Here is a 288,358-nt window from a genome sequence, read left to right as displayed (position 1 = left end):
ATCACACCCCCATCTACTCTGGTACTCCTTGAGAAGGAGTATGAGGCCATGAGAAGTAAGGTAAGTCAATGGGGGTATGTCTACACTACCTTCCTAATTCGAACTAGGAGGGTAATGTAGGCATACCGCACTTGCAAATGAAGCCCGGGATTTGAGCCTCATTCCACGAGGAGTACAGCTAGTTCGGATTAGGAAGCCTAATCCGAACTAGCTACTCCGTGCCGCGTGTAGCCGCGCGGCACGGGGTTTGAACTGCCGGCATTTAAAAATGGCGCTGGCCGGCTTTATGCAAATGAAGCCCGGGAAATTCAAATCCCGGGCTTCATTTGCAAGTGCAGTATGCCTACATTACCCTCCTAGTTCGAATTAGGAGGGTAGTGTAGACATACCCTGGGAGAGTTTCTCCAATCAACCTCCCACAGTGGGGACTAGAGATGTTAATATCAGTTAATTAAATAGTCGATTAACCTCATGAATTTTTATCGGTTTCTTGACTATTCTATAGTCTCTGCGAGTGGGGCCAGTGGTCAGTGCACTCCAACCCCACTCCCGAGGAGCCTTCTGCTTGGGGTGCCAAGCGGGAGCTGGTCCGCGAGGGCAGCCAGTTTAAAAACCAGCTTTCCTCATGAACTGGCTGCCTATCACCCCATGCTGCTGCCTCTAATACAGAGGCAGCAGCATGGGGTGGCAGAATGCCCTGTCTGGGGTGGGTCTGAGTTCCCAGACCCAGCGCAAGCTGGAACTGAGCTGGGCTGCCTGCTCGACTGGCTGCTAATACTCTTTAAATGCAGAGCCACAGCAGGAGTAGGTCCCGGACCCGGTGCAAGCCGGGACTGAGCCAGACTGCTGGGCAGCCTGGTAAAAAATTTCCTAGCAGGGGTCAGGGGGAGAAATGCATGTAGTCTATAGCATTAACCTATAAGCTTTTGCGTATCGGATAATAGGTTAATTGTACTATTACATCCCTAGTGGGGACGCCACAGTAAGTCAAGCTAAGGTACATCAACTCCAGCTATGCTATTCACATAGCTGGAGTCGCATATCTTAGTCCAACTTTCTCCCAAAGTGTAGACCTGGTCATAGATCCTCCACTCATGTTGGGTCTCAGTGGAGTTTTGCCCTAGAAATTTTGCCCAACCTGAGAAGTGGCTACATTAGCTTTTAGAGTCATATTAGTTAACTCTAAATAAATGGCAATTTACGACACATCCAGAAACTCTTCTCTAGGCATGCTCACTAATCTCATCTCCGGTGGAGTGACAAAAAAGCAAAGTACCCTGCAATGATCATTAATACAGGTTGCTGGCAGCCACAATATATGGTTGAACTGGAATTTATTTTTAGGCTTTTGTACAGCACTTATTGTGTACTTACAATTACCCCATGGGGACTTTGCTGAAGACTTCAGGTTCCACTTGAATTATAGCCCCCATGAAGCTGCCTTAAATCTCTTCTCAAATCCCCTCAGGGATACACAGAAGATAGCTCAGGAACCCTTTACATGTCATTGATTTCCACAGTCTGTACATGTCATCATCTTCCAAGCAGAAACCTGACTTGTTATCCATTTGTAAGGTACCAGCTGCACTTTTGCACATCATACAAATCCCGACAGAAGTCAAAGGAAAGAATCTGAATGGCTTCGATGGGGTTTGGTCCAGCCCCAATCCCACTTTCACTGAATCCAGTGATTCTGGATCAAGACCTATCTTAATTAATTAATTAATATTAATCATAATGACTATCACTTATTTTATAGGTGATTTTCTGTTGTGCCCTTTAAGAGTGTATCTCTGTAAAGTACCAAAAGTTGTCTGTTTTAATGAGTATTCTGAAGATGCTTCCTTTGGCTAATTTGCATAGAGTACGGAAAGGAGACAAGGGCCATATTTCAATAGTCTTCCTTTTCCTTCCTAACTCACTATGAAAAAATTACAGAGAACCATTGGATGCTAACATGATGCTATTTTTATTCAGGAAATAAACCAGTTTTCAGGATACTTTAACATCAAGATGATCCTGGTTTGAACTCAAAACAGTAGGCATAGTTTGCCATCTTGTGGCAAATGTGATTAAAAACACAGCACAGGTGTTTGTTGACCAAATAGTCACTTAGCATCATCCTTGGGCAAAGCCTAGTTCAGAGTTTAAAAACCACAGACTCCAATAGAAGGAAGCATATTCAAGCCTGGTGTAAGCAAAGAAAATTCTATTTACCTCAGTGTGCTGTGGATCATGCCAGCTAAGAATGTTTACGATTTCTTTTTTTACTTGCATGTATGTATCAACAATTTTTCTGAGGCATGATCGAATTGTAAAACTATCTGAGGTGAAATAAAAATATCGCTGTGCTGTGCAAACCTCATCCTTTTATTTTAGGATCTTATTCTGTCCCTCATGTTCTGTAGTCTATAAGGCTACACCATGGGGTGGGGGGAGGTTAAAAGAAGGTATGCAAATTGTGCTCACATTTGCATATCTTCTTCTGTTTGTTTTTCTGGAAGAGGATTTTCTGATATTTGGCCCATCTTTCATCAGCCCCCTTATTCTTCGAAAAAAAACCCCATAGTGTAGCCATACTAGGTGTAGTACTCCAAGAGGAGTTTAGGGTCAAAAGAGAGCCTGCACTGCTCAGAGGGCTCTAAAGCAGATAGCACAGATGAGTTCTTGCAGGTGTCAGGTTCAAAGGAGTAGAACGCCCACCGATCAGTTAGAAAGCCTATGCTCTGTCTTTCCTTCAATCCAGGCCTTTATCAGGGCCCGTGCACTGTCTATACCGTGGCTCTCAAGCTTTCCCGACTACTGTACCTCTTTCAAGAGTCTGTTTTGTCTTGTGTACCCTCAAGTCTCACCTTCAACACTTGCAAAGTCAGACATAAAAATACAAAAGTGTCCCAGCACACTATTATTGAAAAATAGCCTACGTTCTTATATTTGCCACAAATTATAAAATAAATCAGTTGGAATTTAAATATTGTATTTACATTTCAGTGTACAGTACACAGAACGGTCTAAGCAAGTCATTGTCTGTATGAAATTTTAGTTGTAGTGCTTTTTGTTTAGTCTGTTGTAAAACCAGGCAAATATCTAGATGAGTTGATGAGCTGTGAATATTCCCCAGGGCTGCACATACCCCTGGCTGAGAACCACTGGTTTAGCACAGCATTTTTCAAATGCAGCCACTGTAGTTTCATGTGGTCACTAGGGCTATGTCTAGACTGCAGGCTTCTTTCGAAAGAGCCTCTTTCGAAAGATCGCGTCTAGACTGCAGGCGGATCTTTCGAAAGAGCAATCCGCTTTTTCGAAAGAGAGTCTGGATGCTCTCTTTCGAGGAAGCCCTATTTACATTGAAGAACGCCTTCTTTCGAAAGAGGAACTTTCGAAAGAAAGCGTTCTTCCTCGTGAAACGAGGTTTACCGTCGAAAGAAAAGCCGCGTTCTTTCGAAATAATTTCGAAAGAACGCGGCTTGAGTCTGGACGAGGGGAAGTTTTTTCGGGAAAAGGCTACTTTTCCCCGAAAAAACCCCTGAGTCTGGACACAGCCTAGGGGAATTTCCTGTAGTCACAACAGCCATAGGGGAGTAGGCAAAATAGCAACCCCTCTCTGCAGCACACAAATGGTCCAGGAGTGAGCTTCAACCCTCCCTCCTCTTCCCAGTTCATCTAGGGTTTCCAGGAATCCAGTTTTTGACCAGAATGCCCAGTCATTCTGCTGACTGGGCCATTGAAGTCTAGTTGGCGGCACGGAATGGCTAAGGCAAGCTCTCTGCCCTGGCTCTTCACAGCTCCTGGAAGCAGCCAGCATGCCCCAACTATCTGAAGTCCCTAGGCACATGGGCAGGTCCCTGTTCTGAGCACTCTGAACCTGCTGGGCCTACAAGTTGTTCTTGTATATGGCCATGCCAATTTTCTTCCACTATTTGATCTGAGGAAGTGGGTCTGGCCCACGAAAGCTCATCACCTAATAAACCATCTTGTTAGTCTTTAAAGTGCTACATAGTCCTGTTTTTCGTTATCTCTTTCCAAACACTCGGGTTCCCAACTTATTCACTCCCCCTCCCCAGGAACTACAGAATTCTTTATTCACACATGGGAAAAGAGATAAAATTGTCCATACAAAAGGTATCAATCTATTTCCAGCACAAAGCTTCTGTTATTACAAACTTTTAATCATTCATCATATTTTCTTTATAACACAACTTGTATTCTAATTACCCCGAAGAGAAATGGTGTGATCATTTCTGTAAAAAAACCCCCACAGTGTAGCCATACTAGGTGTAGTACTCCAAGTTGAGTTTAGGGTCAAAAGAGAGTCTGAACTTCTCAGAGAGCTCTAAAGCAAATAGCATGGATGAATTCTTGCAGCTGTCAAGTGGAAAGGAGTAGGACACCCACTGATCACAAGGATCCTTCTGATCGCTTTCTGTGTTAACATCAGATACAAACACAAGCAATCTGCCTGATGGATCTTTATTAAGGCCCTAGAAGACTGTTCCTCACTGCTAGCCAAAGAAGGGCAGCTGGCTGAGTGATAGTTGCTTAACATTTATTCTCACACTACCAATTAAGCACATTACATAAAACATTGTAAAACAGTATTGTCTACAGTCCTGAACTCTGAATCTCTCATTTCTGGCTCCCTCTCAGCACCCACACCCCCAGGCAGAGTCCCCATTGCACCCCACATCCAACCCCTTCCATGAGCCCAGTGAACACGAATGAGAGTGGCAGAGAGTGGGTGATGGAGCAGGGAGAGGGAGTGAATGGGGGCAGGGCCTCAGAGATAGGGTAGGGCAGGGGCAGGTCCTCAGAGAAGGCACAGGAAGGGGTTGGGGGTGGGGTGCAATGAAGACTCTGGCTGGGGGTGTGGATGCTGAGAGGGAGCCAGAAATGAGAGATTCAGAGTTCAGGACTGTAGACAATACTATTTTACAATGTTTTATGTAATGTGCTTAATAAAGGGGTTGGGGCAACGGTGTTCAGTGTTGTGCAGTTAGAAAGCTGGCAACCCTAGGTTAATCCAGAGGCTCTGGGGATAGTCTCTCCTCTCATTCTAGTGCCAACCATGGGACTCCCTCTCTGGGCTTCAGCCAGGAACAGCTTTACTGGGCACTGTGGTCAAGAGGCAAGGAATGGGGTGAGTCTGGGGTGCAAGGCTGCAGAAGGCAGCTTGGGATAATGTGGGGGGAGGAAACAGGGGCTGGAGTTGATGAAGAGTTGAATGTAGGAGGCTGGGGACAGGTAGCAGGGGCTGGGGCAAAATACAACTCTACATTATTTTTATTTTTGAATCTGCAAAAATACCCTACACAATTAAAAATTACAGTGTTTTGAACATGTATACTTGCATATACTTGTTTTTTCCTAAAGTTAAGTAATTATTTTAGAAACATGTATTAGAGCATCCACCAGCAAGAGTAGGTGGTTTCATTCTGTGGTCACCAAACGTGTGAGAATCACTGATCCAGCAGCCTTCTAGTGAGCCCTTTTTCTTTTATTACCCACTTCCCTCATCTAATGGTTAATCTCCCAACCCCATCAAACTGGTCATAGGCTGAAACTGCTGACATCATCATCATCATCATTGTATCACAGTCAGTGAATCATTGTCATGCTAGGGGCCATGTGCCATCATTCTCCATCTCCATAAAGGGAAAAGGTGTGGGGTAACATGCTCAGCTACACCTTTTCCCCTAAGACTCATTGCCGATGACTTAGACCAGTGGCTCTTAACGTTTCCAGACTACTGTACTCCTTTCAGAAATCTGGTTTGTCTTCTGAACCCATCAGTTCCACCTCATTTAAAAACTACTTGAGTACAAAATCAGACATAAAAATACAAAAGTGCCACATCACTCAGTTACCAAAAAAAAAATTGTGTACTTTCTCATTTTTACCATATAAGTACAAATAAATCAATTGGAATATAAATATTGTACTTACATTTCAGTGTATCATATACAGAGCTGTATAAACAAGTCATTGTCTGTTGTATTGAAATTCAAGTCATTGACATTCTAGTTTGTGCTGGCTTTGCTTGTGCTTTTTATGTAGCCTGTTGTAAAAATATCCAGATGAGTTGATGTGCCCCTTGGAAGACTGCTGCATACCGGCAGCCTCGGTTGAGAATTATTGGTCTAGAACTCATCCAGCTCTCCAGCAGAGAAAATGTTTCTGTCTGATTTCCCATTTATGTGTTCTCTGGGAAGAAGAACTCTGTCTGCTCTCCCATCTAAATAATCTGATGGAAAAACGTCCTTCCCTGGTCTCCTTTAAGTTCCTTTTGTGAAATGAGGGTACCCTCTTTCACCATCTATTGTGAAATGGGAAAGTCAGGCCAGACCCTGAAGCTGAATTCCAAGTCAAGGACTCCTTTACCCAAGACATTCTCAATGGAAGTAGTATAGGAAATAAGGTCCAGACCCTCAAAAGTATTTAGACATTGACCTAAAGTCCACTAAAATCAATGAATATTATGAGGCTCCACACCTTTGAAAATCTGGGTTCCACTAGACTCTTTTGTTTGTTTTAAATGAAAATTCTCAAGTTGTTTAGAACTGATCGGTGGGTGAAGCTACAAAGACCAGTCATCTGGATCAAATATTCAGAGGACACTCAGACTTGTCTTTGTAAACATATTAAATGCTGGAGCAGCATGGGAACTAGGATTTCTGTCCCATGGAAAGTTTTGCAACTCCAAGGTTTTTGGGTTTGTTTGTTTTTTCATTCCAAATCCAAACAAAGACTTGGAAATTAGAATTTTTCCACCGAATGGAAACTGTGAAAAAAATCTGGTTTTAAGATTTTCAAAAAAATCTGGGAAGGCAAGCTGGCTCCCTGGATGCACCCTCATGGACAACCAAGGTGGGCAGCCTGGGAAGCCCACCTATCGTGGCAGAAGAAAATCAAGCAGGAAAGTGTCTCAATGGTATTGCAGAACCTAGCTGCCTGGAGGTAGGCACTCACATCCCTTGGCAGATCTGTGTCTTAATTCCCCAAAACACTCCACTTGTTCTCAAGTGCATGTCCCATTAAAAAGTAGAAAGTATTGATCAGAAAATAAAAGCACTCTTGGAAGTTATTTTCCACAAGGGAATCGATTTTAGCATTACGATTAAGGATAGTAGAAAAAACTGATTGGAAAACAAAGGGCAGTGCATATACTTGCTCCAATAAGCAAAGATTTCCATGACTAACCGGTAAATGCTACTGCAGTGTACAACATACTGGTTCATTTCAGGATGTCATAAGATATGGGTCTTTGAATTACTTCTTTCCTTCTTTAGGCTTAGAAAGAGTCCACATATTCTCTGAGTAAAATATTCATAGAGACTACACAGTCTTTTCTCAAAGACAGATAAGTCTGTGCAATCTTCCTGTCTCTTCTGCGCAGGAAATCTTTCATAGCTTCTTTTCCTTCCCTTTACTGCCCATAGGTATATACTGCACAGATTATTTCCTACTCATTGGAGAAGAGTGTAGTCTTTTATTTCCTTATCCCTGTCACATGACATAGGTCAGGGTAATGAATAGTTAATTAATACTTTGGAACATGGCTGGAGTCTGGATCCAGTGCCATACTGCCAACTCACAGTAATAAAAATTCATAATTTGGAACCAAAAAAATCTTGAGATTTATAGTAAGCTTGAGATTCTTTTTATTTGCCTTCTGTTTTTCTGAGCCTTATACACACGGATCACATTTTCAAACGGCATGATCATGTGGCTTAGAAATTTATTCTTTTCAAAATAAACTTTGAGATTTTTCACCTAATTGCATGAACCTTAGAGCAGAGGCTTTAAGAAAAACACCAGAAATGTCAGGGAGAACCTCTGAGAGAGGTATATCTCTCTTTCCATTGTTAGGAAACCACTGAAACCACCCAATACGTTTATTATTGATGCCTTTGTATTTCCCTTGGTAGGATTGATGGTTTTGTACATTTTTGTGGGTTCCTACAGGATTTTGTGGGCTATGTGATAGCAATATTTTTGAGGAACCTTTAGAGCAAAACCCACAAACCCACAACCTCCTGCATACACAAGAAGAATTACCTTGTCTGACATTTGCCTTTGAGATTTTTTAATCAATTCATGACAAAGAATTTCATGGTTTGTGTAAAGCACACATTTCTAATAATGCTGTATTTGTGAACAAAGAACACAGCTCTAGTGATTGTTTGCACAATGAGTTAATCCAGGAACTACAAGGTTAATTCTCTCTCTCTCTCTCTCTCTTTCTCTCTCTCTCTCTCTCTCTCAAAATGGCAGGTAGGTCTCTGCTATCTTCCTATAGGCTAGAAGGGCAAGGGAATAAACAAGACACTTTGCTGCAGCTAAGATTCCAACATGCAGGTGTGTTTAACTGAACTTCATTTAGGGTATGTCTACACCGTACACTTTTTTTGAAATCAGCTATTCCAGAAGAAATACTCCAAAATAGCTCATTTCGAAATAGCACATCTACACTACAGGGAAGCCTCAAAATTAGTCCAAGGCAGGCTTCCCTAATGTGGACATGCTACCTCAATTTAAAGCCCCAGGAGGCACTGGGAAGTAATTACTTTGAATGGCCCTGGGGAGGAGCTATTTTGAAATAGCAGCAGTGGAGCATCCACGCTACCACCATTCCGAAATAGCTATTTTGGATAGGCCTTATTCCTCATGGAATGAAGTTTACAGAAGTCAGAATAAGCCATCCATTATTTCAAATTTGTTTCAAAGTAACAGAATTGCTGTGTAGATGCTCACATTGTTATTTCGAAATCACGCTGCTGTGTAACCACACCCATAGTGTTTTGTTAGATGTGCCACGAGGCATCTTGAAAGTCGATAGAGAAAACGAATCTGGATTCTTCTTCACTGCAGGTTTCATTTCTCAGCTTCCTGGAAACTTTAAACAAAATATTCTGACAACCTCTTGCTATGCACCTCTTACCACGGCTTTCTGGTGCTGGAGTGTGGCTTGCTGGTTTTCAGTTTCATTTCCTATGGGTCTTGGTCATGTAAGAGATTCCCTTGTGTTTGTTTATGGAAGATTAACAAGCTTAGTTTTTTTTAATCTTCTAAATAAATAACATACTTCTTAAATCTCAAATGTGATCTTACTCACCTAGGGTACGTCTACACTACAGCGCTAGTTCGAACTAACTTAGTTCGAATTAGTTAATTCGAACTAAGCTAGTTCGAACTAACGCATCTAGAACTAAAAACTAGTTCGAACTAGCGTTTTGCTAGTTCGAACTAGTAAGTCCACATTGAGTGGACTCTGAACAGGGCTTAATGATGGCCGGAAGCAGTGCCGGCAGGGCATAAAAGGAGGACTTAGAGCATGGAGATACTGTCTCAGGCTAGCCGAGGGCTGCGCTTAAAGGGTCCCGACCCCCACCCCGGACACACAGTTCTAAGGGGTGCCCCGCTTGCAAAGAAGTTCTGGCTTGGAGTGCCCTGAGTGCCCACACTGGGCACATCACACCACTCGGCCATCAGCCCGGCTGCACTTGCCGCAGGCTGCCATCTGGGGAGAGGGAGTAATTGGGGGGCTGCAGGAGAGCTTCCACCCCCAGAAGCCCGCAGAGCCAGCCCAGTCCTCCCCATCGGGGGCTCGTACCCCATTCCTCCCTCACCTCCTTCCACTTGCCCTTCCCTAGCCCCCCTTCTTATTGATGTACAAAATAAAGATAACGTTTCTTCCAACATTGACTCTATCTTTATTGAAAAAAACTGGGGGAGACTGGGAAAAGGAGGTGGGAGAGGGGAAGAGAAAGGCTGGGAGAGGGGAGGGCAACTAACATGATCAGGGGTTGGGAACAGGTCCCAGATGAAGAGAGGCTACAGAGACTGGGACTGTTCAGCTTAGAAAAGAGGAGACGGAGGGGGGACAGGATAGAGGTCTCTAAAAGCAGGGGTTGGGTGGAGAGGGTGCATTCAGAAAAGTTCTTCCTGAGTTCCCATAAAGAAGGACTAGAGGACACCAAAGGAAAGGACTGGGTAGCAGGCTTGAAACTAGTAAGAGAAAGTTGTTGTTGTTGACAAAGCAAATAGTTAACCTGTGGAACTCCTTGCTGCAGGAGGCTGTGAAGGCTAGAACTAGAACAGAGTTGAAAGGGAAGTGAGATCAAGTGATGGAGGTTGGGTCCATGGAGTCCTATTAGCCAGAGGGTAGGAGTGGTGTCCCTGCCCAAAGTTTGTGGAAGGCTGGAGAGGGATGGCACGAGACAAATGGCTTGGTCACTGTCTTCGGTCCATCCCCTCCAGGGTCCCTAGGGTTGGCCGCTGTTGGCAGACAGGCTACTGGGCTAGATGGACCTTTGGTCTGACCCAGGACGGCCATTGTAAGCTCAGGGCTCAGTGTCGGGGGTCTCAGTGGACCCCCTTGATTTTCATGCACACCTGCTCCTGGGTGGCCAGGCTGGCAGCTCTCCTGCCCTAGCCGGCCACTTTCCTGTGCCTAGTGCGGAGATCGTGGACGAGGTCCACGATGTCCGCACTAGCCCAGGAAGGTGCCCGCCTCTTGCGGTCCAGGGCAAGCTCCCGGGAGCCGCCAGCCTGGTCCCGGCAAGAGGGGGTGAGCTGGGGGGCATCGGGTGGGTGGCTCTGTGCCGTGCCAGGTGCAGGGTCTGCTAGCTGGGTGCTGGCAGGCTTGCACCTGGCATGGGCACCGTAGCCAGCCCGTGCCCCTTTAAGGGGTCCGGGGCCGGGAGGGGGGCATAGAGTTTCCCTGGTGTTGGCCAGAGTGGCCACCAGGGAAACCTGGGGAGGGCTAGCCTCCCACTAGTTCGAACTAAAGGGCTACACAGCCCTTAGTTCGAACTAGCTAGTTCGAACTAGGCGTTAGTCCTCGTAAAATGAGGTTTACCTAGTTCGAACTAAGCGCTCCGCTAGTTCGATTCAAATTCGAACTAGCGAAGCGCTAGTGTAGCGCATAGGAAAGTTAGTTCGAACTAACGTCCGTTAGTTCGAACTAACTTTCTAGTGTAGACATACCCCTAGGTATCGAAGTGAGTGTCCTTTTCCCAGGGACCTTTATCCTTTCACCCTCACCAATGAGACATCACTGGTGCTAATGGACTTACAGCAGAAGGAAATCTGGTTAAGGAACATCTATTGTTATTTCACAGTTTTGGGGGAACATGGGGGGCATATTTGCAGTGTTGCCTTTTTGCTGAACAACAGCAGAATTCAGAACTTTGCAGGTCAGTTTGGATCAGAAATCAGTGATGTAGAGGCAAGTATTTTCTGGGTTATTATTTGTTTTCAAGCAAATTTTACCCACATTTTTACCCAAATTTGTTTCCTGAAGCAAATTATAACATGGGCTGTTACAGAAAGCTCAGACTTCGCATGAGTCACTCGCTAAGTCCTAGCAGGGATCTAACTGCTTTGCAAATTCTGTGCCCCCTTGCCTCTCTCAGCCTCTGCTCTCCATTATCTGAAGGAGGGTAATTATCTTAAAGATATTAGCACCATTTTTCCTAAAGGTACATTCTATTGTTATGCTACCATGCCTTTTTAGAGTCTCCCCACCCACAAAAAGAAATTATTTTGTATTCAAGTCTATTTGTATACATATGAGATGGAGAGAAAATGTTTCCAAAACAGCTCAACAGGATATTACTTGCATGTAGTTTCTAGTATTAAGTGATTTATTATATATAAATGGAAAGGTTTTATTCCAGAAAGCACTAGGACTTTATATTCTCCTCTTTCATTTCAAGCAGGGGTTCAGATAAGATTACAGTAGATGGAAGTTCTAATGTCTGTTCACCAGCCTCATAAAATAATTATATCTGAGAGCTGTTTGGTTCTCGTTAAATCAGAGACTGGAGCAATGAAAGCTTTTTTAGGGAAAAACACATCCGATAGCCATGTTCTTTCTTTCCTCAAACAAAAATATTCTTCATAAGCACAGAAGGCCACTTTTAGGGATAGCCATTCACAGGACACTACTCAATAACAACAAGCCTTTGTCATGCCAACAGGTTCCCCCTTATCCACTACATTCTGAATATCTGAACTCTTTGCATAGTTGGCTTTATCCCTCACCCATATTCTCTCCCTGTTGCCTGTGTTTGTTCTTTTCAGCAGTATCCAGGCTGTCTCATCCTTTGGCCATTGACCCATATGATTAATGGATGGAATCACGATTACTCAATTAAACCATGATGGGAGTTGGAAGGATGAGATGTAGAAGGTCCCTGACAGGGACTCTGACTATACATGTAATGGGGAATGGATCTTTGTAATGAGGAAAAGGGGCTTTTACTTCTCCTTGGCTTTAAGGTACAAGTACAGGGTTTTTTTCAGAGACATGTTATCTGTTGAATGGCTTGACTAGCTACAGCACTTTCTATTATCAGTACAGGAGACCCTTGCAATTTGCACAATTGCTATTCATGGTACTGTGTATTTGCATGGGACTCCTGTCTCAGGCTGGGAGCCACAAAGAACTCACTGCAGCTGCTCGGCCTCTGCAGTGAGTTCTCCCAGTATTCATGAATTTCGCCATTCGCGGAGTTTCCCGGATCACATTCACTGCAAATGGTGAAGGATTCCTGTGTATGCTACTGGCATTATAGGCACCTAAGACCAGATTAACAAAGATTTTGATTTCCCAGCATTCTGATGGGAGTTGGGTGCCTAGGGACTTCTAAAAGCCTCACTAGACACCTATTTGCTTCTTTAGTTGCCTAAAGGTCTCTATTGGCCCAATCCTGCAACATCTGCAGCCCACACACATAAAAGTATCTAGGCTGAAATTGGGAGGCGGGGGGAGGACAGTAGGTTTCTAAATTAGAGATGTGAAGTTTAACCAGTGGTATGTAGAGCTTTCAAAGGTCAGGCCTGCTGGAAAAGTGCCAGGGCAGCCCTTAAAAGCAGTAAAAAGGCAATACATGTTTAATCAGCAAGAAGTTGGGAGGATGTGCAGGCTTGATGAGACCTCAGGATGTGCTTTATTATGTGTTTTATAGTCCAGTCCCTGTTAATAACAGTGCTGCTAACCATTCACTCCCCAGAACAGATGCTGCATGTAGTTACTAGTCCACTAGTCCCCAAACTGGCCTCAACTCCAAACTCTCCTGCATGCTAGGAGCCCTTTGTATCAGAGCCCTGTTTTAGACAGAACACCTGGAAGAGCTCTACCCATTCTGCTTGACCCTGCATCTTGGAGCCACATTAATTTATTTACGCTTCAATGGTTATTGTGCTGGGACTCTGAATGGAGAAACACAGGGTATGTCTATTCTGCAAACAGAGGTAAGACTTCATCAACTGGAAACATACTTGAATTAACTTTGAACACAAAGTATACATGCAAGCCAACCTGGGACCATGAATACACACTTAGATGGCTAATCTATGCTACCATAGATTCATTGTTTTTATTGGAGTCAGCTAGAACAGATATGCTTACATCAGGAACAATCATTCCTTCCGATTACTGTGTAGACGTACCCAGTTCTTCACCCAACTGCAGCCCAGAAAAGACTGGATATTTTAGCCCATGGTGTGAATTTGTTAAAAGCCACCCTTGCTCATCTTGCATAGTACCTTTCTTTGCAAGCTACTCATTACCAGAGGGAACCTTATATAAGCAGGGAGCATGGTCACCACCACACTGATTATATGAAAACCTCATGAGTTAAAAGAACAGTCATATCTTGCTACCTTTACCAATGGGGGCAGAGGGGAGGAAACGGTAACTGAAAAGTGACAGAAAAAGCAGCAGAACTTTAATAATATTTATTTATCAAATACCGTGCTTTGGTTAGCTTATCAAATTCCATGCTTTGGTTAGCTTGCTTCCACCTCTCTCTATATGCCTCTCTAGAGCCGTCCTTACCAATATGCATAATACGCAATTGAGTAGGACACCCAAAGATTTTTTACATCACTGTGTCTTAATCTTCACCTACCTGCTTCTTCCTATCATTATTCTGTGGCTCTGCTTCTTCCGGAAAGCATCTAGTTTACTTATAATTGAAAAAGCCTGCCAGGACTATTAGAACATTAAACCTGTGAAAGAACCATTCAAGACATGTTTGGTTTGTGCATGTGTAACCCAAGATTTTTCTGAGTTTAATAAAATCACTTGAAATGACATATTGTAGGTGTGCTAATGATATTCTTATCTAATACGGTAACACCTTGTTCAACAGAAAGATCTGATAACTATATGTCTGTGCAGGGTCTCTTTACACAAAAAATTACTAGTGTAGTAATGATTTTCTTTCTGCTATTTGCATAGCAAGGATTTGTAAGCCTGTTCATATTACCTAATTAAATATAGTATAAAAAGTATCAGAATTCAGAGTCTGATGCTCACAAAGCATACATTTTGACGAAACTGACTCAGAACAGAGGCTGTTTTTATTTAGAAGGTAAAAACGAAACTAGTAAGAACTAGTTTCAAGGCTGAATTAAAAACTGACAAGCACCTGCCACCAAATTAGTACTAGTTATTTTTGTCAAAGACGTTACATGTACAGATTCACTGTACAGATATGCAATATGTTACCACCACCTAGTGGCTAAAAGGAATTTTTGCATCTTTCCTCCAATATTTCTAGATAAGGACATAAGCCTCTGTATATTCTACAACTTCTCAGTAACTCATTCACATCAGAAAACTAGTATGAATTAATCACATCAGAGAACCAATAAATACAAACAACATGTAACAGAATTATATGACGATATCAAGAGTAGAGGACTGGGAGAATCTTTTAAGTGGCTAGGAGAACAAGCTTGACTTTAAAGATAAACTGTACAAAATAATGTGTTGCTCCTTTTTAATCTTTTTCTGATAAGTAATGACAGCCTGGTCACATCCTTCTAACCTTCAGAGAGCAGCCCAGTGGACATATTCTTCCCCACTTTCTAATATTTAAAGAGGTCCACATCAGGCTATTTCTCATTTACATTACTGTAACACCAGATAGTCCTTCTCACACTGTGTCCACATTGGTGTGATCTTGCGCAAAAGCAGCTGCTTTTGTGCCAAAACTTGCTGCCTGTCTACACTGGCCACGAGTTCTTGCGCAAGAACACTGACGTTCTAATGTATGAAATCAGGGCTTCTGCTCTGGAATAAGCTCTCTTGCGCAACTGTTCTTGTGCAAGAGGCCAGTGTAGACAGGCTACATGTATTTCTTGCGCAAGAAAGCCCTATGGTTAAAATGGCCATCAGAGCTTTCTTGCGTAAGAGAGTGTCTACACTGGCATGGATGCTCTTGCGCAAAAGCCCATCTCTTGCACAAAGGCACATGCCAGTGTAGATGCTTTCTTCTGGAAGAGTTTTTGCATACAAACTCTTCCGCAAAAGAGTTCTTGCACAAAATCATGCCAGTGTAGACGTAGCCACAAAGTATAAAGGACTAGAGACAACAGATTGATTTTTCTAAATATAAAGAAATGGAAGCAAAAGAACAGTACAAGAAAGAGTGGTCACTGAAACAAGTTGCCCAGATATTGGTATTTCCCTTCAGTCTGGTATTGGGTTGGCCTAGCATACTTTCTTGCCTGTACTTCAAGGTATGGCCCACAGATTCTTCACTTCAGAAGATAGACAAGTGGCTCTACTTTTTCCCCCAACTCACTATTATCTGCTGGTGAACAGAAATAGCATTAGAATGGCTTTTCTACAGTACTAATTAGAGCCCATTTTCAGAACTTGGTGTAAACAGTAAGTTTAGTCAAACATTTCATAACCCCCAAAGGGCCTGAAGTTTTCTTTCTCTACTTCCTGAAGAGCATCCGGGTCTCCTTTCACATTCTCTTGGGGCTGGTCCTCTATCTATTATTTCTTTTAAGGCTGTTATTATTCCTCATCTTGGCAGGAGATTATGCATCTCTGGCACCTCTATTCAACAGCAAAGAGAACTGTGGTAACACTTTCCAAGGCCATATTATCAGTACTACAGTAGCCTCTCAAAGCCATCACCAAGATCAGGGCCTCATTCTGCTTGGCACACTATGTGCGTGATGTAAAAGACTGGCAGCTCTTTCAGGGAAGGACTGTTTGGCAGACAAAGGGTTGGAGAAAAGTATCATACCTACCCCTATTTTACAGGCAGGGAGATTAAGGAAAAGTGAGAATAGATGACTTCCCTAATGTCCAGGAGAAAGTCATGATAGAAACAGAAATTGAACCTCGATCTCCTTGGTCTTAAGACCATGTTCTACCTTTAAAACAGTCCCTACTCTCTCTCTTTTCTATTTCCCCAAAGAAGTGCTTTAATTCCCTTAAGCGCCTCTGACAACCCCAGTCCTCGGTGCTCTTGCCTTTTACACATTTCTGGTTCCTTAAACTGTTGCTATCTCTTTCCACATACTAAGGAGTTCCTATTACATCTGAGTTATAGTATCTAGGAGCCTAGACAGAAGGAAGTTTGAGTAACTAAATTGAAATAATTACCATAAAGAAAACAGAGCCAGTAATAAGTGTCACCTAATGGATGCAGAGACAGCAAATGCAGCAGAGCACAGACAAAGATGGGACCCAGAAGTAGGCAGGAAAGTAGCCAAGGAATTAAGTTGCAACTCCTCCCAAGTTTAAATGTGGATCATTTTATTCAAGATCAGAAGAAGCCGAGGAAATCAGAATGAACAGCAAAGAATTCTAATCTGTAAACAGAAGCAAGACCAGTTGTATCTGAAACTCCTGAGAGCATGAAAACAATGAACATAAATGCCACCTGAGTTGCAGGTGCTTAGCTACACACACTCAGGCTGCTGATTTAGGTGTTTGCCCTGAGTCAATCCTAGATGAAATTTTTGAATTCTTATGTATACACTGGGGATGATATTTACTTAAGTGTGACAAAGCACGTTGAGCCAATAGGGCATGATACATCACTGTCACTCCAGTTCTATGTGGTGTTTCAGGCCCATTAGTATTTCAAGTACTAAATGAAGGATGATCTACTGTCTGGCATGATCTTTCCCCCAACAAATAGGTCAGGAAACCTGGGCAGCCCACTGTGGGGAGGCTGGCATTGCAGCCCGCTGACTAGTGCTTGCTCTGTGGTAAGGGGGACGGACAGAATTCCCTGGCCCCTGGCCTGTATGTGTGGGGGGAGGCTCCATACCCCAGAAGGCGCAGGGCCTCGGGTGGAAGGGGTGGGGCTGTGAAGCCTAGAATCTCCCCAGCCAGCACCACATGGACTATGTGGCCAGGGATCCTGTGGTGATTTAAAGGGCCTGGGGTTCCAGCCACTCCTGCTGCTGTAATAATGGTGGCAATGGCCAGGACTCTTTTGAATTTCCAGGCCCTGAGGCAGTTGCCCCCTTTGCCTCCCCTCTCCTCCCTCCTTTCCGATGGGCAGGACTGTCTGTGGTTAAAGAGAACCTGGTTGGAGGACTGTAGATCCTAGCAGCTTCCAATAGCATTCCATTCTCTTTAGAGGGGCAATTATCTCCAAAAGCCACTCTTTATATTTCAGGTGGAACATCGGCTCTTTCTCAAGGCTCAGAGCCTCATTGTGTTAGACAAATAATGAGTTTCTTTGCCCTGAAGAGCTCACCACCTACAGCCAGCAGAATACAGTAGTGTGATGAGAGAAACAAGATAGGTGCAAGGTAGGAAGATGAAATAACAACAGCTTAGCAGAACTTACATCTTGTATAATGAAGGTTGACTGGGACATGCCAAGATGCTAAACTACTGTAATACTACATCTAGAGTGATACGTTTGTTCTAGACTAGCACTTCCGTACAACATCTCAACCCCAGCAGGAGTCTTTCCCATTTAAAAGTAACAAAATCTAAATATATAGGCAGTACTGGATCTCTAGTTTCTCTATTTCCAGAGACAGCAGATCATCTTGGTATAGATCCACTGCTGATATAAATATATACAGCAGCATAGACTTCCAGAATCAGAATTATACCTCAATAACCTTGAAGATAAATTTCATTAATTATGTTATCAAAAGTACATACACGAAAGAGAGAAGCTCAGCTGGTAAGTCAATGTTCATCTGAGTTTATAGAATTTAGACCTTCCAGCTCTCTAAATCATTAGCTAGTATAAATTGAAATCAGTGGAGTTAGGCCAGTTTATACTAGTTGAGGATCTGCCTCATATATATATATAAAATAGAGCTTCAGTTCTACACACATACACCCCAGATTTAGTCTAGATTCTGCATTAGAGTTCTCTGTTCCAGTTAGAATCTTTCCCCATATTTCACTTCTACTTACAAGAAACCAACGGATTACAGCAAAGTTCTGCAATCATCGTGATCATGTGAACTTGGAGTTAGGAAGGATTATAGCAGCTAAAAATCAGGCCAAATGTGTATAAACATTTTGTCTAAGTGTTTGGTATCTTCTTCATATTCTAATATGAAACATCCCACTTCACAAAACACAAAGGACAGGCCCAATCCTGCAACCTACCATGGCCAGGTACAGGACTTCCTACAGTGATTAGAGCTATTGAGATCCTGGTCCCAATAGTAAATGTTTGCAAGATTTGGTTTTAGGTCTCAAACCAGCAAAATGCTGGGTTCTTGCACCCACATGGATTCTCAAAGTCCACAGGAGTCTACCTGGAGGAGACCAGATTGCAGCAAAGGGACCTGCATGCATTGTTCAGCTCCTAGAAATTGAGGATGTATTGCAATTCCTCCTGGAAATATTCAGATTAGAGCTGCCTGTCTCATCAGTGTCCCATCCCCCTCTGCCCCCCATAGATTTGAGTTTCTGCTTTGCCTGGAAAAAAAGTTAAAAAACAACACTGGTCCCGTAGAACCTTAGAGACTTAACCAAAAATATAGAGAGATAGTAATGTGAGCTTTCGTAGGCACAACCCACTTCTTCAGATAATATATATGGAGCAAGTGGTTTAAATATAAAGCAGAAAAAGAGGAGAAAAGGGGAGGGGAAAAAAACCTATCAATTAAAGTGTCCATGCTAAATAAAGCTAATAGAGTGGGCTGTAAGTGCTTGATACTTAGCTTTTAATGTCATTTTGGTATTGAATATAGAGACCCATCCAATTCATGTCTTTGATCAAGCCATGATAGATAGTGTCAAATTTGCATATGAAGGACAGTTCCACAGATTCTCTCACTAGCTGATTCCTGGAATTACTTTGTAAGATAATAGCCACCTTTAAATCCATTAATGGGTGCCCGGACAAGTTAAAATGTCCGCCAACCGGTTTCTGTGAGTTACCATTTTGAATATCTGATTTATTTCCTGTGACAGGGTCAGAACAGAAGGCTATAAAAAGGTAGTGGAGGAGGGATATATAAGCCTCAGACTGAGGAGATCTTTGTTCCCAAAGTAACAGGGAGGGGCTGGTTTAGAACCAACAGCAGCAGTCATGACAGTAGAATACCTGGGGCTAATTGTCTAGGCCTGCAGAGTCAGGCCAGCCTAGGTTAATTAGGACACCCGGGGGGGTTATTAAGAAAACCAGTTCAGACTGGCTATAAAAGAAGCTTTGCCTACACCTGGGGCTTGCATGTAGCTGAGAGGACAGAGGAGGGCACCTCTGGCATTAGGAGGAAAGGAGACAACAACTGATCATAAGGAGGATGAACTGGAGAGAAGGAAAGTGCTGGGGAAGGTGTGGGGAAGTAGTCCAAGGGTCTTGGAGCTGTCTTATAACAGGTGTCAGGGATTCACAGGCAGCTACAACTATAGGGCCCTGGACGGGAACCCAGAGTAAAGTATGGGCACAGGTCCCCCCAGCATTTGTGGAAAAGGAGTGTGGAGTTTATTCTCCATTGTACTGTACACTGGACAATGATAAAAAGAGCTCAACAAACAGCAAACTAAAGCCCTAGGCATGGTGCCTAAAACTGTGGGCTGCTATAAGCCTCTGAGGCAAACAAAATCCACCAGGAAGTGCAGGACCCATCAAGTTTTCATAGGAACTTTGTCACAGTCCATTAACCCTTTCTCACAGAGACTGTCCAGTCTGGCCAAAAGACATGGCAGAGGGGCATTGCTGGCACTTGATGGCATAGATCACATTAGTTGATGTGCAGTTGTATTAGCCTCTGATGTGGTGGCTTATGTGATTAGGTCCTGTGATGATGTCACTTGTATAGATATGTCAACAGAGTTTATTACAGGGGTGGGTTTCTGGGTGAGTATGATGGAGGTGTGCTGTGTGGTTGCTGAAAAGGATTTGCTTCAGGTGATGGGGTTGTCTGTAGGGGAGCACTGGCCTGTCCCCTAAGGCATGTGAAAATTAGGGATCATTTTCCAGGATAGGTTGTGGGTTGTTAATGATGAACGGGAGGGGGTTAAGTCAGGGGCTGTAGGAGATGACTGGTATTGCTCTGTTATTTTGTTTGTTGGGCCTGTCTTAAAGCTGATGTCTGGGTACTTGTCTGGCTCTGTCAATCTGTTTTGTTACTTCCCTGGGCGTGTATTTACATTTTAAGAATGCCTGATAGAGATCCTGTAGGCATTTGTCTCTGTCTGTGGGACTGGAGCAAATCTGGTTGTATCTTAGGGCCTGGCTATAGATAATTGATCAGGTAATGTGTCCTGGATGAAATCTAGAGGCACGTATGTATGTATAACGGTCAGTAGGTTTCTGGTATAAGGTGGTGGAAATGTGGCCATCATTTAATTGTACTGCAGTGTTAAGGGTGTAGATCTCTTTTGTGGACTGATCCAGGCTAAGGTTGATGATGGGGTGGAAGTTGTTGAATTCCCTATGGAATTCTTCAAGGGTCTCCTTCCCTTGGGTCCATATGGTGACGATGTTGTAAATGTATCATAAATAGAGTACGGGTGCTAGGGGGCAGGCAACATATCTTGCTGCATCTGCCTTTGTGACCCGTTTCCCTACCCCCAACCAATGCAGTTGAGCTTGTTCTAGGCACCTTTTGTGCTGCCTCCTCACCAAACTTTTCTCCTTTCTTTAAAATTGTTCCGCCTGCCCCCTCCAATTTAGTGTCTTTGAATGAAATGGCGACATTCGGCATTTCTTTTATTAATCCCCTGTTGTAATTCATTTTTAATTATAGCAGCATAGCATTGTTCCGCTACCTGCACAGAAATGTACTGAAGTGACAGAGTTGTTTGTCTATTTGCTTGACAGCTTGTCTCTTGCTTTGCCGGAGATATTTCCTTAGAGAAGCATTGCTTAAATTATGGGGCTGGAAAAGGAAACAAAGCAGGATTTGTACAATAGATGTGTCACGGCAATAATATGATGATTACAGGGTGAAGAGAAATTCAGATTCTCTCTACTCTTACTAACACTTTCCACTTATTTTAAATTCCCAAACAAGGATGGTCAAGTCAGTCTGCTGGCTTTAATCGCTCCAGGCTTTTCACTGCATGCTTTTCACGGCACATGACTCACCCATGTCCAAACATAGGATCAGTACCTCACCCAGAAATTCAGGAGTTTTCTATCTATATTACTTATCTGCCTCCTCCCCTCAATCCCCGCAGTATTTTTAATGTTCTTACCTTCAAAGTACTCCTGTGAGGTAGTGAAGAACTATTATCCCATTTTATAGGTGGGTAAAATGAGACAGTGAAACTAAAGGCACGTCTAGACTACCCCTGGCTTCTGAAAGAAGATATGCAAATTCAGCACAAATTCATACTTCTTCCAATCTCTTATTCAGAAGATTTTTTTTAAAAAAAAAGCAGTCTAGATGGAGTTTTTTTGTGCAAACCTCCCCCTTTTTTGAAAGAACCCTGTAAACCCCATATTTTGAAGAATAAGGGTTCTTTCCAAAAAGGGAGATGTTTGTGTGAAAAACCCCATCTAGACTGCTTTTTTTTCTTTTCTTTTTTTTTTTTTTGAAAAACCTCTTCCGAAAAAGAAATTGGAAGAAGATATGCAAATTCGTGCTGAATTTGCATATCTTCTTTCAGAAGCCAAGGCTAGTCTAAGACTTGCCCTAAATGACCTGTCTGAGGTAGCACACTGAGTCTGTGGTACAGCTGGGAATTAAAGCTGTGTCTTTCATATGCCACGCTAGCACCTTAAGCCACCAAACCATTCGCTAGCCTGAAGCCATAAGACTATCATAATCCCTGTACTATTGTACATGTCGGTATTTATTCAGACAAACTAATTTCCCTAAAATACATTCCCTAAAGAGTATGGAAGAAGACAAATATCTCAGTGTTGGGCATTCAAGAGAGACTTCTCTACAATATAGATGCTAGGAAAAGGTTAACTTCATTCTTAGCTTGTGATTCCAGCTCTTGTGGGATTTTGTAAGTCTTCAGTCCTGCCTCCATTATCTCAGGAACATTGGTGTTTTATCTGTGAAATCAACATTGAATATAGCAGCGGAGGAAGAGAACCGTGACTCCTGTCCAGGCAAACTGCAAAGATGAGGGTTCTTTATTGGGGACAATCATTATTCAGCCGTTTATATTATTGTATTTTCCTCTTTAGAATAATAACTTTCCCCCCTAATTCAAGAAGAGAAATGCTATGGCCATGGGGTCCTGGAAGCAGCCAGAGATTAAAATTTCAGTGTTTCCACTTGTCCAGTATAGCAAGCATGGTTGGATGGAAAAAGAAACATTCCTTCAGCAAACAGTGAAAGCCATGTCTCCTCTAAGCAATCCATGGATTTTGCCCTCCAAGGGACATGCACATTTGACACTGGCATTGTTTAAAGACAGCTTCCCCAAAAGCATGGTTCATGAGCTCAGCATGTGTGGACCTCTACCTTAGCACAAGCTACCCACACTGATATTCCTGATCACAGCTGACTGGTGAAGGAGAGGGGGAGTTTGAACCTGGATGATTTTAGATTCATCCAAAATATTACATAAATTTGATTTTTTCCCCGGTTAGATAGTTAGGGTCCTGAAAATAAAAGGAGGTAAAAGAAAGAGTGCTTTACACCCCTTGCTCTGGCATTCTGCCAGTATAAATTCCCTACCATAAGCTTTTGTGGATCCACTGTCTAGCTTTCTGACCAGCCATTAATTCACATGGTCACAGAAAAATAAAATCCCCATAGCTTGCAGTAACTTTTCACCAGCAGAGATTTGGGTTCCAATCAACCCTAATTCATAAATTAAAGTTCAGGGTTCATAAAAGAACTGGATACATTCATGGAGGCCAATCAATACATAGGCCAATCAATGCTTATTAGCCAGAATTGGTAGGATTGGTGTCCTTAGCCTCTTTCTCAGAGGCTGAGAATGGGTGATGGAGGGGAAATCATGTTATTACTTGTTCTGCTCCTTCCTTCTGGGGCACCTGGCATTGACCACTGTTGGAAGACAGGAGACTGGGATAGATCAATCTTTGGTCTGACCCAGGATGGCCATTCTTATGTTTCTTATGTTCTTAAAGTAATAGATTCTTTTAGCCTAAATACCAAGAGTTCACTGAACCATTGCACAGATGGCATGATTATGATAGCAGAATTGTTCTGTTCCAGAGAGGATCACTGTACATTGGACCAAGTGACAAGAGGCATTTTGTACTATGTTTGCTTACAGTTTTACTTGGCTCATACTATTGATCCAGTATTGGAATCTCACTTTAACAATTGTTAAACTTGCCACTCCTTCCAGCCAAGATACAGAGGTTATGTGTATGGACAGTTCGAAGACAGTCTGCCAGGATGTATACAAAGCTGCTTATAATTATAAGAGTAGCTGTCCGTGGTACTAGTTTGAGCCACCTGTCTTGATTTGTTATAACTCCCATTAAAAATTAATATAGATATTAGCATCTGTTTCTGTTTTTTCAGCATAGGGCTATTTCATGTCCATCTATGGGAGGCACAGAATTTAAAGAGAAGCAAAAATTGGTCTATTGAAGTGTTAGATGTCTGATGCCATTGCATAGCCTTGTGGTTTGAGGATCTTGTCTTTGGCTGGTCAGAAGGTGGCATATTCACACTGAACTCAGAATTACACTGATCTACACCAAATGAGAATCTGCCCCATAGCTTTGATATGAAAATAAGGCAGACCAAATTCACATAGCAAAATTAACACTTTGAATAGCTTGGGAAGTTAAAATATTAACTTTGAAATTCTTAAAAAATGTAGAATAGTGATAGAAATGTAGCTGTGTTAGTCTGGTGTAGCTGAAACAAAATACAGGACTATGTAGCACTTTAAAGACTAACAAGATGGTTTACTAGATGATGAGCTTTCATGGGCCAGACCCACTTCCTAGATCAAATAGTGGAAGAAAATTGTCACAACCATATATACCAAAGGATACAATTAAAATGCTACATAGTCCTGTATTTTGTTTCAGCTACACCAGACTAACACGGCTACATTTCTATAATATTTTCACATGTGTTCACTTTTTTTTAATTGTATCATAGAATCATAGAATAATAGGACTGGAAGGGACCTCAAGAGGTCATTGAGTCCAGCCCCCTGCCCTCAAGGCAGGACCAAGCTCCACCTACACCATCCCTGACAGATGTCTATCTAACCTGTTCTTAAATATCTCCAGAGAGGGAGATTCCACCACCTCCCTTGGCAATTTATTCCAATATTTGACCACCCTGACAGTTAGGAATTTTTTCCTAATGTCCAATCTAAACCTCCCCTGCTGCACTTTAAGCCCATTACTCCTTGTCCTGTCCTCAGAAACCAAGAGGAACAAATTTTCTCCTTCATGTCCCCCCTTAATCTTCTTTTTTCCAAACTAAACAAGCCCAGTTCATGAAGCCTGGCTTCATAGGTCATGTTCTCTAGACCTTTAATCATTCTTGTCGCTCTTCTCTGTACCCTTTCCAATTTCTCCACATCTTTCTTGAAATGTGGCACCCAGAACTGGACACAGTACTCCAGCTGAGGCCTAACTAGTGCAGAGTAGAGCGGCAGAATGACTTCACGAGTTTTGCTTACAACACACCTGTTGATACAACCTAGAATCATATTTGCTTTTTTTGGTATATATCCTTTGGTATATATGGTTGTGACTATTTTCTTCCACTATTTGATCTAGGAAGTGGGTCTGGCCCACAAAAGCTCATCATCTAATAAACCATCTTGTTAGTCTTTAAAGTGCTACATAGTCCTGTATTTTGTTTTAAAAAATGTAGGTTTTGTCAAAAATGGGATGAAAAAATATGGATTTTTGTTGCCAAAACCATTTTTTCAAAAATAATGAAAATCAAAATGTTTTTATTGAAATGATTTTTGGTAAAAAGTTGTGTTTGACAAAACTGTTAATTAGAATAGCAGACAATACTGTTCAACCCTTCCTATTCAGTGTACCTCAGCATTTCCAGAATGGGAGCCCAAGATTACTGGATCCTTTTCATTCCTTTGACACCTAATCTCTGTTCTACTGTGGGCAAGTTACAACTTTCGTGCATCTAGAAAACAGACGACACATTATTTATCTGCCTCAAATGTCAGGGGCAGGGTTGAGAATATTACTGTTTTCCACGTGTTTCAGTAACCTACTGCAAAATAGAGTACATATCAGAACTGTTACTGTTATTCAGATAGCCACGCTTCTAAGCTCCAGGGGGTAACTGAGTTAGTTTGTAACAGGAAAAACTTAAAAACCAACAAATAGTCTAGTAGCACCTTAAAGACTAACAAAACATGTAGATGGTATCATGAGCTTTCATGGGTACAACCCATTTCTTCAGATGTTAGTCTTTCACACTTCTAAGGTATTTTTAAAACTAATCTCACAGCTACCCTGTTAGGGAAATAAGTAAGCGTTTGCAGCATGGAGTAAAATCCATTAACTGATTTTCCCAAGGTGACACAGAAAGTCAGGCTATGTCTATAATACAGAGTTTTGTGGAAAAACGGTCATTTTTCCGCAAAAACTCATGAAGCATCCACACCTCAAGTGCATTTTTGCACAAATAAATCAAAAGATCAGAGGGGTTTTTGCACAGTTGATAATCCTTATTCTATGAGGAAGAATGCCTTTTTGCACAAGATCTCTTGCACAAAAAGGGATGTGTGTATGGGGAAGAGGGATTTTTTTGCACAAGAAGAGGGAAGAGGAAAAAGCACAGGTGCCCTGGTGGCAATTCTGTCCATAGCAATCACTGCTTACTTGCACGAGAGCATCCAGGCAGTCTGGATGCTCTCTTTTGCAAAAGTGTATCGCATTTTGATGCACTTTTGCAGTGTGGACGCTCTCTTGCACAAGAAGTTTTTGCAGAATATCTCTTCCAACAAAAGCTTCTTGTGCAGAAAGCCTGCAGTCTAGACGTAGCCTCAGTCTGTGGAACAAGAGGCCAAATTCTAATCTAACCTGAAACAGTACCAATCTGGAATAATTCCATTGAAGACAACAATATAAATGAGATCATAATCCAGTCTCTGGACTAAGACTCAGGCACTTTAGTTCCTGGCCTAGAGCTCCTGGGATGAGGCATGCCTGGGATGTCGACAATTGCCTTTGATGTCAACCCCCGCGCGTCCAGACTACTGCACTGAGCTGACAAACAGCTGATCGGCTCAGCGCGGCAGCCATGTAAATTTAAATGAAGCGGCGATTATTTAAATCGCCGTTTCATTTTCCTATGCTTGGTAGCCTAATCTACATGCCTCTGTCGCCAGAGGCATGTAGTCTAGACGTACCCTGGGAATAAGCTGTCTGGGTCCAGTGCGCCCTTCTCTGCTGTTGTTTTGCAGCATTTCTGTGGTCACTACAACACTAGGATTCATGTCACATCCTGAACCACCATGGCATTCATTTCTGGGCATGGCTTTTCAGCTGTGGCCCACTCCGCTACCTCTCCACTTCTGGAGGAACCAACATTATAAAATCCAGCCACTCACCTCAGTTGCCTGCTGCAGTCACCAATCTAGTCCCTTGATCCTGGGACAAATTGCAGTCTGAGTTGGCCACCTTCCACAGAGTGAGGGCAAAGGGTGTGTGTGGGAGGCAGGTGACCCAAGTGTGCCTGCTACTCTGGGTGCTGACCCAGGGCCCTTCGTGTGAGACAGTAACTGAGCTTCTTTCAATCCTCTACTGCCTCTTTTCTCTGGGCCATTTATCCCACAACCCTAGCACCTCATCTGCCCATCCTCCAGGGCCTCAATCTAACAGCAGGCAGCCAGAAGCTTCTGTTCTGCTACCCTGCCCAGCACTGCTCTAACCAAGGTGCTTCTAAGCAGCCAGTCCTTCTCACTATCAGGCCATGGAGAGACTGTTCAGTAGCCCTTTATATATGACCCCTGCTTGCACTGATTGGCTGCTGCAATAAGCACTTTCCTAATTGGATCATGAAATAAACCCTTTTTTAATTGGAAGGTTCTGCACAGACTGCCTCTGGCCTATTTTAACTCTCTTTTTCTCAGTGTGGGGCAACTTCCCCACTACCCCCTCGTTGAATGTCCCAATGAGTAATGGAAAGTTGATCATAAAACATATTACATTTACTGTGCGGGAAATGTGAGAGATTTCTGGATTTACTTGTCCCTATCTCTTTATAAAGTGGGAGAGTTAGTGCTTAGGGGAACTCTTTGAGTGCTGTAAGTAATATAGCTGAGTTTAATGTTGGATAAGACTGGAAATTTAATTTAGCCACAATGGCAATGTTTTACTTGGGGTACTGATAACATCACCCTTCTCCAGCTCTCCTCTTCTCAGTTTGCCTTTAGACTACAAAATGCAGTATGGAGGCTGGAGCACAGTCATTCATCTTTGTTTTGGGTTTCAGAGCTGGGAGGTTATTCATGTCATAGAATCATGGAATCACAGGGCTGGAGGAGACCTTAGGAGGTCATGGAGCCCAAGCCCCTACCCAAAGCAGGACCAACTCCAACTAAATCAACCCAGCCAGGGGTCTGTCAACACACAACTTAAAAACTTACAGGGATGGAGATTCCACCACCTCCCTAGTGCTTCACCACCCTCTGAGTAAAATAGTTTTTCCTAATATCCAACCTAGACCTCCTGCTCTGCAACTTAAGACCATTACTCATCATTCTGTCATCTGTCACTACTGAGAACAGCCATTCTCCAACCTCTTTGGAACCTCCCTTCCAAAGGTAGTTAAAGGCAAAATAAGCTCAAATCCCTGAGCCTCTCCTCGTAAGTCATATGCTCCAGACCCTTCATCACTGTTGTTGCTCTCCACTGGTCTTTCTCCAGTGTGGCCACATCCTTTCTGTAATGGTGGGGGGGGGGGGGGGGCACAGAATTGGATACAGTACTCCAGATGTGGCCTCACCAGTACTGAATAAATGGGAATAATCACATCTCAGGATCTACTGGCAATGTTCCTCCTAAGGCACCCTATATGCTATTAGCCTTCTTGGCTACAAGGGAACACTATTGACTCATATCCAGCTTCTTATCCACTGTAATCCTTTGCTATAGTCACATTGGCACACTCATTGTGACAACTATTTTATGTTGCTCTGTTACAGCAGTAAGATGCATTTTCTTAAACTACAGGCTACTGACCCGCAGCTATTAACCCACTCTGTTACACCTTCCTCTTCCCATGTAAATATAGGCACCATTTTTATCCTCAATCCATAATGGCATGTGCCATTTTCTCCACATTGGTAACAACAGGTTCTCAGGTGACAGTGGAGTCAGATTATCTTGTCATCTAAACATCCTCTATCATCCGTCATTACCGTGTATACTCCAACCTGCCGTTACCCTCCAGAAAGCCTCATCTTTAACTTAAAATGACTATACTGTCAGTATGAACTCTGCACATTGCAGTACAGTCATAGTTTTAAGGTCAGTGAGGCACTGAATCTGCTTAGAAGCAGGACCAGGACTTAAATAAAATGCCTTTAGTATCCATAGAATTTCTTTGTTAGGCTGCTCAGGTGTTGAGACAATAGCCTGTCATGCTGACAAATATTGTCTCCTTTTTTCCTTGTACTCTCCAGGTCAGTCTGTATCCATTTCTTTGAGTCTTATTCCTAGATTATAAATTCCTTGAATCAGGGAATGACTTTCTGTTTTATGTTTCAATCGTACCTAGCATGAGCGGGTTCTAGTCTGTGACTGGGACTATTGGGTGCTACAATAATGGCAATGAAGCAATCTGTATATCATTATTGTTTCATGAGCCGGGGGAAATGACGACCTTCTCTCACCCTCTTCCTTGGAATGCTCAGAAAAAAAAGTTTAGAAATGTCAGGAAATTCAGAATGACTATATTATAGAGCCACCTGACTTATCCTGCTCTGGCAGTACCCTGCAACATATAATTATCAAACAAAGACCTCTGCTTGATTTCCCTATTTAAAGAATCCAGTACCTTAGAATTTTGTCTCTTGGGCTATTTTAACAGTGACTTGATATTTTTTTCTATATTTTTTCTGGGATGTTAGATTTCTATTTTTATCCTCCCATATCAAGTAGTATGGCAATGTATTTCAAGTCCATAAAAGCTATCAATATAAATGACTCATCACTGTATCTCCCCTTTGATAAGAAGCACTACAAAATTTGACATTTTAGTAGTTTTATACCTCTCTTCTTCCTCACTAACTTCACGAGCACTGGCTACGGGTCAATGACCAATCTATCTTCCTTGCCAGACTATCCTTCAGCTATTCATGATAACTTAAAAAATAAATGCTCTTCTGAGCCCTGAACCAATGCTTATTGTAATCAATGGCATTCCTTCCATTGACTTTAGTATATTTTGGATCCAGGGTTATCTGGAGTCTTTGTTCATCACTAAGATAGATGTATAAGTCAGTCTTACAGCTTCATCTTCTAGGCTTCTGTTTTACTAAAACACATTAGAAGCTACAAAAAGTACCCTAATAAACCACAGAGAATCTTTGTTTTTCAAATATTATGTATAAAGCAAACACTGACAATTGAACTGACTGATTTAAAGATGAAAAAAATCAGTAATCAGGTCATTTGACTAATTTCAGCTTGTTTTGTAATCTGCAAACAGATCCACCATTTTCTTGATTACCAGGAAGTAAAAAGGTGTTGTAAATTATTGTTCTGCAGCTTGTTAAAGTGTTTTTTTATGTTGTATGACATTAGATTAGACAGTCACATGGGTCTTATTTTGATTGGTTTTATATTTTGAATTATGTTTCTGGCATGAATGCAGTTGATTTGAAATTTGACATTAACTTGCTACATATATTCTGTAACAGTCACCTAAAATGTGCCGTTTCAGTGACTATTTCTGCAAGGAAACTTGTTCGGCATATTGAAGGAAAGTAAGCAGTAAGAATATGGAAAGACAGCTTAAGTGAATTGGCAGGGCTGGCCTTACCATGAGGCAAACTGAGGCAGCTGCCTCAGGTGCCAGATTGAGGGGGGCACCACTAAGACCCAAGGTGTAGAAAATTGTGTCTGCTGCTGGTGCAGTGAGGGGGTATGTGGGCATCATTTGAGCTCCCCACCTCAGGTGCCAAAATGTTGTGGGTCAGCCCTGTGAATTGGTCTCATAATACTAATATTTGAAAATCTCTTCCAGCAATGTCGAGCTCTCCCAGCTATAAACATAGGGTTTTTTTCTAATGATATGGATCAATGGAAAACCTCTTTTTGTATTTAATGTAATAGTTAGCCATGGGCAAAAAAATTTCAGACTCAATTTGGATAATAAAAACCCAAACCCCCCTTTTGGAAAAATCCTACAGAACTGAATAAGAATGAATCTAAAAGGATTGGACTGACATTTAATAGGGTTCTATATAAAATTTAATAGAAAAAAAACTCTCTTTCTTAGGAAGTTCTGTAGAATTTTATAGCATTGGTATTTTCTATTCCAGTGGATGATTCACGGCTCCTTTTTTTTTTTAAATTTAATTTATTTAAAGAAAGTGACCCTTTATAGAAAATCTTATTGAGTGGTATATAAGGAGCCCATGGTTTGGATTTTGGTACAGCGAAATGACACCCATACTGGCTTCAATCATCTATGATTCTAGGACCATTTGTTTTCTACCAACTGCTCATCTCTCAGTTTCTTCTCACGTTACATAAATAACAGTTATATAGTATGATAATATATCAGCAAAGGTGCTGACATCTTTGATATAACAGAGTAATTGGTAGATGGCAGGGCCTTCTTCATAAGGGCTCCAAGCCTAACTTCTTCTTTTTACCAAGCTGCCAGGCATAAACACCCTATACATCAGGGATGGGCATCCTAGACTATTTAGCGCAAGATCTCTTGCACAAAAAGGGATGTGTGTATGGGGAAGAGGGATTTTTTGCACAAGAAGAGGGAAGAGGAAAAAGCACAGGTGCCCTGGTGGCCATTCTGTCCATAGCAATCACTGCTTACTTGCAAGAGGGCATCCAGGCAGTCGGGATGCTCTCTTTTGCAAAAGCGCATCGTTTTTTTGATGCGCTTTTGCAGTGTGGATACCCTCTTTTACCTCATAGGCCTGAAGCTAGTTTCCCAAGATAGAGTAATTTTTCTAGCTGTGCTTGAATACCTGGAATTTGCGGGTTTGCCAAATGAACCATAGCAGTGCTTTGATTGGCTGCAGAGGGAGTGCACAGCTCTCACTATCAGTGTTGTGTGCAATCAGCATGCACCTCATTTCATGTGTCTTTGCTTTATGTGCATGTCACTTTAGTAACACCGGTAGAAAAGCCCCCCTAGGTGGATGAAAACCAGAGGAATCTGGCAACCCTGACCAAAGGAAAAAAGAAGAGTAGCAAAATACACACCCTGAATTTCGGAAGAGCAGACTTTGACTCCCTCAGAGAACTGATTGGCAGGATTCTTGGGGATACTTACATGAAGGGGAAAGGAGTCCAGGAAAGCTGGCAGTATTTTAAAGAAGCTTTACTAAAGGCACAGAAAGAAACCATCACGATGTGCAGCAAGAAAAGCAAATATGGTGGGCAACCAGATTGGCTTATTGGGGACATCCTTGGTGAGCTTAAACACAAAAAGGAAGCTTATAAAAAGTGGAAACTTGGACAGATGTCTAGGGAGGAGTATAAATATATTGCTCGAGAATGCAGGGGAGTTATCAGGAAGACGAAAGCACAATTGGAATTGCAGCTAGCAAGGGATGTGAAGGATAACAAGAAAGGTTTCTACAGGCATGTTAGCATTAAGAGGGTGTGGGCCCTTTCTGGATGATGGTGGTAACCTAGTGACAGATGATGTGGGAAAAGCTGAAGTACTCAATGCTTTCTTTGCCTCTGTCTTTACAGACAAGATCAGCTCCCAGACAAATGTACTAGTCAACACAGTATGGGAAGGAGGTGGACAGCCCTTGGTGGGGAAAGAACAAGTTAGGAATTATTTAGAAAAGCTAAACATACACAAATCCATGGACCCAGATTTAATGCATCTGAGGTACTGAGGGAGTTGGCAAGTGTCATTGCAGAGCCTTTGGCCATTATCTTTGAAAACTTGTGGAGATCGGGAGAGATCCCATATGACTGGAAAAAGGCAAATGCAGTGCCTATCGTTAAAAAAGGGAAGAAGGACAATCCAGGGAACTACAGACCAGTCAGCCTTACCTCAGTCCTTGGAAAAATCATGGAGGGGATCCTCAAGGAATTCATCCTGAAGTACTTGGAAGAGAGGAAAGTGATCGGGAATAGTCAACATGGATTCATGAAGGGTAAGGATTCATGCCTGATCAATCTGATTAGCTTCTATGATGAGGTAACTGACTCTGTAAATATGGGAAAGTCAGTGGATGTGATATACCTTGACTTTAGCAAAGCTTTTAGTATGGTCTCCCACAATATTTTTGCCAGCAAGTTAAGGGAATATGGATAGGATACATGGACTGTAAGATGGATAGAAAGCTGGGTAGACTGTCAGACCCAATGGGTAGTGATCAATGGCTCAAAGTCAGGTTGACGGTCGATTTCCAGTGAAGTGCCCCACGGATTTGTTCTTGGACTGGTTTTGTTCAACATCTTTATTAATGACTTGGATGAGGGGATAGATTGCACCCTTAGCAAGTTCCCAGCTGACACTAAGTGAGGGGGACAGGTAGATATGCTGGAGGGCAGGGATAGGGTCCAGAGTGACCTGGACAGATTAGAGGATTGGGCCAAAAGAAATCTGATGAGGTTGAACAAGGACAAGTGTAGAGTCCTGCACTTGGGACGGAAGGATCCCAAGCATAGTTACAGGCTGGGGACTGAATGGCTAAGTAGCAGTTCTGCAGAAAAGGACCTGGGGGTTACAGTGGATGAGAAGCTGGATATGAGTCAACAGTGTGCCCTTGTAGCCAAGAAGGCTAATGGCATATTGGGATGCATTAGGAGAAAACATTGCCAGCAGATCCAGAGAAGTGATTATTTCCCTTTATTCGGCTCTGGTGAGGCCACAGCTAGAACATTGTGTCCAATTCTGGGTCCCCCACTAGAGGAAAGGATGTGGACGCATTGGAGAGAGTCCAGTGGAGGGCAACCAAAATGATTAGGGGGCTGGAGCACATGACCTATGAGGAGCAACTGAAGGGTTTGGGTTTGTTTAGTCTGCAGAAGAGAAGAGTTTGGGGGGATTTGATAGCAGCCTTCAACTTCCTGAAGGGAGGTTCCAAAGAGGATGGAGAGAGGCTGTTCACAGTAGTGACGGATGGCAGAACAAGGAACAATGGTCTCAAGTAACAGTGGGAGAGATCTAGGTTGGATATTAGGAAAAACTATTTCCCAAGGAGAGTGGTGAAGCACTGGAATGGGTTAGCTAGGGTGGTGGTAGAATCTCCATCCCTAGGGGTTTTTATATCTCGGCTTGACAAAGCTCTGGCTGGGTTGATTTAGTTGGGATTGGGCCTGCTTGGGCAGGGGGCTGGACTTGAGGACCTCCTGAGGTCTCTTCCAGCTCTATGATTCTATGATTCTATGAGCAACCATGAACAAAATGTCACAGGTGCCCACCACTGCCATACAGTGATCCCCTTACCTCTCTTCAAAAGTATATTTTGGAAAAAAAGCTCTGAAATCTGAGCTCTATTGCACCAGAAATGTGCGTGGAAAGTGGAGTTGGGAGGGGGATTTCAGAGTCATGAGGTCCTTATTGAGAACATTTGCACAGATCTTGTTAATTTGTTGGCAGGTCTCTCAGAGTGTTTGTATAAGCACGTTATTCGAAATTGAAACAAAAATAAGTAGATGCTGTAATATCCTCACCCTTTGTCACCATATACACAGCACAGGAAGCTTCAGAGATAGAGGAATAAAAGGAAGTTCTACCAGCTCTCTACTTGCTTGATTTATCTATGCTGGAGCATCTATAGAAGAGGACCTGAGGAAGACTTTGGACTTTTGAATGAACCTTTTATCTCTAAGGAGACTGAATGGTAGATCTAGGATGAATTTCACAGGGAAGACACAGGGCCTCATCCTGCAAGGAGTTAAGAACCTCTTGCAAGGTGCCAAGTTACATCAATGTCCACAGAAGATGGACATCCAGCATTTTACAGGAGGTACTCTGGGCCTTGGGTATAACAGATAATGAAAGTTAGTTTCTGTCTTGTTTGGAGGACCAAGCTAAGAGGACATAATTTAGAGTTCTCCCTTGATCAAAGTAACATTTTCTTAATACAAAAGTTTGTTTTACCATTGCTATTTAAAGTTCATAATACTGTTTTATGAAATGCATCCGGATTCTGCAGTGCAATAATTACTATCTCCTCCAGGAGGAGCCTATACACAGGCTAACTGCAAGATATTATTCCAGATTTTCTGTGGAGAAAAGATTTGCATTCAGACTATTCATCTTAGTATGACATTTAGTTTGAGATATAATAAAATTGGTTGAAAATCTGGCATTGTGGAAAGCAAAAGGACCATCCCATCTTTGTAATGTATAAGGAACCCAGGGAAGACAATGAAATAGATCTATGAACTCTACAGTGTGTGTGTTTTATGTAAAAATACTGCCTCAAGACTTAGTCAGCAACACTGATTTGTTTGCTATCTAATGACTACATGTGAGAGTTTCATTCATACCTGATAGCTATTGACTTTAGCCTGTCTGAAATCTGTATCTAGATAACAATTCTCCTGCTCACAGTTCTACAGCTTCAGCCCATCTCTATTGTAAGCTGAAATAGGGTGCATTGAAAGTGAAATTAAAATGCCAAGCTGACCATTGTAAAAGATGGACAAGATTGATTATAAATGCCTTTTATGCACCTAGCCAGGCTTTGCCTATTGAAAATACCAGACGTGTGGGCAGAATTAAAATCAGCTCTTTCCTTGATTCACAGATATTGAACATACTGAGCAAATAGCCAGCAAACCCCTGTTTCATGTGCAAGTACATATCTCTTACCTATTCTCTGCCCCATCCCATAAATGTGCCTCAAATCAAGGCAAAAGGTTTTGGCCAAACTAACGTTTGATCTAAAATGAAATTCCCAACATCTTAATGAATCAAAACATTCAAAAAAATATTGGCTTTGGTTCAAGCCATTTCTTTGAATACCAATAAGCCCAAAAGTCATGGATTTGTATTGCTATAGCTACAGATCTCCACAGGGGGCATTGACCTTAATTTATGAAAATATATGAACCACTGTGAAACACTCAGATGAAGCATAATATAGAAATATGAGATTGTAACTGACTGTAATGCGGAAAAGCCTGTATAACAACTTGCTACATCTTAAATGCCATGTTCAGAAAGAAAAAATTTTCAGCTGTGTTAGTCTGGATATTCTCCTTTCCATATATTTGAAGATCTGAGTATATATGTTAGTGTTCATATATACCACCAAACTCTCTATTCATAAAATATCTTTATTGTAGATCAGTGGCTGAGGTAAGTGTGTGTTCACTTGGGCTAATACTGCTGTTCCAGTCGGGGTTTGAATTCTCTTGGCAGAGATTTCAATTTTGACAAGCAGTAATGGAAGGGGTTTTATTTTTCACTGCCAACCTTCTAGAAAATGAGAACTAAACCAGATGCCAAATGAGAAAATATCTGAAGTAGCTGATAAAATGTGTTTAGAGAGAGCCCCCTCTAAGATGCAAAGCTAACTAGCTAGCAGGGGTCAGCTCCCAAATCCACTGAAATCAACAGAGAGACTCCCATTAACTTACTGGACTTTGAATTAGGCTTCAAATGAAGTGGTAAGGCTGCCCATGCAAGTAAGGGTTGCAGGCAGTGGCAGCATTAAGGACGTGCAACTCATGCAATCGCAGCCAGCTGCAAGGCAGCAAGAGGCTCCTTGTAAGCCAGAGCTGGACCATGGGGCATCAGCTGTTCCATCCTGCTCAGTGCTGCTCAGGGCTCCAACTGGATCTTCCACAGAGTGAGTCCTTGTATGCACTGTAAAAGGTCCTTGTATGCACTTGTAAAAGGTCACTGGTAGAGACTCTGGAAGTGAGCTTTACAGTCCCTCTCTTCCTCTCCCAGACAAACATCACTGGGGTTAGATCCTGCGACTATTTAGCGTCACAGTTTAAGACGGATCTGCTTGCTTTAAATCTCATTTCACACAAAAGGAAAATAAAAAGAACCAGGTGGAGTCATTTTCTGTCCCTCTGCTGCAATTGCAAGCTGGAGGCAGGAAAAAACTATTACCAAGGCAATTCAGACCATACAAATAACTTCAACATTGTTCTAAAGACACAAAATAAAACATACTTGTGGCACTACTGTATTTTCAGAGATAATAATTTAAGATTCAATAAATGTAGCCACCTGATTTTGTGTCCATAAACAATGTCGAAGCACTTGTCCTATAGTTCCATTCATTTCTATGTGAGTTGAGGGCAGAGGAGCTGACAAGGAGGAGAGGGGCTGGCTCCGCACTCCTGGGTGGAGTGGGGCCTCTGCCCAAAGGAGTGATGCTGTGGGCAGCCAGCCCTCCGCATGGCCCAGAGCATGGTGTGTTTCCTCCTCCCCGCAGCCATCAGAGCTACACTGAGCATGTGGGTCAACACTCCAGCACCAGTTTTAAAGGCCTGGGGCTCTGTCTTCTGCTGCCTCCACTGCCGCAGTAGTAGCTGTGGTGGCCAGGAGCCCCAGATCTCTTCGAATTGCATCTGCCCCTTTTACACAGCTGCCCCCTCAGGCCTGGCTGAAGGTGTTTTGCACCTAATAGAATTAGAGATTCCAAGGCCAGAAGGGATCACTGGGATCATCCCTTCTCACTCTTTGTCTTGCACACTTCCCCAAAATAATTCCTAGAGCAGATCTTTAGAAAAATGTCCAGCCTTGATTTAAGAATTCTCCATGGTGGAGAATCCACAACAAGTAAGTTGTTTAATTACTCTCATTGTTAAAGTTGTACCCCTTATTGCCAGCCTGAATTCGTCTAGCTTCAACTTCCAGCCATTTGGGTTGTCATATCTTTCTCTATTAGACTGAACAGCCTATTATTAAATACTTGTTCTCCATGCAGGTACTTACAGACTAATCAAGCCACCCCTTAACCTCCTCATTGTTCAGCTAAATACATTGAGCTCCTTGTCCCACTATAAGGCATATCTCCTGAGTCTTTAATCACACTCATGGCTTTTCTCTGAACCCTCTCCAGTTTATCATCATCATCGCCTTGAACTGTTGAGAGCAGAACTGGGCACAAGATTCTAGCAGCAGTGACACTGGTGTCAAATAATCTCTCCGCTCCTTGACATTTCCTTCTTTATATATCAAAAGGAGAGTATTCGCTCTTTTAGTGTTGCACCAGGAGCACATGGACAGCTGATAATTCTCATGAGCCCTGAATCTTTTTCAGTCACTGCTTCACAGGAGACAGTCCCCCATCCTGTACATACAGCCTGCTCCAAGATGTACACCTTGCACCTAGATGCCTTGTTCCTAGATATAAATATTTACCTTTAGCCATAGTGAAATACATTTCTGCTTGCACCCATCTTACCACATGACTTGTCCTCTACATTTCCCACTCTCCCCACCTGCGTGTCCTCTGCAAACTTTATCAGGGATGATTTCATGTTTTCTTTCAGGATACTGATAAAAATATTCATTACAGAAAGGCAATGGCACTGGAATGCTTTTAATCATGGGTGTACAGTCCCCTTTCCTGTGTAAACCCACCACCCCAGAGCTGGGGCTAGGAGCAGGGCCATGTCTCTAAGAGGTGTGCACCTGGACAGAAGTAAGGAGGCAAAGGCTGGGATCACAGCTGGAGGCAGGCACAGGGCTGGGAACAGAGGAAAGATGGAACAGCCTCTGTCCATGGTAGGCCTGGCCCCCTCTCCACTGGTTACATGCTGGTTCCCTGAGAATGGGGTAAGCAGGGACTGCTGGCTCCATTCCTGGGGAGACTTTGCTGTAGTCTCTACAATATAAAGATTATATATGAGCTTTATTCTGCAGCGCCTGCAATGAAATCGAAATGTAGCCATGAAACCGCTAGGATTTTTAGCAGTTACATATTTGCATCATTAAATAACTTTTTACATCCCGAATTAGAAATAATCAGATTTCAGAATGCTAGTTTCTAGTGCCACATTATCTGAAGACAGGAGATTTCACTTCTAATTTCATACCCCAAATATATCCCACTTCATTTTCTTTTTTTCCCATTTCTAATTCTATCTCCATAAAAGTAAATGATATTTATCAGCCTCTTTTCACAGTGTTAATATTTAACACAGCAATTATCAAGTATCTCCAATGGCTAGTAGTGGGAGGGTTACTCTAGAGAACTCTTCCTCAAGTCTCTTACCGTCCGTTCCCACACACCCACTGAAGGTCTAAGAGTGTGCCATTTTGGTGGTCAGGAAGGAATTCTTTCCCAGGTCACATTGGCAGAGATACTGGAGACTTTTTACGTTCCTCTGAAGCATAGGGCATGCCTCACTTGTGGTTCTGAACTAGAGAAAATAATTAACCCTCTGTAACTTGTCTTTAAATCATGATTTGATTATTTCAGTAATTCAGATGTTATGAGCTTATTACAGGAATGGGTGGGTAAGTTCAGTGGCTTGTCATGTGCAGGAGGTCAGACTAGAGGATCATAATATGTCCCTGCAGGGTTTAAAGTCTATGAGTCTAATCTTTAGTCTACAGAGATAGAAGACATAATGCAGCTCTGTAAGTGTCTAGATTAAAATATATCTCCCACAGATGTAACTTGTGCACTACACCGACTAAATAACTCCTCCTCCTCAAGATGCATAGTGATTAGGTCTATATAGTTAGTAAACACGGTGTCAGTGTGGACACTGCATCACTTGCATAGACTGTTGCTGCCTTTCAGAAGTTGTCCCACAATGCTGCACTGTGCAGTTAAATTGATGCAAGCCCTCATGGTAAGGACACATACCACCGACACAAGGAGTAACGTGCACATGCAAAAGCAATTAAATTACTGTGGTAGCTTTTCACCAGTGTAATTTAGGTCGACTTAATTTTGTCGTATAGACTTGCCCTAAGGCTTCATGGAGAGTGCTTTTCATTTTTCTGACATTTCTTGCATGACATACACAGGGATATGTTTCTAAGGTGAAATATAGTGGTGAGTAATAGAGTGCTTAAGGCGATGACAGACACATTATTTCAAGCTGATAGGGGCATGATGCTTGTTTTCAGTTTTTACAACTGCACCACATATGGAATATGATGCTCTGGTGATTAATCTTTTGTGTTCAAGCTAATGAAGCTGAATCACAACAGCACGAAATGTTTTTATTATTTTGCCTCTTCACCACCATGTAGCTAGACAGACTCTGGGAAACTTACCCAGGAATCAGCCATTATTTTAAGAAAGTGTTGTCCCACGTTCTTTGGATCTTAACTAAAGTCACTGAAGAATTCAAAGTCATGAACAAGGTAGGTGTCAATAAACATTCTCTGTTCACTTTATTCATGCAACACTTCACACCAGAGTAATCCGAGTCCAGGTCAGGGGGATCTTCAACAAGTGGTTATTTATGCAACTCCTGCTTGCAGAAAGTTAGGGAATGTCATTAAAGAAGATGGAGGTTTGGTTGGAGTATCTATAAGGAATTGGTCACTTGATCGTATTATTATCGTACCTTCAGCCTCCTTGTGCCATAAATTCTCCTCAGAATCTCCTTTCCAAATCCATCTGCAACCAGCACATGGAAGGTTTTACTGGGGTCTGACTGTGACACGTTGGATTCAGGCTAGACCACCTAGCTAGACAGAACAATAGAATCACTCTCCCCTTTTGAAAGAGGGTGACCTCATGTTGCCATCAGTACATGAGGGCTCACCGGAGGATGTAGCTGACTGCCAAATGGACTTACACTTACACCAAGAAAGCAAATTAGAAGGTTGTGGTGAATGAAGCAGCTCAACTCTCGGGTTAATTTAATTCTTCATGTTCCATTGATCTAGGTTGGGAGTAGTATGCTTGGTCAATAAGATTTCTGGGATGAAATTCATAAGGGCCAGAATTTCACTCCTATTGATGGTCAAAGAGCAGCTGACCACAGAATTTTTTTATCGTGTCTATTGGCTGCCTTGATATTGTGGGGTGAAGTTGGCTCTGACAGGAACTGATGAGGCTGCATTTCAGTGGCTCAATGTTTCCTCCAAGATGTTCAAGAAGATGAAGCCAAACGAATACTCACCCTCCCTAAAGTCTTTGTGTGGCACTCCAGTCTGGTGCTTTTTCTGCTCAATGTATAGACTGTGATGTGGGATAAGGGCAGAAGATTGAGAGTGGCTCAAAGAGGCAATGCCTTTAACAAGCATCACCTCCATAGACGCTGCATACTCAGTCTGTACGCAGGTCTGGAAAAGGCAAGTTACGTGAACTTCGTTCAAGACAAATGACACAATGCAAATGGGTAGCTGGAAGCTTTTAAGAAAACCGTACAGCTACATCATCTGTTAAAAGAGTGAAATCCCTTCTCCTTACCTAGTTGTTCCTTTAGTTGGTATTTGCCCCTGGAGGCCCAAGTAGCATTGTTAACCAAGCATGTTTTCCTCTCCTCTGGGTTAGTTTAGAAGAATGTAATTTTTTAAGGACTGTCAGGTAAACAAACCAATTTTCTGAAAACATGTCAAGGCATCTAATACAGGGTTTTATTCTGCAGGCAAATGTGCTGCATTTCACAAAACATTTGAAAAGGTCATGGCTAAGATACTCAAGTCTTCATAATTTGCTGATTAAGATACTGAGCAAGAATGTGGGAGACCCACATTCAAATCCCTCTTCCTTCTTTTTCAGAGTAGAAGTTTCCATTCCAGAATACTCTGATTTATCAGACTCAGGATGTAGGTGGTTCTTTTGCATTCAAAGCCAGTGCCCTTGCTACTAGGCTATTGAGACTACAACCTGTCATTCTTCAACACTGTACATGAGGAAGAAAATATTTTCTGGACATAAAAGCACCCATACCAATTCTAATTATTTTCTGTTGCAGACCTTAGCACAGCAATCTGTGCTTTTTTTCACCTTGGAATGAGAAAGATGATTTCAGGCCGTCCTTGTAAACAACCTGAGATCTTCAGATGTCACAGAACATGACAACCTATTTCTTTACCAGTGCTAACTTTGAGCAAACTTACATTGATGCTTTAAACTTACACTCATGCCGCAGTGGCTTCCCAGTACAATTCAAAATTTTAATGTAAGTATCAAAGCCCAAGGTACCATCTTTGTCTTTCTAATATGAGATCAGATCATTTGCTTTTGATGGCAGCTTAAAATTTAAATTCAAAGGTTGGTGAACAGAGTTTTTTTAGCTGAAGAACCTTTCTCTAGAAATCACTCCTATTTTTGGTCCACCATTGGCAAAGTTTGCATACTTGACTTTCTCCTTCAACTCTCCACAGATGATCTTGTGTCCAGATTGGAAGTCTTTCTGATATGTCAAACTCCATCTCAAATGACAAAGAAACGTGAAGCATGGATGACTAAAAGATTGCTTCTTTCCAGTCTGTCATTTTCAGCCTGCCACTCTCTGTAGAATCTAAAGAGGCCTTTCAGTTTCTTACTGAGATACGAGTTATAGGCATGCATCAAGAGGACAACTTTTCAGAGAAGATGTAAAAAGAGAACTGAACAGTTCTATAAGCCTTTATTGGGGGGAAAAAGGCACTTGCTACAAAAAGAATGATGCAGTAAAGAGTGAGATTTTTGAAGTTATTTCAGGAATTTGAAAGTTCCGTTCTAAGCGTTCAGAAGACAAAATATCCATACAGAACAGAAACTCTTGTTTTTTCTCTAATTTTTTTCTGGCTCAGAGTATCCCAGGGGCACTGTTTTCTTCACCGGTGTTAATTAGGTTTGCCAGAAGGATCCTGTTAGATGAGTTCTTTAAATTGAAGTAGCTCACCAGCTGGGTTTCTCCAAGAGACCTCTAGTCCAAATGTTTTACTATCAAAACCAGCAGGAAATTTACACCTGTGCTTTAGCCCCAAAGCCACATTTACCTGGGCATATATTCTGGCCACTCAAAAATAGGAAGGGAGTTGATGTCATGCACACAGGGTCAGAAACCCTGTATAGGTTGGTGGTTGCCTCCAGCAAGGAAAACCAATTAAGTGAGGCAAGCTGTAATTTTCCTCTTCTTTAAAATAAACACACCACCTAAGAGCCAGCTTTTGTAGAAAGAGTAGGGCAATGCATTTCTTCCAGAGCAGCTATGGGAATGCTTATGCCGGGGTCAACACAACTTTAGCATGCAGCACATTTAAGTTTGTGGCCCCACCACCTCTTAACTTGTCCTGTAGCCTGATTTTGTGGGAAGAGCTGCCATTGTGCCTAAGTTATGGTGGGCCGGGTTGCTTAAAAGACCCTTGTCCTCTTTACCCCTAAACAAGGACAAGTTCCAATCTACATTAATTACAAGTCACATGGCTATGAGCTAGAGTAGGATTACTCAACACGCAGCCCGCGGGTGGGAGCCAAAACAAAAAAGTAGTCAATATAATGGTCTTCTGTTGATATGCGTTTTAACAGTTAAATTCCTGAACAGTCATTGCTCATTAAAAGTGCTGTCAATACGGGTGGAAATTGGGTAAATATTGAATTTTATTAATATCAGCAGAACTGACTTAAATGGGGCCTGTGTGTTGTGTAGTCTTGCCTTAATCTTTGTATTCAAGCCCGTCAGTGTGAAATAAGCTATTTGCATATATTTGCATATATATTTGCATGTATAGTCAACCATACTTAAGTTGCAGCCCTTGGCATGTACTAAGTATCATTGTGGCCCCCAGAACTTCCAAAGTTGAGTAGCCCTGAGCTAGAAATTCAATCCTTGGTGAGAGACGAGAATGGTTTAAATATGACAGACAGGGAATCTAAAAATCTGTTTCCTGCTGTGACAGACTCCCCCTAAGCTCAAGCAAGTCCACCTCATATTCCTCTGTTAATGTTCCTATTTTACAAGTGGTAACACTGAGGCTATTAGCTGCTTACCAGTAATTGATACTAAAGTTGTGATGAAGGCAGACCAGGTGCCAGTCAATGACAAGATACCTAGATCTCATTAAGCACTGACAAATGCATAGCTGAAAACCAGTCTAGTCCACCTGTATGTTACTATTGTTAAAGTAGGTACTAGATTTATAGAGATGTTTTTGTGTTTGAACTTCATGAACTGTTTGTAGTTGCTGCATGCATTAATCTCACATATTATAAGGTAATATTTTACTGTTTGCTCTGTACCTTATAAAAGTGTTTGCTGTGCAACTGGAAACTTGGAAGTCAGGAGAGAAGCACTGCCAATTGGAAATACTAGTTTACCAAAACAGAAGTCAACTCCTGCCCCAAAAAAGAAGGTCTGTGGACATCAGATAAACTAGTGTGGAACAAAAAATATTTTGTTGATTGTTTTCCCAACCTCTGTGAAGAGGGGATAAGCACAAACACGTGTCCCATCATAACTTGAACTCTGGGAGAAGTGAACAAAAATAAAAATCCCTGTCAATAAGAAATTGTCATCATTATGCTGTTTGGAATATGGAGAGGACAACATTTCTAACCTTAGGCAAGGGAGTCCAAAGTGCTCAGGTTGGGTTAGGCCATAAAGAGCTTATATATTTTTGCAAATTCTTTTACCTATTGAAAACTAAGATTTTAAATCATTTTTGTTTGTGTTTACCTGTTTTAACCTTGTAAATAGTTCTGGTTTCTTTTTCTTATTTAATAATTCTTTAGTGATTTTATTACAGGATCGGCTACAAGTGTTGTCTTTAGTGTGTGATCTGAGGTGCAGTTGGTGTGGAGTAAGTGACTGATATTTGTGCACTAGAAATAACCTGAATATAGTTGTGGTTTTTGGTGTAAGGGACCATCTATCACCAAGGAAGACTTGCCTGGTGAGCAAGTTAAACCGGATTGCCTAAGGGAACTCTCTGGATCCATATTAAGGCTGCTACAATGCTTAAGTAGTTCATGCTGGATTGGGGAAATCTAATTATAGAACACATACCCAATATGAGGGTTGTGCCCTGGTTTATCACAGTCTCTCCCAAGGTTGGTACCCACATTCATGAAGTACTGAAGACTGCTTGGCAAAGATTTACAACATGCTTAAAGCCTCCACTACTGCTTTTGCTGTCACTAGCTCCAGTGTTAGTGCCAGAATACAGGCATTTTCTAATGTAAACACACGTGTGTAGTGCCACCATCTGATCCTTTCATAAACAATGCCGACTTCTTTGGAGTTAATAGGTATGACAACTGGGCTATAGACTTCAGTTCCAAATTTTCTTTTCTGGTGGCTTTCACAGCTCCATTGTGAGATTCAACTTCCATCTTTGTTACATGAAAGACAGATTTAACTACTCTGCATTTTAAGTTTTCTTACATTGCCCATCACTGTGGGGATTTTTTAGCTATAGTGGCCACAGCATCTAGCCACTTGGTTTCTGACCTCACTGTACCAAACTGTTATTCTATGAGTTCAAGGCATTTGGCAACTTCATGAAAGAAAGTTTAGGTTTGAAAGTTTCAGGAGACTCATTCCTTAAAATTATCAGCAGTCACAGGGGACCATGTCACATGCTGGTGTTGCAGTTTCCTTCCATAAAATGCACATTGAACTCATTGCCCTGTCTGCCAACAGCCAATCTGAAGCCCTTGACAGCATGATATCAAAACTCCAAATACAAAGCAATTCTCCCAGCATACTGTAGCTTCTGGCAATGTACATAGCTTGACACAGTCATTAATTTTTATGCAGTTTTAGAGCAAATGTTTTACTAGGAACCCAATTTACTTCTGACAGAAGAGACTATTAGGTAACCGAAGCATGAAGAGTGTCAAAAACTCCTTCCATTTGAAACATGCTGTTGACAGAAGGTGTCTTGCAATCAAATCTATATGCATAGATTTTGTTTGCTTTGATTGGCTGATTTTTTTTAAATTAACTTCTTATGATCTATCTGCATTGGTGATATTTCAAATCACTTTAGAATCTGGGGTGGGGTAGTGGGGCGAGAAGGGCTATACAGGCTGTTTTGGATTTGAATTGGTAACTGCACTGCATTTCACATTATGAAAGGACAGCTGGCACAGCATGTGGGCTGTGAAATAAGGAGGAGGGTTGATAAAATATATACAGAGAGAAAATAAGGTTAGGAACAATGAGCTGTGACTAACTAGTGCTGTGGGAACTTGGAAACCTTCCCCCAAAACCCAACACTTCAGGTTATTTATCCAAGTTTGAAATTTGGAAGACACAGAAGGTGAACCTTTGCTGTTTGCTAGCACTTGTCTCCCTTCCCAAAAGTTGGTGTCTTACTCAAGAAACTTAACTGGAACTTGCTTGGGACATGCTGCATTGGCATGTTAGATAAACAACACTGTGCTTCTTTGAACTGACAGTCTTCATTAATATGTAGGTATAGTTCTTGCAGTACTAATCATGTTTATTACTCGATAGGCTGTATTTGGGAATTAGGAAAGCCCAGACCAAGCCAAGCTGGTAACTCTTTACTTCATGTAATTTACTACTCACCAAGGGTATGTCTAAACTACATGGCTCCATCGACGGAGCCATGTAGATTTGTTGTTTTGGCAAAGTCAAATGAAGCCGCGATTTAAATGATTGCGGCTTCATTTAAATTTACATGGCTGTCGCGCTGAGCCGACAAACAGCTGATAAGCTGTTTGTCCGCTCAGCGTGCTAGTCTGGATGCTCCCCTGCCGACATCAAAGCCCTTGTCGGCAGCCCCGGTAAACCTCATCCCACGAGGAATAACGGGGCTGCCGACAAAGGGCTTTGATGTTGGCAGGGGAGCGTCCAAACTAGTGCGCTGAGCGGACAAACAGCTGATCAGCTGTTTGTTGGCTCAGCGCAGCAGCCATGTAAATTTAAATGAAGCCACGATCATTTAAATTGCGGCTTCATTTGACTTTGCCTATGTGTCTAATCTACATGCCTCTGCCGACAGAGGCATGTTGTCTAGACACAGCCCAAATGATTAGTCCTACAGGAGAGCTGGACTATGCTAGGATCCCCATACTGAAACAGAAGATGTCATTTACTCCACAAATTGTCCAGCTGGTTTCAATAGGACAGTTTACAGGGCAAAGTACATCTCAGAGTTGGTAAGGGCCCCAAAATTTGGCCCTCGCATAGGAGTGACAGGAGCAGTACAGCCAGATTTTGGCACCCTTACTTGTATGAAGAAATAACTTCATACTCACATTCTAGAATATTGCCCTTACGTAGTCCCACAGATTTCAGCTGGTTTCACTGATATGGTGCTATTCAACTAGGTCAAGGGAGCCAGAATATGGCTGTCCATTCTGTTCTGAATATTACAGTCTAGCACTTAAAGTATGTTTGGTCCTGGGAGATATCATGCCTTGGACCCTCCTCTTAGAGTCAGAATCTCTCCCCTGTTTCCTTCTCAATCCTGCTGCCACTATAGGTCAGCAGCAGTCTCCAGCCAGCCTTACTTCATGCTAGCTCAGCAAGGCTCTGCCCATCCATCACTTGTTGCCCTACCATTGCTCTGCAGAGTGAGAATAGATCCTAGAACTCCTGGACATAAGGGCCATGTAGCCTAAATAGGCATAAGTGGGAAGCTTTTTACTTGCACATGTAAGCCAGTCTAGTTCCAAATGTATTGATAATTCAGGGCCCAGAATTCAGCTCATTCTCCCATAGGCCTGTCGGACTGCTAACAGAAGTTTAGTCGTATCTGTGTCATGAAAGTAAACTTACGATGGAATCCAAGCTGGCAATGGATGTTGCAATTAAGAATTACTATTTTCCCCATAGTCACTTTTAATGTGATTGCCTAATGCTGAAAGTCAACCCACTACAAAATGATGCTTCTAGCATGAAGTATTTCCTAAGTGACAAATGAAAGAATTTGGTTCCAGAGATGAGCATACTTGTAGCTTTTGCTGACATGCCTGGGATATTTCCCAGTGAAATGCTACATCTTGCTTGGGATATTTGTACCAAGACTGAGAAAGTAAGGACAATCAAGGAAGCAAGGCACAGACTTCAAGGCAAGCATCTTCTAACAGATACCAGTGGGAGACTCAGTGCTTGCAAAGAGGCACATTTCTTAAAATTAAATAAATGAATCACACATGTTTCAGGCCAGGTCAAAATGGAACCATTAGATGGAGGAAGGAGTGAAATGACAAGTCAATGAGATGCTACAGTTCACTCTCCATGGTCCAAAGGCAGATTTTGTGAGTCATTTTCCTTCATTCCATTCAGGACAAATGCAGTGCTCTGAACAGAGTAGATCAGGACTGATTAGATGAATAGCACATTCATTCAAAAAATATGAACTTACAGAATTATGTAGTGTGATCATCTTGGTATAAAAGTTAGAACAAAAGAAAATTTCTTCTACTCTCTAACAAATCTGTCCCAAGTCTATACTGGGTAACTGAGGCACTGGATTTTAGGAATTCCTGTAATAGCAATGTTTATTTAAACAGAACTAGCAGAAATGACACCAGACATTTTGTAACTTGATTTCACTGTAGGGCAAAGGCCAAATTCTATCCTTGGATGCAATCACCATTAGATTTAATATGCATGTCCAACAGCAAAGTCTAGTCACTAGAGGAGGCATTGGTTTTGTGTTAACAGACTTTTTTATAGTACTACATACTTTTAGGTTGAATTACTAACCACAGCATCTTTCATTTACTTCTTGAAAAAACTATTAAAAAAAACACTCTGAAAGCCCAATTTTAAAACCAATCATATGCTATAATTTAGCTAATTTTTGTCTAAGAGAAATAATTTACTTGGTTAACACGGGAAGACACAAACATTGTTTGTTTAATTTACTATACAAAGCAGATAATTAAAAAAAATTAGGACCCCGTTCTATTCTCAGTTACACTGACATAAACCCAGAACAAACCTTGAAGCAATGAGGAGTCCTGTGGCAACTGGAAGACAAAGGGTACGTCTACACTGCATTCCTCTTTCGAGAGAGGAATGCAAATGCAGCCGAGCGAAATTGCAAATGAAGTGCGGATTTGAATTTCCTGTGCTTCATTTGCATAATGGCGTCCAGGCACTTTTTTGAAATACCCTATTTTGAAAAAATGCAGTCTAGATGCAGTCGAGAAAAAACTCTTCTTTCAAAATAACCCTTAAACCTCATTATGCAAATGAAGCATGGGAAATTCAAATCCACGCTTTATTTGCAATTTCACTCTGCTACATTTGCATTCCTCTCTCAAAAAAGGAATGCAGTGCAGACATACCCTAACAGATTTATTTCGGTGTAAATTTTCAGAGGTTAAAATCCACTTCATCAGATGCATTGGTGTAGAAATTACAGAGGCAGGGATATGAATATGCACTAGTATATCAAAAGAAGGGAGTTACTTATGAAGTATAGGACCAATGCTAATGAGGCTAATTCAATCAGGGTGAATGTGGCTCCTTCCCAGCAGTTGATGGGGAGGTGTGAACACCAAGGGAGGGAAAATTGCCTCTACAGTGAGATAACCACTCTAAATCCTTATTTAACTGACCATGTTAAATTTGAAAATGAATTGCAGCTTTGCTGTTTGTAGTCTAGTTTTGAAGGTGTTCGTTTGTTTGTTTTGGTAGAAGAATGACTACTTTTAAATCTATTACTGAGTGTCCAGGGAAGCTAAAGTGTTGTACTTCTAGTTTTTAAAAAACAACAAATGGTCTGGTAGAACTTTATAGACTAAAAAAACATGTTAGATTCATATGTTACCTTTCTTGATGTGCGATCTGTGTCCAAGTCTTCCCCCAGGGGGATATTTTAGTTTTAAGAATCCTTGATAGAATCTTGTGTTTGTCTGAGGGATGGGAGCAGATCCAGTTGTATCTTAGGACTTGGCTCTACACACAAGTGATGTGTCCTGGATGGATGCTAGAGGCATGTAGGTAAGCATAGTTGTCAGTAGGTTTCTGGTATAGGGTGGTGTTTAAATTACCATTCTTTATTTGTACTGTAATGTCCAGGAAATTGAGTGGATTGGTCCAGGTTGAGGTTGATGGTGGGGTGGAAATTGTTCAGAGCCTGGCGAAATTCCTCAAGGGCCTTCTTCCCAAGGATCCATATGATGGTGATGTCATCAATTCAGCATAAGTAAAGGAGGGCCACTAGGAAACAAGAGTTGAAGAGGCATTGATGTTTTGCTGACTTTATTCTCTCAGGAGGGATTTGCCTATCTGCCATAGGTAAAAGGGCAATTATAACCCTTTAATCTGCCAAGGAGAATTAGCTCTGGCTCAGGCTTTGTGCAAGACAGCTTACATTTTCTGAAAGCTCAGCCATGGGGACATTTCAAACCCAAATACAGGGGCCATTCTAGAAGTGGGAGGGGCAGGCCCACCACAAACATTTGGTTTGATCCTGGGGCTACAAAGCTATGCAATTCCACTTACTCACACACAAAAGCAGAAGCCAGCCCTGAGTTTGTATTCATCCTTTTTTGTGTTTAGGCAGGCTAGTACTTTGATTGCATCTGCAGTGCTGCAATATGGGAAGCAAACTCATTCTACAAGTATCTAAATCTTAAGCTGTTTATGTCAGGAGTTCTTTTCAAGGCACGCCAGCAGGAGTTCTTTTCAAGGCACTAAAGGAAAAGTTAAAATCTAGGCCAGCTCCAATTCCCAGGAGGAAATATGTGTCTTTTCCTCCCAGGATAACTGATATTAAAATCTTCATGGCATGATCTGCCCCATGCAATATAAATAGTCCATGGGAGAATTCCCTCATTACCAAACATTCAGCAATGTGAAAATTAAAATATTTTCAAGCCATTTACTATAGAATGGGTTTTCAAGTTCAAAATGGACATGGTTTTCCTTCCAAGAAGCTTTCCTAAGCAGAGTGATAATACAAGGACCAGTATCACAATTCTTCCATATGTAGAGTATCTTGAAGTGACAGAATAAATTGATTAGAATATAGAACTAGGACAAAAAAACCTGTGTTTGACTTGTTCCTGGGTCTGACACTAACTTGCTGTGGCCTTGGACAGTTCACTTAACTTTTGCCTCAGGTTCTCTTTAAATCAGAAGCATAAGCAATAATTCTATAGTGTTTGTTTTATGTTAGTATTGCAGCCATCTTAGTAAGGCTAAGAAATCCTTTCTACATATACTGTATTTTCTTCAATATCCTATAAGGAAGTAGTATGCAACTCTCTTATTTGCCGATGGGCAAAGAGTCAGAATTAATGTTGTTCAGTCAATGTTAAGGGTGGCATTTCTTAACTTCTGCGTGCTTGCTTTTGAAAGCTTGGCATTTTAATCAATTTATACATTTTATTCACCTCCACTGCTGGAAAGCTGACATTTAACAACTGTTACCATTACTTAGTCAGCATTATGTGGTAATAAAAAATGCTGATACTGAATAATGCCCCCCTTATTTTTAATATGATTTTAGAAACACATGAGGGGTTATTTATTGATGTCATCCTGATTTTGAATTTCTTAAAAGTTAAGAAACAACCTCCTTGTTTATGGTTTGCTCTCCTATGTACTAGGTACAATAATAAATGGAACTAAAGTAAATAGGAAAACAGAGAGTTGAGATTTAGTTTTATATGGAATTTTAGGATCACATTGTGACGCTGTATGGAACCTGAAGGACACTTCAAGATATCATGAGTACTAATATTGTAAAATGGCAAGGAATCTGACCAGACATGCCATTTAAGATATCGGAGGAAATGCTATGATTTACAATATAAGGATCTTGTTTATATGTTTGTATCAACTTTGTATTATGATTTATAAATATTTATGATATATCTGTGTTTCCAAACTTGTTCTGGATTTTTGGGTAATACACCCCAAACAGATTGGCATCAGTGCTAGGCCTGCTTGATGGCCCATCAAATGACATCTACTCTACAAATGAAGCCATTGAAAGGAGCAAGACTGTACCTTATGACTCAGCAAGATATGAAGGGGCAGGCCTTTTGCCAGTAGAGTAAGGCTTCCATGTCATGTGCTGGACACTTGGCGTTTGGAACAAAGGAAATGCAAACTGCATGGTGAAAAAATTATAAAAGGCAGCTGCATCTTCTCCACTTGTCTTTAGTTCTGCTTCTTACCTCTGTAGTGACTTCTCTATGAACTGAAGCTCTGAATGACCCATCCAAGCTATGGATGTGTTAATCCAGAGGGACGTTCAAGCCAGCAAATGTATCAATACTGCTAAGGATCTGGTAAGAGGACACTGAAATCTTTGTATGTATGTAACTGCTTTCCCATTTAGCAACACTCTTCTTGTTCTTTCTTTTTTTCTCTATAATAAACCTAGACTGACCTAATAATGTGCCTGAAACTTCAGAGTCAGAGGAACACTTTGTATCTGTGCGTAGAGTTTTAGAAATGATTTCTTACTGTACTGGACCTAGGTAGGGTTGCCAGGTGTCCGGTATTCACCCGGACAGTCTGGTATTTTCACCTCCCGTCCAGTAAAAATATGCAGAAAATACTGGACACCTAAGATGTCCAGTATTTTCTGATTTTTTTCCCCAGCCAGGAAGCGAAAATGCCAAGCACTTGGCAACCCTACAAACGCTCAGCACTCGACCTCCCCCCCGCCGACCTCCAAAACCCCCAGCCCCTTCGACCCCAGACCCCATGCTTACCTGGTTCTGCAAGGCTGCTGACACAAAATGGCTGCCTGCAAAAAGTCCAAGGGGAAGCAATGACTCCCCTGGGTCCTAGTGCTCAAACTCTCCCCTGTTCCTATCCCTTCACTCACTCTTAAAGGGGACATGCTGTTTTTATGCTGTTTTATTTGAATTTTGTTGTTGGTGTTGTTTAATAAGTCTTGAAGTCCTTTTTTTTGCTCAACAACTTGTCTCCCCCCCTTCCTTCTTCAACAGAATTTTTTCCCCTTTTTTTTCAGGGGGGGAGGGCGGGTGTTCGGTATTTTTGTATCAACCATCTGGCAAACCTAGACCTAGGTGCTGACAGGGAGCCAGAGAATTGGAATTCAGTAGAAGGGACTATAGGATTTCTGGTTTCTTGATAACGAAAAGCACAATATGTGACTGGTTGTGAAGTAAGTCAGTGTAGGATCTCCATTCCCTTTGGCAGCCTGCCTTGACCTGGGTGTTCCAGTGAGGGTCTCCTAGGCACACTGTGTTACACCCTTATTCCATTAAAGCAGTTATGTGATTTCAAAAATAGCTGTATCATTCAGGTTAAGACAATTTTGAATTCAGAGAAAATTATGTTTTGGGGTTTTTTTTAATAATATAAATATCAGTAGGCTTTACAAGATAGTAGTCATTGGTAATTCACTTTTTCAAGCTAGTGCAGATGGAAAACAGTATCGTGCCTTGACAAATTAGATCTCCCAAGTAAATTTGGAGTACAGGATTAAGGTTAGATTATGTTCATTCTATCTTAACAGGTATCTCTCTTTCAGAATGTGCAACTCTTAGAGTAAAAGTACAGTTAGAAGTTAAAATTCTCTATTCAACAGGTTAAACTGAATTCAAGATTCTAGTACCACAAATGCCCAGCAAGTAAAAATGGGTGGGTGCAAAGGAAGGAATGATATTTCATTTAGAAAGTCATTAACAACATAATATCACTAATATTTACCCTCAGAATAAAGGACATATTTTCTCAAATCTTGAATGACATAACTTTTCATCTTTATTGAACATCGTAGAAGCTATTTCAATTCAGACAGCAGTAAATGCAGAAACAAAACTTTGGTCTTGGACTAACAGATCTACACAAGGGCTGAATTAAAAGTTCAAATGCTCCTCTACACCTTTACTGCCCAAGTTGCTCTGTCTCAGAGTTGAAGAGGGAGAGCAAAGCGACCCCACCGCCGAAGAGGCTACCCGGTGAGAGTACAAGCTGTGGTGTGAGTGTGTGTGTGTGCCTGACTGTTTGAATTTTACAGTTTGAAGTGTGAATTGAGAGTCTGATTCCAGGTGAGTGCTAGCAGTTTCAGTTTCAGCTTCAGCTTCTGTGGCAGTTGGGACTGAGAGCCTGCCATTGTTCCCTTGATTGCCTCTGATTAGCCTCAGGCTCAGCCTTCCCCTGTGTGACTCAGAAGGGGGCAGGCCATTAGGCAAGCAGGCTTTAAAAAGCCAGAGCAGTGCGACCAGGGGACTGCAGACAGGGGAGTTGAGCAGAGGGAGTGACTGATGGTGATGAAGACCCGAAGCGCTTGTGCCAGTCCTTCTCCTGTCTCCTCCACCTGTGCCTGTATCCAGACAGAGAACCTGAGCATGGATGCCTCTACTCAGGTCCTGGTGTGGTCTTGCAGTATTTGTGGCTTGCAATTCCCACTGAGTGATCTCCAGGCTGGGGGAGACAACCGTTGTGAAAGGTGCCTGCTGGTGGAATCTCTCAGGCAGCAGGTGGGAGAGCTACAGGAGGAGGTGGCCAGGCTGAGGAGCATTCGAGGCCATGAGGAATTCCTGGACAATATTCCTGTGGAGTCCACGGAGGTCACTGTCCTAGGATGTGGGACTGTTGACCAGCCACTTATGGAGGAGGCGGTGGTGCAGGGTGAGCACTGGCAGCTGGTTACTTCCGGCAGCAGGCAGTGTTCCACCCCTGCTCCTAACCCTCCCACTGTGTTGTTACATAACCGTTACACTTTACTTTCTGCAGGAGACAAGGAGTCACCCCCCACAGTGGAGGAGACCAGGCCTTGCACCACCAAGGTTGAGCAGTCTCCTGCCACCACTGCGAGGAAGAAACGTAGGGTAGTGGTGGTTGGAGACTCTCTTCTGAGGGGAATGGAGGCACCCATCTGTCACCCTGACAGTTCATCTCGAGAGGTATGCTGTCTGCCAGGGGCCTGTATCCGAGATGTTACGGAGGCATTGTAGAGGATTATCCAGCCCTCTGACTACTACCCCATGCTACTCATCAACGTGGGCACAAATGATACTGCCAGGTGTGACACTGAGCAGATCAAGTGTGACTACAGGGCTTTGGGAATATGGGTGAAGGAGTTTGGAGCGCAGATGGTATTCTCTTCGATCCTTCCTATCAAAGGTAGGGGCCCGGGCAGAGAGAGGTGCATCCTGGAGGTGAATGCCTGGCTGCGAAGATGGTGTCGCCAGGAGGGATTTGGCTTCCTTGATCACAGGGTGCTCTTCCAGGAAGGACTGCTTGGCAGAGATGGAGTTCACCTTTCCAGGAGTGGGAAGGCCTTGTTTGGACACAGACTGGCTAACCTTGTGAGGAGGGCTTTAAACTAGGTTCGACGGGGACAGGTGAGCAAAGCCCACAGGTAAGTGCTGAATGTGCGGGACTGGGAGATGGGTTGGAAATGGGGGGGACTACGGCCTATAATGGCAAGGAGAAAGGAGGGTCAGGGCACAACAGGGAGGCAAGATCAAATCAGTATCTTAGATGCCTATATACAAATGCAAGAAGTATGGGTAATAAGCAGGAAGAACTGGAATTGCTAACCAATAAATACAACTATGATATCATTGGTATTACAGAAACCTGGTGGGATGGGACGCATGATTGGAATGTTGGTATGGAAGGGTACGGCTTGCTCAGGAAGAACAGACAGGGAAAAAGGGAGGAGGGGTTGCCTTGTATATTAAAAATGTACACACTTGGACTGAAGTGGAGATGAACGTAGGCGATAGCTGTGTAGAGAGTCTCTGGGTTAAGCTAAAAGGGGTAAAAAACGAGGGTGATATCATGCTAGGAGTCTACTACAGGCCACCTAGCCAGGTGGAAGAGGTGGATGAGGCCTTTTTTAAACAATTTACATAACTATCCAAAGCCCAAGATTTGGTGGTGATGGGGGACTTCAACTATCCAGACATATGTTGGGAAACTAACACAGCGGGGCACAGGCTATCCAATAAGTTTCTGGACTGCATTGGAGACAACTTTCTGTTTCAGAAGGTTGAAAAAGCTACCAGAGGAGAAGCTGTTCTGGATTTGGTTTTAACAAATAGGGAGGAACTAGTTGAGAACTTGAAAGTGGAAGACAGTATAGGGGACAGTGATCATGAAATAATAGAGTTCATGATCTTAAGGAAAGGTAGAAGGGAGACCAGCACAATTGAAGTAATGGATTTCAGGAAGGCAGATTTTGATAAGCTCAGAGAACTTGTAGGTAAGGTCCCATGGGAAGCAAGACTGAAGGGAAAAACAACTGAGGAGAGTTGGAAGTATTTCAAAGGGACGTTATTAAGGGCCCAAAAGCAAACAATTCCGCTGTGTAGGAAAGATAGAAAATATGCCAAAAGACCAGCTTGGCTAAAAAGGAGATCTTGCATGATCTCAAAATAAAAAAGGAGTCATATACAAAATGGAAACTAGGACAAATAACAAAGGATGAATATAGGCAAACAACACGGGAATGCAGGGGCAAGATTAGAAAGGCAAAGGCACAAAATGAGGTCAAACTAGCCACAGGCATAAAGGGAAACAAGAAGACCTTTTATAAATACATTAAAAGCAAGAGGAAGACCAAGGACAGGGTAGGCCCACTGCTTAGTGAGGAGGGAGAAGCAGTAACAGGAAATTTGGAAATGGCGGAGATGCTCAATGACTTCTTTGTTTCGGTCTTCACCGAGAAGTCTGGAGGTGTGCCTAACGTAGTGAATACAAGCAGAGAGAGGGTAAGTTTACAAGATAGGATACAAAAGAACAAGTTAAAAATCACTTAGGAAAGTTAGATGTCAGCAAGTCACCAGGTCCTGATGAAATGCATCCCAGGATATTCAAGGAGCTGATAGAGGAGGTATCTGAGCCTTTAGCTATGATCTTTGAAAAATCATGGCAGACAGGGGAGATTCCAGAAGACTGAAAAAGGGCAAATATTGTGCCCATCTATAAAAAGGGGAATAAGAACAACCCAGGAAACTACAGACCGGTCAGTTTAACGTCTGTCCCAGGGAAGATAATGGAGCAGGTAATTAAGGAAATCATATGCAATCACTTGGAAGGTAATAAAGTGATAGGGAATAGCCAGCATGGGTTTGTGAAGAACAAGTCATGCCAAACTAATCTGATAGCTTTCTTTGATAGGATAACGAGCCTTGTGGATAAGGGAGAAGCGGTGGATGTCATATACCTAGACTTTAGTAAGGCATTTGATTCGGTCTCGCATGATATTCTTATTGATAAACTAGGCAAATATAACTTAGATAGGGCCACGATAAGGTGGGTGCATAATTGGCTGGATAACCGTAATCAGAGAGTTGTTGTTAACAGTGCTAAATCCTGCTGGAAAGGGATAACAAGTGGAGTTCCGCAAGGGTCTGTTTTGGGACCCATACTGTTCAATATCTTCATCAATGATGTAGATATTGGGATAGAGAGTACGCTTATTAAGTTTGCAGATGATACCAAACTGGGTGGGGTTGCAACTTCTTTGGAGGATAGGGACATAATTCAAAATGACCGTAGCAAGTTAGAGAAATGGTCAGAGGTAAACAGGATGAAGTTTAATAAAGAGAAATGCAAAGTGCTCCACTTAGGAAGGAACAATCAGTTCCATACATACAAGATGGGAAGCGACTGTCTAGGAAGGAGCATGGCGGAAAGGGATCTAGGGGTCATAGTGGACCACAAGTTGAATATGAGTCAACAGTGTGATGCTGTTGCAAAAAAAGCAACTATGATTCTAGGTTGTATCAACAGGTGTGTTGTAAGCAAAACTCGTGAAGTCATTCTGCCGCTCTACTCTGCACTAGTTAGGCCTCAGCTGGAGTACTGTGTCCAGTTCTGGGCGCCACATTTCAAGAAAGATGTGGAGAAATTGGAAAGGGTACAGAGAAGAGCGACAAGAATGATTAAAGGTTTAGAGAACATGACCTATGAAGCCAGACTTCATGAACTGGGCTTGTTTAGTTTGGAAAAAAGAAGATTAAGGGGGGACATGATAGCGGTTTTCAAATATCTAAAAGGGTGTCACAAGGAGGAAGGAGAAAATTTGTTCCTCTTGGTTTCTGAGGACAGGACAAGGAGTAATGGGCTTAAAGTGCAGCAGGGGAGGTTTCGATTGGACATTAGGAAAAAATTCCTAACTGTCAGGGTGGTCAAATATTGGAATAAATTGCCAAGGGAGGTGGTGGAATCTCCCTCTCTGGAGATATTTAAGAACAGGTTAGATAGACATCTGTCAGGGATGGTGTAGACGGAGCTTGGTCCTGCCTTGAGGGCGGGGGGCTGGACTCGATGACCTCTTGAGGTCCCTTCCAGTCCTATTATTCTATGATTCTATGATTTTATGATATTCCTTGTTTTCTCTCTGAAAGAACTCCTTAACATTTCCATTGGAAAATGTGTGAGATTTTAAAATCCTTCCCTTACACTGACAATTTAAAGTCTATAGAGAAGGGGAGAAGAATGACACAGGCCATTGGTTTTTACTAAAGATAGGCCCATGCCTCAAAGACCAGATCTGTGGCCTGCGGACTCTTTATGGGGAGGGAAGAGGCAGGCTTTGGAGCCTGCCCTCCCTCTAGTACCCCTTCACAGTCTGCAGGCTCTCTGGGGGGGAGGCAGGTTTGGGGCAGGGGGACTCCTTACCTGGTCTAGAAGCAGGCAAGATGGCAGAGCCCCAGTCCTGCCACCCATTCCTTTTGTGCTACAACTGCCCCCCAGTGGCCACTCTCAGTATCACATCCCTCCTCTCTCTTCCCACTCCCTTTCCATGTTATTGAAAACAGTCCCATTCCCAGCACTTCCCATTTTCCAGGCACTACTAAACCCTGATGTTGGTTTAAGTTAGAGGAAGGGGAAGCTGTATACCAAATTTGGTGGTCCTAGCCCTTACGATTTAGGAGGAGTTCTTGAACAAACAGACTCATAGATGCATAGACAGATGGACTCACAGACAGACAGACACACTAAAATATACATTGATAGACAGATAGATTACTTATGTGAGCAGCCATACCAAATAGAAATATTATAAGCCTTGCAGCAAGATTTACTACACGCCATTAGATCCAAGTAATACAACAAAGGGTAAGTCTATTGGGCATTAACCTACATACTGAAAAGTTTAGAATATCCCTACTGGTTACGCCCAGATGCTGTTATTATTGCCTATGTTATTTTGCACCTGATTCTTCAAGTAGCTCCATTTGAAAGAGTGGGCTGAACATACAGTATGTACCATTCAACTGAAATGAGGATGGCAAAAAACATGCAGAGGAAGACTGGATATTGCCTATGCTACACAAATGCAGCAATCCTATAAATTGGAGTGCATGGTTCCAGAACTATTTCTTATTAGATAGCCTGGAGAAAAGACTAATATACTGACAGAAAATCAGTTACTGAATGTAGGGGAGCCTGGATGGCCCTGCCTTGACATATAATAATGTCTGCCTTGATCACAGTGCGGCTCTCTAATAAAGCAAACCCAGGCCTATCTCAAAGCTGGTGCACATAAGCATTCAGGCAAGGCTGGCGGGCGGGGGTGGGGCGGGTTGGGGGAGTTGAGCTTTGAGAGGCAGGAATGTTTTGCACAATCATGCAGATTCAGTGATAGTGAGACAACTTCAAGAACACATGACAAGTAACCTTGTACTGATCCTTCTATTTCTGATAAGCAAAAATTCCAGATACAGCCATAAAACTGTTAACTATGCACATAGTTTTTACAAAATCCTGAGTAGCAGGATGTACCTCAAGTAAGGGCACTGGGCATTTTAGGTATCTTACATAATATGTAATCAATTGGTAAATATTATTAGAATGTCCACATCTCGCTTTGCTGTAAAATGGGTTTAGTAAGAAAAATCGATGGGAGGAGGTGAGTAGGATTGACCCACAGGTCCTGCTCATTGTAACTAGAAGTAACAGACCCTTCACACCACCTACAGCAGGACATGGCATCCTGATGTGTGGGAATCAAAGGGACCACGCCCTCCTTCCTGGTACTCCAGGTAGCATACGGGTAAAGGCTTCGTTATTGTAATATAATAAATCTTTTATTAATTGCTTTTGTGTTGTCTTGTGCTGTACTAATTGCTTTAGAATGTATCGTATCTAAGGTTTAAATTGTGTAGTAATTGTTGTTAAGGTTTGTAAAACTTAAACAACTATATTAACTGCGTAAGTCTTGCAATAAATAGGAAAGTGGTTAAGTCTCTCCGGAGTGTCCTGGTTTTCCTCGGATCTAAAATAAATTGAATCACATGACACTGAATGACAGCCATCTAGAGAAAGGCTAAGAAAAGCATCTCAGAAGATCAGCATGGCTGTGTAACTGTACTTTTCTGAAAGTGATTCAGCAAGGAGACAAATAGCGTAGGCAATGCAAAGGTGGCAAGGCTCCCGTTGAAAGCAGTGGGTTGATCTAGAGCTCTAGGAAGTAACAGTATTCTTGAGCACAATGATTTTCCCCATCCCCTTCAGCAGTACAGTGTGGGCCAGAGCTCAGCTCCCATTTAAGTATTGGAAGTGGCTGTAGTTTCAAAGAGCACAACCCCTGGTAACATCAAAGGGAGCCAGTATTTGCATAAGCACTAATGAGAACTACTCTTTACAGAGTCAGAGCCATGTTGGTCCCAGGATATGAGAGAGACATGGTTGGTAAGTTTACACCTTTTATTGGACCAACCAAGCTTTCTATCATTAGGGATCTGTTTCTGAGGAAGCACTGCCACAATATTAGCCACGAAATATCACAGAAAACGTACTGTGATTGACAGCTGTCTGGTTTGAAGCCAAAATGCCTTTATCTAGGCCCTTAACTCAGCCTCTCTACGGGTATGTCTACACTACCCCGCTAGTTCGAACTAGCGGGGTAATGTAGGCATACCGCACTTGCAAATGAAGCCCGGGATTTGAATTTCCCGGGCTTCATTTGCATAAGCCGGGCGCCGCCATTTTTAAATCCCGGCTAGTTCGAACCCCGTGCCGCGCGGTTACACACGGCACGGAGTAGCTAGTTTGGATTAGGCTTCTAATCCGAACTAGCTGTACTCCTCGTGGAATGAGGAGCACAGCTAGTTCGGATTAGGAAGCCTAATCCAAACTAGCTACTCCATGCCGTGTGTAGCCGCGCGGCACGGGGTTCGAACTAGCCGTGATTTAAAAATGGCGGCGCCCGTCTTATGCAAATGAAGCCCGGGAAATTCAAATCCCGGGCTTCATTTGCAAGTGCGGTATGCCTACATTACCCTCCTAGTTCGAATTAGGAGGGTAGTGTAGACATACCCTACGTTACAATGCTCTACAAGAAGAATGGTTGATAATCATGCTTGATTATTTTTTCAAATGTTGGAGCTGTGATTGTATCCTGGGATTAAAGATGGACTTTTTTTTTTTTTTTTTTGCATTTAGAAATTATCAAACTGCCTTGAAAATCTTTTGAAATTCATCAACATTACGCTTACTAAAACCGGTTTCAATGAGCAAAACTTTAATGACATCTGCAATAAAAAAAAACTGTTGCAAATTTTAAATAAGTGTTCCCATATGGCTTGACCTATCCTGTAAGCAGCCTCAGTCAAAACGTGTTGAGAATTACTGCTGTGGGAATATTAAATAACTTGGCTGTTACAATATTTACCCTTAAGGGAAGATAACATGGAACAGAAAAGAAATCACTGGAGAATAAAAGTTTATAGTATTGCATCCTAAGAGATGCATGGGCAATATGGTACAAGGCAACCTACATACTACATTAAAAGAACATATTATTGCAAAGTCTAGCAAACTTTGCAAACTACTACAATAAATGAGGCAAGGACCTACAGTCTAATTCCCATCCAGTATTCCAAAATATCCAGTATCCATTCCAGTATCCCAACCTGTACACTGGGACAGATTTCAATTTCATCTTAAGAAATGGGTTGTACCCACAAAAACTCATGATACCATCTACATTTTTTGTTAGTCTCTAGGGGTATGTCTACACTACAAAGTTAATTCGAACTAACAGACGTTAGTTCGAATTAACTTTGATAGGCGCTACACAGGCAAACCGCTAGTTCGAACTTAATTCGAACTAGCGGAGCACTTAATTCGAACTAGGTAAACCTCATTCTACGAGGACTAACGCCTAGTTCGAATTAAGTAGTTCGAATTAAGGGCTGTGTAGCCACATAATTCGAACTAGTGGGAGGCTAGCCCTTTCCAGCTTTCCCTGGTGGCCACTCTGGGAACCACCAGGGAAACTCGTCTGCCCCCCTCCCGGCCCCGGAGCCCTTAAAGGGGCATGGGCTGGCTATGGTGCCCGTGCCAGGTGCAAGCCTGCCAGCACCCAGCCAGCAGACCCTGCACCTGGCACGGCACGAACCAGCCATCCGCTGCCACCCAGCTCTCCGCCTCTTCCCGGGACCAGGCTGGCAGCTCCCAGGAGCCTACCCGGGGCCGCAAGAGGCGGGCGCCCGCCTGGTCTAGTGCAGACATCGTGGACCTCCGCACTAGGCACAGGAAAGTGGCCGTCTAGGGCAGGAGAGCTGCCAGCCTGGCCACCCAGGAGCAGGTTTGCATGAAAATCAAGGTGGTCCAGTGAGACCCCCCAACCCTGAGCCCTGAGCTTAGAAGGTCCATCTAGCCCAGTAGCCTGTCTGCCGACAGCGGCCAACACCAGCTACCCCGGAGGGGATGGACCGAAGACAATGACCAAGCCATTTGCCTCATGCCATCCATCTCCAGCCTTCCAAAACAGAGGCCAGGGACACCATTTCTATCCCCTGGCCAACAGCACTCCATGGACCCAGCCTCTATGAATTTATCTAACTTCTCTTTAAACTCTGTTATAGTTCTAACCTTCACAGCCTCCTGCAGCAAGGAGTTCCACAGGTTGACTCTTTGCTTTGTGAAGAAGAACTTTCTGTTATTAGTTTGAAGCCTGCTACCCATTCCTTTTCTTTGGTGTCCTCTAGTCCTTCTATTATGGGAACTAATGAAGAACTGTTCTTTATGCACCGTCTCCACACCATTCGTGCTTTTATAGACCTCTATCGTATGCCCCCTCCGTCTCCTCTTTTCTAAGCTGAAAAGTCCCAGTCTCTTTAGCCTCTCTTCATATGGGACCTGTTCCCAACCCCTGATCATTTTAGTTGCCCTCCCCTCTCCCACCCTCTCTCTTCCCCTCTCCCACCTCCTTTTCCCAGTCTCCCCGAGTTTTGTTAAATAAAGAGAGTTTCTGTTTTTGAACACACGTGTCCTTTATTTTGTACATCAGGAAGGGGGGTTAGGGAGGTGTAAATGGAAGGAGGTGAGGGAGGAATGGGGTACGAGCCCCCGATAGGGAGGACTGGGGTGGCTCTGCGGGCTCCTCGGGGTGGAAGCTCTCCTGCAGCTCCCCGATTGACCCCTCCCACTCCGGATGGCAGCCTTCAGCAAGTGGAGCCGGGCTGATGGCCGAGTGCTGTGATGTGCCGAGTGTGGGCACTCAGGGGACTCCAAGCCAGGACTGCTTTGCAAGCGAGGAACCCTTGAGAACTGTCTGTCCGGGATGGGGGTCGGGTCCCTTTAAGCACAGCCCTCGGCTAGCCTGAGACAGCATCTCCACGCTCTAAGTCCTCATCTGATGCCCTGCCGGCACTGCTTCCGGCCATCCTTAACCTCTGTTCAGGGTCCACTCAATGTGGACATGCTAGTTCGAATTAGCAAAACGCTAATTCGAACTAGTTTTTAGGTCTAGATGCACTAGTTCGAATTAGCTTAGTTCGAATTAACTGATTCGAATTAAGTTAGTTTGAATTAGTGCTGTAGTGTAGACATACCCTAAGGTGCTTCAGGACTATTCATTGTTTTTTTAGTTACAGACTAACATGACTACCCCTCTGAGATGTTTAATAATAAACAGGCAGCCTTAATTCTAGCATTTCCTAACCTGTGTGCTTGGTTTTGCAATGGACAAGCTCTTTTAGTGTAGTTTTATTCATGTGTGTAACTTTCCAGGCTTAAGAAACCAAAGAAAAAATCTCACTATATTGACACCTACATGGTTTCTTAGCAGGTTTGGAACCTTGAGACCCAAAACACCAACTGCTTCCTCTTAAGCAAATGGACATGATATAGTAGCAGTATGGTCCAGCAAGCGGCATTTTGCCAGTGGGTTTCACAGAGTTTTCATGACAGCAGAGGAGTGGTGGGCCTCTGCATTCTTGGGTGCCATTCTAGGAGGCATGCATGTTCTCATGGGCAGACACTCCCACAAGCCACTCCAGGTTCATTTCTGCTCCCTCGGACTCCTCATCTCAGTCCCAGTCTCCCATTCAAGTCACCTAGTTTTCCTTCTCCACCAGGAACTTCACTATGGGGAAGCCTCGAAATTAGTCTGAGGCAGGCTCCATTAATGTGGATGCATTACCTCAACTTGAGCCCCAGGAAGCACTGGGGAGTGATTAGTAATTCGTTTGAATTGATTTGGGGAGTAGTTATTTCAAAATAGCAGCACCGGAGCATCCACACTAACACTATTTTGAAACAACTATTTTGAAATTAGTGTTATTCCCTGAGCAACACAGGAGTACAGATTTCAAAATAAGCAGCCCATCATTTGAAATAATGGGCTTGGTAGTATGGCACTCTGCTTATAAATTTGATGTAAGGTGGATTATTTCAAAATAACTTCCTAGTGTAGACGAGGGCTTAGTGGAGCAAATTCAGAAGTGGTGTGTAAGTAACATGTTCCTAAATGGTGCAAAAATCTGAGTCTACACTAGAATAAGAAACATGAATAGCTGCAAGTTTTATGTGCACCAAGTTATAGTCCTGGACTCCTTTGAGGGTGTGTCTAACCTACACCCCTCTGCTGACAGAGGAATGTAGATTAGGCACATCACTACTGCAAATGAAGCGGGGATTTAAATATCCACACTTCGTTTGAATAGAAATGGTTGACATTTTTTGCCACCACAGCACTTTGTTGGCAAAAAGCGGCAGTCTAGACAGGGATCGGTCGACAAGGAAAGCCTTTTCCAACCAATCCCTTACGCCTCATGCAATGAGGTTTACAGTCAGTCTACCGATCCCCGTCTAAACTGCTGCTTTTTGCCGGCCAAGTGCCACGGCGGCAAAAAGTGTTGGCCATTTCTATTCAAATGAAGCGCGGGATAAAATCCCCTCTTCATTTGCAGTAGTGATGTGCCTAATCTACATCCCTCTGTCAGCAAAGGGGTGTAGTTTAGACACACCCAGAATGTGGCCGGTTGATTAGTGAATAGTGACTATTTACATATACAATTTACAAAAATGGGCCTTATTCTGTAAATATGGCAATTAAATGATAAGAGAAAGTATACATATAAAAATAATGCGTAGGGAGGAAATTTAAGTGTTCTTCTATGTAGTTTTCTGTTCTCAGTGGTCATGAGTCTGTTACTATGCTACCAGGAGTTATTAGGCCATCTTCAGTACTGCACATCAAAATATGCCAGCTATTTAAATTTTCCAAGTAATGGTTATTATAAGGAAGTTATACTGTAACTGGATGCAATTTCATAGAAGCAGAAACTTGTAGCACAGTTGAGACAATGGATTTTCTAATATATCATAGTGGTTTCTCAATTAAAATGTTAATGACTTTGATCTTTGACAATATTCTTTTACTACTTAACATTTCCAAGTATAGTGTTATCCCAATGGAACTCTGAAATCTTGTTAAAATCCTAATGCTAATTAAAAAAAGTCATTCACTATTCTTATCCTCTGTTTTGCATAGCATCTCATCTATTAGCATTACATACGCATATAATTACCTACAACTCTAGATGTGCCATGAGTAAGCTATTTATTATCTATTAATGCTGACAAACAATTTTCTGCTCCTGTCTACAAGATCTATGCTTGAGGCTTATTCTCTGCATTTTCTGTCTAGTACTCCTATGCTATCCATCACTCCCATACCTTCCAACTTTACATTCTCCAACATAGTCAGAATTTCACAGAGCAAACTAACACTGTGACTAAACCTCAGAACCAAGCATACATAAGGACAAATTAAGTTGTACCTGCTAATGCCAAGAGTAAGCAACTTCCAAAAGATATACAAGATTTGTTTTAGTTTAGCAGCCACTGGAGTTCATGGGTATGATCGCATCTTGATTATGGCTTTGGATTCATAACCTACAGCAGGGGTTGGCAAAAGCCTCTCAATGGGCCGGATCTGGGCCGCGAGACAGTTCCAGACCCTCTGGGGAACGCAGCATACCCACTCCACTGGGTGTCAGTGCAGGATACTTGTCAGGGACAGCCAGGACCTTCTCCGTCCCTTGCTGCTCCCAGAGCTACTTCCCACCTCTCTTATCTGTGAGCTTCCACAACTCCTTGTCCTGCCCTGTGGAGGTTGTTGGTTTGTCTGGCAGTATCTCATCAGTACATGGGAGGGACCCTTTCTCTTTTATACCTCTGCTTCCCTGGCAGCGCCCCCATCCTCTTTCCTTGCAAACTCTCCTCAGAGTGGCTGTGGGGCTACCAATCAACTCTGGCCAAGCAGTTTGGCAGTTGCTTCTTAACCTTTTCACTGCTAGCCCAGCATAGGGTGAATAGACCCCCCGGACAGGGGCACAAAGTACTTTTTGTTGTATGTTGAACGCTGACCCCAAGTGGCATTCTATAAATGTAAAAAGTACAGAGGCAGGGTATGTCTACACTACAGCGCTAATTCGAACTAACTTAGTTCGATTAGTTAATTCGAATTAAGCTAATTCGAATTAGCCCAGCTAGACTTAAAAACTAGTTCGAATTAGCATTCTGCTAATTCGAACTAGCATGTTCACATTGAGTGGACCCTGAACAGAGGTTAAGGCTGGCCGGAAGCAGTGCCGGCAGGGCATCAGATGAGGACTTAGAGCGTGGAGCTGCTGTTTCAGGCTAGCCGAGGGCTGTGCTTAAAGGGACCAGACCCCTACCCTGGACAGACAGTTCTCAGGGGTGCCCCGCTTGCAAAGCAGTCCTGGCTTGGAGTGCCCTGAGTGCCCACACATGGAACATCACAGCACTCGGCCATCAGCCCGGCTGCACTTGCCACAGGCTGCCATCCGGGGGGAGGGGATAATCGGGGGGCTGCAGGAGAGCTTCCACCCCAAGAAGCCTGCAGAGCCAGCCCAGTCCTCCCCATCGGTGGCACGTACCCCATTCCTTCCTCACCTCCTTCCACTTACCCTTCCCTAGCCCTCCTTCCTGATGTAGAAAAAAAAGAAAACATGTGTTCAAAAATAGAATTTGTCTTTATTGAACAAAACTGGGGCAGACTGGGAAAAGGAGGTGGGAGAGGGGAAGAGAGAGGCTGGGAGCGGGGAGGGCAACTAAAATGATCAGGGGTTGGGAACAGGTCCCATATGAAGAGAGGCTAAAGAGACTGGGACTTTTCAGCTTAGAGAAGAGGAGACGGAGGGGGGATATGATAAAGGTCTATAAAAGCAAGAGTGGTGTGGAGAGGGTGCATAAAGAAAAGTTCTCCATTAGTTCCCATAAAGAAGGACTAGAGGACACCAAAGGAAAGGAATGGGTAGCAGGCTTCAAACTAGTAACAGAAAGTTCTTCTTCACAAAGCAAATAGTCAACCTGTGGAAGTCCTTGCTGCAGAAGGCCGTGAAGGCTAGAACTAGAACAGAGCTTAAAGAGAAGTGAGATCAAGTCATGGAGGTTGGGTCCATGGAGTGGTATTAGCCAGGGCGTAGAAATGGTGTCCCTGCCCAAAGTTTGTGGAAGGCTGGAGATGGATGGTACGAGACAAATGGCTTGGTCACTGTCTTTGGTCCATCCCCTCCAGGGTACCTAGGGTTGGCTGCTGTCGGCAGACAGGCTACTGGACTAGATGGACCTTTGGTCTGACCCGTACGGCCAGTCTAAGCTCAGGGCTCAGGGTCGTGGGTCTCACTGGACCACCTTGATTTTCATGCAAACCTGCTCCTGGGTGGCCAGGCTGGCAGCTCTCCTGCCCTAAACGGCCACTTTCCTGTGCCTAGTGCGGAGATCATGGACGAGGTCCACGATGTCTGCACTAGCCCAGGTGGGTTCCCACCTCTTGCGGTCTTGGCCAGGCTCCCGAGAGCCACCAGCCTGGTCCCGGGAAGAGGGGGAGGGCTGGGGGGGCATCGGGTGGCTGGCTCATGGCGTGCCAGGTGCAGGGTCTGCTGGCTGGGTGCTGGCAGGCTTGCACCTGGCACGGGCACCATAGCCAGCCCGTGCCCCTTTAAGGGATCCGGGGCCGGGAGGGGGGCATACGAGTTTCCCTGGTGGTGCCCAGAGTGGCCATCAGGGAAACCTGGGGAGGGCTAGCCTCCCACTAGTTCGAATTAAGGGCCTACACAGCCCTTAATTCGAACTAGTATGTTCGAAATAGGCTTAGTCCTCGTAAAATGAGGTTTACGTAGTTTGAACTAAGCGCTCCGCTAGTTCGAATTAAGTTCGAACTAGCGGAGCACTAGTGTAGCGCCTATGAAAGTTAATTCGAACTAACGTCCGTTAGTTCGAATTAACTTTGTAGTGTAAACATACCCGCAGCTATTCACCTCAGTGCTGCTTTTTGGGGTAAAGAATATTAGAAAAGTGTGTCTGAAAACAAAACTTATTGTAGATTCAATTGGAGCAAAGGCACAAAACTGATCCAGGGCCATCTTTACCCATACACAGAATATGCAGCTGCGTAGGGCACCTGAAAACTTGGGGCACCACTAGGTCTTAATGTCCACTCACCTGCCTCTTCCTATCCCTTGTTTTGTGGGTTTGCTTTCTCAGGGGAGGAGCTAGTTAACTTAAAAGATAACAAGCCTGCCAGATCTAGTAGGAAAACATTGAACCTGTGAAAGAGCCATTCAAGTTGTTATGAAGCCATTCAACAGACATTTGCCAACTCCAGATATATACTCTCATTTTCCTATTTTATCATGTTAGCTTATGGGATCTTAGTTTAAAATTTGCTTTAAAATATTTCATTAGTGTGTTGCTGAAGATTATAAAATCATATCTCTAAAAAATTGCCCCCTCCCTTGGCTGCCATTGGGCATAGGAGTACCAGTTTGATAGTACTACATAGGGCTCCATCAGTCCTAAGGATGATCTTGGATGGGTCCTATATATAACAGACATCCTATCTCTCTGGCATGGAGATGCATCTTCTCCCTTGGTTTCCCTGCCAATGATTTTCCTACAAGATGCTTGACAAAAGCCATCTCAACAACTGTGCTTGTATGTTCCTCGTTTTTTTCTACTTTGATTGTAAGCTTTTGGGGGGAAGAGTTGTGCTTTCTTACACATTTATAAAGTACTTAACACACTTCAAGAGTCTGAATATATAAAAAGCTTGTGATGTGCAGCAGATTCTCAGAAACTTGGGAACAGGCACAACTAGGAATATACTGTAAGGAAACAAAGAGATAAAGGGGAAAAATACAAGAGTGCCTAGATTGCTAAAAGTGGTGGTATTTGAGTTTTTTGTTTTAAGCTGAAGCATGCTGCTGTGAAATAGAGGCCCCATCGATTTCATCAACTGTAAGTGCTATCAAACCTACTGTATGAGTGTGTTAAGTGAGACCTGACTATGTCTCTGGCATGTGCTAATGAGATGGGATTTTAGACAAGATTGCTGTAGTGTTTTTATGCAAATGAATTCTTGAACTCAAGTCCACTTATTAATCAGAGACAAGTGTCTCTCTTTTTCTTAAGAGTACTGGTTTGTGTGCAAGTGAAAATGATTTGCTTTAAAATCAAAGTTTTAATTACTAAGTGATCCACTTTTCATTCTTAGGTCTTGTCTATATTAGAAAATATTTGGGTATAACTGTTTCAGGTTGGGTTGTGATTTTTTACTGAAATAACTTTGCTGGAATAAGCCCTAGTGTAGTCACAATTGTACCCGCATGACAATGCTGTATACCAGTTTGGGAAGGAGAATAAGGGTATGTCTACACTACCCTCCTAGTTCGAACTAGGAGGGTAATGTAGGCATACCGCACTTGCAAATGAAGCCCGGAATTTGAATTTCCCGGGCTTCATTTGCATAAGCGGGGCTCCGCCATTTTTAAATTCCCGCTCGTTCGAACCCTGTGCTGCGCGGCTACACGCGGCACGAACTAGGTAGTTCGGACTAGGAAGCCTAGTTCGAACTACCTAGTTCGTGCGCATGTAGCCGCGCGGCACAGGGTTCGAACGAGCGGGGATTTAAAAATGGCGGAGCCCCGCTTATGCAAATGAAGCCCGGGAAATTCAAATCCCGGGCTTCATTTGCAAGTGCGGTATGCCTACATTACCCCGCTAGTTCGAACTAGCGGGGTAGTGTAGACATACCCTAAGCTATTTGGGGATGGTATAAATAGAATTTTCTACTGTGGTCGAGGCCTCTCTTCCACTTCATACCATGCAGAGTTTTGATCTAATAAAACTAGAGGTGTGATTATGCTTGTGATAAATCAAGATTTATCTGGGAGCAGTGTTGTTTCTAGTTATTAGTGCCCATCATGAAACTCAGACATTGGGTTTGTCAGGAGCAGCATTATCTAATTGCCAAATCCAGAACCCCTGGAGTGCTTTTAGCCATTCACCATGCTCATATTAGCATGTTTTCTTCCCAAATACACTGCAATCTTACAGCAAATGTCTGTTATGTGGGCTACTTTGGCAAGGGATTGGTTTATTCTACAGCACCTTTCATTTGTATTTGCCAACCCGATCAAACATGCATACCTGGACACCTGTGGGTCCCCAGTCCTAGCCCTGCACATGGTATAACACACAGAATCACTCCTAGAATGCCAGATGGTTCACAAAAAACACGAGGATTCTCTTATCTCCCCAGCCATGACTTACTTTCTCCCCCTCAAAGGAAGAACTGTTCAAGCCTATTGGCAGCATTTAGCCTTTTGGGTTAAGCAAAAGTCGAAATGGAAACCATCATGAGTTAAACTTTCTCTTCAAAGTTGAAAGGGTTCTGCAGATAATTATCTTTCTCTTAGTCACAGGGATTTTCCAGGGGCCTTCTACTTGGGGACTGCTGATCATCTTTTGCCTCTTGCGGCAGGGCTTCTTTGCTTGCACTGCAGTCTGGCTGGCCTACACCTAGCCTTTACTCCAGACCTTGCACAAGTTTCTTCAGCTGAGGACAATTAAAGAATTAACAAACTGCCGAGTTAGCTACAAATCTCATCTCAGCAATATAGTCCTCTGCCATGAGTGTAGAGAACCTTGAAGCTGCTGCCATATCTTAGTTCTGGTAGCATCTCATCACTGATATCTACCCAAGATGGAGAGAGAAAGAATTGGATACATCCCACTAGGCAAAGAAGCAAGCTGTTTCCTCTTCAGGCATGAACACCTGCCTTCCTCAGCCCAAGTGAGATCATCACTGATAAAGTTTGCAGATGGCACAGTCTTTACGGGCCTACATAGGAACACATACTTAATAATGACGTCTTCCATCTAGCAGAGAAAGGTATAGTATGAACTAAGGGTAAATGGGAAACAAGGTGTTCATTTTTAATGGTGAGAGTGATTAGCCATAGGAACAATTTACCCTAGAGCATGGCACACTTACATCTGCAACAGATTAGTGAAATGCCCCCAATCCTCAATAATTACCAAGCTCTGGTGTGGTTCTCATGTGGTCCAGTGGAATCTTCTGATGACCAATCTTCTGTCTGTTCATGGGGACCCCAAGATGTGTCCATGAAGCAATCAAATTAGCCCAACAAGCCCTCTTCCCCTTATTTATTATTACATTATTATCAGTGTGAAAATAAAAGTCACTCAAAAAACATCTTGGTAAGCATGAAATTTCAAAGGTTAAGCAAGAGGTTTCCTCAGACTGTTCATTCGACAGATGTGTTTTAGCAAAGTCTGCCGTGGCAAACACGCACCAGAGGGAAAATATAGACAAGCTTTCTGTTTTCTAAAAACATATCCCTGAGCAACTCCAACAGAGATCTGATAAGGAGGAACACAAGAAAGGCTCGCTTCATGCGTTTGCTCAAACCCCCTCCCCACTTGATTGATTTCTGCCTGGGCTGCTGCACAGGCACACAAAAGGATTCCTGACTCAGCTGTTTTTGGCAATAAGCACGATAGTCAATATTCCACCTACCAGAAGTGGCCTAGGAAATCTACTGATCCACCTAGACCTCCCTGTACACCTCCACCACACACAGTCACCTCTTCCCCCCATGCCCATGTGAACCTGCATCCACACACCCATCTCTGTGTATCTCTGCACCACCCCTCAGCCATCCCACATCCCCATGTGTCTCTGCACTCCCACTCAGCCCCCCCTCCCCACATCTTCATGTGTCTCTGCATCCCCCTCCTCATGTGGTCCTGTATCCCCATTCAGCTCCCTAGCTATTCCTGTGTGACCCTGCACTCCCCAACTTAGCCATCCCCTCCCCCTATCCACCTGTGGTCCTGCACGTCCTTTCTATTTAGCCTCTGGCTCAATTATGTCACTTCACTTGCTCTTGTGTCCCTGCCCCAGTCTGTCCCATGCCCATTAGCCCTTCTCAACCCCAGGTTCCGTAATCCCCAGCAAACCCATGCTCCCAGCTCTGTCCATCCCACATCCTCTTCTTCCTCACTTGACCTTTTCCCCCTCCCTCTTTGAAGCTGGCTCTTCCAGTTCATGGGCCAGCTGCTCTCTCGATGCCACAGTACCTCCTGGTGGGTGAAAGATGTAATCGCAGCACCACTCTGGCAGAATCTATTTACTTCAGGGAATGGGCAGAAATGCGCAGGAGACATGAATTTTGCAAATGTGCAATGGCACAGAATATCTCCAGGAATAGAAGATGGAGGCAATCTTATGTAAAATATATTTCTTGCAAGAAGAAATTATTGCTCTTTCACAAACAAACACAACCTTGGGGCAAGAACAACACATATGCTTTCGGTTGCTTCTATAACGTGTACCATGGTTCCTATATCACACGCTGAATTTGCACACTTTTTAGCCATAAATCTCAAAGTTTTCTCCAAAGGATGTGTAGCCAGACACAAACCCCATCTTGGTTTTCCACGAACCCCATCTTGCCCCCCCCCCCCCCAGAGAGCAAGAGAAAGGCAGTCAGCCTTTGATGCCCTGGGAACGCAGGTGTGCTGCCTGTCCCTGACTCTACCATAAACAGAAACCAGACAGTAAATGGGCTAGCTGACGACCCGGGGCCTCCTGTCGCCCTGATGGCTAGTACCAGTAATTGACACGCCTGCACTGTCCCAGGAGAGGAATCTTCGCCCATCACATACCAGAGGTGCCCATTGTCTGCATTTTTCCCAGGTATAAATTATGCTTTGCACCCTTCGTGGGAAACTTGGTGTTCAAAGCCATTTTTCCTAACTGGCCATTTGAGATCAGGAAGAAGCCTACATGACCCAAGGGGTATAAAAAGAGGTTCCGCTGCCAACCCCATTTGAGTTCCAATCATCTATACCTGCTGGCAGGTATTGATTGTCTCCCGAGGTCTGTGGGACGCCCAACCTTGCCCTACTTCTTCCCGAGGAATTGAGAGAAAGACGCTGGCCACGCCAAGTCTGGAACGCAGGGGTGAGAATATACCTGCTATGTGTCTATTTTGCATGCATTTAATAAGAGCTCAGAGAACCAAAGGGTTTCATGGTACCTGTAAGTGACTTATTAGTGTAATTTCTGTCCTGTCCTTTGTAGTGTCTGTGTTATCTGTAACACAGCAGTAGCATTTAACAGCTAAGTTTACCCTGTAACAATAAAATAGTAACTGTTTAAGCTTTAACCTGACTCCTTCAGTTGCTGTAACAGAACCAAGCACAATTTAAAAGAACTTCAGCCGGTCATAAGGGACTCACTGCCCTGACCGTCGGCTGACAGGAGGTAAGTACTATTAGCCTCATTTTACAGACAGGCAAAACGAAGTGACTTTTCCAAGGTTACACAGCAGCTCAGTGGCAGAGCTGGAATGAGCAGTCAAACTTCCCAGGTGCAAAGCAATGTCCTCCTCAGGGGGACGTATGTCTCGAGTGTGCAGAAAGTGGAAAACTCGCATGGGTTTTGTGCATTCAATGACTTGCACATTGGAAACTGACAAACACCATTTTGTAGTCTAGTTTTAAAGCTGCCTAAAAATTTTGGCCTTATTTGTTTACTGTTCAAGAGCAATTAAAAGCAAGAATATTAAGCTTCAATCTTGCAAAAACTTAAACATTAGCTTAGACTTATGCAGATAGAAATAGAGAGGTGAACATTACTTTTAGCAGTTCTTTGGGTATTTTGACGATCCATGTCAAGGTAATTTTAATAAACATCTACTTAAGCCAGCAAAATATTCATAGGCTTTCATCAGAAGCATAAACAAATTAGTCTGTATCTGCAACTAACAAGGAGTCCTTTGGCACCTTAAAAACTAACAGATTTATTTGGGCATATGCTTTTGTGGGCAAATACCTACTACATCTGACAAAGTGGGCATTTGCCCACAAAAGCTTATGCCCAAATAAATCTGTTAGGGTATGTCTACACTACCCCGCTAGTTCGAACTAGCAGGGTAATGTAGGCATACCGCACTTGCAAATGAAGCCCGAGATTTGTATTTCCCGGGCTTCATTTGCATAAGTGGGGAGCCGCCATTTTTAAAACCCCGCTGGTTCGAACCCCGTGCAGCACGGCTACACGGGGCTCGAACTAGGTAGTTCGAACTAGGATTCCTATTCCGAACTACCGGTACACCTAGTTCGGAATAGGATCCTAGTTCGAACTACCTAGTTCGAGCCTCGTGTAGCCGCGCTGTACGGGGTTCGAACCAGCGGGGTTTTAAAAATGGCGGCTCCCCCCTTTGCAAATGAAGCCCGGGAAATTCAAATCCCGGGCTTCATTTGCAAGTGCGGTATGCCTACATTACCCCGCTAGTTCGAACTAGCGGGGTAGTGTAGACATACCCTTAGTCTTCAAGGCCATGTCTACACTAGGAAATTCTTTCAAAATTACTAAAATGAACTTAATAACTCCCAAATTAAGAAAATTGAAATAGCGTGTCCCCACTATGGGGAAGCATTGAAATTAGTTGGAAATAGTCCAAAATAGCACGTCCACATTGATTGGAGCCTGCCTTGGACTTCGAGCCCCCAGAAGCACTCTGGGAAGGGCACCAGGAAGGCAAATACTTCCGGTGGCTGCTTGGTCTGGCAAGCTGTGACACGTGTTTTCAGGGGCTCCTCTCTATGGCTGCGGATCACAAGCCACTCCTCCTCTGCCTCCCCCCTCGTGGGACAGAAAAGGGATGCTGTGGGCACATGCCTTCTTGTGCTCTGGTTGCCATTGTGGATGCCATGATTGCATGTCATGCTTCTGTATGCGAAGGCCACCTTCCTGGAGCTCTGCGAGTGGCTCACCCTGCCCTCAGGCAACAGGACACCCAACTGAGACCCGCCATCCCCCTTGCAGAAATGTGTGGCCATTGCCCTCTGGAAGCTCGCCATGCCAGACAACTTCCACTCTGTTGGGAACCAGTTTGGCACGGGGAAATCCACAGTTGGGGCCATACTCTTACAGGTACCAAAGGCCATCAAGCACGAGCTGCTGTGGAGGGTCATCACTATGGGAAACGTGGACAGCATCGTGGACAACTTTGTCACAATGGATTTCCTCAACTGGAGGGGAGGGGGGTATAGATGGCATGCACCCCTCCATCCTGGCCCCTGACCACAGTGCCTGAGACCTTATCAACAGAAAGGGTTACCTCTCCATGGTGTTGCAGGCCCTCGTGGATCACAAGGGATGCTTCACCAACATCAGTGTTGAGTGGTCGTAAAAGGCGCATGAAGCCTGCATCTTCTGGAACTCCTGCCTGTCCCAAAAGAGGCACGCGGGCACTTTTTTCCCCTGACTGCACCATCAGAGTCAGGGAGATGGACATGCTCATCATCTTCCTGGGTGATACAGCCCACACCTGGCTCCTCTAGCTCATGAAGCCCTTCACAAGCAGCCTGGACCTCACCAAGGAGGACTTTGATGCCAGGGTGAGCTGGTGCTGCATGGTCGTCAAATGCGCATGTGGTCATTTAAAGGGGAGGTTCAGGAGTCTCCTCACCCATCTGGACCTCAGCAAGCACAGCGTCCCCTTCATGATGGCGGCCTGCTGTGTGCCCCACAACCTCTGCGAAAGCAAGGGGGAGACATTTCTGCCAAGCTGGGGGGCTGAAGCTGAACGTCTGGCCAGGGAATTTGAGTAGCCGGACACCAGTGACATTCAGAGAGCACATCTGTCATGTTATTGGATTCTAAAAATCACTGTTGCACCCATGCGGGGGGTGTTTATAGAAAGGGGCCCATGTGAGGTTTCAAATGAAAGCTTATGTTCTGGTGATTCTGTATATGCTATTCATGTACTTGTATAACATCTGTATGTGGAGTTACAAATATGTACTCTGTGTTCATGCTGGAAAATTCTCTGTCTGAGGCAGAGCAATGTGCCAGGGATGTTCGTTCGGTGTCTATGCTAATTAGCAAGGCTCCAGAGACAATGGATCACTAGGTGCCAATACATACCTGAGGAATGCATCTGGAAATCTGGATACCTGCAAACCAGCCAGAGCATAACGGCTGCCAGCATGTGAAACAGATAGGTCACTTGATCATGTGACCTGCTCTGGCCAGGGAGATGCCAGGAGAGATATATAAGTGCCATGTGGCAATCTCCATCTTGTCTTCAGTTTAGCTACTAATTCCAGATGCAGCCTTGAGAGGAACAGCGAGTCGGAAGGAAATGTGGACCCATCCTGACATAGGATGTACACCAGAGACTTTTAAGATAGCAGTTTATAACATCTCTGCTAAGGGCCTGTATCGAGAACTGGGTGATTCCTTAACAACCTTACTCTCATGCTTTTCTTTCTTTTAGTAACAAACCTTTAGATTTTAGAATCTAAAGGATTGGCCCAGCGTAATCTTGTGGGTAAGATCCAGAGTGTAAATTGACTGGGAACTGTGGCTGGTTTCTTGGGACTGGAAGAACTCGTTCAGGGTAGGTAATTGGGTTCTATAACCCCTCGCTTGTGTGTTAGGCCTGGGGTTGATTGCGGCACAGAGGGAGCTGGAGTGTCAGAGGGGTTTTGCTTGTGAGGCTTCAGGTTGGCCAGATAGGCAGCTGGAGCACTCATTGTGACTGGTTTGTGGCCTATTTGGGATGGTCTCCAGTCTGGGGCTGTAAGGAGCCCTGCGTTTGAGCAATTTGCCCTGGGCAGATGCCCTCAGCAGTGCCCAGACCCGGCCAGGTCTGTCACCATGTCAAGGGGCTGTGCCCATCAGGGAGTCCTTGAGGGAGAGTTTTGTGCAAGGCCAGTTGTGAGACTCTCCACAAAGGGCCCTTGTATTCCCTTTTCATCCCCCACCCCTCCCTTCGCACCTTTCTCACCTCCCCTGCAGAACAAATAATAAATCCATCTTTGTTGAAAAAACAGGACTCTAGCACTGATCTTGATTGATCCCTATGCGCATGGCTACACTACAGCGTTATTTTGAAATAAGTCACACATTCAAAGTAATTATTCCCCAGTGCTTCTTGAGGCTCTAAATCAAGGTCGTGCATCCACATTAGAGGAGCCTGAATCAGGCTAATTTTGAGACTTCCTTGTAGTGTAGACGTGCTATTTCAAAATAGTTATTTTAGGAGTTATTATTCGAAAATAAGTTATTTTGAAATATCCTTGTAGTGTAGAGATACCCTAAGTGTTACCATAATAAACATCATTATTATATTCAGCATGTATGTATTTAGCTCCAATTAAATACAAAATCATATTTATTTCTAAAGAAAAAATGTCTAAGTTAGATATTTTGCAGTCTCCTGTTTTATTGCACATACAGTCCTATTACATTCTAGTCCTATACCTAACAACCTATAAAACTGCAGTTTAAAGGTGTCATTGAGAAACAAGGTGAGTCTGTAACATTGGTCTTTTTACCGACAGGTTTACATTTCCTAACCTTGCAGTGATGGAGAAAGACAAGTCTGATATTTCTTGGAACCGTAAGGTCTAATTGCCAGTTTTTGCCTTGGAAGCCTGCATAACTTCTGTCCTCTATAAACACTCAATCTTTTCAGCTTTTTGGGTGCAGGCATGTTTCACAAACCTACAATAGCATTGCCTGTGCTGGCACTTCAGAAGATTTTCAGGGAACCAGATTTATCATTGTTTCTGCTCCATTGACTTGGTTCTTTTCAAAGGGGTGTTTTTGGTGAAAAAAAAGAAGTAAATGGAGGGAAAATGCCATGATGTGATTTAAGCTAAAGAAAGTCCAATAAGAATAAATATAGTAATAGCTTCACATTTATATAAGGCTACTCATGCAGAGGACATTTACTGCTTGTATAGTTGCCACTTACCCACGAGTGAAATGCAGCCACCTCTTGGGTGGGAATTGGCAACTGCACAGTACAACAGGTTTTTTATGTTTTATTTTTTTAGGATATGAATTAAAGAATTATTTATTTATTTATTTATTTATTTAAAATGTGACTGTAACCAGAATGCTTTTCCTACTCTCCAAAAAAAAAAAAGTACTTTCAACTCGTTCAAGCAGTGCTGTTGTGGGCTGTTCAGAGGTTGCTGCATACCAGTGGTCCATGAAATTACCCTTTGTGTGTAGTTCATAAAACAGACTGTTAGTTTTCTAAAGCTCCTGGCATTTCTCCTGGCGGAAAAGTGTTATATATTAATGTACATCATTTGCATTCATCTGAGGAGCATCTGAATTGCTAGGACCATAGAATCCATTTGATCTAATACATTTGAGTGCCCTCAGTTTAAAATTAGTTTATTTCTCAATTGCTTTAATGCAATATTTCTAGTTTCGTTCAATTAATCTGGCACTTGGCAGTCTGCGGTAGTCAATGTCATGCAAGTGATTTTCTTTCATTGTTTAATAGCAGTTCACTGCTGAGTAACATTGTTTCTAAGCACAATATTTTACCTCTGTGGTCCTAGGGGTTTGTAGTTCTGCTAACCAAAAGGGCCTCAAGAGCAGGGTTGGTGACAGACTCCACCGGGCCCTGGGCAACATTTTGTGGGGCTTGGCTCCAAGATCCCTGCTGGAAAGGGTGGAGGCTAGTGGCAGCCACCCAAGAGCTCCACCCGGACCATGCCATGTGGGGCTCCAGCTGCAATTTAAAGGGTGATAGCAACAGCCTGGAGCCTTGGACCCTTTTAAATCATGGGGTCCCAGAGTAACTGCCCTCCCACCCCTCATTGGCAGTCCTGGGTAAGAAGCAAATGTTTCAATTGAAACAGCATAGGGCCAAATACTTGTCATATGAATCTATTTAAAACCTCTCTCTGTGGCTTTCCTTGGGGGACAAGCATTTACCCTTCAATTAACAGCTCATGTGTTTCATAGAATCATAGAATCATAGAATTATAGGACTGGAAGGGACCTCAAGAGGTCATCGAGTCCAGCCCCCCACCCTCAAGGCAGGACCAAGCTCCGTCTACACCATCCCTGACAGATGTCTATCTAATCTGTTCTTAAATATCTCCAGAGAGGGAGATTCCACCACCTCCCTTGGCAATTTATTCCAATATTTGACCACCCTGACAGTTAGGAATTTTTTCCTAATGTCCAATCTAAACCTCCCTTGCTGCACTTTAAGCCCATTACTCCTTGTCCTGTCCTCAGAAACCAAGAGGAACAAATTTTCTCCTTCCTCCTTGTGACACCCTTTTAGATATTTGAAAACCGCTATCATGTCCCCCCTTAATCTTCTTTTTTCCAAACTAAACAAGCCCAGTTCATGAAGCCTGGCTTCATAGGTCATGTTCTCTAGACCTTTAATCATTCTTGTCGCTCTTCTCTGTACCCTTTCCAATTTCTCCACATCTTTTTTGAAATGTGGCACCCAGAACTGGACACAGTACTCCAGCTGAGGCCTAACTAGTGCAGAGTAGAGCGGCAGAATGACTTCACGAGTTTTGCTTACAACACACCTGTTGATACAACCTAGAATCATATTTGCTTTTTTTGCAACAGCATCACACTGTTGACTCATATTCAACTTGTGGACCCCTAGATCCCTTTCCACCATGCTCCTTCCTAGACAGTCGCTTCCCATCTTGTATGTATGGAACTGATTGTTCCTTCCTAAGTGGAGCACTTTGCATTTCTCTTTATTAAACTTCATCCTGTTTACCTCTGACCATTTCTCTAACTTGCTACGGTCATTTTGAATTATGTCCCTATCCTCCAAAGAATTATGTCCCTATCCTCCAAAGAGGATACTTGTTCATACTTGTTCTTTTTACTCTGTCTATCCCCAAGAAGCTTGTCAATTTTAAATCTTTGTATCCCATTCTTGGCATTAAGAACTGAATGCATCTGGTATAATTCTAGGTCATACAAGTGAAATCTTACAATAAATGACAACACCTGGAATGGAATGGAATCTGGAGGAAATGCATGGACAGTGCCCAGATAAAATGCCTTAGTGACATCTAGACTTCGGAGAAGATCAACACTGTGGTGGACAATCTTCTGGTGTTCGATTTAGCAGGGCTAGTAAAAACCTGCTAAATTGAACATTGAGGGTGTCCCTGTCGATGCCAGAACTCTTACTGCTCACTAGGAGTAAGGGAAGTTGACGGGAGAAATGCTGTGTGAATGGTGCCAAAGTTCCGCCTACGGCAGTGGTCACCAAACAGTAGATCTTGGAGCCTCTGACAGGTGATCCTGATTGGTTTGGCCAGGAAGCTATCAAGTGCCAGCACTTCAGTTGCCCCTCCACCCACTATCATGCTGCTCATGCCCTTTGCCTTGGAGTGCCCGTCCTCTCCCCGGAAGCCTCCTGCTTGCTGTGTAGAGTGTGGGAGAGAGTATAGGGTGTGCTGATGTCAGGGTGTCCCTCCTCCCTCCACTTCTGTACCCTATCGCCACACAAAAGGTGTTGGAGAGAGCTTGGCAATGCAAATCTCTGTCACTCTCACACACTCTGTGTGTGCCTCTGTCAAGCTCACAAACACACACTGTCCTTCACTCGCATCTCCCGACCCAACATATATGTGGGAGGTTGTTGTTACTACTTTGCTGCTTGCAAAGTGTGTTACTTTTGGGTTTGGACTGGTCTGGGCATTTCACAATTTTCATTTCTCTCTTACGCTTAAATTTAATTCTTTGAGTGATCTGTCGTGGCTAGAGTCATTATCCTGATGGTAGTTGCTGCTCCTGGATGTGGCTGGCATGTCCCTGCAGCCCCTGAGAGAGGCAGAGAAGGGGGACTTCACATGCTGTCATTGCCTGCAGACACCACTCCTGTAGCTCCCATTGATCAATAACAAGGAATCGTGGCCAGTAGAAGCTGAGGGCTCAGTGCCTGCAGATGAAGGGCAGTACATGGTGCCACGGAGCCACTGCTGAACATGCCAGCTGCTTTCAGGAGGGGTGCAGGGCCAGGGCAGGAGTAAGCCTGCCCTAACCCTACTGCTCCACCACCTGGAAGCTGTCTCAGTTAAATGGTGCCCAACCAGAACCTGCTTCCTGTATCCCTATCCCAGCCCTGAACCTTCTCTTACACCCAACCTCCTGCCTCAGACGTGAGTCCCCCTGCACCCAAACTCCTTCCTAGAGCTTTCACCCTGAAGCCCCTCCTGGACCCAAATCCCCCACCCTGGACTAAGCCAGGAGCCCCTCCCACACTCCAAACTCCTTGGCCTGAGACCAGAGCCTGCATCCCAACCTCCTACCCCAGTCAGGTGAAAGTGAATGAGAATGGAGTGAGCAGGGTGAGGCCTTGGAGGAGGAGTGGAGCAGGGGCAGGGCCTCAAAGAAAGGGCAGGAAGGAAGTGGGGCAAGGATATTTTTGTTTGAGGTAGATCTTACATTGAACTTAAAGTGAACTCGTGGTAAAAAATGGTTGGAGACCACTGGCCTAAGGTGTGTCAACTCCAGCTATGTTTTTTATCTAGCTGGAATTGCATACCTTAAGAGGAACTTTGACTGTAGTGTAGACCTGGCCTTAGACACATGGCTGCTTTATGTGACCTGAGATGTGACAGCTAGGTTTTTTTGCCTCCAAAATGAGTATTGCTTTATGTTCCAAGGAATTCCAGTTGTATTAATTATCTAATTTATTATGCATCATTCATTCCATCTAAATCACTTTCTCAAGCCTCACTCTAGAGAAGAAAGAAAGAAAGAAAGAAAGAAAGAAAGAAAGAAAGAAAGAAAGAAAGAAAGAAAGAAAGAAAGAAAGAAAGAAAGAAAGAAAGAAAGAAAGAAAGAAAGAAAGAACATGGAGAGAGAGCATGGAGTTATAATTTAAATTACTGCTCATATTCACTTAGTGTCAAAACAAAAAATCTGTATCTGTGATCTCACTGAAACCACGTTTATCATATTTTTCGAGAACATATTGTGAAGTTGTAAATAAACAGACCATGGAATCGTAATTTCTTGAGCACAAAATAGAAGAGCAGAAGAATGTTTTACACAACTGTAAATAATAAGCATGTAGAATTCTAATCAGTCTAAAAGGTTTTGAGTTTAATTATTTGCTGCTGGGGTATTTGGGTAATTATCTGTATTAACTAGCTGAATTTACCTAATAAATAAATAAATAAATAAATAAGACATTGCTTACTGAATTCAATATCATGACATATCTGTCCCAAGAACTGTCTCTGGTTAGAGAGATTGAAGCTGATAGCAAACTCCCTCTCTGCAGACCACATCTTATCTGAAGGAAAAAACCCACAATACAGCATCTCCTTCAAAGACTGAAAACATGCTCACATGCTAAGAAAAAGAATCTGTAGGACTATGTATAACAGTGCCATCTGGTGACCACCATCGAAAGAATACTTTTCTCTCCAAGGACCTGATCCAAGAGAGTATGCTTAACTGTTAGCATGTGAATAGTCTCATTCCAGAATGATGCCATTCACATGTATGATGCTTAACAAAGGTGGACTCCCTGAAAAAAAGAGCTTACAGTCAAAAGGCCCAGACTATACATTCCTTGTGGTTGAAGAACTCTCATGTATTTCAGTGATGGAATGGAGATCTAACACTCAGAGGGGCAGAGGGAGAGGAACACTGGGAAAGGCCTGTGCCATGCCAGTCACTGCTTTAGAAAATTCAGTGTGTTGATAGGTAAGATCTCATGGGAAGCAAGTCTAAGAGAAAAAGTAACTGAAGACAGTTGTCAGTTTTTCAAAAAGACATTATTCAGGGCACAAGTGCAAATTATTCCACTGCGTAAGAAAGATTGAAAGTATAGCAAGAGATCACCCTGGCTTAACCAGGAGTTCTTCAATGATCTAAAAAATAAGAGTCCTACAAAAAGTGGAAAATAGGTCAAATTACAAAGGATGAATGTAAACAACATACATTTGTAGGGGGAAAATTGGAAAGGAGACGGCTCAAAATGAGCTCAAATAGCTAGCGGCATAAAGGGTCACAAGAAGACATTCTACCAATACATTAGAAGAAAGAGGAAGACCAAAGACAGGGTACAGCCATTACTCAATAAAGAGGGAGAAACAATAACAGACAATGTAGAAACGACAGAGGTTCTTAATGACTTTCTTTCAATTTTCACCAAGAAGGTTGGTGGTGATTGGATGCGTAATGTAGAGAATTCCAGTGAAAATGGATTAGGTAAAGAAGTTAAAATAAAGAAAGAACAAGTTAAAATTACCTAGATAAGTTAGATGTGTTCAAGTCACCAGGGCCTGATGAAATGCATCCTAGAGTACTCAAGGAGCTGATTATGGAGATATTTGACCTTTTCATCCTCTTCTGAGTGAGGCAGTATCTGTGCCATTAGCTATCATCTTTGAAAAGTCATGGAGGATGGGAGAGATTCCAGAAGCCTGGAAAAGAGCAAATGTCATGCCCATCTATAAAAATGGGGTTCCTCGGGGATCAGTACTGGATCTGGATCTGTTCAATATCTTCCTTATGATTTAGATCGGAGTGGGGAACCTAAGGCCCAGGGGCCAGATGCAGTCCCCAGCTTGACTGGATCCGGCCTCCGGAGTTCAGGGTTCTCCCGCCCCAGCATTAGGCAGCCCCTACTGTCACTCTAGCTTCTGTTGCCCCCTGCCTGACTGATTTTGCTGTGGGTCAGCAGCCCCCAGCCCAAAAGAGGCTCCCCACCCTTGATTTTGACTTCTCTATGCCATTGTTTCCTAATAGGTGCTCCGTGGAACCCCAGGGTTCCACAAAGCAAAAGTAAGGGTTCTGCGAGAAGGCGGCATTGCCCCGCCCCCTCTTAAAGAGACAGAGTATTTTGCAGGGTTTTTTTTGCTCAATCAATTCTGGTGGGGCTTTTTGTTTTTGCTTGCCAAATTTTACTCTGGGAACCCTAAGGGTTCCTTGAAATTATTTTAAGCTGAAATTGGTTCCGTGGCCAAATAAAATCAGGAAACACTGCTCTATGCCAGTATCTTTCACAAATCTGATGACACCAAGATGGGAGGAGTTGCAAGTGGTTTGGAGGATAGAATTATAATTCAAATTTATCTGAAAAAAACTGGAGAAATGGTTTGAGGGAAATGGGATGAAATTCAAGTAAAGTGCTCCACTTGGAATGGAACAGTTGCACACATATAAAATGGGAAATGATTATCTACAAATGAGCAATGTGGAAAGAGATCTAGGGGTCATCATGGCTCACAAGCTCAATATGAGTCAACAGAATAACACTGTTGCAAAAAAAGCAAACATGTTGGTACAGGTTGAACCTGGCTGTAAACATATTTTATGGGACCTCAGGAGACTTGGCCACATCCATGATAAGTGGACATCCAGCTAACTAAAATCATGCCGGACCATGGATGTTGTGGGACCAGAGAGTGTCAAACTAGAGAGGTCCAATCTGTATAATAATATTATTCAGTTATACCAACTGAACTCGCAGTGTAGACAGCACTATGTCAACTGGAGAGCTTTCCCATCATCATTGCTATTGCCTCTCAGGAAGGTCACAGCATAGGTGTTGTCCACTAAATGCTACAGCTTTATGTCTGTAGCTGAGACATGCTCTCAGTGTGAAAGAAACTCTCTCCTCTCCTCTCTCCTTCTTTTCCCTCCAAACATGTAGCTAGGATCTGGGTGCAGAAACGCCAGTATGAAACATGGTACCCCAATTTTGCTACTCTGCAAACTTTGTAGCATGCCTTCCTGCAGAGGCTCTCTTTACAGTCATTTTCTTACCAGGGTTACATGTCTTTTATTAGACCAGCTACATAATGTGGTGTCTACACTTGTTTAGCTGAAAATATGGTCAGTAATAAACACTCCAGCCCCTGCACGCTGCCAGAAATGTGACTACTACTGTGTTGTCTTAAACCTAAATCACTCATATAGGGATAAAAATGTGGAGCAGGTCTTATTTCTACAAGCAGTCATAGAAATTACCAGGGGACGGTCAGTGTTCCATCATGTCTCCCCTTAGCTACAGGTTTCATTGCCTGAGAGATGCTTATTGTCTCCAGCAATGAGTCAGAGACCTACCTGCATTTAGCTCATTGCAGCACCTGGGCCCTGAAGAGCTTTTTCAGAAAATGGACAGATTTCTTATCTAGCCAACTATTTCTTTCTGCTTCTCCATCTCCCCTTGCAACTAGGGTTGAGCTATTGCTTTTCACTTTTTCATGGTCTTGTGCTTTATTGGTTTTTTTCTTAAATTCTCAACAGATCATCTCCATGGGAATTCTGTTATTCCCGTTTTTGAATTGCCTTGGGTCACCAAGTCTTCTTGAATTGTCTAAATGGGTCCCCATCTGGAAAAGGTTGGGAACCACTGCTGTAGAGTAACATGCTGTCTCTATCAGTTCATGAACTTTGCAAATGTACTTTACCACACAAAAAAGTGAGTGTTTACCTCCCTGGTGGGTTTTCCCAAGTTCTCACATCTGCATTTATATGCAAAACCTATGCAGGCATTGGAATAAGTAGCAGAATTTATTATCACTACCAGAGGGCTTTACACACCTAGCAACACTGGATTCTTTTGTGAAATTCTCCATAACAGTCAATGCAGGTAATGTTTTGAGATAGTTTGAGTTACACACTGGGCATTTAATTTGAATATTTGCCTATCAAAATACAATTTTCAGGTGTTTTGTTTGGTTGGTTTTTTTTGGCTTCACTTCTTTTTCTGCCTTCTCAAAATGGTTAGGGTTAAATTGCGAGTTGGTGTACGCATATGTTTAACCAACCAGTGGGTGGGTTATAAAATCTCTATAGGTCCAGCCTCCAAATCCAGGGTCCCAAACTCCTGGCCCGCAGGCCAGCCCCAGACAAAGTGATAACACAATCTGGCCTGGGACTCCCAGTGGGCAGGAGGGACTGTCTGTTACTGGCCCCCAAACTCCACCTCTTCCTGTCATTGCCCCACCCTCTCCCCCATGGCACCCCATTCCCAGGCACGTAGCTTTGGGGATCACTGTGGGGGCCTGGCACCGTGTGGAAGCAGCAGTTGCGCCTCCCCCTGCACTTCTTGAGGTATCAGGAGCCACGGGGGAAGTGGAGCACACTCACAGGCAACTTCCTCCATTGCACTCTTCTTCCCCACACCTCCTACCCCCATGTAGTATCAACTCCCCCAGATTCCCAAAGGCATAGCTGGAAGGAGTGTAGCTCGAGGGCCGGTAACAGACAGGCCTGCCTGGAGTCCCGGGACAGATTGTTCAGTCAGTCTGGAGGGGGATGGCCCACAGGCTGGGAGTTTGAGACCTCTGCTCCAAAGGATGAGTCTGTTACAGCTCCAGCTAACAAAAGAAGGCTTTCTTTTAGCTCAGGCTGCAACAGCTCATGCTTTTAGTTATGGAGATCCCCAGGGAGTCAGCCAAGATAGCAGCAATTATGCTTTCCACAGAGGAATTAGAGAAAGATCTTTCTTACATCCTTGGACTACCTTGGGAGTTGGCATGCAAGGATAATACCCATCTGCTTCTCACTACCTGCAGCAGGCGTGAGGAGAGTAGACAGGATGAATTAATGGAGTTTTGATTCATCCCCCTCCCAATATTCTGGTCAGAAGAGCTGAAGCTTATGCTGAGGTTGAGCAGGTTGCCATCAGATACATCGACATAGGAGGGAAACTTTAAGGATCAGATATTAGTGTAACCGCCAACAGGTGGTTTTGAACCTGGGAGCTCTGGAGTTTAGTATAGGAGCCTCTACCGCTTGAGCTAAAAGCCAGCTGCTTCTCAGCTTAGGCTGTAGAACTCACTTTTTCTTTTCTCTTGCTGTTAGTGGTCTAAGTGCCACTACATGGGACAGTGAACCACACCCACTAGGTGGATGGGTCACACACAAACATTCATCCAGCTGTTTGTATCAGAAATTCATTATTCAGCTGGGCATCACTCAGCCAGGGAGAATATCATGTGACTTTGGTGAGGAGGCACATCCCAGCTCAAACTGTATGACTCACTCCCACAGTTACTCATTTGGACCCAGGCCCAACAAAGCTCTTATGCCCATGCTTAACCTTAGGCACATGAAAAATTCTATTTAAGTCAATTGGTCTTTCCACCTGCTTGACTTTAAACACTTTTATAAGTACTTTGAAGGACCATGATATTGGTGACCTGTTTTAATACTGTCAAAGCTCGCAGAGGCAAGGAACTCCAGAGCAAAGCAAACCAGCCATGGGCTGAATGTTGCTCATGAATACTATTTAGGAATCTCTTACACTTATAAATGCATTCACAAACATCTAGACAGGTTTTCAAATGAGTTGTGAACAGGAAAAAAAAGGAGATGAAATTCATGGTCAATAGTATTTGTGGGAAAACACTTTGACCACTTGTGTTTTTTAGTTTGTACCACTGTATTCTAAAACTAGTGCTTCTTGAAAAAGAATGCTCTATGCCCTTTGTTTTGAAAAGCTATTGATTTTAAGACACAGTGGAATAATAAAGAGAGGAGGGAACCATGGCTATCCTGTTAGCACCATTAATCAGGCAGGCTCACTTGTCCATGCCTCACAGAAGAACAAGTCTACCAGAGATACAGATTAGCTAAAAGGAGGCTATCTGGCCTTTGTGAAGTGCTAACAAAGAATTTCATCAAGGAGGCCATGCATTTTGTAATACATTTAAAGAGGCTTAAGGGCATGTCTACACATAGCCCTGGTCCACACTTGGGAGTTATTTCAAAGTAACTCCCACTATTTTGAAATAACAACTGGCGCATCCACACTTCCAAGCCTGTTATTTTGAAATAAGGGGCTGGTTGTTTTAAAATAATAACTCTTGCTTGTCATGAGGTATAACACTTATTTCTAAGTAGTTATTTCGAAAGAGCAGTAGTGTGGATGCTTCACTGGTGCTATTTCAAAATAACTACTCCCCAGAGACATTCAAAGTAATTACTCCCCAGTGCTTCCTAGGGCTCTAAGTCAAGGTAGCATGTCCAAGGGACTCTGCCTCGGACTAATTTCAAGGCTTCCCTGTAGTGTGAACACCCTATTTTGAAATAGTTATTTTGGGAATTCTTATTTTGAAATCAATTATTTTGAAATAATTTCCTAGTGTAGCTGTGCCCTTAAAATGCTACAGCAGAGCAGCTGCAATGCTGTAGCTGCCCACTGTAGTGCTTTAGAATAGATATTGCCTATGTCGACAGGAGGGTTTTCTCCATCTTCGTAGGTAAATCACCTCCCCAAAAGGTGGTTGCCATGTTGATGGAAGAATTAGAACATAAGAACATAAGAATGGCTGTACTGGGTCAGACCAAAGGTCCATCTAGCCCAGTATCCTGTCTGCTGACAATGGCCAGCACCAGGTGTCCCAGAGGGGGTGGACCGAAGGCAATGATCAAGTGATTTATCTCCTGCCATCTTTCTCTAGCCTCTGACAAACAGAGGCCAAGGACACCATTTCTATCCCCTGGCTAATAGCCTTTTATGGACCTAACCTCCATGAAGTTATCTAGCTTCTCTTTAAACTCTGTTATAGTCAATCTTAACAATTCTTATTTTGATCTAGCTCTGTCTACGCGAGGGGCTTAGGCTGGCCAAAGGACACTGCTCAGGGGTGTGGAGAGAGATTGTTAAGATTGTGATGTCTTCCCTTCATGACTTGTGAGAATTGGCTTGTGGATATGAATATGCATAACTCGAAGATGCTTTATGCAAAGCAGGTCATAATTTTAGTTATAATCTGCTGAATCGGTATGTCCTACTTTTATGCATGTATTATTCTTGTCTGCGAAGTAAGAAATATGAAGTGTAAGTCTTTTTATAGTTTTAAATGTGTTAATGAGAGCCATTACTACCGCCCTGGAAGCCTAATGGCAGGGCCTCGGGAAGACCGGGGCATCTAGCCATGGGCAACGGGTATAATAGGTGGGGAAGGCATTGCCTTTTCAAACAGCCAGGCATGGCCCCACTCACGCTCTGCCCCCAGAACACCTACTGCTTCTGAGGGTGTAGTGTTGCTGCCTCTGGCCATCAGCCATGCTGTGGCTGGGGACACTGGGACACTGTGCTCTCCACGTCCTGCAGGGCCGGGGAGGCTGGAGCTGTGTGGTGCCTACTCTCCCCGTGGTGCTCTGGAGCTGGGGAGGCTGGGGCTGTGTGCTAACCACCCTCTGCATTATGCTCCAGAACTGGGGAGGCTGGGACCGTGCTGTCTGGTGCTCCAGGGTGTGTGTGGTCCTGCCACCCCGTGTTGGGGGGAGAAGGGGAGCATTAGCCTGGGACCAGGCCCAGCAGCCAGAATAGGTTGGGGAGGCAAGGCCTCGGGTGCAAGGGGCATGGCTGGAGGGGCTAGCATCCCCAAGCCAGTCGTTCACCCACCATCCATGCAACTCTCAGCGCTGCCTTGACCACGACATGCCCTTCCCCAGCCCTCCCAGCCACCCAGAGTGATCCGTACGGCTCTCTGGTGAGGAGCCGCAGTAGCAGCAGAGGCAGCCAGGAGCCCCAGGCCTGTTTGAACTGCCAGACCCTAGGGCAATTGCACTCTTTAACCTGCCCACCCCCATCAATGGGCCTGCATTGCTGTGAGAATCAAGGGGAGCAGAACTGTGTGTGACAGGCCCCGATTGATGGTGTCACCTTCAACTGAATGGCACTCACTAAGCAGGGAGTGGGGTGCCAAAGCCTACTGGACATGATGAGAGCTGGTGGTGTGAGCTTTGCCTAGGGGTCATAGACACCATCTGACCCTTCTGCCTCAACTGTGTAATAATAGAGCTGACTAAGACTTCATTGACAGTCTTTTGTTGAAGATCACTAGAGCTGAAATCACTGATAACCAGGCCTAAGCATTAGACCTAAGATGAGATGGCTTCTCTGATGAAAGAAACTGCCCGTCCTGCACTAGTAGTGAGGTTTCCTCACTAACAGCTGAAATTATTGAGAGCTGAATTAAGTAGAAGGCTCTCATGACATCCCTCTCTCTGACCCTTCCCTTGTAATTATTATAGAGAGAGCAGTGGCGGACTGAGTGAGTGATGGCAAAGCAAGTGAGCAGCAGTGGACCAAAAGGCGGTAAAGTGTATGAATGAGCAGTGATAGAACAGCCAACAGTGGAGCAAGCAAGCAGACAGTGGTCAAGAGATTGAGCGAGACAAAGGAAGAGTGAGTCCAAGCTGCCTTCCAACCTAGGTGGGTAGTGAACTCACACAAATGCACTTCTGAACTCTGCGTCTCCATTGACCAAGGACAACAACTGTGAGTGGCACATGGAAACAACTTTTGCAAACTGAGAACCTGAGGTTGAGGACACTGAGCAAAGAATTCTGGTGCAGGTGTTTTGAGCATGGGCACATGCTTCTGAATCATATATGCGGCATTTTCTCAAATGATGAATTGCATGTCCTTTTTTATTAAAAAATTCTTATCTACTTAGTGCGAGTGGGGAAGTATTGCCTTTTAGAGGCATCCTAGGGTGATGTTTATTTTTCTCAGGTTAGTGGGGAGGGACTTCAGCCAATTCTATGTTTATTGTTAAAAAGGAGCCCCTAGATACTGAACCCTGACCTTGTCACTTGGCAGAAGGGTTACATTCATAAAGTGTGGAGTGATGGACCACATGCATAACTGAATTCCAGCAATACATTTTCATGATCCCACTCGGCACTACAGCTTTGCTAAATTTTGCAAATGTTTCTGCTAAACAAATCTGTCTAGGGAAACAGTTATGATAAAAACAGACAGTTCCTAATTGGATGTATTCCTTTCAGTTGGTATCTACAAACCAGATTCTAATTGATACACGTGTTCATAAGTCAAGGAAGCACATGATTCTAGTGAAGCAATCTGACAGAAGTTTCATGATGGAAATTAATCAGGGACTCTTAATTCACTAGTGCAGCTCATCTAAATGAAATTCTGACAGATTTAAAGTAGCAAAAAGCCAGACTGAGGGCTCTTTTAAACCTCTTTCCAAGGCAGTCATTTCTCCTTCATTTGATTTAGCACTGCCTTCTGCAAGACACTTATCAGAAGCCAGCTGATCAGATGACTGTCTCGTTGATTTGATGGTCAATAAAATGAATTTATGATAAAGCAACTTTGATTATATTCCTTTGGAATATTAGGCTATTGCTTAATTGATACTCTAATGTCTGTAAAGTGTCATGTTTATTTAACTAGGGAGTGAAAGGATCAGCTACTGAAGTCTGCTTTGGGAAAGGTAGGTTGTATTAAGATCTCAGATGGCATTATTAAGGGATTGACTGGAATGCAAGTACAATCCATTCTGTCAAGCATGTCAAACAGCCTCTGTACAACATGCCCTAATTTAGGTTTTCAATAAAAGAGGTAGAGTGACAGCAAAATGGATTTTATTTTCAGCACTGAGTCTACAAGCTTGAAACAATGAGAGTAAATCATCCTAATTCCATATTGCACAGTCCAGAGCATTTTCTCAATAGATTTTGCAAAGATTACCTTGAAATGAGATAGCAAAGCCGGCAGCTGAAAAACCATGGTGTAGGGTCATAGACATGCTAAATAAGGTATCTCAGAGAAGATGAGGCAGCTGTTTCACTTGCTACTGGATTAATCAATGAAAGAGTCCCTCTTTGTTGAGCTTCAGGTTTTTAGTCTGTAGGAATCAAAATGCAGGTGTTTCTAGTGGTTGTTCTTAATCAGTCGAGAAGAGGCCAAAAAAATAGCAAGGGCCTAGCATAACAATTTGGGCATGATATCTAAAGGTATGTGGGCCACTAAAGTAGTATCTAGTCACCCAAGCAAAGGAAAATTAAGAGTCCAGGGGATATCTCAAATAAGAGATGAAGGGGCAGATAGGCTAGGATTTTCAAAAGCACTCAGCATTGGCCTAGATCTGCGCCCATCAAAGTCAATTCCTATTTAGAGCTGATTGGAACATTTTCGTCAAATGAAATTTCATCAAAGTATTCTGTTTTGTCACTGCCAAAATGTTTCACATGGACATATCCATTTCAGCAACATTTGTATAAAAAAGTCTTTTAAGATCATTTCTCTGGTCACTTCTAATGAGAGAGAAACAGATTGGAACTGAATAGTTGGGCTTTTCAATCTGCAAGCAGCCACTGCAACATGATGGTAACAACATGTGAAAGGTTTCGTTTCCATTCCAATGCAAAATGAAAACTTATACTGAAACCTCAAAAGTTGTGAAACAGAATTGTTGCCCTCCAGCAAATTCTACTCCTATTAGAATTAGTTCAATGCTCAGTGCTTCTGAAAACCCAGCCCTATTTTTTAGGGGTCTGTCTCTCCAAGCACTGAGCCCATAAGTGCCTCAGTGGTAGGTATGCCCACAAAAGATTCAAAAGCAACTTACTACAAAAAAAAAGTTGCTGTCATGATCATGAAGGTTAGCCAGCAGCCTGAGGACTATGGGGTTAACTATACCTAACTCAGCTAGAGTTAGACAACAGGGCTACGTCTACACTGACCCCTTCTCCGGAAGAGGCATGCTAATTTTGAACTTTGGAATAGGGAAATCCGCGGGGGATTTAAATATCACCCGCGGGATTTAAATAAACATGGCCGCCGCTTTTTTTCCGGCTTGGGGAAAAGCCGGAAAACAGCATCTAGACTGGCGCGATCCTCCGGAATAAAGCCCTTTTCCGGAGGATCTCTTATTCCTACTTGCAAGTAGGAATAAGAGATCCTCCGGAAAAGGGCTTTATTCCGGAGGATCGCACCAGTCTAGGCGCTCTTTTCCGGCTTTTCCCCAAGCCGGAAAAAAAGCGGCGGCCATGTGTATTTAAATCCCACGGGGGATATTTAAATCCCCCGCGGATTTCCCTATTCCAAAGTTCAAAATTAGCATGCCTCTTCCGGAGAAGGGGTCAGTGTAGACGTAGCCTTAGGATTGTAGGTAGGAATCTCAAACTAGGACAAAGGAATTTTTGGGTTTCCCTCCTTTGTCTCTGGGTAGTTTTTTTCTCTCCATCGTTTGAAGGGGACAGGATGTTTCCCTCTAAGAAAATATTCTTCACAGTCTATAAGTAGGATAAAGTTTAGATAGATCTGTTAGGCTTTATTGTTTGTGGTTTGGAAGATGGGATCTGATGTGCTGGCTTTCCTTTGTAACTAAGTTCTAGGCCCATGGAGTTTCTCCATGAGTATATTATTTTGTTACTTTTCTATCTAATCATTATGCTTGCAACAGGAATAGTGTGGTGATAATAAAAGTTTTCTTTTTTATTTTTATTAACCTGGTATTGGTTAATGGTTGTGTCCTGGTTTGTACTTTAGGGGTGAGATTTCCCAAGTAGTCTCTCCCCTGATTTTCTTTATTAATATTTGGGTGGTGGCAGCGGAGATTTTATTCCCAAAATCTAGGTTGTTAAGATTTTGGGGGGAAGTTTTATACCAAAGCCTGGTAGATAAGGTTTTGGGGTACTTTTGCTGGCCCCCACTCCTCCGTTTATCATGCCAGAGTGAGGAAGGAGCCATGACAGTTGCAATGGGTAGACCTTTGGTGTGCTGTGAGCATTGCCTGGCCATTAATGAGTAATGCTGATCAGTAATGTGTAATGGTTTCCATTTACAGTGTATTCCCCACTCTGTCTGTTTCTATTAACCACTTTTCTCTTAGGGTACATCTACACTAGCCCCCTAGTTAGAACTAGGGAGGCTAATGAGGGTGACCAAAATTGCAAATGAAGCATGGGATTTAAATATCCCATACTTCATTAGCATGTTCCTGTCCGGTCGCCATTTTGGAAATTGACTAGCCCGGAATAACTGCCCGCGTCTACACGCGGCAGAGAAGGGCGATTCTGAAATAAACCTTTTACTTCGATGCGGTTTAACTGGTAATTCGAAGTAAGGGGTTTATTTCAGAATCGTCCTTTTCTGCCGCATGTAGATGCGGGCAGTTATTCCGGGCTAGTCAAGTTCCAAAATGGCAACCGGCCGAGAACATGCTAATGAAGCACGGGGATATTTAAATCCAGCTCTTCATTTGCAATTTCGGTTGCCCTCATTAGCCTCCTTAGTTCGAACTACGGGGCTAGTGTAGACGTACCCTTATACTCAAATGGTGAGCCCTTTGGAGAGCTTTGGAGAGCTTAGCACAATGGTGTATTGGTACACAATAGGTGCACCCCAGGGCTTGTAACAGACTTTACTAGACCCTTTGCAATATGCGGGGCGCTCAACTTTGGAAGGGGTAGCGCCTCAGGGAGAAGGGGTGTGGCCTGGGGCAGCCAGCCTTCAGCGTAGCCCAAACCGCAATGCACCTCCCCCAACCAGCCCTCAGAACATGCTGTAAAGAGGTCTGGCAGTAATGTAAAGGTCCTGGAGCTCTGGCTGCCACCACAGCCAAGGTAAATGCCCTCTTTGCCCCCTCCTTCCTTGGCAGCCCTGGCACTCCTACACACTACTGCAATACAAATAATAATAATACCATGGTAATTATTTGCTAAAAATGTATTTCTTACCTCTTGTGCTTGCCACTGAGTGATTTTCAAAGGTGTTTTTAAACCTAAAACAAAATAAAAATATAATGCTTTCGATGCCTTTAGAAAAAATATTTCAAGATAATAGAGACAGAAGTTTCTACAATATCACAAAAATGCTTTGCTCACAGAATAGCCTTTGAACATCTGATATTCAAGGTGGGGTCTCCTTGCATTGTGATTCCTTGGCATACTCTATTGAAGACAGGTTCTTCTGATCTGTCGTCACCAAGTTTGGTAGAACTGAAAGTCTTAGTTTCAGAGAAGGACAGCACTTGAAATGTAGGATATTGCAATATGTAATGAAACGCACCCAATGGCATTTCTATAGCTAAAGTTACTGGATGTTCTTGCATGGTGTTCTTCCTGTTTGCTGGTAATAAAGTGGGCCCTTTTTATGAACATCTCATTCTAAATCTTCTCTTCAAGAGAGCTTAAAGTTACCAAGGAGGAAGAATTCCTGCATAATTAACACTTCCCTGCTGAGGGAAGACAATTTCTGAGCTTTTATTTAAATCATCCCTAAAGGTGTATCTGAACCTGATCATAATGGCTGAGTTTACTGAACATGACTATCTCTATAATGAATCCTACAAGATGTTATCGAGCAGATTTTTTGAGGTGTGGAAAATTACAAGAATGTACCACCCTATCTGGGCCTCTTTCTCTGTTTTTCCCAACTCTCATTTACCAAAATTTTGGTTCATTCACTTATGAATGCATTCATAGATTCCAATGCCAGAAGGAACCATTGTGGGCATCTATTCCGACTTTCTGTATAGCACAGGCCAGAAAATTCCTCTAAATAATTCCTAGCTTCAGAAAAACATCTAGATTTAAAAATTCCCAGAGATGAAGAATTCACAATGATCATGAGTAAATAGTTATAACAGTTAATTTGTCTTGCTATTAAAAATGTACACTTTATTTCCAGTCTGAATTTGTCTAGTATCTACTTTCAGCCTTTGAGTCATCTTATATATTTCTCTGCTAGAATGAAGAACCCATTATTTAAATATTGTTCCTTGTGTACATATTTAAAGACTTTATTGTTAAGATAAATAGATTGAACTTTGCTGTAACAAGCCTCATAAATGGGGGAGGGGAGGTGATAGTTGTGGTATACATAAACCTTGCCTTTAGAAAAGCTTTTGCTATTTTGACATATGACATTCTCATAAACAAATTAAGGAAATACGAATAGTCCTGTGGTACCTGAGAGATGAACAAAAATGTATACTATCATGGGGTTTTGTGGGTAGAACCCACTTCATCAGATGAGTTGTATTTAATGATCATGATGGCCCCTTCTGTCCTAAAAATCTATGAGGTGCCAGTCCAGGGATCAGAGCCAGAGACAGCATCAGGGATAAGGCAGAGGAGCAGGGACTAGGAGTAGATGAAAGTTTGAGATAGGAGGACAGGAGCCAGGAACAAGAAAGGAAGCAGGAACCAGGAACAGATAGGAATGCCAGGCTCAGGAGTTAGGAAGGAGCCATTGTGGCCAGAAGCATTAGAAAAAAAATTATAATAAGAGAGGTGAAAGTCACTGAACAAAACTATAAACCCAGACGATGATGGAAACCACTTGAAGCCCGGGGGCACTGCTGCACCCACAGCACCCATAGTTCCAGCACCCATGATACTGGCAGACAGAGCTTCCTCTGTTTGCTCAGACAATTTTTTCTTATTACTTCCTGGTTTATATAGCACACGTCAGCCAATGGAGGGGGGGGCGGAAGTGGGATGTTACCTCCAATTAGAACGTTTGTGGTATGGCCCTCTGTGAGGTAACCCTTCACTGGAACCTGCCCTGGAGAGCTTCTGGGGGGTAGTCATGTTCTGTATACTGACGGGGCTCCATAGGCCTTGGCATGTGGCCAGCAAGCACTCTCTCCTACACATTATAGATAAGTGCACAAGGAGACAGTCATCAAGTTCTCTAGTGTGATTTGGTGATCTGTAACAGACACCAGTTAGTACCCCTGTACCACATTTTGGGGTGTCCAGAACCATAGATCACTAAAATACCACCCCTCCCCCCAACAACCTCATCAACACAGAGACATGTTGGTGCTAAATTGTATGTCAGTTCTCGAACACAGCCAAGTTAATCACCTAAACAACAAATGTCTCAGGACTTTACTTGCAAATCCAGCCCCCATTGTGTTTTGGCTAACAGTGCTTCATGTACATGAGACAGAGATAGATTACCTTTTCTCTGATCTGGAAGAAACCTGTTTCTCCTTTTGTTTGGTTACAGACTTTAAAGCCTTTAATATGATTAGCTATGCATCATTCCTTATATAGTGTTAATACATGAACTTCACAATGATATTAATTATCATTGTGTCCCCAGCATTCACTAGATATCTCACATAACTCTCTTTCTAGGTAAATACTGAAACAGCAGTGAGTTAGGTATAGTCAAAAGCTTCAGAAGGTTAGCCAAGTTAGTCTGTAACTGGAAAAACTCAAGAAACAATTAATAGTCCTGTAGCACATTAGAGACTAACAAAACATGTAGATGATACCATGAGCTCTCATGGGCACAACTAACTTCTTCAGATGAATGGAGTTAATAAAGGTCCAATTCCAAAATAAATAGGGCATGGGGGGAAGAAACAAAAAGGGGGAAAGAAATAATCAATTAGAGTGTTTATGCCACATGAAGCTGATAGAGAAGATGCAAATTGTTCTTAAGTACCCATTGTTTGGTTTTTTAAGTCATTAGGATGTGGAAGGTAGTGTGCTAGCCAGGTAATGTCTTTATTCATTCCTTTGTGATGGGTCCCAAACCTGTAAATGAAGTTAAGGTCCAAGGCTTCCCTGTGTATTTGGCTTGTGGAATAGGCCTGACACAACAAGGTGACTATGAGATCTCCATCTCCCCACCCCCACCCCCAATCCTCCACCCATTTTAGAAATGGACCTTTATTAATTCCATTCATCTGAAAAAGTGGGCCATGCCCATGAAAGCCCATGATGCCATCCACACATCTTATTAGTCTCCAAGGTGCTACAAGATTATTTGTTGTTTTTTAACTTTTTCCAGTTACAGACTAAGACGTCTACTCCTCTGAAGCTTTTATATATAGTTAGTTAGTCTCTATGGGTATGTCTAGACTGCATCGCTCTGTCGACAGAGGGATGCAGATTAGGCAGGTTGACGTTGCAAATGAGGCAGGGATTTAAATATCCCGGGCCTAATTTGCATTAAAATGGCTGCCACGTTTTGCCAACTCAGCACTTTGTCAGCAAAAAGATGCAGTCTAGAGGGGGATCTGTCGAGAAAGAAAGCCTTTTTTGACAGATCCTGTAAACCTCCTTGCAGGAGGCATAAGGGATCTGTCAAAAAAGGTTTTCTTTCTCGACAGATCCCCCTCTAGACTGCCACTTTTTGCCGACAAAGTGCTGAGTCCGCAAAACTCAGTGGCCATTTTTATGCAAATTAGGCACAGGATATTTAAATCCCTGCCTCATTTGCAATGTTGACCTGCCTATTCTGCATCCCTCTGCCAACAGAGGGATGCAGTCTAGACATACCATAAGGTTCCATAGGACTATTTGTTTTGTCAGGCTGGATAGGAATTGCTGACAGAACAATGCCCCCTCTGCCATTTGACACTGAAGGAGTCTTAGGGTCTTTCTTGTGCTTTATGTGTTAGGAAGCTTCAGCTGGTATCCGAGTCAGTCTGTACAGGATAAACTTGAAAAACAGCAAATGATCTGGTAGCACTTTATAGACTAACAAAACATGTAGATGGTATCATAAGCTTTCGTGGGCACGGCCCACTTCTTCAGATGAATGGAGCTTTCCAGTCATCTGAAGAAGTGGGCTGTACCCACAAAAGCTCATGATACCATCTACATGTTTTGTTAGTCTATAAAGTGCTACCAAACCATTTGTTGTTTTTTAAGTGTATCTGTTATGAGATTGATCCATAAGCATTTTTTTCTGAGTTATGAGTGATTCAGAATCAGGTGATGACATTTTTGACATAGAGTATCAGTTCTGCTCTCCTTTTGCTCTGTCTGCTCCCTGCCCCCTTCTGCACAACACAGAGTATGCAGTAGCTGTTGGGTGTCTGCTTGCCCATGTATGAAGGAAACAGTGATACAAGACACCAGCAAAAGCTACTTAGAAGGAGCCTCTGGAAGGCGTGAAGCTGACACTGCTGGATTGTGGGCAAAAAAAGGGAAGCATCCTGTGAATATCAAACATCTTATAGGCCTCCTTTATAGGCTATAATAAACCTTGCACATTACTGTATTTTTGAACAACCTTGGTGGCATTTTTCAGTACAGGCCCGAGTGAATTGCAAATTAGATGGCTCCCGTATCTAATCTCCTCACTGGATCTATTCCTCTGGTAGCACTCTCCCATGAAGCAGCTCATACTACATTATCTTCCCCAAAAATAGTAGATGTTTTATCACCCGTGAGAGGAATTCTGTCTCATTAGGCAGCATGGTTTCGTTTAGTTCATATAGAACCAACATAATCTTTCAGAGATGCCGACCCAAGAAACTAGCATGCCTTGGGAAGGTGTGAAGAGTATTCTAGTAATGACTCTGAGTGCTGACCAAGATGTTAGCCATTATTAAAAGGTAACCTTACAACAAAGAGATTCTTAAAGAATCAATTGGTACAAACAAGAAATAACAATGAAGGATTCTTCAATTGCGAGCACAATTTGCTTGCGGGCTTCATTAATTGAATGTGACCCTTCTTTTAGAGATCAATAAGATGCAATAAAGAGGTAGTGCTGACCAGTGCATTATCTGGGTGCCCCTCATGTTGCTTCTGACTTCCAACAAACCAGAGAATTAGGTATGATTCTGCTATTCTGTCTCATATCAAGCAGCATCTTGTTCTTTAAGTAGGTCCACTGGACCAGATTCTGCTACCATTGCTTCTGCTGAGTTGTTCTTTATTATTTAAATTGCACTTCTTCTATAGCTATTACTCAGTGTGGGTGATGGTTTCAGAATCTGGCCCAATAGACCTACTTGAAAAGTGAGGCACTGCTTAACATAAGCAAAAGTGGTAGAATCAAGTGCTAGGATTTCACATTGAGACACCTGCATTCAAATTCTGCCCAGCCATGAGTGAAATTATAGGTTTGATTTTCCACTCTTTTACCCTGGTATAATTTAGGAGTAATTTCAGGCAAGTCAACTGATTTACATGGAAGAGAATCAGGACCTATACTTGGTGATTTTGTACATACACAAACCCATGGACTAAACCTTTTGAGACAGGCATAAATGATTTTAATAGCAGAATAGAAATACTGTGATGAATATTCAGCTCCCCAAAATGTCAGACCCAACCCTGCAAACAACTCCATATGCAACAGAACTGCTCATGCTGGTAAAGTTAAGCATGTGCAGGTTTTGCACTTCCAAAATGAATGATCTACACAAGCAGATTCAGGGTGAAAACAACGAACACGTTTTTCAATTGCCAAAATTGCAACTATCCATTGCCATTGGTAGTGAAAAAGTGGTCATGTCTCACTAATAACCCAAACCAACTCTATGTTTGAATTATTTACCTTTGTGCAAACTCTGCTCTGCCAACCAACATTGCCTGTAGGACAGAAGGCATGAGCCGGACATTTTAAAATTCAGCTCAAGTGTTTCAGCTATTATTCTTCTATGCACAACAGACATGGGATGAAAGGAAGAAAGAACCAGAGAGGTACCAGTGTAGCTATGACTGTATCTCTTGCTGCTTTGCTTTCCAAAGATGTTTTTTAAAATAACATTTTAATTCCCTCTGAACTTGCATATACTAATTCAGGGTATGTCTACACTACCCCGCTAGTTCGAACTAGCGGGGTAATGTAGGCATACCGCACTTGCAAATGAAGCCCGGGATTTGAATTTCCTGGGCTTCATTTGCATAAGCCAGGCACCGCCATTTTTAAATCCCGGCTGGTTCCAACCCCGTGCCGCGCGGCTACACGCGGCACAAACTAGGTAGTTCGAACTAGGCTTCCTAGTTCGAACTACCGTTACTCCTCATTCCACCCTCAGTTACTGGGCTTGCTGCACAATAATTTTCCATGTAGACAAATCCTAATTTATTGAACCCACCATATGAAACATGCTTGTATTGTATACAAATTACAGCATGCTCTATTACATTTGAGTCCTCTGTGCTATCACTCAGGCTTCAGAACACTGGGACAGCAAGACAAAGCATCAGCAAAATATTATTGTACACATGTAGACTGAGCTACGCTGAATTTCTTATAATTCCGGGTAATTTTGATTTTCTATTTGATGGTCTTATAGCACTGGAAACATTATCATCAGATAAATACCACAGTGACCTGTGCTATTGAAATATGAGAAAAAAAACAAAGAGAGAGAGAGAGATTGAGAGAGTTTATTTATGAGCAATATTTCTAAATAGATTTGAATGGCTCTTTTGCCCCACGAGGGATATAATCAGATCACTAATTTAACACCCTCACTCTTCTTCTATGATTTTGTGCTGTCCTCTGATTGGTCTCCTCATACTCTCCATCTTATGTTGGGCTTTTTACTGTCACATTATTCATCCAGGCAGTTGGGCTTTTCGGTGTCACGTTATTCATCCAGGCAGTAGCTGAATGAAAGCAAAGAAAAGGTCTCAATCTTGCCTGCTTTTCTAGAATTAGTCAGAGATTTGTTACCAAGAACGCTTCAGAGATTGAGCATTTCTGATCTCTTTCAGGATGCTGCTAGCATAACAGAGGTAGTGTCCTCTGGCAAGGGAAGAGGAGAGGGAGAAATGGCAAATGGATGGTGGAGGGAGTGGAGAAAGGAAATGGTAGGAGAAGAGAGATATGTACAAAATGATGACTGACAGATGAAAAAAAGTGGAGAAGATTCTTATATAGACCAGGATTCCCAGTCACACAAAATCCTCTCTTCATTCCCTTTGGTTTCTCTCCCTCTCCTCTCCAAGAAAATGATACAATTCAAGCACTATCTATAGCACTTTTCTAATCTGTCTGCAAAGCCATTAATACCATGCTTGTCACTATGGTATCTGAGATCCCAGCTTTAATGGCATAGCACCCTATATGTGTGATCATGGTTATAAATCCCAGATTTCATGGAAGAAGGTATCCTTCCTAAATCCCAAAATGATGTTCTAGCCTTTTTTTGTTACTTGCTTTATGTGTAGGGGAAGTTCTGGATATACTCTTGATTGTGTCCTTTTCATTCACATCCCATTGGATTGGCTACTGATAATATATAAGGACATGGGTTCTAAATAGGGATGTTTGTTATCAGCTAAACAGCAGGAAATGTCACGACTTCACACGTTATGTGCTGGTAGTAGCAGCTCGCAAAACAAGGAAAGGAAGGCAACATAGATTGCGACAATAACTTATTTCCTGGACCATACAAGATGTTCAATGATTGCAATGTGATACTGAGCATTTCCAGTGCATAGGACTGGATTTTAAGTATGTTTGGGTGAGACAGAATACTAGGTCAATTCTATCAAAGAGCATTTGCAGTGTACCACAACACAGAGCACATATAGTTATTAAAGTACATCACGGAGAGGCCAATACTCTGTCTGCCTGTGGGCTGGCTGAGATCTCTCTCATCACAGATAGCACAGAAGATCCTACATTGCACATGACACATCCCCCGTGAAAGATAAATGAAGGGAACTAGCTAAAATGACTTGCTCTGATAAGCACAGGTTGGCCTGTGATTTGTAGGCAATTTACAGTTAAGTTGCTGTGTAACTGAACCAGTCATTTATAGACAGCTGTTTGCCCTGAAATGGTTTGGAATGGCTGGTAGCAATCAGACACAAGGGCAGGATTATTAATACTTACATAGGCTCTCCAGCTTATCATTCCCCAGCAGCCAGTCACTGAATTACAGCGAACATTGTGCAGCATGCAGGAAATCTAATATTTCCTTGCAATTTGCAACTTTCATCTTGCAATCATAAACCCATTGGATTTTGAAATGCATTCTAATGTTCTTGTGCCCTTTTAGGAAGGATTGAATTGGAAAAATAGATGATGATTTTAGATTATTATGCAAGCTTAGACATGTGTGTGTGAGAGAGAAGGGATATTTCTAAAGCAGTTTGTGAACTATGCCAATTTTGATCTTATTCTTACAGTGTCTTTCCTATCTACTCCATCCTTATTTTAATTAATTTTGTTGTACGTGTCAAAGTGATAATCACCAGCCACCATCAATGTGATTGATATGAAATGACCATAATGGATTTTACTTGCTCTGTACAATTACTCGGTTCATCCACACTGACATTATTTTTAATTACATACAGGCAGTCCCCGGGTTACGTACAAGATAGGGACTGTAGGTTTGTTCTTAAGTTGAATCTGTATGTAAGTCGGAACTGGCGTCCAGATTCAGCCGCTGCTGAAACTGACCGCCAGTTCTGACTTACATACAGATTCAACTTAAGAAACCCAGGCGTCCCCAAGTCAGCTGCTGCTGAAACTGATCAGCAGCTGATTCCAGGAAGCCCAGGGCAGAGCAACTCTGCCTCGGGCTTCCTGTAGTCAGCACTGGTCAGTTTCAGCAGAAGCTGACTTGGGGACGCCTGGGGCAGAGCAGCTGGGGTGCTGCTGGGTTGCTCCAGTAGCGCCGCTCCTCGGTGCTACTGGACCAACCCAGCAGCACCCCATCTGCTCTGCCCCAGGCATCCTGATTCAGCCGCTGCTGAAACTAACCAGCAGCGGCTGAATCAGGACCTGGGGCAGAGCAGCTGGGGTGCTGCCGGGTTGGTCCAGTAGTGCCCAGAACGGCGCTGCAGGACCAATCGGCAGCACCCCAGCTGCTCTGCCCCAGGGTCCAAAACAAAAGCCTGGTCTGCTGGGGGGGCACACTAGCTGCGCCCCCCCCCAGCAGACCAGGGACACGGGGAGCAGAGCCGCAGCGGCAGCGGGGTGCCGCGCCTCTGAGGCTTTGCTCTGGCAAAGTCTCAGAGGCGCGGGACCCCACCGTGGCTGCAGCTTCAGTCCCGGTGCCTGTGGTCTGCCTGGGGACGGTCCCCAGCAGACCACAGGCACCCGGACTGAAGCGCCAGCAGCGGCGGTTCCCCACACTTCTGAGGCATTTTTGTGTATTGGGACGTGGGCGGAAGTCTGAGAAAAGAAATAAGCAAGAAGAAGAGCCAGAGAGAGAATGAGTGTGAGGGAGATCAGTAAAAGGGATGGGAGAAGTGAAGGGAGAAAAAAAGGAAAGTAGAAAAGAAAGTACTTCATCTGTGACAGGGGACTAGGTAGGAGTGGTATAAGGGAAGGAATAGGCAAATCTCAGGCTGTCTGAGGGGAGGAGGAAAGTCACTTTGCATTTTTTCATTTTTTTCTTGGAAGAAATTGTGACAGATACTGCAAGTTCTCTAACACTTCCTTGACTTTGAAGGATTAACATTGCCTGTTGCACTTTTGAGTTGGCAGAAGCATCATACTCTGCAGAGTTGCCCCAAGGTGGATGCTAGCCAGGTGGTCCAGTCCTAATTCTGAATGATGCTGATCACCTCTTGTTATTTTCTAAGTTTCTGCAGCTCCCACTAAGGTCAATAGGACTTGTAGGAAGCTTCATGATTGTCAGCCGACGGTCAGGGCAGTGTGTGTGTGTGTGTGTGTGTGTGTGTGTTTCCGAGAAAAGGTTTAACGTCCGTGTCTTTACTGCTAGGACCGGGGTCCCTTCGCAGAGGGTAGCCAGCAGGCCAACAGATACCCCTGTTTATAGGAAGAGCTTATTACACCTCAGATTTTAGCTGCTAGAACACAGGGTTCCTTCGCAGCGGGCAGCATAGGGAAGGCTGAAAGGTGCCCCAATGGACCTGTCACCTGGGAGTGACACAGATCCAAACTCCCAAGCTCTTCCTATAGCTGTCCCTTATGACCGGCTGAAGTTCTTTTAAATTGTGCTTGGTTCTGTACAGCAACTGAAGGAGTCAGGTTAAAGCTTAAACAGTTAGGGTATGTCTACACTACAAAGTTAGTTCGAACTAACGGACGTTAGTTCGAACTAACTTTAAAGGTGCTACACTAGCGCTCCGCTAGTTCGAATTTGAATCGAACTAGCGGAGCGCTTAGTTCGAACTAGTAAACCTCATTTTACGAGGACTAACGCCTAGTTCGAACTAGCTAGTTCGAACTAAGGGCTGTGTAGCCCTTTAGTTCGAACTAGTGGGAGGCTAGCCCTCCCCAGGTTTCCCTGGTGGCCACTCTGGCCAACACCAGGGAAACTCTATGCCCCCCTCCCGGCCCCGGACCCCTTAAAGGGGCACGGGCTGGCTACGGTGCCCGTGCCAGGTGCAAGCCTGCCAGCACCCAGCCAGCAGACCCTGCACCTGGCACAGCTTGAGCCACCCACCTGATGCCCCCCAGCCCTCCCCCTTTTCCCGGGACCAGGCTGGCAGCTCCCGGGAGCTTGCCCGGGACCGCAAGAGGCGGGCACTCGCCTGGGCTAGTGCGGACATCGTGGACCTCGTCCACGATCTCCGCACTAGGCACAGGAAAGTGGCCGTCTAGGGCAGGAGAGCTGCCAGCCTGGACACCCAGGAGCAGGAGTGCATGAAAATCAGAGTGGTCCAGTGAGACCCCTGAGCCCTGAGCTTAGAATGTCCGTCCTGGGTCAGACCAAAGGTCCATCTAGCCCAGTAGCCTGTCTGCCAACAGCGGCCAACCCTAGGGACCCTGGAGGAGATGGACCGAAGACAGTGACCAAGCCATTTGTCTCGTGCCATCCCTCTCCAGCCTTCCACAAACCTTGGGCAGGGACACCACTCCTACCCCCTGGCTAATAGGACTCCATGGACCCAACCTCCATGACTTGATCTCACTTCCCTTTCAACTCTGTTCTAGTTGTAGCCTTCACAGCCTCCTGCAGCAAGGAGTTCCACAGGTTAACTATTTGCTTTGTCAACAACAACAACTTTCTCTTACTAGTTTCAAGCCTGCTACCCAGTCCTTTCCTTTGGTGTCCTCTAGTCCTTCTTTATGGGAACTCAGGAAGAACTTTTCTGAATGCACCCTCTCCACCCAACCCCTGCTTTTAGAGACCTCTATCCTGTCCCCCCTCCGTCTCCTCTTTTCTAAGCTGAACAGTCCCAGTCTCTGTAGCCTTTCTTCATCTGGGACCTGTTCCCAACCCCTGATCATGTTAGTTGCCCTCCCCTCTCCCAGCCTTTCTCTTCCCCTCTCCCACCTCCTTTTCCCAGTCTCCCCCAGTTTTGTTCAATAAAGACAGAGTCAATGTTGGAAGAAACGTTATCTTTATTTTGTACATCAATAAGAAGGGGGGCTAGGGAAGGGTGGGTATGTCTACACTACAAAGTTAGTTCGAACTAACGGACGTTAGTTCGAACTAACTTTAATAGGTGCTACACTAGCGCTCCGCTAGTTCGAATTTGAATCGAACTAGCAGAGCGCTTAGTTCGAACTAGGAAAACCTCATTTTACGAGGACTAACGCCTAGTTCGAACTAGCTAGTTCGAACTAAGGGCAGTGTAGCCCTTTAGTTCGAACTAGTGGGAGGCTAGCCCTCCCCAGGTTTCCCTGGTGGCCACTCTGGCCAACACCAGGGAAACTCTATGCCCCCCTCCCGGCCCCGGACCCCTTAAAGGGGCACGGGCTGGCTACGGTGCCCGTGCCAGGTGCAAGCCTGCCAGCACCCAGCTAGCAGACCCTGCACCTGGCACGGCACAGAGCCACCCACCCGATGCCCCCCAGCCCACCCCCTCTTGCCGGGACCAGGCTGGCGGCTCCCGGGAGCTTGCCCTGGACCGCAAGAGGCGGGCACCTTCCTGGGCTAGTGCGGACATCGTGGACCTTGTCCACGATCTCCGCACTAGGCACAGGAAAGTGGCCGTCTAGGGCAGGAGAGCTGCCAGCCTGGCCACCCAGGACCAGGTGTGCATGAAAATCAAGGGGGTCCACTGAGACCCCCGACACTGAGCCCTGAGCTTACAATGGCCGTACTGGGTCAGACCAAAGGTCCATCTAGCCCAGTAGCCTGTCTGCCGACAGAGGCCAACCCTAGGGACCCTGGAGGGGATGGACCGAAGACAATGACCAAGCCATTTGTCTCGTGCCATCCCTCTCCAGCCTTCCACAAACTTTGGGCAGGGACACCACTCCTACCCTCTGGCTAATAGGACTCCATGGACCCAACCTCCATCACTTTATCTCACTTCCCTTTAAACTCTGTTCTAGTTGTAGCCTTCACAGCCTCCTGCAGCAAGGAGTTCCACAGGTTAACTATTTGCTTTGTCAACAACAACAACTTTCTCTTACTAGTTTCAAGCCTGCTACCCAGTCCTTTCCTTTGGTGTCCTCTAGTCCTTCTTTATGGGAACTCAGGAAGAACTTTTCTGAATGCACCCTCTCCACCCAACCCCTGCTTTTAGAGACCTCTATCCTGTCCCCCCTCCGTCTCCTCTTTTCTAAGCTGAACAGTCCCAGTCTCTGTAGCCTCTCTTCATCTGGGACCTGTTCCCAACCCCTGATCATGTTAGTTGCCCTCCCCTCTCCCAGCCTTTCTCTTCCCCTCTCCCACCTCCTTTTCCCAGTCTCCCCCAGTTTTTTTTCAATAAAGACAGAGTCAATGTTGGAAGAAACGTTATCTTTATTTTGTACATCAATAAGAAGGGGGGCTAAGGAAGGGTAAGTGGAAGGAGGTGAGGGAGGAATGGGGTATGAGCCCCCGATGGGGAGGACTGGGCTGGCTCTGCGGGCTTCTGGGGGTGGAAGCTCTCCTGCAGCCCCCCAATTACTCCCTCTCCCCAGATGGCAGCCTGCGGCAAGTGCAGCTGGGCTGATGGCCGAGTGGTGTGATGTGCCCAGTGTGGGCACTCAGGGCACTCCAAGCCAGAACTTCTTTGCAAGCGGGGCACCCCTTAGAACTGTGTGTCCGGGGTGGGGGTCGGGACCCTTTAAGCGCAGCCCTCGGCTAGCCTGAGACAGCATCTCCATGCTCTAAGTCCTCCTTTTATGCCCTGCCGGCACTGCTTCCGGCCATCCTTAAGCCCTGTTCAGAGTCCACTCAATGTGGACTTGCTAGTTCGAACTAGCAAAACGCTAGTTCGAACTAGTTTTTAGTTCTAGACGCGTTAGTTCGAACTAGCTTAGTTCGAATTAACTAATTCGAACTAAGTTAGTTCGAACTAACTTTGTAGTGTAGACATACCCGGTAAGTGGAAGGAGGTGAGGGAGGAATGCGGTACAAGCCCCCGATGGGGAGGACTGGGCTGGCTCTGCGGGCTTCTGGGGGTGGAAGCTCTCCTGCAGCCCCCCAATTACTCCCTCTCCCCAGATGGCAGCCTGCGGCAAGTGCAGCCGGGCTGATGGCCGAGTTGTGTGATGTGCCCAGTGTGGGCACTCAGGGCACTCCAAGCCAGAACTTCTTTGCAAGCAGGGCACCCCTTAGAACTGTGTGTCCGGGGTGGGGGTCGGGACCCTTTAAGCGCAGCCCTCGGCTAGCCTGAGACAGCATCTCCATGCTCTAAGTCCTCCTTTTATGCCCTGCCGGCACTGCTTCCAGCCATCCTTAAGCCCTGTTCAGAGTCCACTCAATGTGGACTTGCTAGTTCGAACTAGCAAAACGCTAGTTCGAACTAGTTTTTAGTTCTAGATGCGTTAGTTCGAACTAGCTTAGTTCGAATTAACTAATTCGAACTAAGTTAGTTCGAACTAGCGCTGTAGTGTAGACGTACCCTTACAGATTTATTAAAGAAGCTTATAAATCATATGGTTACAATGGCTATTCCTCTATTTCTTAAATACTAGCAAATATATATATATATATAGGTCTTAAAAATGGTTACAGGAAAAAAAAGGTAAAGATAGAAAATAGAAATAATGGTACCAAGTGACAGCTTAATCTTTAAAGAGCTCTAACACTATGTATATATATATATACTTAAACAAAGGACCACATCCAGGTACAATTTTTACCCCCTCCTGTGCCTCTCGACTCCAGCATGTCAGGCCAGGGCCGGTCTCTAAATTCCTAGGAAAGACGAATATGAGGTGGGCGTCCCCTTGGAACCTCGGGAGATCAAACACCTAACCCAACCAGCAGATAGATGGTAGATTGACACTCAGAGTAAATGTGCTGCTGGACCCATCTTTATACCCCTGGGGGCCCGTATCCTCTTTCTTATCTTAAGATGCCAAATTGTACTGGTCTGTTTTGTGGCACCAGTTCTTACAAGCAAGTTTCAAATAATTTACACTTGCAAGAGAGATAACTAAATTGTGAGTACTAGACATGTTTTTACTGGGCGAGAGATTCCTCCCCCCGCGGACGGCTGTGTGTTTGTATCAATACGGGTTAAGTCAAGGGCACTCCTTGGCAGCCTCTTGGTCAGCAATTGGCATATCTCTGTTTACAGCCATTCACGGTCACAGCAGCCTGGGCCTTCTGCTCTGTGTGCCCTGTATGCTCCAGGCAAGCAAAAATGGATGTTACAGGGGGGTTCCTGTCTGGCTACAATGATCTAGTTGTTAGAGTGTTGAACTAGAATTCTGCACCTGGCTCTACCACTGGCCTGTTGTGTGACCTTTGGTAAATCACATCACCTCTATTTCCTCTGCTACACTTTGTCTTGACAATTTAGACTGGCAGCTCTTTGGGGTAGAATCTTCCACTTTGTATGTGTCATTTGGGATCCTTAGGTTCTACTGCTTTAGAAAGAACAATAAAAATTGGAGTTGAGGGCCCACAGCTCTTTGTTTCCCTCTCTGCTTCTCAAGAGGTGCTCAGCACCTTGCAATGCAGATACTCAGATGACTATAACAGAGTATCCTGTTATAATCCATTTAACATAAGGCTTATGGGGGCTGGTGAGGCTAAAGTCTCATTTTACGAGAGTGGTTATGAGCAGCAGGGCCATTGACCATGCTGATGGAGGATGGAAGAAGAGCGTGAAAAGTTTACATCACCAGAATGGTTGGAACTTAGAGTGAGAATAAGAATCAAAAGAGTTGAATAAGTTAAAAATGTTCAAAGCAAAAAGAAATTAGAGGCCATGGGTCTTGAATGATTATTGACATGGACTCACTTCCCTGAGTGTTTGAGTGACCACCCAGGAGAGATTCAGGTGCCACTTAGCTGGTTGCCAGAGTGCCCACAGCCAGGAGCATGTGTTTCTTCTGCTGCACATTCTGCATACGTCTGGAAAGAATTAGTGGAAACATTGCCCCGAGGTATCCATCAATGGTGCACTTATAAGAAGGGAAGCCAATATCAGTGACAAGATCCAGTCTATCCCAGAGGAAGAAGTTATTAAGTTGGCAGATAGATTGAAGTCAGCTTCAGGTTGGGTGGTGGGGCAGAATACATGGTGTAGTCAATAGGACACTGGACCCAGAGTGAGGAGACCAAGGCTCAATTGCTATTTCTCCTGTGTCTTGGGCAAATTTCTGTACCTCTCTGCTTCTTCTACAATTTTGGGGGGTTAAATTCCATGGCCTGTGTCATTCAGGACATCAGAATAGACCATCATATTGTTTCCTTCCACCCTTGAAGCCTTCTGAAACAGAGACATAGTCTCTAATTAGCACTAAATATGGGTTAAGTGGGTGGACATTTATATTTCATTTAGCCATATCTGAAGATGGCATGAGTAGTGGGAAACTCTGAACTAAAACAATTAATTGGAGACATTTTAATAGGGCTGTTAATAAGGAGAAAGTACAGAGATACAGCAGGGCTACATTTGAAAATGGATCTTCAAACAGAACTTCTTTGGATTTTATCTGTTCTCTCATTTCTTAGGTCTATCGTTACTTATTGAATTTTAACACTGAGAAAATATAGTGTTCAATAAGAAGTGAATTGTTTGAAACTGGAATATTTCCCTCATATGGATGAAAACAATCATTGCATTTTCCCTAGGGAGAAATGATGATTGCTGATGTGACATCTCCATTATTTGCTACTCCCAATAAACCTATGTATGTTATACTTGCCAGGGAGGAAGTGTATTCACCCTTTCACTGATGGCACATTTTACTTCATCAAGAGCTATATAATCATCTCTAGAGTAACAGTAGTGCATCAGGTGCAACAAGTAGAGTGCCAAAAAAATAATATAGTCACACAGCCACTTTATCTGTTTGGGTTTCTCTTTGCAGTAAAAGGACCTCATTTTTAACAGCAGTGCTGGGCACAACTGATACGATTAATCATAAAATCATAGAAGATTAGGGTTGGAAGAGACCTCAGGAGGCCATTTAGTCCAACCCCCTGCTCAAATCCATATTCAGAACCTACAACTTCCTAATCCCTGGATGTTCTAGCATCAGCAACTCTGTGTTCAGCAGGGACAACTAGCAAGCAAACAGGAGGGGTTACTGACACTGGCTCCAGTCCTGAGCGCCTCAGTACATGTGTGTAATAAAGAGGTTAACTGTGTTACTTAATGTTATGGGCTGGAGCAAAGCTCCACCTTTCCCTTGCTTGCTGTAGCAGAAGGACACCACTTCTGGTCTCATGAAGAAGCATTTGCTTTGTCTTAAGCAAAGTCCCTTGACCTCCAATTGTTAACGTACATTGTCCAGTGTTGACAGATATTCAGCATCACTTCTGCCCATGAGGAGGATACTGTCAGTCCTCACAGCAAATGGAATATCTTTCAACAACTGTCTAGGTACTGAGTGATATTCCTTATGCCAATAGGAATAAGGAATATTCACAAGGTGAATATTTATTGTGTGTAAGATTCTTACAATCCCCCTCCAGTCCCATCTAGTTTTACACCTGTGACATTTTTAGGGTACTAAGTTCTTCACCTCCTCCAACCTCCATTCATGGAAAGAGGTAATTTTCTCATTTGGAGACCTGATTCGCTGGGACTCTGTAATCCCTACAGATGTGAATGGTTTTATCTGGTTTAACCTCAATGTAGACTAGTTCATTCCTCGGAGTCCATTCACGGCTGACCCGACACAGAAGGCTAAGCCTGGGTAGCCGCCATCTAGGCCGGTGGCCCTTTTTATTACACAAAGTCGCGTTTACACCCGAGCCGGATCGGCCTGCCGGCGGAGTAGGGGGGTTCGGGCCCGCCCCCTCTCCGAACCCCGGCCCAGGGCCCTAAAGGCAGGGACCCGCGGTCCCTCCCTAGCGGATGGGGGAATGCCCCAAAACACACCCGCTCACGGGCTCCACGACCCTGCCCTGGGCCGCTTCCTACTCCACCAGGCCTCCCGGCCCCCTTCTCTTAACCCCTCCTGTCTCACCTCTCCCTCCGTTTCTCCTCCCCTTGCTCCGTCCACCGTCCTCCCTCCTGCCGTGTCAGCCCCGAGTTTAAATCCCCCGCCGGCTCCTTCCCCCCTCTGCGTCACTTCCCGAGTGACGCCTTCCGGCCACCATTCCCCCGTGATGTCATCACCCTGCGCCTCCCCGACACCTCCCTCTAGGGCCCTGCTGGGCGGCGCCCGCTGCCTCCCGACGCTCTCCGCGCCGGCTGCCGGCGCGGTCCGGGAGTCCACCGCAGCGGGCCGGGTCGTGTTCTCCGCCCCCCCGTGTGGCTGCTCGGCGCCTCCCGGCAAGTTCCCAGTGCGGGGCCCGAGTGCCCCGTCACACTCAACCACTGTAGGTGTGGCCAGTTCAGAAAACTGCATTAATGAAGTGATGCCCTCTTTTTCCAGCCAGTCAAACACAGTCTCAATCTTTTCTCTGACTGTATAAGGCACTAGTCTTGCTTTAAATTATTTGGCTGGATCCCAACCCGTATATTATACATCCTGGCTGTTACACCATCCAAGCTCCCTAACCCTGCTTTAAAAATGGCTGGGTCAGTATCCGGGACTTCCTGGAGTTTTGATATATTGCTAATTGCTTCCCAATTCAGATTTCATTCTTGCAGCCAACCTCTATATAGCAGATTTTGCCCTGGTCCCTGGATCACTAGGACTGGGAACTTTTTCTTTTGGTTTTTGTATTTTACAGGGACAAGCAGAGGACCTAATATCTGGATGGGTTCTCCAACTTAGCTATGCAGCATCACTCACTCCTGTATTCACTGGTGGGCTGACTTCTGCTTTGATATGTATATTAATTACTGCGGTAGAGGAAGACCCTGCATCTATTTCTATTTGTACTGACTGATTGTTTAACTCTGCCACTACTTCTTGTTATCCCATTTTCTTCTCTTGAGGCAGTATATAGTAACCACCTCTTCCTCTAGTTTTCCTCTCCTTCCGGTTAAAAGTCTTCTGATTTCTTCCATTTGCTCTACTCTTTTTGGAATCTACCCTCCAGGACTTGAGATGCTGTTTGATAGTCACCCATGTAGTTTCTCACTAATTATCTAATCTTGACTAGTAATAAAGAGGTAGTCGTGTTAGTCTGATCTTGCTAAAACAAAAGGAAAAGCTATGTAGCACTTTAAAGACTAACAAGATGGTTTTGTTGGGACTAATTCTTGGACACACTGGGTGCAGGTGGAAACAAGCAGAGGATTTATTGGTTCACACAGCTGGTGGAGTACTCATCAGGGGTTAACCCAGTGAGCACTAACTTAACCAAAACATACATTAGATTATATAGGTAGCAGATGGAGGAGGAGAAGTGATTTGATAGGTCTAGCAGCGAAAGTGAGATATGCACATAAGCCAGTGGTCTACAACAGTTACACAGTATCTCCACCCATTGCCAATTAAACATGTTATCACTAATACAGGTAATTATTCCTAACAAGCCAACATAAACAAAGGCATGTTGATGGTCATTTTGTCTGCCGGAAATATAAGAACATAAGAACATAAGAACGGCCGTACTGGGTCAGACCAAAGGTCCTTCTAGCCCAGTATCCTGTCTACCAACAGTGGCCAGCACCAGGTGCCCCAGAGAGGGTGGACCGAAGACAATGATCGAGCGATTTGTTTCCTGCCATCTCTCTCCAGCCTCTGAAAAACAGAGGCCAAGGATACCATTTTATCCCCTGGCTAATAGCCTTTTATGGACCTAACCTCCATGAAATTATCTAGCTTCTCTTTAAACTCTGTTATAGTCCTAGCCTTCACAGCCTCCTCTGGCAAGGAGTTCCACAGGTTGACTACACGCTGTGTGAAGAAGAACTTTCTTTTATTCGTTTTAAACCTGCTACCCATTAATGCGTCTCCTGCAGGGGTGGTATTGCCTTGGTGCAATCTTTGGGATCCAAGCTTATTTTCTAGGAGCAAAGCAGACAATGAAAAACAATCCAGTGCGGTTGTTTGGTACCGGCCTTATCAAAGTGAGGTCCTTTGGAATGAAGTTGCCAGGGGAACCAGCGTCACAGTAACTGTTGAACTGTATACTTCTCAGGCTTGGCCTGATACTTTCAGATTTGAGTTTGTCAGTTCTCAGAAAGATACCATGGACTGCCTCAATTTACCCTACAGTTTAATAGGTGATGAGCTTTCGTGGGCCATAATCTTGAGGCATTTATGATACTGGTCCATTTTAAATGTTCCAATTTATGCAAAAACAGTTCTTCCACACCAAAAAAATACCTCTTGGGAACTTACGTCCTTTTCGGCTTGGTTTGCATTTTGTTTACTGAGTCAGTTTGATTTCCCCTGCTTTGGAAGTGGAAATCTTGTGGGTTTTTCATGGCTGCTTGAATTGCTGTTGCAAATTCTACCTCATTGGGCCATATTAAGTTCCCCTCTGCCAGCAATTGTCTTTGACTTTTCTCATTATTAATACCACAAGCAAATCTGCCCCACAGTTAGGGTTTTCCCCAGGACCCCAGATGTTATGTCTTGTCTTAACTTAGGGTTTACTTATAAGCTGCCTCAGGAGCTTAACCCCTGGATTGCCTCTTACTCCCTTATGTCACCTACCTGCTTTGCAGCTGGGGAAGAAGAAACCTCTGTAGAGATAAGAGAGTGAAAAGTGTACACAAGGGACCAGAAAGTGTATTCCTCCAACACTCCCACCAATGCCACTCAGCCAGCATAGAGAAAGAAACAACATGCACTGGGTATAGAGATGGCACAGGTCACTTTCCCTCCTGGAGAAAGGGGAGAACCAAGGACACACTGGGTTTGTCTAGACTACAGGGTTTTTTCGAAAAAGCTTCCCCTGCATCTAGACTGCTGTCACATTCTTTCTAAAGTAAATTGAAAGAACGAGGCAGTTTTTTCGACTGTGGAAAACCTCATTTTATGAGGAATAACACCTTTTTTCGAAAGTGCTCTTTTGCAAAAAGGCACTATGTAATGCAAACTGTGCTTTTTCAAAAGAGAGCATCCAGACTGCCTGGGTGCTCTCTTTTGAAAAAACGGCTTGTTTTTTCGAAAGTACTGGTGGTAGTCTAGACACTGTTTTTTGAAAAAGGCTTTTTTGAAAGTATATTTAGAAAAAACCTCTTTCGAAAGAGGCTTTCAGTCTAGACGTAGCCACTGTGACATCACAGGACTGATTTTCACTGAGTCACAATGAGGTTTTTTATTTGCTCCTGGGCAGAGCCCCTTGTTGTAGACTTGTAGTGAATCAGCAGTCTAGTCTTAGATCATAAATGCCCCCTCAGCCTGCAATGCACTGTTACTCCTGTGGGTCCAGTGTGGGGTAGGTACATCCCATCACACCTTCTCTGAAGAGAAAGCAATTGCCTTTGGGCAACTGTTCCATGCTAAGATTAACACTCTGAAGGCAAAAAAAACAACAAATGGTCTGGTAGCACTTTATAGACTAACACAACATGTAGATGGTATCATGAGCTTTTGTGGGCACAGCTCTGAAGGCAGGCACTTGGTAGCCTGGAAACATCCTGGTCAGATGGCAGAGGGACCTGGCTTTCCTCCCAAGAGAAATGACTGCCAGGGAGCTAGAAACCTAAAAACAGTTCCCTTGCTAGACCCCTGAGGGAAAATACAGATGCAGTTGTCTTGAACTGTGACAATGTCCTACTCTGTCAGTTCAGTTCATACAAGCACTCCCGGTGAGAACATGTACTGCCGACATAAGGAGCAAAGGGTAGACATGCATGAACAATGTAATTACTGCAGTGGCTGTATGCCTATGTAAGTTAGCTTGACTTACTTGTGTAATGCATGCATCTCTTATTCTTAAATACATTTTGAAACGGGACCATATGGAAAATTTCATATAATTTCTAAGTTGTGCTTCTCAAAAAAAATTGTATTCTGATTTAATTATGCCGAGGATCAACTTTCTCTCAATATATATTAACTCTTGTCAGTCATATATTGAACGTTGGACTTGAAGATTTAGATTTATGTCAATTTGAAAAGAAATTTTGACATGGATAGGCATAATTAAGAGATATTTACATATTCTCTAATCACCAGCACTTCAGGCAGTTTTCTGCCTCCATAAAAAGGAGAAGAACAATATATAACAGCTATGCAATCTGCTGTCATTATCAGCTCTCTGCTAACAAAGAAGTAAGTCCTGTAATCTTTCTCCCACTAACAATCTATTCTCAATCAAATGCTCACAATTTTAAATTCTTCTATTGTGTCCCTGACAGAAGAGGCCCTACCTTAAACTGAAGTGTGTGCTTTTTAAGAGAAGTATCACCTGCTTTCTTTCTCTGATTGCTTTTCAAATCTTCCCCAGCTAGTTCGTCTCTGGAAATGGCAGATAATGAGAAACTAGCCATATCCCTCCTGGGGGCACTCAGTCCCTTTATTTTTGACATTCTTCAAATATTTTTTCTGGGTTTATTCAAAAATGTAAACGGCGCCCACACAGTTTGCATACTTAGCTCATCAGAGCTCATTAATGTGCCCAGCATGCAGCTTTCCAAGTGTGATTTCAATCATGTCATTTATTTATTGTGTTTGCCTGGCAATAAAAGAGCCTCATTTAAAAAAAATATTATAAATTATACATAATGATTTAAAAATGCTATCAGATGAAAACCACAAAATGTCTTACATCTCAAAGGATCCATTGGATTTTTTGGGGAACTGGGGTTAGGATCTATTAATTATTTGTTATAAATAAAGAGAAAAAAAATCCCATTGAGATAATTTCTTCCTGGGTGACTATTACAAAAATAATAGATGCAATACATATAACAAGCCAGGGGGATGTTAAAATCAGTATTGTGAGGTTACAGGACAAAGCTCATCTCTAGAGGCCATGTGCCCCATCAGAAGTGCATGGAGCTAACAGTATTTTTCAGGTTCTAAAGGTAGGAGGTGGAATAACACTATGGCTAAGTCTACACTGGTGCTTTACAGAGCTGTAACTTTCTAGCTCAGTCACTCCCCTGGGCGCAGCAAGTTACAGCGCTGTAAAGTGCCAGTGTAAACTTAGTCATAGTGTTATACCACCCCCATAGCTCGAAACAAGCGACACATTTTGAGCTATGTAAGTTGCAAAGCTTATTTTGAGTGTATTTCGAAATAGCTTATTTCAAAATCTGATGCTGTCTACACAATGCCAAATTTCGAAATAGAGCACTATTCCAAAACATCCCTTAATCCTCGTGGAATGAGATTTACAGGGACGTTGGAATAGCAAACCCATTATTTCGAAAGCTTTTCCAAAATAACGGGCACACTGTCAAGACATGGAAAACACTATTTCAGGATATCAGAAGTATTCCAAAATAGCACGGCTGTCTGGGAAATCTTTCTCCCAGAGCCTGTGCTGAGGCCAGACTTTCCACCTCGGCTGCACTTTAAACTTTTAAGTGTAGACAAAGCCTATGTGTTAAACACTTGGAGCAAGCATAAAAGAGGGCTCTGTTGGTCCCTGGAGGAAAGCAAAGGGGATTTCTGCCTATGTGATTTATTCCTGCTACTGTTGAAGGAAACAGGACAACTATACATTTTAGCAAATAAACCATTTATACTAAAAAAAATACTCTGAATTGATGTCACTGATTTCTCATACAAAGAGAAACTACCCAGAAAGGCTTTAAATATGACTGTTACTTGTCTAAATAGAATATCACATTACGTATTCATGATTATTAAATTTGTTGTTTCAACAGCAATAGAATTACAGTTATAAATTGTGGTGTTTGTCTTCACTGTGAAAATTTGTATTGTATGTTTTGTTACTAAACATCATGAACTAACTGTTTATATGTTTTGAACGAGGTAAAGAGTTTCAGTGAATTTATGCTCTATCAGAAAATGGTTTTAAAAATCTGTTGGCTTTTCAGACAATTATAAAAACAAATGCAAACATACCTAATCATTGCAGAATCTCAGTGCCACATTAACCCACGCACATAAAGATTAGGAAGTCACCTTGGTGTAGGAGGTCTTTGGAAAGACCAAGGTTGCCAACTTTGCAATTTCTGGAAATTGAACACACCTGGTCTGCTCCATCCCCTTGAGGATCCTTGCCTCCCACTGAGGTCCCACCCCTACTCTGGCCCCTGCACCAAGCCTTCCCTCATCATCCCATCCCCTGCCCACTTCCATGCATCCAGCCTGAGAACCACCACATACTCCCCAACCCATCAGTTACTGGTGGGGGAGAATCTCTCTCCCTCCACTGCACCTGGCTCCAGCACATTCAGATCCTATCCCTGGCAGCCAGGCCAGGATGGGGAAGGAGGGCTGGGCAGCCTACCACCACCACCTTTCCACAGCCAGGCTCTTTCTCAGACAGTCCAGCCACCCCGTTAGACCCTGGCACATTTCCAGCTTACTCCTCTGAATTTGGTAGCCAGGCTCAGGTAGGGAGTGAAAGGGGTGGGACCTCCTACTTCTCCTGCCTGTTGCTCCACTCTATGTTGGCATCAGAGCCAAGCCACCCAAAAAGTGCAGCAGCTGCCTGAAAGAGAGAGCCTGGCAGTGGAAGGCAGCATTGGCCATGGGAGAAGCATCAGCCTTTCTTTGTATAATGAGCATTGTCTGATACACAAAACCCCACAGCAAACATTGAGTTATCTTTGTGCTAAAGTGCTTATATAATGCCTTTCATCCAAACAGCTCCCAGAGCATCACCAATACGAATTAACTAATTCAGCCCCATACATTTCTGGTGCTTTTAAAAGCATTGTCCCTATAGGAAAGCTGTCTCAAAGGGTTTACATGACATTTAACTGATGAGATCAGTCACACAACCAAGCACACTCCTGAATCCTGTGCTCCAGCCAACAGACCAATCTCTAAACTAAAGAAATGGAAAGTTCCTTTCTGATAAGCTGGAGAGTTAGCTCAGTGGTTTGAGTATTGGCCTGCTAAACTCAGGGTTGTGAGCTCAATCCTTGAGGTGGTGATTTCAGGGATTTGTGGCAAAGATCTATCAGGAACAGTAGTTGGTCTTCCTGTGAAGGCAGGGGACTGGACTTGATGACCTTAAAAGGTCCTTTACAGTTCTAAGAAATAGGTAATCTTCATTCATTTCAATGCACTACAGCAAACCTAAAAGGATGTTACAAGGAGGAGACTTCTGATGATAAGACAGGAAGCAATGAGCTTAAATTGCCTTAAGGGAGGTTTAAGTTGGACACAGTAATTACTCATTTAACACATACCCGCTCAACATGTTTTCACAGTAGCACGGGTTTTTTTAGGGAATGTTTTTTGAATAACATGACCGTCTTCGAAATAACACAAAAATAATCAAGTGGCAGACTACTTCATGCGGTGGTATAAATTGGCAGAAACAATAGTAATACACATGAGCAGATGAATACACGTGGTCACAGCGCTCCTCCGCTCGCTCATGTGTTTATCTTTGTGTTTTAACAATCCGTGGCAACTTGTGTTGCTAGTTATGTAGTATTGCTAGATATCTAATGCTGACATTGACGACCCACCACCAACAAAAAATTGACTTTGCCATCACTACCTGAAACACAACCCCCCCTTTTCCATTATTTTTAATGGGAAAATTGACCCTGCATTGCACGTTTTCGCTTAGCACGAACATTTTCAGAAACACATCTAAAGTGTTAAATGAGGAATTGCTGTAAACTTCCTGTCAGGGTGATTAAGCACTGGAATAAATTGCGTAGGGGAGTTCTGGAATCTCCATCATTGGAGATTTTTAAGAGCAACACTTGTCAAGTCCTTCAATGAGTGCACAGGCCTGGACTTGATGATCTCTCGAGGTCCCTTCCAGTTCTGTGATTCTATGATTCTGCGTGGGGTTCCACTCACAGTCACTGCACCAGGGTTGTTTGGACTTGAAGCTCAGTCCCCCACCTGAGCTGTAATGGGTGAGAGCCAGCAAAGCCAAAAAGTATTAGGTTAGGGATAGTCTGACAGCAACAGTAACAGACTTTGCATTCATAATTGGCATTTGATTGGCTGCCATTCCAGCCTCGTCCGTGCAGGTTGAGGAGTGCAAGGAGTGAAAATGCCATCCAATCAAAATGCAGAATATTGAAAAGGTCAAAAAAGCAGAGCTCTCCTTTCCTTTAATTGATGCAATGTGAGACGTTAGAGACGAGAGAGCTCACATTCTCCACAGACGTTGTAATAAGAAAAGAAAATGGCAATGGGGTAATCCATTTTCCTGACAAAGATTATAATGAGAATGGAAAAGGCCAAATGGCCTGTGCTTACTCCTTTTGTGAGCTTTTCCAGACACAGTATACAAAGATCCGAGCACCAGGGGAAAACAAAATTACTATGATTAGTATTACAAGAATAAGATACCCTGTGCACAGCAATTTGTCCATATAGTCCTAACTATGCTGTGGGGTAGATGGGAAAAGAAATAGACATTGTTATGTGTGTGTGCACCCACATCTGTGAGTCACCTTGTTACTCTGGCTTCCAGGCTGAAGGAATCTTGCCTGACACCATCTGCCTTTTGGCCACTCATGTCTTCCTCTCAACGTTGTGCCATCCGTGTCTTTGGCTTGCAGGTTAATAATATCAGTGTGCACCCCAGTGCCCAAATCCCTGTTCTATTCCCCTGTGAAATCGAGATCCTCTGCCTCCATGGGAGTAGCATATCCTATTTTATCAGTTTTATTTAAACCACTGCTCTTGTATAAGCATTTGTAATCTAATAAAAGAAGGTTTATTTCAGAAAGAGATTCAACTTGGAACAAGGGTGAATGATAGAAGCCAATGGTTACAATACAAAGCAAATCATAAACAGCAAACCTCAGCCTATTCTTCATAATCCACTCCCCTATCTAATAAAGTAGGGTTTGTCATGCATATTCAGTCTTTCTAGAGCTGGCTGGCTTACCAGGAGCTAGAATCCATTTTTTTTCATGAGAACACCTCCACGCCTCAAGTTGTTTGCTCAGTGAATGGATCAGGAGTGTCTTTCCTTACCCTGTATTATGAAACAGACTTTTATCTTTATTCATTGGCTGAGCAATTTCCTATCTATTGTAATGTTCCTTTTTTACCTCCAAGTGGTTTTGATTGTTTGTCATTGTCTCCGATGCTTTTCCATTGAAAATCTTGGGATGGAACAAAAGTGGACAATTGAGCCTTGCATTATATCACCAGCTAACCAAGGTGTTATGACAACTGTGTCCTGCTTGAACTGAACATCACAGAGACATGGTATCTCCTTGTGACTAACTTCTATACCAAATCCATAAAATCTCTGGAAAAAAGAGAAAAGAATCGATTGACTTCAGTGAGTTTTTAATTACGCCTTCAGTAAACTATAAACAAAATCACAGTATCCATTCCACAGCATATTTCCATTACAGAACAAACGAAGAGGACAAAGTTGAGGTTGGATCCGTAGACTGAGAGTATGAATGGGATGAGGCTAATGTCAATGACAAACAAGTCATTGATAGCAGGGAACTGGTTATTTCCTTTTACAGTCAAACAAACATGAAGTCTAGGGCCTTCATCTGCAGCCGGACTGAAGGAGCAGCAGCCATTAGCTGTAAAGCAGGGAGTCACATTCTCACACTCCATCTAAATTGCATTACAATAATGTAATACCAAGATGTTACGAAGGAGAATCTGTCCTAATGGCACCCAATATCACCTGATAAAGAAACATCTCTCAAGATGGTTACAGAAAACTTAATCTGTCAAGAAACTACTGATCAAAAGCCTCAGAGGGGTAGCCAAGTTAGTCTGTAATTAGAAAAACTTTAAAAACAACAAATAGTCTAGCAGCATCTTAGGGTATGTCTACACTACCCCTCTAGTTCGAACTAGCGGGGTAATGTAGGCATACCACACTTGCAAATGAAGCCCGGGATTTGAATTTCCCAGGCTTCATTTGCATAAGCCGGCCGGCGCCATTTTTAAATGCCGGCTTGTTCGAACCCCGTGCTGCGCAGCTACACGCGGCACGGGCTAGATAGTTCGAACTAGCAAGCCATTCCGAACTATCTGTACACCTCATTCCACGAGGCGTACAGATAGTTTGGAATGGCTTGCTAGTTCGAACTATCTAGCCCGTGCCGCGTGTAGCCGCGCGGCACGGGGTTCGAACAAGCCGGCATTTAAAAATGGCGCCGGCCGGCTTATGCAAATGAAGCCCGGGAAATTCAAATCCCGGGCTTCATTTGCAAGTGCGGTATGCCTACATTACCACCCTAGTTCGAACTAGGGTGGTAGTGTAGACATACCCTTAGAGACTAAAAAACATGTAGATGGTATCATGAGCTTTTTGGGGCACAACCCACTTCTTCAGATGAATGGAGTTATGAAGAAGTGGGTTATGCCTGTGAAAACTCATGATACCATCAACATGTTTTGTTAGTCTCTAAGGTGCTACAAGACTGTTTATTGTTTTTTAAGTTTTTCTACTTAGCAATAGTTCGGGGTGTGGGATCCTCATTCTATGAGTGTGGTCCTCATTTTCCTTTGGCTTGTTTGTATGGTCACTGTCTGGTTTTTAATTGTTTCTATCTGCTGCATATTAATTTTGCTACGTGTAAAAAAGCTAAGGGGGTGGAGTATGATTGTTAAGATAGTTCTGTTACAGTATGTTATGATTGGTTAGTAAAATTTTAGTAAAATAATTGGTTAAGGTATAGCTAAGCAGGACTCAAATTTCACTCTACAAACTGGGGTCCAAGAAGGAGACCAGCTTGAAAGGAAGAAAGGAAGGGGAAGGAACATAAAGAATAATAAGAAGGAAAGACCTGCAAGAACTCTTTTCCAAGACATAGCCTAAGATCAGAGCTGCCAAGAATCCTCTGCACAACCATAAGATGCAGCAACCAGAATCCAGACAAGACTGACCTTTGCTGACGAACAGGGGAAGTTTGCCGCCTTGATCAGGATTGGTGAGCATGGCATTGTGTGCTTAGCATGTGTGTTTTCTATTTGTGTGGTAACTGCTAATAAATAGAGTAAGGATATTACCGTGTAAGGCTCTTGTGTAAAGATCCTGCAAACCCACAGGAATTGGGTAAGGGTGGGTATGTAAATTAACAGGGTCACATTTGAGTCCTAGGAATTGGGTAAAGGTGTGTACCCCTAAAGTGTGGGAGTGGCAGAGAATTTTGTGCAGGTAGCGATCTAAGTAACAGAATTTGAAAAGAGCACAAAGTAACTCTGAGACTATTATTGGTAATCTAAGCAGTAGTCAGGGCACACCAACTATCAAACCATTGTTGAATGCTTTTAAGTATTACAACAGAGAAAAAACATTAGCATTTCCTTCTTCAATTACTTTTGTAAGAAAACACATTGCTAGCTTCCTGCTTTTATAATGAAACGTTCAATGAATGGTTGCATTTCTAGCCTCTGGGAAAAGATATAATTTCAATAATCCCATCTTTATCTACAAATGCCTGAATCTTTTGTATGCTGAAAATGAAAGATTTCATTCATCTCAAATACAATAGTTAAAACAAATATCTTTAGTCAGATGTTGGCTTCTCCCAGTTTCAATTAAACTTTACAATGACTTTCATGCACCAGAGACTACACAGAAAAGATCAGTCAATTCCATATCAACTTCATATGGTCATGTACGATATAGCCAACACTGTTCCTTCGAGCAGGGCCAAAACGTAACTATATTTTGTAATTTTCCGGCAATTGAACTTAACTGAGGATGAAATGATTTTAGTTTTGCAGTCATCTGACCTTTATTCCAATACTTAATCTATCCCACTCTACCTATCAATTTCAAACAGTTCCTATCGAATTGTTTTATTGTGAGGATAAAGGATTATTTCACACGTGCTCCTTATTAAACTAGTATGATCAGAATTTCTTGGCTTCTAGATGCAAAATGAATATGAAAGAAAACTCTGGTGTCCAATAGCCTTGGGTGAAAGAGGACTCTATTCTCCATTGAGTCTAGATTTACAGCAAGTTAAGAGAGAGCAGAATTTATTCCAATGCCACTTGTTTAAATCATTCTTCACTTCTAGGTGAAACACCATAAAGCAATGTTCTCAGTCAGGGGTACATGTAAGCCTGGAGATACACAGAGGTCTTCATTGGGATGTCGGCTCAGCTAGATTAGTGTTTCTGAACCTGAGCATCACAAACACAAGGGATGGGGTCATGGGGAAGATGTAAAGGGAGTCACAATTGCAGGGACACTGTTAAGGGATGCATGCCACAGGGAGCTTCACAAAGCTAAATTGCATGTTCAGCCCTGAGCAGTGGGGCATGAGCTTCAGCCTCTAGAAAGGTCACAGTACTCTGGAAAGTTTGAGAAAAAACTCCGCCATGTCCAGGGAACTCATTTTTGCGGAGGAGCAAACTCGCTCTTTCTGAAGACCCTGTTTTCCTCATTCTACGAGGAAGAAGGAGGCTTTTGAAAGAGGTTTTTTTTCTGACATTTGGCCCAGTCTAAACAGGCCAAATGTCGAAAAAGCCTCTTCCGACAAAAGAATCAGAAAAAGATACGCTAAACGTGGAGCGTATTTTGTGTATCTTTTTCCAACAAAAACGTGTAGTCTAGCTGTACTCTTACCTCTGAAGTTCCAAGTCTCCAAGCATTCAAGACATTTCGGCTACGTCTACACTGGCCCCAAATTCTGGAAAAGGGATGCAAAGCAGGTAAGTCAGAATAGGGAAATCCGCGGGGGATTTAAATATTCCCCGCAGATTTAAATAAACATGTCCGCCGCTTTTTTTCCAGCTTGGGGAAAAGCCGGAAAAAAGCATCTATACTGGCGCGATCCTCTGGAATAAAGCCCTTTTGCAGAGGATCTCTTATTCCTACTTTCAGGAAGGAATAAGAGATCCTCCAGAAAAGGGCTTTATTCCGGAGGATCGCGCCAGTCTAGACGCTTTTTTCCGGCTTTTCCCCAAGCTGGAAAAAAAGCAGCGGACATGTTTATTTAAATCTGCGGGGGATATTTAAATCCCCCGCGGATTTCCCTATTCTGACTTACCTGCTTTGCATCCCTTTTCCGGAATTTGGGGCCAGTGTAGACGTAGCCTATATGATAGTCCCTGAAATGTCATTTGAAATGAATTGTGAATGTGGGTAAATCTTAAACTGAAACTCTAACACATTATTCCTATTATCTATTCAAAGTAAATGTAACAGAGCAAAATGATAATGCGATGTGACAGAGCCCTTGAGTCAGAAATTCTGTGAGGAAAATTGAAACTGCTTGGCTTTTCACACCCTTTTGCAATAGCTGTTGAGTGGCAAGGCACTTCTAGGGATTAGTGAAAGATTCTGTGTTGTTGCTGAAACATCGCTATTTTGATGTATTAAAGCAGCCTGTTGCTTCGTAACTGATTCCCAGTGGCAACCTGCCTGGGATGTGCCCATGAGAGAGGGAGGTCTCTAAAAAGAGAGTGGGAAACTCAGGAAAGTGTTGGTATCAGATGATGAATGCTCTTTCTCTCCAGGAAACCTTGTCCATGCTCTAAACCAGTGTTTCTCAACCAGTGGTACGAGTACCCTTAGGGGTACTTGAGAGAAGTCTGGGGGGTAAATCAACACAACTGAAATTTGGAGAAAACTGAATTTTTGTTTTAAGTTTTATAGCACTTTATTACTTTTGTACTTTTTACACCCAAAAATGTCATTGCCCACCCGGCTACAATTAAGTTGTTTAAACAAATGTGTTGCCAGGGTAGAAAAAGAATTTGTGTGTCAGAAAACTGTAGGTAGTAGGGGGTCTTATAATTTTGTTTTGAAAAAGGGGTACCATATAAAAAAAGGTTGAGAAACACAGCTCTAAACCTCTCTGTCTTACTTATACTCATGGAATCTTGATTCATTGCTGTCACTGTAACACCAGCAGAGACCAGGTATCTACAGGTGGAGTTGAATCTGGGACCTCTGAGCATGAGCCTCTGTTACATGAGCTAAAAGCCAGCTGGTGCTCAGCTAAGGCTGTAAAGCAGACTCATTAAGCTCTCTATAAGTGGTCTGGGTGACTCTAGCTGGGACAGCACAGAAGGTGTGTAGATTACATAGTCAGATAAAGTTCCAATGCACTGAAGAAGGGTAGGTCTGTTAGGGCACATGTAGCTCCTCTCTGATTCTCAGCTGCTCCAGAGTAGAGAAACAGGATCAGCCGCTTGGGACAGGAATTGCTGCGTGTGAGTGCAGTGTGAAGGTTTGTGTTGTACATGTCCTTTTGTCAATTCCACAAGGTGCTTGAAAAGGTGCAACAATACTCTTGAAGGCTGCCAGGAGGATGTGTCTCCCACCCCCACTCAAGTATTAGTTCTGCCCCTGGTTTAAACTATTAGTGGTGAGCCAAAAAATATATAAAAAAAGTGTGATGGGGCATCTTCCCCATGCTGGCCCTTTAAGGGTTAAAACCCAGCCCTAGGAGAGAGCTATGGAGCCAGCAGCTGTGGAAGATACTAGCCAGTTAGGGCCCAGCTGAGAGCAGTATACATAAAGGCTCCTGTGGAGCAGGAGGAACCTAGCTGCCAGATAAGCTAGAAGCTTCCTGATAAGGGGCAGGGCTGAGGAAAGGTAGGCAGGGCTGGCTGGGGAAGCTCTGGCCAGGCAAACTTCCAGGCTGCAGGGCCTGAAGCAAGGCCTTGGGGTACTAGGGAGGCAGGCAAGATAGAAGAAGGTAGCAGGCCCACATTCCCTTGTCAATGATGAGTGGCCATTTCAGACCACAGTTTGCCCCTGATGTCAGGGATAAGATGACAACTAGCAGTGGGTCACAGAGGCAAGGTGGGCATATGGGATTGGAGGGGGTTCCCTGGGAAGGAGGACCCCAGAATGTAGGGGCGCTGTGGTAGGGCAGTATCCAAAGGAGAGGATGCCACAGTCTAGGAGGTAGGTGGGTCCCAACATAAAGTGGTGGAGGATAAAAGGTAGGAGCAGGCATAGCTGAAAGGGGGCACTCCAGGGCTGAAATGAGCTAATCCCCAGTGACCAGAAGGAGATGCTGTGGCAGTAAGTCCTGCCCTGGTATAGTTAGATACAGCTAGATGTGAAAAAAGTAAGCAATTTAAGGGTGTGGATTTTTTTCCCCCACAAATCTGAGGTTAATTTACAAATGTTAGCGGAATAGATTCTGGCAGATAATCAGAGGATGAAGAACTGATTGAAATATGAAATACAATACTCTGTACAGCCAAACAGAAGAGGTGAGAACAGAGACATTTGGTTACAAACAAATAGAAAGCGGAATCTGTATTTATCCACTACTATGAAACAGAATATAGACGAAAGCTAACATTGGTGTATGAAGATGGGTTGATGCTAAACTACAAAAGGTCCTAAGGAAAAAGAGCAGAGGAGAGCATGGGAAACAATTTTAGTATGACTAGGGAGACCGCTATTATTTGCAAGATACGTTAGTTATAGAACATGACAACCTGCAAGATAGAAGGTGACAAAAGCTCCTACTCAAGCTGGAAGTGGAAATATAGGCAACAGCCCACAAAGAGCAGCAGGCTTTTCCAAGCAGCTTGAGCATTTCATTAACAAAATCATGACAAAAATGTTGCCCCCATCGTTGACATCAAGCACAGGGAATCAAAGCTAGGAGGAAAACCAGGCATTAAAAGTGATGAGGAAAAATATCTGTGGATACTGGAGAAGTTGTGGGTTTATTAAGGATACAGGTGGCTTAGGAGCAGAACTAACACAACAGTTCTCATCTGATGAAGTGAGTTTTACCCACGAAAGCTCATGATCCTATATATATATATATACACACTCTGGGAATGTCTACACTAGGAAATTATTTCAAAATAACTTATTTTGAGAGAACTCCTGAAATAACTATTTTGAAATAAGCTTATTCCCCAAGGAAAGCAGGAGTTGTCTGAAATAACCAGCCCTTTATTTTGAAATAACAGGCTTGGTAGTGTAGACACTCTGTTCCTTACTTTGAAATAAGGGAGTAGACCAGGGCTAAGGTGCCACAGGACTACTCATTGCTTTTAATACAACAGTAGATATGGTTTTCTGCCTTTAACTTAAAAGTGTGGATGAAGTGGTTCTCTTCTTAGCCAATTAATTGCATTCTATTCAAAATGCCATGTAATATGAACTGCATTTTTTCTTATCCTTTCATTTTTCATTAGAAATTGGTATCCATATCAGTCCCCAGGACATTTCTCCAAGGTATGTAGGTTGGATCCAATTAAAAACTATACAATTAAAAAAGCAGACGTGTTATAAGCATTTCTCTATTACAATCAGCTTTATAAAATCTCACCAATTTCAGGAATTGAATTTTATTCTACTCCAAGGTCTGCTTGCATTGTATCAAAAGAGAGAAGTTGATTTTTTTTTCTATAGAAATTCCTAAGAATATAGAGGCAAGGAGATTATTAAAAAATGTCTTTTCTTAGAAATAATTTCCTTTCAGGTTCACCCAGTAATGTGCCCATAATCAAATCAATTACTGAAGCCTGCTCATGTGTATATGAACATTCTATGGGTCTGATCCAAAGCTACAGAACTCAATGTGAGTCTTTCCATTGACTCTCATGGGCTTTGGGTCAGGATGTATGCTTCAAATCATGATCCCTCTTAAGGCAAGGCAAACTCCCATTAATTTTGTTGAGGTGGAATCTCGCTCTAAATCTACAGTGTCTGTTTGAAAGGCTCAAATGCCATTGCAAGGGCCCAAGTAAACAATGTGAATAATTATTTTATCTGTAAGAAAAATTCATTGCACAAACCTGGCTTTTTAAGTATACACTCATGCCCAGGCTTAAAGAATTTTCAAGTGAATGCAGCCAATGCCTGCCACATAAAAAACAATACTAACAAAATTAATTGTTATTTTGAAGACATATATAAGAAAATGCAAACTGTTATTGTATGTAATTATACATACATGGCTGTGTCTACACTGGCAAGTTATTCCGGAAAATCAGCCGCTTTTCCGGAAAAACTTGCCAGCTGTCTACACTGGCCGCTTGAATTTCCGGAAAAGCACTGACGATCTAATGTAAATCATCAGTGCTTTTCCGGAAAATCTATGCTGCTCCCATTCGGGCAAAAGTCTTTTTCCGGAAAACTGTTCTGGAAAATGGCCAGTGTAGACAGCACAGTAGTGTTTTCCGCAAAAAAGCCCCGATCGCAAAAATGACGATCGGGGCTTTTTTGCAGAAAAGCACGTCTAGATTGGCCATGGATGCTTTTCTGCAAAAAGTGCTTTTCCAGAAAAGCATCCGGAAAAGCGTCCTGCCAATCTAGACGCGCTTTTCCGAAAATGCTTTTAATGGAAAACTTTAAACCACTTCCACCACTACTTAGGAACATCATAGGGTATGTCTAGACATTTACATGGCTCCGTCGACGGAGCCATGTAAATGAGTTTACTAGACATAGGAAAATGAAGCGGTGATTTAAATAATCATTTCACGAGGCATACCAGAGCAGTCGATAAAGGCTTTCCATGTCGACCACGGCACGTCTAGACTGCCCCGCTGAGCCGCCAAACAGCTGACTGGCACAGAGCGGTGGCCATTTTGATGTAAATGAAGCGGCGATTATTTAAATCACCACCTCATTTTCCTATGTCTAGTAAACTCATCTACATGGCTCCATCGATAGAGCCATGTAGTCTAGATGTACCCATACTGTCACAACACTGTACATCATGGCTCCCAGAATTTTGTGGAAACAACAAGGAGAGCTCTCAGATCCTCCTGCTCCAAAAGTTCAGGCTTCTATCACTTGAGTTGGGGAAAAATTTAAATTAACTCTTAACAGGATAGGGTTTATGAGACAGATTTGAGCAGCCTCTCAATGCTGAGCTCAGCCTTCTAAGGCCATGTCTCTACTTACCAGAGGATCGATGCTCCGTCGATCAATCTTTGGGGTTCCATTTAGCAGGTCTAGTAAAGACCCACTAAATCGAATGCTGAGGGTGCCCCTCTCAGTGCTGGTATTCCTCACTGTCACAAGGGATAAGGGAAGTTGACATTACTCCCATCGACCTCCCACTGTGGAGAAGGTGCCAAACTAGGCTTAAGATACATCAACTCCAGCTATGTTATTTACATAGCAGGAGAAGCGTACTGTAAGCCGACCTTCTCCCCGCAGTGTAGACCTCACCTAAAATTCAGACCTGTCTCTCCTAGTTTTCCCATTATTGCATCTAGGCTTAAGGTCCAAGGTGATGACAAACAACTCTCCTAGCAAGCAGCCTCTCCCGTCACCTCACTTCTGACACAGTAGGAGAGGGATGAGGAGCCTCTGTCCCAGAGGCCAGATGAGCTCTGTCAGGAGTAACCACTGGTGGGCTGCCAGATGCTTTCTTTTCCTGAGTATCCATAGGCACAGCCACTTGCAGTTACCAGTGTCTGCAATCTGCCATTCCCACCTCATAGAGGCTGCAGGAAGTGGCGCAGTCCAAGACACTACTTCTTTCAGCTCTTAGACTGGGAACAATGAACTGTGGTCCTGGGAACTGCAACTGGCCATGCTTGTGGATGTTCAAGTGAACAAATCAGAGCGCGGCCTGCCAGTGGTTATCCCCATTGGACCACAGCTGGCCAGCATGCTGGAGGTTCCCTACCCATGCACTAGGACACTACCTCGTGCAGCAATGCAAAATCACAGCACCCTTCTCTGGCATTTAGACGTTCTTTTGTGCCTCCCTGAGAAGGCTGCTACACGCAGAGCTCTGCAGAATGAAGATGTGTGAAATTAGACGGGCTTGTACTTTTTCCACACACTGTTTTCCTAATCTTTATTCTCCTCAATTTGCTGTAGCCTGCCTTACCTTATGCATGGTGTCAAATAAACCAAGGTTCTCCAAGCAAAACTACTATGCTTAGCATGCTCTCTGGCACAGCTGGGTCTGAGTTCAGTCCCAATATTAAGCCCCACTCCACCAAGTATTAACTTGGAGTCCCTGCTTGGCCCATTGTAACTAAGTTCTCTGAAAGTGGATTCCCAGCAGTGTGAATGAGAGCAAGGGAGGTTTTATGACCTGTAAATCTGGTGGAACGTCTATGCCACCCTGCTCACTGCTTCTGGTGCAAAGAGTCTGGCTAAGGCAAAACTGGGTATGGGTAAGTCTTCCTTAAAACCCACTGATCTCTTTATATCTATTAGCCTAATTTCTAAATTACGTTAGCTGAGTTCTGGGCCATTAACTTTTGCTGTAAATGTAACAAATGGGAAGTGTCTCATTTATGACACTAAACATTGTGAAAGCCATTAAGGAAACAATTTTCCAACACTGCATGCTCAGCCTGTTCTTGTCTGCTCTAAGGAGCAGCTTTCGCTAAACTAGTTTGTTCAAAATTCCAGAAAGTTTAAGAATTTTTTCTCATCTAGGAATTTAGTGGGCCACACGTTACAATAAGTGAACCATTTATACTAGGGATAAATTTAGTACCCCTTCCCCCAAAAAATCCACCACCATTGACAGAAAAGAATCAAATTTTCACATCAGTACCACGTTGCTAAACAAGTACATCAGCAAAGTGCAGGTACAGAAGCAATGGATTTTACCCTCGATTCTAAATGCTGAATTGCTTTTATATTTCCTTTCTTCCCCACTAACATGGGCATGGTATGGAGTTTATTGTTTCAAAGCTACATCAACATGAAATGCGTTGGTGGTGACTCCGTGAAATGAGGTTTCCCAATGGACTTACAAAGCAAAATACAGTCTTATTGAATTGCCTTCCAACAAGGAACTCCATGAACATAGCTTTGAGGAAGGCATCTTGCTTTTTCAAATATTTATGAGAAAATTTTAAAAAAAGATAATAATCATAAAACAAACACAAAAAGACCCAGAGGCTACAAAAAGAAATCTGTGATTTTAAAAAATCAATACTTTAAAAGGAGTTCAACACCATTTTCACACCCTTGGTTTCCTAAAACTGTCTGTCAAATAACAAATATCAGAGTCTGCATATTTGTTAAATGTGGCTATTATCCAAGGACACAACAGAATACTTATTTTTAGCCCTTAGGAGCAGCCAGGATTGTTTATGGGATCAATTATCTTGTGTTCTATCAAGAAATGCAAAGAAACAAGTGGGTAGCATTAAAGGCCATTAAGATAGGCTTGCACTTGGAAATATGAACAAATAAAACATGGCTTAGGAAATTAAATCAATTACCTCCAAAACCTCCCCCCCACAAAAAAGTAGTAATCTCAAAAGAATGAGAGCTCTGCAGACATGATCCCTTGAAATGTGAAAGCAAACGCAGGAGGTGCCAACCTGTATTATTTCAATTTTTTTTGCCCCTCCCCCAACTATCCTGTTTGCTCTAATAATGAGAAAAAAATGTAGAGACAAATTGTGACTTCAGGCAGAGACCCAATCAAGAGGATTCACGTAACTTGCATCAGATCAGGAGTAGCCCCTGAAGGCACTGTAACACAGGGTATGTCTAGACTACATGGCTCCGTCAAGGGAGCCATGTAAACTAGTTTACCCGACATAGTCAATGAAGCAGGGATTTAAGTAATCCCCGCTTCATTAAAATAAAAATGGCCACCACGCTGTGCCGACAATCAGCTGATCAGAGGTTTACAGGAGCGGTCAATGGAAATCAATGCGAACTCTGACTGCACAGGGAATGGATATTAATAATTATTTATTAATTGTTTTTAGCAATTACTTTTCTAGTAGCATTGTTATCAGTGAAGCCACACAGATTTACACCATTTTAAAATCTAGTCCGTGTACATATCAGTGCACACCCATAGTTCTTTATGTTTTCACTCTCACTCTGTGGAAATAAGCTACATCAGTGTTTCTCAACTTTTTTTTATAAAGTACCTCTTTTTAAAAAAATGTAAGTACCACCTTAAAAAAAAAGAAAAATTAGAAGTACCCCTAGTACCTACAGTTTTCAGACACACAATTTTTTTTCTACCATTGCAACACATTTGTTTAAACAACTTAATAGCAGCTGGGTGAGCGATAAAAATGTTGGGTGTAAAAAGTACAAAAATAATAAAGCTCTATAAAACTTAAAACACAAATTCAGTTTTCTCCAAATATCAGTTGTTTTGATGTACCTGCTAGACTTCTCTTGAGTACCCCTAAGGGTACTTGTACCACTAGTTGAGAAACACTGAGCTACATAACCCTTCTGCCAGATGCCAATGGGTTCAATTTGCTAAAATAAAAGAAACTGTGGGTCATAGAATCATAGAACCATGGGGTTGGAAGAGACCTCAGGAGGTCTTGAAGACCAACCTGCTGCTAAAAGCAGGACCAATTCTAGCTAAATCATTCCAGCTAGGACTTTGTCGTGCCAGGGCTTAAAAACCTCAAGGGATGGAGATTCTACCACCTCCCTTGGTAATCCATTCCACCACCCAGCTAGTGAAATAGTTTTTCCTAATACTCAACCTAGACCTCCCCCATTGCAACTTGAGACCACAGCTTCTCATTCTTTCATCACTAGGAACAGCCTCTCTCCATCCTCTTTGGAACCCCCCTTCAAGTAGTTGAAGGTTGCTATCAAATCCTCTCTCCCTCTTCTCTCCTGTAGACTACATAAGCCCAACTCTCTCAGCCTCTTCTCATAAGTCATGTACTGCACCCCCCTAATCATTTTTGTTGCCCTCCACTGGACTCTCTTCAATGCATCCACATTATTTCTGAAATGGGGGCCCAGAATTGGACACAAGACTCCAGATGTGGCCGCACCAGTGGTAAATAAAGGAGAATAATCACTTCCCTAGACATGCTGACAATACTCTACTAATGTACCCCAATATGCCTTTAACCTCCTTGGCTACAATGGCACATTGTTGACTCATACCCAGCTTTTCATCCACTGTAATCTCCAGGTCCTTTTCTTCATAACTGCTGCTTAGCCAGTTGGTCCCCAGCCTGTAACAGTGCTTGGGATTCTTCCATCCCAAGTTCATGACTCTTCACTTGTCCCTGTTAAACCTCATCAGATTTCTTTTGGCCCAATCCTCCAATTTGTCTAGGTCACTCTGGACCCTATCCCTACCCTCCAACGAATCTACCTCTCTCCCTAGCTTGGTGTCATAAGCTCACTCAAGGCTGTGGGTTCAGAAATTGGTCACCTTTCTAGGTAGTTCTTTCCCACTCAGGTTGGCAAGAAACAAAGAACTGAAGTCTCTTACCTTATGAAACCAGAGAATTGTACTTGTAGCATTTCTAGCCCCAACTAAGATCTGGGTACCTTTGTGCTAGACACTTTACTACACATAGCGGAAAACAAACCATGCACTAAAGAGCCTAACCTGCTACATTGTCATGACAAATGGTGGGGAGTGGAAACAACAAGTGGCAAAGAGAGATGAAGTGACTTGTATGGGCAACAGGTCTGTGGCAAATCTGGGAATTAAATCCAAGACTCCTACCACCCAGGCCTGCACCCTAACCATACTGGTAAAGAACTAGACTATACATTAGAACCATGAGAGTGTGGGGGCATGTGCCCCCAGCAGCAAGCTCTTTCCTTTTCAAATTCAAGTTTGCTGTCCAAGAAAGAGCTTAATTAAATCTAACAGAGAATAAAGGAAAGAAAAACTAGAGTAGGAAGAAATATGTATATATATTTGACACACAATTAATCATTGTAGCAGGAACATATTTAATCTAATGAAGAGAAGTCACAGCTGAAAGGCCAAGGGCAGAATTAACATGGAAACTAAACTAACTCATCTTGTGGAAACGGGCTCCGCAGGCAGAAGAAATGTGAGATACATGGGGAAGATGGCGTGGAGAAGGTGGTACAGCTGTGGCGTGTCCTGTCACCCCAACACCTTCCACTTAACAAAATTAAATGAAATTCATACCATGAACGGAAAGTTGTGGGTGAACCTGAAAAATCTGAAGTCCCAGTGAATATAAACCTCCCAAGTGGTACAAAGTCCTATTGGACTAGGACAAAGGTGGTGGGAAAAGAGAGATATGGAGCCAATGGGACAGATAGTGTTGGGAAGCACACAAGTGAAATAAGGATGCCAGGGTTTTAATGTCCATGGATCTAATCATTCCTGTAGTATTGTTGCCCTCCAAATATGTGGATTTTTCATGTCCCTTGCTGAGTGACTGAAATCAGGGCATATTCTGAAAGCAGCTGCCTAAAGATGCTCACAACTGACATTCTTAAGAAAAACCTGAACTATCAAGTTGAAAGAGTGTGAAGAACATGCCGTATGTGTGAATTTGAAATCTCTCGCCCTGCTTTTAAACATTAACTGCCGAGCCAGAGATGACAAAAGCAGGGGAAAGCCTTGGAAGGCAAGCTACACATTTGGTTGATAAACTCTGGTAAAATGTAAGCATTGCTGCTTTGTGATTGTTGTTAGAAACATAGGCCAAGCCATGCTGGATGACTCCATGCCATGTCTCAGTCAGGACCCAGTATCATGTGCCTCAAAAGAAGGATCATCTGGCCATAGGACAGTTTCTTCCTAACACTCTCTGCTAGAGGTTGGCTGATAGTCCTCAACTTGTATTACTGTGGATGCTCTTGTTATTCATATGAATGTCCAGACTTTGTTGAATCCTGCTAAGCTCTTATGATATCTTGTGGCAATGAGTTTCACAGGTCAATTGCACATTGTGATAAAAGTCTTTCTTTTGCCTTTCAATATAATTGAAAGTTTCCTAATTCTTGAATTACAGAGCACAAAGAGGAGCAAAGACTAGAGCTGAAGGAAGGATGATCTTGTGGTTAAGGTATTGGATTGGGACCCAGGAGATATGGTCAATATTTGGCTCTGCTGCAGGTTCCTTATGTGAATTTTGGCAAGTCTCACTTTGCCTTAATTTCCAAATTCTCTTTTATTTGTTTTGAAGTTTTGGGCTGTTTGATAACCTTTTGAGTACTGATACGTTTAGGATTTTCTGGATTCCTTTACTTCCAGACTGGATTGTTGCAATGCACCCTCATTCTTGTACTTTGAAGATCACATGGAAAGTTTAGCTCATGCACAATGCATCATGCTTGTTGTTGTTTCACATCTGGGTGTATATTACACCATGCTGCACTAGTTTCTCATTGATATCTGCTGAGTATATATGGTTGGGGTTGTGTATGTTTTAGAGAAAGCTTCTCTCTCTAATCAGATCCTTAGATTTGACTATCAGAATGCTGAAGTTAGGCATTCTCTGGGGAAGGCTGTCAACCACAAAATATACTTTTCCCCTAGTTTGACAGAGCTTAATGCTGTTGACAATTGGTCACATGGTAAGGCCTATGTACTCAGGATTTTTCTGATGGAGAAGTCTGGGAGCTTGTAGTGAAGGAGTTATTAATGCACATCTAATAATAATTGTTTTGTTTCATTTACTCATGTAGAGGTTATGATCCGCACATAATAGGACTGGAAAAGGGCATATATAGTAGACTCAGTCTATGAAAAGGCAAATAAGGACAACCAGGGGAACGAAAGCCAGTCAGCTTAACTTCAGTACTTGGAAAAGTAATGCAGAAAATAATTAAGCAATCAATTTGCAAATACATAGAAGATAAGGCGATAAGTAATACTCAGCATGGACTTGTCAAAAACACATCATGTAAATCCAACCTAATAGCTTTTTTGACAGGGTAACAAACCTTGCAGAAGACGTAAAGCAATGGATGTGGTATATCTTGACTTTAGTGAGCCTTTTGATACTGTCTCACATGTCCTTCTCATAAACAAACTAAGGAAATACAGTCTAGCTGCAGCTACGAAAAGATGTGGAAAACTAGTCCCAGAAAGCAGTTATCAGTGGTTCACAGTCAAGCAAGAAGGGCATATTTAGTTGGATCCTGCCGGGATCTGTTCTGGGTCAAGTTATGTTCAATACTTTCATCAAATATTTATATAATGGCATAGAAAGTATACTTATAAAGTTTGTGGATGATGCCAAGCTGTTCATTGGCGGCAAGGATTAAAATTCAAAATGATCGGGAATAACTGGAGAAATGGCCTAAAGTAAATAGGATGAAATTCTACAAAGGCAAAAGCAAAGTACTCCACTTTGGAAGAAACAATCAGTTGCACACATACAAAATGGGAATTGACTACTTAGAAAGGAGTACTGTGGAAAAGGATCTAAGGATCATGGTGTACCATATGGAGTCAACGGTGTAACAATTTAGTAAAGAAAAGCAAACATAATTCTGGAATGTATTAGCAGCATTGTTGCAAGCAACACATGAAAAGAAACTGCTCTTCTCTGGGCTGATTATGCCTCAACTAGAGTATTGTGTCTAGTTCTGGGTGACATACATCAGGAAAGATATGGACAAATTGGAAAAAGTCATGTGAATAGCAACAAAATCACTAAAGGTCTAGAAAACATGATCTATAAGAGAAGACTGTGGGGGAAGGGAACCCTGCATTTGTTCAGTCTGAGGAAAAGAAGACTGAAAGAGGACATAATAAAACTTTTCAAATTCATAAAAGGAGAAGCAAAAAAATGCAATGGGCTTAAATTGCAGGAAGGAGAGGGTTGCACATTAGAAAAAACTTCCTGTCAGGGTGGTTAAGCACTGAAATAAATTGCCTTGGGAGGTTGTGGAATCTCCATTATTGGAGATTTTTAAGAGCAGGTTAGACAAACACTTGTCAAGGATAATCTAGATCAGGGGTGGGGAACCTCAGGCCCTGGAGCTGGATGTGGCCCACAGCTTGCTTAGATCCAGCCCCTGAGGCTCAGGGATCCCCCCATGTTGGGGAGCCCATGCTGTTTCTCCAGCCCACCTCCCTCCCACCCACCCACCCAGTTGGAGCATACAAAATCTACTAGCCTGGCCTCTCCATACTCTGGTGTGTGAGGGGATTGTGAGGAATGTCTTTTCCCTTCTCAGTCAGGGCCTTCTCATTTTGCTTCTCACTTGCGTACAGCCCCCGACTGGTTTTTCTGTGGGTCAGCAGCCCCCAACCCAAAAAAGGTTCCCCACCCCTAATCTAGAGAACACTTAGTCCTGCCATGAGTACAGGGGCCTGCACTGGACTTCTTGAGGTACCTTCCAGTTTTATGGTTGGATGATTTTTATAAATTAGAGGAAGGGGGACTAATATTTCCCAAAGCTGGACTGGTGTTCTTACAGAGCTTGAGTCTTCAAATGCCTACAGAAGGAAACACCTCTCAGCTTGAAGAAGATATAGATGTCAAACATCCAGAGCATTCTGGCCAGGTTAACAACAGTCAGGTGTTTGTGCATAATGTACGGGTAATATTCTGCTACATTCAAATTGTCTGAAGGAATCTGTGCTGAATATAATGATTGCAAAGAAGAAAGCTGTGGCTCTTGGGGGTAACTGCTGTTCTTCAGCAGAACTGCATGGCCAAAAATGAATTCCCTACCTAAAGTGCTAGGCCAATTATTACACTTCTATTTGAGGAGAGGATGCCAATTAAATTAATTGCTGTTTTCCACTTTCTTTCATTTGCTTGAGTCTAAACTATAAAGAAAGTTCATCTGTGCAATCTAAAGTAAGAGGAGGCAAAATTTTCTCAGACACAACAACCCACAATATATGTAGGACTCAGCTCAGGACTAGAACTGGTTCGTGGGCATTTCACATTTACACTGCCTCAGAGTGAACCTTTCAATAAAGCTGAGTAGATTTGGGATCTGGGGTCACAAGTTCAAGCAAAGTTTACTATTCCACACAAATCAAAACCAATTTGCTCGATTCTGGCAGCAGTTACACTAGAGTAAACCTGGAGTCTCTCAAATGCAGAAGCAAGTCCATTGACACAACTTAAATTGACCTCAGAAGAGTCAATCTGAATTTATACCAGCAGGTCTGAAAACACATCTAGCCCAGTGTTTGATGAACTAGTGTGAACCAAAATAGATCCACTTTTGTATACAAGGTGTGGCTGCTGGGTTTTTTCAACATGGTCAAACATCTTGTTCCTTTCAGACCTACAAGCAAAATATTGAGCATTGTTTATTTGTAATAATGATATCTCCAGTAAAAAGAGGTTAAAGATAGATTTGGGTGGTAAATGTAAAATCCTTCTGTAGAATGAACATCTACTGTTAATGTATATTTAATTTATCACACAAGCCCTGGCTGAACAGAAAGAACTTTTTCAAAGTTTATTGAATTGTTTGGCTGCAGTCCTTTGGATCAATTATTAATGGGGAAATCACCCCAGTGTAGATGGAGACTGCATGGTCGTTCTCCTTAATCCTGCAGTGAGGCTGTGAAAGAAAGTAAGGATCCAGCACTTCTGCAATGGGGCCATCGCACCTCTGAGGGTATGTCTAGACTAATTTCCCTAATTTGCATAAAAATGGCCACTGTTTTTGCCAACTCAGCACTTTGTCAGCAAAGAGAGGCAGTCGAGGGGGATCTGTCTAGAGAGAAAGGCATAAGGGATCTGTCGAAAAAGGTTTTCTTTCTCAACAGATCCCCTCTAAACTGCCTCTTTTTGCAGACAAATTGCTGAGTCAGCAAAAACTACGGCCATTTTTATGCACATTAGGCACAGGATATTTAAATTCCCACTTCATTTGCAATGTCGACCTGCCTAATCTGCATCCCTCTGCCGACAGAGGGATGCAGTCTAGACATACCCAGTGTGACACAGAGGAAGAGTCTGGATCTCTAACAATGGGATTTTGGCTATTCTATTGTTTCTGTTCGTTGACAATTATTCAAGCTGATCATGCTTTGGGGAAATAGGTAAGTTAATGTCTAAGAAAACACAGAAATTTGTTCAAATGTCTTAAAGCGCTTTGCTTCTAAAGTTACATTGTGTGAAATAAAATTCAAAAGTGTTTACCCTGCAGTAACACAGTCATCTCCAGAGGTGTATGTCTTACCAGATTTCTTGGCCAGGAGGAGAAAAGTGGTGGATGTGTTAAAGCAGTTATAGGCAGCTGAGTATTACTGCCAGTGGAAGGCTGAACAAAGAATTTAACAGTTCACAATGAGGACTGAAGGAGCCTACAGATTAAATCTTTACAGTTTATAGGCTCATGGTTGATGGTTTGCTTATATAGGTTAAGTGATTCTTTGTTTAAAGGATCTGAAAAGTCTGACTCACGCTGAGTATTAAGTAAGATATTATCAAGATGCTTTACAGCAGAAGGCCTGTTTGGCACAAAGACCTCGTTTGATCAATACCAATCACTCCCTTTCATGGACAACTATAATTCACAGTGGCAATTGTGAGAGGATACACTGTAGCAAACAGTTCCATACACAGTGCTTTTTGGGAAGCGGCATTGGTTGGGAAGTGAAGGTCAGGAGACCTTGATTCTGCTTCCAGTCCTACCATTGACAAATCACTTAGTCAATCTGGGACTAAGTCAAATCACTTAGTCAATTGTATATCTGGGTAGGTGCATTCAGGATGATCTCTATCTCAAGACAGTGGGAACAAGTTGGGAGGTGTGCACCCTCTCCCCAGATAACCTAACAAAACTTTAATTGTTAAATTGTGGGCCTCCTCATGCCGCCTCTCTCTTCCTCTGGGTGGCCCTCTCTGCACCTCCTCCCCCAGCAGATACCAGGCACCGATGGGTGTAGGACCTACAGTACAGAACTCTTCATTGAAGAATTTGACCCAATCATAGATTCCAAAGCTAGGAGAACCACTGGAATCATCTAGTGTGACATCCTGAGTAATACATGCACAGAACTTCCCCCAAATAATGCCTAGAGCATAACTTTTAAAAAGATCCAGTATTGCTTTAGAAGTTGTTGGTGATGCAGAATCTCCCCTGTTAATTGGCAAATTGAGCTAATGGTCAATTATATTTGACATTACAAATGTATACCTTACTTCCCATCTGAATTTGTCTCTTAGTTTCCAGCCACGGGGTCATGTTATATACCTCACTCTGCCAGACTGAAGAGCCCATTGTGACGTGTAACCCCCAAGGGCTATGTCTACACTCACGGCGTCTTGCGCAAAAACATCTTGCGCAAAGGTTCTTGTGCAAGAAGACTTGTGCAAGAAAACATCCACACTGCCATGTGTGAGCTGTGCTTTTGTGCAAGAGCGCCTATGGCAGTGTGGATGCTTTCTTGCGCAAGAAAGCACTGATGGCCATATTAGACATAGGGCTTTCTTGCGCAAGAAATCTCTGCCGAGTGTCCACACTGCCCTCTTGCACATGAGGGCTTACACCTGTTAAAAAGAGCATAGCTCTTGCACAGGAAGCCCTCTCTTACCCCACGCCGTACTGTAAATTTCCTTGCACAAGAGCAGGCAAGTAGTGTGAACGCACTGCAGATTCTTGAGCAAGAACGACCGTACTTGTGCAAGAAGCCGTGAGTGTAGACATAGCCAAGAAGTTTACTTAGGTTCCTGGGTTGCTCTGCTCTGAGGGTATGTCTACACTATCACCCTAATTCGAACTAGGGTGGTTAATGTAGTCAATCAAAGTTGCAAATGAAGCATGTGGAACGAGGTGTAAAGGTAGTTCGAATTAGCCTAATTCGCCTAAACTTCGATTGACTACATTAACCACCCTAGTTCGAATTAGGGTGGTTGTGTAGACATACCCTAAGAGCTCAGGAGAGAAACACTGTCCCCGGGAAGAAGGTTGGTCAAAGGAACACCCAGGGTATGTCTACACAGCAAAGTTATTTCAGGATACCAGAGGTATCCCAAAATAGCTATCCCACGTTTTTTGAACACATCCGCTATTTTGAAATATAGTGGATGCGCTATTTCACCATCCCTGTAAACCTCATTCTATGAGGAGTAAGGGATGGCTCAAAATAGGGCTTTATTTTGGAATTTGGCACTGTGTAGACAGCACCAAATGATGAAATAAGTTATTTTGAAATAGTCTTGAAATAATTTGTGTAGTGCAAATTCATAGAATCATAGAATCATAGAATAATAGGACTGGAAGGGACCTCGAGAGGTCATCGAGTCCAGCCCCCCGCCCTCAAGGCAGGACCAAGCTCTGTCTACACCATCCCTGACAGATGTCTATCTAACCTGTTCTTAAATATCTCCAGAGAGGGAGATTCCACCACCTCCCTTGGCAATTTATTCCAATATTTGACCACCCTGACAGTTAGGAATTTTTTCCTAATGTCCAATCTAAACCTCCCCTGCTGCACTTTAAGCCCATTACTCCTTGTCCTGTCCTCAGAAACCAAGAGGAACAAATTTTTTCCTTCCTCCTTGTGACACCCTTTTAGATATTTGAAAACCGCTATCATGTCCCCCCTTAATCTTCTTTTTTCCAAACTAAACAAGCCCAGTTCATGAAGCCTGGCTTCATAGGTCATGTTCTCTAAACCTTTAATCATTCTTGTCGCTCTTCTCTGTACCCTTTCCAATTTCTCCACACCTTTCTTGAAATGTGGTGCCCAGAACTGGACACAGTACTCCAGCTGAGGCCTAACTAGTACAGAGTAGAGCGGCAGAATGACTTCACGAGTTTTGCTTACAACATACCTGTTGATACAACCTAGAATCATATTTGCTTTTTTTGCAACAGCATCACACTGTTGACTCATATTCAACTTGTGGTCCACTATGACCCCTAGATCCCTTTCCGCCGTGCTCCTTCCTAGACAGTCGCTTCCCATCTTGTATGTATGGAACTGATTGTTCCTTCCTAAGTGGAGCACTTTGCATTTCTCTTTATTAAACCTCATCCTGTTTACCTCTGACCATTTCTCTAACTTGCTAAGGTCATTTTGAATTATGTCCCTATCCTCCAAAGAAGTTGCAAAAATTGCGTATTTTATTTTGAGTTTTGCGTGCTGTGTAGATGCACCCAGAGAGTCTGCTAGGTAATGAAGAGGAAGTGAGGAGAGACACTATTTCAAGCAATAGGAGCCCTGCCAGCCTGGAATGAGGAATTGCAAGTGTATGCAGATGGCCACCAGAGCTCCCAATCAGAGGAGAAGCAGGATCTGAGAGAAAGGAAGGGGTAGAGTCAAATGATTGAAAGGCAAAAACATGGGAGAAAGAGCTAGCCTGACCAACAAGGAAGATCAAGGTGAGATGCCAACCCCTAGTAGTGATGTGAGAGGGGAGAAGCCATTTTGAAGAGGTCTGAAGCCAGCCACTGAAAGAGAAGGACATGCTATGAGTGAGCTTTGAGTGCCTGGGGGGAATGCAGGAACCCAACTGAGACCTGGCCTCTGGGGACTTTGAAGCAATGGCTCTCAGAGACTTTTTTTCGCCCTTGTCAGGGTGAGTCCTAGTTTGTAAAGTTTTGCTGAGAAACCTCCACGCCCAGTCTGGCTGAATTAGCCCTCAAACTCTCCAGGTAAATCAGATACCACATGGAAAGATATACTCTGGCTGCTAGCTCAGGACCACTTGCTCTGAGTGTCTCTGAGCTCTGGGAGGAGACTGGGAGTAAGATTTTAGTAGAGTTACTGTATCTGCACCCGATCCCGGCATCCTTTTGTCACGAAGGGAAATCCTGGGATCAGAAGCATTCTGACTCTTGCACAAAGAGGATCCCTGCTAGTTTCAACTCTCGGCCACCTGGCTGTGGAGTCCAGATCCATCTTTGAGCTGCAGATCATTCATAGAGTTGTGTATGAACCATTTTTAGTGGGACAGTCAGGGAAATTTTTTGAAGGACCCTCTCTGTTCCCAGACCATTTATCGTGTTTGTCTTGATCATTTTGAATTACAATCCTATCCTATCCTCCAAACTGCTTGCGACTCCTCCCAGTTTGGTGTCATCTGCAGACTTATAAGTGTCCTCTCTATGCTATTATCTAAATAATTAATGAAGATATTGAACAGAACTAGAACTGATCCCTGCAGAATCCCACACATTATGCCCTTCCAATATAAGTGTGAACCATAATTGTGAATGGTTATTCAGTCAGTTATGGATCCACTGTTCCCTAGTTTGTTAATGAGAAGTTCATGCAAGACTATATCAAATACTTTGCTAAAGTTGAGATATAACACATCTACTGCTTTACCCCTTTGACAAGGCTTATTACTCTCTCAAAGAAAGCTATCAGGTTGGTTTGACACAATTTGTTCTTGACAAATCCATGCTGATTGTTATTTATCACATTATCTTCTAGGTGTGTGCAAATGGATTGCTTAATTGTTTGCTCCATTATCTTTTCAGGTACAGAAGTTAAGTTTCCTGGGTTACATGTACTCATTCATGTTACTGTGTCTCTCTGAGCATTTGATACTGAAAACTTATAACCAACAGTTATAAGTGAAAATGCATTAAAATGGCTCCAGCTCCGCTCTTCATGCTCTTACTCTACAGCCATTGATCCATCCAAGGAGAGATTTTTGTGTTGAGGTGATGAGAGAGGATCATTTAAACCAGGGGTCTCCAAACTACGGCCCGCGGGCCGGATGCGGCCCGCGAGGCCCTCTCATCCGGCCCGTGGAGACCTTTTTGTTTACGGAAAAAAAATTACGGCCCAGAGTCTAGGCCCAGAATCGCGGCTGTCTACTACGTTTCCCAGAAGCCCTTTCGATGCCGCCGTTTCAGTCCCTCTCAACCCAGATTGGGTGGGGTCACGCGTTGTGGGCGGCACCAACCAGAGCCAATCAGGCGGAGGGTGGCTGCGGCGGTGGAAGGAGAGAGCTTGAGTCCGAGCATTGGTGTCAGCGGGAGAAACGGATTCGCAGGCGGCTGCGCGAGGCCCCAGCACGCGCACGGGACAGCTGGTAGCCCAGGTCAGGGACGGCTCCGCGTGCCGCTTGGCCGGGCGGGCGAAAAAGGGGGGGTCTCGAAGGCGGGCTCCGGATCAGACCCGGCGGCAGAGGATCGTGGGAGGCTGGACGGAGGGGAGGAAACCCGACGGTGGTTTCTCAGGGGCTAGGAGCGAGGGGCTACTTCTCCGGGGGCGGGGCGCTTCTTCAAGCCGCCCCATGGGTGCCAATGGCTTGTTGGTGGCCGTTGCGCTTTATTGCTTGTGAACATCCGGGCTCTGCACGTCCCTCACAGCGAGAGGGGTTGGGACTTGGCGTGGACAATTGCTCCCTATTGGCCAGTGTGTTCTTATATGCTATTTTGGCATCCAGGAAACAATTTCACCATTCACACTAATACAGGTGTTCATGTGTAGTGTATCAATGTGTTATTAAATAATAACTGAATAAAATAATATTAAATAAATAATTAAAAACAACATCCATGTTTTGATTGTTTTTTATTTGGACCTCAAGTGTGAAGTCGGCCCCCGAACTGCTGTTTGATAGTTAATGCGGCCCTCGGGCAGAAAAGTTTGGAGACCCCTGATTTAAACCAAGGTGAATTAAATAACTTAACTGTATTAAACCATGATTTAAATTATTGGAATTAGTTTGAAACCGTTGATTTAAATCAGAGTGAGGTTATTGTAAAAACTAATTTCAAACTCTCTGCTTTTGCAATTTTAGATTAAAATGTATAATGAGCTAAATTATTAACACTTTTTATTGTGCCTCTACTGGTAAAGTATTTGATTTGATTTTTCCACAAGTTCTAGAAGAAAAAAACCACAATATTGAAAATTAAAGCCCTGATCCAGCCAACACTTAAACAGATATGCAACTTTATGTTCATGAATAGTCACATTTATGTCATTGGGACTACTCATATGCTTAAAGATAAGCGTGTGAGTAATCCCAGTGAAGTAAAGATAAGCATGTGCATAAGCATTGTTAACACGAATAGCTAAAATTGTATTGACATTACCAACATTTCTCTTAATGGCATAAAATCTTTGTCCCTTCCAGAAGAATTGACTCACTCTTAACACCTCCCTATGGCGGGATGTGTCATAGCAGCTTTCTCCACATCAGGAACTGCCTGCTGAAGTGACTTTGGGAGTTCAGTCATCTGCTGCTTCCTGGGACTCACCCCTCCAGCCAGGCCAGTTTAATGCCTCTTCCCTTTCAGGGCAGTCAGTGAACAAAAACAAAGGAAATGAATGAAAATAAATGGAGTTCACATGTAATGGAGGGGAATGATTCTGTCTTACGATGTGTGAACACCCACCCTTCCCTGTCCTTCAGTAGGGTCTGGAAAGCAGTAGGGTGTGAGGGACCCCAGAAGGGTCAGCCCTCTCTTCTGGAGCTAAGCACTGAAGTCTCCTCTCCTCCTTCACCTGTAATCAACTGAGCTGGGGCTCCTCTTATGCTCCCTCCAGGTGTGATGGGGCAGAGCCATCTGAGCCCAAATGAGCTCATTAACCCCACATTGTGTGTGTGTGTGTGTGTGTGTGTGTGTGTGTGTGGGCTCGTCTACACTGGCCCCTTTTCCGGAAGGGGCATGTAAATTTCACCTATCGTAGTAGGGAAATCCGCGGGGGATTTAAATATCCCCCGCGGCATTTAAATAAAAATGTCCGCCGCTTTTTTCCGGCTTTTAAAAAAGCCGGAAAAGAGCGTCTACACTTTGAAGTAGGAATAAGAGCCTCCGGAAAAGGGCGCTTTTTCCGGAGGATCGGGGCCAGTGTAGACGCTCTTTTCCAGCTTTTTTAAAAGCCGGAAAAAAGCGGCGGACATTTTTATTTAAATGCCGCGGGGGATATTTAAATCCCCCGCGGATTTCCCTACTACGATAGGTGAAATTTACATGCCCCTTCCGGAAAAGGGGCCAGTGTAGACGTAGCCTGTGTGTGTGAGTGTACCCCATTGCAGCTTCAAAATAATACTGCTTCAGTATTATCAATGTAAAATTGTTTAGACTTTTAATATCTTGATAAACCTTGTTGTGCAGACAGGCCAAAATTGACAAAAAATGGCAGCCTAGAGTGAGGCCCCTAAGCCTACATTTAAGGTACAAACATTTAGGATTAGCATTTGAATTAAGGAAGGGCTTGAGAAGCTGGATATGAGTCAACAGTGTGCCCTTGTAGCCAGGAAGGTTAGTGCCATATTGGGGTGTAGTAGTAGAAGCATTGTCACCAGATCCAAGGAAGTGATTATTCCCCTTTACTTGGCCCTGGTGAGGCCACATCTGGAGTACTGCATCCAATTCTGGGGCCCCCATTACAGAAAGAAAGTGGACACATTGGAGAAAGTCCAGCTGAGGGCAACAAAAATGATAAAGGGGTTGGAGCACATGACTTATGAGGAGAAGCTGAGAGATTTGGGATTATTTAGATTACAGAAGAGAAGAGTGAGGCTATGTTTAAACTGTAAACTTCTTTCGGAAGAAGCTTTTCCAGAAAAGATCTTCCGAAAAAACTTCTTCTGAAAGAGAGCATCCACACTATGAAAGCGCATCAAAAAAGTGATCTGCTTTATCGAAAGAGAGCATTCAGACTGATTTGATACTATCTCGCAGGTAAACTGTGATTACTATGGGTGGAATGGCCACCAAAGCACCTGTGCTTTTCCTCTTTCCTCTTCTTGCAAAAGAATTCCCTCTTCCCCGTCCACACACACCTTTTTCCATAAGAGCGCTTTCGGAAAAAAGCTTCTTCCTCATAGAAAGAGGTTTACCAATGTCGGAAAAAATACTCAGTTCTTTTGATTTTTTTTTCAAAAGAATGCAATTGCAATGTGGATGTAATTGAAGTTTTTTTGGAGAAACAGTTGTTTTTCCAAAAAAAATTCTGTAGTGTAGACATACCCTGAGGGGGGACTTGATAGCAGCCTTTAACTACCTGAGGTGGGTTCCAAAGAGGACAGAGAGAGGCTGTTCTCAGTAGTGACTGAGAGCAGAATGAGGAGCAATGGTCTCAAGTTGCAGCGGGGGAGGCCTAGTTTGGATAGTAGAAAAAATTATTTCACTGGGAAGGTGGTGAAGCACTGGAATGGGTTACCTAGGGAGGTGGTGGAATCTCCACCCCTAGAGGTTTTTAATTCCCGGCTTGACAAAGCCCTGGCTGGGATGATTTAGTTGGGGTTCGTCCTGCTTTGGGCAGGAGGTTGGACTCAATGGCCTCCTGAGGTCTCTTCCAACCCTAGAATTCTAAAAGGGAAATCTTCTTACTTTTTAAGGCTGCCTTACATCTGTCTTATGGCCTCCTTCCTTCCCACTATTGTTTAAATTAAAGTAAGCCACTTGATATTCAGGAACCCCCCTCCCCTACTTTATTCCCAACAATTTGAGCACTGGGTTGGATTTTCAGAAGTACATAAGGGTATGTCTACACAGCAAGGAAAAACCGACAGCTGGCCTGTGCTATGCTACCGACTTGAGCTCTTGGGCTCCGGAGCTGCTTCATTGTGGTGCTGACTTCCTGGCTTTGGCTGGAGCCTGAGCTCTAGGATCCTCCACTCCGGAAGAGTGCTACAACCCAGGTACCAGCTTGTGCCCAGAATTCTATACCACAATAAAAACATCACCATAGCCCATGCTCGGTGCACCGATGCAGGCTGGCATAAGCCGGCTGCCGGTTTTTCTTTGCTGTGTACTCATATAGTAACTGACAAAGAAGCACAAGTCTTCCTACTACAAGCTGTCATGGAGGACAATACTCTGATGAAAGCATTTCAACTTTCTTGGCTATTTGCGTATCCACTTTGAGTCTGAGTTTGTGAGCTGTTCTCACTGTAAGGCTGTGTCTACATTGCAAAGAAAAGTCGGAAAAAGATACGCAAATTGTGAACCGCAATTTGCATATCTTTTTCCGTTTTTCTTCCAAAAGAGTCTTTTCTGACATTTGGCCTGTCTACACAGGGCCAAATGTCTGAAAAAAAACCCCTCTTTCGGAACATCAAAAAGTGATTTTATTAAGTACAAGCAGTAGGATTTAAGAGGTTATAAGTGAGAACAGGCAGAACAAAGCAGATTACAAATTTAAAATAACAGAAAACACATAGCTAATTCTGAAACTAAAATCTCAGTACAAACTTATTATAAATTCACCCTAAAACTGTTCTTTTTCCATCTAAGCCTCCAAAACCAAGGAAGTCTCCTTTTCCCTGGGGTGTTTAGTTATCTTCCCGGGTGTGCCATGCCAGCCAAAGACAAAGAAACTTCTAAGCTTCCCATTGTTTCATAGATTCCACTTTTGCATGGGAAGTTCCTGGCCAGTCCCTACCAGTTAGGGAGGTCACATGACTTCCGAGGACCAACCACTGCTAAGACTTAAAGAACAATATTTTTAAATGAAATCTCCAGATTCCCCCATCATAATGAAAATATAATGGATTAGTTAAAGCAGGCAAACAGCATGCCTAGAAGAGATGTATCCTTAGCACAAAGAAGAAGAATACAATTTCTCATATGAAGTTGGCTTTAGAACACAAGAAGATTTATTATTTAGATTATGAAAGTCTTCAAAGCACATATTTCCCCTAGGATACATTGGAAAGGTTTGTGACCTTGAAGTTAAATGGATTTTACCGTCTATTGGCCAAGATTCAAGTTAGTGCAGATAGTGTAGTCTTGGGACCCTGTTCATCTAATGTCTATTATAATTTGGCTGCGGTTTGTTTTTATGTGTAATTGCTTATCTTTGATGTACAGTAGTTATAAAATTAATTTGATTACAGTGTGCAATTTTTTCCAGTTTTAATGAACCCTGGTGGATAACAAAGAATGCATTTTGTTTTAACAACCATGGTGTATGTTCTCTCGTATTCCCTGAAAAAAGGAGTATATTTCACCAATACCTTGTATAATTGTGGCCATTTCAGACACAGCAGGACATAAAACAAGACAATCTTGTTTCCATGCCAAATGCATGCTTTTTCTACTAGGTACAATTAAAGCTATCAAAAGCGCTGTGAAGGGGTTTCCATCAAAGATTCTAGTTATAGCAGATATTTTGCCAGCATTCAGTAACGGTCTTCTTTTGTATTGCACAACTAAACCCTCAGAGGAATGGATGTCCTATGAGAACAATCATGAATCCATGAGTACTTCTGCAAACCAGCTTATATGAGGAAATAAAAGCACATCTCAATAATGACTGAATTTAGATTCATTCAGCTCGGGTTACCTGATCTCCATTGGAATTCAGCAAAGTGGTTCTTGAGAGGGAACCTATTCCATGATTAAAAGACAGGACTATGCAGCACTTTAAAAACTAACAAGATGGTTTATTAGGTCATGAGCTTTCGTGGGCCAGACCCACTTCCTCAGATCAAATTGTGGAAGAAAATAGTCACAACCATATGTACCAGAGGGATACAATTAAAAAAAAAAGTGAACACATATAAAATTGACAAATGAGATTTTAGAACAGAATCTTGTCAATTTTATATGCGTTCATTTTTTTTTTATTGTATCCCTTTTTTTTATTGTATCCCTTTTGGTATCATGCCAATTTTCTTCCACAATTTGATCTGAGGAAGTGGGTCTGGCCCACGAAAGCCCATCACCTAATAAACCATCTTGTTAGTCTTTAAAGTACTGCATAGTCCTGTCTTTTGTTTCAGCAAGACCAGACTAACACGGCTACATCTCTATTACTATTCCATGATTAGTCATTTCTTCTCAAGTCATTAAGGAATAATGAATGTAGCTTACATAGACTGCAATGGTTAGAGATGAACACTGGTCAGAAAAACTGGGTCCTCAGAACCCTTCACTCAGGGCCAATGTCGAGGACTCTTAATCATGCCCTTTCTGAAAGAGCTGGCATCATCTGAAATTTCTAACTGACAGTGTTTGCCAGTAGTCAAATCATCTGTACCAAGGTTTGAATTTTGCGATTGTTCCCTATGTCTGTCCTGGTCTGAGCCAAAGCCCTAGTATCTGAAATGTCTAAAAGTGAGGAAAATTTAGATCTGGTTCTGGCCTATATACGAAGATGGTACCCCCGTCCCTTTTTAATAATGATTAATGTCTGTGATTTCTGTTACTCAACAGTGCTGAGCAGAAGGCAAAATCTCACCTCAGAAGATGAGGCAGTCTATACTACACATATCACGTTGGCACAGGTTCGCTCATACACCTGCACTGCTATAGCACTTTGATGAAGACAAGCCAAGAGGAGGTAGCTATGTTATCATAGAATCATAGAGCTGGAAGAGACCTCAGGAGGTCACCAAGTCCAGCCCCCTTCCCAAAGCAGGACCAATCCCAACTAAATCATCCCAGCCAGGGCTTTGTCAAGCCGAGACTTAAAAACAAAGACAGGCAAAAAAAGCATTGAATACTTCAGCTTTTCCTACATCATCTGTCACTAGGTTACCTCTCTCATCCAGTAGGGGCCCCACAGCCTCTCTGATCACCCTCTTATTGGTAACATGCCTGTAGAAACCTTTCGGCTGTGTCTAGACTGGCCAGTTTTTCTGGAAAATCAGCCACTTTTCCGGAAAAACTTGCCAGCTGTCTACACTGGCCGCTTGAATTTCCGCAAAAGCACTGACGATCTCATGTAAGATTGTCAGTGTTCTTGCGGAAATACTATGCTGCTCCCGTTGGGGCAAAAGTCCTTTTGAGCAAAACTTTTGCGCAAATGGGCCAGTGTAGACAGCCCAGATTTGTTTTCCGCAAAAAAGCCCCGATCGCGAAAATGGCAAAAAAAAAGTGCTTTTGCGGAAAAGCATCTGTACCAATCTAGACGCTCTTTTCCGAAAATGCTTTTAACAGAAAACTTTTCTGTTAAAAGCATTTCCGGAAAATCATGCCAGTCTAGACGTAGCCTTCTTGTTACCCTTCACATCCCTTTCTAGCTGCAATTTCAATTGCGCTTTTGCCTTCCTGATTATTCCCATGCATTTTTAGCAATATATTTATACTCCTCCCTAGTCATCTGTCCAAGTTTCCACTTCTTATAAGCTTCCTTTTTGTGTTTAAGCTCACCAAGTATTTCCCCGGTAAGACAATCTGGTCGCCTACCATATTTGTTTTTCTTACTGCGCATCGGGATGGTTTGTTCCTGTGCCTTGAATAAGGCTTCTTTAAAATACTGCCAGCTCTCCTGGACTCCTTTCCCCTTCATATTAGCATCCCAGGGGATCCTGCCCATCATTGCTCAGAGGGAGTAAAAGTATGCTTTTCTGAATTCCAGAGTGTGTATTTTTCTACTCTCCTTTCTTCCTTTTGTCAGGATCCTGAAATCTATCATCTCATGATCACTGCTTCCCAGATTGCCACCCACATCTACTTCCCCCACTAGTTCCTCCCTTTTTGTGAGCAGCAGGTCAAGCTGTGCATGGCTCCTGGTCGGTTCCTTTAGCATTTGTACCAGGAAGTTTTTCCCAACATTCTCCAAAAACTTCCTGGATTGTCTGTGTACTGCTGTATTGATCTCCCAACAGATGTCAGGGTGATTAAAGTCCCCCATGAGAACTAGGGCCTGTGATCTGAAAGCTTCTCTTAGTTGTTTGAAGAAAGCCTCGTGTACCTCATCCACCTGATCTGGTAGTCTATTTCAGACACCAAGCACAACATCACCCCTGTTGCTCCCGCCTCTAAACTTAACCCATAGATTCTCAACAGGCTTTTCTCCCTCTATATACTGGAGCTCTGAGCAATCATACTGCTCTCTTACATATAGTGAAACACCTCCTCCTTTTCTCCCCCGCCTGTTCTTCCTGAACAGTTTATACCCTTCCACGACTGTACTCCAGTCATGTCAGTCATCCCACCAAGTCTCCATTATTCCAACCAAATCATAGTTCTTTGACTGGGCCAGGGCTTCTAATTCTTCCTGTTTGTTTTCCAGGCTTCTTGCATTCATGTACAAACACCTTAGATAACCAGTTGATTGTCCTACCTTCTCCATTTGAATCAGCGGTCCTCCTTTGTTGACAGAGAGCTGCTGTTTACATGGTGAATTAAGGAAAAATCCACACCCCTGGACAGTGTAATTACACCAAATTAACTATGTGTGTAAACCTGGACTGAATGCTTGCAGGATCTCAAAATCCTTGCACTGTGTATAAAAATACCTCTTTTGGAAGTGTAAAATGAAAAGTCCACACACCTTAAGTGTCATGAATTTAAAACATTGTTGCTGTTAATTTTGTGGGGTTTGCTAATTGCTTTTCAAATTCTTTTTTGGCCTGCATAATTATACTTTTACAGGTGATGTGCCAGAGTCTAAGTGCCACTACATAGGACAGTAAGCCACACCCAGCATGAATGTGGGTTACACAAGCTCCTACTTGTGGAGTTTCCAGTCCTGCAGTTGGGAATAACCCCTGGATATGAGAATTAGTCACTTATGGCTTGATGACAATAATCCTGACACCCAAGCTTTCAAAAATCATGAGTCAGGCTTCAAGAAACCATGAAATAGGTTTAAAGTTCATGATTTTTTTGAAGAACACATTTGGTGTTATCTTGATTTTCCTACAAGTTTTTGAGTCTTCGGACACCAAATATTAGAAATACCCTGAGAAAACTGTGAGAGTTAGAAGTACTGTGATACTGTACTCAACCCAAACAGCTCCGGTGCCATCTGGGGGACACTGTCAGGGAATTGCTTACAGCCTGGCTTGCCAACAGGGAGGGGAAAAGGAGGTAATTGCTTTGGGGCCCAGCAATTCAAAAGAGCCCAGGGCTCTCAACTCCTGCCACCACTATCCCGCCCCTTCCAGCTGAAGCTCCATCCCACCCAGGAGCATGGTGCCAGGCCCATTCACACTTTCCCCAGGGGCCTAGCAAGGCTGTCAGCACCCCTGATTACAGCTCCCTCATTCTCAGCCTCTCAGGCACAAGCATAAGTTAAGACTCCAGCAGGCAACTTTAATGTGCCCTGATGATGTAAGAGATACCTCAGCATCCTTACACAGGTGGACGCAAATGGGAGGAAAGAAAGCCTTGATCCATCACCTACCTTGCCCTGCCCCCACCAGTATCCCAGCAAACCATGCTCCTCTCTCCTTCTAAAGTTGGTGAGGCAAGAGAGGTATCATGAAAGACAGGTGGGCCAAGCAGATGAACTGACATAGGTACAGCCAGAATGTGGCTTCATTGCAGCGCAGGCTCACTTAGGGTACGTCTAGACTACCGCGTTTTGTCGATGGAAGTTTTGTCGACAGATACTGTCGACAAAACTTCCGTCGACAATTTGCATCCAGACACATGGAGTTCTGTCGACAAAGCAAGCCGCTTTGTCGACAGAACTCCGTAGTCTGGACACAGTGTTACAGGCAATAACACCTTCTGTCAACAGAGTTCTGTCAACAGAAAGTGTTATGCCTCGTAAAATGAGGTATACCAGCGTCGACAAAACCGCGGAGTTCTGTCGACGTTATGTCGACAGAACTCCGCGGTAGTGTAGACGCTGGAATTGTTTTGTCGACAAAAGTCCACTTTTGTCGACAAAACTAGGTAGTCTAGACACACCCTTATACACTCAGGGGATTCTTCAGTGCAGATCACTGGCCACTTTGTGTTACAGAGTGAAGAATCCAGCCCTTATGCTTTTATCTAGTCAGGTAGCACATAGTACAGTGGAGAATACTGATGTATGCAAAGAATTGCTCTGAAACATGGAATCAAACATTCATAAACAAGCTATGCGTTATCTGAGCCCAACAACCATTCTTCTCCAAAACGTTAGTTACATTCCCACAGCACAACTCTTATCTGGACTCATTCCAGAGGAATCTGCTTTCCTTTTTTTAAGGTCCAGAGACTATTCTTCATCGTGTGCAAAATCCATTAAGAAAACCATTAGTAATGATTCTCAAAGAGCTAGTAATGATTTTGCCATGAAGGTCTCACATGTGCTAATTATCCTGAGGTCAAAGAGGTGTAAATTGTTTTTTAACATGACGCTAGCAATAGAGAGGGATCAAAATAAGATTAGGCAAGTTTTCCCATTTATTATGACTTTTCTACTGTTGTGTAATTATATTTGAATTCATTTTTAAAACAATTGCATGTTAATAGATGAACAAACTTATGCAGAATGCAATTTCCAACACTGCACTGTAATGAGAATAGGGGGCTTTTCCTCTTTTTATATCAAAGGGAAGTGGATGTTTTATGGGCTCACATCCTCATTCCAAACAAATGCTAAAGTACTGAGTAAATAAGAAATGACATATTTTGTTCTGACAAGTATCAGAGGGGTAGCCGTGTTAGTCTGAATCTGCAAAAGCGACGAGGAGTCCTGTGGCACCTTATAGACTAACTGAAGTGTAGGAGCATAAGCTTTCGTGGGCAAAGACCCACTTCGTCAGATGCATGTAGTGGAAATTTCCAGAGGCAGGAATAAATATGCAGGCCAGGATCAGGCTGGAGATGACCAGGTGGATCCAATCAAGGAGGATGAGGCCCACTTCTAGCAGCTGATCTGGAGGTGTGAATTCCAAGAGAATAGAAGCTGCTTTTGTAGTTAGCAAGCCATTCACAGTCTTTGTTTAATCCAGAGTTGATTGTGTCAAACTTAAAGATGAACTGTAGCTCAGCAGTTTCTCTTTGAAGTCTGGTCCTGAAGTTTTTTTGCTGCAGGATGGCTACTTTTAGATCTGCAATTGTGTGTCCAGGAAGATTGAAGTGTTCCCCTACAGGTTTCTGTATGTTGCCATTCCTAATATCAGATTTGTGTCCATTGATTCTTTTACGTAGGGACTGTCCTGTTTGGCCGATGTATATAGCAGTGGGGCATTGTTGGCACATGATGGCATATATTACGTTGGTGGATGTGCAGGAGAATGTACCAGTGACAGTATGGCTGATCTGGTTAGATCCTGTGATGGTGTTGCTGGTGTATATATGTGGGCAGAGTTGGCACCGAGGTTTGTTACAAGGATTGGTTCCTGAGTTCGAGTTATTATGGTGCGGTGTGTAGTTGCTGGTGAGAATATGCTTCAGGTTGGCGGGTTGTCTGTGGGCAAGGACCGGCCTACCTCCCAAGGCCTGTGAGAGCGAGGGATCATTGTCCAGGATGGGCTGAAGATCACTAATGATCAGCCCATCCTGGACAATGATCCCTCGCTCTCACAGGCCTTGGGAGGTAGGCCGGTCCTTGCCCACAGACAACCCGCCAACCTGAAGCATATTCTCACCAGCAACTACACACCGCACCATAATAACTCGAACTCAGGAACCAATCCTTGCAACAAACCTCGGTGCCAACTCTGCCTACATATATACACCAGCAACACCATCACAGGACCTAACCAGATCAGCCATACTGTCACTGGTACATTCTCCTGCACATCCACCAACGTAATATATGCCATCATGTGCCAACAATGCCCCACTGCTATATACATCGGCCAAACAGGACAGTCCCTACGTAAAAGAATCAATGGACACAAATCTGATATTAGGAATGGCAACATACAAAAACCTGTAGGGGAACACTTCAATCTTCCTGGACACACAATTGCAGATCTAAAAGTAGCCATCCTGCAGCAAAAAAACTTCAGGACCAGACTTCAAAGAGAAACTGCTGAGCTACAGTTCATCTTTAAGTTTGACACAATCAACTCTGGATTAAACAAAGACTGTGAATGGCTTGCTAACTACAAAAGCAGCTTCTATTCTCTTGGAATTCACACCTCCAGATCAGCTGCTAGAAGTGGGCCTCATCCTCCTTGATTGGATCCACCTGGTCATCTCCAGCCTGATCCTGGCCTGCATATTTATTCCTGCCTCTGGAAATTTCCACTACATGCATCTGACGAAGTGGGTCTTTGCCCACGAAAGCTTATGCTCCTACACTTCAGTTAGTCTATAAGGTGCCACAGGACTCCTCGTCGCTTTTGTTCTGACAGTGACTTTAGTATTTCTGTTTCTGAGGCTACCTCTAGACTATAATGTTTTCTTGGAAAAAGATACGCAAATTGTGCTCCGCAATTTGCATACCTTTTTCTGATAGTTTTGTTGGAAGAGGCTTTTCTGAAATTTGTCCCAGCTACATTGGGCTAAATTTTGGAAAAGCCTCCTCTTTTGGAAGAGCCCTTCTTCTTTGTGGAAGGAGGAAGACAGGACTTCTGAAAAAACATGTCTGCTCTTCCACAAAAAAATGCTGAAGAGCAGACGTGTTCCCTGGACACGGAGGAGTTTTTCCAGGATACCTCCCGGAAAAACCCCATAGTCTAGACGTAGCCTGAGATGTAAATATAGCCCATATAGTGAATTTAGCACTTCTTGTGCTAACTGTATGGTCTGCATAACTGCCAAAGATATAGCTTTGAACAGGTTTTATGCAGAGTTGTATTTGCCAGTCTGCTATCTTCTCTATCTAAGGTAAAGAACCAGCTACACAGTGTTCTTTATTTTTAAAGCAATATTAAGGAAATTAAATAAAACACAATGATAGGATTTTAAATATAATAAACTAACCTCCCTTATGTAAATACTCCTGTAATAATTGGTCTTCATTACAAATATGAATATTTGCAAGAATAATATTAATTTCTTACTGGCTAGTCTTAAAATGGCACCTGTATTTGAGTGCATACCTATAATTCTCTCTCCCTGTAACATTGCTGATTTTAGTATTTTAGTGTGGATTAACATTAAAAAATTGTTACATGTATAAATAGTATGGTTTAACATTAATAAATTGTTACATGTGGGCCAAATTCAGCACTAACTTTACAATGCATTAATTTACACTTACACTAAGTTCAGTCAACTTTCATAAGGTATAAGGAAAAACTTTAAAAAACAATGAACAGTCCTGCAGCACCTTGGGGTATGTCTACACTACAGTGTTATTTTGAAATAGCTTATTTAAAAATAACGCATCTAGACAAAAAATGCATTTCGAAATAACGTTTTGCTCTTTTGGAATAGCGCGTCCATACTGACTGGATGTTGAATTGCATTTAAGGCTGGCTGGAGCCAGTTCCGGCAGGGCACCAGGTCAGGACTTACTGTTCAGGGCTGCTGCCTGAGGCTAACTGAGGTCTGTGCTTAAAGGGGCTCCCCCACCCCCAGACAGGTTTCCCTGCTTGCTTGCCTACCTTGATGAGGGACAGCAAAGCATTTTGTGTCTCTGTGCTCTGCTTGACCTCACTCGGGACACCACAGCACTCTGCAGCATGGAGCTGGAACTGGCCCTAGGCACTCTGGTGCTGCTCTTGACGTGTTGCTGCAAGCCTGGCTGCACGTGCTGCAGGCTGCCATCCGGGAGGTCCATCGAGGGGCTGTCAGTATCCAGGAGGTCCTGTGGGAGAGCTGCCACCCTAAGGAGCACTAACAGTCTCCTTGGTGTGCCCCACTGGGGGCTCGTGCCTCATTCCTCCCTCAAATCCTTCCATTTACCCCTCCCTAACTCCTGGTGTAAAATAAAATATACATATTTTCATAAATACAAACTCTCCTTATTTAACAAAAGAGGAGGGGCGGGGGAGGGAAGGAAACTCTGGTGAGACTGGGGAAAGGAGGTGGGAAAAGGAAGGAGAGAGGGTAGGAGGAAACCTGGGAGGAGGGAGCTGGAAGGGGGAAGTTCAGGGCTCAGGGTTGGGGGGTCTCGCTGGGCCAACTGTCTCCCTGCACCATAGGTGCAAGGGCTTCAGCATCCCCAGGGGAATGGGAAGGGGATGGAGGATGGGGAGGCGGTCGAGGGAGAAGTGGGAGGGGGAGAAGGAGTGGGAGGAGGAGCAGTAGCTGGGGAGGCAGCAGGCTCTGGAGCGGCAGGAGGCAGCACACTCTGCACCAGGGTCTGCAGGTGCTGGCAGATGGCACAGCCCTGGGGAAGCTGCTCCCGCTGGAGCTGCAGGTCTTCTTGCACCCAGTGCTGGAGGATACGGTGCAGGACTTGCAGTACCTCCAAGTGCTGCTGTTAGAACCCCTCCACTGCACAGGTGGTCCTGCAGAGCCTTTGGGGTGTGGGAGCATGTCCTGGGTGGGGTGGTGCGCCCTGTACATGCAGCTGGTGCAGCTGTGGAGAAACAAGAGAAGTGGTCAGTTCTCCCTGGGGACACAGTGGGTGAAGCCCTGCCCCCCTCTGCAAGGCGAGGATGACTGTGCCCTGCACCATCAGAGCCGATGTGCTTGCACAGGGCCATGTTTGGAATGTCCTGCTATCCCCGGGAGTGGGAGCTACCTCAAGAACCCATGCCCCTGTGCTATATATAGTGTGTGTGGGGGTGGGGAGGGAGATGTCCCCTGCCTCTGTGTAGAGTGGCCTTGTGGAGGGAGGATGTCCTGCTGTGTCCCACCTTGAAGTCAGGAGAATGTCATGTCTCTTCACACACATACATATTCTGGCTGCTGAGTTGCTGTTTCTTTATTTTGCCCTGTGGATGACTGACCACTCTATAATTAACTGCATGTAAATTTAGTGGTTCCACAACATTCTTCCTTATTAATTATTAAAGGCATTTTCTATGTGGTCCTCTTTACATTCTACTTCCATATAGTAGCAATGGTATTGTGCTTGCAATAGATTATTAATTATTTTTTATTAAGTATTATTATTATTATAAGAAGAAGAAATAATATACTTGCAAATATATTCATGAATGAGTGAGCCAGCTTCACTCCACTGTCATTCTGGAGGTCATAGTATTCATTATTTGCAAGTGTTTGGATGACAGCCAACTATCTGCAAACATCTCATTGCTTGAAATTTTCATCAGAAAGTTCCTATCAGAAAGAATCATTCACCTCCATCATTGGATATTTCCCTGTTCTAGATAGCCACTCTATGGATGCCTCTACACAGCACCCTAAACTCGAAATAAGATACGCAATTTTTTCTATGCAAACTGCATATCTTATTTGAAATCTATTTCAAAATAGCTTATTTTGAAATTTGAAGTATCTACACAGCATCAAATTTCAAAATAATGCACTATTTCGAACCATCCCTTATCCTCTGTACAACAAGGTTTACCGGGATTGCAAAATAGCATGCCTGTTATTTTGAAAAATATTTTGAAATAATGGGTGGCTTGTGTAGATGTGAGGTAGCTATTTCGGGACACCTCCAGTATCCTGAAATAACCGTGCAGTGTAGATGTACCCTGTCAGTGACTTAATCCTCAGTGTCTCAGATTCCAGTTACATATTGCTCCTATACTCTGTATTCACTAAATAGTTCAGAAAACTCATCTTCAGGATATGTGGTGCTTGCAAGCTACTCACTTTGATTATATGTAGTGCACTGATTATAAGGTGGGAGCACTAATAGTTGAAAGGCATAGTCAAAGACATATCAATTATTTGCTCTCCAGCTGTGAGAGCATATTTAGTGGGCTCCCACATGGATCAGTGCTTGATCTTGTACTATTCAATATTGTCATTAATGACTTAGATCATAGAGTGGAAAGTATGCTTATAACACTTGCAGATAACACCGGGTTGAGAGAGGCAGCAAGCACATTGGAAGACAGGATTGCTTCAAAACAACCTTAACAAATTAGAGAACTAGACTGAATTCAACAAGATGAAATCTAATAATAATAACAACAACAATAAATTATTATTTTATTTTATTTTATTTTATTTTATTTTATTTTATTTTATTTTATTAAAAAAAATGAAATGTACAACACCAAAACAGGGAATGACTGGCTCAGTGGTAGCGCTGCTGAAAAGGATCTGGGGGATGATAATGTATCACAAATTGAATCTGAATAACGTGGCGATGCCATTGTAAAAAAAAAAGAAAAAAAAAAGGCTAATATCATTCTGGCAGTAAGAGAAAGGGAAAAAAAATCTCCTACTCTACTTACTACTGGTGAGGCCTCAGCTGTAGTACTGTATCCAGTTTTGGGCATCACACCTTAACAAAGATGTAAACACCTTGGAAAGATTCCAGAGAAGTGCAACAAAAATGATAACATTACAGAAAAAATGACCTGTGAGGAAAGGTTTTTAAAAATGGACATGTTGAGTTTTGAGAAAAGAAGACTCAAGAGAACCTTTAACAGACTTCAAAGAGTCAAAGAAGACTGATCATTTGTTCTCCATGTTCACTGAAGGTAGGGCAAGAAGATATTAAGAAAAAATAGTCTAGCAATAAGGGCAGTTACGCAGTGGAATAGACTTCCAAGGAACATTGCGGAATTCCCATTGGAGTTTTCAAGAACTGATTGGACAAACACCTGTCAGGTCTTGGTCTTGATTTATTTGGCCCTGCCTAAGCTCAGAGGGCTAGTCTAAATGACTTCTGGAGGTTCCTTCCAGGTCTAAATTTCCATAACACTACGGTTCTATGTTATTTGTGTGGGCTGTGACTGGTCCCCTAAGTCACAGAGAGTTATTTTTGCTTCCTTATTGAATGGCTAACTAAAACAGGTAAGTATCCAATGATAGGGGGTAAATGATGCATTTCTGATTTCCAGGTGAATAACTATGATAAAACGTGTGAAACTTTCAGACAATGAGAAGATTTTTGCAGCTAGTTGGCTGTCAATGTAACACTTGCAAATAATAAATAATACGATTTCCCGAATGGCAGTGGAGCAAAGTTGGCTCATTCATTCATGAATATATTTGCAAACCCATTTTTATTTATTATTATTATTATTATTTATTACTCTTAGTTCTTGTGCTCCAACATAGACGTAGAATGCGAATAGGGCCACATGGAATACTAGTGGCCCTTATGGTGTTAGACATTCTGAGCAGAGAAAAATGCTTTTAATAATTAATAAGAAAGAAGTTTGTGGAACCACTAAATCCAGCCTGGAGTTGATTACAGAGCTGTCAGTCATCCGCATTGCAGTGTAATGAAACAGAGCAACTCAGCAGCCAGAATATGTATGAAAGTCATTTCCTATCACTACTGCACATTATTTTATGGGATATAAAAATGACTGTGGAATTATTGAACGGGGAAAAAAATGATGAAATATGTCTGTTTTGGATATCTCACTAATACAGCCCACACATACTCTGTCCTATTTTACCCATCCTGTCAAAAACAAATCATGCCAATGTACTTAAATGAGAATTTCTATCTGTAGGATACAGTCCTACACTGCCCCAGCTTTACTCTCATGTTGTAGTATTCCGAAATGTCTCTCTAGACCTGGTCTGTGATCTGGAGGGTTTATATTATTTTTTCATCTGAAACAGCATACATAATTAGTTTCTGGAGGAGAATATAATTAGGATGATTAACTTAGATATGTATTAGCTGTGAACATATGTGGCTTGGGAAATCAAAGAAAAACAAATGCCAAGTATTCCTCATCTTCCATTCTGAAAGGTATCGTTTTTTCCTTCTCTCTGGTCCTAGTTCCCATATTCCTTGTGACGTCTGGTTACATTGGCAACATACAATGAAGCAGTCAGGCACTGTTGCAAGAAACAGAGATTTACTCAACAGGCTGAGAGATCAAGGTTATATCATGAGGCTCTGATGCGTGTCTCTCAGCAGTTTCTCCTCAGTTTTTATTTCAGAGCTACTGGTTCCTCACCAAACTAGGTCCAGAGTAAGTAATAAAATCTATTGAAGGTCCAGTCTGCCTCCTTTAATCACTTTGGTGATAGTCTAGCCGCAGTGAGGTCAACAGGAGTTTTGCCATTAATTTCAATGTGCCATGGGTTTTACCCCTTAAACATTACTCTAGGGCTGTGTCTAGACTGGCCAGTTTTTCCGGAAAATCAGCCACTTTTCCGGAAAAACTTGCCAGCTGTCTACACTGGCCACTTGAATTTCCGCAAAAGAAGCACTGACAATCTCATATAAGATTGTCAGTGTTCTTGTGGAAATACTATGCTGCTCCCTTTCGGGCAAAAGTCCTTTTGCACAAAACTTGCGCAAAAGGGCCAGTGTAGACAGCTCAGATTTGTTTTCCGCAAAAAAGCCCCGATCACGAAAATGGCGATCGGGGCTTTTTTGCGAAAAAGCGCGTCTAGATTGACACAGATGCTTTTCCGCAAAAAGTGCTTTTGCGGAAAAGCGTCCGTGCCAATCTAGACACTCTGTTCCGAAAATGCTTTTAACGGAAAACTTTTCCGTTAAAAGCATTTTCGGAAAATCATGCCAGTCTAGACGTAGCCTAGAAGTTGTACCATTGAAATCATTGTAAGGTATTACTTAGCATGTGTGAAAAGTGCAAAATCCTCATTTCCTTCACGTATGGACATCACTTTTCAGTAAAAGATTTTCAGGTCACTTAGGTTTTAATCAATGCAATAGCAACATAATAGCAAATCACTTACCTGCCAGAGAGCAATACTAGAGAGACATAATGGGTAAGCTAATATGTATCTAACCTGGTCTTAACAGTCTCCAGTGATGGAGATTCCAAAACCTCCATGTTCAATTCATTTCAGTGCTTTTCCACTCTAACAGGAAGTTTTTTTCATAGTGTCCAACCTAAACCTTCCATGCTGCAATTTAAGCCCATTGCTTTTTCCTTCCTTCACTTTGTAACAAACTTTTATGTATTTGAAAACCGTCATCCTGTCCCTTCTCAACCTTCTCTCCTCCTGCCTAAACAAACCAAATATTTTTAAGCCATCTTTCACAGGTCCTGTTTTTTAGACCTTGAATCATTTTTATTGCTTTTCTCCAGACCTTTTCCAATTTGTCCACATGTTTTCATGTAGCACCCAGAACTGTACAAGAGGAGCTCATGCCCAGGATATGCAGAAAAATATATCCTCCAGAGCAGTACAAGCCCATGGGGAATTTAGAGACAGCTATATTAACACAGTGAGAGAGAAAGGAACACAACAAAAGCATGAACTAATGTCCATGATGTGGCAAATCACTTCACAGCAAATGGCTGGTCCAGCAAGGAACACCACATGCAGGCAATGTCTAAAAAAGGGATTACAGTGGGGACATGTCAGGACTTCTAAATCCGATTTGTGTGGGTGTCAGCAGGGATCATCTACTGGACTTGGTTCATCTTGTTGCAGCACCTGATGGACCTGCAATGAACCCAGATCTCTACCTTGAGACTCAACCCAGCAGTATCCCAGCTGCCCACACAGAACCTATATCCTCTCCCTGCAAAGAAGTGGCCACCAAGAGAAAGCCTTCTGAATCCCTGGGGATAACATCACAGCTTGAGATTTCAAGACAATCGGAGGACTAATAACTGAATGTCTTAAGAGAACAGAAGGAATCTCTGATAGAAGACTGAAGATTCAGGCAGTCTACCCCGTATTTTTCATATTTATTCTTCTGTTGTATTGATATTTTATTCCTGCTCATTTAATGTAAACTTTGGATAAAGTTTTTATCATCCTTCCCTTTTCAGAAAAGGAATGTTTAGAGCTGCCACAAGCAAGCAAAGGGCAAAAAGGCAAAAGTAGGAAATAAACAGGAAATAAAGTCATTTTTGTGTTCACCCCAACTGTTGTGCTCTGGGATACTATAATCTCTAGTGTGCTTAGCATTCTTGAAGATCTCACTTTATGTGGCCAATATCATGGTACAGTAAAAGCTCTGATCTCCAGCACTTAATTAGCCAGAAAGCTCAATTAACTGGCATTATTGATATCTCCAAATACAAATCTTTAGTCTAGTAACTGGAACTAGTATACTGCCCAGAATACTAAGCAATAGCACATTCGACACTCTACTTTTATGCAAAATACGTAGAAGACTGGGAATTATTCAAAAGTCATTTTCAGGGCATGTCATGGGATCTTTACAAATTCAGCGCCATCTTCTACATCAACTACATCCACAATGATAACTGCTGTTGATAATGATAATACGGAGGCACTGAAAGATCCTGAAGTGCCTTCTGAATCATAAAAGATTAAATTATATTCACTATAGTCTTAGTACAGGTTGGACCTACCAAAACCAGGACTCTGTGTGCAAACCTGAATATACAAATTCTGATATCCCTAATAGGAAATTTGAACTTAACGAGCTATTGCTTTAAATATAGCATCTCTGCTCTTTTTAATGAGAATTCTTTGTATTTTTATTATTTAAGATTTATCTTTCTGTTTTGGGATTTGGGCATTTTTTTACTTGTTTACAATGGCACTTTGAAATGTTTTTGCAGTTGACTTGGCATGGATAGTTGTGATGTGCATGTGATGGCTTCCCTTTTAGAGGGCACACTAGGAAATGAAGAAGAAACCTCGATTTGGTATACCACAGGGAACCAAATTCAAAGAGCCAGTAGAAGTCAAAGTAGATTTGTTTTGTTAATGTAAACTAAATAGCAAAGTCAAATGCAAAAAGAGGATTTTGCCCACGAAAGCTTATGATACTATATATATATACGTATTTATGTTAGTCTCTAAGCCCTGGCTACACTAGGACTTTATTTTGAAATAATCCCCCCGAATTTATAAGTGGATCGTCCACACTACCAAGCCCATTTCGAAATAATGGGCTGTAGATATACGTATTTATGTTAGTCTCTAAGCCCTGGCTACACTAGGACTTTATTTTGAAATAATCCCCCCGAATTTATAAGTGGATCGTCCACACTACCAAGCCCATTTCGAAATAATGGGCTGTAGAATTCAAAATCAGTATTCCTACTTTTCATCAGGAGTAACGCTAATTCCAAAATAGTTATTTTGAAATAATGGTAGTGTGGATGTTCCAATGCTGCCATTTCAAAATAATTAGTCCCCAAAGTAATTCAAACTAATTACTCACCAGTACTTCCCAGGGCGGAGGTAGTGAATGTACGCTAACAGAGCATGCCTGGGATTAATTTCAAGGCTTCCATGGAGAGTGGATATGCTAGTTTAAATTTGTTAAATCAAGAGTTATTAAGTCTAATTTACTAATTTTGAAATAGTTTCCTAGTATAGTCATGGCCTAAGGTACCACAGGACTACTCATTGTTTTTAAAGTTATAGACTAACACGGCTACCCATCTGAGGCAATGGAAATGGGTTTTTTATTATTATTTTCCTGAAAGTAATTTTGCTTGTTGGAACTGCTAACATCTTGGAAGTTTATTTGTTGTGGAATACACTCTATTCTCCAGCTCTGAGTAGGGACTAAAGATATGCAAATCCCTATGCATCAAAGTGACTATACATCCCTTAGGTCAGTGGTTCTCAACTCGTTTCAGTCCATGGACTACCAGGCCATCAAAAAAATTTCGTGGACCACCTCCAGCACATGTAGCACAGGACGAATGACACAGCAACCACTCAGCATGATGATGGCAGCTACATTGCCACTCAAAGCTTCAGACTGAAGTTACTGGCAACATGATGCGGTTGCATCCTACATGATGTTATGGATGACGTGCCACGTGCTTGTGAACATGGTGTAAAACAGCCTAATGGCGGTGCCTGCTCACACCATGTGACTTTGGACAATGTTCCTGTGGACCACCGAAAAAGTCACCATGGACCACCAGCTGAGAACCACAGCCTTAGGTAGAGCTAAATGCTTCAAATCTAACCTCGGTCTTACAGTTCCGATATCATTATCATAACCTGGGCAAGCTGTGGCACATAGGGAATGATTGAGTGATGTCTTTCTGGTTTTCAATGGATAAGTGCCCACATCAAAAAAAGCACTTATTCAGGACTTTTTTTCTTGGCAGCCTCAGTAGAGAGGCAAAGAATGTAAAGAGCAGAGAGGCTGAAATAAACTACAGAACTAGGATAAAGAACATTAATGGAACATTGCTGCTATCCCCATGCTGTATCTGGGTTTCCATCTCCAAGGCCTTAATGAAAACTTCCCAGGCATTTCCCTGCTTGGTTCCTCAATATTTATATGCAAAGAGCCGAGATATTATAAAATGAATTTTTCCTCATTATTTTTAAGCCTCCTGTCTCAAACACCCACAGAGCCGATAGCTTTTATGGTCATTTGTCAGCCTTCTCTCATGGAATGTCCTAGACAATCTTTTTGACCTTTTCTCAGGATTCCTATATTTGAAAATAGTCTCTTAATTGCTAACGCTCCTTAGAGGAACATAATTGATACCAGCCTAATCAATCTGAACACAATTCCAATATTATTGGGTGTACACGAAAAGTGGTGTTATCCAGCCCTGAAACAACAGGAAAGCGCTATAAACCAGCATTTCTAATCTTCCAGTTTATAGCCCAGTTGGCACAAAGCTGACAGGCTCCCTATCCGGCTCTGCATGACTCACCAGAAGCAGCGACATAGCCCTGCTACTTGCAGGTGGAGGAATAGCTACAAGGGATTTAGAGTGCGGGACGGGGCTTGGGGAAGAGGTTGAGGGCATGGGACAGATTTCAGGGTCCACTTTTGTCAACAAAACCCTGTAGTCAAGACACACCCCTATTGTTGTGTCAGTTCCATTGTGCAGCCTGATTGTGGAGAGAGCAGGGCCAGCCCAAGTCATTTTGGTGCCCCAGGCCCAGGCGCTTGGCACCGCTCCTGGGCACACGGTGCATGCGCTGCCCAGCCCACCCTGGCCACCGCTGCTGGCACACAGCGCCTGGCTGGAGCAGGGCCCCGTGGCCGTGGGGGGAAGGGCGCTGCTGGCTGGCACTGCAGGGATGGGGAGGGCCAGCGCCGCGGGGATGGGGAGGGCCGGCACTGCAGGAGCCGGGCACACAGCACCTGATGGCAGCTATAAAGGACACGACACGCCCCTTACAGCTGCCATCAGGTGCCCCCCATCGGTTGGCACCCCAGGCAGCTGCCCAGCTCGCCCACCCCTTAGTCCGACCCTGGGAGAAAGATCCTAGGCCAGAGCTCATTTCCCTCCTGTCCCCTCTTGAACATTCCATGCCTGGAACAAGCCACCCCCTTTCTCCACAGGGAACAGGGACTGCAACTGGGAAAAGCTCCTGCACAGCCATTCCAGGAAATGCATGGAGAATCCTGATTAATCCTCTATCCTCACACAGGGGCCACTCCTGGTCTGGGCCTTTGTGTTTTAAGAGGTTGCAAGGGATGGGGACATTCAAAAGTCTTTTAGAGCTTTATTTTTAGCATGGCCTTGACCACAGATTCAGTGTTACTGGCACAGTTATTGATAAACTGTACCAATTTAGATACCTGATTGCACCTTCAGCCATCAGCCAATCTGTTCAGATTGCACCTGTCTGAACAGTACCCATGTTGGGTTCTAATAATGATGTGAAGTGAAATTGCATCTGTAATGTCAGAAAGTGCTTTCGAAAAATTAGGCTCTACCAGCCAATTTTGCCTTCAGACAGTTCCCCCTCCCTCCTGGTCATCTAGGTCAGAACTGCACATCTGTTGGTTTGGAGGGTTCCATTTGGTGTTTGTTTTCCACAAAAAAGCAAAAGTGGGGGGGGGAAGGAAACATCGTTGCTGTCATCAGATACTATAAAACACACTAGCTACATGCTTCTTAAGATGTGATTTAAAGACAAGCAAGACAATCTCTTACACCATCTGCATCTCTAAGCCTGATTTATAGGGTCTGCTCCTGACAGTGGCAGAACATCTGCAATACCCTTTGAGATGGATTCCTAATGCCTATCAGAAGCATGTCCTTAATCAGTATTTCTATTGGATTATAAATACACTGAGCAGAATGAAGCTATGGGAACTGTATCAATAGAGGAAACAATTTATTTGCAGGTGTGATATCAATCCAGTCATGTTCAAACCTTTCTCAATTAATTTTCACACAGATCTATACAACTGAGGTTTTATTTTTACTCATGAATGTTCAAGGAGGAATATAACATACGACCATCTTGGTTACCCCTGAGTATTAAGCTCACAACGTAAGCCTATAGCACTGTGGATGAAGGGCTAAGCAGACGCACACCCTTTGTAGATTACTCAAATAGAAGGATACATAAATGATAGATAATAGTTTGCATTTATATGACTGTCTGTTTGCAAACAAATATAATTACATGCAAATAATCCTATCCACAGCTGAGTGAGTCACTTTCACTATGGATTTGATTACTGTAGATGAAGACATTTCTAGGAAAGAGAGGTTATTTTCATAGCTAAAACACAAGACTAAGTGTATGTCTACATTACAGAACATAGTCAAATTAAGATATGCAACTTCAGCTATGTTAATTGAATAGCTGAAGTCAAAGTAGCTTATCTCAGCTTTTGGCACTAGCTACACTACAGGAAGCTGAAGGAAGAACACTCTTCCTCCAACTTGCCTGACTCCTCATAAAATAAGGGTTACCAACATCAACAGTTTGAATTAGCTCGACCACTCATTCAAACCCTGGAAGATCGACAGCAGCAGCTTCGATCTTCCCCTGCACTGTAGACGTACTAAGAGTCAGTCTGGGTTCTGCTCTAAAATCTTCCACAGATTCACTGGACAATTCACTTCTTTTTGTGTCTGTAAAATGTGAGTTCGAATATCTACCTATCTCACAATGGTTGGCAAGAATGAATAATATTTGTAAATCTCTTTGAAAGTTTCCACTGGAAGATACAATCAGAGCACAGTCCTGTTTGTATAAGCTATAAATCTTTGTATTCCTGGATCCTTTGCTTATCAGAAAATACTGGCTTGAAAATAAAATACTGTAGGTAAAGTGAAACTGTACCTTTGCTAGCACTAGACCAGTGCCACTAGATTTAATAATTGCAGGGAGGCTGACATATAAACTAAAAGGCACGTCAACAGCAAATATCATTGGGGAATTTCAGTCTTTGGCTTTTATGAAAGGAGATGACTTTAAAAAAAAGAAACTGAACAAAAATATTACTATATTGTCAGTCCCCTGCAAAGCTTTCTAGCCAGGCTTGCTAGCTTTCATTCTTCTTAAGTAACTTTCAGAGGCATGCAGGGTAATAAAATTATTTGTGAAAAATGGGCATTATCTTTGTTAGCAGGTGTTATTACTGCTGTAGCATATTTTGTATAAACATCTTGTCAGGTGACCTACATCTTTCCATAACCTTTGATGAGACTTAATGGTAATGTTCACAACATGGCCCATTTCTTTCTAGCAAAAAGGAACTTGGTAACATCACCAGCTGACTAGCCCATAACCGGCTGTCTCATCCTCTCAAGCACTTATGCCAAGCTCTAGCTCTAATGAAGGGTGGGATGGAGTAATCAGGTTGTGGAAGAATTGAAAGACTGTTAAAAAGCTGGATAATTCTGGAAAGTATAGAAACAGTGTGAAGAGAATCATGACAAAGCCTGAGTCATAGTCATTTCCAAGTGTTGGTACCTTGCAATTTTGCTCTATTATATTTTATAATTCTCTTCCACACACCAGTATCATCTTGTGTCCGTAGTGAGTTAGGCACAAGAGAAGGAGTGGGCAAACTAAGGCCTGTGAGCCACATCTGGCCTGTAAGCTATGTTAATCCAGCCTGTGAGCTCCTTCTGGCGAGAGGGCGGTCTGACGCTTGCCCTGCTCCTTGCATGCCATGGCTTCATGTGGCTCTTGGAAGCAGCAGTATGCCCTACCCTCCCTCTGGCTTCTACACATAGGGGCAGCCAGAGTTCTCTGTGCACTGCCATTGCCCCAAGCAGAACCCCCCTCCAGCTCCCATTGGCTGAGAGACACAGCCAATAGGAGCTGCAGGTGCAGTGCCTGTGGAAGAAGGGGCAGTGAACAGAGCCACCTGGTTGAACCTGTGTGTAGGAGCCCGCCAGAAGGGGAACATGCTGCTGCTTCTGGGAGCTGCTTGAGGAGGTAAGCACAGCCTAGAGCCTGCACTCCTCAGGCTTTCACAAGACACAGCTCAAACCCTTGCACCACCCAGATCCCACTCCTGCCCTCCAAATCTCTCAATTCCAGCCCAGAGCACCCCTCTTTCACCCCAAGCCCCTCATCCCTAGCCCCACCACAGAGCCTGAACCCCCAGCTGGATCCCTCACCCCCCTCCCACATCCCAACTCCAAATTCATGAGCATTCATGGCTTTCCATACTAATTTCCCAGCCCTGATGTGGTGCTCAGCTCAAATAATTTGCCTGCCCCTGCACTAGAGTCACATGGATAACTTCTCTACCTTGGAACATTTCTCTTCAAAACAAATGTTGTTCCAAATTGCAATGAGAAGTCAGATTTCCAGTGGAGGAACATTTTCAAAAGTTCCATGAAGACTTTCTTTTCACCCTTCCCCTAGTTCTTGTCATGCAGACAGAAAGCAGAAGACCAGAAGTCCAAAGTGAAGGCAATGAAATGTTTCTTGGGGTTAGTTTTAAGACAGCATATCCATAGCTTTGATGCCACAGAACCTTAATCTGAGTTCCCATTCCCTACTTCACAAGTATCAGAAATCAAACCCAAAATTCTATCTGAGGCTAACAAAGTGGCCTATATAGTAACAACACAATTACAATTTTTTCAAAGCATTCTGGGTCTTCCTGGCTCTGTAGCAGCTTACCTGCTGGGTTTCAAAGAAACTCCCCACCCCACAGCTGGGGGACTGCCAGGGAAGCAGGCAAGTAAGTCGGCAGGATACTGACCACCTGCCTGCCTGGTTTCTATCAAAACTTTCAATAGACTCAACATGTTCCCAATAAACCTGTGATTCTGTTGTAGCTGCATTTCCTGAAGGAAAATTCTTCCATCCAAAGATTTTCAGCCAGTTCTATTAGGCATTTAACACACTAATAAAGACAGCCCCTGTCCCAAATATTCTACAATCTATGAGCCTGATGCCGACCTCCCTTTCAGCAATGTGTTTCAGGAGTAGCTCCCCTGAAATTAATGGCGCTACCCCAGTGTAACCTTCAAATGCCTGTGAAAAATGACGCAACTGACAAGACGTTTTGTTTTGTTTTGTTTTGTTTTGTTTTGTTTTAAAAGCCCAGATTGGCTCATAGTAAAAATTAACAAAATAGAACATGAGGCCATTTGAAATGTGCCTTTCACAGAATGTTTTATTCATCCCAGAAAGAAATGCGTTGAGTTGCTTAGGGTTTCTTTCTTCTTCTTTTTTTAAATTTAAAGTACATTTCAAAGCAAATAGGTCACTTCAAATTAAAAAAAAAGTAATGTTCTGATTATCTCTTTATACATTTTAGAGTGTGTGTCTGTCTGTAGCCTTTCCATCTGTAAGTTCATTTGTTCAAGAACTCCTCCTAAAGAGGAAGAGCTAAAGCCACCAAATTTGTTATGTAAGGGTATGTCTACACTACAAAGTTAATTCAAACTAAAAGCCCCCCGGATCCCTCCTCTCTCCCCAACTCTCACTTTCGCACCCCTACCTAGCCCCTTACTCTGAGCCCCTCCTTGGTCCCCCATGCTGACTGCCACATCCTCCCTGTCCTCATGGACATGGGCAATACTGTTACACTTAAGTTTTTTATAACCAAAGCAATTTGGTGAATGCCACACAAATTCTCTTCGTTTTGGTCAAGCTGAATTATATTTTTCAACCAAGCTTTGGCTAAAAAATGTCACCCAGCTCTAACCACAAGACACTAATATACACTGGGTTGGAGCCCCTGCTCTAATTAGGAATGTAATATTGTATTACATTAAACCAGGGCTATTCAACATGCGACCTGCAATGCTGTTTGGGGCTCAATATTTACGCGGGGCTCAACATGCGACCCGTGGGTGGGAGCCAAAACAAAAAAGCAGTCAGTATAATGGTCTTCAGTTGATATGCATTTCAGTAGTTAAATTCCTGGACTGTCATTGCTCATTAAAAGTGCTGTCCTTCGGGTGGAAATTGGGTAAATATTGCATTTTATTAATATCAGCAGAACTGACTTAAATGAGGCTTGTGTGTTGTGTAGTCTTGCCCTAATCTTTGTATTCGTGCCCGTGAGTATGAATCTATTTGCATGTATATGCTACCACACTTAAGTTGCGGTCCTCGGCATGTGCAGTAAGTATGATTGTGGCCCCTAGAGCTTCCAAAGTTGAGTAGCCCTGCACTAAAAAATTAACCGATAAGTGGATGCTTACTGGTTAGCGCTACAAGCTACAAACAACACATCCTGTGGCTCCCCTCCTCCCCCTACCCCCCGCTGAAGCTCCTTTACATGTGTTCCCCCTCTGCTGAGGGATTCTTCTTCCAGAGACCATTTAGACAGGCAGGCAGCTTCTTCCCTTTGTGTACTGAGCCACCCTTCCTCAGAATCAGCTTGGATTGTCTATAACCAGTTATGTGGCTTCATAGAGTATACATGCCACGCAGACAGCAGGATCAGGCCTTCACCTACCCAGCGATTTCAGTGGTGTTATCTCAGAGTAGGGAGTGAATGACATCCTCAGGACTGGGACCTCAAAATATATCTGAGAAGCAATTTCTGGAAAATCAGGCACCCGTAATACTCACTATCATCAATTACAGTGCAGGCAGGAGCAGCGTGAGCTTCCACACGCAGCTATGCCAAAGTACCTTCAATCACAGCTCACAAGTTCATTCAGCAGATTTAATGAGCAGCGAGGGCTTGTAAAGACTGGTGCCAAACTGGGCGAGCTTTGTAATGGGTGATGGATGAATGCCTGCCTAAAGATGAATGGGCTCCCTGGGCTGCTTGTTTTTCTCAGGGGGAGGTTCTACGGTCACTTCAGATCTCACAGTTTGTTTTTCTCCCCTTCCCCTTCATTTGAAGATTTAATTAGAGCTGGGATGTTTGGGACTTTTAAATCAAGCCAATTTCCCCCCCGCCCCTTTCCTTTTTACTTGTTCCAGTTTCTTCCCTGCCTAACTAGTCTCCTTTCTGGTCTCCTGTAAGCAGCTTGCAGTCCTGCTTGGGTGAGAGAGTAATATCTATAGCACACATCCTCACACTGCTCATATAGGACCAGATTGCAACAGGCCTGTGAGCAAAATGGGGAGAGCATAAAGTAGTCCCCTGTTGACTCCCTCCCAGCCGATGTGCAGTCCATGCATCAGCCTGGCAGACTTGCACTTAGGAAAGGAGAAGGATAGCTCCACCCAGAGGAACACATCACCACAAAGTGAGTGGGGTTAGTCAAACAAAACAATGCAATATTATTAAACAAAGCCTGTCAATGTTTCCAAATCAATTTTTTTTCCCAGAATTTCCATGAAAAGCTTCAACATCTTGATTTTCTTTTGTTCTAATTCGTGCTGGGTGGAAATTCCATTTTCTGACCAGCTCTACAACTGACCTTGCACATATATTTATGGTCCATCCCCTCAGACTGTAGTATCGGTACATAACCTTGCAGTCATTTTATTTGTGGGCTAGAATACTTACACAGAGTCTCCAGAACGGCAATGGCACACCAGAAGCACCTTCACTTGTTACTGGAAGGCAGTACAAAGGCACCTCCTCTCCTGCAGCTAATGCTGCAGACCAAAACCAGTTTTGCTTTCTCCCCAAAATAGGGAGCATATGTACACCCTAAACTTAATCTCAGATCCTCCCTAAAGCTACATCCACACTGCATGATTATTTTGGAATAAGCTATTCCGGAAGAAATACTCCGAAATAGTTTATTTTGAAATAGCGCGTCTACACTTCAGGGAAACCTGGAAATTAGTCTGAGGCAGGCTTCTCAAATGTGGACATGCTACCTCAAATTAGAGCCCCAGGAAGCACTGGGGAGTAATTACTTTGAATAGCTTGGGGGAGGAGCTATTTTGAAATAGCAGCAGTAGAGCATCCACACTACTGCTATTCCAAATAGATATTTCGGAAGAGACGTCATTCCTCGTGGAATGAAGTTTACAAATGCGGAAATAAGCCACCTGTTATTTCGAAATTATTATGGGCTAGCTGTCTAGATGCTTGCATAGTTATTTCAGAATAACAGATGTTATTCCGAAATAACGCTGCTATGTAGACGTATACTAAGACAGGGATTCCTCCCATCTGGAAGGAGCTACATCCTTAGAATAGGCCCCCAAACACCCGCTCACTCTATCTTCACATAATAAATCTGTTTCATTATTAACAAAGGGTGAAATTCACCCTTGTGCAGATAGCCAACATAAATTCTGTGCCTCACTTAAGTCTTATTTCAGGACTTACTTGAACAGTGCCGGGGCTTTGGCTGCAGGTTACACTGTACCCCCATGAACTTTTTCACTTCTTTTTTCTCCAAGCTCTAATGTAAATATATATGAAATAACAATGTCTCTTTATTTAGTTAAATAAAGAGAAAATTAGAGAGATGTTTTAAAATTCCACTTCATTAAAAACTGGTTATATTTAATCACAAGAGACTTTCTGCATTCTGTGGACTATTCCATTTTACTAAGCTAAACTGCTGTAAGACAAAAGGAATCAGAAAACAAATATTGTTCCTATGCATGAAATAACAGTTCAACAATTTGGAAATTTCCACTTGAGGAAGTGCTACTGCAACCCATGTGCTTGCATTTCAGCATGTAGAGATGTAAACAGGAGTAAACAGAGGAGGAGGAATACATTGTTTCCTTTTTTTTTTTTAAATGCTTTGTGTCCCTGCAGACTGGCCATAGCCAGACAGTGGGGGATCAGCTGGAATGAACTACCACCATCTAAAAATGGTCTGGCATTGGAAATGCTCTGCAGTTTATGTAGCTATTCGGGAAAACACCCCTGTGGGCAAGGAACCTGGCAAGGGTCTGTGCGAGGAACCTTTGAAAAGGAGTTGGAGAACTAGATTGGATTCCTAAGCAGTGGAGCAGTGCAAGGGTAAACCAGTGATGCTCAACCTTTCTAGAATATTGTACCCCTTTCAGGAGTCTGATTTGTTTTGCTTACCCCAAATTTCACCTCACTTAACAAAGCCTTGAAAAATGTGCTTAACTTTAAACAGGCAAGTGGTTCCACTGAAGTAAAAAAAATCAGTACATGCTGCACTGCTTTGCTAGTTTGGCATCTCACTGTCAAGTGGGTATAGCTAAGCCTGAATGGTAGTGCTGTACACTCATATTGCCCAGGTTTAAATGATGATGCAAAATGCATGGCACTGGGAGAATCCGTGCTTGTGAATAGTACCAACATGACACCCCCCAGACACCAGTCTTCTGTTCAACCACAGCCCAAGTACATCATGGCCAGTGAAAATGCAAGCTTTATCATTCTTCCCAGGCATTTTACCTCAGCTTTGTTTAGAAAGGATTGCCTGTACTAATGAGAGGGTCATTCGGTCTAAGGTACCAATTCACTGATGCGTTTAGGGAGTGTACACTTGTGCACTAGGAAATGGACTGAGATCACTAACTTATCTCCCCTATGCCAACCCAGATTGCATTTGAACAAATGACCTAGAAATGAAGAATCCAGAAGACAGCAGCAATCTCTCGAACCTGCCACAAAGCAATCTCAAGTTCCTTCTCTGATGTGATATAAATGGTTTGACAAATGGATATGACACATATACAAGTTTTGCTGTAGGAGATAGAAGAAAAAGGAAATGAAAACATTCTCTAAACTAGATTTCAAACTTTTTGGTACAAGAGCCCTGTCTTCTAATTTCCTTGAAATAGCAACCAGCAAAGTGAGGTCCAGTGCTGGTTAGGTTCAGTTGTAGCTTCTATAATACAACAATAGTACAAAATTAGTAGAAACATCTATTCCTGTGGGATGGCAAAAGTTGACATGGCAAATCATGTGGCTATTTTTAGTTCTGAATATGCACATCAGCCTGACTCTCATGATAAAAATTACTATGCAAGTTGTGAACCAAAACAAGCCAAAATTTGGTAATATTTTTAAAATTTACATACCACTTTTTATAGCAGTTTCTCAGATCACATTACAGTAATGAAGCTAAACTGATGCCTAGATTGTAACCCTCCTACAATGGGTTACACAGGGTATGGGTATGTATGATGCCTAGCACAATGTAATCCCAATTCATGATTGGAGACTCTAGGTGCTAATATAGTACAAATAAAATTTCTCAAAAAAATACTCAATTAAAAGACTTGTATGGATGTGCAAAGTAAGCATGGGATGGTTAAATGGTTTGCTCAATATACTCAGCAAGTCAGAGAATTACTTATAGCCACCTATTCTAAATATGGGACCAGACTTCCCTTCTTTGTTATGACTAATCAATGCTTGATTTATTGGTTGAGATAATCAAGGTCTTTGTATTTGATAAACATGTCAGTGCTGGAAATGAAATAAGAACAGAAGCACTGTCTTCAAATTGTGTTGCCAAACATAACTCACCATCTGCAGCCGTTGATCATTTCACAAAACTGTGTAAGATGCTAATCTTAGGTTCCATGGTGACAGGTGTTATATAAAAACTTAAACACTGAAGACATACTCCCTGGCTGTGCTCTTAAAGAATTCAAATATGGATGCGTGAAAACAATGATAATCAGTGAGACTGCTTTGTTAGTCCAGCAGAACATCAGAAATGATGGGTCATTCTGTCTAATGACAGAGGAGAGCAGTGGTCAAGGACATGAGAGGAAATTTGTAATTCTAATGAATTTGTAATTCTATTGAAAGATATAGGCCAAACATTAACTAGATTTTAGTCATTCTAACATGTTATAGGTAAATACCTACTCTTGAAAAGACAAAACTATGCTTTGGAATGACGCTGTCGCATTCTACAGTGATGACAACTACAATGTTATGAGAAAGAAGAAAAATTGCTTCTTTTCATCAAGCACATCGAAACTTATTTGACCTAGGCTGTGTTTGTCAACTGGCAAGCAGATGCTGCCAATAGACTGGGAAACAATGGTAGTTACATGTCTAAGAACTTCTGTTACATATGTTCTATTGTCAACACTGTTTCAAGCAAAAGAAAGACTACCAAAGAAATTATGTATTCAGGAGCATTAAAGAGTGACAAACAATGCTTAGAAATGCATATCAAGGACACTGCAGTAACAGCCAGACCCTTTAAAACTACAGTATCTAAGTAGCCAGGAAGACATGGATAAGTGTGTCAGGGTCCAAAGAGAAGCAGATCACCTAAGCTCAATAAAGATGGAGTTCTACTATTGTTATTTTGAATATATGTTGGTACCACTTAAAAAATGTATCGCTGCCTGTTAGCGGGAGACTGCCAAAATAGCCTGTTTGATACCAAAGGTGATCCAATCACCCTGAAAGTTACAAAGCAAGCACATTGAAGTCAAGCATGTCATGGACTTCAGCCCTGATGACATATGATGGCTTAGGTATTAACCTAAAATACATTCTTTAAAGCAGTTAGTTCTGTGTTGTTGCTAGGGCTGGTCAGAATATTTTGAGAAAATATTTTCATCAAAGGTGCAACATTCCATCTAGATGTGTAGGTTTTGAAATGATTTTCATCTGGTATGGAAGAGAGAGAAACATTCACTGACACTCTGTAGCCTTTTGGTTAGGAATCCGGCCTGGGATGTGGTGAATCACCCTGCTTTGGGTGATTCGAAGTGATCTGAGATGAAAAACTCTTCTCTGAATCTCCAATGTCATAGATCAGTGTCCTAACCATGAGGCTATAGAGTGACACACTCATTCACTTCTGGAAATCAGCAAGGTCAGGTTTTGATCAGAAAACAAGCATTTCGCCATAATTCCATTTTTGCAAAACATTTCACTCCTGTAGTGAGGTGGTGTGACCTCCCACTGACCTAGAGCAGGAAGGACCACTCTGTGAACACTGGGGACCAGATCCAGCAGTGTTCACGCCTCCCCCTGGAAGTCAGGGGGTGGCACAGGAAGTATAAAAGACAAGGCTTGCAGCTCAGTAAGATAGCAGCCGCTGAAGGAGCCAGACCTCTCTGGCCTGCTCCTGAACTGGTAGACTGCCACTATGCCCTCTGGAGCTGAGGTGTGCCCCAAGCTGCTAGAGCCCCCAGGAGCAAACATATTTCAAATACCAGGACATAGTGAATATTCCTACCTTTAGATACAAAGATCATACATTCATACAAGCACAATAATCATATTTGATAGATTATAATGTTTCCATTGAAACTTTACATGACACTCTTTGTACAAGGTTTGTTGACATTGTCTAACAATGACAATATTAATTATATAAATGGTCACATTTTAATCATACTGCATCACACCTGGTCCACACACAGGTTTTGTACCATTACAACTATGTCAATTAGGCCTATTATTTTTTACCAATATAGCTACTGTGACAAAGTCAGTCCTGACAGGTATAAGAGAGTAGGGGAGAACAGATATATCACCCCTAGAATGGTGTTCCCTAGGAGCTGAAAACATCGGTTACCTCCGATTAACTAAAGAAACCTGAGGCCAGTTAAGGGCTGCCAGTGAACATTAAGAACTCCTCTTCTGTTAAGAGAGAGGAGTCAAGAGATGGAGCATAAGCTGCCAAGTTGTAGCAGGGAGAAAGGTTTCCCATAACATAAGAACAAGGCGTCACCAAATGAAATTAATAAATAGCAGTTTTAAAACAAACAAGAGGAAGTATATTTTCATGCAGCACACAGTTAACGTGTGGAACTCTTTGCCAGAAGATGTTGTGAGGTCCAAGACTATAACAGTACACATCAATACTTATCATCCAGGATGGGTAGGAATGGTGACCCCTACCCTCTGTTTGTCAGAGGCTGGAAATGGGTGACAGGATCACTTGAGGATTACCTGTTTCTGTTCACTCCCTCTGGGGCATCTGGCATTGGCCACTGTCAGAAGACAGGATACTGAGCTAGATGGACAATTGGTCTGACCCAGTATGGCTGTTCTTATGTTCTTGAGTGGAAGGTGGCTTTCCTTCTTATGGGGAAAGCAGCCACACTAATGTACAGTTTAGGGAACTACCCAGAGGCTAGCATAGAAGAAGGTGGGGAAGCAATCCCTTTTCTGTGATATGTACTTTTCTCTTGGGTAGACCCTGCAGCTCATCTTGTAATAAACACACAAATGAGGGATAAAAACTCTCCAGAGTGGGAACAACTTACCAAAGGACCGTACCACCACCGGGAGAAACTTGAGGCAAAGGAGGTGCCCTGCCACATTATACTGGAAGCATACTAGCGTGGAAGCAATTATAGTGCAACAAAGGTGGTTTATATTGATACATATAATTACCATTTCTATATGAAAATAGCAATACTGACATAATTAATACTGAAATAGTTGTGTGTAATCTGTTGGTAAGGAAAGGAAAGCAGAAGAGCAGGGGAATCTAGATGTGGTTTGAGTGGACAGGCTTCTTTATTGCATACTCATTACCTTCAACATCAACCACGCCAGTGAGCACCAAATTAACTACATCACACTCTTTTATCTAAGTTAGTATGGAAATACACATATCTGCTACACCCCCTAAGCCCTTATTTAGCGCTATGAACACCCATATAATGAGTAGCAACAGCCACATAATGAATATACTTTTGCCCGTCCATTTTTACTGTTGCAGTATTAAGCATCTCATGCAGGCAATTTTGCAGCAATTGTAATCACAAATTTGTTTAATCAGCAACTTACAGGGGGAAGGAAGGAACTATGACCCTGAGCATATTTACATAGCTGAGAAAAAGAAGGCAGAGGGGAGATAACTACTTTCACACACAGGGTATCCATGAGGTAGCCACGGTCCTTGTACAGCTGCAGCCCTCTTATCTATCCTTAGCAAGCAGGAAAACAGGGGAAGGGTAGAAAAGGTCTATCAAGAAAAAAGGAATAGTGCCTGCCTGTGCCACCCTCCCCTATTACTACAATTACCCAGGTCGTTATTTACCCTTGTATACGTCAATGTAATTGTGGAAGGATGGTACTGTATTAAGAGTACTGTATTAAGTCCTCACAGGTGCTATCTAGTGGTCAGGCGACAGTATGACAGGTGTTTTTCTGTCTTGGCATCCCCTGTTGATCATCATTCTGACCCTTTGGTGGTTTGTCCCCTTCTGTCATTCCAGCCTCTGGCTGGGCCACAAATTGTGTTAACCATTTGCAGGGTATATAAAGAGTCTAACAAAGGGCTAGTTGCACCACCCAGCAAGGGCTTCAGGATTCATCTAGCCAAAGTCTCGGATTCTGGACTCTTTAGGATGCGGGTCTTCCTAGTGGCTAGTCTCTTGTATCAAGGATATGTTTTTTGCCTGATGGTGAGTAGGAGAATTCTGGCTCACCCCCTTCTCTGGGTTCTGACCAAAGGTCCATAGCTATGTGGCTTCCTCTGAGCCTTCCTATGCAAGAAGGAAAAGCAAAGTCTTATAAACAAAATAAATGAAAGAAGAAGTCTCCAACCTTGCCAATGTCCAGAGTCCTCTTCCTTCAGCAGAACAGGTAGACCATTAATAGTCAGGGGCACTGGTAGCTGGGCCTCCCACAGCACTTCGTTTGCAGAGCCTTCTGGATCTGCTTACCTCCACTGGCTGGCTGCTTCCATTCTGAGCCTCTGTTAAGCTTTGCCTTTAGTCTCTGCGTGGATTGCTGATGTGGCAGGAGAACCTGTCTGGGCCCTGAGCAGCTCTTTAACCCTTTCCTTTCCAGTGCGGGGTGTGTGCACTCAATCATATGCTGGTTTAACTACAATTAAAGAGTTCATTTTCAATTGTAGACCAGGCAATAGTCTTTTTTTTTTCTGTTAGACAAGCATCCTCATCCCAGAGACTTCTGCAATTGACACTAACTGATGCTTTGTTGGTAGTCTCAGCTAAGAAGCAACAATCGAAACAAGCTTGACGACTGAACTATCCGGTTCTTCCTTGAGGTGCTCCTTCCAGGTTTAGGTTGGAACACACAGATGCATGGGTCAATATTACAGTGTCCATGCTGTAGACTGAATAGGCAATTTCACTCTTTATGACTGCCAAGGCAGCAGCTCTCGGCAGACTGCAAAATAGTGATACAAGTGTAGCCGTGTTAGTCTGGGGTAGCTGAAGCAAAATGCAGGACAATGTAGCACTTTAAAGACTAACAAGATGGTTTATTAGACGATGAGCTTTCGTGGGCCAGACCCACTTCCTCAGATCAAATAGTGTAAGAAAATAGTCACAACCATATATACCAAAGGATACAATTTAAAAAAATGAACACATATGAAAAGGACAAATCACATTTCAGAACAGGAGGGAAATGCAGGGGGGGGGGAAGGAAGGAAGGTAAGTGTCTGTGAATTGATGATATTAGAGGTGGGGAGAGTGGGATGTTTGTGGACAACGCTGGCAATGGGGTTTGTTGCAAGGGAAGGTACTAGGGTTGGTATTAGTGTGGTATGTCCTGTGGTTGTTGGTAAGAATCATCTTGAGGTTAGGTGGTTTTCTATAGGAGACTATGGGTCTGTCTCCCAGAGCCTCTTGGAGTATGGTATCCTGTTCCAGTATAGGCTGTAGTTTACTGATAATGTGTTGGACAGGTTTAAGTTGGGGGTTGTAGGTGATGACAAGTGGTGTTCTATTGTTGGTTTTCTTGGGTCTGTCTTGAAGTTGATGGTTTCTAGACATACCACACTAATACCAACCCTGGTACCTTCCCTTGCAACAAACCCTGTTGCCAGCTTTGTCCACATATTCATTCTGCTGATACCATTATTGGACCTAACCAAGTGAGTTATAAAATCAAGAACACATATTCCTGCGCATCCAGAAATATAATCTATGCTATCATGTGCCGAAAGTGTCCGTCTGCTATGTACATTGGACAAACATCTCAGACACTTCGCCAAAGGATTAATGCCCACAAAACAGATATCAGACAAGATCACAAAGAAAAAACAGTTTCTTGCCATTTTAACCAGAAAGGACACTCTCTCAATGACTTAACCACCTGCATTCTGCTACAAAGACCTTTTACATCTGCACTTGAAAGGGAATCCTCTGAACTGTCATTCATGTTAAAATTCGACACTCTCCAAAAAGGAATGAACAAACACTCAAACTATCTTACCCATTACCAAGATAGCTTCCCCAATTATCACCTCTAATACCATTAACTCACAAACATCCCACTCTCCCCACCTCTAATATCATCAATTCACAGACACTTACCTTCCTTCCTCTCTCCCCCTACCCCCCCGCATTTCCCTCCTGTACTGAAATGTGATTTGTCCTTTTCATATGTGTTCATTTTTTTTAATTGTATCCTTTGGTATATATGGTTGTGACTATTTTCTTCCACTATTTGATCTGAGGAAGTGGGTCTGGCCCACGAAAGCTCATCATCTAATAAACCATCTTGTTAGTCTTTAAAGTGCTACATTGTCCTGCATTTTGCTTCAGACTGCAAAACACACATTTAAAAATTAAATTCGATGTCTATATGTGTAACACGCTGACTATACAAATAACAGTTAAAGTTACATTTGCATGAAATTTCAGTCATTTTGGGGAAAAAACACTAATTACCATACATGGTGATACTGAGCAGCCCCAGAATCCCAGAGCTTTAGAAATACCTGTCACAGAAGAAGTTTTCAATTACCATAATTCTACTCCAACTTTCAATTACCATAATTATTCTCCAGTACCATCACTTTCCTAAAGTTATCTCTTCACAAAGCAGAAGTTTGCATTGATCTTGGGAACCAGAACAAATGCAGGATTCATGTGTCTGGGTGGGTGTTCCCTTTATATGTAACTAAAGAACTGTAAAGGGCAGAGCCAAGATCGTGGAGTCAGAACTCCTGCGTATTATTCCTGAATTTTCTCTAGTCATGCCATAACCTCACATTTCAATGATGAAGGTATATAAAAAATGGGTAAAGGGCATTTTAGGAAGATGAATTTGGAGTCTGTCACCTCTTTTCTGCCACAGTAGCAATGGTTCTACTTTTAGCTCTGTCACAGACTTGCTGAATGGCAGGATGAAAGCTGGTGCAGAATCTGGGCCAGGGATCTGATCCTGAAATTGGTTCCACCTGAGCTCAGCCTGTCCACTGCCAATTGCAGGATTGGAACTTTCTGTTCTGTTCAGTGTCTCATACTATGTTCATCGCTAAGGTATTTAAACACCCTCCACTAGTGCATTAAGTCACATGAGTGGCATCTGTCACATGCAGCCCTTTCCTTTATTCTTTCTTCCTCTTCCCAGAAGGAAAACTTGTGTGGATTTTTTAAAATTTTCTCCTTTTTTAAAGTTTTCTTCTTTCTTTTTCTTTTTTTAAAAGTTTAGTTGTGTTGAATTTCAGTCTTATAAAGAAGGAAATATGTGTGTGTATGTGTAATATCTGCTCTTTCATAAGTTTGGATTGCCAGTTTTGGACCATGCTCTTTATGACTGATTTGTGACAACACATAACATGTGTTTACCTTTAAGCATGTGCTTAAGTGCTCTGAATAACTTGAGCCTATGTTGCATTGGACTGATCGCACTCACACTGTCTGTCTACTTGTGTAGCTCTATAAAATGCTCTGGATTTACTCTTGGTGTACCTGTGGGCAAGTTATAGAAGGTTCTAAAGTTCAGATAAAATTGAAATGTAACTACAGAGCTCCTCTTGGTTCTTTTCACAAGCAGCCATTTTTGCTAGTTTCATGGGCAACGTACCAACTGAATCTTAATCTAATTTTAAGCCTCAAAATGGCAAAGCCCAAATTTCAGCATTTACAAGCCTCTGAAAACTGGCATTTTTAAAAAAGCATTTGAACCAACCATGCTGTAGAAAACGCCCTGCCATTCTGAGAGAGATAAGGACGGTTTACTGTACTCTTCAGAATCCTGGCTAATCCTCTCGAGCTTTTGCCTGTGACAGTCCTGCCTTTGCTGTTAGGAGTATCAATGATAAGCCTTTTCTAAACATACAGTGCCAATTCTTCCTCTTTACCTCCACGCAACTCTTACACCCTCAAGGAGCTGCAACTAAACCCAGCCGAGTATTTCAGAAGCAGAAACAAATTGGACATCTCTAATAGAGGGATAACACCAAGCACCTGCAAAATCTGTAATTGAGCATTGGGCACCAGTACTCTAAAATACCTACCAGCAGAGAACAAGAAGGTATTTTTAGCTACTGTATTTTTGTCTGCAGTATATGGCCCAGTAGCTGGTGTCCTGGACTGGGACACAAGATACCTGGGTTTTCTTCCAATGCTGCTACAATCCTGTCTTGTGATATATAGCACATCACTTCACCTCTGTTTCCCCTAACAACCTTTGTCTCTCTTGTGTATTTAGACTGTAAACTCTTTGAGGCAACTAGGTGAAAGTAAGTGGGTATGCCTGGTGCGCAGCTCTGGAAAGAGTTGGCTGAGCTAAAGCAAAAGCCAGCAGGAGCTATTTAAAGAGCTCAGTTACTTTTACCCCTGGAGGTGAGGACTGTCTCAGTATAACACCTGCTACAAGGGGGAGGTCTTGATTTTGGTTACTGCTTCCCGTTCTCAGTGCTTCTGTGGTAATAAATAATTTGCTCTTCATAAGAGATTTCTCAGCTATAAACGTTGGAATCCGACACCATGAATTTGGCAGGAGATCATAGTCATTAAAAGGAATGATGAGGGCAACATACTGACAACAAGCCAAACACAGTCCTCATTTACATCAGGGTAAATTCAGATTAACTCCTCTGAAGTAAATGGACAAGGGCCTCATCTGGTGTAAGTCAATGTAGCTCCACTGAATTCAGTGAACCTTTGCCAAGTTACTTCATATAATGATCTGGCCCTGGATAATTGAAGTTTGTTTTGGGGGTAACCAATGGATATTTGGACCAATGTCTATACAAGAAAAGAATGTGTCCTCCCTGGTCAACATTCAGTTAATATTTTCTTTCCTTTTCCCTTACTCCTTTTGGAAAAGAAATGATAATTTACTCAGCACTTACATTCAAAACTCTTTGAAAGTATTAACTAATTAATCCTCACAACCACAACAAGCGGGGGAGACAGTAAATTTTATTTTCCATATATTACACATGGGGGATCTGAATTGAAGAGGTTTAATGATTTACCCAAGGATCACTGCAAAGCAGTGGCAGAAATAGAATTAAAATTCAGAAACGTGTGCCTTCCAGTCCCATCTAATAATCATAGCACAAGGCAGTATCTGTAGTTTATGGAGCTAAGCACATTAGCTCATCTGCAGGTCACCTCGTGTTTCAATTGCCTGGGCAGATAATGAGGCTTCGAGTGTGTGTTAAAGAATCGGGCTAGAAAAGAGAAGTGCTGAAACAAATTATGAAGTGATTACCATTGTTTCCAAAAGACTTAACATGAGGTTACTCTTCACAGGTGAAGTCAGAACCTTTTCTGAGAGTGCGCTATCACAAACAAGAGGCATTGGGATAACTCAAGATATATCATTGCAATTAATCACCACTTCTGGATCTTAATTATCTGGAGGCTCTAAGAAACGAAACAGTGAAACAGCAGAACTGCTATCAAAGAGACAAAATCTATCATTTTTTTAAAAAGCCGCTTCCCTGGACAACTGGAAGGTAATCGACACAGCATTATCAGTCTTTCTAAAAGAGCTGCAGGTGATGGTCTGTGTTATAGATATATGGTTCAGGACACCTTACTTCAGTTAAAATAGCTGAGAAAAATCATTAAATATAGGGTTATAAATTAAGACAATTTATATATAATCTGAAGGGACAAAAAAGCCGTGCTTTTACAAGGGTGAATTGTGCCTCTGTGAACTGCTAGGATTCATTCAGCATTAACAAAACACTGAATGAAGGCAAACGGATGGATAAAATTTATTCAGGCTTTCAAAAGACTTTCAGAAAAGACCTTTGCAAGAAGCTGTTAGGCAACCTTGGTAACCACGGGAGGTAAAGGCTTGTCCTGGATTAAAATCTGTTTAAGAGATAGGAAATAAAGAGGCGGGATAATGGAAAGAGGTTAATAGTATGGTGGCTTGGGGATCAGTTCTGTATCTGGTGCCAAATCCTAGGGGCCATACTCATGAATAGCTAACGTTGAAAAATCAATGACAGTATATATGTGTCTCAGAAAGCCTTAAATAATGATTGAAGAATTTGGACCTCTGATGATCTGAAAGAGGAAGTGAATAGTAAAGTGGCTAAATGTGCTAATGGCACAAAAATGCTGAGGCTAGTTAAGATCGGAAGGACTATAAGGAACTCCAGAAAGATCTAAAAACTGTGGCAACTGAGCAATATTTACCCTATAGGTTGAACTTCTCTAATCCAGCACTCTCTGGTCCAGCAACATCTGTGGTCCAGCATGATTTTAGTTGGAGAGATGTCCACTTATCATTGGTATGACCAAGTTTCCCATGGTACCATAAAGTTTGTTTACAAGCACCAGTCCTGGCTCTCAGTATACTGTGCTGTTATTTAGCTCTAATTAACCCCTAAATGTCTTGTAAAAGCCCAGTAAGCAGAAGTGTTGATAATGCTGCTAGACAATATTGATTTTCCGTGGTTCAGCAAATTCTCTGTACAGGTTGAAGCTCTCTAGTCTGGATCCCTCAGGACCTGACTGGAGCTGAACCAAAGTTTTGCCATTGCCATGGTGTTGGCATACAGACATCATCATTAGAGTATCTCTTGTGCACGTGCATAGTTGTCCCCTTGTGTTGGTGCTGTGTGTACTCACTAAGAGTATTTATGTTGATATACAATGTGAGCATGATGAGTAGGAATCCCAGTGAACAACCCATCACTCTTCTGTGCTCTTTATTTTGGGTAGTGTTACCAATGCCGAGTTTTAACAATGCCAAGTTGGGAAAAAGCAAGCGACTCAGAAGAGATGGGGATGAAGAGGTCAATTTCCCATAATGCAATGTTCTCCATCCCAGACCAGTAACTCTATCTAATAATTTTAGGGCTTATTTTCAAGTTCTCGCAAACCCACACTGGACTTGTCACCATCTGCCGATCAGAAGCATGGACCCCACACAACTCCTGAGCATTGTAATCCCTGGGAACTTGATCCTCCAATATTTGCAGAGCCACAAGAACTATCACAGACAGGGAACAGGATGATGCTTGGAGGCCAGTTTGCTATGGGACTTGGCACAAAACAATATCAAGATTGTTGGTAGCATTCACAGAGCAGCTGTAGACAGCTAAGCACTGCTTCCAGGCCAGAGAAACAAGCACTAACTGGTAGGATCACATTGTTATGCAGGTTTGGGATGATGAGCAGTGACAGTGGAACTTTTGGATTCATAAAACCACATTCCTGGATCTGTGTACTGGGCTCACCCCACAGCCTGATTTCCAATTAGGCACAGTAGGCAAGTGCCTAAGCATTCTCTCCTGGAGTGAGAGCAGGCCATGCATGGTGATAGAGAGCAAAGAAGAGGGGTACATACAAAGCATTGCAATAAAATACATATGATTGTTTTACCCTGTGGTAGTTACACTATCCAACCTTCCTCGCATCAAAAAGAGGCTCTTTGAAATCTGGGAAGTTGGACTGGGCCTTAAGGCACAGCTCTGTTTGCCTTTCAGGTACTTTCCCTTTGCAGATATATTTTCTCTATTTTTTTTCAGATTGAATTTGTGCTTACATGAGACTGAAGTGCTCAGAAGTCTTTCCATGGAGACTCAGGGTGGCTCTATTTGTCATTCTGTCTGTAGCTCTCACTTTTCCTTTCTTGTGTTTTCTCTGATAAGGGACCTCAGTGCTTGAAATATAGATCAAAGTCCCAGCCGCAGGCTGGTCAAAAGAACGGGGATGGGGTGGGGGAGAAGAGAAGAAGCACTTTTTAAAAAATGTCATGGAGCTTAAGGGATTCTCTTTCTTTTCTTGTTTTCTTTTATTTCTTTTTGAAGACATTGTGTCTCATTTTGCATATTTTAAAACAAAACTGAAAAAAAGGAAAAGACGAATAGGGACTAAACTAAAAGACAGACAAAATAAACTAATATTATACAATAACATTATACAACAACATTATGCAAAGGAATCTAATATTAACAATCTAACATTGCCTTGTTCAGTTGTCTGCTTTATTATACTGCATGCCATATCTATACAATATTTAGCTTTCATTACACAGTCCTAACAAATGGTCTATAGGAAATAATCCTGCATTGGCAGGGAGATGAGCCAATTGATCTTACAGGTGTTTCCCATCCAGGGCTCCTAAGAGTCTATGAAAAGGGCACATATATAGTTGGCCGGAATAAATCACTGTAGCTTCATTGACTTCAGTGGAACTGCTCCAATTTATATCCACTGAGTATCACAGTGCTTGGTCTCCTATTTGCATTTGCTGTTCACTGGACTTCTTCCATGGCAGCTGACTATAACAGAAAATATATTCCATTTGTCTTCCTTACAGTGGTCTGTGGCCACGCAGATATCTTTTCAAAGCTAATGGGCCAGATTTTCTACTGCTTTGCATCCTATATAGCATTTGCAGTTGGACATGTAAATACAAATCCAGTGAGTTGCCATCAAATGCTACCAAAGCAGTTCTTGACTTCAAGTATACGTTGTGTGAATGACCATCAATGGATAATGGTAATGCAGCAACAACAAAGAGGAGGAACTGGGAGTTCTGAGTTAGACATGTAATTTCATAGGGTATGTCTACACTACGGGATAAGGTTGAATTAAGATACAAGTTCAGCTATGTTAATTGCGCAGCTCAAGTCAAAGTACTTTCCCTTGACTTTTGGTGCTGTCCAGACTGCAGGAAGTTGAAGGGAGAACATTCTCCCTTCGACTTCCCTTACTCCTCATGGAGGCAGGACTACTGGCATTGACTGGAGTGTCCTTCTTGTTCTGAATTAGCGTGTCTTCACTAGACCTCATCTGATCAGACCTCTATTATGTATTGGACTAATTTCTGATTGAACTATAGCATGCATCTTAGAAAAACATACAAATATGGCTTCAAAATTGCCAATAATGGACAATTCAGCAGAAGGTAACAAGAAAGGTTTCTACGGGCACATTAGCAATCAGAGTGGTCAGGGAAGGAGTGGGACTCTTACTGGATGAAGGAGGTAACCTAGTGACAGATGATATGGGAAAAGCTGAAGTATTTAGTGCTTTTTTTGCCTCTCTTCACAGACAAGGTCAGCTCCCAGACTACTGCGCTAAGCAACACAGTATGGGAAAGAGGTGGGCAGCCCATGGTGGAGAAAGAACAGGTAAATAACTATTTGGAAAAGCTGGACATACATATATCCATGGGGGTGGATCTAATGCATCCGAGGGTGCTTGATAAAGCCCTGGCTGGGATGATTTAGTTGTAATTGGTCCTGCTTAGGGCCAGGTGATTGAACTCGATGACCTTCTGAGTCTCTTCCAACGCTATGATTCTATGATTCTATAAGAGCTCTGCAAATCCACAGATATCTGCGGCTCATTTTTGCAGATATGGATGCAAATGAGGGTACAAATATTGTATCCAGAACCTTGAAAATTTGCAGATATCCACTTTATATCCATGGTATCTGCATCCATGGATGTGATTGCGGATATCGCAGCTCATCTCTGTTGATTCAAATGTAGATGCGGTTACAAAATTTTGTGTCTGTACAGGGCTTTACAACTCAGCACAACTTTTGGTTAATTATTCGTATTGGTCTCCCAATGGGTTTTTGCACCTTCTTCTGAGACCAATATAAGAAACAGGATTGTGGACTGGGTAGACCATTGATCTTTAAATTCCTGTGTTTCTTTTTGTTAAAAAAAAAATCTTGGTCCATGGCAAAGACATTATTTAAATTTATACAGAGTGGGTCTTTAAATAACTATACAAAAATCTTTTAATTTCCACTTTTGGTTAGCATTGGCAGTAAGCAGTCATCCCCATGGGAAAACACTCCATTAGCATTGTTAGATGTACTGGGATGCAGATACAAGCACGGCAGGTGTGTCACGACTTTTGGAAAGTGGATGCTTCATTTAAGATTGTTTAAAAAGATAATTGAGTGGCTGAAGGATGCTTATGGAAATGATTGCTGAACATGAAAAATTAAAGAGCGAGGGTGATAACACAGACAAAAGTTACTGCAGGAACTTTTACAGTTATATTTCAGTGTTATGGACCAGGTTCTTGGTCCCGAGTCAAGAATGTGATGCTGTTGCAAACAAAAGCAAATGCAATGTTGGGTTACATTAATGGAGGCAAAGCATGCAAGTCACAGGAGGTAACAATCTAGCTCTACTGCACTTTGACAATGCTTCAGTTGGAGTGCAGTGTCCAAGTTTGGTCTGCCGATTTGTTAGAAAGGATGTAGAGAAACTGGGAAAGATCCAGAGATGAATGACAAAGATGATCAAAAGGATAGCATGCAAGCCACATGAGCCAAGGCTGAAGGAACTAGTCATGTTTAGTTTGGAAAAGAGACATTTAATTGGTGATAGTGGAGAGACAGGACAGCTGTCTTCAAATGCTTCAATGGCTGCCATAAAAAGATTGAGAAAAGTTATTCTCTCTCACCTCAGAGGGCAGGACAAAGTGCTGTAGGTTCAAACTACCAAAAAAACCCACATTTAGCTCAAATCCCAGGAGAAAAAAACTTCCTGGTAGAACAGTAGGACAATGGAGCAGATGCCTAGGGAGGCTGTGGAAGCTCCATCAATGGAAGTTTTCAAAAGGAGGCTGGAGAGCCACCTGTCCTGGATGATACAGACAAAACAAAGCCTGCATCTTGGCAGGGTTTAGGTGACCCTTCTAACCCTGTGATTCTATGATTCTGATGGCTATTTGTCCTGCCAGTCAGTCTTGCCCTGAAGGCACAACCAAGCTTTCCCCATTTTGGGAGTAGCAGAGAGCTGTTGAGGGCATTTCAGGGGCAGAGATGGGTAGTAGTGTGTCAAGGGCACAAAGGAGGAGCAGAACACATGGCAATCTGCTGATCCTGAATCAGCATGGAGATCCCGCTGGGCTAGCCGAAAGAGCTCTGTGTAAAAGGCCTTGTCTACACTGGCAAGTTACAGTGCAGTAAATCACCTCCCAGTGCTGTACCTGCCTAGGTGTCCACACTAGGGATATAAGCAAATAGTCAAGTCAACTACTTGACTAATCACATTACCCCTCCCCCCCTTTGCTGCCTCTGTATCAGAGGCAGCAAGGTGAGGGGGAGCGGGAGGCGGTGCTGAGGGGAATCAGCTGCCACGGACATGGTCTGCTTCGTGGCAACAGCCCCTCTCTGTGATGGGTCCCAGCTCCCTGCTGACACCTCCTGTGGACAGGAGCTACACTATACACTACAGGTCTGCATTTTAAATGTAGTAGGAGCCAGGCTGCCTGTGTGCCCAGCTCCTGCTACATTTAAACTGCAGAGCCACAGAAGAGATAGCTCCTGGACCCAGTGCAAGCTGGTACTGAATGCTTTCCCTTATTGACTGATCATGTATTGATACAAATTGTATCAACTACACGATAAGCCAGTTACCCGCCTCTTAACATCTTTAGTCCACACTGGCAAGACAGTTCATGCACACTAGCTCTGTAGTTGCTGCTCTCCAGATATACCACCTCGGCAAAAGACACAGAGCTTGTAGCACTCTGGCTACAGCATTGGGGTGCCAATATGGATTCCCTGGTATACTACTGCGCTGTGAGTGGCCTCTGGTTCCTGTCCCACAATGCCCCTTCTCGCCTCTCTGGTCATCTGCCCTCAGGTGACCAGCCCTCATGCATTAAATTACTTGGGGATATTGAAAGTCCTTGTCCTGTCTGCTCAGGGACATGGTGTGATCTCAGTGCATCCTTCCAGGTGTCCATGCCTGCTCCATGCATCACGCAATCATCTTCTGGGAGCCATGTCAAGGTGCTGGATCCCATCAGCGTTTGGGGAGAGGAGACTGTCCAGTCCCAGCTGTTGGAATTATGATTTTGAGCAGATATTGAAATGCATGAACAAAGAAGCCCATGACCAGGATTCACTGCAGTGCAGGGTCAAAATGAAGGCTCTGTGAAATACCTATCATAGGCATGGGATGCAAATCATCACTCTGGTGCTGCACCCACACTCTGCTAGCACTATAAAGAGCTAGATGACAGACTGGGGGGGGGCACTTCCACTCCAAGATGCCCATGGACATTTCAGGGCCTGAGAGACCATCCCAGGGTGGACTGAGCCAGAAAGGGGACATTATGCATGAGGCTGCTGAGGGGGAGGAGGAGCAAGGTCCAGAGGATGACTCAGCATCCACAGATGCATGCAGTCAGAAGCTATTTTCTACCCAGAGGCTAGCCAGTTATAGGAGCTGGAGGTTGGAAGAGCACAAACAGCGGAGGATGCCTTTGGTAAGCGACTTTGATTTTTGGAAGCATGAAAATGAGTTGCTGGGTGCAGGAGGGCTGCAGAAAGCAGGTTTGGATCTGTGTGATGCTGGTACTTATACAGGGCTAGTCAAATGCAGAGCAGAGTGTTGATGGACTCTCTCTCTTCACTATAGTCGAGCCTATCAAAAGTCTCATCTCACAGGGCTCATCAAAAGTCTCATGCAGATGCTGGGCAATGCACCTCCATCTGTTCCTAGCAGAGCTGCTGTATGAATTGCCCCATGAAGGGTAACGTTCCCATGCCACTGTGCTGTAACTGGGGAGGACCATTGCTGCATAGAGGCAAGCCACGTAATTTCCAGGGAAGAAGCCGCAGTCTCACAGAAGACCCTCCCCTTGCTTGCCTGCTTACCCACAGCAGTGAAATATCTTCCATGAAGACCACAGCATGTGGAAAATTTCTGATTATAGGGCCCCCTACAGTGTTGTCTCTCCCCAAGACACACCTGCCCAGACTATAGTAAGGCCTTGCAACAATGAATTCCCCTGCCCTAGTGGTTAACTCACCATTTGTGGGGGGTTGTACTTTATGTGCACTAGCCAGTTGAGGATAGATATGTGAAGAGTGCTTGAGTGTAAAATGGGTCATGTCGGTTCTCTGTCTAGTGTTAACAGTGGTTCCCCTGTAAAATGTTGTATTTTGCATCACTTATTTAGCCTTGAGGGCCCTGCCTTGTTATCACCTGCTGAATGGCTGCTCAGGGCAAGGAATGGCCTTGAAAGACCGAAGAGGACTTGTTGTATGGAAATGCTTCCCCTGAAAAGGGAGAATTGACAGACTGGAAGGACAATCAGCAGAGGGAACGGAAGGAGGATGCTGAGCGCTGGAACAAAGCCATGGAGTGGCTCTTAACCATTATGGAGTGCCAAGCTGATATGCTCCTGGCATTGCTATCACTGGAGACAGAGCAGCTACGCAGCCACCCTCACCCCCCAGCCAGGATCTCAGAATTGGTTTCCACATGCTCCCAGTCACTGCCAACACATTTTGGCCACCATCCTGTCCCCAGTCAGCAGCGGCTGCACTCCACACCAGCCCCTTTACCAGCCAGCGCTGCAGACTCCCACTCAGTCTCCATACCTATACACTGGCCCCTTCTCCGGAAGAGGCATGCTAATTTCGAATTTTGGAATAGGGGAATCTGCGGGGGATTTAAATATCCCCCGCGGGTTTTAAATAAACATGGCCGCCGCTTTTTTTCCGGCTTGGGGAAAAGCCGGAAAAGAGCGTCTAGACTGGCGCGATCCTCCGGAATAAAGCCCTTTTCCGGAGGATCTCTTATTCCTACTTTCAATCGGAGGAATAAGAGGAATAAGTAGGAATAAGAGATCCTCCGGAAAAGGGCTTTATTCCGGAGGATCGCGCCAGTCTAGACGCTCTTTTCCGGCTTTTCCCCAAGCCGGAAAAAAAGCGGCGGCCATGTTTATTTAAATCCCGCGGGGATATTTAAATCCCCTGCGGATTCCCCTATTCCAAAGTTCGAAATTAGCATGCCTCTTCTGGAGAAGGGGCCAGTGTAGACGTAGCCTTGTTGTTTTAAATACATTAATTTCCTGGGTTGGAAAGCGATTTTTATTCCATGACATGAAGGAAAGCAAGCACACCCCAGCAAAAGCAACAGGCACTTTTCTAGTAAGTACATCATATGGACCAATCACAGCCCCTTCCCTTTCCTCCCCCCCCCCCCCAACTAGCTTTACAGCCACTGCCGTGTATGGCAACAACTATTATTGGCTTTCCACATCAAATGGATGCTTCAAGGCATCCCTGATCCTCCTGACCTATACTGTCCTCCTCTAATAACCCTGGTCTCAAGCGGTTCAAACAGCCTCAAGGTGCTGAGCCTCAGTTGTCCAGCCCTGAACGAAGCTTTCACCCTTCCCTTGTTATGCCTTTGGAATACAAAGGGTTAGTTCATGGTGTGCCTCGTGACACTTATTAGAATTTCTTCAACTGTTTGGGATCCATTCCTGCAGACTGAGGAGGATGAAAGACCGTGCCAAAAGCTGAAGGAAGCACAGTGGTTGCTGGGATGCGAAGCGATACACCAGGGCATTGGGAGGGGACACAGGATGTCCTGTCACTCTCCCTCTGCCTTCCCACAATCCTCAGCAGAAGAGGCTGCCCAGAATGCACTGCTCCGAATGGAGCTGCAAGAGCCTCATGTGTGGCCACACTACTGCACTGGCAGCTGAGAGTTTGGACACAGAAGGTGGCTTCCCTGCAGCACTCTGCGAGCTGCGCTGTAACTGCCAGAGCTTCCCATCTACCAGTGCAGACAAAACCCAAAAGCTTTTCTCTCTCAGTCCAGTACAAGATATGACCTTGTCCACCGGCAGCCAATATAGGGCTGCCAAAGCCTTGGGAAAGGCTCAGGATTTGGGCAGCACGAAGGTTTACCCTCTTTTACCCTTCATAGTCTCCTCAGCTATGCAGGGAGTCTGCCTGGGCTTCAGCAGAGAAGCCAGATCTATTTCTATTGTCACAGCTTTTCAAGCCCATAAGGGATTACCATTAGCAGCAAATGTTAAATGGCCTGATTGAGTAATCAGATGTGTAAATGACTCGCCCTCCTGTTGAATGGCCAGGAAGCCAGACTGATTTTTTAAGTACTCAATTAAACCTCCATTTGTTCAAGCCTTTCCAACCAGAGAGAATAACAGAAAGAAGGTTCCCAATCTACTTTCTAACTCTCTCTGACTCAGAAGTGCAACCAACAACGAACCCTGTCTAAAAATACATTAGTCAACCAATTAAGGCTTGGTAAAATGAGAACAAAGGGAGGGTCAAAGAACCATGCTTAAAAATAGAATCTTCTCATTTTGTTCCCAGGCTACTTAAGCCACTTCCCTGCCTTCTTTCATATATTTTCAAAATCTTGATTTCACAGATCTCTGTAATATCCTAGCCTCAGTCGTCCCCCTTCTCCACAAATAAATAAAATCACAGTCAAAGACTAAAGCAAAGTCTGGGCAAAAAGATAGGATCAAATTCATCCCTGGCACAACTCTAAGGGGGCTCCCCTGGAGGTGAGTTTGCTCTTTAGTCTTCTTTGAAGCAGCAGAGTTGTGGAATGAACAAAGATAGAAAGAGAGAGGGTTAAAACTGGGACATTTCAAAGGCAAGTGGGATCTAAGCACAATAGGCCAGATTCTACTCTGATTCATTGGGAGAGACCTGGGTGGTATCAGTGGGGTGCATGGGGTAGATGAGGTCAGAATTTGGCCTTTTTTGTGTAGGAAATGTAGAACTAACACTGTCAGTGAGACAATCCACTTCTGCTACAATGGAATTCAATTGTGAAATGCAGGGCTATTCAACTTTTGGAAGCCTCGGGGGCCAAAATGATACTCACAGCACATGCCAAGGGCTGCAACTTAAATGTGGTTGTATATAAATGCAAATATATATGCAAATATATATGTAAAGAGCCCTGGCATTCTCTGCACCTCCTCCCGAAGGGCTAGAAACACCCTGTACCTATCTGTTCCAGCCAGCTCATCCGCTTGCATCTTTCAATGTTCACCCTACCTGGGAGACGCCTCGCCATTGTGGAATGTATTCCCCGTGGAGGCCATGTTCACAGGATCCCACCTGCGGACTGCATGTTGAGCCCCGCATAAACTCAAGTTGCACCGCAGGCTGTAAACAAACTGGCCGCAGGTTGCATGTTGAGTAGCTCTGGTGTAGTGAGACAGCTCCAGGCACAAAGGAAACAGGAATTGCCTTATCTTCTGGGGTGCCCTTTGGGAGGTACTCAGCAACCCCCACTTGGTCTAGTTCCTAATTAATTACCAGGAGCATAAAGGGGCCTGAGAGCCCTTCGGATCCTGCAACGATTTGGTTATGTTTTTCCTTCAATCCATATCGTTTGTGTTTTAAGGCCTGGCAGAAGCCATCTGAAGTCACAGGGAGTCTGACAGTGACTTTAAAGGAACTTTGGACCAGACCTTAAGTGAATACAATAATGACAATAACCCAGACATGAGAGATTAATCCCAGCTCCTGACCTTCAACTCTGAAAACACTGCATTGGCACAGCTGCATCACCATGAGAGACGGTAGCTATGTCAGTGGGAGAAGCTCTTCCATTCATATTTGGGATGTCAATGTGTAGATGACTACACGATTAACCGATAAACCTGGGTTTATTGGTTAATCTTGTTGACTACTATAATTCCCCCGCTCTTGCTGCCTCTGTGTGTGTCAGAGGCAGCAAGAGGGGGGGAGGAGGGAGCTGGTGTCCCGGGGGAGACAGTTTAGGCTCCCCACGAGCATCAGATCTGTCTGCCCCCTCTATCTCTGTGCTGCTGCCTTTTATGCATGTGCCGGCTCTTCAGACCTGCCTGCACTCCCTTGCTGCCTCCTACAGAGGCAGTGTGGGGGGTAGGCAAAAGCAGGTGCTTCGGGGGATCCACCTTAAAAGCCGGCTTCCCCCAGCACCAGCTCCGCAGTGCCACCTGCCCCTGCACAGCTGCCTCTTTCAAAGGCAGCAGCGCATGGGGAGGAGAGCAGGGGAGGCTACCGCAAAGCATCCTCTGTCCTCAGCAGGCCCACAGGCTGCTCCATGGCAGCAGCCCCATCCTTAGGATGCTCAGGCTGCTGCCAGTCAATGCTGTATCAGAGGCAGCAGTGCAGGGCTGCGGGCGGGAGCTGGTCTGTATGGGAAGCAGGTTTTAAAATCAGCTCCCCTCTCAGACCAGCTCCTGCCTACCACCCCATGGTGCTGCCCCTGCTAGAGAGGCAGCAGTATGGGGTGCCAAGAGGCATGTGAGTGGTGGGTGAACCTAGGGCTGAGAGAGGAAGCCTCCAGCCCTGCCCTTGTCACCTGCAGCCCTGTCCCAGCTCTCTGCTGCCACTGAAGGGCAGGCCACCCCTCACCAGGAGGTGTGCAGCCCCACCTTCTCTGGAGCATGAGGAGTCTGGGCGACACACAGCAGGTGACCCCCTGGCTCCAGACCATGGGTGGGGCCCAGCCCCAGGCCTCCTGGGGTAAGAGAAGCTTACAGCATGGCCCGAGTCTCAGCAAGGCTGAAGCCCAGGACACCCAGGGGACCAGGGAGCCATGCTGAATGGAGAGGGCTGGCAGGCAGAGTATGGATAGAGTTAGCTGGGTGGTTTGGGAAGGCATGGCCTTCTTTTGCCTCTAATGTCTGCTGCCCATGATTTTTTTAGACAAAAATTCCTTTGCCTTCAGTGAAAGTTCCACATGCCCCAAAATAGAAACCATTTTATTGCCAGATATTTTGCAAGCTGTTTGGCAACATCAAATAAAAGGCAATGATGTGAAGACACAGCCATAGCAATCTATTTTATATTCTGTGGGGAGACAAGATATTTATTTTAGTGTTATAAAATATACAGTAGGAAAGCACCGTGTATGTGGAGTCACATATGTGCCATTTTAGAAGAGTGAGAAGTTCTTTCTCTCTCTCTCTCTTTGGACAGTTTATTATAATATCTCTATAGATTAAACATCAATGCATATTTCTTTTATTCTTTTCCTGGCTATTCTGGTTAACATTTTGTGTCCTTTAAATGCGAGAACATGCTTGGTCAAAAATTAAACAACGTTTTATATGCATGTGTGCACAATAATATTAGTAACGTGGAAAGAGTTCTCATAGATGCACATATGAAATTCCTCTTGGGGTCCCCCTGTCTGCAGGGAGCCAGTGTTGCCTGCTATTTGTTTAATACTCTCCATGCTATTTGTAGAACACCTAGCACAATGAGGCCCTGATCCAGGATTGGGCCCCCCCACGCTACTGCTACAGAAATAATAAGTGACAACAAACCCCTTCATGTGGGTGTAAGATTCTCCATTTTGAGGATGCCCAGCTCTGCTGGTCAGTACCTAGAAGCCTCAGCCATCCCTAGCTTCTTCTCTCCTGTATCCAGGAATCACAATGTTTCCAGCTGTATCCTGCTGCTGTACAGAGACAAAAGGGGGCAGGAAGAGTGGGCTTTAGGGACACCATTTCAGATTTTGGCAGAGGAACAACTTTAACCTCAATTCCAGGGGTGCAGGCACCTGAAAACTCTCATTTTCTTACATAAGTATAGTCTGTTGTGTATATTTGGAGGGGCGGGACTTAGTGGGGCTCAGGTCAGGTCTGCGTGGTAGGGTCTGGGGTGATAGTACCACTCCACCCCCTGACACTCAACAGACCACTCAGAACATCTCAGTTGGGGTTTGAAACCAAAAATTACATCTCAAAGTGGGGAGCTCACTTCCAAAAGGTTTGCTAATGCCCAGCATGCAGGTAGGGGTTTGTTAGAGGCTGTATGCAGTGAGGGGTTGTGTCCTGTTGTGTCCCCTCCCTTTGGGGCATCTGGACAGGATACTGGGCTGGATGGACCATTGGTCTGACCCAGTATGGCTGTTCTTATGTTCTAGGGGTTCAAGGAGGAGGTAGCTCAGGAGTGTAGCTCAGGGTTCAGAGAGGGGCTTTCTAGGGGATGTGTGCAGGCGAGGGTAGATCAGGGTGCAAGCAGGGGAGTAGCTAGGCTAGGGTATAGGCGCTGACTTGCTAATGTGTCAGGAGGTGCTCCCCCGTCTCTGTCCAGGTCCTGCTCCACTCCACCCTTTTCCCCAAGATCCCAGCCCAGCCCTGCTCCTTCCTGCCCCATTCCATCCCCTCTTCCAAGTACACCCTGCCCTCAATCCGTCCCCTCAATTCATCCTGAATGCCACAGAACAGCCCATCGTGGTGGGCAGGAGGTTCTGGAGAGGAGGGGAGGCTTTGATAGGAGGATTGCTGGTGGGTGTTAAGCACTCGCCATATTTTTCTATGGAGTACCCTCAAAGTTGGTGCAAATGAGCTAAGACCTGTGTGCTAGAAGGAACGTATCTCAGGGTGTAGGCAGGGCGTAGTTAGGGGCTTTATGGAGAGACGGGTAGGTTAGGGTGCTGAGTTGTTTCCAACTTTCATGATTTTGCCATGAGTCTCAGGATAATTATTATTTTCCTTAAAGCCCCAGCTCCCGGAGTCAAGTGAATATGTGATGATGTCAACCTTCATTTTTAAAGAAATGGTAAGTTTCTAGCCCATGTGGCTGTGGGAAAAAAGCTTCAAAATATGAGCCCAGTGCATCCAAAGGCATAAAATGCAGAGAGAAACTTTAAAAAAAAACTCCAAATTTGCTATTTTACATAAGCTCATGATTTTTAAGCTTAGCTCATGATTTCTGAGCATGTGGGTTGGCAATGCTAGGAGTGGCTATGTCTGAGGGGGTGCTGCCATTGCTGGCCTAGCCGTGCCCTCAGTCTCTAATTGGCATAGTGGGGCAGTGCTACCCCTTGTGACTGTGTGTGTGTTTGGGTCAGTCTGGGCCAGGCCAGAGCAGGCCGTGGCATCCAACATGGTCACTGTGGCCACTGACACCCCGTTGTTCACAGGCACTGAGGACTACACCTACTTGAGCCTAGAGGGAGCTGCAGCCATTTCCCAGCCCACGTAGGGAAACTAATCAGAATGCACAGAGAGCCTGGTGTTGTCAGTCGCCCCACCCCCACAAAAATTCCTCTGTGCCCCTCAGGGGGCTCTGGCTGTGCCAAGCCCCCAAAGGGAGCACAGTGCTACAGAAGAGGCAAATGGAAGGCAAAAATCTGGATGCCCCCCACATCGCCTCTGCAACATATCCAGTTTGGGGGGCACCACGCTTCATTCCCCCCTAATCTCTCTCTATGTAGGGGAGGCAAATGCCCCCTGCCCTCCCTAAATGGTCCCCCTTGTAGGCTTCTTATGTCCTTTCTCCTTCCCCCCTTGTATCCAGCCAGAGTTGCAAAGCACAAACTGACCTGTGGAATTTCACACTCTTTATGGCAAAGACTGCACATTTATTTGTTTCGTAAAGAGCCGTGCACATCTGAGGTGCAATATAAGTCATAAATAATAATAATAACAATGCTGCTTTCCTCTCATTAATAATGAGTCCCTAGAGATTCCCCTTATGATGATGCATAGTGCATGGCACACAGAGATTAGGGTTTCCATCACTCGGATTGTCTGAATGATTGCATGACTAAAAACAGCCATTGCGGCATACAGTGAAATATGCCCAGTTGTAATGTTGCTTGTGAATGGCCGACAGTAACTTGGTAAATGAGGAGTTACAGCTTTCGCAATTCTGCTCCATAATTCCAAAGTCTTCCTTTCTCACAGTAAAAAACATTGAGGAAAGCTGGCAAGGAGAGTATAGTAGCACCCTGCCCACTATGAGAGAAACAGATTTGATTCTTAGAATCTTTTCTCTTTCTTTTCCCCATAGGGGAAAAGTCCATTTTAGCTATTACATAGAGTGTCGGCTCTCTGGGGCCAAGATCAGCTTGTTGCTATAGGTTTGTATAGAGCTTAGCACTGCAAAGTGTTGATTGGTGTGTCTAAGCATCTGCTCCACATATAAATAATAATTAGTCACAGGTTCTGATGTTTGCCACCAGCCCTATTTACTGGCCCAAGGGAGTCCTAGACCCTGAAGGTCAAATTCTCCTAATACTGTAACCTCACTGAAGTTCATGGGGTTGAATTAATGTAACTAACAGGAAAATGTATGCTTATGTCATTTGTTAATGAAACTAGCAGTATCATCAATCACATGGCTATCAAGTCTCTGGGAAGATTGTGCAGATATCTCAGTGCCATTAGCTTATTGTTTCTCTTGTCAACTTCCTTTATTCAGTGTAGGAACTTACTTTAACAGTCATTTTATTGTACAATGAGCTGGCAGAATGCATGATTGAAATAAATTACCCAACAGATTTAGCCTGTGTGAAATAGCCACTCAAGTGCTATTTCCCAATGTTCTCATTCAAACCTGGCTAAACTGAAGAGGATTAACTCAGACATAGATAACTTGGGAAGAAACTCTATCACAGATAACTTTAGTTAGCTCTGCAGTAAAGACATATGCATCATATTATTTCTGTTGCTCTATTGTATAAATGAAACATCTAAGAAACGATGAATATTATTATTCATGCAAGAATATATTTAGTTGCATGTGAATTTTCATATTTGTGTCAAGAACAACCACTTGCCAAATGTTTACGTGGACAAATATTTGTGCAAATGTGAAGAAATAATGAATAAACAAGTATGAATGAAGTTGAAGTGAATGTGCTGAATGAAATTCCGAGGGATGTCATATTCTCCTAGTGGTAATCTGCTACAAGGCATGCATGACATTTTGCCATTTTAAAGTCTGGGGATAGTGGAGATGGAATCACGACCCCATTGAAGTCAAAGAATATTCAGGTATTGACTCCAATAGGCACAAGATTTCATGCTGGATATTACTAGAGGGGTCAAATGGATTTTTTTTTTTTTTTTTGGTACAACAATTTGGTTTGATGTCAAACTGCAAGTGATTTTTTTTTCAAAATATCCAGCGAATTGAAAAGTAAAAAAGTAAAAATCATTTTGGGTTGGATGAAATGTTTCATCTAGATTATAAGCATCTGTTATCATTTACATTTTAAAAATATTTTTGTAGGAAATTTAAAAACAAAGTCATTTTAAATTGAAAAAGAAAAATCATTTCAAAATGAAACATTTGCCTTTTTGGATTTATTTTTTTTTTTTTTTTTTTGTGGGGAGGGAAGCATAATAGGAAGAAAGCTTGAGACATAAGTCCTTATATCATAATCCTGATATAAGTCCTAAGGCCTGAGCTAAAATATTAGTCAAAGCTTTACTAATGTAAAGCAAATACAATCTGTAAGCAAGAGGTAGAGCCTGCTCACAGAATCTGGCAAGAACAGGACTAATACTGGAAAAATACACATTCCTAAGATGTTGTAGGCACAAAGTCCTTACACGAACACATTCCAATATCAAGTGGTACCAGGACATCTCAGTAACAAAGATTATACAAAAATATTCCCTCAAGAATAACAGGAACACATTTACCCCTCCTGAAAGATAAAGTCAGGATGTCAGTATATAATAAAAATGTTTTAATCAAACCAACATGTACAAAGTAATACATGATAATTAACCACAACACAGGGGAGTAACTAAAATGTATTCTATACTAGCCCCTGTCCTTAATCTAATCTATGTTACTTCAGCTAGGCAAATAGCAACCGTGTGAGGTAAGGTTGGTGGGAGCTGCTCTCCCTTTGATGCCACTTACTTTTCTCATCCTGGTGGAGTACTGGCATCGACTGGAAAGTGCTCAGAGATCACTTTATCGTGTCTAAGAAGTCATGATAAATCGATAGCTGGTGGATTGATCTCTGGAATGTCGATCCCCAATGTTGTGAAGACAAGCCCTAACTATGTCAAAGGAGAAGTATTGGGGTATAAAACTATATCTTGGAGGAAGTGTCTCTGTCTGGCCTAGGGAGGAACAGAAAGTCACTATGTTCACTGATTTGGTCCATTGTTACAGACATACATATATTTGTAGTCTTGTAGAATCTGCTTGTGGTCATTTGTCAGTTTGCTCAAGGTCTGCTGTGCTGTCTGTACAGAACTGGGGACGAACACACAGCAAACACACACAAAAAACTCACATACATGGAGCTGAACATCTAACCACGGGAAGGTTTCACACAAACAGTTTGGCAAAACCATCACAAAGCCATAAAATGCTTCCATGTTGGCGAATCTCATTTTTTTGTCAAAAAATAAGTTTCAGCTAAAAAATTTCACACAGCCCTAGCATCTTGTTATGTATCAATTTTGGGCCTTGGTGGAAATTTCCCTAGGGACAGATTACCCCATAGCTGTCTACTGCCAGGTTTCTTGCATCTTCTTTTGAAGTGTCTGTTATTGGACTAGATCCAATATGACAATCCTCGTGTCTCTACTTATGAAACTTAAATAAGTTGTCTGCTTTTTAAAGGTACTGAGCATTTTCCTTTGGGAAAAAGAACCATCTGGGAATGCAAACATGAATACGTTTTGCAAATCAAAAAAAAAAAAAAAAGATTTACAGAGGTTCATAAAACCTAGAGCTCCACAGGGTTCATCCAACTGCAGAATCAATGCTGAATGGCAGCAATTTTGACAACGATGGGTTTGAAAAAAAATAATTGATAGTATGAACACTAGCTCATTTACAAATGGTAATTGGTGTCGTCACTCACTTCTGGCTGACAATCTGCTCTTCAGTGAAGGCAGTTTTGTTTGTCACTTTCTCAGTCTCCATGGCTGCAGTAGTCTTTCTTGTGTGTATATTTATTATATTAATGAGAAGAATCTGGCAGAAACAAATAAACACCAGCACTGTCATTCTTAGGCCAGGGCTTTAAATTCACCTCTTAAAATACTGGGAAAAGAGCAGAGGCAAAATTCTTAGGCAGTGTAAATCATTGTAGTGTTACTGAAATAACTGAATCAAAATCAATTTGCATCAGCTTCTCTGGGTCAGTGTGATATTTTTCAAGTATTTGGCACTACCTAACCACCTCTCCCAGGGTTTCCAAGGAAAACAGAGTTATTAGTTTTCTTGTTGCTAGAGGAGTTCTTTAAACTGTCAAAGATTGGGTTTTAGCAATGGGGATTCCAGTATTCTAATGGGAGCCAGCAGAACCCCAAGGCAGAATAGGGACTATATGTGAATGCTTCCCAGGGGTTCCCAGCACTGTGAGGCAACTTGCAATCACCTGCCCTTAGTATGGGGAAATCTTGTCTCTACCTGTTGTGGATCAGATCACTAACTCCACCACTCTCTGACAACACAACCACTGCCTTCCCAGCCTCCGCAGACCTCCCTCTTTATGTAAAGGTTAATAATAGGCACCCACCAGTTCACAAGTGCACGGCGCTCCCTCCAGGGTCCAGCCCTGGGTGTACTGACCACTCACAGATAATTCCCAAAGGGATAATATGCACCTGCTTCCTAGCTTATCCTCTGGCTCACCGCTGTGCTTAACACACAGCACTTGTATGAGAATGATGAGGTTATCATCAAAGAATAGTGATTCAAATGATAGTAAGAATATAGAAAACCAATGGTTATATATAAAACAACATCATAACACACTTGTCAGATCCTTAGATCACAAGACATTTCCCTGCCCCCTACAGGATAGTTTACCCAAAGTCCTTTCCTTGGCATTTTCTACCAGGATGGCTAAGATCCTCCTTTCATTACAGCTTGTCTTCACTGATTGAGGGATCTAGGGTGTAGCTTTGCAGCTTCTAAAAAAGGTATGTCGTTGTGCATGAAAGGGATACTTGTGTCTGTTTTTGTTTTTTCCTGCAGCCTTCACAATCTGTTCATGAGTATTTCATTCCATAAACAAATCGCTATCCATAAGATACACAAAGGTCAACCCAGGAGCTCTGTGTCTTCCACTTCCTGTCTGCAGAAGTTTGTCTCAATGAAATCTGCTTCTGAATATCCTACCCTTACTACAAGGCCTACAAAACAGAAATTTCAGTATACAGGCAGTCCCCGGGTTACGTACAAGATAGGGACTGTAGGTTTGTTCTTAAGTTGAATTTGTATGTAAGTCGGAACTGGTACATATTGTAGGGGAAACTCTAGCCAAACATTTCTCCAGAGCTCAGTTTTATTCTCTCACACCTCACTTCCCTCAGTCCTTTATTCTCAAGCTGAGGTGTCTGCTGAGAAAAGCCGCTCCGCGTCTCCCTGGTCTGCTGGGGGGGGAAGGGGGAGCGCTAGCTTCGTGTCTCCCTGGTCTGCTGGGGGAAAGCAGCTAGTGTGGGGTTGCCTCACCCCGTTTGTAAATAGTGATCTGATGTAAGTCGGATCCATGTAACCCGGGGACTGCCTGTACATAACTCTGGGCACATTATTTACACATGCCCTTGCAATGACTACTATGACCAGCAAGACACAGGCTTTCATGGCCCCTTTTGGTTACTCCAGAGGTTCACTGTAACTCTATATACCTCTCGGTCCTGTTTCCTGAAAATCAAACGCCTCATGTTGCACCCTTAGTAGTACAGTTTGAACAAGCTCCATTTCCTAAGGAACATCTTTGCTACTGTATTTTCTTCCCTGCCCATAGTTCTCTTCAGCTGCAAGAAAAAACACACAGGCCACATGCTATATTACACTATGCAGAGGAGCTGCATAGCGAAAGGCAGAGGAAAGAGCCCCACACACAGGAGTGGGGCAAGAGACAAGTTCTTTTTTCCTATCATAAGAGGGCTCTTGTAGAATCTGTAGTTTGTTTAATTCAGCTGAGGATCAGCTCGAATATAACATCACAGACTGAGATATTATATAGAGAAAATAGACATAAGTTTATTAGCAAAAGTTAAGATTTGAGAGATTGGAAGGATAACAACTGAAAACACAAATGGCCATATGTAAAACCAAAAGTATAACATGTACCTTGGAACCTAAACTTTAAATTAACACACTAACCTCTTGTCTAAAGTAGCTTATCTCACCCAGAACAATCTCCCAGCATTTCCAACCAACATGGATGGTGTCCTCCTGTTGTGAAAAAGTTCTGTCCTTTTTCCGTCTTCTGACATCACTAAAGTTTTCTGTCTTGTCCTCAGAGTTGGTTGTTAACTTGGATTCTAGTGTTCATTTTGCCTTTACATCTTCATGCTAATGTCATATGTAAAAAGACTTCCATTGTGTTGGCTGGTGTACAATTCTTATTTTACATATGAACCAAGGCAGACAGGTGAATATACATCCCTTTGCCTGGTCAAAGGCCACTTGACAACACTGCTTTGATTCAGGCTATAAAACATATATTTGATTCAGTGTCTTAAGTGTAGACCTGCCTTGAAATATCCCTGCTGCCCCAAGAGGCTGAGTCCCTAAAGGTAAGGTGAAAATATGAAGGGGGAGAAAAGCTGACCACATGGAAATAATCTTTGTCTTCTAGAAAGAGCACTGAAGGGTTTTAGAGAAAGAAACATTTAAAAAGCAGGAACCATTTGGAAAATCGTCCTGAAATGAAGAGAGATAATTTTTAAGTGAAGAGAAGTTACATGGAAAACAAAGGAAATCTGGAGTGCAGCAAAAGGAAAGGCACAAGTGGAAGGAAAGACACAAGGGAAGTTTACTAATATTGGGCTAAATCTTCAACTGCTGTAAATTGGCCTAGCTCCATGGAAGTCTTTCTGGCAGAAAAGCCAGGCTGACCTTCACCTGCTTAAATTTGAAACCTGGCATGCAAAAAATGGTCACAGCTTATACACTATTGTCAACCCCAGAATTACAAAGTCGGCTTAAAAATAATACATTTGGGGGTTTAAAATTTGCTTTCTCTTTTTTAAGCCTCTAGGATTCACATTTGCAAATTTTTCTCTGCAATCACAAGGGTTGAAACTTTGAGGTTGTTTTAAATGAAAGCGAAGATTTTCACAGTCCTAGGACTTTGGGACCTGGGACTTTAAGAACTGAAATTTGTGAAAAAACTGCAAGATCTGGCAATGCTGTTAGTAAAACTACCAACTTTTGCTTTATTGGTCCAACCTTTTCCCTCCTTTCCCCCCACTGAAATCCTTGGCAAACCATCAATGGGAACACACTCAGATCTTGCATCACCTGTTGATTACATGATCCTAAAACCTCTTTAAAAGGTGTTTTCACACTCTCTTTTTCCCTTTCTTTCTCCTTTTCTTATTTCGGTAGCTGATTTTAACCAGTGCAGGGGCGATCAATGTAAATAAACAAACAGACATCAGCCAGACCTGTCTATCTCACTCTGCTTCCTTCCTAATGCTAATGATGCTTTATCTCACCTCCAAGACTTAGCTGTGTGGACAAGCCCTCATAAATAAGAAGCGAGCAAGTAAATAAAATGCAGGAACCTGCCTTGGTGTTGGTATTAAATCTGGGCTCTCATAAAATTCTTTTTAATAATAAAACGAGACAGGCAGCTGTCCACAGTTCATGTCAGGCTCATAAATCGCTGAGGATGCTAGCAGAGCTTTTAGTATTAAAAAAATTAATACCCTTATCAGATGATTTCCTCCGGGAGCCCACTTGCTTTGGTTTTTTTTGTTCTCAGACAGAGTTACAAACTGGGGATAAATTCCTATAGGAACCAATTTTGCTAGCCTTGCGTAGCAATGTAAAGGACCTATAGTGTAAATGAGAATCAGACCCTACTGAGCAGCTAAAATCAATAGGAACAGTTGTAGAGTAAGATGTAGAGCCAGTGTTGTCAGACAGCTCCCAGGGATTTAACAGTATAAGAATGACAGGCATCTGCCACCTCACTGCTCCCCCCCCCCCCACACACACACTAGTGTGGGACTTATGTGGGAGGCTTGTGTCTTCTGAGTTGTGCCTGGAGACCCATTGTTCACATTTGAGAGCACATTGCTGACAATACTATTCCCTGGATTCATAAGCATTCTGGTCCCATCAGCTAAGATGAAACACATGGAGATGGAAAGGTCACTAAATACAGCCAGACCTGAAGGGGGGGGGAGAGAAAATGAAAATATTGCATTGCATCAGAGGAGGTTGATGGTTTGAAGTGAATCAGATTCCCCTTTATGCTACATTTCTGAGTCAGCCAAATATAAAAACTTTAAAGGGCACCCTACAAGGAACTATGGAGAAAATAAACCAAGTGCAGCAAACCTTGTACTAGGGTGTTTTAGAATAAATGGTTATTGTGAAGCAAGTACACCCCCTCACCCTAGGGGCTGGGGCAAAGGCCTGGCAGCCCCACAGTTACATCGGTATGGCTGCCTTTATCCCATTTCCCAATGGCCAGTATCAGTAAGGGAGGGGAATCCAAGTCCTTCCTGCTGCACCTAGCCCCAGGACCCTGGTGCTGGTGAAGGGGTTCATCCCCAGGCAAAATATGCAGCCATTTCAGGGACAATGGCTTGTTCCTCCTGGGCATCTTCAGAGTCCCCGGGCTCCTCAGGTGGCAGTGTTCCCAGCAATGGCAATCTCCTTGGGGCAGGCATGTGTACCGGGTGGAGGGGGGCAAAAAGGGCAATATCTGTGGTGCCAGTGGCTAGAGACCTGGACCCTTTAAATCACCACTGGAGTGCCGCAAGGCCATTCTGGACAGCTCTGAGAGATGGGAGGGATGTGCTGTGTGCTGGGTGGTGCTGAGGAGGCTGAGGTGGTGCCCAGGTCTTACCCCTTCCATGTGAGGCCCCACTTCTTCCAGGAGTGCACACCTGGGCCCCTTCTTCCACCTTGCCCAGGGTGCCACCATGGCTGTCAGCTCCCATTAAATAGGGCATCTGCAGGTACCTGGGCACCTATCAGCATCTCAGCATCTCTGGCTCCTAGGTCTGGGATTGCTGGAGCTATCAAAGTGCATCCTCCCTCCTTGATAGTCAGCTCTAACCAGCTTAGGCTGTTGCCTTTTATGCCGTAGCAACAGTTGGAGCATGCCCAGCAGGGATGTGGGTGCATGGCTTCCACTGTCAAGAGTACTGCCTTAACTCCTCCCTCTTCAGTGTGGAGCAAATACACCACATCACACAGGCCTATAAGGGTTGGCTTATACCTTGCAGAAGAATGTATATCTCTTCCAGCATTCCTAGGGTTGTTTTGTTTTGTTTTGTTTTGGTTTGGTTTGGTTGTTTTTGCTTGTTTTACTTTGTGTGTGTATGCCTGTGCTTGTGCATAAATGCTTGCATGAGAAAAAGTGCACCCGATCCTCAGCTGGTGGAAAATCAGCATAGCACCTGTAGAGACAATAGCGCTATGGCAAGCTACACCAGCAGAGGGACCCTTTAAAATTTGGTTTCCATGATTACTCGTGATTGTGACTTTGCCGTTCATTTCCTGTGTGTATTTGTGCCACTGAAATTCAATCATGTGGACATTTGCTGGATGTCAATGAAAACAAGCTCACAAGCATGAGCAGATCACAGCCATTAAATAATGTGAAATAGAATTCAGTATTTATCCAGCTCATGTAAGGGGAAGGTGAGCATATCGGGTGAGATCTTGGCCCCACGAAAGTGAGGGTATGTCTACACCAGCCCCCTAGTTTGAACTAGGGAGGCTAATGAGGGTAACCGAAATTGCAAATGAAGTGCAGGATTTAAATATCCCGTGCTTCATTAGCATCTTCCCGGGCAGTCGCCATTTTGGAAATTGACTAGCCCGGAATACTGCTCGCATCTACATGCATCAGTGAACAGGAGTTCAAAGTAAAGCCCTTAATTCGAATTAGCTGTTATTCCTCCTGGAATGAGGTTTAACAGCTAATTCGAATTAAGGGCTTTACTTCGAACTCCCATTTCGCTGTCGCGTGTAGATGCAGGCAATTATTTTGGGCTAGTCAATTTCCAAAATGGCAACTGCCCGGAACATGCTAACGAAGCACGGGATATTTAAATCCCATGCTTCATTTGCAATTTCGGTCACCCTCATTAGCCTCCCTAGTTCAAACTAAGGGGCTAGTGTAGACATATCCTGAGAGCTTTGCAATTGACTTCAGTGGCTCCAGGATTTCACCCACAATGGGTGCCCTCTGGTAAGAGTTGTGATTTTACTTCATAGTCCAGTAGGATTTTTCTATACTATATCCCCAGCATCCTTTAAAGGAAGTGTATTTTGACAGTGGAAGTATGATGGATGGCTAGGAGCAGATCTCACGGGCTGTCTTATCTAATGTGGTGTTGAATGATCACTCACTCCTTGCCACGCTTGTTTCCAGCTGTCTGTGTGCATAACAATAAGAGTTTCATAGCACCTCACCTAGGCTGCCTGCGAAATTTGACTCATAGAGACCCCACAACCATACCTAAAGTAATAATAGTCACAATAGAGTAAAACTAAGGGGCAGCATGTGGAGGCGAAGTGATGGTGGAGGAAGATCACAACTAAAACCAGAGGGCAGCTCCCCTCCTTTCCCTATCCAAAGTAAATAGTGCTCCCCCACAACAGCATACCCCACAGGCTCTTGGGTTGGGCAGATTATAAATGCTTCCTCTACTAGCTCAACCCTTTCACCACCACCGTCCATGTGCAAAATGTCATGATTGAATGATGAAGATTGACAATGTGGTAATATGAATGGCTATACTTAAAAAACTGAGCACCCAGTTCAATTATTTGAAATTAAAAATCACATCTGTGTGGTAACCTGGACCTTACACAACTAATAGCAGCAGGGGTGTTTAACTCCTTTTCACTGGTGATCAGATAGGATCCTGCCCCTTGGCATTTCTAATATTTCTGTGCATGAGTATACAATGAATAATAAATAGTCCTTGAGACAATAAATCATTTTAGGATGTTTGTACCTTGAATCAAGGCGCTATACCTCATCCCCTTGAAATAGATGCACCTTTAATTATTCCAAGCAGTACCGTACTTTCTGTGGAATTCCGTGTGGACTGAGGCACATTAATCTTTTTACGTCTTATGGTTCATGGGATTCTGACCTGAGCGTAGTAAAGTACAAAGCACAATACGTAGTATAGTAGTCAAATCTCATTGCTCAGGATTTGGTAAATTGCACTGTTAAATTCATTTGACTTACTGCAAAATGTACAGAAAAAAGCGATGACAGAGAAACATTCTTAGGATCAGCTGTGTCAGCCACAGAACCCCGGGAATCCGAAGTGGATTTCATTATTCTAGCTAGACAAGAGTCAAGAGAACAAGAGGTTTGCACTGATGTTAATGTTCTTTGGCGCACTAAAAAAATCATTTTTAACAGGTGAAACAAGATCTTTATAAGAAGCCCTGCTGCTATTATTGGTAGCTATTCAGATTATCTTCCACATCTAATTGTATTTATAAGGTTCTTTTTCTTCTTGAACCACACATTAAAGGCCTTTTCCTCTTTACCAAGTCCAACGTTTGCTACTTGCCAGTAGTTCGTTTGTCACTGTAAGAAAATTCAAAACTCAGCAGCTAATAGCTCTGAGACTTCACAAAAGTTGACATTCCATCGGGTGTGACACTGTTGAGGCAACCAAGAAACCAGCAACACTAAACAAAACTTCAAAACCCTACAATGAAAAGGTATGTTAGCAACAAGAAGGTCAGGGAACTTGAGGAATCCTTACTGAATGAGGAAGACAACCTAGGCTGTGTCCAGACTCAGGGGTTTTTTCGGAAAAAGTAGCCTTTTTCCGAAAAAACTTCACCTGCGTCTAGACTGCAGCCGCGTTCTTTTGAAATTAAATCGAAAGTACACGGCTTTTCTTTCGACGGCGAAAACCTCATTTCACGAGGAAGAACGCCTTCTTTCGAAAGTACTCTTTCGAAAGAAGGCGTTCTTGAATGTAAATAGAGCTTCTTCGAAAGAGAGCATCCAGACTCACTGGGTGCTTTCTTTCGAAAAAGCGGCTTGCTTTTTCAAAAGTTCCACGTGCAGTCTAGACGCTCTCTTTCGAAAGAGGCTTGCAGTCTAGACATAGCCCTAGTGACAGAAGAAGTGGAAAAAGGTGAAGGTCTCAATCAGTGTTCCCTCTAAGATGTGGGGCAGCACAACTTCACAGGTGATTATTAATCAGCCCCATCCAGTCAGTCAGCTCCCTTCACAAAGCCCTGAGCTTCTGACTGGCCGGTGCCGATTAATCACCTGTGAAGCTGTGCTGACGGGCAGCTTAGAGGGAACACTGGTCTCAGTTTTTTTTTCCTCAGTCTTCACAGACAAGGTTAGGTCCCAGACTGCGATGAATCACAATTAAGTTTTGAGTTAATTAAATGAGGTAGCTGTGATTGGCAGCCCCAATATAGACTGATATTAAAACTTTGTTAATATTATGGAGAGAAAGATGTCCTATGGTAGAGGACTGGGAACCAGGAATTCTTCAGTAAAATCCCAGCTCTAACATTGATTTCCTTGGTGGTTTAAGCAAAAGATTTAACTCCTGCCCCAGTTTCTCTACATGGAAACCAGAACTGCAGATGACAGTTTACAATGACTGCCAACATTTTAATGCTGACTTCACTGTAAACATCATCTTGCCAAGACTGCAGCTTACTGTCATATGCTAGTGCAATAGCAATTAACTTTTGCACATTTTATTGCTTCTTTCCCTTGAGACAAGTGAATATCCTCTTGAGAATATGTTTTTCCCCAACTTGCACCAAGACACAATCTACATATGCTGCATGGGGTCAAAATATACTCCCCTTTCCCCTTCTGTCATTTCAGTATATTAAGAAGTGACTCAGATTTAACCTGTTCTTTCTCCTCATACTGCTCCTAGTGCTGCCCCCAACCACTGTTCTCTCCAAAGAGCCACCCCAACAATATGTAGCCAAAGCAGAGTTTAATTAACTACACATGCCGCAGGTATCAACAGAACTGATTCATCATCTGTCAGAGTCAACCCTCATTAACAGGTTGAGTCTGCAGCAGAGTACTGCTCTCCTCTTAGGTATCATCATTGCACGTGTGGGAGTGACTGTGGTAATGAGATGATGGATGGGTAGCAGGGGAGCGGGTATGGTAATACCAACATGATTGCTCTGAGCATGCTCAGCATGAAGAAGGTATGCTAGACATGGAGTCACTCTTTAATTTAGGAACGCACTATGTGACCTGGGTCGGAAGGCTTGCTGTGTGCCTAGATTGAGTTAATTCAATAGCACGATTGTTGGGAAGAAGCATGTCAAGGCCAAATCTCCACTCTGGCACAATGAATGCAGAAGTGGGGGCCTGCAAAAGTACCCCAAAACCTTATCTTTCCAGGCTTTGGTATAAAGCTTCCCCCAAAAATCTTCGAAACCTAGATTTTGGGGATAAAAATCTGCTGCCACCACGCAAGTAATGGCAAGAAAACCAGGGAAGAGATCACTTGGGCAATCTCAGCCCTAAAGTAAAGCCAGGACACAAAATTAACTAATATCTGGTCAATAAAAAAAAAGAACTTTTATTATTACCACAATACTCCTGTTACAAGCATAATGACTAGATGGAAATGTCACCAATTAATATACTCATGGGGGACTCCCATGGGCCAAAAGCTTAGTTACAAAGGAGAGGGAAACCCATTTTTAAATGCACAGACATCAGATTCCCATTCCCAAACCATAAAACAATAAAACCTAATGGATTTATCTAAACTTTACCCCTACTTACAGATAGTGAAGAGTCTTTTCTTGGAGAGAGAGAGACGTGTATATCTCCCTCAGTATCTTGAGAGAAAACTCCCAGGGACAAAGGAGGGAAAAACCCAAAAATTCCTTTGTCCCAGTTTGAAATTCCTACCTACATTTCTATTGGCTGCCTGCTACCTGGTTAGGCCAGGGACATAGTTAACCCCTTAGTCCCCAGGCTGCTGGCCATCCCTCATGGTCATGATAAAGCACACGAACTCTGAGCAGACTTTCAGAAGAACATGAAGAATATTAACTTGAATGTGGCCACCCTGCTTCTTGCTCTGCTGCCCATGCTGGTTTAAAAAGGCTCAAAAAACCCACCAGAACAATATGACTTGGAGACTGGATGAAAACTTCCTGAGACAGAGGTGGGAGAGTTGGGTTCAAACCTAAATTAAGCAGAGGTGGAATTGGCACCTGGAGAGTGCTCTAACCAGTGAATTGAAAACATATCACATGATGGTTGGGGTGGTGGGGACAGCACAACATCATCCTGGTTGTTTATGCACCTATCTCTACGAGCGGGTTCACATCTGGAAATCTCATGTTGGGATAAGTACCTCCCTCTTGCCTAGATTTAGGTTCCTAAATACCTTTTAGGAGCAGAGGTTAGATTCCCCCCCCCCCCCCCATCAGTTCTGTTTGGCTAGCTTAAGTAGCTCCCTTCTAAGCATGCTGACTCTTGTGGATCCCAATCAAATGCTCTCCTCTGTTCTATGCTGGGCTAAAAATAAATGTACCTTGGTCTCCAACCTCTTTTGAGATATCCCTCTGTAGGATCCTGCCCCATAGTCCAGTGAACACTCAGGGTATGTTTACACAGTAGGGCTAATGCCAAAATAAGCTACACAACTTGAGCTACGTCAGTTGTGTAGCTTAAGTCAAAATAGCTTATTTTTGGCATTTGGCGCTGTCTCCACAGCAGGAAGTCCAGGAAAGAGAACTCTTCCTCCAACTTCCCTTATTCCTTGTAAAATGAGAGTTACAGGAATCAGAGTAAGATGTTCTCCAGCCTGCCATTAATTTGACATTATGTAGAAATAACTGCTTGTAGTGTAGACACAGACTATGTTATTTCAGAATAATGTCAGTTATTCCAAAATAACACTTCTTTGTAGACATGTCCTTATAGAAATACCAGGTCTGTGTCCACCCTCTCAAAGGAAGAGAACATAAACAAGGTTATATGATTTAACTCAAGAGCAGCAGCTTTTCTTGATATCACACCAATGAAATATATTTACAATGAAAACAAAAATAAATTTATTTTCAAAGATTCAGGAATAAGTGATGGTGAGCAAGGGTCATGTAAACAAATGATTGCACACAAAACAAAAGCATAACATTCGTCCTAAAGACTAAACAAGTTAACTTTCTGTGTACCCATGTTACCCAGGATTTTCAGAACCCTAAACAGTGGTAACTTAACTGTTTCTCTACAGGTAGTGTCAGAAATTAATCAATGGAAACACAGTCCTTCTGTCTGATAAGTTATTGGTATAAGCATGTGTGCTATTATTTAAAATGGTGTATGAGATATTAAACACACACAGACATATGCAGTAGGTTAAAAATATCCCAGATATAGTTACTCATAGTCTGACATGGTTTTGAATGGTTATCAGCTGGGCTTCCAGGGTTCCTTTTTCCATTCAGCTGAAGGGAGTTTAGTTATCAGCACCTTTCCCAAAGAAAAAGTCCCTCAGAATGCTCCAAGATATTTATTTTTACCTAATCTTTTATAGCTAACTCCAGCAATGCTCACAGCCTAGCAGGTCAACATAATAACCTCTACTGCATCACCAATTCTCCTCATTTCAATAAAGTACTCATTATTTCAAAATATTTCAAGTATTTCTAGCCAAAACAACAATATACCAGAGGCACCTAAATGCACTATTCATACGCTCTGTTCCATAACTTTGTCCCATCTTCCCATTCTCATTAACAATATGCAAGTATGCAACTTTCTGATCTTGTAATCCAAAGAAGATTGTTCCTAACTATGGGCTATTTGATTTTCAGTTGTCAGTGATGGAACATACAAAATGGCCAATTGCAGTTGTCAAGGCTGTTCTCCACTCTGGCACTTGGAGTGAATAAGATGGGGTCCTGCAAGAGACTTTAAAATATACTGTCATTAAAGGTTTCTTCTTAAAAACTCCCCAAGGTTACAGATTCCCTGACCTTGGATGGTACGCTGCCACCACCCAAATCCAAAAAAGTCCCCTTTGAGAACCCAGGAAGATGCACTTGGGAATTTTTTTCTGTGGGGAACCCCTTCCCACAAGCACTTTAACCCTCCCTCAAGAAAGAGCTTGAAAACAAACTGCAGTTTGAGAGACCTTTCAGTCTCAGGAATGTGCACACACAGAACCCCCTGCCTTCTAGAACGCAGCAATCAAATCATAGTCTTCAAAAGGTGATTTTATTAACAAAATAAAATGCTATTATTTGTGACCCCAGCTCTTTGCCTCAGCAGAGCCACACAGACACGGATGTCAAACCAGCTCTGGGAAGACTCAATCAAAGGGACTTGACACAGCACCCAGGTGCACAGCGCCGATGTGACAGAACCCCAGATAAATTTGTCTGCATAAAGTTTAAACAGAGCAAACTCATAACTTGTTCACCCCCTTTAGCAATGAAAGAGCTATGCACAGCTGTTGTTCCCTCCCCCGCTAATAATTATTTACACTGGGTTTAATAAAAAGTAGGATTTAAGTGATTGCAAATAATAGCAAACAGATCAAATTAAGTTACTAAGGAAAAAAACATGTCAACTAAGCTTAATACTCTAATAAACTTGTTACATGGATTTCTTATCCTAACAGTAGTTCTAACAATCTTTTCTCACAAGCTAGGCAGCCTTTCAACTTGGGCTTGATCCTTTACCCTGTTCGGTTTTTATGTTTTCATCAGTCATCTTACGTGGTAATCAGGGGTCTCTTGGCATCTGGCAGCAGCCCTCATTGATGGTTTTTCATCTTTATATCTCTTTTGCCAAAAGTGTGAGTCCTTTGTGTCCATTTTAAACTTTTCACATTTTCAGTGGAAAAGTGCAGCATCCACAATGGGTTCCTGCAGCAGTTGATCAGGCCACATGGCTTCACAGACCCAAGGATGAAAGTAACTTAAGTTTCTTACAGATACTGTCATATTATGCCCCTCCAGGAGGGCTCAAAGCAGGGGATTGGGAGGGCATAATATGACAGTACCTATAAGAAATTTAAGTGTAGGGTGAAGTGGGAGGGCTCAGGGCAGGGGGTTAGAATGAGAGGGGGTGTCAGGGCAGGGATGAGGATATGGGAGGTTCAGGAGTCAGGGCAGGAACTTATGGGTGAGGAGGGTCTGCAGCCATGGGGCTGTTGTGTGGAGGGTGCAGGAGTCCAGGTTTGGAGTGAGGAGGGACTCGGGGAAGGGATTGGGGGTATGGAAGGTGGAGAAGCTGGTTGGAAGATGAGGAGAGGGCATAGGTATGGGGGACTCAGAGCAGGGAGATTGTGAGGGGTGCAGGTGTCAGAGCAGGGTGCTAAGGATGGGGGGCTCAAGGCAGTGGGCTGAGAGTGTAGGGATGAGTGTAGGGGGAAATGGCACCATTTTGGAAGGGCAGGAGGGCTGCAGCTGCACATACCGGTCCACTTCTGCTCTTCCTCTTCTCCTGACTATCAGGGAATGAGGGGAAAGTTCACAGCCAGAGTGCATTCCTTCCCAGAATTCCTTCTTGGCAAGGAAGCCTGCAGTAGAGGCTGGGAGCTCAGCTGGGAGTAGCTGCAGCTGATTGCCCCATCCTTCCAGATTCTTCTTGCCATTGCATTGCACCAGGATGCACTGCCTTACTTTCACCTCTTCACAGGATCAAGCATTGTCTAGGAAAAGCAAGACTATTTATAGATCCTTGTCTTGAGTAATGGGCCATTAAGTTCCTTGAAAAGTACTAATGGTTCTCCCTTAACATGTCTAGATTAATAAATAGGTTTATACTTCACATTTTTCATTTCAAATACAGGAATGATACTTGCCCACAAAGGCTATGTCTACACTTGTGACTTCTTGCTCAAGTACAGCTGTTCTTGCGTAAGAATCCACAGAGCGTCCACACTGCCCACCTGTTCTTGCGCAAAGAAATTTACAGTATGGCATGATAAGAGAGGGCTTCTTGCGCAAGAGCTATGCTCTTTTTTAACAGGTGTAAGGCCTCTTGCGCAGGAGCTCTTGTGCAAGAGGGCAGTGTGGACGCTCGGCAGGGATTTCTTGCACAAGAAAGCCCTAAGGCTAAAATGTCCATCAGAGCTTTCTTGTGCAAGAGATCATCCACACTGCCATGGGTGCTCTTGCGCAAAAGCGCAGCTCACACATGGCAGTGTGGATGTTTTCTTGAGCAAGACTTCTTGCACAAGAACCCTTGCGCAAGATGTTCTTGCACAAGAATCCGCCAGCGCAGACATAGCCAAATAGAATATGCACATTCGGCTGTTGCAGACTTTCCAATTATATGTTACCAGACATGTTTTGTATAAAGCATATTTGAGTTATGTTATAGATATCCCTATTTATAAGCATATTACCATAAAGAATATGGTTTGCAATGTCACAGTCACAACTCCCTCTGACTTTAATGAGAGTTATGGCAGTTCTGTATCACTGAAAAAAAATTAGGTGCCTAACAATAGACCTGGTGCCTATCTAAGTCTTAAGGTTTAAATCGCCAGCCTTGATGCTTTTCCAAAACCCCAAGTTGTATCATCATTAACCATCTACTCATTTAGTTAATACAAGTTCTTTTAAATGGCATTGCACACACTGCACTGTGTGAAGCAGTTAACCTTTGCACAGCCGTTCAAGGATAGAACACCCTGCCAAAGAGCTAAAATGTTTCATCTTGGTTTGGTTGGGTTTCTTGTTTTAAGGGATTCCTTAATTAAAAGCAATAGAGAAGTGGCATTGGAAATCTACAGCCAAGCACTAAATCCACCACTTAAAAATTTAGCAAAAATTACCATATCTGTGACAAGAAGCTGAGCATTTTCTAGCTTTTCAGGCTGCTGAGGCAGCACCCTCTTACTATTGATAAAAATTGCTTTGCAAAGGTTGTGCCTCTTTGGATTTATTATTATCAGCATGTGGCAGTGTTTAGGCTTCCTGCGAAAGAAAAAAAAATCAAATGGAAATTTACAGTGCTTGCTGTGGGGCTATATTGTAAAACTGCTCTCTTAGCAGCTTCCAAGTCCCTGGGAACTTAGTCCTTAAGTCTTTCCACTTTCTCACACCCCTTAAGACATTCCCATTGATTTTTCCACATGATGTTTATTTTTCAAGGTAAAGGTGTCAGGTTTTGTGTGTTTCATTTTCTTTGAGAATAGCATGTTCAAATGAGTGCAACATAACAATTAACATGCTGTACCCACTGGGCATTACATTAATTGGAAGTAGGGGAGCGGATTGCTGATGCAGAGTTTTGAGGAAATCTTTATTCTAGAGAGAGTGGAAAATTGGTACGCATGACTTGTATAATGCACTGCTGCAGAAACAGCAACATCCAAAACAGTTATCACTCATAACAAAAAAAAATACAGCTAGAGCTGGTGTATATTGGCAGGGCTCCATTAACTTCAGCTTAACCATCCTGATTTACTTCAGCTAAGGATCTGCCTTTATATTTTATTTGTATAGATAAGCTGTAAATTGAATAACACACATGATTATATCATTCCTGCAGGATGCTGAGTATCGAAAATGCCCATTTGATTTTAACGGAAGTTCTGAGTGTTAATCATCTTGCAGGATGTGATCTTAATCTGGTTTCACTAAAGTGGCAGCACAGTGCCTATCTCACATGCTTACCCAACTTCAACCTCTTGTCCTAAGCCCAAGCACTTTCTGTTGTATGCACCTTATTTGCAGGTGAAAGGCTGCTAAAGCTGTGTGAGACCCACTAACGGAGATTTGAGGCCATTCCATGGGGCATGCAGCAAAGGGCTTCATTCTAAATGTTACCTTTAAGTGTCTGACCCTTCACAACACTCCAAGTTCAATCAAACCCAAGCTATTGCCATGGAAAAACTCTGAAAGTTAATCTGTTTTAGGACTGTGTCCATGCTGGCATGCGCCCTTAGCCACAGGCCAGTAAGCACAGGATGGACAGGTTCTAATGCTCTCCATAGGGAATAATTCCCTCAGCGATGATAATTGATAAATACAGGCTTTCGGCGGCTCAACTGCTTTGAAAGTTGGAAGCCTACTCAGGATTTAGCTGTTCCTTGGCTCTAGGCAAGGCAGAGATGCCAGCTGATGGTTTTACAGGAGAGGCTTGAAAAAATGTACAGTTTTTCCTGAAGGAAAAGTCTCTCAGTGCCAAGAATTGAGGGACTAGCACCACAAGCCTTCTTCCACTCATATGTCCTTGTGGGCACTGAAGGCCAACGGCTCTGCAGAGGAAGATGGAGGCCTGAATCTTTCAAGATATTCAGGTGCTTAGAGAATGAGGCACCTACATACTTTTAGGATTTGGGTCCAAGGGCACAGAGACAAGGAATGGCACCAGAAGTGGATTAATATTTAGGACTTTGGTTACAAAAAACTTTTGGGGCCCCACATTCTGCTTGCCAGAGTGCCGTCCCCCTGGATTATTTCCCCTGAAATCCCATCCCCTGGCCTGGCCAGAAGCTGAAGCCAGCCCATGATAAGAGCCACCCAGGGACCCTGGGCCACTCTGGGGAGGCTCAGAACCTCCGACTTGCCCTGGTGGTAGTGAGCCCCAGAGGGTGGGAATTCAGTTTAGGGGAAAAGGAGGGTCAGGGATGGGTCCACTGTTCCAGCACAGGCTGTCACCCATTTCCACTCAAGCTTCAGAGGGAGCCCCAAATCAGCCAGGCCCCATGGGCCTGTGTGGTCATTTGCCACCAACAACACAGACTGTCTTCTCGTAAGTGCATGTACGGCCTACTATTCAATGGTCTTCTGGTCTTCAGTTGGTCACACCATTCTGAAATGGCCCTGTATTAAACACTTTAAGTTTACTGGGGCGTGGGGGAAGCATGGGGACCAGAAATTGTTGCCTATGGGTACTACAGGTCTACGTATAGGAAGGTGTATTGGCAGAGTAGGGTAAAACTGAGCACATTCCACTCCCATCCTTTGGTTTCATCTAAGATTAGGGTTACAAGAAGTGGGCTGTGCCCATGGAAGTTCATGATAGCGCCTACAATTTTTGTTAGTCTCCGAGGTGCTGCAAGACCATTTGTTGTTTTTTTAAGTTTTTTCTGGACATTGAGTTAGATACTTAAAGAATCACGAGGTTGGCCCAAAAATCATTAGATCTTTCTAAACATATATTCTCTGTGTGTGGCATTCGGCCTATACACCTAGGCTGTGTCTACACTGCACCCCTTTTCCAGAAAAGGGATGCAGATTAGACACTTTGGAATAGCAAAATCCGCAGGGGATTTAAATATCCCCCGAGGTATTTGCATTAACATGGCTGCCGCTTTTTTCCGGCTTGGGGATAAGCCAGAGAAAAGTGGCAGTCTAGACGTGATTCTCCGGAAAATAAACCCTTGGAAGTAGGAATGAAAGATCCTCCAGAAAAGGGTTTATTTTCCAGAGAATCACGTCTAGACTGCCGCTTTTCCCCGGCTTATCCCCAAGCCGGAAAAAAGCGACAGCCATGTTAATGCAAATACCGCGGGGGATATTTAAATCCCCCATGGATTTTGCTATTCCAAAGTGTCTAATCTGCATCCTTCCGGAAAAGGGGTGCAGTGTAGACACAGCCCTATAGTGTGTCTGTGACAATTAAAGTGGGGCCTGCATTCACATCCATATGGGACATAAGCAGGGGAGCCGACAGTCACACTAGGCCCCTGGGCAAGATGGGAAAGGTGGCTCTGCACTCCCATAAGGGGCAGGCTCTCACGCAGAAGGGAAGGAGCTGAGAGCAGCCAGCCCTCAACATCATCAAGACTGTGGCGGCTTCCCTCCCCAGCACTGCCTGAAGTGCACTGTGTGGTGTCTCCGCCTCACCAGGCAACCTTAAGAGCCGCCTGGAGTGTGCCATGTGAGCTCTGGTGGCAATTTAAATGGCTTGGGGCTTTGTGGCCCAGTATCAGCAGCAGCAGCAGCCTTAGCCCCAGGCCCCTTTGAATCGCTGAACCTCAGAGCGACTGCCTCCTTGCTCCCTTCTGTCAGCAGGCCTGGGCATAAGGCAGTTTTGGCCCCCACTGTGGTAGATGCTGCCAGAGGTCCCAGATGAAATCAATGAAAACCAAATGTATGTAATGTTCTGTTTGCTAGTGTAGGGCATCCACGCACCCCAAAATACCCACCAGTTAATTTTGTGTCCTTCCCCTCCCCACAGTGGCACATCTGCTCAACCTCTACCTGATCAGTTAATTTTGCACTTACCCAGCCAGTTATGTGTCTGAGGCTACATCTAGACTACAGGCTTCTTTTGAAAGAAGTTTTTTTCGGAAGAGCTCTTCCAAAAAAACTTCTTCCAAAAGAGAGTGTCCACACTGCAAAAGTGCATTGAAAAAGCAATCTGCTTTTTCGAAAGAGAGCATCCAGGCTGAATGGACTCTCTCTCACATGTAAGCTGTGATTGCTATGGACGGAATGGCTATCAGGGCACCTGAGCGTTTTCCTCTTTCCTCTTCTTCCAAAAGAACTCCCTCTTCTCTGCCCACACATGCCTCTTTTGCAAAAAGGCTTCCTCCTCGTAGAATGAGGATTACCAATGCCGGAAAAAACCCTCTGTTCTTTCGATTTTCTTGAGGAAGAACACAGTTGCAGTGTGGATGTTCCTCAAGTTTTGTCAGAAAAACAGCCATTTTTCAAACAAAATTCTGTAGTGTAGACATACCTTGAGGTGAGAAACTTAGGACAGCCCCAGCAGGGACAGGGCTAAAAGGCTGTGAGGAAAAGCTTTAAAGGAATAGCTATGAACCCCTCCCCCCCCAAGCATGGTACTTCAGCCAAGCTATGTGTGAAAAACATCCTACATGCTATTTTATATAGGTACATTTATCGCATTTACCACCACATTGATTGCCCAGAGTCAAAGCCATAATGAGATTTAATTTAAATTCTCTGGTTTACAGTGTGAGCCTGAGAGGTATGAAGCCATAATACATCAGATCTTGAAAGGTTGATCTGAAACTGCTTATTATGTAATTTATGACTTGGAAGATGGTAGATTGAGACATTGGATCTATCCAATAACAGATTTGGTAAACCCATCCTTCTACACTATCATAAAGCATTTAATCAACTGTCCTGTAATCTGTACACTTTCCACAAAATTCTTCATAATGTCCTGTCATCTTATTGAACAAAGAGTCCTTCAGTGAGTTCAAATGGGACCATTCAAGGTATCAAAGTGACAGCAGGGAAGTATTTTTAATTGTGTTGCTGGTAGGGATGGTCAAAAAATTTCCATAAAAAATGGTTTTCAGTGAAAAATTGTGTTTTAGTCCAAACTGAGTTCTTCACACACAAAAATTTGCTTTCTGTAGAAAAAAAGTTTTTTTCATCCAAATATTTCAGTTGGAAAGCCATTTTTCATCCAAACTCCAGGATTTAAGTTTTCACTGAAAACTGTAAAATTTCCAGCAGGGAGGATAGGGGACTTGGACCAACTCTAGTTCCCAGCATTCTTTTTCCTCATTTGACACAGTTCAATTCTGAGAGAATAATTCCAGCTGTAGCTACCAATCTTTCAGTGAAAATGGCATGTTACACACAGTAAGAAGTCCAAGTCAATAGTGAAGGTCATTGTGTGCAAAATGCAGGTTCATATACAGACTCAGAAGTTGGGAGTGTTTGGTGCTGGGTCTTAATTTGCACCATTATTATCTCAATAGAGCCCCCTGAAAAGTTCAGCTGTAAATCACAGTGTTGGTAGAAGCTCCCCTTAATGTCCAGGGATGTTTGAATGATGTGGCTGCAATTCAAACCCATCTCTCCATTTTTGTTATTAAAATACAGCAGTAATATTAATCATTAGAACGTTTCACAAAAAATTTGAAAGTGAATAAGCAAGAAATGAATGCTGCTCCTTTCCAAAATCCATAGTTTCAACAGTCTCCTTCTGCAATATGTGCTTGCAATATGTTGTTCAGCCATTAGCCATTACTGTGCATTGTATTGGGTTTCAGATTGCATGCAGTCCTTGGTAAATAAAGCCACATCCGCTGCAACTCAAGCTGTGTAGAAAACTATTTATGTCTACATTTATTATTGTGTATAATAATTGGCTTCTTTTTTAGAACTGTTATTCCATGTATAGTGACACTAACTGCTGCACAATATTTTGACATGTTTGTTTTGCTTTCCTGCTTTCTTTTCGTGGTGTGTGTGGTTTTTCGTTTTGGAGATGTGCAAGATATGCTTTGCAATTTCAGCCTAATGGGCAAAAGAGTTTGAAGAAAGTTGTCCTCCTGATTCTGAATCAGCACTCATTTCTGTTTGAGCAGAGAAAGCAAAGTTCAGTTCAGCAATCTCAAACAAAGCTATCTGCAGAAAAACAATCTAGAGATAGTATCACTTAAATTAACACACTCAATTTAAATTGAGGAAAGGCTGCAAATAGGGAATGATGGCATATGAGCATACTTCAAGGTTGCAGTCCTTGGTACTGTAAATGACACCTCCAAATAGTTTGTCCCTCCTTGAGTCAGGTTTTAAACTTTTTATGTTATCTTTTCCTCTCATGCTAATCTTGCCTCTCTTGCCTTCTGAAGTATGTGGTTACACAAAAAATGCCAGACCCTATTCACATGAGGACCCAAAGGACATGGAATCTGTGATGAAGAGGATCAGAAGGAGGGTGCTGGTGCTACTTGCATTTAGCCAGGAGGAAAAGGACTTGAAAACTTCAGCCCTGAGGTCAAGGTGAAGAGAAAGCGGCTATGTGGGAAAAGGCACAGGGAACATCAGCTGCAAACTGAAGGAGGTGATGTGTGGCCGCTGCGTGTAGGGCCCTGGAGCTGAGATCTGGAGTAATGGGCAGTCTCCAGTCCTTCACTGGCCACTAGTGAAATGGCCTAAGCCCTAAGGAGGAAACAAAGTTCTGTTGGGAAGACCAAGACCAAGGGGCCCAGAGACAGAGCTAAAGACCTAGTAAAACCAGCTGTGTGTGCTGAATGTTTGTTACTCCAGAAGGAATTTATCATCAGTTCTGATGGCGTGACTTAGCCAGAAGGTAGGGCCCCTGAACACTCACCCAATGAGGGTGCCAGAATAAAATGACATTGCAGCCACACACCGCTCTGACCGGAGGCACTGACAAGAGACAAATGACCTTTATAGACAAATAACATGGCACAGGTTGTACCTTCAAAAACTGTCGTTCTCTGGTGTGGCAACATCTGATGTCTGACAGGACAATGGATGCTCCTGGACCAGAAAGCTAGGAGCCTAAGGACAGGAGCCTAAGTCTTTGACAGCCCGCAGCAGCACGGGGCTGGGCTGGAGTCCCCTGGCAGCTTCCTGGATCATGGGGACAGGCCACCATTGCAGCCCCTGGGACCATGGGGCTGGAGTTGAGCCCTATGGCAGTGCAGAGCCAGAGCCACACAGCAGCCCACTGGAGCACAGGTCCAGAGCCAGAGCCCTGTGGCTGCCCCCAGATGCAAAGGACTGAAGCCCCATCGCAGGAGCCAGAGCCTCTGCTGCCCAGGAAGCCATCAGCAGCTGGGCAAGTAGTGCAGGCAGATTAGGGATGGGGAAGTGTGAGTCAGGGTGCCTGCTGGGAGCCGGTGGCAGGAGACCTTGGTCTGGCAAATTCTTTCAATGGTGCCGGATCAGTGAAGTCCAACCTATACAGTATTCTCTGTGCATTGCAAGAATCTATCAAGAACCACACTAACAACTCTTTCTTGAACCTTGTGTCTTGGGCCATGTCTACACGTAGAGTGAAGTAGCAGCACAGCTTTATTTACCAAGACCAAGTTGGGATTGGTCCTGCCTTGGGCAGGGGGCTAGACTTGATAACCTCCTGAGGTCTCTTCCAGATCTATGATTCTAAGTCAGCCGTGCCACTGCAGCGTGTCCTGTGAACATGCTGTGTGCAGATAGAAGAAAGCTTTCCCGTCAGTGTAAAAAAAACCCACACCCAATGAGCAGCATGAGCTACGTCAACGGAACAAGCTGTCCTGATATACCACTCCTGCTAGCATGACCTCATACACGCAGGCTACGTCTAGACTGACATGATTTTCCTCAAATGCTTTTAACAAAAAAGAGCTTCTAGATTGGCACGGAAGCTTTTCCACAAAAGCACTTCGCTTTCGGGGCTTTTTTGCGCAAAACAATACCGCGTTGTCTACACTGGCCCTCTTGCGCAAATGCTTTTGCCCGAACAGGAGCAGCATAGTATTTCTGCAGGAATACTGACAATCTTACATGAGATCGTCAGTGTTCTTGCAGAAATTCAAGCGATCAGTGTAGACAGCTGGTAAGTTTTTCTGCAAAAGCAGTTGCTTTTGCGGAAAATCTTGCCAGTCTAGACGCAGCCACAATGTTTGAGGTCACACCAGAGGGAGTAGAGCGGTGTACTCTTAAAGATGGCATTACCTGTCCAAAACAGGAAAAAAACTCATGTCCAGTTTTATCCCAGTACCTGCTGGCAAACAGACCACCCCAAAAGTGGACTGTCCTGTTGAAAACCAACTAGTGACCTCTCTAGCTCAGCAGAATGTGATGTAGCATTTTCAGAGTTGAAAAAGTCTCTGTCTTGCTCTATCTGTGTTTCAAAACCCCTTTTATCAGACACAGATGCTAGTACTTATGTTTTGGGGGCAGTGTTGACACAAGAATGCAAAGGACTAGATAAGGTGGTAGCTTATTATAGCAAAAGTCTAAATTCTCCTGAGAAAAATTACTTTATCACCCAAAAGCAACTCCTCGCTGTGGTTGAATCTATGGAACATTTTTATCACTATTTGTATTGGAGGAAGTTTATGATCAGAATAGGCTTCCCTGCAGCAGATCTTGAAATCCAGAAATCCTGAGAGCACCTTGCTGGGTGATGGAAAAAAACCTGCAGTGCTATGACTTCACAATCATGCACATAGCCATGCTGGTATCGTGTCCCAGAGTTTTGTTGGGAAGCTAATCACAATTACTGGCATGAGGAGAACTAGGAATGAATTGCTCAAAGGGATGTGTGTGCCTCTCTTCCTCTAATTAGCAGAAGTGCTCGTGTTCCTGGTTCCTCCACAGTAAGGCTGAGTTCTCAGGAATGGACTCTATGTGGATTATAAATTCTTTGGGATGGGCCTTGTCTTGTTTAGCTCTGTATAACGCCTTGTAAAATGGGGCCTCACCTTGATTTGGTGGTCCTCTAAGTGTTCCTGTAACCAGTGGAGATAACAGTCATCAGGGGCCCTGAGGTGAGATATGTCAGGAGCTGACTCTGTGCCTTGAAAGGGGTGGGGCCTCAGGTAGTCAGCCCGATCTCTGTACCCCGCCTCCCCCCACAATGCTCAGAACGGCATGGAGCACCTGGCATGGTGTTCAGACACCAGCAGAAATTCAAAGGGTCTGCCACTGCGGCTGCCACAATAGCAGTGGCAGCAGCTGGGAACTCCAGGCCCCCTTGAATCATGGGCCCCAGGGCGATTGCTCCCTTTGCCTCTCCATTGATGGGCCTGCCTTTATTACAAATAATAATAGTAATTTTTGGTCAAATCCAGAAAACGTAATATACCTTGGACCTTTATAAGACGCTAGGAACAGCTCTCTTCTGAAAATCATTGGCACACCTCAGAGAATTGTTTCATTTAAATATTACAGTGATAAGATAAAAAGCACCCCAAAAGAAGTGACTAAGAAGCTCAGCTGAAACAAAAAAAAGGGCAAAGCAAATGAGGGGTATCAAGCAAATGTGCCTGATGTATAGTACTGGAAGCCCACCAGTTTAGCAAAAGGAAATGAAAGCACATGAAAATATATGTCAAAATTTATGTCGAGGTCTTCTCAAATACATGCCAAAGAAATTCAGAAAGAAAGAGAAAATAGATACATCTAATTGCACTTGAATTTAACAACTCCTCTAAGATGGGAAAACTTACAAGCAGGCATCATCTTTAAGTATCGTATATATTTTCTGCCCTGCCCTTACCCTGTTCCACCAGTCAGCTAAATAATAAACCAGTTAATTTCTGTTCTCACCTGCTGACATGTGCTTCAGGCAGGGACTTGCTATTTGTAACACCATAGGTTCCATGCAGAGCCCATCCAGTGCTTAGCCTCCAGACATGTCAAAAGCAGGCTCTTTAAAGGAACGCTTGGTATTTGCGGTGGGTGGCACTAGTCGGAGAACTCCAATGTTTATACAGCCAATGCTGTTCTGAATATCTTGCCTGGTTACAAGAGTCACTTTAATAACTGACACAATTCTAGTTAAACCGAGCCCTGATTCATATGATGGATTAGACTGGCAATGTACAGATTATAGAAGAATTTGTAGGCACATTGAATGAGATGCATAAAGCAACTGAGACAGCTAAGTCCTTGTGCACAGCACCACTACAGTCCACACAACAGCCACTTGACTGTTGCCTAATCGCTGAAACTCACTCATTGCCTAATTTCCCACTGTAAACATACCATAAGTTTTAGACTCTGTAGGATTCCCCGGCTGCCCCACTCCAGGTGTACGGATGTCTGTCTCCACACCGAGTTCCAGAGCAACTCACAAGGTAGGGATTTAGCCACTTCAGTCACATGCAGGGCCTGATCTGGTGGACATCATCAGATACCGACCAGATCAGGTCTCACTGGCCAGAGAAAGAGATGGTGCCTCTGCCCACCTAATAACTTTTAGGCCAGTGGCAAGAGTGCTTGTCTGGGGTGTGTCAGGACCAGATTCAATTTCTTCTCTGCCAGAGGGGGAAAGGAATTGAACAGGTGGTCTTCTATTTTTAATGAATGTTCTTTAACTTCTGAGCTATAGGTGATTCTGCTATGGGGCACCCTTGGTCTCTTCTAGCTGTTCCACCAGAGGTGACACATGGTGCGAAGGAGGTCACTTGGGATTATGGGCCCCATCTGATTTTTCAGGCTGAATCTCACTGGGACACCCAGCATCAAAGAAGCATCAGCCCCTCTTGGCTACAGCGGTCACCGCGTGTCTGTGCAGCATGGGGAGGGAGGAAGCAGCAGGGTGGCTGGCTCTGGGATGAATTCCCTCCACCCCACGATCTGGGGCTGCTTCTCTTTCCCCACTGCTGGAGTTCCAGTGCTTCCCGCTGCCTTTTGTTGCTCTTGTTCTGAACTCTTGCTAAATGGATTGAGGACACTTCACACAGGGGTATCAAGCAAATGGATGAGCACACTTCACACAGGGGTATCAAGCAAATTGGCCAGGTGGAGTGGCCAATAGGAATGTAGGTAGGACTTTCAAACTGGGACAGAGGGATTTGGGGTTTTCCCCCTTTTTTTTTTTTGTCTCTGGGAGTTGCTCTGCAGCTACAGAGAGAGAAGCATGTCTCTCTCTCCCTCCAAGAAAAGACTCTTCACTTTCTGGAAGTAAGGTAAAGTTTAGATAAATCCATTAGGTTTCATTGTTTTATGGTTTGGGTATGGGATCTGCTGTCTGTGCACTTTTAAACAATGTTTTGGCTTTTCTTTGTAACTAAGTTCTAGGCCCATGGAGTTTCTCCATGAGTATATTATTTGTTACTTTTCCATCTAGTTATTATGCTTGCAATAGGAATAGTTTGGGAATAATAAAAGTTTTCTCTTTTCCTTTTATTAACCTGGTATTGGTTAATGGTGGTGTCCTGCTTTTTACTTTAGGGGTGAGATTTTCCCAAATGGTCTCTCCCCTGGTTTCTTTATTAATTTGGGTGGTGGCAGCAGAAGTTTTATTCCCAAAATCTAGGTTTTAAGATTTTGGGAGGAAGTTTTATACCGAAGCCTGGTAGATAAGGTTTTGGCATACACTTGCTGGCCCCCAGTTCTGCATTTATCGTGCCAGAGTGGGAAAAGAGCCATGACACATACATATTGTGGCCTTTGCGCCAAAAACCCCAGGGACAAACAAACTTAAGGAAGGAATTAGTCTCCCTATGAGCTGAAATATCTTAACCCAAGATCTAACATTTAATATAACAAATGAGTTCCTGCCCAGTCTCTTTATCCAGTCAATAAACAAAGTTTATGTATCCAGAAACAGCAATGTCCATTTATATAAAGCTTTAGAAAACAAGATGTAGTATAAAACTAGTCCATGTTGTTTGAGTTCTAAATCATTTTTCTGCCAAAGGTCATAATGTGGTACATAAATTACATCCTCAAAACTCCAATTAGCCAAAGCAAAATCACCACCTTGCCTGCAAACCTCACTGAACCCTGACTTCCAACAGTTAGAAACTACCCCTCTTCCTTCTCTAAGGACCATCATAGTGCCAATCAGCCCAACACTGCATTGTCAGCATCTGTCTGTGGTACAGCTGGAATAACTATCACTGTAGTACATAAATATTTCCCAAAGGTTACGGTGGTTCTCTTAATAACTAGGAGGAGAAATAGTTAAAGAATCAGTCTGGGACTGATGAGACCAACACACTTTTCACAGTATTGCTACAAACATTGTTTGTGTCATTGAATGAGCCACTCAACTTTCTATGCCTCAGTTTCCTACTCCATAAAATGAGATTTATATTGATCTGTCAAGAAAAGATATTATGAAACTAACCACACTACTGATTATATCAATTTAAAAAACAATGAATAGTCTAGTAGCACCTTAAAGCACCTCTAGTAAAACATGTAGATGGTATCATGAGCTTTTGTGGGCACAACCCACTTCTTCAGATGACTGGAGTATGAAAAGTCCAAATCCAAGAATAAATAAGGGTGTGTCTAGACTACAGAGTTTTGTCGACAAAAGTGGACTTTTGTCGACAAAACTATACCTGCGTCTATACTACCGCTGAGTTCTGTCGACATAACGTCGACAGAACTCAGCAGTTTTGTCGACTCTGGTAAACCTCATTTTACGAGGCATAACGCCTTCTGTCGACAGAGTTCTGTCGACAGAAGTTGTTATTGCATGTAAACTGTCCTTACATCTACACTGCCATGTCGACAAAGCAGCTTGCTTTGTCAACAGAACTAAACGTAGTGTAGACGCTCTTTGTCGACAGAAGCTTTGTCGACAGTATCTGGCGACAAAACTTCTGTCGACAAAACCCTGTAGTCTAGACGTACCCTAAGATAAGGGAGGGGGGAAAAGGAGAAAAAAGTCAGTGAATAGATTGTTCAAGTTACAAGAGGCTGAAAAGAAGAATTAGCACCTCCATTGTTTGGTTGGCTGGTTAAGTCATTAGGATGTGGAAGGTAGTGTGCAAACCAGCCGATATCCCTGTTCAGTCCATTCTGATAAGAATCAAACTTGTAAATGAAGTTAAGTTCCAACCATTCTCTGTGTATTTTGCTTTGTGATATTGGCCTGAAACAAGACAGTGACTTGGAGATCCATTAATGAATGCCCAGGCAGGTTAAAGTGTTCTCCAACAGGTTTCTGTGTGTTGCCTTTTCGGATATTTGATTTGTGTCCATTGATTCTTTCCTGTAGAGACTGTCTAGTTTGGCAGATATACATGGCAGTGGGTCATTGCTGGCATATGTTCTTATGTTCTTATTTGATGGCATAGATTACATTAGTGGATGTGCAGTTAAATGAGCCCCTGATGTAGTGGCTGATGTTCTTGGGCCTAGTGATGAAATCATTTGTGTAGATGTGTGGATGGAGTCGGCACCAGGGCTGATTGCAGAGGTGGGTTCCTGGATTATTACCATGGAAGTGTGCTGCCTGGTTACTTGAAAGAATTTGTTTGAGGTGGAATGCTGTTGTTTTCTCTTCTTGTTTGTTTGCGACCCGCAGTGCGGTTTGGGTTTACATGGGGCTCAACATGCAGCCCGTGGGTGGGAGCCAAAACCAAATTAGTCAATATAATGGTCTTCTGTTGATATACATTTTAGTAGTTAAATTCCTGGACTGTCATTGTTCATTAAGGGTACGTCTAAACTACATGGCTCCGTCGACGGAGCCAAGTAGATTTGTTTGTTCGGCAAAGGGAAATGAAGCTGCGATTTAAATAATTGCGGCTTCATTTAAATTTAAATGGCTGCCCTGCTCTGCCCATCAGCTGTTTGTCGGCAGATTGGGGCAGTCTAGACACTCCCCTGTCGACATGAAAGCCCTTTATCGATCTCCCTGGTAAACCTCATCCTACGAGGCATAATGGGGAGGTCACTAAAGGGCTTTCAGGTCGGCGCGGGAGCATCTAGACTAGAGCACTGAGCCAACAAACAGCTGATCAGCTGTTTATCAGCTCAGCGCGGCAGCCATTTAAATTTAAATAAAGCTGCGATTATTTAAATCATAGCTTCATTTCCCTCTGCTGATCAGCTTAATCTACATGGCTCCATTGACGGAGCCACGTAGTTTAGACACACCCTAAAAGTGCTGTCATATGGGTGGAAATCAGGTAAATATTGCATTTTGTTAATATCAGCAGAACTGACTTAAATGGGGCCTGTGTGTTGCATAGTCTTGCCTTAATCTTTATATACATGCCGGTCAGTGTGAAATAAGCTACAGGCAGTCCCTGGGTTACGCGGATCCGACTTACATCGGATCCGTACTTACAAACGGGGCTTTTCTCGCCCCGGAGGATGCGGGTGGTGGGGACCGCCCAGACATGATGTGGTCCCGCCGCCCGCATCCTCCGGGGCGACAAAAGCTGCTCCACGTCTCCCTGGTCTGCTGGGGGGGGAGCCCCCAGCAGACCAGGGAGACGCGGAGCAAAGCCGTAGAGGACCCGGGCAGCGGGATCGCCCAGACGCGCCATGGTCCCTCCGCCCGGGTCCTCCGCGGCTTTGCTCCGCGTCTCCCTGGTCTGCTGGGGGCCTCAGCAGACCAGGGAGAAACGGAGCAAAGCCTCGGAGGACGCGGGCGGTGGGACCGCGGCATGTCTCGGCATGTCTCAGTCCCGCTGCCCGCGTCTCCCTGGTCTGCTTGGGGGGAGGGGGGGGCGCAGCTAGTGCACCGCCCCTCCCCCAGCAGACCAGGCTTTTCTCACGGACACCTGTGGTAGAGCAGCTGGGGCTCTGCCGGTTGCTCCCGCAGCGCCGCTCCTCGGCGCTACTGGACCAACCCAGCAGCACCCCAGCTGCTCTGTCCCAGGCGTCCTGATTCAGCCGCTGCTGGTCAGTTTCAGCAGTGGCTCAATCAGGACGCCTGGGGCAGAGCAGTTGGGGTGCTGCCGGGTTCGTCCCCACAGCGCCGAGGTGCGGCGCTGCGGGGACCTACCCAGCAGTGCCCCAGCCGCTCTGTCCCAGGTGTCCAGATTCAGCTGCTGTTGAAACTGATCAGCAGCTGACTCCAGGAAGCCTGAGGCAGAGAAACTCTGCCTCAGGCTTCCTGTAGTCAGCCGCTGGTCAGTTTCAGCAGCGGCTGAATCTGGACGCCAGTTCCGACTTACATACAAATTCAACTTAAGAACAAACCTACAGACCCTATCTTGTACGTAACCCGGGGACTGCCTGTATTTGCATATATATTTGCATGTATATACAACCACGCTTAAGTTGCAGCCTTCGGCATGTGCTGTGAGTATCATTGCTTCCCCCCCCCCAGGTCTTCCAAAGTTGAGTAGCCTATTGTAATAGATGGAAGATGTTATAGAATGTTAAAGCATAGTTATATTTGGAGGCAATAATGGGTTACTTCAGGGGTGGGGAAACTCTGGCCCACTGGCCAGACACAACTCACAAGAATTAGCCTTTGGTGGATCATCAGATGCTTTGTTTTCCCCACTGTCCACAGGCATGGCCACTCATAGCTCCCATTGGCTGCAGGTTGCTGTTCCAGGCCAATAGGAACTGCAGGACGCTGTGCGACTTCCTGCAGTTCCCATTGGGTGGGAATGGCGAACTGCGATCACTGGGGGCTGTGAGAGGCCATGTCTGCAGACGCTCACATAAACAAAATATCTAGTGGCCCACATCTGGCCAGCATGCTGGAGATTTCCCACCCTGAGTCCTGTGAAGAACTCAATGAACAGCTTGTTAGCCCATGAGAAACATGCTCTAAACTTATTCCAGTTTATTTTTATTTTTATTATTATTTATTATTACTGGCAACTTGTCTAGGCAAAATGATTTAATCCTAGAAGCATTTTAATCAAGCTAGAAACATGTTTTCATCAAAGTGAGCAGCACACTCTAATTAAGTAGGGTAGCAAGCAAGAGACAAGTTGTGATGCGTTATCATTCACTGAGGTCCTTGGGGATTGGAGAAATCCTTTCAAGTGCTGATCTCTCACAAAGAAAACCCATTTGGGTAGATATTATTCTTATGTCAATGTGAGGAAAAGTATGCGGGTAAATTTATTTGAGATCAATTCTTGCTACAAATGGGAATATTTTTTTCCATTGGACCAAGATCAGTTGGTGTAAACTGGCATAACTCTCCTGATGTTTTTGAAGGAGGAATTGGGGAGCTTCTCTGCATACTGCATATTACTAAACACAAGTGTCAAATCCTCTGCTGATGTAAACAGGCATAGCCCATCTCCTGTTACCTGGTGTGTTTGTGCTACCAATACCCATGCACAGTTGACCCAGATGCCTGGCCATGCTTTCTTTTGTTGTCGTGGTCGGCTTTTCCGGTAAGTGAGGGTGCTTTGGTTTTTAATCATTTTTACAACTAAAAAAATGAATAGTGAAACAAAAATGGATTCTAGCCTTATCCACAGGACCACAGAATAGGTTCTAAAGTCCATCTTTTGCCCCAGTAGCTGAAGAGAGGTAGGTTTGATGCAGTAGTGAATATTTGTGGGAACTGGAAGTGGAGAAGAAAGACAAGCCCTCACATAGCTATGGAGTGTTGGGCTGGAACTGTGATCAAGCTTTGCTGCTGGTTTTTGTTCTGCAGGTATTGTTTTAAAAAAAATTGAAAGACTCCAAATTAGCTGGCCTTTTTCTTGAGTTGCTCTAAATCACAATATATAAATAAATAAACGATTTCTTTCATATGCATCACAGTAATCGCCTTTTGGGAACTAATAGGTCTACTCTAAAACCCCTTTGAAAGACCGTTGAATCAAGATCTTACTGTAACAGAATTTGCATTTAAGAGCTGGGGTGGGGAGGGGGGAGTGTTATTGATGGTGTCTGTAAAAAGAATGACATAAAAGACACCACCTTCTAATTTAAACTGGGTTGGAAGTGGGGACAAAAAAGATTAAAAATAAAAGACTTCCCCAAGAGTCTTTTGTAACATAGCAAGTTGCTGTGGATACCCTGTGTGGTTTTTACATTCTTCCTGTGCTTTGTTCAGGAGAAAGAATTCTTTCAAAGGAAACGATAGCATTTGTCTTTAAAACGCCTTTCCGGTACATGCACCATGAAGCTAAATCCCAGTTTCTGATTCACACATAACAGGGTTCTTGTTGATCTCACTGGAACATGAAGCTGTGAAACTAGCTTGTCACCCATCTGTCTTGATAGTAAGAAGCTCAGGGCCAGATTCTCCTGAGACACACAGCACAGAAAGCACAGCCCTGGGTGGTTGCAGAGCAAAGGTAGCTTTACTCTACATTTGTGCTACATGGATTCCAGTCAGCTATGGGGAGCCAAAATGATGCCTACTAAAGAAATAGCAGCCCTGTAGGGTTACTCACTAGATGTAGGTGGGAAATATTTATCAAAATGGTGTTACGATTATGAATCCTGCCTTGGCATTTTCCCAAATTCATTCCTGTTTTTTAATTATGTTTCCTGTTGTTTTATTAAGTATCTTTTCTAGACCCAGACTCAGTGCTTGTGAGTGGGGAAGTTTTGCTTCTTAAAGGCATCCAAGGGTAGTGTTTATTTTTCTCAGAATACTGGATGAGGGTTTGTGACATACCTCTGGGATACAACCTGGGACAGTAGAATTGCTACGCTGCCTTAACTCTCCACCATGGACTGTCTCTTACAATGCCATGCCAGTGACAAGTAGAACATTTTCCGGGTGCTAAGGTCACTAAGCCATCAAAATGCAAAGAAACACCTAGCCAAGTTGTTCGAATGCTCTCTAAAGGTACATCAACACTGCAACACTATTTCAAAATAACTAGCACTATTCCTAAATAACTTAGTTCACGTCTACACAGCAGGAAGTTATTTCGAAACAGTGTCAAAATACTGTCAAGTTGGAGGACTTCTTTCTCCGATTCCTGTAAACCTCATTGTACAAAGAATAAGGGAAGTCGGAGGAAGAGTGCTTTATTTTGAAATAAGTGCTGTGTAGACACTCCCTATTTTGAAATAAGATATACAATTGCCGTAGCTGAATTTGCGTAGCTTGTTTTGCGTTAAGCCCTGCAGTGTAGATATACCTTAAGCCACTCACAGACTATGCAGGGTAAGACACCAGCAAATACCCCCAACTCCGAAGTCTCGGATCCTTGAAATGTACAGTCTTATACCACTCAAGAGCTTCTCCTGAACAAAACAGATCATTAATTAGTGTGTCACTTTTGTCAAAGAATAGTAGACATGCACTATCCTTTGTAAACTGAGCAGATTCCTCTAGCACTTTAAACAAACTCACTGCTCAGGTTGAAACATCAGAATATGTATATTAATTACAGAAAGATAGGTTTTAAGTGATTAGAAGTGCTGGACATAAAGGTCAAAGTTGGTTACATAAGAAACAAAAATAAAATTGCAGTTTAAATTCAGACGAAGCAAAATTTGAATCAAGCAGCATTTCTCACCCCACTGGATGTTGCCAGTAGATTATAGTTCCTAATACACAGGTTGAATACTTTGTTCAGCCTGGGATCAATTTCCCTAGTTCAATGTCTTGTTTTCCCAAACATTCATCTTGCCTTCAGTGTCGGTGCCGGAGGAGAGAGGCCTCGTCATGATATCACTATTCCTCTTATACTTTTGCCCATCTGCTAGAAAGATCCCTGCCGTGTCACAGAAGGTAGGCTTCTCCTTTGAGGAGTCTCTGAAAGGGCCATCATCAAATGGATTCACCTCAATAGGCCATAAACTGTAGAGAATCAGCAAGCATAGTGCTTTGGCCGCATGACAGAGCGTCCCAAGGACGAAACCAAGCAAGAGTCCTGAGCCAACAATAACAACATCTGCCTGAGTCAATGACCTTCGAGAGTGCTGTGTTTGGGACTGGGAAAAAGCAGTTTGTAAACTTTTAAGAGTATAAAGGTAGTTGTGATCTTGCAATAAAATGATTTCGTGCTTGCACCGGCCGGAGTCCGTGCCTTCATACACCACAAATGGCGCCCGATACAGGGCTTGAACTGAATGAGTGATTCAAACCGGTGGTGTACCCGCGGCTGGACGGAGGATAAGTTGTTGAGAGGAGCTCCCGAAATTACTGACATCACCATTCGCAGGACGAACAGGTGAGCAGCCGCGGACAGAGTAACAGAATGGGGCAGTCTGCCACGAAAGAGCAAAAACTGCAGCTTGAGATCTTGCAGCACATTGTGAAGGAACAGGGGTTTAAGGTTCCCCCTGTACAGCTGGTTCAGCTGTTGGTTTGGATACGAGACCATTGCCCGTGGTTCCTGGAAGGGGGTTCTTATGATTTGACCTTCTGGGAGAAGGTGGGCAAGGAATTGAGAACCTCTGAACATCTTGCATTATCCCTCCCAAAAGGGATCATAGTAACGTGGCGAACTGTTTATACAGCCATACGGGCATTGCATCCCACCGAGCGGGTCCTGAAGGAAGCGTCAGCAACACTTGATCCCAGGCTATATCAGGACCCAGAGGATCCCTCGTCCCCTCCCCCAAAACCCCCCAGGGAGGATTGTGAGCCAGTGTACGCCACGGTCCCGGTCTCCCCGGAGCCTGATGACTTGTGCCTCGGCCCTGAGGACAGTGAATCTGAGGACGGTGGGCCCGAGGACCCCTTTGACACACGGACGGCGGCGGTCGGCGTAGGGCCTGACTCGTACCCGTCGCTCGAGCCCGTCAAGGCCCTGGCGGCATCTGCACCGACGGCGGAGCAAATTTTACAGACTCAGAGGCTACAAGCTGTTTCTCAGTCCTTGATTGTAGCCCTGCCGCCTTTTGCCCCAGCATTAGCTCCCGCTTCTTCATACAGGTCTGCAAGCCACACGGTCACTCCATATGGGTCCCCCTTGGCGGCACCCTCGCATAATGAACAGGCAGGGGTTTTATCTGAATGCCGACGTGAGGCTCTTCGGCGAGGAGATGTGCAGCTTCTACAAGCCTTTCCAATTGTGTATGCCCCCCAACGGCCCGCCCAACATGAGGCTTTGCCATATGAACTTGTAAAAGAGTTGCGCAAATCTGTGAAGGATTATGGATTACAGTCTTCTTATACGATGAATTTGGTTGTGGCTATTTCGGAGTCATATGTTATGGCCCTGCATGATTGTCGCACGCTATTACGCCTGCTACTTAGCCCGGCGCAGTATGCAGCTTAGGACACCGAGTATCGTGACGGTGTTACGTCGCAAGTTATGGATAATATTACCAATGGGGTAAACGTTGGCATAGATGAACTTATAGGGCAAGGCCAATATGCTACTCCCCAGGCTCAGACTCAGATGAATCGCTTGGTATTTACACAAGCCACATCGCTGACCCTTCGAGCCTTATGACAGGTCCCTGATGCGGGCCAAAGGGACACATCTTTTGCTACGGTCCGCCAGGGCCCCCAGGAACCCTATGTGTCATTTTTGGATAGGCTCCAAACCGCCATACAATGACAAGTAGACTCAGAGGAGGCTCAGCACCTGTTGCTGTTTCAATTGGCTATTGAAAACACTAATATAGACTGCAGGAAGGCTTTGGACCCCCTGCGTAACAAGGCGAAAACTCTTTCAGAATTGATAAATTTGTAAAACCTGCATCCTAAGGGTTAAATGTGTCTTCCAAGGAAACTAATTATTGTTTTAAGAATCCAAACTCTGAAACTTCACTGTGTTTCTTTTCAAGGCTGAGTTGATAGCACTCTTGGCTTGCTTTCAGACCCAAGGTTGTGTGTGTCTGCAAACTGCCTGTCTGTTCTGGAAGGGGGGGGGCACTGTCCCCCATGAGTAAGCCTGTAAAATTGCATGTGATTCTTTTCAGGAAAAGAAAACCTTTTTGCTTGCTGGAATAGTAATTAGCAAGCACCTTGTTCTAAGAGAGTTTCTGTGGCAGTAAAAAAAGCCTGGTCTGCAGTACAAGAGGGAAACTGAGGCATGCCACCTCTAACTTAATAATTAAACAATAAAGTAATTTACTCAAACCCTCTCAAGCTGGTGTTCAAAATAAAAGTATACCATTGGGTAACAGCAGGCTGATCAAAAAGTAGCAAAAATCTGTAAAGAAAAAGTGTTCTAAAATATAATGCACCACCCCAATGTGGGTAGAAATGTTTTCTTGTCTTTCAGATCATCAGAAAGCGCTGGTGCCAGCTGAAGAAAAACAACAACAACAAAAAACCATGGTTCTGTGTCATGACATAATAAGTTTGTGTTCTGTGTTCTGTCCAGATTTGTCTTGTGTGTCTTGTTTGTGATATATATATTTCAAACGTTGTGTGTACAATATTGTTGTTTTAATGAAAGAATAATTTAAGTCCCTTGAATAATCTTAACTTTGTGCTTTACACAGATGGTTTTTTTGCTTTTATAATTCTAGTGGAGTTTTAATAGCAGGCTATGCAGTTTGTACTGTCTGGAATGTAGTGAAATCTGCTCCTCTACCTGCTGTTTTTCCCTTCTCTCCTACGATCGCCAGCTCCTTTGCCATCTCTTTCGGAACTGGCCCTCCTGCAAGACCAAGCCCCAGAATCGGGAAAGCAGGAGTGGAGACTGGCAGGGTGCACTTTGCACCCAGAGCACTACTGGTGCAGCTCTGTTGGCCACATTGTTGCCCCAGTGGTCTTGCTACCTCACCTTGCCTCCGTGCTCCCTGGATTGTCGCACGTTGGCAAACATAAAACAAAATTGGTTTGCTCCCAAATTCTCCCAAGCAGTCAAAGATTACTGTTTGGCTTGCCCTGTCTGCCAAGCCTACAACGTGGGTAAACCTGTAAAGACAGTCCCGGCAACCAGACCTCTGCCTTTGGGACCATTTCTGAATTTACAAATGGACTTTATTCAATTGCCTAAATGTCAATTTTTTTGAATAATGTGTTGGTGATTGCTTGTTTTTGAGATGAGTAGAAGCTTATCCCTGCAGGAAAACATGCCATCACAGTGGCAAAGAAACTTCTAAATCATTACATCCCATCATGGGGAATACCCCTTGTGATCTCCAGAGATAAAGGTACCCACTTTACTGGACAAATTGTTCAAAAACTGGCAAAGCACTACTCTACCAGACAAGCACTGCACTGTGCGCGACACCCGGAGAGCGCAGAAGCAGTAAAAAGATGAAACAGGATTTTAGAGAACAAACTTACTAAAATATGTGAGAACTCTGGCCTGTGTGCAAACTCTGGCTGCCCTCTGCGACGGGACCCCGGTCCTAGCAGTAAAGTCACAGACGTTAAACCTTTTCTCAGCACACACACACACACTGCCCTGACCGTCAGCTGACACATGGGTAGAAGCACTCCCGATTGCCCTAATGAGCATGAGAGCCACTCCTAATCGGAAAACTGGACTCAGTCCACATGAAATTGCATGTGGCCGACCTATGAAATTGTTAAGCAACCCAAAATTAACCTGGCTGATGCCACACTTGTTAAAAGAAGCCTAGTCAAGTATTGTCTGGAACTTATGAGGTGTGTATAGTCTTATCATTCACAGGTTAAGGACGCCTTCCAGGAGGACCCGACTGAGCCGCGCCATAAACTACAACCAGGAGACTGGGTATGCGTGAAAGTTCACCAATGAAAGACTGCCCTGGAACCCAGGTGAAAGGGTCCCTACCACGTCCTTCTGACCACACATACTGCTGTAAAGTGCAAGGGATTGCCCACTTGGATTCATGCCTCTCACTGCCAACTGGTTCCAGTGCCTACAGAGGTTTGCCCCAACAAGGATCACTGCAGACCTGGTACCGGAGAGCCAGGTCCAGAAGTAGACAGAGATCAACGCAGGCTTGGTACCGGCAATCCAGGCCCAAAAGCAGACAAACCTGAGAGACCAAGGCCAAGGTACCAGCTGCAGCCCAGAAAAACCTGCCAGCGATAGGTGAAGCAAACTACGAAGTCCTGAAGAACAGCCAGCATGAGGCTAGACAAACAATTCATGTTGCGCTTATGCTTAATCTTGTTTTTAATATCTAGCAGTTATAACCTATATGGTTCAAATGTGTTATGATAAGCACGACTTTCACATGATTTTTTTCACCAGAATGCTAGATCATTAGCTCAGCAATTTTCCCTTACTAAACAGCAGGCGCAAGATATAGTTCGCGCCTGTCCGGATTGCCAGTGTCTATCCGCCATTCTGGTACCTAGCGGTGTTAACCCGCGAGGCCTACGGGCCAATGAACTTTGGCAGTCTGATGTGACCCATTTTTCCGAATTTGGCAGATTGCGCTATGTACATGTTACTGTTGATACCTTTTCCCACCTTATTGTTGCTACTGCCCATGTGGGAGAAAAAGCTCGTGATGTTGTTCGGCATTGGTTACATTGTTTTGCTGTTATGGGTGTTCCAGTTTCTGTTAAAACTGATAATGGTCCCGCTTATATCTCCCACAAAGTTCAGTCCTTTTTGCAGGATTGGGGTGTAAGCCACACCACAGGCATTCCACACTCCCCCACGGGCCAGGCGATTGTTGAATGCACGCACCGCACTCTCAAGACCCTTCTTGATAAACAAAAAAGGGGGAGTCCAGTGGGAATGACCCCACAGGAGCGTTTGGACAAAGCTATGTATGTGTTAAACTTTTTAAATCTTTCTGATTTGTCTTTCACGGCAGCACAGTGCCACTTTGGGCAAGACTCTGCATGGCCGGAGCGGCCACAAGTTTACTACAGACACCTGGAATCCGGACAGTGGCAAGGTCCCGTACCATTAATCACGTGGGGACGTGGGTATGCATGTGTTTCTCTTCCCTCAGGTCCCTATTGGCTTCCTGTGCGATTTGTTAAGCCAGCCAGGATTGGTAAGCCGTCAGCGCAAGAGATTCAACTCAAGAATGAAGGGACTGCTGCCGATCCATAGCGACAAATCCATGACGGTCACCACTGCATTTTTGTGGTTCCTGTGGAGCGGTTTCTGTGTGCATACTGCGACAGCACATTTGTATTGGACGCACATCATTGATCCCCCCGTATTCAGGCCTGTGACGTGGTGGGATCCCTCACCGCCCATCAGTAACAATGGTACCGACTGGGTGGGAGGGGTGTGGATACCCCCTACAGCGGAGCAAGAAACCGAGGTCGTTAATGTTACCAATATCACCTTTGTCACTGACCTCCCACCGCTTTGCTTTTCTACCCTTCATGACTCAAGTTGCATGCCCGTGCAGCCACAGTTGCACCTAGTGGCGTGGGAGCACGACGGAAGGGTTAACTATACCTTACTGAGCATTCCCGGGATGCACGGAAGCGGCAATGACTCTTGGGAGCCGTACGCTCCTGATTTGCCCCGCTGCATGATAAAGAGGATATCAGTGGACGCGGCTCCAGTTTGGCAGGCATGTCGTGGACGCAGCCCCCTGGTACTCCGGGGCGAATTCGGCACGGTTGTGGATTGGGGCCCGCACGGTATGCTGTGGGATCAAGTGGACAATCGCACTGTCCCCTTCGGCCGGTATAATCACAGCCTTTCGTGGCATGGGGGAGGCTCTGCCGGTCCTGTGTTACAATTTATTACTAATGGGGATAATGCCACGGCCTCCATGTTACATAAGGGGGTGTGGCGGATAGGGTTAGCATTTATGGGTTATAGTTTAGGGAGTTTGATTTTAGAGAATTATACATCTAACTATATTAAGCAACAATATAATAGTGTTATGGTTTGTACTTCGCATCCATATGTTTTTGCCTTGGCACAAAATGCAAGTTTTAAGAGATGTAAATTTTCCCATTCTTGTTATTCTGTTATGTTGTCTGAGGTGCGATATAAGACCTGCATTTCCATGAGTGATAATGTAACCTTTGTGTTCCCTCTTCGACAACGCTCTGAGTTATGGATTCCTGTTAATCTCACACGAGACTGGGAAGGAGATAGTGGTTTTGGCCATCTTACAAGGTTGCTGCAGGAGGAGATTACTAACACTCGTAGACGTACGAAGCGATTTTTGGGGTGGCTGATTTTTGCTCTTGTCAGCAATTATTATTCTTGCTTCTGCCACTGCTGCTATTGCCTCTTTAACTCAGTCGGTTAAGACTGCAAATATGGTAGGGGAAACTCTAATAAATGTTACACGGGAGTTCCAAACGCAGAAGACCATTGATGAAGAGATATTGGTGCGGCTTGAGGCCCTAGAAGCCGCAGTCATTTGGCTTGGTGATAGGCACGCAGTCTTAAAGACTAGGTTGTCTCTGCATTGTGATTGGGAGCACACTGCTGGAGGTCTGTGTGTGACATCCCTCCCCTGGAATTCATCAGTTCATGATTGGAACCTTGTTAAACACCATTTACAGGGTGCTTTTGATGTTTCTTTACATTCTCATGTTAATTCTTTGCATGTTCAATTAAAGAACCAAATTCAGCAATTGCAAGAATTAACCACACAAAAGGCTTTTGCTACTTTGCAATCTGACTTATCTTGGCTTAATCCTACTACGTGGTTTTCTGGATTAAATTTGCGCATGTGGGTGTTTATTGGATTTGCTAGTGGGCTTCTTATTGTGCTTTTTATAATTCTTTCTTTACTTTTTTCTTGTATTCGTTCTGCTCAGAAAGTTGAGGCTCGTGTAATGACAATGTTACTTATTAATGGTATTGCTTTGTATAAAAGAGGGGGAGATGTAGAGAATCAGCAAGCATAGTGCTTTGGCCGCATGACAGAGCGTCCCAAGGACGAAACCAAGCAAGAGTCCTGAGCCAACAATAACAACATCTGCCTGAGTCAATGACCTTCGAGAGTGCTGTGTTTGGGACTGGGAAAAAGCAGTTTGTAAACTTTTAAGAGTATAAAGGTAGTTGTGATCTTGCAATAAAATGATTTCGTGCTTGCACCGGCCGGAGTCCGTGCCTTCATACACCACAATAAACTATCTGGATAATCTTGATGTAAATCTGTTTTGTCAGTGTTAGTTACTCCTTTGTTGTCACCAGCAGCAAGGCTTACAGCCTTACCAGGTCCCTGGGCAGGTGGGCGGGGGTTCCTCTGAACCCCAGGAAGGGGCAAGGCCTCAGTCAGAAGGGGCAGAGCTGAGGCTAGGCTGCCCTTAGCATCACACAGAGAATGTCATGCCTCCCCCAGATAGTCTTCAGTGCTACACTATGGCAGTGGAAGGCTCTGGCAGTGATTTAAAGGCTGCGGCTCTCTGGTCACCACCACTGTTGTGGTAGTTGCAGTGGTAGCTGAGAGCTCTGGGTCCTTTTGAATCAGGGCTGTTGTTCCCTTTTCCACCTTTCCCTTTCCCCTCCCCCATCAGCAGACCTGGTCCCAGGCTAGCTGTGGTAACAAACAGACAGTTAAGTTCACATACAGTGACAGTACATACAGTCATGCAAGATAATTATGTTCAATGGATCAAGACTTTTCAAATGACATTTTACCAGCCATACTTTGTACAAAAGATGGGATTTCTAGGGTGCTATTTTGTGCTGTAGGATGCTGTTTTGAAGTACAAAATGCCACCAGGCTCAAGCCGGTTCACAGCTATATTATTAAGAGTGATCCCTGGATAATAAGCCTGGTCCTTGTTGCTGCTGATTCCACGTGGCAAAAGAGTTACATACACTTTAATAATTAGCTGAAAATGAATAAAACGATAGTTGCACAATGCTAATTATACTAAAGACCCAGACAAAGACATAATTGTAGGTTATTATCTTAAAACTTTGGATTCAGCTTCCGAGGCACATTGCAGCTGAGACAGCTGGGGAACCTTTAGTTGGCAGACTACATCCTTACCTCCTAAGATTCTATCTGGTTGAGAGAGACAGAGAGAAAGAGAGAGAGGAAAGAGAGAGAGAGAAGCCCTTGTTTCTTTTCACTGGGCAACGTTTATACAATAATCCTGCCTTGGGACTATTCTGACCCCAAGGCTCACAGAGGCAATGATATGTAGCGTGGGAAGGGTTCCTAAGACAATTCTTCCATAAATCGTTCTGTATAACTTATCTCTAGCTGGAAATTTCAGTTCTCCATTGTCCTATAAAGTGGCTTCTACCTACTATATTGAGAATCAAGGAGTTTTCTCTGGACATGTTGCTTTTTAAAGGATATTAACTGACCAGCTGTCTCTGTGGGTGAGACCCAGCAATAATTAATGTCTCTTGTTCTCTGGGGTCTGTCCCAGGTATGTGAGAATTGTATATGACCAGGATCCCAGAGGTGCCATACTGAGTTTATTAGGCAAACTGCAAAGAATGGGTCCGACAAGAATCCCTAAAATTGGGGGTCATTTTGATACTTAGCTAGCCACAAAGTAGCAAGAAAAAAGGTTCTATAATATCTAATTCGTTACCCAGAAGCCAAAAACACAGTTCTCTTAAAGCAACTCAGCCTTGGGCAACTTTCCAGACAGTGAAATTAAATATGATAAGGATTAGTGGAAATCTTGTTCATCCCATAAGAAGTTTTACTAATGCCAAAAGATCAGACGCATTATCCAAGTTAATTAATTTTTCAGATCTTACCAAATGCATGCCAATTCTTAGTAACTAAACAAAAATATACAAAAAAAAGAAGAGTGAGTATTGGTTAAAAGATCATTATACACATAGACATGAATATAGTTCTTAGGTCACTTTCATAGCTCTAGAGTTGCAAAGAGTTCTTTCAGAATTAGTCCAGAGGTTCATGCCGCTATTCAGTATTAGGGCAATCCAAAATGAATTAGGAGACCTCAGTCATGTCACTTAAGCTATTCCATAAGTACACTTCAGATGAAAATATCAGGTCCCAAAAGACCTTTGTGCATTTTTGGACAGCTTCATGACTACTTGCCTTCTGTAGGTGAACAATAGTGTCGTTGAAGTAACCTTCTCTTTCCTAAACATCATTGTTATTTATCAACATTGATCAACATAAGGCAGTTCCCCATCTCCGATCATTTGCAGGTGATTTTCCACTACAGTGATTTCACTACATTCATAGTTCATTTAAATATTAATATCTCCCTTTGATCTCTGAATTAATGGTATATAGCAACACACACAGGAACTATGTAGTTTCATTATCAACATCTCACAATATACGTGTAATATGTCTCTAAAGGTTGAATCTACAGACCCGTCAACCTCACCTCAGTCCCTGGAATCCTCAAGGAATCCATTTGGAAGCACTTGGAAGAGTGGAAAGTGATCAGGAATCGTCAACATGGATTAACCAAGGGCAAGTCATGCCTGAACAACCTGGTTGCCTTCTATGACATGGAAACTATCTCTGTGGATATGGGGAAGTTGAAGAATGTGATATACCTTGACATTAGCAAAGCTTTTGATACGGTCTCCCACATAATTCTTTCCAGCACGTTAAGGGAGTATGGATTGGATAAATGGCCTATAAGGTGGACAGAAATCTAGCTAGATTGTAGTTACATTATCAACATCTCACAATATACATGTAATATGCCAATGAGTAGTGATCAACAGCTCATGTCATATTGGCAGTCAGTTTCAAGCAGAGTGTCCCAAGAATTGATTCCAGGCTTGGCTTGGTTCAACATCTTTATTAATAACCTGCATGAGCGGATGGATTGCACCCTTAAGCTAGGTCTAGACTATAGTCCTTTGTCAGAAAAAGCTACACAAATTGCACTCCGCAATTTTCATAGCTTTTTCCAATCTCTTTTCCAGAAGAGGCTTTTTCACCATTTGGGCCCAATGGTGGAAAAACTTCCTCTTTTGGAGGAGCCCTTATTACTCATAAGGGCTTTGGGCAGGGGGCTGGTCTTGATGACCTCCTGAAGTCTCTTCCAGCCGTATGATTCTATCATCCTAATCTACCTCAGTTAGCGTGTTAGCTGTGTAACCCTTTCTGGCTCTGCGTCACAACAGATATTACTATTAAGATAAGAAATACAGAGATTAGCACATGAATATTACCATCCATCAGCATTTAGGAAAGTCTAAACACTAAATCTTTTAGTGCAGTTTTTAAACTTAATCTGAATAATGTTCTACCATCATTAAGACTGACAAACTTTTAGTTGACAGAGAGGCATAGAGCAGCACTTCTCAAAGTGGTCAGTGGAAAGCCCTCTCTGAGAAATCTTCTAATTGGCTGCCTCCCATTTGTTTATTTACTGGGGCCTCACAGCTCCCATTGGCTATGGTTTACCGTTTGCTGCCAACAGGAGCCATGGGAAGCAGCAGCCCAGGTCATACTGCTTCCCACAGCTCCCCTTGGCTGCAAATGGCAAACCGCAGCCAATGGGACCCGCGAGGCTCTGTGGCTGCAGAGCCAGTAAATAAACAGATGGGAGCAACAAGTTAGCAGCTTTCTCAGAATGGGTCTGTGGATCACTTTGAGGAATCCTGGCATAGAGTTTGCTTTAATCGTGAGTGCCACAGAGATTTTTCAGAAAAAAAAATTGGGTGAAAAATGTTGCCTCCTCTATAGGTAACATATTTGTGTTAAAAGCTCCTCTTTTATAACCAAGGGAATGTATTCTCAATAGGAATGTCAATCATTAAAGTAATATTTTACTAACAATTGGAATGAGGGGCTGTCTGATGTATTGTAATAACCTTATATGTGTAGATTAGATGTTAAACTTCTGTATTTTAAGATTGTAAATTAAGTGACTTTTTAACTGGAACTGGTCAGAATCATCCCATCCCCCACAGAAATTTTTTACTAAATTGAACAAAAAAAGATGAGTTTTAACAGAATATTTTGACATTTGTTGAGAAATTTAAAAATAAGCACGATTATCCGTTTTGGGTTTTCCAATAAAAATTGAAAATTGTTGAGAAAAGTAGACTATGAAAATATTAACTTTGTCAATAAGAGTATAAAGTAGAGCTGGTTGAAAACTTTCAATTGAAAAAGGCAACCACTGTACTTCATCTTCATCTAGTCCAGATTTACACAGATGTCAGGGAGAGAACAGTATTTGGCTCTCTACAAATTGTCTTGCTGTACATTGCTAGCAATTGTTTTCAGTGCAAAATCACCCAACCTTTTGAAATGACTGCTGTAAGATAATGTATTGAGTTGTACACCGTAGGAGTTTAATCCAATTGCCCATCTGGCTTATTAACAAATGTATGGGTTATCCTGACACTCTAATATTACATTACCTTCTAGTATCACTAGTTAGAAATCCAAAAATAGATTCCAGCGCTCTGAATAGCTAAACTACTAAATATTTCATGAAATGAGATACCAATATAATGCAATGAAAAAGAAATCCATAATGTACATTACTGTGACAACATGTTGATAAAGGGAGAAAGAGCGCATAGAAAATAACCAAATTAAAACAAATTATTTTAAGAACCATGTAGTCAATAAATCATCTTATTCATTCAAGATTCTGATATCTTATTATAAAATTAATTCAATAGGGTGAAAATATTTATTATGTGTGGACAGAAGCAAAGCTTTTCAAAAGTGACTGGTACTTTGGAAGCTTCAGGTTTTGGGTGCTCATCTTGATTTATTGTCAGGACCCTAGGGAGCAAGTGTAGCTGTACCCTTTCAGAATAACAAATTGGAAATTAGTGTTATTCCCCAAGGAAAGCAAGACTACAGATTTCAAAATAACCAGCCTTTTATTTCGAAATAACAAGCTTGGTAGTGTGGATGCTCCGCTTATTATTTTGAATAAGGGGGGTTATCTCAAAATAACTTCCTAGTACAGGCAGTCCCCGGGTTACATGGATCCGACTTACATCGGATCCCTACTTACAAACGGGGTGAGGCAACCCCGCACTAGCTGCTTCCTCCCAGCAGACCAGGGAGATGCGAAGCTAGCGCCCCCTCCCCTCCCCCAGCAGACCAGGGAGACACAGAGCGGCTTTTCTCAGCAGACACCTCAGCTTGAGAATAAAGGGCTAAGGGAAGTGAGGTGCGGGAGAATAAAACTGAGCTCTGGAAAAATGTTTGGCTAGAGTTTCCCCTACAATATGTACCAGTTCCGACTTACATACAAATTCAACTTAAGAACAAACCTACAGTCCCTATCTTGTACGTAACCCAGGGACTGCCTGTATAGACCAGGGCTGGGTGACATTCTTCTTCCCGAGTTACACAGAAGATCACACTAGATGAACCCTTCTGCCTTTAACGTCTGTGAAGCTATGTAGTGGGGATGAGAGAATTCCCACTCCTAAACATTACTGTATCTAATGGGCATCCTGTACAACCTTCATAGTTTTCATTCATGATCATTTATTTTTGCCTTCTCTTTCTCCACTTTTTTTCACAGTTTCTCCTAAGTCAAATTAATAGTATTAGAAGCATTCATGTTCAAACGGAACTTTTTTAATCCATGATGTTTGAGTAATTTTGAGAGCAAATTGACCCTTCTGTACTCCCAAGCTGCTTGTTTTGGAGCACTACATCAAAGAGTGAAAGTGGGGAGCCTGAATCCTCATGGAATAGCCTACCTCACATGTAAATTAACACTGCTATACCACACCAAGCAACAATCTAGCCTCTCAAGCCAAAGAGTGCTATGCTTGTCTTGGTTTCTCAGGGATCTTAAAGCACTTGGCTAAACTGAAAACATCCACTTGCTGTAAATTAGAGCTAGTAGAGTCCTTTGTGACTGAACGATTTTCTGTTGGAAAATGAAGATTCATTGATATTAAATTGATTTTAAGGAACATGTTGATTTTGATGCAGTTTTTGATGGGAAAGTGTCAAAGCAAATCACTTTAACTTTCTCATTTTGTTTCAATACGATCACAACATTTTATTTCAACTTTTATCATTGCAATATGTTTTGACTTGTATCTCATTAGATAATTAAATAGACGATAATAAATATAAATGTGACTTTATTGAAACAGAATATTTTACCTTAGCAAAGAGAAACATTTTGATGTTTACAAATCATAATGTTTTTCAGAATTTCCATTATGTCAGAAATTTCAAAATTTCAATCTCTTGTTCCAATTTAGAATGAAAACCAATTTCAAACTGTCATAATTGCCCATTTAAAAGTAATTCCATGTTCTATGTAGCTCTAATTTAAATCTGTACTTTCACCATGTCTGTGACATCAGCAATGTGCCAGCAGCTGGAATTGCCTCACCTTTCCTCCTTTCCACAGCTGCTGAGCAGTCACATGACTTCTACCTGAATTTGCTTCATGCACACTAGCGCTTTTCCCATTATTGATCTAACAACTGTGCAGCTCCGCTTGAGGTAGCAATGGTAGGAACTATGTGTAGGCCAGAAGCACGTTTGCCATAATCTCGTCATGACCAATTCAGAGCAATTTTTACTGAGGTCCCTACATTTGAGTAGATTCAGATGACGCAGAGATAAGAACTTTTGCCCTGCATAGACTTCAGGCTGTCATTTGTGGAACTGTTCACGTTCTGGATGGTACTGAAAACTCCCAGTGCAGGCACCTAAGTAACTCCTGTTAAGGGATAGTTGGACTCATTGTATTGAGGATGCATCCTTTTTCCTATGGGCTACAGTCAAATGGCACTTTCATCTTCAGTGAAAGCAAACCTTTAAGGATACATCTACACAGCCCACAGCAGCAAGTGTCAGACCCTGGAGTGACAGATTTGGGCTCATGTTTCAGCATTGAAAATAGCTGTATACACAGTGGGCTCCAAAGCCTTATGATGGGGATTGGCTTCAGAGCCTGAGTTCCAGCTTAAGCATTGTCTACACACCTGTTTTTGATATACCCTGGGGCTGCTGAATATAATACTCCCAAGATACAATTCCCACTGTGCTCCCAGACCTAATCCTGAAAGAAAATAACAAACTTCTGTGTTAGTGACTCCAACTAAAACTGCATCACAGAAAGAAACTGAATTATAGCATTTGTGGTGGGATTTAATGTGTCCCAGTGAACAAATTCACACTCTCCTTGAACTTAGGGTGTCACTCCATTATTATGTTTAGAGAACAGGAATTAGCACTAAGTATGGATGTTGCAGGGCAAAGCAAGAAGAACCAATCAAAAGCTGCTCTCCTTGCGGTAAGGTGCTTCTCCAGAAGTCAATAGATAAAGCAGATATAATATTAGGAGCATGAACAGTGGGTATCATAGGAACAGGCAGGCTAAGCCACCCCTAAGCCCAGCCATGAATTCACCCATGCCCTGTCTCTATCCCCTGCTTTCCCTTCTCTTTCTCCTGAAGCCGGCAAGGGCTCAGCTCTATCTGGTGGCCAGGGATAACCTAGGACTGCTCAGGGTAGCTCAGGACAGCGCTTGGGCCAGCCCAATGCTGGGGCCAGTAGCCTGGGACAGTGTTGAGACCAGACCAGCACTGGGGCCAGCAACCAGCTCGGCTGGAGCAGCGGAGCCTGCAGTCCTCCAGTTAGGGAGGGGTTCAGGGCATTTATAGCCACGTGGGAGGTACTTGGGACTCTGCAGGCTAGCCTCCCTAAAGGAGGAGGGCTTCACTGCCACCCGTGGTTGGCCAATGTGTACAAAAGTCTCATAATACCATTACCAGAATCTTATTACGCTATACTGAAGTTAGATGTGACAGTTCCTCAGTAGCCAGTGTTTCATATCCAAGAGAGAAAAGCCAGGAGAATTTCTTTCAGTCGTATAGGTATGCAATCCTTCTTTAAACAAACCATGCCCCAGTTCATGATATTCAGCAATTTTCCATTCAAGGAATGCATTTCTGGAATGACATTTTTCAATGCTGCCTAAGAGTGTGGCAGTTGAGTCTCTAAACCCCCTGTTGACTGAAAATCTAGGCCTTGTTGTCCAATTCAATGGTCTGTTCCTATTAAGCAAAGCTCTTAGCAGTATCAGCCATCCTAAGCATTCAGAAGTCATGAGTCAGAGCTCAAAAAATCATGAGAATTAAAAAAAATACTATATTATAGGTCAGTTTTATTTGTTTTCTAGTTCTTGGGGCTTTGGAGTACAGTAGGGGAATATATTCAAGCTTTTCTCTTTGCACTCATAATGACTGGAATCTTGCATTATTTAAAAAAAATGAAGGCTGAAATTCAATAGAGACTATCTTTGAAAAGTTGTGGAAGAAGGGAGAGATTCCAGAAGACTGGGAAAGGACAGAATGCCTATCTATTAAAAAGGCAATAAGAACAACTCAGGGAATTACAAGCCAGTCAGCTTAATGCCTGTAGACACAAAGTTAATGGAACAAATAATTAAGCAATCAGTTTGCAAAGGCTAGAAGTTAATAAAGTGATAAGTACCAGTCAGCATGGATTTCTTTTGACAAGAACAAATTATGTCAAATCAACCTAATAACTTTCTTTGTCAAAGTAATAAGCTTTGTTGGTAGGGGGGATGCAGTAGATGTGGTATATCTTGACTTTAGTAAGGCTTTTGATACTGTCTCACATGACCTTCTCATAAACAAACTAGGGAACTACAACCTAGATGGAGTTACTATAAGGTGGGTACATAATTGTTTGGAAAGCCATTCCCAGAGATTAGTTATAAATGATTCATAGTCAATCTGGAGGGGCATATTGCATACTCCTATGGGCAGCAGTCCTGGGTCTGGTTCAGTTTAATATTTTCATCAATGATTTAAGATAATGTCACAGAGAGTACAGCTACAAAGTTTGTGAATGATACCAAGCTGGGGGTAGAGGTGGGGGGGTTGAAACTGCTTTGGAGGATAGTACTAAAATTCAAAATGATCTGGACAAACTGGAAAAATGTTCTGAAGTAAATAGGATGAAATTCAATGAGGAAAGTGCAAAATACTTTACTTAGAAAGGAACAATCAATTGCACACCTACAAAATGGGAAATGACAGCCTGGGAATGTGTACTGCACAAATGGAGGTAGGGGTTATTGGTGATCACAAACTAAACATTCTAGAATGTATTAGCAGGAGTGTTGTAAGCAAGACATGAGAAGAAATTTTTCTGCTCTACTCTGCACTGATTAGGCCCCCGTTGGAGAATTGTGTCCAGTTCCGTGCACCACATTTCAGGAAAGCTGTGGACAAATAGGAGAAAGTTGAGAAAACAACAAAAACAATTAAATGTCTAGAAAACATGATCTGTGATGAACGATAGAAAAAATAGGGTTTGTTTAGTGATGAGAAAACTGAGAGGGGACCCGATAGTAGTTTTCAAGTACATATAATGTTCTTACATGGGGGGGAATGTTCTCAACTGCTGAGGATAAAACAAGAAGCAATTGGCTTAAATTACAGCAAGGGTTGTTTAGGATGGACATTAGGAAAAGCTTCCTGTCAGGGTGGTAAAATACAGGAATAAACTGTGCAGGGAGGTTGTGGAATCTCCATCAGTGGAGAATTTTAGGAATAGGTAAGACAAACATCTATCAGGGATGATCTAAGTAATACTTAGTCCTGCCATGAGTTCAGGGAACTGGACTAGATACCTTTGGAGGGCCCTTCCAATCCTGTGATTCTGTGATTATAGGATTCAGCAGTTAGAGCTTTAAGTAGAATAGAAAAATATCACAAGACTCTAAACCAAATCACAAGGATTAGCAACAGAGCATGTTCATAAAGACTTAGTTGAACTTCAGGGTGACTCATTCTCTGTAGCTCAGGACTCCATGTTTTCCTGTGGTTTGCACAATCATTTACTTAATCTGTTATGACAAGCTACTTATCTCTGCATAATTGGACTCTTAAACCAGGTTTACATCTGCTTTTCATCCATGGCAAAGCAGCCTAGCCAAATCCTGGTGGATGAAACATTTCAGATCTAAATGTCTAAAATGAGGCACCTAAATCCACTTTTGGGCATCAGAGTAAGTGGCTTCATCTTCAGAGGTGCTAACACATAAATAGCTTCCATGGACTTTAATGAAAGTTGTGGATGATTAGCATCTTTGAAAATAAGACAGTTTTTATTGTTGTGTTTAAATGTTATTTATTTTTTGTGGTATAATATTGCTTTTGAGCCCCATGCATGAACTAGGACGTCGTTGTGCTAGAGCAGTTTCTTAAACTGTGTTCCGTGGCACACCAGTGTGCCGTGAGGCAGTCGGAGGTGTGCCACAGAGAACAACAGAGTTCAAAATGGCTGTCCTTAAAGAATCCTTGGTGTTCCTCATAAAAAAAAATGTGGTGTTCCTTGGTCTTAAAAAGTTTAAGAAACACTGTCCTAGAGCCTTTACAAACACATAGCCAAAAGATAGTCCCTGCCTCAAAGACCTTGTAGTGTAAGAAAAGGTGTATTAAAGAGACCAATTTTAGGTGCTCACTAGAGGTTGAAAATTTGTTCTTTGTGTCTTTGTACAATATTTTTTTAGGTTCTTTGATTCCCTGTGCTCTTCCCATCAGTTTGTTTTTTCAACCTGTTGTCTGTGGGCTTAAACTGTAAGGTCTTCAGGGCAAGGACTGGCTCTTTGTTTGTACCACGCCTACCAGAGTGAAGCAGAAGGATCTAGGCACTATCAAAATGCAAATCACAGCACCATTCCAATCTCTGCAGGCACCTTTATCAACACAGAAACTTTCACAGCAGTACTTAGTTGGTATCAAAATCCCAGACAGTGTGGGCCCTCCAGCCACTTCCCTCAGTTCTCCTTGACTGGAAATGGCAAACTGAAGCCAATGGAAGTGGCAAGCCTCTGTACCTATAGACGCTTAGATAAACAAAGCGTCTTGTGACCCGCCAGCAGCTTACCCAGGAAGGCCTGAGACCCAACTTTGAAAACCCCTGGTCTAATCTGACCAATGCTGATTTCTCCAGTGTGGTATATTTTGTTCTCGGTGGCTGCTGTTGTCTTTCTTGGCCCTTACTGAAAGAAAATTTTATACTAACTTTGAGATCCTAACAAATAGGTCTGACTATATATACCAGTGTATTTGCACCAGTGTAACTAAATATCAAATGGTGCAAAACTGTTTATGAGCACTCATCAAAGGTCTATCTGAGCAATAAGCCATTCACAAATTTAAATAGAGCATGTTTTTCTACAGTTTTCACAGAACCATGTTTTAAATTATTTAAGGACTTATCTCTATGCAGAGTTGTATTTGTTTAGCTAATCTATTTTAAACAAATTCTCTGGAACTGGTGCAAAAAGCTGTGGACACTTTTATTTCATTTTAAACCAGGTTTCTTTTGGGTTGGGTGAAGTTGATTAGGAACAGGGTTAAGCTAACATAAAATAAGCCATTATTAAACGCAAAAGAGGCCATGGCTACACTACAGATTTAGATTGGTATAACTACATCGCTCAGCAGTGTGAAAAATCCACCCCACTGAGGGTGTGTCTACACAACAGAGTTTTGTCGGAAAAACATCAATTTTTCCAAAAAAATTGAAGAATGTCCACACTGCAATTGCATTCTTCCACAAGAAAATTGAAAGAACAGAGGGGTTTTTCTGGCATCAGTAATGCTCATTCTACGAGGAAGAAGCCTTTTTGCAAAAGAGCTCTTTCGCAAAAAGGCATGTGTGGACAGGGAATAGGGAATTCTTTCAGAAGAAGAGGAAAGAGGAAAAAGCACAGGTGCCCTGGTGGCCATTCCATCCATAGCAACCAAAGCTTACATGCAAAAGAATGTCTATTCAGTCTGGACTTTCTCTTTTGAAAAAGCAGATTGCTTTTTCGATGCCCTTTTTCAGTGTGGACGCTGTCTTTATGAAGAAGTTTTTTCGGAAGATCTCTTGCGAAAAAACTTCTTCCGAAAGAAGCCTGAGTGATGTAGTCATATCAACCCAATCCCTCATGCAGACAAAACTATGTCAACAGGACAGCTTTTCCCACTGATGTAACTACCGCTTTTCACAGAGCTAGATTAACTACACTGATGGAAGAATCTCTCCAACTGGTTTGAGGCATCTTCACTAAAGCTCTCTGGTAACACAGCTTCTGTACCATATGAGAAGAAAAACCTAGGAGTGTCTACAAAGGCTTAGAAGACTTTTTACTAATCACAGATTAATTAAACCACTGGGATAATTAACTTTTGGAAGAAGAGAAAAGTGTGGTCATCTTTGGCCTAAGTAACTCTTTGTAGTTGTCATGAATAATGCTGGCCAAAACTGGTCGTTGCTGTTTTTTAATTTAAAAACATATTTCACTTTTGTTCATATTTATTCATTCTGAAAATTTCCATTTTGTGCTGAAAACATTTCTCAGTGAAACTTAAAAAATAAAACATTTAGGAATAAAAATACTACTCTTTCAATTTAGTTTCTCCTCCCTTTCTCCTTGATTTTCCTTACTAGAAAAAGAGAATTGAGGGATTAAAAATGTGAGGTAAAATGGAGGAAGAAAAACTTCACTTTATTTCAAAAGAGGAAAATAGACACATAGGCAGTGTTATTTTCTCTCAGAGGGAGAGAGCGAGAGAGAGGTAAAAAGTGAGAGGGAATATTGCCATTACACATTTAACACTAACACCTAAAAGTGCAAGTGTTACTTTTCCTCACTTACGTTTTCTTTACTCCTCTCAATCCAATACATATTTCTAGTGGGAAAAGGTGAGGGAATGGAAACTAAGACAAGATGAACATTTTCCTATAGTTTTATAATGAAAAATGTGAAAAGAATGAAAACTCATTTCTTCCCACCCCCACAATGTTAAAAATCTCCTTGCTCCAGGGTATAAGCAAATCACAAGCTGTAGACAAGTTGTCATTTTTCACATTCCAAAATTATGTTCATATGAAAATATGCATCTAGGTCTGCATTATCTCTGTCCTGAGCTGTGAAGGGACATTGGGGTAGATGTGTGTGTGTTCCCAGATCTTGCATTTGGCTCACCTGCTCGCCCCTCCCCCCCCCAAAAAAAGGGAGGCAGTGCCCTACTTGGTCTCTGAGAAAAAGCGAGAGGTTGGGGAAGGTATCAATGCAGCAGAAGTGTTTTAATTTCCCCTTTCCAATGGGATGAGAAGATCCATACTCTACAGGTTTCTTCCTATCAAAATATGTCTGGGCTACGATTGGGTCCTGTCTTTCTTCTGGGAAACTTTCAAGGCTGACTTTTCTTGTTAGCTAAATATGAGTCAATAGTGTGCCCTTGTTGCCATGAAGGCTAAAGGCATATAGGGATGCATTAGTAGAACATAAGAACAGCCGTACTGGGTCAGACCAAAGGTCCCTCTAGCCCAGTATCCTGTCTGCCGACAGTGGCCAGCACCGGTGCCCCAGAGAGGGTGGACCGAAGACAACGATCAAGCAATTCCTATAGAAGCACTGTCAGCAGATCAAGAGAAGTGATTATTCCCCTCTATTTGGCACTTGTGAGGCCACATCAGGAATCCAGGGGCTTCCACTACAGAAAAGATGTGGAAAAATCTGAGAGCAACCAATAGAGGCAACCAAAAATGATTAAGCGGATCACATGACTTATGAGGAAAGGCTGAGGAAACTGGAGTTATTTAGTCTGCAGTAGAGGAGAGTGAGGGGGGATTTGACAGCAGCCTTCAGCTACCTGAAGGGGGGTCGAAAGAGGGGGAACTAGGCTGTTTTCAGTGGTGGCAAATGACAGAATAAGAAGCTATGGTTTCAAGTTGCATGGGGGAGGTCTAGGTTGGATATTAGGAAAAAAACCTATTTCACTAGAGGATGGTGAAGCACTGGAATGGTTTACTTAGCGAGGTGGTGGAATCTCCATCCTGACAAGTTTTTAAGGCCAAGCTTGACAAAGCCCTGGCTGTAATGATTTAGTTGGGGTTGGTCTTGATTTGAGCAGGGGATTGGACTAAATGATCTCCTGTGGTCTCTTCTGACACCAATCTCCAATGATTCTCCTATTTCACTAGGTGACTGATGGTAGCTAAACTAGCTTCAGAAGATTCAGAGGGGAAGCCGTGTTAGTCTGTAAGGGTACATATACACAGCAACATTTTTTCAGGATACCAGAGGTATCCCAAAATAGCTACCCCACCTCTTTTGAATACTTTTGCTATTTAGAAATACAGTGGATGCGCTATTTTGCCATCCCAGTAAACCTCATTCTACGGGGAGTAAGGGATGGCTCAAAATAGCGCTTTATTTCAAAATTCGGTGCCGTGTAGACAGCGCCAAATGATGAAAAAAGCTATTTCAAAATGGACTTGAAATAAGGTACGCAATATGTGTAGCACAAATTGTGTGTCCTATTTCGAGTTTCAGGTGCTATGTAGATGCACCCACACTGAATAAACTTTAAAAAAAATTGTTAGTCTCTAAGGTACTACAAGACTATTTGTTGGTTTTAAAGTTTATATAGCATCAGTAGAGCACATCTTAGCAAAGCATGGCATGTAACATGCTAATTTTTAAGCTGGTTAGTCACCTTTGTGCCAATTCCCTGCTGAATTTCAGGGAAAAAAGGAAAAAAGTTGACTCATGCCCATTGAAGTTGGGGTCTTCTAATTTAAAAAAAAAATCATAAGTGCTGAAATAATTGGTCTCTTCCAACTATTTCCTTTTGGTGGCATTGTGAGATGTCTCTTATGGCTGAATCTGTTTTTTTATACTGTGTCAGGTATCATTTCAGCCCAAAGTGTTGTCAAATGCTCATTATGTTACTCTGTCCCTGTCAGGGAGATCAATTTTGTTACACCTACTTTGCACGTTGCTGAGTGAGGGCACAAAGAGATTTAATCAGTTGACTTAGTAGTGTCCTTGAGCCACTGGTTCTGAAAAGGGATGGTACATTGAACAGGAGTTCCTATAAGCTCTTCCACCCTGGAACAAACTAGCACAAAGCTCTGCTGTAACATCATCTCTTCCGCTAAGCCTAAAGCCAGGGAGTTCAGGGACTAAAATCACTCCTAGTCTCCACATAAAGCCACAGGGCTCTCTGCAACCTATGCTGCCTTTGGACATCCACCAGGGCCCTACATTGCTTGTTTAAAGCCAAGTGGCAAACCAGCGACAGAACTATGACTACCACCGTTATAGTACTTGGGGTGCCTAGGGTTCTGAGCTGCTTTGTTACCCACCCAGCCCCCAGCAAGAGAGACCTGCTTGTAATTTACTGAGTGACAGCTCCCTGAGTTGACCAACTTGTTTGCCACTCAAACAATCTTCTCTGGACTATGTCAACCCTCACCTTGCCTTGCAGTTTAATGACAGGTTCCCCGGAGTGTCTCATTTTCTCCACTGAACTCTCACTGAAATACCAGCTCTGCTGTCTAAGATGGAGTGGTGTGCACACCAGCTTGTCTGATTCAACATAGAATCAGCCCTTCCTACTACAGCATGGAGCTATATATATAGTGAAATGTTTATTATCAAAGGTTCAGGAGACAGTAAGGAACATGGAAAAGGTGGGTACATATAAAACAAAATTATAATACTTTCTAGAGATTAAAGTTAATAAGCTAACTTCCAATCCAAATAAATTTATCGCACCCAAACATCTGCAGCATTTTCATCCAAGATATCTTATTTTCATGAATATAAACATGTGGTCCATCTACTGTCTAGGTGCCGTCTCCTTATAGCCCCAACATTCATTGTCTGTCCCCACAGCCAAGATAATCCCCTGTGATTCATTCTCCAATGTGCTGCATCCCTATTGATTTCATATTTCCCCATTGACTTTGTATGTAAATGGAGCATTCACTCTGTTCACAATCCTTAATTTACATGCTGATGGAGAGGTAAGTGAATAACCATCTTTTGTCTGGCAGAAAACCTTTCTGAGAGCTCTGCCTCGACTCAGACGTCAGTAACATATTTTCTCTACCCATACACGATAGTACTTGTACATGTGCCATAATGAGTCGGATGACCAGCATGATCCTGACTTTCAATTCAGACCCTGTGTGATATTCTTTGGTGAATCAGACTGCATGCAACAAGATCAAGATATTATTGTAACCAACCCCTTGCCAGATGGTATTGAGGGTTTCGTGGGTCATAAGAACTCATGAGTTCTAATTCCCCACAACCTGCATGTAATCACATAGGGTACGTCTAAACTACATGGCTCTGTCGACGGAGCCATGTAGATTTGTTTTTTGGCAAAGGGAAATTAAGCGGCGATTTAAACAATCGCCGCTTCATTTAAATTTACATGGCTGCCGCGCTGAGCTGACAAACAGCTGATCAGCTGTTTGTCTGCTCAGCGCACTAGTCTGGACGCTCCCCTGCCAACATCAAAGCCCTTTGTCGGCAGCCCCAGTAAACCTCATCCCACGAGGAATAACAGGGCTGCCGACAAAGGGCTTTGATGTTGGCAGGGGAGCATCCAGACTAGCGCGCTGAGCCGACAAACAGCTGATCAGCTGTTTGTCGGCTCAGCGCGGCAGCCATGTAAATTTAAATGAAGCGGCGATTATTTAAATCGCCGCTTCATTTCCCTTTGCCTACAACCCTCATCTACATGGCTCCATCGATGGAGCCATGTAGTCTAGACACAGCCATAGTGGACAAAGCCATCCTACCAGTTTTTCATTGTTTCGAGCCACATCCAGCAAGGTTTTTAGACAACCTGTGTGCCTTAAACAAAAATAGCATGTAAGAAGAATGAGTATGCATAAAGGAACAGACTTGTCATTTTGCAATGATATATGTCCCAATTCATGCCAGAGGCAAATGAAATCTGATTTAAATGATGAACTGTTTTCCTCTGGGCACTGCATAGCATATACAATTTTTTATCTTTTGGCTTCCTGTTTGATTCTAGAGATACATAAATCTGTATTTCAATATCCGTTCTAGAGTTGCAAAATATGCATCAATTAGATCTCGATTCCAGGGCCTAACAGCACTTGCAGGTCCCGATCTTGTCAGCCCTTAGGTAGGTGCCATCTCTGGGACTAATCACATAAGCAAAAATTTACTCATGTTAACATGGGTTGCAATGTTTGGCATTTCCAACAGAGAATGGGTTTTCCTAATATTTCATTGCATAATTTGCTTAATTTATTTTGTGTGTGTAAATATTATATTTTTTAACTATTTAAACAGAAGTAGCAGGCTAGTACTTTTAAACTTACCTGTAGTAGCAGCATGCATATCAAGAATGCAGACATTGAAGTCTTGCTGGAACTTCTCTTATGGAAATTTGAAATAATAAAAAATTCAATGTGGCAATTAAGGGTGATAATGATAGGATTTAAGGAAATGTGATTTAATCAAGAAAGAAGTCATTACAGAGAGGAGCTAACCTAGACTGATTCTTAGTTCTTACATTGCACTTTCATCAGTGGATCTTTACAAAGCAGGTAAGTATCATTATCATTATTAAAATGACTCACAAAACCCTTATAAACACCAACATGAATTAGCTTTTCTGTTTTGTTCAAGGTGTCTTCAACGGCAAGAGTCAGATGGTAGTGAACTCCACAGTGTTACAGATGGATAGAGTCTGGGTACACTCGTGGCTGGCGCACATCAGCTGTCTTGAGCTCGCAGGGATAATGGGATGTTTAACTGTAGTGTAGAGCAAAGGTAGGCAATATATAGCTGGCATGCTGAATCTAGCAAAATATGGCTGGTGCGTGAATCCACACGTGAAGTACCACCCCCTAGTGCTCACAGCTCATAGAGCAGCACGTGGCCTTGGCAGCCGACTGCTCAGAGCAACTTGCAGGGCATGGAAGTCAGGGAACCCCGCCTGAGGGAGCTGCTGGTCCAGAGCCATCTAGATAAGCACCTCCCAGCCAGAGCCTACACCTAGCATCCCAGACCCTCCTTCCCCAAACCCTCTGCCCCTCATCACCCAAACCTTCTGCACCCCTGCCTCTACACCCATACCCCCTCCCAGACTCTGAACGCCAAACACAGAGCCCCAGATGACAACTCAAAGCCCTGCACCCCTGCCACAAGTCACACACCCCTTTCAGAACCTGCACCCGCTCCTCCAGGTCAGAATCCTCTCTTGCACCCATACCCCTTCCCTGACCTGCACCCCCTCCTGCACAACAGTCCCCTCCTTCACCCAACCTCCATTCCAGAGCTCACACATGCTCCATTAATAACATGGAAGAGTGTGGTCCTTGACCACTTACCAAATTCTTGGAGTGACCCCTCTCAACAAAAATTATTGCTCATCCCCGGTGTACACAGTCTGGCTTGGGGTACAGGCCAAGCTCTGGGACTCTCCCACTTCACAGGGTCCTAGCAAGGCCAACCATGGGTGTCTAATTGCAGTGTAGACATAGCCTATAAAGCTAGAAGGGACCTTTTTTGGTTAAGTTGTCTCACTTCCTGCATACTACAGGCCACAGTGTTCCTTAGATTAATTGGTGTTTGAACGAGAGCATATCTTTTAGAAAAATATGCAGTCTCAATTTAAAGTGTTCCAGTGATGGAGAATCTACCACATCCTTTGATATTGTTCCAATTGTTAATTACCCTCACTGTTAAAAAGTGGCACCTAATCTCTAATCTGAATTTGTCTAACTTCTACTTGAAGCCTTTGGACCTTGTTTTAACCTAGACAAAGGGAGAAAATTGTTGCTTGAGAACTTATTAAAGTTTAATTTTAGAATATTTACCTTGTATATTTTGGCATGTGATGTTGACAGTGAGTGTTAATGTTTAGAAAGCTTTCTCTTTTCATATCTTAAGGTCTACTGTCATTAAATACATATTGTCTGATCCCCACATTATTTCCTGAAAGTGTACCAACTTAAAACAATAAAATTGGAATAAAAAATGTTAAAACCCATAATTTTATACAACTGTAAACATTTACATTGATTTTTTTAATTATTAAAAATTAAAATGCATGACACACTCTGTTTCACTTCATAAGTCTCAGCAATGCAAATCTGTAGAGAAAGCATGAGGGTGTCAAATGAAGCTAATTGTTACATGACACAGAGAAAAGGTGGAGGCCTGTTTCTTGACAGGAGGGTTTTCTAATGAAACATTTCCATTTGAAACAGGAAATTCAATTACTTCTGAAAATAGGACCAGTTATCAATCCATCAATACAACTCTTCTCAGAAGTTTGTCATCACAGAGATCTAAAATATGACACCCTTACTCACACTTGGTGCATCTAGACAGCACCATTATCTCAGAATAAGCTAAGCAATTTGCACTACGGAAATTGCGTCGCTTATTTTGAATGTATTTCAAAATAGTTTATTTTGAAATTTGGCACTCTCTACACAGCAACAAATTTCAAAATAACACGTTATTTTGAGACATCTGTTAACTTTCCTAAAACAAGGGTTATAGGGATGCCAGAGTAGTGAGCCCGTTATTTCAAAATCTATTTTGAAATAACGGGCGTATGAAAAAGATGTGGAATAACTATTTCTAGATACCTCTGGTATCCCAAAATAGCTCCGCTGTCTAGACATACCCACTGAGTAGTACCTTAACTCCTCTGGCAACCCTCGTGAAATCAAAGAGATTACTACTCAAAGAGTCAGGTACTATTGGGCACGAGTGAGGGTATCATATAATTTAGCCCATAAACCACTGTGTCTTACCATATTTTTTCTGTAAACAGAATCAACCTACATTTCTGCAAACCACCTTAGTTTTCAGAATATCTTACAGGATATGGCTTCAGATCCCCAGGGGTAAGAATTCTATTAACACTTTACATTGTATTATGGAAAACAAATCTAACCCTCAGTTTAGCATAGGAAATGTTTCCTTACCAATTGAATACAACACAAATTAACCCAGTTATATACTGTCACTGAAATACATCTCTTCCTGATTGTGGGAAGAGGGAAAAAATGAGTAAAAACCCAAAGACGTTTGCACATCTGACAAAGTGGGTCTTTGCCCATGAAAGCTTATGCTCCAATACATCTGTTAGTTTATAAGGTGCTACAGGAGTCCTTGTCGCTTTTGGAGATCCAGACTAACATGGCTACCCCTCTGATACTTAACCCAAAGATTGTAATAGCATGGATAGTCTACCTTTGTTTTCTCTTGTGTTCTTTGACTTTCAGTGTAAGTATTGTTACTAAGAGATAACATTTATACTTCAAGTTGTTTGTAACCTTTCTGTCAGGTGCTGTCAGTAGTAAAAAGAGCTGGATTCCATTTCCTAGAAGTTTCTTCTGAAAATATATATGACTCCATTTCAAGCCCGAACCAGAAGCCTAGGAAGATATATTTCCTACTCTGGGTACCTTTTTTGAACAACACTTTCCCACTTGCAAGTGTTAAGTCCAGTGGGTTAAAACAAAGAGGCACATGTATGGTGGGTGGGTGGGTGTGAGAGATGATAGGTAGACAGGACAATGGAGTAAATGTAGAAAGCCAGCAATCTGGGCAAGGCAGCAAATAAACTTCACTGCTCAGATTTTGAGCATTAATCCCAACTTCAGTCTTCTTTTCTCTCAAGCTCTCCACTCACAATTTGCTGTCCAGAGGTGGTGGAGAATCCTAGAAAGACAACCTCCAGCTACTAAGGAACTGTCATGTTTTTTGTCATATTACTGGCATGCATATAAGACCTGACCCATTCAGTCATATTCCCTTGCTCACCAAGAACATCCAGCAGAAAGCTTCCTACCCTACGAAGCACCTGTCTATCAGGAATTCTCTGGGGCTGTGTCTAGACTGGCAAGTTTTTCCACAAAATCAGCTGCTTTTGCTGAAAAACTTGCCAGCTGTCTACTCTGGCTGCTTGAATTTCTGCAAGAACACTGACGTACGCGGTATTATTTTGCGCAAAAAAGCCCCGATGGTGAAAATGGCGATCAGGGCTTTCTTGCGCAAAACTGCGTCTAGATTGGCATGGATGCTTTTCTGCAAAAAGTGCTTTTGCAGAAAAGCGTCCGTGCCAATCTAGACGCTCTTTTCCGCAAATGCTCTTAACAGAAAAACGTTTCCGTTAAAAGCATTTGCGGAAAATCATGCCAGTCTAGACGTAGCCAAGGTGTTTTGGCCTGCTTTTCTCCCTGTTCACCAACAGGTGTCTACAGTGATCTTCCTTCTCTTTAGAGCTTCTGGCAACTGGTCTTATATGTTTATTTCTTGCTATTAGGATATATGTAAAGACGATATGGAAGAGAGAATAAACTAAAGGAGCCAACCCTGCTCCCATTTAATGATAATTTTGCCAATGGTTTCTATGTGAGCAGGATTGGACCCTGATCTTGCAAACACTATGGCTGCGTCTAGACTGGCATGGTTTTGCGAACATACTTTTAACGAAAAGTTTTTCTGTTAAAAGTATTTCCGCAAAAGCATGTCTAGATTGGCATGGATGCTTTTGCGCAAAAAGTGCTTTGGGCATGGCTCAGAAGAGGGCATGGAGAATCTTCTCTGCTTCAGAGCATGGTACAGTGACAATGAATCGCCTAGTTTGACAGTCACAAAAGGCAAAGTTTTTAGTCTGATGCTCAGTGGCGGATTTAGGGCAGGGCGAGCTGGGCGGCTGCTTCCCGAGCTTCCCGAGGCCCCGCGCATGCGCCGTGGTGCCATGGCGCATGCATTGTGTCAAAGGGGGGGGCACAAAATTTCGCTGCCCAGGGCCCCGAGGCACTGCCTTGGTCCCCACGGCACTCTCATTCGCCCCTGCTGATGCTACATCTACACTACATCGAGGATTGGCGCTCTAAGATGGATGCACCAAAGTTTGATTTAGTGGATCTAGTGAAATCCCACTAAATTGATCACAGAGCACTCTGCAGTCAACCCCTATACTCTGCCATCAATAGGAAGAGTAAGTCAATGGGAAAGCTTATTCCATCAAACCCCCCCACCCCCCGTGGTATAGACCACGCAGTAGCTCAACTGCTAACTACACTGACTCAATGACTAAAACTATGTCATTCTTGCAGCTGGAAATGTACCTTAGGTCAACTTTCTGCTGTAGTGTAGTCACAGGCTGAGAAGCAGCTGTTGAGTCAGAGCGTCCTAGATTATAGTTCACAGACCATACACTGGTGGACCATGGAGAAGCTGCCTACTCACCAGATGCTGTCTTCCCCTCATTCTCATCTGCAAATCTGCATTAAAAGGTAGATAAAGATACCCAGAATCCCTTCCTTAGCATTAGTTAGGAAAGTGGAAAAAGACTCGATTAAAGGGTTTTTATGTGTATATGCCCTAAGGAAAACACTGAGGCTGTGTCTAGACTGGCCACTTTTTCCGGAAAAGCAGTCGCTTTTCTGGAAAAACTTGCCAGCTGTCTACACTGGCCACTTGAATTTCCGCAAAAGCACTGATGGTCTCATGTAAGATTGTCAGTGTTTTTGCGGAAATACTATGCTGCTCCCGTTCAGGCAAAAGTCTTTTTTCCGAAAGACTTTTGCGCAAAAGGGCCAGTGTAGACAGCAGAGATTTGTTTTCCACAAAAAAGCCCCGATCGCGAAAATGGCAGGCAGCTAGCAGACACATTGTCCTCTAGATTCTAAGACAGGATAAAGTAGCATCAAGCAGTGAGCCTGATCTTACTTGCGGTGAAGTCAGTGGCAAAATTCCCATTGACGTCATTGGGCCAAACTGAACAATAGGAATCCAAAAACTGTTAGTGTACAGTGCCTGAATAATAGGAATATCACAGCAGAAATCTCCTGGTTGTGTGCAATCTAGCTATAATGAATAAAGCTGGTCGCTTCTGGTGGCAGAGTTTCGTTTCCCCAAGCTGGCGTATGGTTTGTGTTGCATCCATATGCAATTAGTTTGCAGAATGGGCCCTCAGGGCCTGTCAGCTGTTATTACAAACTAATGCTCAATTAGCATCTTTATTCAGTTCTAAAAATAATGAAAAAAATTGAGCTAAAATAACCACTCCTAAATGGAAAAAGCAAGTTCGTTTAATTAAAATTTAATGGCATTTGGGGGGACCTTAAACTGAAGGTGAAATTCAATAGCAATTTATTGTATTAGGGAGCATCTGAAAGGTAATTAAATGCTCTGATTTCTATTGGGTCCCCAGTGAAGATGTACTGAACTCAAAGCCTGATATATACTATACCTGAAGGAAATTCAAGTTTATTGAATTGTACTTCTATTTTGCAAAATACATGTGCTCTCGTTATTAAAAAATTTGCATTTTTAAAATTTGATCATTTAAGACTGCCAGCTGTATCCATAACAGTCAAACTGAGCTGTAGCTTGTGACAGAGCTATCTTCATTTCTAGTCCTGTTTATTACAATGTTTGTGCTTTCCCATAGTTTCTGCCGGCAAATATGAAGTCTGTTAGATGTTTTATGCAGACAGCCTGAAAGTGTATGGGAAATTTTAGATTTCCTTGCTAACCTGATGAACTTTTTTGTTCTTTCCTAAAATAAGCCTGGACATACCTTTGTCAGGACATTGGAAGATGTTTGTTGTGATGTATTAGGGATACATATTGGGTAAGAAAATAAGGAACAGGAAGAGACTGACTCTTGAGTGGCCCGTCTCCATCTTGACTGATATCAGACTTACTCAGGCTGATGCAGAACTCCTGAAGAGAGATTAAGAGATGTAATGAGAATGAGATTTAGTCTCTGAGTGCCTCAGTGTAAAACAGGGATAATAGTACTTCTTTTCTTCGTTTGTCTGCCTTATCTATTTAAACTGTAGCTCTTTGGGGTCTGGTCCTTATTTTCTATGGCTATGTCTACACTGTGGAGCTATTTCAGGATACCAGAAGTATCCCAAAATAGTTATTCCAAGTCTTTAAAGCAGGTCATTATTTTGAAATAGATTTTGAAATAACAGGTGCACTATTCTGGCATGTCTATAACCCTGGTGCTATGTAGCTAGCACCAAATTTTGAAATAAGCTATTTCAAAATTACCTCAAAATAAGCTACGCAATTTGCATAGTGCAAATTGCATTACTTATTTTGAGGTAAGGGTGCAGTGTAGATGCACCCGAAATGCACTATGCCTAATGCAATGAATAGGTCTATATACAATTGTAAAAATAACAAAGTAAAAAATCATAACAGTACTTAGTGATTAAATCTTGGTGAGGATTTTGTAGTCTGTAAGAGGGAGAAAAAACTTTAAAAACAACAAATCGTCTAGCAGCATCTTAAGGACTAACAAAATACGTAGATGGCATCATGAACTTTCATGGGTACAACCCACTTCTTCAGGTGAATGGAGAATTAAAACCCAGTTCCAAAAATAAATAGGAGATGAGGGGGAGGAAAAAAAGGGGGGAATCGTGAATTAGAGTCCTCAAGTTACAAAGAGGCTGATAGAGAAGGTGCAAATTGTTCTTAAATACCCATTGTTTAGTTGGTTAAGATATTAAGATGTGGAAAGTAGTGTGCTAGCCAAGTAATGTCTTTATTCATACCTTTTTGGTGGCTCCCAAACTTGTAAATTAAGTTTACAAGTATACAAGGCTTCCCTGTATATTTGGCTTGTGGGATTTGCCGGAAACAATACGGTGACTTTGAGATCTATTAATAAGTGCCCAGGCAGGCTAAAGTGTTCTCCCAACAGGTTTTTTGTGTGTTGCCTTTTCACATTCTAACAAGGTCTTTACACTTTTGTGACTCAGAAGTGTTTTAATAATGAACAGTGTAACAACAGTATGGAGCAGGCGAGACTTGTGGATAAGATCCCATCTTGAGGCATGTGATCAGCTCAAATCTCCATCATAGATTTTCTCCATAGCAAGACATTTTCACCTATTACATTTTAAAGGAATTGTCCACAACCTTCACTTGGGTGTTGGTGAAACAAGTGCAATGTTATTGAAACCAACAGACGTTCACCTTTTATGCCAGTGAGGAATATGTATCACGAGTGTATTCCTATAAAGAGATGGCGTCATCTCATCCACAGCCTATTTCAGTACATTCATTTTTGTATCTTTATCACGTTGGGGGTTATATACAGCGGACAAGACATTTATGGTTAGGAATAAAGTCCTAAAAATTAAATACACATCTACCCAAAAATGGTATAAATTAGAATAAACAACCCTTCAGTTATATGGCTGTGTAATATGATTTATACACTTAACCATATGCATTGAAATCTTTCATTACTGGCACCATCTCCTGATGTCAGAACTCTGGCATGTTGTTATACAGTAGTGATGTTGGCTGCTGTTGGCTGATCTTTTCAGTAATTAGTTTTTGAAGGTTAATCCCATTAGGCATTTCCAACATTTAGCGTGACGCCTAATGAATTTTCAACTTCAGAACATTACATGGTGGATACAATAGATGGAGATAATATATTCTAAAAAAGTTTGAACACCCTTTATTGTTATGATTTGTTTTGCTGTCATACCTACAAGCCCCAGTCAAGGAGCAGAGCCCTGTTGCGCTAGGCACTGTACGTATGCATCATGAAAAGAGATAAACAAACTGAACTGGAGTTGAAATCAGTGTGTGAGGGGAGTGCTTAGCACCTCATAGCATAACACTCTTGGTTCTGACAGGAACTGTGGCCTAATGACTAGTGCACTGAGATGGGACTTGGGAGGCTCAGGTTTTGGTATCAGCTGTACCACTAACCTGCTTCTGAAACTAGGGCAAGTTATGCTCCCTTTCTGTGCCTTCATTTCTCCATCTGTTAAATGGGGATAATGTTACTCAGAGCCGATCTTAGGGACAGGCGAGCTGGAAATCCGCTCGGGACACGTGGCAATTAAAGGGGCCACGACCACTCCTCCCCCTTTTTTTTTTGCTCAACCAGTTTTTTTTTTTTTTTGCTCAACAAATTTTCCCCGATTGGTTAGGAACGGCCCTGATGTTACTCACCTTCATTTAGTACGTAGGGACCTACCAGGGCTTCTCACAGAATAACTGGGACCTTGGGCAAGGCGGAGACCCCTGTTCTGGAAGGGTGGGGACCTCAGGGGAAAGGGGCAGGGCTAGTCCCAGCCACTGTTTCAGTGATGTTTGGCCTGCACCGCTTGGGGCTCTGGTAGCAATTTAAAGGGCCTTCCTCTGCTGTAGTAGTGGCAGCCAGGAGCCCTGGGCCCTCTACTGTCACCAGGCCACAGGGCAGTTGCCCCTTTTACCCTCCTCCCCTCCACCCGGCATCAGCAGTCCTTGAACCTACTAATGAAAACCCCTCACTTACGAAGACAAGGTGGGTGATGTAGTATCTTTTATTTGACCCATTTCTGTTGGTGAGAAAGACAAGCTAAAGAACTGTCAGCTTGATAGCTTCTCTCTCAACAACAGACAGGGCTGTCCTTCAAGGAGTGTGGGGGCCAAGGACCACCCCTTCTTCTGCCCTGGGCCCTGCCCTGCCTCTTCCTATCTCCATTCTACTCCCACTCCATCCCTTTTGCCATGCCCTGCCCCCACTCTGCATTCCCCAAACCCACCAACTCCTCCTCTCCTGAGTGACACCAAGAGCTGGTGAGGCAGGGTGGAGTAGAATGGGGTTGGCCCCCACACTGCCCAGGCCCTTGTCCCCCTGAAGCATGGGGCCCAGGGCGACTATCCCAAGCCATCTAATGGACAGAAAGCTCTGCCAACAGAAGTAGGTCCAATAAAAGATATTACCTCACCCACCTTTGCTCTCTAATATCCTGGGGCTGAGCTGGTTACAACAACACTGCATGCACAGAAAAGAGTGTGATCTCATTCTGAATACAAAAGCCTCCCTTGGAGTGAGAGTGTTTGTATCATGCATAATGTTTTAAATCCAGAAGAAAACTTCATTGTGCAGTGAAAAGTTCAGTGGAAGCCTGGTGCTTCATGATGTGCTGAATGAATGGTCTAGGGATGGTCTAGACAGTATTTGGTCCTGCCATGAGGGCAGGGGACTGGACTCGATAACCTCTCGAGGTCCCTTCCAGTCCTAGTATTCTATGATTCTATGAATATTAAGCAACTGCACGGTCCCAGCAACATCCGTGTGCTTAAAGTGAGGTATGTGCATCTGTATCTCCATGAATCAGAATCTCTATTCACATATTCCCAAGACAATTTTGCTAGAGCATCCATTTCCACACACAAGCACCTGCTCAGTGACAGCTGACATGGCTGTACTGGGGCTAAGCTCCATGCCATGAGTGCTAATGACACAGCCTGTGAAGAACATCCCTGGGGTGCCCTGCATCTAGAGCCGCAGAGTTTGTGTGTATATTTGTTCCCCTGCATATATTTTTGCACAGGAGGAGAGCACATGGATCACTCCATTTCAGAAAGGGCTTGTAGTAAGTCAGGATTTACTGTCATGGCATCCTGACAGGTCTCCTGCTCCATCAGTGATGATAACCAGAAGGCTGCATGCGTGTGTGCTCAGTCATGTTGGCCGTGTTGATGTACACAATTAGTCAACACAGAAGACTCTGAGGGTATGTCTACACTACAATGTTAGTTCGAACTAACGGACGTTAGTTCGAACTAACATTCATAGCCGCTACACTAGCGCTCCGCTAGTTCGAATTTGAATCGAACTAGCGGAGCGCTTAGTTCGAACTAGGAAAACCTCATTTTACGAGGATTAAGTCTAGTTCGAACTAGCTAGTTCGAATTAAAGGGTGTGTAGCCCCTTAATTCGAACTAGTGGGAGGCTAGCCCTCCCCAGGATTCCCTGGTGGCCACTCTGGCCAACACCAGGGAAACTCTATGCCCCCCTCCCGGCCCCGGACCACTTAAAGGGGCACGGGCTGGCTACGGTGCCCGTGCCAGGTGCAAGCCTGCCAGCACCCAGCCAGCAGACCCTGCACCTGGCACGGCACAGAGCAACCCACCCGATGTCCCCCAGCCCACCCCCTCTTCCCAGGACCAGGCTGGCGGCTCCCGGGAGCTTGCCCTGGACCGCAAGAGGCGGGCACCTTCCTGGGCTAGTGCGGACATCGTGGACCTCGTCCATGATCTCCGCACTAGGCACAGGAAAGTGGCCGTCTAGGGCAGGAGAGCTGCCAGCCTGGCCACCCAGGAGCAGGTGTGCATGAAAATCAAGGGGGTCCACTGAGACCCCCGACCCTGAGCCCTGAGCTTACAATGGCCGTCCTGGTACAGACCAAAGGTCCATCTAGCCCAGTAGCCTGTCTGCCGACAGCGGCCAACCCTAGGGACCCTGGAGGGGATGGACCGAAGACAGTGACCAAGCCATTTGTCTCGTGCCATCCCTCTCCAGCCTTCCACAAACTTTGGGCAGGGACACCACTCCTACCCCCTGGCTAAGACTACTCCATGGACCCAACCTCCATGACTTGATCTCACTTCCCTTTCAACTCTGTTCTAGTTGTAGCCTTCACAGCCTCCTGCAGCAAGGAGTTCCGCAGGTTAACTTTCTCTTACTAGTTTCAAGCCTGCTACCCATTCCTTTCCTTTGGTGTCCTCTAGTCCTTCTTTATGGGAACTCAGGAAGAACTTTTCTGTATGCACCCTCTCCACCCAACCCCTGCTTTTAGAGACCTCTATCCTGTCCCCGCTCCATCTCCTCTTTTCTAAGCTGAACAGTCCCAGTCTCTGTAGCCTCTCTTCATCTGGGACCTGTTCCCAACCCCTGATCATGTTAGTTGCCCTCCCCTCTCCCAGCCTTTCTCTTCCCCTCTCCCACCTCCTTTTCCCAGTCTCCCCCAGTTTTGTTCAATAAAGACAGAGTCAATGTTGGAAGAAACGTTATCTTTATTTTGTACATCAATAAGAAGGGGGGCTAGGGAAGGGTAAGTGGAAGGAGGTGAGGGAGGAATGGGGTACGAGCCCCCAATGGGGAGGACTGGGCTGGTTCTGCGGGCTTCTGGGGGTGGAAGCTCTCCTGCAGCCCCCCGATTGCCCCCTCTCCCCAGATGGCAGCCTGCGGCAAGTGCAGCCGGGCTGATGGCCGAGTGGTGTGATGTGCCCAGTGTGGGTACTCCGGGCAATCCAAGCCAGGACTGGTTTTCAAGCGGGGCACCCCTTAGAACTGTCTGTCCGGGGTAGAGGTCGGGACCCTTTAAGCGCAGCCCTCGGCTAGCCTGAGACAGCATCTCCACGCTCTAAGTCCTCCTCTGATGCCCTGCCGGCACTGCTTCCGGCCATCCTTAAGCCCTGTTCAGAGTCCACTCAATGTGGACTTGCTAGTTCGAATTAGCAAAACGCTAATTCGAACTAGTTTTTAGTTCTAGACGCGTTAGTTCGAATTAGCTTAGTTCGAATTAACTAATTTGAACTAAGTTAGTTCGAACTAGCGCTGTAGTGTAGACATACCCTGAGAGAGCCCCCAAAGACCACAAATCAGATAAGGATTGAAGGCACCCGGCCAGGTTTATTGTTAAGTGAAATACAGTAATAGTTGTCAGTAGTCGCTATCGAACCACTATGCATATGTACCCGAAACAATGGGCTGGACAAAGACTGCCCCTCTGTGATGGGGCGGACAGAGCCCCATCTTTCACTGGAGGCCATTCAGCATCCTGGCCAGCAACAGGGATAGTGGAGAGGGCCTCCAAGCAGGGCAGAAGGGCAGCTGGCCCTGCAGCCAATCAGGGTTTAGCAGCCTGATATATAAGGAACTGCTGGGTGAAGGTCAGTTAGTTCCTTCCTGGAGCTCAACCTGGCCAAAACTCTGGTCTGGCTGGGAGCATCAGCACCTGGGCCAGCTCCGAGTGGGAGCTGGACCTTTTCAATGAACGAAGGCTAGATCCTGCAACAGGGGCACTCACTGACAGAACTGAACCTGTTACACCTTCCAAGATACTACTTTATATAAAGGTACAAATGAGTTACACATCACTCCTGACATGTTAGGTTGCCATCCTCTGATGTCAGGTTGCTACCCTCTGACACTACTTAGATGCCATCGATCACCCTGCACCTCGTGGTTTGATTAGAACATCTCAATCCATCATGTGTTATTTTAGACCCTTTCCTGAACCTGGTTCGGTATCTGTGGAGAGTGCTGGTGCCAAGGTCTTTTTTAACGAGCTGGTGGAACCATCCTTTTGGAATGTGCTTTCAACTTATGACTAATACCAATTACTATTCTACACCGGGACCTATTACCAGTTAGGCTACGTCTACACTGGCCCCTTTTCCGGAAGGGGCATGTAAATTTCACCAGTCGTCGTAGGGAAATCCGCGGGGGATTTAAATATCCCCCGCGGCATTTAAATAAAAATGTCCGCCGCTTTTTTCCAGCTTTTAAAAAAGCCGGAAAAGAGCGTCTACACTGGCCCCGATCCTCCGGAAAAAGTGCCCTTTTCCGGAGGATCTTATTCCTACTTCAAAGTAGGAATTCCTTCAAAGTAGGAATAAGATCCTCCGGAAAAGGGCACTTTTTCCGGAGGATCGGGGCCAGTGTAGACGCTCTTTTCCGGCTTTTTTAAAAGCCGGAAAAAAGCGGCGGACATTTTTATTTAAGTGCCGCGGGGGATATTTAAATCCCCCGCGGATTTCCCTACGACGACTGGTGAAATTTACATGCCCCTTCCGGAAAAGGGGCCAGTGTAGACGTAGCCTTAGTGTTTTGCACTCTCAGCCCTGTTCGTGCCAAATTCTGTGAGCAGGGGCCTGCCTCCTGCTCACATCTTAGCTTTGCTTTATACTAGCCAAGTTTTGTCCATTGTTAGGTAGGCCTCAGGCCTCAAACCGGATCTGTGCTACATGGACTTTTGTTTCAGGCCCTCATCTTACTACATTCCCCCCATTTTTGTTTTTTCTGGGGAAGATATTTACCCACTGTCCCTGAAAATCATAATGCATGAACTAAAGGTGACCCAGTGAGCTAAACACTACTATGTGGACACCTCACTTTACCAGTCACACATTCATGCCCCATCTATCCCTTAGTCTGTACATTCCCTCATACAACTGATGGACAGTTTTTATTTGTCAATTGTGTTTAGTCCCTAATACTGAGCCTGGGCTTGTTAGGCTGGGACCATGACTGAGAAATATATTTTTATGACTGAACCTTAGAAGTACTCCCAAATAATATCTGTGAATGGATATGGTGTACATATTTGTAATGTATATAGGCATATAGTATTTATGTGTACATATGACACAACCTTATAACAATTTATTTTCTAACTTGGTATTGTAATTTGGCTCTTGTGTTGCTGCAGATGGCAACACACTTTGATTAAGGCAATTAGAGTTATTACCTGTATCATTATTGGTAGTGGGCTGAGTGTTTTGACATATTGGGAGAGGAATTTTTACAGTGTGTCCCACAAGAGTCTGTATATAAGTAAAAAAAATTGGAGTAGTGACATTACAAATGAAGCCTTCATAAAGAATTGTCTTGTAATTAATTACTACTCAGTACTGTCCATTCATGTTATGTGTTACCCTTACCTTCTGAGATAGAATCATAGAATATTAGGACTGGAAGGGACCTCAAGAGATCAAGATATGGTTTTCTGGGCAGGAAACAGGAATGGTTAGCTTCCCTGTTCCATTGGTTGCAGTGTTTTGTGAGATACCAGTAGTCAACATAGATCCCGTTGTTTCTTATGTCTTTTAGATAACCTACTGAATGGATAGTAATCAATCTATCAAATATTGCTGTGTCAGGATTTAGCATTGGTACCCAGATGCTGTCCCAGGAGCCAGTACAAATTCCATTTTACAAAAAAAGGAATAAGAAAAGAAGCCTGAAAGAGATTTGCTAAAATCTGAGGCCATGTCTCCACATGTGGGAAGATCAATGCTTTGGCGATCAATCTTCCAGCATTCCACTTAGCAGGTCTAATAAAGACCTGCTAAATTGAATGCTGAGGGTGCCCCCATCAACACCAGTACTCCTACTCCTTGCAAAGAATAAGAGAAGTCAATGGGAGCATTTCTCCCATTGACCTCCCACTGTGAAGACAACACCAAAATGTGGCTTAAGGTATGTCCACTAAAGCTACATTTTTTACATAGTTTGAATTGAGTACCTTAAGCCCATCATCCCCCATAATGTGGACCTGGCCTTAGATGGAAAGTATATAGGGCTCACTTCAGTAGAATTTTACCATTTGAAATGTGCTTCCGAATTAGCATTAACATTTAACCATTTACTACTGAAGGCAGCGTAGCTACACTGAATTACACTTACTGAGGATCTGGCCCAAGTTCTCCCTTCTCTAGCCAATTTGTGAGGCAAGTTTCACCCCGAGACTCAGTCAACTCATTAAGTCAGAACTTTCTCATAAGCAGCCCGGGGCAGTCAGTTCTACCGTGAGCTGGAGGGCATCCCCATGGAGAAGCTGCTGGAGAGACGAGTAGTCAGTCAAGTACCTGCAGCCTGGAGAGATCAGAGACAGAAATCCAGAGAGACGGTCAGGGCCGTAGCTCTCAAGTGTGAAGAAATTAAAGTTTTATCTCCTGTGCTGAACGTCAGAAAGCCTGTGTGAAGTAAAGATTACAAGGTCTATGGGGAACCCTGTGAAAAGCTATGTATCTTCCCTGTGAGAAGGACGAGCTGGGAATATTGCTGCACCTGCTCTGCTTGGCCTTCCTCACACAGGGCTGCATTCTGTAATGTGTGGAGTAGCCTGAATTCCCACTGACATCAAGGGATGTTAAGAGCAGTGTTCCCTGCAAGCTGAGCACTTGGGTGGCCACCCAGGAGAGAGTCAAATGCCGCCCAGCTAATTAGCAGAGCTCCCACAGCCAGCACCATGTGTTTCTATCGGTGGTACACATCTGTATATGCCTTGGTGCACATAACAGTGTCACAATGTTAGCAAATTAAAAAGGGGATAGAGAATAAGACAGAAACTTATTGCCACTGCATAAATCCCGGGTACTCCCACATCTTGAACACTGCGTACAGATGTGGAACTCCTTGCCAGAGGATGTTATGAAGACCAGGACTTTAACAGGCTTCAAAAAAGAGCTAGATAAATTCATGGAGAATAGGTCCATCCGTGGCTGCTAGTCAGGATGGTAGGAATGGTGTTCCTAGCCTCTGCTTGTCAGGCTGGGAATGGGTGACAGGGGAGAGATCATTTGATGCTTACCTGTTCTGGTTATTCCCTTTGGAGCTCCTGTCATTGGCCACTGTTAGAAGACAAGATACTGGGCTATGTAGTCCTTTGTCCTGATCCAGTATGGCCGTTCTTATGTTCTTAACTTCTTATCAATAAGCATGAAAAAAAATAGAGGGAACATTGGTGGAGAGTACTTACCACAGAAGCATAATTTGACGTTTCTTGTGCATCTGAAGTGAAAATAGAAGAGCCTGCAGAAGAAATCCTGGCTCCATAGTCATGAAAGGGAGTTTTGCTATTGATTCATTGGGGTTAGTATTTCACCCAGGTTAGTTTTTAGTGAATTTTGATATGAGATTTGGGCTTCATTTGAACCTGAAACTCTAAGCAAAATTCAGATCTGAATCCAAGCAGAAGAAAACTCAAAATGTTTGTGTGAATCCCTGTGCAGGCTAACTGCCAGCTTTTGCAGTTTTAGTCCCGACACATATTTAAAATTCAGCATGCTTAATAAATCTTTATGCCTCGCAGTTTTAAGAGGTATGAAAAGTGCATAGCAATTAAAAGCAGTAAATCTTATAAATTACATTATATAATACTTGTGCACTTTAGGCACACTATCAAGCTACATCGTATGTTTAATGATTTTTTTTCTGGAATTTACTTTGAGTTGCAGGAGTCTAAAAAAATTAGGCAAAGGTACCCCAAATTTTATCGCTTTTGTTTTGTTTTTCTTAAATGAATTAAAAAGGATTAAGTCTATCTTTCACTCATAGGATCTAAAGTAAAATTGCCACCATAAAATCTTTTAAGATCCAACAGTGGAAATTTGCATATCACTGAGACTAGGCCTTTATTGCTTATTTAACAGTGTTGTGTGTTCAGAATTAAAGATATGGGATAACTTTATCCTAAGCTCCTATGTGCTTTAGGATCAGAAAGGATTTTTGCTGTGTCATAGCAGTATCCATATGGCAAGTTGTGATCAATAAACTGGCATGCTTAGATTCACACCCTGCCTTCCTATACAACAACTCATCATGCAGATGAGCCCAAAATATAATTTTAAATGTGACTTAAGCATCTACAGCTTACTGAAAATAAATGAGACTGAGGTACTAATAAAAATGTCTAGCTCTTTACATCAGCAGATTTCAAAGCACTTTAGAAAGGAGATGAGTATCTTTGTTTTCATTTCAAAGGTGAAGAAACTGAGGCAAAAAGAGATGAAGTGACTTGCTTAAGGACAATGGCAGATCTAAGAATAGAAGACAGGTCTTGTAAGTCCCAGTCCAATGAGCTATCAACTAGACTAGGATGTAGGCTTCTAAGTCATTTAGGCACTTATGAAAATATAAGGTGGGTAGTTCTCTTTTACACTAAGGAACCTTTATACTATGCTGGCATTGTAAAGAGCCTTAAAGACAGAGCAATACATTTACATTTGTAAATGGACATCCATTTATATTATACCCGCATTATACCGTGCTCTTTATGCTATCAGAGCAGTGTAAAGGAAGTCCCACTGACTCTGGGCTGCATACAGCATGCCGGCTTTGAAATGCACAAGAGTTCCCAGCAGGGGCTCTTCTGCATTTCAAAGTGGCAGCGCAGAATGGAGCCCGGGGCCAGTGGGGGACTCTAAGTGCCTCCTTGATCCCAGGCTCCATGCTGCGCTGCCGATTTGAAATGCCACATGGAGCCAGGCTCCACACGCAGCAGCACCGCACAGCTGATCCTGGGCTCAGCTCTGCGCTGCTGCTCCTTTGAAATGCCGCCTCAGCCTTTGAAAGGGACAGCACTGCACAGCTGAGCCAGGACTCAGCTATGCAGCTCTGCCGCTTTGAAGTATTGCCTCTTCCCCCCACCCCCTTTGCTGCCTCTATCTGATAGAGGAAGCAAAGGGGGGGCGGGGAATGGACTAGTCAACTGACTATCCGATAAGCATTTGCAAGTCCTTAACATCCCTACACTGCGACGCTATTTTGGGATACTTCTTGAATACCAAAAGAGCTATTCCGCATCTTGACAGCATGCCCGTTCTTTAGAGATAGCTTTCAAAATAACAGGTTCACTATTCCAGCATCCCTGTAAGCCTCATTCCATGAAGATTAAGGTACATTTTGGAATAGCGGTTTATTTCAAAATTTGGTGCTGTGTAGACAGCACCAAATTATAAAATAAGCTATTTCAAAACTACATAGTCCTTTATTCTATTTCAAAATAAACTCGATTTGAGCAATTTGCGTAGCTCAAATACCGTAGCTTATTTCAAGCTATGGGTGCACTATAGATGCACCATTAGGGTAATTGCGAAGCAGGCCTTAATTATGTGTCCATTTGTCATACACCAAAAGCTACATGGTAAAGATGTCCTGTTTTATGTGCTGGCTCTCAAGTGACCGAATTAAACAAATAAAATGCGGCTTTTATTTGTAGATCACTTCTGCCCTGTGAAGACTAAGCCTGTGCTACAACCCAGAATGCATCCTGAAAATGGAAACATATGTTTTGTGCTGGCAGCTACAGCTTTCAAAGAACAACAGTAACAGTAATATGCCTGCCTGGTGGCAAAGAAGTGCTATAGGCATGTCGACTTATGGTTGAATAGCCTAGCAACATCCCTTTTGCTGGCATTAAATCACTCTTTAGACCCTATGGGCTTGATTCTGATTTACACTAAGACCACTTTGCCCTACTTCGGCCATGTCAAGGGACCTTAAAGCGAATAAAAATGTAAATTATTCCCATTTCAAGATGCTTTCATATGATTACAGGGGGAACGCAATGGGGTAGAATGCAGGTATGTGTCTGGATGGGCTCTATGCTACTTTTCCATTGGTCTGCTGGGTGACCTTGGGCAATTCACTTCTGCTCCCTATATCTCCTTTGCCCCATCTGTAAAATCAGAATTATGGTATTGACTGTCCTTTGGAAAGGACTTTGAGATCTACAGATGAAGGGCTGGATATTTTTACTAAACTGCTGTTCATGTAACTGAGAAACCAGGCCTATATTTATAAAACAATGGTATGACTTGATCTCTGTATTGTAAGGAAACGTCTTCCCTTTTCATGACACCTCCTGCTACTGGGCCTCCAACAACACAATGGCCTAATCACCGGGTTAACTGTTACTACAGGGTCTTGCTCTTTCTTTCCAGAAATTCCTATGAAGAGCTGAGAAACCTTCTCGGTGAATTTTGAGTTTTCCGATCAAAAATGTACTGTTGAAAAATTACCAACCAGCTTTACTCACCTGCACTTCAATCTATAATCCAGGTGTTATGGACAGCATTGAGCAGGAAGCAGTGACAGGCAATGTTCCCGCTTATCTTTTCCATCCATGTGCAGATTGTTTCTATCCATGTGCAAATATATATAACCAGCAGAAACAAAAACCTAGCTGTGTGTGCTCTGCTAATCAGCTGGCTGGCATTTGAATCACTCATGAGGGGCTGCACAAGTGCACAGCTTACAGGGAACACTGCTGGCAGGAGTGTGATACCAAAGGTAAATAGTATGGGATGTCCCTCATTACTAATTCATTTAGTATTGAGACAATGGGATAGACTCACTTCTAGCATTATCTGAGAGGTACTAAGGAGATGAGTGTGTTAAAAATTTTAAAACTTGTTGCTTGCCTTCACAGTGTTTCAGCTGCTTTCTCTGCTCCATTTCTTGGTATTTCCCTTTAGATGATTCATTTAACTTCTATGATGCAATGGAAAACTTCCCAGAAAATACACTCTAAAAATGTTGAATTGAAAGGAACTGTTGGGTGTTACAAGGATAACAATGGGCTCATCTAGACTATGGGGAACGGTCAAAAGAAGTTATGCAAATTCCTCGGGAATTTGCATATCTTCTTCTGATTGCACTTTCGAAAGCGGAGAAAGTAGTTAAGACACAGCTTTTTCGGCAAACTCCTCCCTTTGTCAAAAAGCCTCTCTTGCTGAAAAAAGGAGGTTTATGCGGCTTTTCAACAAAGTGAGGGGGGTTGCCAAAAAAGCCACGTCTCAACTACTTTCTGCTTTCGGAAGTCCGATCGGAAGAAGATATGCAAATGTGTGCAGAATTTGCATATCTTCTTTCAACTGTTCCCCGTAGTCTAGATGAGCCCAGAGACTCATAATTTGTTAGGTGGTGCTTAATCCTTTTGTATCCTGTAAGATTATTCTCGATTATAATTATATCCTCAACATTACAGATTTTTTCATCTTGACTCATTTATTACTCTCAGTGCAGCTACAATCCTCACCCTAAAGCCTCATCATTTCTGTATCCTGCTGCACTGCTAAAGAAATAACTACACATTAAAGAAAGACAGAACCACCTGTAGTTGGTCCTTTTAGCTCTGTTACCTACATGATGGTCAGCACACAAATTCTGCCCTCTGCTGGCTATGTAAATGCCATAGCTAACAACCAGGGAAGGATTAGGTACACGTGAGGGTCAGCATTCTGTCATACTTTAAAACTGCTTGTCCAATGGAAACGCTGCTTGTCCAATTGATCCTATTCTGTTCACTGGGAATGGAACTGGCACCCTTTAAGAGAATACAACATTGTTGGTTAAAGTGCTGTGCATTCGATTCAAAGGATCATTCTGCTTGGGCTCTGTCTTTATGATTCTCCCCCAATGTAGCACACTGTATGGCAGCCTTTAATAACTTTTATAATGATAATTTCATTTTCATCAGCAGTTTGTCTCCTCTGTGATTCGGCAGTAAGGACCTTTTATTTCACTTCTCTCTTGTACTTTATTAGTTAGGTGGATTACTACTGTTCTTATCGCTTTTTTATTCTTCTCCTTCCTATAGTCACAGTGTGTGATAACACAACAGAAAACTGTGCTCCAAGTATAAATTGTTGCTTCAGGTGCCACTATCTCTGGTTTTCTCTGTGCCTCTTTAATTAATACCTTCTCCACAGTGCACACCTATTATTTGAAATTGCTAAGCATGAGTAATTATATACAACATAAAGTAACTACGCAGCCCAAAATAACAAATTGCATGTTATACTTGGAAAATGGAAGTTCTGTCCAGTGCTAGCATTGATGGCAGCTTGAGTGAAATTTATTCTTTTACAATTTTTCTTTTTAAGGAATAAAGGCCTGGAGGCTAAATATGGGGTAAGTCTTTCACAGCATAGGTGTGAAAAACACCAAAAAAAGAACTCAGTGATGGAGAATTTTATAACTGAGGGGAATGAAAATGAGATATGGAGCCTTTTACTTCTACTGAAGTGTTTCACCATAAGTTGAACCTCTTGTCAGATTTGGCTGAAAGCTCTTACCAAATGATGGTATATCGCGATTCCTTTGGTAAAATGAGTTTGATAGTTCTTAGTCCTGTTTGCAGTGGATAAATATCTGCATCATATAAGCACCACCATCCCTGTTCATCCTGACTAATAGTCATTGATGGACCTATCCTATCCTAGTTCTTTTTTTTAACCCTGTTAAAGTCTTGGCCTTCACAACATCTTCTGGCAGGGAGTCCTGCAGTTTGACTGTGCATTTTGTGAGGAAATACTTCCTTTTGTTTGTTTTAAACCTGCTGACCCAGTTCTTGTGTTATGCGAAGGAGTAAAAATTTTCCTTATTTAACTTTTTCCACACCAGTCATGATTTTATACGCCTCTATCTTATCTCTTCTCCAAGCTGAAAAGTCCCACTCTTATTAATCTCTCCTCTTATGACAGCTGTTCCACACCCTGATCATTTTTGTTGCCCTTTTCGGAACCTTTCCCACTTCCAATATATGTTTTTTGAGATGAGGCAGACACATCTCGCAGATTCAAGATGTGGGCGTACCATGGATTTATATAAAGGCAAAACAGTATTTTCTGCTTATTATGTATCCATTGCTTGATGATTTCCAAAATGTTGTGTGCTTTTATGACTATCACAGAACATTGAGTGGATGTTTTTCAGAGAACAATCCACAGTTACTCCAAGATCTCTCTCTTGAATAGTAACAGCTAATTTAACCCCATTATTTTATATGTATAATTGGGATTATGTTTTCAAAAATACATTAATTTGCATTTATAAACATTGAATTTCATCTGCCATTTTGTTGCCCACTGATCTAGTTTTGTGAGGTCCTTTTGAAGCTCAGTCTGCTGTGAACTTTACTGTCTTGAACAATTTTGAATCATCTGCAAATTTTGCCAACTCACTGGTAATGCCTTTCTCCCTTTTATATTATTGTACAATTAAAAAAAACTATATGAAATAAAATCAAAGCGCTACAGGAATTTGAAGCTAATCCTATTCTGACTTGCATATAAGAAACAGGAGATTTTGGAACTTCAGTTAGCTTGCACCTGAATGTTACTTGAATATGAATTAATATCAAGATATCAAGATCCATTTAGCAAATCGGATTCCTGTTTGGAAGTCAAGAACACAGATTGTTAAATTTAAAAGAATAAATCATTCCACAGCAGCAGGGAGTCTGTTGAAGGTCACTGAGCTTAAATCTGACCCTGGATAGCGATGACAAAGAGAAATGGCCATATCACATAGAATGTCATGCACAATGAATGCATTACTCCTAAGAGTTGCTGTATTTTTTTTTTCTTTTTATTCATCCATAAAAAAATATAGCCGGGCTTCGTTAGCACTGAAAAGTAGAATGATTAAAAAAAATGAGGAAATTAGCAAGAGAAGTGGCTAATAATCGTCATGCCTTCTGGGCATCTTATAGACAGTATGGGGGAGGGGCACTGCCCAGTCTCCATAAGCAACAATAATAATATGCATCCAGAATAGGCTGGAGACCAATCCTCAAATACTCAGTCCTTTCATATGTCCTGGGCAGATTTTGCTTACAACATATGGACAATCATTAAAATTCACATCGCCTCAGTCTTTTCCAATTTTCTAATATTACAGACTGAGCCTGCAAACTCTTAACATGCCAATGCAGGCCCATCACCAGGTAGGGCAAAGGTAGCAACTGCCCCAGGGCCTGGCGATTCAAAGGGGCCCAGGGCCCTGGGACCTTTCAATCACTGCAGAGCACTGCACGGCATGTTCTGGGCTGCTCTTAGAACTACCTGGGGAGGCAGGAGCACCGCACTGCATGCTGCATGCTGCAGGCAGCAGGCAGCTTTAGGGAGGTGAGCACGGCTGTTGGGGTGGCACTGAGGGGTAGCTATCCTCACCCCCCGCCCATTCTGCTGAGGTCCCCCCCCCCCTTCTGGGAACATGGAGCCATCCTCCCCTCCCCCCCCCCCACACACACACCTTGCCCAAAGGTCCAACGTGGCTGTCAGCCTCCTTGCTCCAATGGGTATTTGGGTCCCAAACAAATGGAACTTGTCATGACAATATGCAGTACGCCCTGTAGTAATTGTTTTTCCTAATCTTGCAATGAGTTTCAGGTTGACAACAGCTCAGACTCCTGCAGAACCCTGTTGAACAGGGGTCTGCCCATGGGGGTGTTTATTCCAGGTTCAAGGCCATACTGAGACTCGCCATCACACTATTGGCCTGATCCTGCAAACAATTACTAATGAGCATAATGCTCACTACACAAGTCATCTGAAAGCCTAAATTGGAAGTCATGCTCCTCAGTGAAATGACAGTTTGAGATAGGACAGGTGATAAGTTCCAGAATGATCAAGTGCTACAGAATATTTTTGAGAGTGCTGGAAATTGTTCTAACAAAAGACCAAACCTGTAACCAAAAAAAAAAAAAAAAAGGCATCTAGGAAGCAAGACTGAATTTAAATGTTAAATGTATTTGGGTATATATGTTATATGTAAAATAGTTTGAATGTATAAATAATGTACCTTTGAATTTTGTTTTAGGCATTATAGATTCACAGGGGTTAACTTTGCAAATGGTGCTTGGGAGTTATGCGCATAAATCATATTAACTTATAACAGGATTTGTGTCTGCAACTCCCTCACACCAATTTGAATATTTACCTCAAACATTTTAACTAAGTTTCCCTTCACAGACTCTTCTGCAAGTTTCATTTACTACTTCATGGAGTGCTGTAGAGATTGACTGGCATATGAAGTTGCGGCCCAGTGCTTTTCCACTCTGCCTTATGTCACCATTTCTCAGCCAGCCCGAGCTGATAGTGTCTGAAGACTAATTTTCCATAATTGCCCATGCACAGTTGTGCAAACGGCAATAATTTTAATGCATGCAATTAAACATATTCAGTTAGAGCATTTTTCCCATGAAAGATTTTACTGTCTTCTGGATATCCAAGTTGCTATGTGAAATGAGCTTGCTGCTTTCAAACCAATGCCTAGTGGGGAAATGTACACAGTACAAAAACACCCAGTAACTTCAACTAACTCAACAGCTGTTTATATTTCCCTCCCAATGCTAACAACCCACAATACTATCCACTTGTGGAACTGTGAATTCACAGACTGTCCTAGTGATGAACTGTGGGTTGATACAATAGTGCTAATGTGAGGTAAATGTGGAATACCCATTGGGCCTAATTCTCATTTATACCAAGTTCTTTATACATAGTAAAGTAAGGGGGGGGGGGGCTTCCTTCCTTATTGTTTTACACGCACACACACACAAACACACACACACACACCTGTCACCTCCTTTAAGTTACACTGTCATAGGCAATGCCCTTTTGCCATGTCTGGCTCTTCTGTTCTGGTTTTGATTTCTTACAGCTGAATCTGGGCTTGAAAAGTTTCGTTTGAGTTCAGTTCAGTAGCCTCAGGCACAGCAAACTTTGGATCAGGGCCTTTGAGTCACTGTGATATAGAACTGCAGACTTCTCATTTCCCTGGAAATCCAGACCCAAGTGAGCATGTGCTTTGAGGTTTAAAAGCAGTGTTAAGATAGTCTTGTATGGAAAGCGCCTCGGTATTTATATTTGTCTTGGGCCTGTGTAAAAAGAAATCTTCTTTGGAGAGCTGTTCAAAACATTCCCTGAATTAAATCAAATTTCAAGTCAACCCCAATTTGAGAATTATATTAGACAAGAATGAGTATTTGAGCTGTCCCTCAGGATGTTTGATTGTGCTCTGCAGAAATCTCAACTCCAAAGTGGATAACATTTTAAGGAGTGCTTGATGTTCCTATTTATCCTGCCATTCAGAGATAATTAGCTACCAGAGGACTGTTTTCTGGTGGGTTGTACAGTAATCACCTCACTAGATGATTTTGTATTGTACTGAGTATTCACTGGTGGAGCTGTGATAGAATGAAGCTCTGGTCATTTTGCTATTGAGTTCAACAGAGCCAAGATTTCACCCGACTTTTGGATAATGTGATGCTTAGCCCAGAAGTAAGAGTGAGGGGGATGGGTGGGCACAGGACGCCACTCACTACATGATACCACTCTTACCCCTCTTCTTGCCCCTGAGGTAGCCCCCTCCTACCCCGCCCCTCAGGAAGCTGGAGCCTGTCTGGGGAGCCTGGACCCTACCTGCCCAGGACAAGGGAGCCTGATAGCAATCCCCATTCCATGTCCTCAGCCCTGGGCCCTCCACCCAGGACAATGGAGGGTCTATGGCTTTCCACGGGACCTTGCACCACCCCAACCTGCCTCCAGCTTCCAGCCTGGCCTAGAGGTCCCTGGAGCCTCAGGGGATGAAGATCCAGAGCTAGACCGTAGTAAGAGTCACATGGGCAGCTGTGGGGTGCTGGTTTCCCCAGGATGCTCTTACCTGGGTCCTGCATCCTGGCTCCAGCATCCTGCCAGCCCAGCTAGTGGGATCTTGGTGGGAAGAGGAAGGATGGGGCCAAGCCCATTGCTCCCTTCCTCCCCATTCAGCTGCCCCTGACACCCCCTGGTGTCTAGGTAACAAACATGATTTCTGGGCACAGAGGCATTAATTAGTAATGAACATTATAAGAACTGTCTATGCTGTATCACAGGGTGAACCAGGCCTTAAAACAGGAACTGGTCTGACCCAGCTGGGCCTCATTAAGGGTATGTCTACACTACCACCCTAGTTCTAACTAGGGTGGTTAATGTAGGCAACTGAAGTTGCAAATGAAGCCCGGGATTTAAATATCCTGGGCTTCCTTTGCATCTTACCGGGCACCGCCATTTTTAAAGCCCTGGTAGTTCGGACTCCGTGCCCGTGGCTACACGCGGCATGGAGTAGGTAGTTCGAATTAGGCTTTCTAATTCGAACTACCGTTACTCCTCGTTATTGATCCCATTTGGGGAGTGCTCTCTCAGGAGGCTGGGCCCTAAACTGCACTCTCCTTCGGGAAGAACACCCACCCCAGAGTGCTTCTGCCTCATGTTCTTGAGCTCCACGACCAAAAGTTTCTTTACTGTGCCCTCTCCACTCCTTTACCACCCCCCACTCACAGGGTTTGTCCTTGGTCAGTGAGAATCTAGGGTTCTGAGGCACATCTGTGTGAGTTCAGAAGAAGACACTTTGCATTATGCTGCCAACTGAGTACTTGCTCTGGTTGGCTGCCCTGCCAGTCACTCGTTCCTCTCCACTGGCCCTACCAGCTGCTGTTTCTCTCCACTGGCTTCTTCACCAGCTATTCATTCTGCTCACCAGCTGCCTACTTGCCAGTCACCTTCTGTCACCTGTTTCTCTGCTGTGACTTCTGCAGGTTGCTTTCTTGAGCAGGGGTGGGCAAATACCAGCCTGCAGGCCAAATCTGGTCTTCCAGGGTTAGCCCCTAGCCGTATTTACCTGCGCCTCTGCAGGTATGGGGAATCACAGCTACTGTTGGCCGTGGATTGCTGTTACAGCCAGTGGGAGCTGTAATCTCCCATAGCTGTGGAGGTGCAGATAAATATAGTGGCAGTTCACCAGAGTTAGTTCCTGATTGTCAGCTGTTAGTGTAACAGGATGGGCAGAAACACTGTCTCCCCACAAGTATGTTCAGCTCTAATAAGCACTTAACATAACAGAGGACTCATAAAAGAACCTATTTAGCTGTACCTTTGAACACTGGGGAGGAACAAGTTAAACTAGACCTGTGACCCTTAGGGAGAGCCCCCACCTCCTGACATGGAGACCTCTCTTTAGTCACAAGGCTCTGCTATTTAAACCCCTGGTTTAGGCACTTCCTTTAAGATGATGGTGATCCCCTTATTTGGGACAGGCTAAGCACAGATCTGCTCCCGTTTATTCATACAATAAAGATAACAACATCAATAGCTATATTTCATTACCCCAGTATTCAGTACTGAAGTGATTCGTAACCCTACACAAGCCAAAGCTGATCACTTTAAACAACATCGCTCTATCTACTGGAGTACGCATGTTCATTTAAATACAGTTTGCCCGTCCCCAAAAGCTGTCATGGGAGAGCTCATTCAGATCCTGCTTATCATTTAGACTGATGTGGCTTACTCTAGCCAGTTGTTTTTACAGGATTCTCACTGTATACCAGTGGCTCACAACCTTTCCAGACTACTGTATCCCTTTCAGGAGTCTAATTTGTCTTGTGTACCCCCATGTTTCAGCTCACTTAAAAATTACTCGTTTATGAAATCAGGCATAAAAATACAGAAGTGTTGCAGCAAACTAATACTGAAAAATTGTTTATTTTCTCATTTTTACCATATATTATAAAATAAATCAGTTGGAATAAAAATATTGAACTTACATTTCAGTGTATAGTATATTAGCATATAGAGCTGTATAAGCAAGTAATTGCATGAAATTTTAATTGGTACTGATTTCCTTTATGCTTTTTATGTAGCTTGTTGTAAAACTGGACTAATATCTAGGGGAATGTCTACACTACAGTACTAATTCGAACTAACTTAATTTGAATTAGTGCATCTAGGCCTAAAAACTAATTCGAATTAGCGTTTTGCTAATTCAAAATAGCATGTCCACATTGAGTGGACCCTGAACCGAAGTTAAGGCTGGCCAGAACCAGTGCCGGCAGGGCATCAGGTTAGGACTTAGAGCATGGAGCTACTGCCTCAGGCTAGCAGAGGGACAGACAGTTCTCAGGGTTCCCCGCTTGCTTGTCTACCTCGATGCCCCATTCCTCCCTCACCTCCTTCCACTTACCTCTCCCTAGCCCCCCTTCCTGATGTAAAAAATAAAGGACACGTGTTCAAAAATAGAAACTCTCTTTATATAACAAAACTGGGGGGGGAGGGGGAATTAACCTCTGGGGAGACTGGGAAAAGGAGGTGGGAGAGGGGAAGAGAGAGGGTGGGAGAGGGGAGGGGGAAACCTGGGAGGAGGGAGCTGGAAGGGGAAAGCCAGGGGAAGAAGGAGGAGGGGAAGTATAAAACTATGGTATGCCATATCTTCAGTACTGTGTACAGATGTGGGCTCCTCACCTCAAAAAAGATATTTTGGCCTTGGAAAGGGTTCATAAAAGCATGAGTGGTGTGGAGAGGGTGAATAAAGAAAAGTTCTTCATTAGTTCCCATAATATAAGGACTAGAGGACACCAAATGAAATGAATGGACAGCAGGTTTAAAACTAATAAAAGAAAGTTCTTCTTCACACAGCGCATAGTCAACCTGTGGAACTCCTTGCCACAGGAGGCTGTGAAGGCTAGAACTATAACAGAGTTTAAAGAAATTAGATAAATTCATGGAGGTTGGGTCCATGGAGTGCTATTAGCCAGGAGGTAGGAACGGTGTCCCTGGCC

Source organism: Pelodiscus sinensis, chromosome 1, assembly GCF_052426305.1.
Source record: "Pelodiscus sinensis isolate ZL-2025 chromosome 1, ASM5242630v1, whole genome shotgun sequence".
Lineage (NCBI taxonomy): Eukaryota > Metazoa > Chordata > Testudines > Trionychidae > Pelodiscus > Pelodiscus sinensis.
The sequence above is the reverse complement of the archived record's forward strand: the minus strand, read 5'-3'. Positions refer to the sequence as shown.